At 39.1% G+C, this 231,070-nt stretch overlaps 3 protein-coding genes and 2 long non-coding RNA genes across 19 annotated transcripts in view; 2 read left to right on the plus strand and 3 right to left on the minus strand.

The window, feature by feature from the left end:
- Positions 1-189, plus strand: part of UMAD1 (UBAP1-MVB12-associated (UMA) domain containing 1) — an 82,094-nt gene extending 81,905 nt beyond the window's left edge. For all 5 annotated transcript variants that reach the window (XM_051609401.1, XM_051609403.1, XM_051609400.1 and 2 more), the window contains one exon: positions 1-189. This exon is cut by the window's left edge and continues 2,812 nt beyond it. The gene's annotated coding sequence lies outside the window, so the exon portion shown is untranslated.
- Positions 190-24,425: 24,236 nt separating this feature from the next.
- LOC127381183 (uncharacterized) lies at positions 24,426-29,360 on the minus strand. The gene is made up of 4 exons (XR_007888665.1): positions 29,287-29,360; positions 27,356-28,083; positions 26,481-26,658; positions 24,426-25,533 (listed from the first exon to the last, which is right to left on the minus strand). It is a non-coding gene; the product is annotated as an uncharacterized LOC127381183 (long non-coding RNA).
- Positions 29,361-31,802: 2,442 nt separating this feature from the next.
- Positions 31,803-32,354, minus strand: LOC127381489 (uncharacterized). The gene is made up of 2 exons (XR_007888732.1): positions 32,149-32,354; positions 31,803-31,942 (listed from the first exon to the last, which is right to left on the minus strand). It is a non-coding gene; the product is annotated as an uncharacterized LOC127381489 (long non-coding RNA).
- A 664-nt stretch (positions 32,355-33,018) lies between these two features.
- Positions 33,019-90,722, plus strand: GLCCI1 (glucocorticoid induced 1). Of its 5 annotated transcripts, none has more exons than XR_007888582.1 (8): positions 33,019-33,621; positions 53,994-54,145; positions 61,593-61,679; positions 69,542-69,658; positions 72,641-72,793; positions 80,542-80,752; positions 86,535-86,901; positions 87,726-87,814. XR_007888582.1 is itself a non-coding variant. In XM_051610340.1 (8 exons), exons 1-8 carry the CDS (start codon positions 33,165-33,167, stop codon positions 88,072-88,074), a joined length of 1,647 nt encoding a protein of 548 aa, XP_051466300.1. In that variant the 5' UTR covers positions 33,019-33,164; the 3' UTR covers positions 88,075-90,722. The 5 variants fall into 5 exon arrangements, 4 of the variants coding, with proteins under 4 accessions (XP_051466300.1, XP_051466301.1, XP_051466302.1 ...); XM_051610340.1 differs by having other exon boundaries at positions 86,535-86,655; positions 87,726-90,722; XM_051610341.1 differs by having other exon boundaries at positions 69,545-69,658; positions 86,535-86,655; positions 87,726-90,722.
- A 10,820-nt stretch (positions 90,723-101,542) lies between these two features.
- On the minus strand, positions 101,543-174,104 carry ICA1 (islet cell autoantigen 1). Of its 7 annotated transcripts, none has more exons than XM_051611583.1 (16): positions 174,010-174,104; positions 162,130-162,176; positions 160,324-160,362; positions 157,784-157,955; positions 155,790-155,862; positions 154,515-154,638; positions 152,123-152,321; positions 130,449-130,574; positions 130,160-130,258; positions 121,325-121,419; positions 119,296-119,345; positions 115,740-115,802; positions 115,597-115,638; positions 109,576-109,857; positions 104,396-104,485; positions 101,544-102,719 (listed from the first exon to the last, which is right to left on the minus strand). In XM_051611583.1, the coding sequence occupies exons 3-16, from the start codon at positions 160,338-160,340 to the stop codon at positions 102,598-102,600; spliced, it is 1,554 nt and encodes a 517-aa protein (XP_051467543.1). In that variant the 5' UTR covers positions 160,341-160,362; positions 162,130-162,176; positions 174,010-174,104; the 3' UTR covers positions 101,544-102,597. The 7 variants fall into 7 exon arrangements, with proteins under 7 accessions (XP_051467547.1, XP_051467545.1, XP_051467548.1 ...); XM_051611581.1 differs by having other exon boundaries at positions 104,387-104,485; XM_051611587.1 differs by lacking the exon at positions 130,160-130,258 and having other exon boundaries at positions 101,543-102,719; positions 104,387-104,485.
- Positions 174,105-231,070: the final 56,966 nt, after the last annotated feature.

A 231,070-nucleotide genomic window follows, 5' to 3' on the forward strand; every position in this document is an offset into this window, starting at 1 on the left:
AAATAGTGTATGGTTCTATATGTTGTCATTCAAACACTTTGACCACCTGTGTAGGAATCTAGTTTTGTTTGTTTGTTTTAATTTAAAAACTATTAATATATAATCAATATAGGTATCAAAATAGTAGACAATCCTGACTGTCCTTTCTGTGTGTTCTGTATATAAAAATGAAAACTTTAATAGAACTGATTGCTCTGTGTTATGCATGTGTATGTAAATTGTTTAGACAGAACTGAAAAGTATGTCATTAAAATCAAAATTAAGAGAGGTTGTTAACTCCAGAACTAATAATGAAAGGCCAAGGTGTGATTTCTGTGTGAAATGCTATAAATGGGAGCTTGTCACTTCCATTAGTGGACATAGTAGTAGTCCTGCACTCCTTTATTCAATGGTTTATTTAGAGTTATTTTGATTCATGGAAGATTCTGAATTTTCCTTGCATTTCTGTACATTTTCCTTGCAAGAGTTGAACTCTGCGTCGTGTGATAGCTTCCTTATGGAACTTTCTAATAAACATAAGAAGACACTTCTTATTTCCTCTGGAAACATTGTAAATACCGGCTCTGGAAAAGTCTAATTTTAAACATAGAAAAAGGGGAGTGAAGCTCACATGTTCAAAGGTAAATCAAATAATAATTGCATCCAGAGCAGTCTAACAGAAGGCTGATTGGGAGCTGGTCCCTATGGGCAACTCCCCAGTGACAAACTCAGAAGTGGAACCAGACAGTGCTCTGTCTGGCAGGTCAGTCAAGGAGGTGGTTGCAGATCCAGTTTCTGGTGTTTTCTGTGAAGCAGGATGCAAACCCTGATACTACAGTACTGCACTCGTGTGGTCCCAGATGAGAGGTTTTGCCCCTGGAGCAAATAAAGGACAAAGGCAAAAAGCATATTCACTGCAGTAATTGGAGTATCTCAAAATAGCAAACAGCTCACTGCATTTTTAGCTGGAGAATGTCTTAGGTTCACAAAAGCACTGGAGCAGCCTCCTGGGCAGGACGAGTGGGTTTTCTGAACAATAGCACAAAACTTGTGCTTGAGAAACCGTTCTCATCCCCTCCCCACCACCACCCTCTTGTTACAACATCGTAATTCATCTTGCTTTGGGTTTTCTCTGCTCAGTCTACTGAGTATGGGAAGGAATCAGAAGTGCAACTCCTAGAGGTAAGTCCTTCCCTTCTTAAGTAACTGCAACCCTTCTACTGACGACAGGGCAATTCCAGATTAACCAGATTTCTTTTTGAAGCTGGAGAGTGTCTGTTACAGCAACAGAGAGGCAGAAAATCCTCCTTAAACTCCGAAGGTAGACTCCTGTTTAGTGGTGTAGGAAGAAGGTTTAATCAGCTAAGTTGGGTTCATTCAGCCCATCTGCTGTGCTGCAGCTCTTCATCACCATTAAGCCTGGCATTCTGTAACAAGCTTACAAAGTTAGAAATAGATACATTGGGCCTGGTTTATTCCCAGAAATATGTCAAATTCCTTAAATGAAGGAAAATTACTGATCTCCCAGTATCCTGTATTGAGACCATGTTCTTTTGCTACTGGTTAGATATTTATGTCCTTCAAGCCTCCTAGAGAACTATCTTTCTTTTCAACATCTTTCACAGAGATGAGACTGTTTTTGGAAAAGAGATCTGGGCTTCATTCTGCAAAAGGGATCTGTTCCCATAGATACTTTCTTAGCCTTCCTTCTGTCTGAACTACAACCATCCAAAAGAAGAAATATATTCATGCTTACTGGAAGGGAAGAAAAGTCACTTCCTTGTTCCAAGTTAACAGTCAAGTCAACTTGGAAGCATTAGTGCCCATAGAATGAGACCGAGATTGTTGTCAATTCAGAATTTCATCATTTTCAGATGTCAAGAGTGGAATAAGTAAATCTGATATTCTAGGCATTGCTCCTCACTGTCTGTTCAGTTCTAGAGCATAAATTTTAAGTTTCTATATACAGGTATGTGATGTTTCTCTTTGCACTATATGATGCTAATAAGTAAGACTGTTTTAATTCTCTTGCACATGCTGCTGGGCTGGCTGAATGATCTAAAAAGCAGTAAGATCCAAAGCACTACTTTGACCTCTGTGGGTGTAGTCCCCAGTAAGAAAACTCTGTGTGTAGAGGTTTTTTCCCTCCATGTATAAATGCATTTAAGCTATCAATAGAAATCCTAACAAATAAAGTTTTAAACTTTATTTTCTGAAACATATTAATGGAAGGCTTTTCTGCCTTTATGGTGAATGCTCTAGATCTTGACTAAGCCTGGCTATTCACATGCAATTACGTGGAGGCCATTAAAAATTATCATCTATCTACCTACTATGAAATGCCAGAGTCTTCACATGTTCATTATTTCTTTCAGTTGTATAGAAGGAAAAATACGTAGTAAAATTACATCAGACTAAAGGAGGAGTAGACACACATGTAAACTGTTTTCATTGAGCATCATTTCTGTAGCTAACATTGGCTGCAACGAAAATGTGGAAAGTAAATTTTTTTTTGTAGCAGCAGAACAGTCCCTAGTACTGAATGTAAATAATGGGAGAGTTACAATAGACCACATATTCTTTTCAGCATCTTAGAGCAGATACTTTGTTCCAGTTTGAAGCCTTCCATGCAGTAATCTTTCTGGACTGTTTTACTCTAAAGAAGCCAGTGACTATTCTGTTAAAGTTTACTTTCGGAGGAGGTATCAGGGTGGCTCAAAGAGTTTTGCTGTATCACAGCTCAGTCATTTGTCAAATACATCCCTTCTGCAGAAGCCAAACAGTCTGAGCAGGCTGCATGGTTCATACAATAAACCAGGAGCTGTAAAGCTTTCAGCGTTGTACTGCATGTTATGACAAGATGTTGGAGAAACCTTGTTTTAATTCTGTGGCAAAAGAGAGTACCTAGCTGTGCAAGTGGAAGTTATGATGACCCCAGAAGGATGCAGCAGCTGTAGAACAGAGACAAGAGGGCTTAGTTCTGCCAGCCAATTCAATTCACTTTCCTTGCTGCAAAGATAAAATAAACTCTTAAGATCAAAGATCTCATTTACAAGGCTGTCCTCTTAAGTCAGTCGACACATGCACTTCAATAACAGAACATAAAAGAAACTGCTCACAAGCAAACAAAAAGAAGATGAGACTCAATTACAAACATGCCTCATCCAACTGTTTGTGGGTATCAGCATTACAGTTAGGGTAGCCACTCAGGTCGAAGCGTTCGCCCATCTAAATCTCATTGGAAAAGAAGTCTGAAGCAGATGGGCTCAGAAAACTGAGGGTCAGGTGAAGTCGACCCTCATAGTGAGAAGAGAATGACTTATTTAAAGCAACTGATATGTGTTAGTACTGAAAAAGACTTTGGGACTTGATTCTGACCACTGTGTCACCCTTTATTATGAAGGGATCTGCTATTTGTCTGTTTTCCTTAAGAAAATTAAGCAATGTGTGATGGTTTGGAAACTGTACAGTAATTTCCTTTTTCATCTGTTTTTAGAAATTACTGCTGCATCTGCTTGGCTTATTCTGCTCTTAAAGACATTTTTAGATTCCTGTAAATCTGGTTTTGTCTGGTACTTGTTTAGATAGGGCTTTTGTCAAAGACTTAATATTTATCTTAGCAATTCATTCAAATGATCTTTTTGTTGTTATTTGCCTTTAATGGCTTTTGCAGTTTGATGGGTTATCCTTCAGTTGTCTCTAAAATAAAAAAACATTTACACTTCTTCCTCTAGGTGATGCGGTAGAAAAGAACACATGCGTTACATTTATCCCAGACAGGACTGCCAAATTTTATTTCAAGTAGTACTACAGTACTTTCAGATATTATATATCAGTCTTAGAATAAGGCAACTAAAATTGAACATGTGGGGTTAACATTTTCTCTGTCTTTTGATGTAGTTCAACTCTTGTAATTCACCTCATGTTTTGGGAGTAGGCAAAGTGGGAAAGTGTCATATTGGCAGTTGATATTGTATTAATAGAGGGATTTAAATTTACTTCCTTTTTATGTTTACTGCGTGTAGTGTGCAGTATATGCATCCACACAAGGATAAAGTTCAAATAACTTCTTCAAAGCTGGAATTCATCATCACGTTTTTAAGTGTCGTAAAATAAGATGCTGTTGATTGAGAAGTGAAAATGTAGAGCTTTCCTGCAGATCTCTAGAAAGCACTACAGTAGAAATCAGTTTTAAGATTCATCTTGAATCTCAATGCCATGAACTAAATTGAAGACAGTTTAAGAAGTTAGCAAAATTATCTCTATTCATGTTGCAGTTATTTCCATGAGAAAATAAATAAATTTGTATGGAGACTTGTTCTAGCTATTGATTTGTACAAATTTAAGAGAATCTATATGAATAAAGCCATTTTCCGGGATGACAGGTTTTGTGCAAAACTGTTCACCTTCATATTTAAGACCTCTAAATCTTCTCAAACTAACTCTCTTCACCACTTCTGATGGCTGTCTCTCCTTTCGAAGGCAGTTGTGCCCTAGTTTAGAAATATCAGTCTGATGCTTCCTGGGGGATACTCAACTCTGTCCAGTTGGGTCTTGACAGATGCTTTGTTTCTAGGATGGGGCACATCTTGGCAGACAGGCATCTCAAGGATGATAGTCCTTAAGTAAAAGGATGTTGCACATGGACAACCTGTGGGTAAAAGCAATGCAGACTTGACCAACTTCTATTCCTATCTCCTACATGAATAGACAATGACAGAGGCCTGACACAATTGCTCTAAGCATGCAAGGTGGTGTGCAGGTCCTACTCTGTCTTCTTGGAAAAAGACTTACCCTTAAGAACTTTGAACTGAGCAAGATCATCTTCTGGTGATCTGCCAATCTCAGCAGATTGCCTGAGCCATTTCACCCTACTTAGACCCAAATGGGGGATCTAGGCCAAGACGCTAAAGGCTGTCTCCTTGAAGAGGAAGTCATCCCAAGGCTGATCTGTTCACTTTAGGCATCAAAGAGAAGTCAGATAACACTTGCTCTGCAAGGATGTCCTGTAACAATGGAAATCTCTGACTATAAGAATATGTGCATCATGACTAAAAAGTTAATTTTTAGTATTAAACTGGTTTGCATATCCTTGTCTTCATGACACAGTAGGAAAAGTGTTGCTAAAGTGACCATTGCAACAGCAACCTGGCTGTACAAAGACTTATTTTCTCCAAAATAAAAATAATTGTTAGCTGGGAAGAAGAAAAGCCAACTATTACACCCATCTTAAACAGATGAGGTCATTTAGGTGAAGTCTTAAGTAAAATCTTACGTGGAAATTTGCAAATAGATGATTGTGTTTTTAGATAAACTGCAATTAACTGAGCAAGGCCCTTCTGGCACCTACTGCCTTGTTTTGCTTCAAAGAGTTATTTTGGCTCCTGCACAAACTAATATTCTGCTTCCCCAAAGAAACAATGAAGATAATACTGAAGAAGTTCCCCTTTGAAACACCATTTGCTTCTTATCTCTCCCTTCAGTCTGGAAATCATGACCCACTAACTTGTCAGTCTCCCAAAAGGATAGTCCACTCTGTTTTAGGACTTATTCTGTAAGTGGTATCAAAACAGATAATGCAAGCAAAACCACCTCAGCAAACTGGAGCAGTGTAGGCATTGCCAGAGTGCTGGAAGATGAGAGAAGTCATTCCTGCAATGGGATTTAATGTAGAGAACTGGTGGCATCAGAAATGAGAATATCCTGTGCTTTTCATCAAAAAAGAAAAAGAGGTGGCAGCTTGGCACTTTGCTCATGTTCTTAAAGTATTGAAAATCCACTTTGTAATAGCTGACAGAAATGGTGTTGAGAACACAGTAACTCAGCAACACTTGGCTTACTCTGTTTACATTTTCCCCCTGTATAATCTATTGATCTTAAATTCCTCTGACCCAGAGAAAGCCTCTTCTACAGTGTTTATTGCATTATTAAGATGATGAAATTTGAGCTAAATAGAAGAGGGATGATTTTTTTTCTGAGAATTTCCTACCTTGAACCTTTTGTCCCAAATACATCCAACCTGGACATTATTGTATGTGCCTTTCCTAAGTGCCAAATGGCCCCTGCTTCCTCCATGCTGATGTGCTTAATTACAATCCCAGTCATTCTACTTTCCATCTGCTTGCAAGAGAGGAGGGAAAGAGGAGCTCTTCGGCCAACATTGAGATGAGAATCACCCTCTGGCTTGTCCTCTCTTCCTTTGGCCATCCACCCAGGGAGCCAAGCATGACTGATGCTGCCCGAGATGGCTCCAGCAAAGTGCCTGGAAACAGGATGAATTTATCCATTTCAGCCGTTTTGTCTTACCTCTCTCCTGATGAATTATTTCTGCAGAGATCAGACCTGTCATTAGCAGTGGAAAGCTATATTACAAATGGGAATTTGTTGACTGCTAAATAAGTATTTTGGTTTTTTCAAAGTGTTTAAGTCTTGAGCATGTGGTCTGGGAAAAGTTCAGTCGGCTGTTTCTTTGCTCCAAATATAATGAAAAAGCTGGTCTGTTGCCAGCCGTGGAGGGAGGAGGAGGAAATTAGAATATGCAGCATTTAAGGAAAAACTCAGATAAAAATAAAACTTCATTCTGAAGTTAGAGTTTTAATTACGAAGTGAACAGCAGTTCGAAGTAGAGAGATGCAGAGGAAGTTAATTTATAATGACCACTTCCTAAAACAGATAGAGATGGAATTCAGGATGTGCTGCTTAGCTGTAGGCTAGCAACCAGCATTTTTCCACCATCTGTTTTCTCCAAATGTAGGAGAAAATGGCCTTACGAGTTCACATAACTTCCATGAAGCTCAGTTGCCAGTTGGTGCCTGCATCTTGTCCTCAGCATAGAGATACTTTATGCACACACACAAAAGAGCAATTCTGGAAGGAAAAAGAGATTTTTGCACAAACTTGGGTTTCAGCAAAGTTATTATTTACATCATCATAACTGAGAATAGGCTTTATAGGCTTTGTCCTAAAGGTTATAGCAAAATTAATGTAAGAAGTTAGGGGAACAGAAATGTGTCATAAACTCAAGTATATATACATAGAATATATATATATAAATATATACACACACTATGTATGTGTTTACCTATGTAGGTAGTTATAGATACACAAGATGATTATTCACAAAGAGATACATTGTGTGAGATTGGCCTTCAGTTTCTCCAGAAGAATTTTCTTATGTATGTTCTTTAATTCAGATTTCAGATGCTTCATATGACTCTATTGGCTAGAAACCTGTGTCCTTTTGCCATACCTGCTGTTAATGTCACAGTTACCAGCTAATCCTCATGAAGGAAAAAAAAAATAAATATTTTTTTAATGCCTGTAAAAAATAATACTTGGAATTTTTCCTATTGTAACTTTTATGAAGGGGCAAAGTATCTATATACATAAATGAAGTTGCAGTTTCTACAATCTTTGCTGGTTTCACGGGAACCATGTGCCTGTATAAACTACTCTCTATCCTCATAATTCCTTATTAAAGGAAATTGCAGTTGGCAGCAATCAGGTTAAGTATTTAAATATTTTACATTTAATTGAGGGGATTAAATTCACATTTCTAATTTAAAATGTTTTCCTATCTTAACTACAAAACCTGGTTGTAGTTTTTAAAAAATGTTAATGTAGTGTGAAAATACTTGGTCTCATGAACACAAAAGAATTGTTTTCTTGTAATTTAAAAAATCTTTTTTCTTGTCATTTAAAAAAGGACACATTCTCTAGCAGGAACCAAATTGTTTATTAGTTTGTTTGCTGCCTTCCCTTCACTCCCCTTCTCCATCCCTCTCCCAGTGACTGATTTTAAATGTCAAATGTGGGAAAATCCTCATAATCAAAGAGCTGACAGAATCTGGTCAAGAGCAAGGGATCATGTTCAGCTCATTTTTTGTAGTCTACATTTTCCCACTGTATTTTTAGGGTTTTTTGTTGTTTGAGTTTTTTTGGGGGGGGGGTGTTATTTTTTTATTTTTCAATCTAAGTGACTTAGACTTTTCCAAGAATGAGGCTCAGAGAAAAGGAATCATGGTAACCTCTTCTTTGAAGTAAGATTTTTTTTTTAAGGACATGGAGAAAGTCTATCAAAATGTGGCTGCCTTCAAGGTGCTGTTTGCATGTGTGATGCCTGTCAAGAAGCCCTGTCTGCATCTTGTGTGTCCCAGTGAACAGCCCTCACCCTGCAATTGCATCTCAGCTCCAATTCTAGGCAACTTTGTCTCACCTTTTCTCTGCTCTTAGCAAATCTCTGAGAAATGTGCTGGTACAATCTTCTGTACCCTTTTCATAAAGGTCTCAAATCTCAGGTGAGACCGTTGAACCTCAGGGCTGTTGTTAGGCCAGGTGGGGTGGCAGTTCGAGCCAATGTGATGGATTTGGGGGGAAGAACTGGGTTCATGTTGTCCTGGGGATGTTTTTTAAATCTACATTATTTCAGCCATATAAATTCTAATCTGAAAGAGCATTAAGATTGCAAAGCTAAGTATGGGAATTCTGCTGCTCTGGGGGATACAGTCTGCATTTGGAGTATTTCCTGAAACTCAGCAAAGTGGTTGTTACTGAAGGGTTCCTAAACGGCAGCCAGTGTGAGAGCTGTGCTTTGTAGGATGGCACAGTCAGCCAATTGCCTGCCTTGCTGACACAGGCTGGACCCCACAGCTCCTCACTGGCTTCACCTGCTGCTCCTGGAGACAGAGTGATCATTGATCTCAGTGGAAGGAAGAACAGTTGGGAGCCAGGAGATTTTTTTTCTTATGAAAGCAAAATTTTGCTCCTGTGTCTGGTTGGTGCTCCCATTTCCAAGCTTCTGATGCATCTGAACCCTGTTTCTCATGGACACAGACTGCCACTTCATAGTTGCTAGTAATTATACACCTAATTCAGGGGTTGGAAAGACTGACTTCTTGCCTCAGATATGCACCCAAATTGTATCCTGGGTGCACACCAAGACTAAGCCATGGGATCTGCTATTTTTGCCCCAGTGTTGCCTTCTTTTGGAAGGAATGTTTGTGGATAGAGGAGGAGCTGTGGTGCTTTTCAGTAGATCCTTATCTGGGCCACAGAATCACACATCGCAGAATGGGTTTGATTGCAAGCAACCTTTAAAGATCATTGAGTCCACCCCCTGTTCAGTAAGCAGGGACGTCTTAAACTAGTTCAGGTTGCTCAGAGCCCCATCCAACCTGACCTTGAATGTTTCCAGGGATAGGACTTCTACCACCTCTCTAAGCAACCTGTTCCAGTGCTTCATCACCCTCATTGTAAAAAATTCCTTCCTTATATCTAGTCTAAATCAACCCTTTTTTCGTTTTAAACCGTTACCCTTTGTTCTATTGCAACAGGCCCCACTAAAAATTTTGTCCCCATCTTTCTCATAGGCCCCCTTTACCTATCGAAAGGCCACAGTAAGGTCTCCCTAGAGCCTTCTCTTCTCCAGGCTGAACAACTCTCAGCCTTTCTTCATAGGAGAGGTGCTCCATCCCTCTGATCATCTTCGTGGCCCTCCTCTGGACCTGCTCCAACAGGTCTGTGTCCTTCCTGTGCTGAGGTCTCTAGAGCTGGACACATTACTCCAGCTGGGGTCTCATGAGTGCAGAGAAGAGGGGCAGAATCACCTTCCTTGACCTGCTGGTTCCTCTTCTTTTGATGCAGCCCAGGATATGATTGGCTTTCTACGCTGCAAGCGCACATTGTCAGCTCCTGTCCAGCTTTACATCCACCAGTGCCCCGAGTCCTTTTCCACAGGGCTACTGTCAATCCCCTCGTCCCCCAACCTGTATTGATACTGAGGATTGCCCCAACCCACGTGCAGGACCTTTCACTTGGCCTTGCTGAACCACATGAGGTTCACACAGGCCCATTTCTCAAGCTTGTCACTTTCCTCTAGATGGCATCCTGCCCCTCAGGTCTGTCAACCACACCACTCAGCTTGGTGTCATCTGCAAACTTTTTGACAGTGCATGTGATCCCACTGTCTATCTCAGTGATGAAGATATTAAACAGTACCAGTCCCAGTACAGACCCCTGAGAGATACCACTGACCATCAGAAATCCAGGTCTTAAGACACAGCATCCCGCATCCCAGAGCATCCATTCCCACAGTTTGCATTCAGCAGCTGTTGGATGGCTTTCATGGGGGGCACTTGACCTTCAGGGTTAAATCCTTGCCTTCCTCCTCTGTTTCAAGCAGAGATGTATGTGTTCTACCTTTAGAGGCTGACTCTAACAAACAAAAGGTTTTAAGGAAAAGACCATTTGAGTTCAGTCTCTTCATAGTCAAAATAAAATACCATTGGAAAACAAATGTTTCCAGGTGTCTGGAGTGAAGGATGAACTAAACCTGTTCTTTAGTTCATCAGACAAGTTCTACATGCTTGGATTCACTTCAGCAACATGGTGGCTCCCTCTCTGCCTCAGGCTGACCAGCAAGACCCCTGCATGCTGTGGAAGTATTATCAGTCTCAAGCTGAAGAGATGCTGAATGTTCCTGTGAAGTCACAAACCAGGGATTTGTTGCAGCAATTATGTAATTATTATGTAATTGCTGCAAAATGGGATTTGTCACAAAATCAGTTATCCTCTTATCCCCTCGATGCAGATCAGATAACTATATTTTGATTCCAGAATATCATCCAGTTTCTTACTTCCATTCACTCTCTGGATGTACTAAAATACCCCAATAAACTATTCTGAAAGAGCTCTTAATTCTTCATGTTTTGCCTTTTATACATGGAGGTGTTGGAGAGAGACATTATATTTTTTGGAAGATTTTTTAAAAATCATTATTCCCAATTGAAAGAAAACAAATTCATTATAGAGTGACACATAAAAGAGGTCACTTCTGGTTTTGCATTACTTAAAACTGTAAAATAATGTAAAAAATATTTTCCACTTTTAATATTCATTTTTTGGCAAAGTAATTTTGAAAACAAACTAGAACAAAATGTTGAAAAATATATTAATCAAAAAGTCTTCTTTTCCTTCCAAGTAGAAAGTTGCCAGAGTAGTAAAGCATGTGAAGAGTTTAAGTTTTTATGACCATCAACTTTCCAGTGGAAAATATTCTCAGTAAAATGGATTATTTGCTTCTTTAAAAGTAAGGAGGAAGATAAACAATGTTTAGTTGGGAAATGCCTTTATTTATCCAAAAGCAAAAGCAGCTCTTAAGATTTTTAAACTTCCTCCACATTCTTCACCATCATTATTTGAGCCAGGCTTCAAATTATGGTTGCCACCATTTTTGAGCTTTGTGATGAAGATTTATTAACTGGAAAAAGAAAGAGGACTGTCCATTGTGGTTTGTACATAATGCACATGATTTCATAATTTTTTTTCTCATTACACCACGAGATGTAACACAGCCTGGTAGTGCCTACTAAGAATTTTGGTTGAAAGAACACCACTATACAGCCTTCAGATGTAGCTTTATATGACTTCTATATGGATATATATAGCAGCTTTATCTGACTCCTACATTGATGTGACTCCTTTAATTGACTCCTATATCAAGGAGCTTTATATTTCTCCTCCAAACACAGTCATCTTCCCTAATCCATACCATATTGAACAATTTGAAAATAACATTATTGATGGGAAGGTAGTCACCTACAGAAAGCATAATCACATTGGATTTTAGAAAATAATAATAAATTGAACATGCTGCCTGAATCTCACTTGCCTATTCGCTTTTTACAAAAGGATATATGGGCTATGGATAATTTATAAACAAATAGTATTATATTATTGATCACTGGTCTCCATGGTTACTCGGCTCCTCCAGTTTCATCTTGGCTTCAATGTAATTAAACCTTGTTGCACACGTACAACAGTGCAATTAGGCTGCAAACACAGAAATTATTACAAAGAAGCAAATTTCCTTTCTTTTGCACCATGGCATAACTGGCAGAGCAGCTTCCTCTCTACATACAGATTTGGTGAAGAAAGGCGACGTTGAGCTCAAACACCAGAACCCAAGTGCTTGTGAATCATAGAATCATAGAATCATAGAATCATAGAATCATAGGGGTTGGAAGGGACCTCGAAAGATCATCTAGTCCAACCCCCCTGCCAGAGCAGGATCACCTAGAGCACATCCCACAGGAATGTGTCCAGGTGGGTTTTGAATGTCTCCAGTGAAGGAGACTCCTCTGGGCAGCCTGTTCCAGTGCTCTGTCACTCTCACAGTAAAAAAAAATTTTCTGATATTCACCTTAAACCTCCTATGCTCCAATTTGTATCCATTACTCCTTGTCCTATCACTGGTCATCACTGAAAAAAGCTTAACTCCATCTTCTTGACACTCACCTTTTACGTATTTGTAAACATTGATGAGGTCACCCCTCAGTCTCCTCTTCTCCAAACTAAAGAGACCCAGCTCCCTCAGCCTTTCCTCATAAGGGAGATGTTCCACTCCCTTAATCATCTTTGTGGCTCTGCGCTGGACTCTTTCAAGCAGTTCTCTGTCCTTCTTGAACTGAGGGGCCCAGAACTGGACACAATACTCCAGATGCAGCCTCACCAAGGCAGAATAGAGGGGGAGGAGAACCTCTCTTGACCTACTAACCACCCCCTTTCTAATACACCCCAGGATGCCATTGGCCTTCTTAGCCACAAGGGCACACTGCTGACTCATGGTCATCCTCCTGTCTACCAGGACCCCCAGATCCCTTTCACCTACACTGCTCTCCAGCAGGTCAGCCCCCAACCTGTACTGGTGCATGGCGTTTTTCTTCCCCAAATGCAAAACTCTACACTTGCCCTTGTTAAACTTCATCAGGTTTTTCCCCGCCCAAGTCTCCAACCTGTCTAGGTCTCTCTGAATGGCAGCACAGCCTTCTGGTGTGTCAGCCACTCCTCCCAGCTTGGTGTCATCAGCAAACTTGCGGAGGGTACATTCTGTACCCTCATCCAGGTCGTTGATGAAGAAACAGCACGAGGCAGTTAGTGGTTTGCTGGTCAGATTTAAGTCCTGATCTTTTCCCATCGTATCTTTACAGACCTTTTCGGCACTTCCCAGCTCTTGCCATACTGGGATCCGTAAAAATACTCTCAGCTTGAGAGCTGCCCTGTTCTGATGTGGTTATAAAGTAGCAGTAGTACTCAGACTTGTGCAATTAATTTTTTAAACACTTCTTTTTCTTCCTTGGTGCTGTAAGAAAGACCCAGATAATCAATGTTTCTAGTAAAATAAAATATATGTACACCTAGACATACAGTATTAAGTACCGTAAAACTCAACTTTCTCCTCCCCCCCCCCCTCTTTTTCAGTAATAGTAATCTTGGACAGTTCTTGGAGCAACAGTATGGGAAAGTTTAAAGTAAACTTTAGTGATGTTTACTTTTTTAGCATGTTTTGAATGCTCTTCTGTGTCACCTTTGTACTGACCTGAAGCAGGTTAGTCCTCTTCCAGATACCTTAAGTCCAAGATATCTAACTACTCTAATAAGCAAATAGGAAACAATGCAGGAAGCTTTTGCATCTTGAAATATCTTTTTAAAACATGCACTGCTTATTCTTTCACTTTTCCTTATCAGATTGTTGTCCATTTAATTTTAGTTCCCCTGCTTTTGGATTCAGTTTCCCTTAGCTCCATCTTTGTGGCATATTTATCCTGCCACAAGCTATTCCCTGCGGTTGTGGAGATCTGCTTTCCTATCTAACTGCAGAGGTAACTGCTCTGAAGGGCACAGTCACCTTTACCATGACAGCTACCAAAGACCTTCCTGACTGCACCTTCTATTTGCATTTCTGCATAGTTTTGAACTATAAGGTGCTGCCTGCTAGTCTTGTTAATATTTTCATACTCTGCAGCCTCTCTCCTCCCTTTCTGTTCCTTAAGAGTTCACAGATTCCTTCCCAAATGAAGCACATTAATGATTTCTTTTTGTGTATTTCATTGTAGGTTCACTCTCAAATATGGTACTTTTGGCATCCATCGTATCTCTTGGGGCTCCCAATGGAGTGGGTACTTGCAACTATTAGCAGATATTAAAAAAAAAACCCTGGGATTTACAATGAAGTTTTAAAGAATGTTCTTCCACATAATCCATTTCAGAAAAAAGTAGCAGAAATGAAAGGGTTTAAATACACAAAACCCACAGAGTCATTCAACCAAGATGCTTTGGTACTACTGTAGTCACAGATGGACCATAAGCAACAGAAAAATCCACTTTTAAAACACAAACTATATACAAGACTATAGAAAATAACACATTCAGCATATGGAAAGAGGACTTATGGATGGTTTTGCCTAGATGAAATCCCAAAAGTTGACAATACGAGTAATTCCAAAAGTTAATTTAGATGATGCTTTCATTAAAAAACAGTGAAGCAACAACATAACTTTATCTACATTTCTACACAATTGCATCAACCCTTCCTCCCCCAAAAGTCTAATTCCCTGAAATTTTCTGTGTCTTCCAAAGGAAGACAGTGGCCAAGAAATGAGCCCACTACTGAGGACTGAAAATAGGGGTTTTCAGAGTGGCATCTATGGAAAATTACCAGGAGATATACATATTAAAAATTATAAAAAATGGCTTCAGAAATCAGAGGGGGTAGTTTGGTCTTCACTTATTTCTAAATAAGAATTATAAATGGCAAAATCATAGAACACTTGCCTTGAACACTTCCAGGGAGGGGGCATCCACAGCCTCCCTGGGCAACCTGTACCAGTGTCTCACCAGCCTCACACCACAGAATTTCTTCCTAATGTCTAATCTACATATGCAAAGCTGGATCACATTATAGAATTCTCATAAATTATATATTACATAGTTGGACATTAAACTGTTAATACAGGAAAGCTTCAGAGTATGGGTTTCCAATTTCCACTTTATGAATTTTTGTCAGCACAGCTTCCTGTGGTCAGATGACAGTATCCTGTCAGTGCCAGGCTTCTCTCCCCAAAATACTTAATTGAATTTTAATGCTGTGCAGAAACTCAGACACCAGTGTTTGGTTGAAAGGCAGTGCTAGAGACCATCCCAATTTTTTGCTTCTCCTGATTGTACCTCTGTGATTTCTTATGATATTAATTCTTGTAAGCATGTCAAATTTTCTCACCAAAGACTTGGCCATGTGAGCCTTAATTAAACACATTAGTAGTCATGGAACAATTAAAGTGAGCCTTCATCAGAAAGAATTGGTCTGCAGGGAAGAGGAGCTGTACAGTAAGTGTACTGTGTACCAGCACTTTATTTACAGAGGCCATGCTGAGAAAACCCAAGATCAAATCAATAACAGTTTGCCTAAAGAAGAAACAATCATGCCTCATGGACTGAGACACTAAAGTCTTCTTCTTGCCCATTATTCTTAATACACAGCCACTGTCATGGAGCTTAATCAGAATTCATGAAGCTGCTAAAGCTGAGAAAGATTATTGATCTTATTAAAGATGTAACAGCACCAGGCTGAGAAGATGCGGCCTCCAGAGGAAGGAGAAGGCAGGAGCCTCCCAGGGAAATGAAGCAGCAATACTTCACTCTGTGTTTAGTTGGCAGGTTCACTGCCACAAGAAACCAGGAGCTTGAAAGCCTGAGCACAACTGCCCCAGGTTGAGCACTTAAATCTCTTTACCTATAGCTCCTAAGTACACCTTCCTGGTCACCATCAACAACCTTTTAATTAACTTTGAAGACTTGATTCCTTCTTCAGTTAATCCTGTCTAATGCTACTGAAAACAAAGGAGTGGCATAGGTGTAGCTGGATGGGAATTTTAAAACTGTAGATGACAAGGATGTTACAGATGGCCTAATTTGACTGACACAGCTAATACTAGCAAAGAGAGGAATCATCTAGGTGTACTTTTGTATCCTCACTTATTTTTTTGCTGTACTGACTCAAAGATTGAAAATTAATCGCCATATTTATAGACACTGTTCAGTGATAACAGTGGAACTACAGCTGGGTAAATTATTTTTTTTATCAGTTGCCAAACTGAAAAATTAAATAAGTTGTGTTATTTTAGACTGACCCAAAATACTTTTTTTCCAGTTTTCATAATGAAATAAAAAATCTTCAGAAGTCTCAATTTGACCAAGTTGTTCCCTTTGACAGGAAAATAGTTATTTTATTTAGAAGTAGCTAGAACATGAGGCATCGAAGCACTCAGTTCACAGAAACTTGGTGTTGGGGTTTCCCTTGTGAACAGCTGTGCGGTTATGCTGCTTCATTCACTGAGATGCCAGAACCTAAAATGTGGTGGGATCCTCCAGCCTCAGGAAACAGGATGTTTGGAGCTGAACCTCCCTCAGTCTTTCCTGCTGCAAGTCTTCCATCCTACTTCTGTATAAAATGCATAATAAATATTAGGTGTGCCAGAGACCACCCCTGTAAGACACAAACTCCTTACTTCTGGCCCTCACATTTTTATCTCTGCAAAAGGAGCAGAGGGATGGAAAGAAGGATGGTGGAGGAGAGGAACGGGCTTTTGCTTCCCTTTCCCAGCCAAGGAGGACAGAAAAACCTACAACTGGACACCTTCACATGGATGACCTTGAGTTCCTCCTCACCTTTCCGCTGCCTAGCTTGAAGAGTTGCTGCTTCACCCCTGGTTGTTTAATCACACACACAAAATACACTGTATCAGGAGTAGGGACCCCACCCAGGAAATGCTAATAACATGATAGATAGAGAACAGATTTAGGTAGGGAATTAAAAATTTTACTTCAAATAATCTCATGAAGAGGAAGGTCTCGGCTATACAGATCCCATGTTCCATATCTGTCAAGTACCAGGTATTGCACCAAGGAGGCACAAGCCTTTCCATTTCCTCCTCCAGTTTTATTTATCTAGGGGAAAAAAAGCCAGCTGCAACTATTTGACAAATCTGATCCAGATTAAAGTGGGGAAGGGGGGGTGGAACTAAAACCAGTGCTTCTGATAATTACTGTAGTAACATCTGAAACATTCACCCAGCCGAACACTGCAGTGGTGTACTTCCAGCACACCTGTCCAGGCAGGATCCTCAAGCTAAACTGGAATTCATTTTATCTCTCCCTAGCAGGTGAGAATTGAAGCTTAAAACCAGAAAGGAGAAACACAGGTTTCCTGGCCAACAACCAGGTGTTGATAGCAGGTGACACACAGCCGCTCTTGTCAGAGTAAAAGCTACTGCCAGAGAGGTAGGAAAGAATGTTTGGGTTCATTCCCATCACAAAAGGTGGAAGGTCTGTGCTGCGTTAGCTGGGTGAACTGTGCCACTGGGTAGAATCATATCTGGCTCCCTGCTCTTCCCAGAAATGGTCCTTTCCATTGCTGTGCACCCTTACGTGCCATCTCAGACAGTTCCCTGCTTGGTGACGGGGGACCACACCCTCCAGTGAGAAGAGAGAGGGGTCCAAGTACTTGCTCCCCTTGTTTGTCCTCCCGGAATCCATCACTGGAATTGAGTAGTGAGCTGGACCATGGCTGTGCATATGCTTCTTTGCTGTGCAAAGAGCTTATGCTGTCCTTGAATTTCATGCCAAAACCCATGGATTGGGTTAGTCTTTCAGTTCACTGCATTATTTGGATAACGTCATAAATAATTTTTAACCTACAATGTGTACATTCTGTATTCTCCATCTACCCAACCTATCTGAGAGACATTTAGTTGTGAAAAGAGATCCAACTTCATCAAGAGAGGGATTAGAAAAAGGCCATCTCAATCTTAACTAGCATTTATGGAGTCGTTCTGACTTCCATTAATGTCGTTCTGATTTTCATACACTAGAGAAGCAAATTTTTGCCTCTGACAACAGCTCTTTGAAATCAACCTTGATAGTTTCTGTGGAGTGAGGGCTGATGTCAACTTGCATCTGTGGATCCAAGTGTGTCAACCCACATACGCCATGTATGTCTTAAGCAAATAATTTAATGTTTAATGTTGTTTACCTTCCATGTCAGTCTAAATAGTTAATTATATTCTGTGTATTCATTGGGCTGATGAAACAATTTACAGCATGGAATCTGCTATAAAAACAGTCAACACTTGACATGAAAACAGGAGAAGCTGCCTAAACATATGCTATCCTTTTGCAATTTTTTGTGTATCACATAACTTTTCAAAATATTAAACATGAACATAACTATAAGAAGTTGTAATGTGTTTTATTTCAACACTGGAACGCCATTCCAGGACAAGTATTACAGAAGTGAGGCCAGGAAGATGAACCTCTGAAGGATTTTTTCCTACATAAGAAAGGAACCTCCCTGATCTTCTGGATGTGACTGTAAAAAGAGTAATGAAGAGAGAGATGACTTACTCTGAGGTAAAACAGATGCCGTGTTTCCATTGATAACCTGTGCAAATCCACTGTGTGCAAGCTCGCTGTGTGTACAGCAGTGTTAGTCTCACACAAGAATTGAAATGTGATCTCAGCATAGACAAGAAACAGGAAATACCCGTTCTGCAAAAAAAATGACAACAGGACAACTATATAGTACATCATACCAGCACAGTGTGGATACCCACAAATAAATACTTCAAAAGGGCAGAATTACCTTGAGTAGGAGTTCTTTGCTTTTCTAGAGTAAACGTGCTGCCTCCACTACCAAAGCCATGTTCCAAGAAACCATATATAATTGTAACCATTTAGAATTGATTTAGTAAAGCATGAAAAAAGCATCTTGTAGGAAATCCATTGACATGTTTTATCGATGCAAAGACCTACACATTTTCTCTGTGTACATCGTTTGGTCAGTATCTCAGAAGGAAAATAAGATATGTGGATATAAAGTTTAACTGGTAATTCTGACTCTTACCATCCAATTAATTTCTACTAGAAGTTTCTTCTTTAAATAAGCCATGGACTATATCAGATCGCCTTTATCATGTTGTTATTCTATTGATGGACCATTCTTATTTAGAGAAAGGATAACAGTAGATTGAAATCAAGGTTTCTCATTCCAAACTGCTGATCTATAACAGAATTTGGCACACCAACTAATTTCCTTGGTCTTCCTAAAAGTCTGTCATGTAATTACAATATGCACTTTGTTTTATCTCCGAATTCTATGAATTCATAACAGTGTACGTTTAATATAAATGTTTTTCTCCTAAAGATTCAGGTTTTCTTGTTCTGCAGAATCTTTTTAACTAAAGCATGCCCATAAAAGCTGGAAAGCAGGAGGATGATGGGTTTTGGAGCTGCTGCTGTGTGCTCATGAGTGTGCTGCACATCTTGAAAGAAAATGGTGGGTTCAAGACAAACCTAAATGTTTTGAAACAGCTTGTCCTGTACTCTTAATTTATGCTACTTTTTGAACATGTTATATTGTAGTGTATACATAGGCTCAGCCCAGTAGTTTTCTACCAAACGTGTAAGGCTGCTGCGGGGAGTGATGCACTGCAAGCTGCAACTGTCTAAAATATCTTGGTAAGTTATTCCTAAACTGCTATTGTTACCTGAACTCTCTCTAGTTACAGCATTAAATAGCCTTGCCTTCCCTCTGCACTTGGGTAGAAAGGCAGTGAGAGGGAAGAAAAGTTATTTTTAATTTCCATGGCTGCGGAGCTGTTATCGCTGCCAGAGGCTGCAAAAGCCCAGGCTGCCTGAAGGAGAGCACTGGGCTGCCCAGGGCTGTGCTAGCTCTGGGCAAAGCAGGGGTTTCCCAAACATTACCACAGCCTCAGAAAGATGGTGTTGGGCAACAGGCACACTTAAAACTGATGCACAAATACAAAAGGCCTACCTGCCTATTATAAACATTTAAAAGTGAGAGGTGTGTCTCAACACAGTGTTCAGATGCCACATTGATGTCCATTTGATGCACCCCAATGCCTGGATCAAAGTGATCACACTAGTGTATGTATTACAGTTTCTAAATTCATTTCTTAAACAGTATTGCAAAAGCTAAGCCAATGGGATCTTTGCTCTCATAAACTTTATAGTTATTCTTTACACAGTGGCTTGTACGTAAGACTCTTGTAGAGCTGTTCAAGTTCTTGAATGTTTCTTTGAAACAAATACCTATTAAAATTCTTTGCTTGGATATGATATAAGTGGGATATTTTTAGCATTATTTAGCATAGCTAGCCAGTATATATGGAAATTGCAATAAAACATTTAAATTTAAATTGAATAAACTGTTTGATGGGAATTTGTAAATGAGAACTCTTCTTTGGAAAGTTTGCTACTTGAAAGAAGAAAAGCTGTTTTACTTGGGAACTTAAACTCCCACTGGATGGAATATTCCAGCTTTTTGGATTATTGGATGGGCAAGTTGAGCTTCTAAATCTTTTTTACCTCCATGTGTCTGATCATTGTCACTGCTAAAATTAAGCAGCAAGAAATTGAAATTATAGATATGTAAGAATAATAAGCAGATACACAAAACAATGTTTACTCATCAGTTATGGGCTATTTATCACAGGGCTCTGGAGCAAGCAGGGAAATGCCTGGGAGCTGGCAAAATGCTCATAGCAAAAAGTGGACTTCCACTTGCATAAAACACAAGATTAGGACTTCCAACTTTTTATTAAATCTCTTTGTGTTAATGCAAATGTCAATATATTCTAGAGAGTAACATTTTTGAAAATGTCAACTTGTTTTCATCTACACAGACACATATTTCCTGATTGGCAGAAGTCAAAACCTGCTCTCTGGTAGTTGCTTGAAAAATAATCAGCTCCCACACAAAATCATGATAATATTTAAACTTTTCAACACTGTCTAAGGATCCTAATATTACTTATACTTCAGGCATGAGACTGGAAAAAGGTTTTACTTTTTATATGTTTGACACAGTGATACAAATTAAGTAATGAATACCTCGTTTATAACCTAAACATGTATTTGCTTTTTAAAATCTAAACATTTAATTTGAATAATGCTCTCCTGAAATCAACTTCACACAGCTCTGCCATCTTCTTATCAATGTTATCAGTTCTTTCTTTTCCAATAAAAGATATAATCAACAAATCCATATTCTTTATCCTTTCTTCCATTGTCCCACTTTTCTCTCTCGCCTAATCTCTTATCCTGGCAATTTTTATCAGATCTTTTCACAACGCCAGCTCTCCCCTCACCCCTATCCCACACTTTACCAGTAATCCTGTAATTTTCTATTTATTTGCATTTTTTTTCCTTGTCCGTTGTTTTTCTTAACTCTTCATGGCCATCCCAATGGATGTCTGTCTTTAAAAAACATGTCTCTGATGTCTTTTAAAATCCTCCAGTTGATCGAATTCTGTTCTCCCGTTCGTGCTGAATTTTCCTCCTGTCCATAAGTTCTAAAATAAAATAATGCATTGCCTGAAACAATTACCTCAGATGGCTTTCTGCCAACTTCACCTTTTCCCAAGTCATCTTTAGTTCCAGCTGTGCACACTCCACTCAGCTCTTCTGAGATCATTCTTAACAATGCCACCAAATCTCAGAACTCCTTCCATCTCCACAGCCTGTGACATTACTGATCATACTGTGACTCTGAAATCTTGTCCTCTCTTGACTCTCTTTCCTGTTTTCTTTTCCAAATAATTGCCAATTCATTCACCTTCCTTTCAGCAGTGGGAGAACTCCACCCTACCTCTTATTATTCTACTTAAGTGAATTCGTGTGATTGTGTCAATGCAACTCTCTTCCCTACAATGCAAGTTCTCCAATTTTCATCACCCATACCTGGTTTCCTCTTGAGCCTAAAACATTGAAGTCAAGATGACTTTCCTGAAATCTTTATGTGATTTTATCAGCCTGTCTTGATATCCTTTCCTGGCATTCCCCTTTACTGCTATTTTAAATACCAGTCAGGGGCATCCATTAGGCACTTATCTATGAACTCACCTTGTATTTTACTGTGCAGATTGTTGTTCCAAGCTGACTATGCCATTTACAGTTGCCCATACATCTCTTTCTCTCAGGCGTTCTTTTAAACACATCGTGCAGGCTTTCTTCTAGAGAACTATCCCCAAAATAGGTTGTGAAAAACCCCACAAAACTACACTGCCTTCCTTCAAAGTTATCTCAAATCTCACTACTTTCATGACGCATTCAGGAAACTGAGAGTTGGTATTGGTCTGCAGCATCTTCAGTGAGAAGTGCTCTTTTTAAATTATTTGTACACTTGTAAACATGTTGTGTGCTACATTTTGCAGTATAGATATCTAGTCTATACTGAATACATATTCTAACTTCACTGTTGCTCCCTTCTTCTTTTGTTTTACTTCAGTTTCTTTTATAATTTTTACAAGCTCTTTTGCTCTAAGACCTGCCATTTTGGTTGTGCATAGTAACCAGTACAATATCCCATGACACAATAGTACTAATTTACTTTTTTGGCTCTATTCACATGACATTCATGAGATTTCCAAAAACACTTATTCTCCCCAGACACCCGTAGCAGTGTATGAACAAAAGTAAGACTTGGTGCTAAATAATGTGATGGCAAAAAAGTGAGTTAAAAGACATCAGACAGTATGAGGCATTAATACTGTCAGCCTATTTCATCAAAATATATTTTGAAAACCAAACCTATGCAGTATTGCTCAGTTTAGTCCCATCAAAATCAATGTTCATAATCAGGATTTCCTCCCTGTTTTTAGGATAGTGATGAAGATAGAGATTTTGACTGCTGACAGGCAGAGCTGAATATATCAGGAGAGGAAAAGGGGATGGAGAAGTATATACAATGCCAGACCTGACAGGTGCCCATTAAGCACTAAGTCTCTCAGGTGCTATGACAGTAAATGAGAAAAACAGTTGAATTAAAGTTGATTAGAGAATATTTTGATTTCAGTTTCTTGAAGGCATGAGAATCCTAGGCCATTTCGGATCAGCATATTCTAATTTTATACAAAAACAAAAGAACCAAAACAAATATAAAACCTCAGCTCATTGGATTGTCTAACTTATAAATCACTTCAAGAGACTTCAGTGTGAAAGGTGATATGAAAGTGCAAGCTGTTAACCACCGTCACAGCTGACTGAGTGTTTTGTTTATTCTCTAACCAGATTCTGCTTCGGGAGTCTGTACCACAACTAATTAACCATAATGCTTTATAATTGTATAAACAGAATATATAATAGATTTGTATGATATATAATTAATTTTGCCCTTAAGGAAAGCTTTTGTAAGTCAAACCATTTGCTGTTTGAGAACTGCCTCTTTATGTTCTCTCTTGCAAGGCAAGTATATTTCCCTGCCAGCAGAGCTTGGGGAACATTCTAGAAAATAATGTTCATTAAGGCTGGCCAGGTGTTTTCTTGCAGGACTGACTACTGGGAGCCCCATCTCCGAAGCTGGGGTGGTTGCAGCTGCCTCTGATGCTTCCTTTATGCAGCCAACAGTGAGGAAAGGGGCTTCAGTATCAGAATTTGTCTGGTTTTAAAAAATTAAGCTCACTTGCTGTTGTCATGTAGTAGTAATTTGTTTAATCTTGAGTTTTGTCAGCCTTGCATTGCTGTATTTTTTGTGTATTAAATTCCAGGCCCAATTCCATCGTTGTTACTGGATCTGCAAGATCACAACAAACCCCTAAATAAACACAGATATTTTGTTTCTGGATTATGACCCATAAGTAAGCATAGCCTGATGTAGTCAGAGGATCATCATTCTCCCATATGGTGTTTGATGTCCTTGTCCTTCCTGTGCAAAAACAAAAAAAGGACACACAGGAGTGCACGTGGCCTGGGGGAATCAGACACCTGATTTCATTAGAAGAGGGCCTGCTTCCTTGAAGTGACAGAACAGGCAGTATCCACCTTTAAGACCTGTTCAAAAATGTGGAAGTGCCATGTCACCCTTACCTGGGGACCAGAACTGTGTGTCCTAGGCAGTGGCTGGTAGAGAAGTCTCAAAACACCAGGCTCAGCAAAGCTGATTCAGTTCTGTGAAAGACTCCATTAGACTGTTTTCAGGAAAGCCTGTCATGGGGTGATGCTAATCAGAGCCAGCAGCCACCCAAACACCCCAAGATGAGAAACTCCCATCTACCTAGTACTCTGCTGATGGTCTAGTTGGAGATCCCTTTCCAAGGACCACTGTGCCTTGGGGTGTTGGTTCACACTTTGGATACCTTAAATGTACATGATAAAAGAAGTTAATATGAAAGTAGTTGTTTGCTGAAAGAAAGGAAGAAAAAGGAAAGAAAGAGAAGAAAAGAAAGAAAGAGTGAGCAAAGAGCAGAAACCTCCCTGATCAAGCCACCACTCAGCTGAACATGAGGCAAAGGTTCACATTAAACTCCTCTGGAATGATAATCACACCCTTCCTCAAGCCTGACACACCACTGGGAGGATTATCTTTGCATGGCAGCCTAGATCCTTCTCACTGATAAAGCTGCTGTATCTGAGAAGTATTTGGCAGAACTGTTGCCATACACACAGAGGAGCCAACTCTCCTAACCTCAGAGCCTTGGTATGGGGAGTAGTCTGTATCAGCTTTTGTGCCCTCCAGATTGACTCTACTGAGATACAGTACACAGATACACAATTGACTCTACTGATGACCTATGTATCTTGTAGAACAAAACACACAACTTCCTTGGGGAACTTTGAGGTGGTTTTATATTAATTGGTTTCCAAACCTTTTGAAGTAACATTTTAAAGGCAACAAGTTTTTTCTTCTTCCATTTCTTTCCCACCCACATCCACTTCAGAATTCAGAGCTGTCTTCCATTTCCTTGTGAGCTAAGAAGTCACAAATAATGCTTTTTAAACTTCTTTACAAAATTAAGAGATACAGCTTCTTCTGCCCTTCCAGGATCAAATGCCCTTCTTCCTCCCTTTCTCTGTACTTCTTATGATGAGTTACCTCACCTATCGTCCTTTTTCCAAATACATTTTCTGTTTAAGGTTCCCTCTCATGTAACAGAGATAAACTGTCTGCTGGAAAAGCCAAAGTCATAACTTGGCACTACAGAAGAAGGTCTTCCCCTTGAGAGTTTTCCTCCTGGGATTATAATAACTGAACTATTACATCAAAGAGTACAGTTTCTGCATGATTACACTAATTTCAGCTGTTTATTTTAATGTAGTAGTTCTATCTCCACCAGTAGTCACTACACTGTATCTCCAGCATCAGAGAAATTATGTGTGCCTACATCTACCTGGCTAGCCAGTCCAAGTTTGCACATGGTAAGCTCAGAAATAATTTCTTCAAGTAATGTGTGGATTTTTTGGCATTTAAGACTCTGAAGAATCTGAAGAAATTATCCAGAAGACATACTTCATTTGAACTGCTCTGATCTCTCAAAGAGTTCTGAAATCTCTTTATGGGCAAATAACAAATATGTGTAGATTTGCCAAGTAACACTTTTCTTTCCAAGGGCCCATAAATCTCAAATTACTTGTGAGACTAATAAATGATGCAATAATGCTGTTCTTGATTACAGGCAAGACTATAACAGCTCTGACTGGTAGTGATTCCATAATTATGTTTGATTACAGTCATGCTCCTACTGTACCAATGCAAAGGGGTCATTTGTTGCCTTCTATCAGTCTCCTGGATTCCACTGGAGACCAAGAGGATGTCATGCCAGCATACACAGCTTACTCAGCTGCCTTCCTCAGGGCTTTGTCACTGAAGTGTAGCTTTTGATAGCAGGACCCTTGATAGCTGGGCATGCAAAATCTTGTATGGATCTGTAATTAAAACATGATGTAACTACATCAGTGATGACCACTTTCAAAGAGGATCCTGAACTTCAGCAACTCTTGAGGCTTCAATCTGGCAAATAAATTTTTACTTCACAGGGCAGGGACTAAAGTTACTCATGCCTTTACCATGTTACAATTACAGCAAGAACCAAAACAATGAGAAATAAAGAAAAACTATATCCGTAACATGCTTTCTATTCATACAAAACTTAAGAAAGGAAAAGCTCCATTAAGTCAAGTGGCCCTGCCTGTGTCTATGAACAACAACAACAAAAAATCATGCCTTACAATGTATTTTCCAGGGCTTTGTTTATTCAGTATTAAATGACTCATGGAATAAGGTTTCCACCTCTCCCTGTGGGAGATTATTCCAGCTGCTGAGACCTACCAGCAGTTGCCTTTCCTGTATCTCTCTTTTAATGATGCCTAACTTTTGAATTCTATTTTAGTTTGGGATGTAAAAGCTGCAAAGGAAATTCACATCCCCAAACCTGCTTTTAAATGCAATTAAGGCCGTGACATGAACCCACAAACCCAGGGAAACCTGCAGTTAAAGCAGAAATGCATCATATATTTCACTGAAATACCGTGCCACCTCAACAGCACACTTTTAAGCTGACTGCATGCTCCCTTGTTTTTACAGGCATGTTCCTCAGTGTTATGTAAATGCACTTTTATTGTATGCAAACTAGCATTAGGCAAACTGCTAAAGCCTGTTTTATAGCTGTCACACCAACAAGCCACATTTACAAATGAATATTTGTTCTAGAGGCAAATACGTTACCTACCATTTCATCTCAGTGCTGTGACTCTGCTCTGGACCCCTAACCTGTTGTACACACAGAAGCTCTCAAAATGGCCCACCCTTATTATTACAGAGTAGCAAACCCTAAGATTCTTTAAACAATAAATTTTATTCTTATTCTTCTTACCAGGCAGCAAAATCTATTTAACAAGAGAATGTTCTCCTGCTTTGAAGATGTAGAGGCAGCGTGTTTACTTCCCAGTAGCGGCTGTGGAGTCCACTGTGTCACTCAACAGCATCTCATTTGGCTGGTAAAGGAACAATGGTGACAAGCTCCAAATAAAGTTTGGTGCTATTTGTTGTGCCTAGGAAGAAAGATGGTGGAGAACAAAGCTTTATTTGTGAGAAAAAGTGAAGCAGGATAAATAGAGAGGTAGGACAAATCTAGGGAAAGATTCTTGGAAACGGAGGTTCCAAGCCCTCAGATTTGCCTTTTAAACCAGTATTGTCAAAATGTACCTTATTAACAACAGCACAAACCCAACAGCAAGGGCACTGGCACTGATAGAGACGAAATCAAGAAAACTTAATGGAAAGATGTCATGGACTCTACTATCAGACACAACTGTGATCATAACGGCTTCAAATCTACCTCGCTAAGGGGACACTGCTCATTTAAAAAGTAAAATGCCATCTAAATTGAAGTACTAGATGGCATATTTGTGCTTTCCTAATATTGTCAGCAAGGGAACTGCTCACACGAAACAGTATATTTCCTTTATTTTGTTTTATTTGGTAGGATTAGTAATAAATACAACAATATAAATATATTTGAATTGCTACTGGTATTTGCTTGCTGTTTCTGCCTTTTCCATTCAAGGTCCTGTTGCTCTACACAGAGTACTCAAGCTACTCTGAAAACATAATTTGTTTCCTCAAGATGGTCCTCTGATGTAACATGACCACATTTTACAAATTATTCTGGTTGGAAAAGACCTTCAAGATCATCGAGTCCAAGCATTAACCTAACCTTTCAACACCTCAGGTTATGAGAATAATTACCATTTTACACTGTTTCAGTCAGCTTCATTTTGGTCTATGGCAACCACACAAATAGGGCCCCAAGTGTCCTCACCGATTGCCTGGAAATGGAGTAAAGGGAAAACAAAGCTGCAAAAGCCCTCAGCTTCTGCTGTGAAAGGGCTTGGGCTTAGTCCCAGCTGTGCCAAACACATTTTTTTCCCTAGATGACGAAAGGGGATGGGGAAAGGAGATGGAGATGGTGATTGAGTCAAGTGACTACACTCAGAACAGTAACATAAAGCAGGGTTCCTGTCTAGAGAAAACTCAGCTTCTCGCAGGGTATGGTCTGACCTGGTAGACTTAATGGTACCAATGAAGAGAGAGAAAAACTTTAGACTGAATGAGGAGCCTGGACAGAAGAAGGATTGTTGATTTTAGCTGTGAGTTGAATGTTTGCCTTTATGTTAAACTAAATGCTTAGGGAATACATAATTCAAAACTCCCAAGTGGTTGGCCTGTTCTCCTGAAGAAGAGGATGTAGCAGCAGATGAGACAAGATTTTGTTAGAAGAAAAGTAATGGTGTATGGACAGGTTGGGGTTTAAGTGAGTTACTCAGTATCACAAAAGAACTTCTGGCAGACTGGAAAAAAAGACAGTTATCCTCAATGATATTCCATTTTCTTAAGGGAAAATCTTACGTATCTTATTCTGTCGTTTCCTGGTTTGTTCAGGATGCAGTCCTTCCTCACAGCAGCAATTCTGTGTACTGAATGAAAAACAGTAACAAATAATATTTGACTAAAAAGACAGCACTATAATCACTTTTTGCTGAAAGTTGATGCTAAAATTAATTATGAAATTTTCCAGTGTGTGAGTATTCATAAATACAAATTTGACCTAGTATAAAAAGTGCTGTAAGTGACCCTGAATGGGAAGACAGAAGTTCTGTGCCTGTCTCTACCTGCCCCATTCTGGCTCCTGATGCCCTCCTACTGCATTCCCAAATACTTTATTTCATTTTTTTTTATTTTTTTTTTACTGTCTTGTCCCATTTGTCACTCCATTTCAGCCAGACTTCTCAAATCCAACCTCCCTCCTGGTATGTGTCAATAAGACCAGCAGTGAAGATAATTACTTTCTATTAGCAGCCTTGGAGAGTTCAAGGGCACAATTGCAGGATAAGCCCTAAGAAGTCTGTGGACAGAGAGGACTCAACTGACCTGAGGAGACCATATCCACACCACCAAACATTTGGGAGCTATGAGAAGATGGAGCATGGCTGATGAAGGCAGTGTCCAGCTGTCAAAAAACCTTGTAGCAAAAATAATTCCATATATTTTGTTTTTCCTATGACTGGCATGTTCTAGCTAGAACTGTTTTAGAACTTGAAGAAAAGGCAGAATGGGCCAAAAACTAACCCAAAATCTTCACACCTTGAGAAAGACATTTTCTAGGAAAAGTTGCAATTCCTGCTTTAGCAGAGCTACTTACGGGCAGAAGGCAGTATTTCACATGAGGGCTCCATCTATGGGGTGGCACTCCTGTTTGTGTCTAGGGATGCTGCAAGGGCACAGTGGCCAGCTTAATTATTTAGACCCAGTTTTATCATTTGAGAGTTGCACCTTGTGTTGTTTGGGGTTGTTCTAGTCTTTGGCCACAGCTAATGCTTTCTGGTCGTCTCTTCCAGAATATTACTCGGATGTAAATACCTCATCTTGTTATTTTTCTCTTCCCAAATGTAGTATTTCCAATTGTATATTCATTACAAGTAAGTGAAACACAGGGAATGAATCTCAAGATACATGAGGATAAATGCATCCTTTCTCATTACTATTTAGTATGAAATGCTATGTGAAAACAGTCACAGAGGACTCATTTCTAAGTAGAATGGGCAAAGGACAGCAAAGAAAACATAGACTGAGGGAGATAAGAGAGAAATAAAAATAATTTTAATAGCAGGTATACTTACACACTGGGGCCTTACACCCAGGGAAGTGCCTAGAAACAAAAGATATGTCCAGAGTTGAAGAGCTTGTCCTCTCTAAAACCTTCAAGAAGAAACAGAGGATCAGGATTGCACTGTGTCTAGCAACTGTCTAAACCTTTTCTGTTTTCATGGCTCATGGTGCTCAAGTAAACCTGTTTGTGCCCCGAAAAGATGAACCCATTAGTAACTGATAATAGAAGAGAGGTGGTGTGTGTAGTTTGCTCCACACTTGCCTGTTGTTGCCCCACTCCTTGAGTTCCCTCCTTTGCTCCCAAACTCTTCCTGGGATGTATAATTTGCACTGCTTTCAGGATGCCTCTCCCAGAAGCTGTGCTAAGGACACCCTTGTCCCCCAAACAAACTTAAGTTTCAGAAATACCTGTTACCTCCAGTGTAAACTTCCCTAAAGCACATATCATCTGGCAATGTAGCTTCTTAAAATGGAAATCAGAAGTAAGAAACACCTCTTATGTAGCTTTTGAAAAGTTGTCACAAGGTATTTAGGGCAAACATGGGTTTTTGAAAGGTAAGAAGCAAAAACTGAGCTTCTATCAGAAACTCCATTTCCCCTGTTACATCTTCTCCTGTATATTATAGAGCCATGGTATTCCCTGAGGGAAGTACTCTGAAACCTAGACCAAAAACATAATGAAAAATTCAGCAGTTGGTAAACCACTTTAAAATAAGGAAGAATACTTTCTTCATCTCTTCTGAAATCAGTTTCCTGGGCACATGGCATGGTGTTGTTATGTATGCTATGTTGTATGCTACGCTTCTAGTTAAGAAAGGGATGAAGATGGAAATAAATTTTGGGGAGCAAAGTCTTTCCTGTACAGCTGTTAATATGTCTGGTAACAGTTTGACTAGAAGAGGCCTCAGTGGACCTTTTATTTTCTTTCTTGCTTTGAAGGCTGTGCAGGTGGTGTATCAGATCCATTTGGACTGCAAGGTTACAGCATGGTCCTCAGCTCATTTGGAAAGGAAGACTTGGTACTCTGTTTTACACTGCTGTGTCCTTGGATCGGGGGGGTTCTTTTTTATTGGGCTTGTGGGATTTTTTGTGTGTCACATGTTCACCTTGTCTTCATGCATGCATTCTTCCTGTCCAAATATCTCACTTCTTTTGATGGGGAGGAACATGACGGAATTACTTGCAGGAATTGTAGTGTCTGAACAGCTAAATTCAAGAGTTACACTAATTCATCTTTACCTTAACCTGATGTAACCCTGAGCACTGGCAGTAGCTGCAACGCATCAGCCATTGCCTTATTCAAAGATGCATCTTCTCTCCCAGCTGACACCAAATGATTTTCAGTCTATAAGACACTCCTGTTTCAGCAGTGTTATCCAACAAAGTTACAGACAGAGGAAAATGTGGCTATTGTTTAAAACACTGCTGATAACCAGTGTGGGCAGACTACTTCTACAGGTGAGTGCTTTACAGCCATTTTGATCCCAGTGCAGTGAAGCAGAAAAAATAAACTAAACAGACTTCATAAGCTGTGATTAAGCACAGTGTAAAATCCTTGGGAGAAAAGTCCCTACACCAGAGTTACACAAACAAATTTGGCTCAGGCTAGCAGGAAAAACAAAACAAACAAAAGATTTAAAAAAAAAAAAAAGAAGACTGGGTTAATGTAAAAATAGATGGTTGCTGATTTTTTTAAAAATTAATTTATACTAGTGGCTTTGTTGACTGAGCAGATGTTCACGTGGATGTGAGGTGTATTATTCCAACCCTTTCTGTAACAGAACCGCAGTGACTGTATCACATGGTGCCAGTGCAAACAAGGTCTCGTTAACAGCCCATGAATAGATGCATTTTCCTAGAACAGTTTCTCATTGGGACTATCGACTGGTTCCTGGGCTGCCAGGGGACAGGGGTAGGGATAGGTATGGACAGCTGCGGAAGTACAGAATATGTGTAGTTACCTGAAATCGGCTAGAAAGACAATCTGAGTGTTTATCATATGATTGAAAAAAGGGATATAGTTAATTCTGTGATACGTTTTCTTGATTAACGATTGACTCAGACAGTATCTTAAATAGTAGAACGTAGCTTGTTGGTAAACACCAACCATTTCTATCTATGCCCTGTGTCCTTTTTGTTCTTTTAAAGCCTTTAAAAGCCACGATGAAGCTGAGAGGCCAACACACTGAGCTGGCTTCCTGCATGAAGCAAGACTCACTGCAGTTCTCTTTCACCTCCTATTCACATTAGATACAACATAAACACTTCTCTTGATGGACTCAGCTCAACTTTTCTTTCTGATCTTATAACCGTTTATTTTCTTAGCTATTAAGCTATTAATCATTATTTTCTTTCTGTCCTATTCTCACGTTATCAGTTCATCTAGTAGGATCTCTTTCTCCTAGAACAAAAGGACTTTTCTTAATACCACTGTAAAACTTCCTTTTCCTCTTGACATTCTCTGAAAGTGTTTTTGTATGTACCTTAAGAAAAAAATAATATAAATATCATATACACTTACACAAAATGATGAAACTATGTTTAATTAGCATTTGAAGTCATCTTGATCTTTTAACCAAAGAAAAATTGTACAGGCTTGACCGTCATCTCTGATGGACGCGAATGAACTTCACTGCAGGTAATTTTGGCCCTGTTTCTGTGGCTTCCCTGCAGGGGAACGGAGGGAGTGGGTTAGGAGAGTAGAGTCTTTTGGGATTAGGGGTGGTGCAAGGGCCGGTTCACAGTAAACCTCTCTTTAGCCCTGTAACCCTGAAACTCAGGCGCACACCCTTGGTACCCTCCTCAACACACACCCGGGAGCTGCTCTCCTCCCTCCCACCCACCGCCAGCACAACCCAGCTCTCCCCATTTACTCAGCCGGGCGGGCTCGGGCTCCCACCGCAGCGTTTCCCGGAGGGAACCCACGCAGGGAACCCACGCAGGAGGCCATCTCTACCGGGGGGGCCCGGCGGGAGGCAGCTCTGCGGGGGGACTCGCCCGTCGCTCGGACGGGAAGGCTCGATCAGCACAGCGGCCCCAGCCCGGCCAGGCCGCCTCCGACAGCTGCCAACGCCACGGCCGGACGGCGGGGCCGCTCCTCCGGGGCCGCTCCTTCCGGGACGGCTCCGTCGGGGCCGCCCCCCCGGGCCCGCCCCGCCCCGCCCCCCCGGGCCCCGCCCCCTGCCCCGCCCCGCCCCTCCCGCGGCTGCCACATCCCACTTCCCTCAGCCCGCCCCACCCACCGGCGGGCCCGCCCCCCGCCGAGAGCAGCCGCCCGTTCATTGGTTGAACACCGAGAGCGACGGCACCGCTGACCAATGGAGGCTGAGGTAGTGCGGCGGCGGCGGCCAATGGTGGCGCGTGGCTGCCGCCCCTGCCTGTCGCGCCGGGCGCCGGGGCTGCGCGGTGCCATTCGCAGGCAGGGCGGCGCGGGGAGCGGATGGTGCGGGCCGTGGCTCCCGGGCGCTGGCGGGGGCAGGAGCAGGAGCTGGCTGCGAACGCATCCCCCCCTTCCCGTCCGGCCCGCTCCGGCTGCGTGCGCCCTCGCTGCTCCCCGCCGCCGACCGCCCCGAGCCGGCAGCGTTGTACGATGTGAGCGGCCGCGGGGCTCGGCAGCGCCCCCGGTGCCCACGACGCTGGGGCGGGCAGCGATGGCCAGAGCCTGGCGTGGGAGCAGCCGCCGTCGCCGATAGGAAGCGCCGGGGGCAGCTGGGCAGGCGGCGAGGAGACTCCCTCGGGCCGTGAAGCGCTTGTCCCGCCCCGCCCCCTCCCTCCTTCCTTCCCCCCTCCCCTTCCCCCGCGGCCGGTGCATGCGGGGCGCCGGGGGCCGAGCTCGGGTCCCCTGCAGTCGCCGGAGCCAGTGACCCTCCGCGTACTGCGCATCCCCGCCATGTCCTCCTCGTCCAGCTCCTCGCAGACCCCTCCGTCCCACCACCAGCCCCCGCCGCAGAGGATGAGGCGCGGCGCTGCCGGCTCCCCGACGGCCGCCGGCGGCACGGCCGGGGGCTCCGGTAACGGGGCCGGGGGAGGCTCGGCGGGGACCAGCCGGCTGCTCCAGCCCATCCGAGCGACCGTCCCGTACCAGCTCCTGCGGGGTAACCAGCACAGCCCGACCCGCTCCCCCTCCGCCTCGGTGGGCAGCAATACCGGGCCGGGGGGCGGCGGCGGGGGTCGCGGAGCAGGCAGCCCGCCGCCGCCCAGCGCGACGCCGCCGCTGGCGGTGGGAGGCGGTGCGGCGGAGCCGGGCAGGGTGAAGGGCAGGCAGCGGCGCTCGCCGGAGAGCGGCGGCGGCAGCAGGAGGAGCAGCTCACCTGAGAGACGGAGCCCCAGCTCCCCGGTGTACAGAGGTAAAGCACCGGGACAAAGCCGGCGTCCCGCTTCCCTGCCCCCCGCGGAGGGTGCGGGCCGGGCCGGGGCCGCCCTGCCTCCAGGCACCCCCGGGCCTCGGCGCCCCGGTCGGGGGGAGGGTGCACCCTGCCTTGCCCCCGGGCCCGCGGGGTTGGGAGCCCGGGGGTCTGCCGGCCCGGCAGCCGGGAGCAGACCCGCAGGAACCTTAGAGAGCGGGTGAGGGTGAGCCCCAAAACACCCGCCCCCGTTGGAACGGGGCAGGTGCCGTGCTTGGGTCTGCGCTGCCAGGAGGGCAGCTGAGCGGGGGAAAGTGCCTTCCCCCGGGGAGGGGGGTTGAGCCCTTAAATGTCATCCTCCTCCTTGGGCGAAGTGGAGATTCAGCTTGGGAAAAACACGCCCGTCCTGCCCCCCCGCTGCCTGCCAGCCCCGGCATCGGGTCGAAGTGCCCGCCCGGGGAGCGGGGACCAGCCCCGCCGCCCTCGGGGGGCCGCCCGTGGCTGCCCCGGCCCCGCCGGGCGCCCCTGCGGGGGGAGCAGCCGGCGGCTCCGGCGGCAGCAGCTCCCCTGCTCCCTTCTGCTGGGGGTGGAGGTGGAGGTGTGCGATGGAGGGAAGAGTCTAAAATTAATCCGCTTCCCTGTCTACAGGTGTAACTATTTAGTACGGGTTGTTAATGGGTTAGATGTATATCTGGGATGTCACAACCCAGTTCTTCGGTGTGTGTTAAAACCAAGCCTCAAACGTGCTTCCTTTCTGCAAGGCTCGATTTCTTAAAGACTCGTAATTTTGTAACATCTGAGGTTGAAATATGTAATGTTTTCAAGCACAGACTCCAAAACACCCGTGTTGAGGTGCTTAAAAACAAGTGACACAGTCTGCCTCCTCACGATATTTAATACAGAATTCATTGAGACTGTAAAAAGGAAAATCAACCCAATGTAGCCAAAAGGCCAGTGAAGTTTAAAATGTAAAATTGATTCCTAGCAAGTCCAGCTTCACCTGCATCAGGTTGTCTGTTAAATTATTGAATGTGTAAAAGTGGCAGTGGCCATCTTAACTTCCCCCCTCCACCCCCCTTCCTCCATCACTTTAGCAGCTGAATGAATCATTCTAAATGCACTTTTAGCGTTATCCCGCTGCAGCTATCAGGTATTGCACATCATCTCCTTTTGGGAACGTTTTATGTGGTTCGGTACCCCTTGCTTGTTTGTCCTCTTCCTCAAGTCTTGCTGTGTTTCATTTCTGTGGCAAGCTGTGGTCTGCGTTGGTTGCCAACGTGTTGTGTAGTGGTGGAATCTGTTACCTTCTCCCCACCCTCCCTTTCAGTTTTAATGTGTAGTAAAACCTTACAGTCTGTAGTATTTGTAACTCCAGCAAATCTGTCATCAGAACAGTTCTAGGACATGGGCAGCATTTTGCAAATGAGCAAAGTATCACTGCCAGCTACGTGTGGAGTTAATTTACCCTAGACAGTATTTGCGCTTATGCAGATGACCAAATTGGTTGTGTTATAATTGGAACAGAGATACATCATAACTTGTTTCTCAAAAAGATCATCTATTTATGCACAAGTTTTTGCCTGCTTGAAGATGGAACTGGGCTTCAGTGGGTCTGCTTCATTCAAGCTCTATTTAAAATGTTAAAGATCCTTTTTTTCCCACTGTATGAAATACTAAATGTAGATTTCCTTTTTTTTCCCCTTTTTAACCTTTGGAAAAATCTAATGGGAAAGTAGGCAAAAAAAAAAATAAAATAGGCGCATATGCATAGTGATGGTGCTGCTGCTGAATACTGTAAATTATTTAATTATAGGCAGCTGGAGGAAAACATTGTAGTGGTGCAGTGTATAAAGGTCTACGCTGAAGTTGTAGTGAAGATGGAGGAACGTGGGCAATTCCCTGCAAGCAAGGAAAAATACTGCAAAGCTGTGAAGTATTTCATTATTATGTACAAATTTTTTCTCGGAGAGGAAGTTTTAATTTTAGAAAGTGGTTTCAGTTGTTTTCATCTGTGGGCTATTTTAGCCTTAATAAATCGGACTGTAAATTAGTACTGAATGACGTTCCATCATTCAGCTTGTCTGAGCTTGCCTCACAGTGAACCGTGTTAGCAGCATACACGGCTTGATTCGGTTTAATGACTGCAATGGATAAAATCACAAATGGGCCGTCAAGAAATGCACCCTGTAATCTGTATGCACCGCGAGGAATTTGTTCCCCCCTCCTCCAGGTCAAGCCAGCTGCTGCTGCAGAAGCTGACATCCTCTAGCAAATCCTGAACGAATGAATGAAAACAACGTGATCGCCCTAATAATGACCACAATTGCACACGTCAACAGCTTTATTTTAGCGAAATACAGGCACCATTTTCCAGCAGGGGAGGGCAATAAGATACCTTGTTTCTTCAGTCTTGCAAATGAAAAAAGGTTACCACCCCCCCATGCGCCCCCTCCAAACCTAGAGCTGGTTTTGCACAATTTGGAATGTAGTTCCATGCTGTGGGGCAGGATTTTGCTGGTGTTTCCCTGCTTGTTGTTGATGATTATGATGTATGGATACTGAAAGTGATGTTTATAGTCTATATGGGGATAGTAGTATACAGAAAATTGATCTCTGAACTGGTGGACTGCTGCAGTAATAATGGAGGACTTGGGAAAAAAATAGTGTTCTGTTTTCAAACATGGACCGTCTTGCTGCAGCTTGTTAAACAATGTGCTACTCCAGCTATTTATAGTTGTTATCAGTATTGAAGTCTTGGGGAAGTGACTTGATTAAGTTTTTTTGTTAGTTTTTCAAAACCATTTCCCACTGCTGTAAAATGTGAGTTTAGGCTCTGGGTATAATCCTGTTGTTTTCCTCACCAGTGCGGGAGATCGGTGTGCCTTTGGCTCTGCAGTCTGACTTGGATTGTTTCACGAATGTGCTTGTGCTGAAGGCTGTTTATGATTCTGATGGATAGATGTTTTTCTCTTCTTAAGACACCTGCCCCTTCATCACCTCCTTTCAGCTTTTTCCAGTGTAGATTCCTTGAATTGGCTATCCTCCTAAGCTGTTTTGTCGTGGATATTTTAGTGATTTGCCAGAGGTTCTTTTTATAAAGGAGATTTCTTCTGGAGTGAAAACACTCCAGCTTTGAGTCTCTACAGGTCAGAGCAACTACCACTGCAGGCGTTGACATCACTATTACATGAATGAAAGTAGCATGCTCTGTTTCTTCTCCCATCATGATCTTTTCTTTCCCTTCTTTCTAGGGGGCCTTAATTGTTTTTGTTCTGCAGCAAAACCCTGGGTGTTTAGAACTGAAACTTTAAGAATATGACAGTATTTTCTTTAAGTAAATTTGGGGATTCGTAGTTGTTTGGAAATCATCAATGCCTGTATTTACATTTTTTTAGTGTTGATACTGCATGAATGAGAAATCATGAATGCTAGAGACTGATTTAAACGTGCTGAAGAGGAAAAAAAGGGGAGAAAAGTGATATTGTAGGATAAACCTGCAGTGCATATCTACTCCTTTTAAACATGCTTATTCCTTAGTAGTAGATAGGTTTTTATAGCTCGTATTCATGTTTGGAGAGTTGGCAAGGTAGAAAGTGTCTGGCTGAATGCAAGAACATTGTTTTTCTTATATCTGACACATCTCTGATGGAATAAATGTAACATCAGCAGAATGTGAAGCTGCGTGGTTTATGACAAAGGACATAACAATAATAATACTAATTCAGAAAACCCTTGGACAGGTCAAACAAAATGTATTCTTGGCTTGTGAACATTTATGTTTTACAGAGAAAAAACAAGTTGTTTTCTTTCTTGCCTTACCTGGATAAAATCAGTAGTTTGTGTAAAGTAGTTTGTATAAATATGAGAGTGGGTTTCCTGTTTAGTTTGTTTTTTCACATTGTATGTGATGTTTTGTATACAAGGAGAGTGTAAATGACTTCTATAAGATTCAAGCTCAATATTGCTTTCATCAAATACTTTGGTTTGTTTAGTGCTAACTCTTGAGAGTACTGTGATACTAAGCTTCATATTTTTCTAACTTTCACTTGCATAGTGCGTAGTACAAAGTTTTTTCCATATAAAATTTTGGAGGTAAAGGTTAGTTTTAAGGACATCTGAAAAAATACGTAATCAATTTGACTGTTAAGGGTTCCAACTGTCTTTTATTTCCCAAAATAACTCTTGAAGTGTTGCCAACATTAATAAGAGAAAGGAATTAAAAAAGATGCAAAGCAACTGCATAACCCAGTTCCGTGTAATTAGTATGTATAACTGTTGTTATGCTTGTAAATAAAATGCTAGGAGAGTAATACAGTATTGCTGATCTCTAGTCTTGTAGGGGATATCACTATTTAAAAAAAACAGCATTCAGACTTCAAAAGGTAGAACTATTTTAATATCCTGGATTCATGCCATCCAATATTTTGGCATAATAAGCATTTATGCCAGAGATCAAGAAGATCTTTCCTTTATTTCTAACAAATGTAGGTAAGGAAGTAATTTTTGTGACGCTTCCTATTTCCTGATGCCTGAATAATAGCAGTATTCCCATAATTGTATGTCTAAAACAGTTTTGCTCCAGCCTTGTCCCTCTCTCTTCCCAAAATAGCTTTCATTGGAAGATAATATGATGAAATAAAATACACTGGCTAAATCTGAACCAGTTGTCTTGAATTCAAAGGCTCTTTAGCTGCATGTTTTAACATAACTCTAAGTGAGAATAATAAATTAGATATCCAAAATAAATATGCTTCATAAGACAAGCTAATTGATCTCCTTTCAGGTGGTAAAACAACTGCAGGAAAGGAAAATATAAAGGTGTTTTCTTCATTGAACTTGAATGATACCGTAGTAAGGCATTAGCTATTAAGGAAGCACCCCCTGCCCACATGGGAAATAAAAAAAACAACTTATGAAGTATATGTATATCTATTTTAAATCTCTACCTGACCTTTAATTCATATTATTTCAATGTAAGCAAGTATTAGTGTGTTACATATGGCCAAGCTGAAGTTACTTGCCAACATCCATACATAGTAAAACAGAGGCTAATACTGACATTTGTTCTCTGAAATTGATAGTTCCTAGTTTTTGTCCTTTTCTTTGCCATGGTGGTGAGGTGAATGGAGATGTTTAAAATGTATCTTAAAATGCTGGGAGGGTAGATCAAGGGACTGTATCTTAGAATCTTGCAAAAAGAAAGTCACTGTTTGCCAAGTATAGACTGATACATGAGTTGTTGAGCTTTGATATATTGCTAAAATTCATACTGGAAACCTATTTATTTTTAAGATGGGATTTTTGCTACTACTTTAGAGATCATCATGAAAAAAAACAAACAAGAAAAAAAGAAAACTGATGTGGTAATTCTGAAATTTCAGTTCAACCCGGACTTGAAAACAATAGTTGTAATAATGCAAAACCTATTAAAGTATATGCTTCGTAGTGTTTCAGTTTGTGAATATTTTAAATACTTTTTAATGGGAATTCATCACCTGGGTAATTACCTTCATCTGAAAAAGGGAATAGTTTGGGGTTGTTTTTCCCAGTGACAAATGAATGTTCCTGTTTAAATCAGTTGGCAATATCTTCAGTAGAGAAAAGCATTGCCAACACTTGACACAATGGTTAGTTCTCCATGCATATGTTCAAGAAAAGTTGTTAATATAGTAGGGTTTAAACATCAAGTAGCATTTTGGAAAAGTATCTTATTCATGGAAGAAAAGACTCTGTAGTAAAGGCATAACTCAAAAATTTTGCTCAGGACTTGACACAGCTGTCAAGTTAATGATCATCATCTTGTGTTAATGCTTATATTTAAATGCATTGAGTTCTCTCTCTTTCAATGCTGACTCACATGTAAACATAGTGCCTAAACAATGACTTCAGGCATTTTCAGGCAAGTAAAATAATATTTACATCTCATTGTTAGAAGTGATACATGCACAGCAACTTGTCAGCCTGAGATCTCCTTTTCCTTCATGTCACCATTTTTAAGCAGTGAGAAATTTCAAAATGAAGATAATTGGAGATCAGAGTGAAGGAAAATGGGTGTTTGTACTTAATAACCTAACTGTTACATTTTGAATGTGTATTCACTTCTTTCCACAAATCAGATTGTTCTTCAGTTACGCTTTCATTTTTCTCCTTCTGATTTGGCTCCAGCACTAATTTGTATTATGACTATTTTTGAATCAGAAATTAAATCCTAAAGCTTGAAAATAGTGAGTGGGTAGTGAAAAGGATCACAATTTGTGACTTCTGCAGTATGGATACCACGCAGAGTATCATGATACGGTGTGTAATATCAACCCTTTTGAATGGCGAGTCAAGTCTCTCCAACTCTTGTTTTTCCAAAGCTAGGATCTCATCCATGGAAACACTTGCCCATAGTTGAAACTGAAATAGGCAGGCTTTCTCAGGAACCCTTTCTGCTTTAGCAGCTCTGTGAATAGGAACTTAGGACCAGAGCTGTTCTTTTACATGGTTCCCTTGGACTGTCTGATGGTGACTCTGCTCAGACTATGTCTTCTGCTGCTAGTAAGACAGAAGAGGGCATGTCACCACTGGAAGGTTACCTAGGGGAAGGAAACCTAGCCAGGCCAAGTGGGGCCATGCTGCGAGTGCCCTCAGCCTGTTCTTTCTGGCCTTGTAATTTTGCCTCTGCCCTGGGCCTGTTCATTTCTCTTCTGCACCTTCCCTGCTCTTTGGTATCTGCACCAACTGCTGTTGCTGTATGCTGCAAAACTGTTGCTTATCACCCTGTTAAAAACATTTTTTTTTTTTTTTGGGGGGTGGTGGGAACCAGGTGTGGGTATCCATACTCAAACAATAACTGTTTTCTATACAAAAAAATTTTAAACAGAGATTATTCTAACCAATTGGTGTTGGGTCAATGGAATATGGTTTTGATGGAAAGCTTTAATTTTTTTGTAGTAGTAGATCTCTTAGTTAGCTTTCCATATTAGCTGTTGCTGCTTTGGAGACAATATGTACTTCCCAGTAGGTCACAACAGGTTTCAAAACACAAGTTCACAACCTTAATGCAAGAACTGTATTGGCTAGACCTTATTTAGTGGTCCATGTGCCCTAACAATAAATGATGTTACAGATGTTGGTGTTTATAAGGATTTAACTTTCACTGCTGCTAGTGCTGAGGAGTAGCTGTTTGTAATAGGTATTAGTCTCTGAATCAAATACAAATTAGTGATTAACAACACTGGTTCCTATATGCCACTTGTTTTGCACAACTGGAAACTGCTTTTACCCAAACCACCCATTTTGTTACCTCCTCAGGAAGGATATGTCTTATATTTTGCTCATAAAAGTGGTGACTAAGAACATTATGATAGCATTTTCATAATGGTTTTTGAATAATCTAAAATCCACTGTAGACTATTTTCTTCTCACTTGGCCTTGAGATAGTTTGTACTGGAACAATAATTTAAGTGTCTCATTTCTTCAGCAGTGTGAGTCACCTGTTTGAACAAGGTTAGCTTCATCCTCCTTTCCACACTCTCACCACCAGGCATTAAGCAAGTTGTAAACACACTTCTGAATATCAGGATTTAGCACTCTGGCTTGACTGGTCATCACAAGGTCACAGGTGTTCGTACTTCAAACTCAATCTAGAAACTAATTTCTGTAGTTACATGCATTTCAATATTGTTTTAATAAGTATAAATCTGTCTTTTGGAAATGTTTTCTGTAACAGTAACAACTCAGCTGTGAACTGATGAAATGTGTGGCAAAATAAGTATTGTTATATCGTGTGCCTTTTAATCTCTGCTGTTTTGGTGTACAGTGCCTATTCTGGAGTTCTGATAGAAATACTTTGTGAAAGTTGGCTAGCTAGATTACCTGTACATTTACATTTTTTAAAAAAAGCTCCATGGTTGTAAAAACTGAAACATTTTAATATAGATGCTGAGGCTGCAGTACTGAAAAATTAAAAATCAAAACTCTAAAAAAATTGTTGACTTATGTCAGCATTTGGAAACCCAGCTGTGATTTCGAAATGTGTTCTTATCTGAAAACAAATTCTGGTTATTCAGTACTCGATCACTAGCTAATTCTTTTAATCTTAGTCTCTAGAAATTAGCCCATAAATACAAATCCCACTTCTTCAAGTATGACATTGTCAGCTATTGACTCTTTTGGAGTAGATTACCTAAGTACAGGAATAAATGCATAGGCTTTTGAGCATATGGCCTCCAAGGCTATAACAGTACAGTTGCTTTCATTAGATAAAGCATTGTACCCATGCTGAATCAGAAATGTTGCTGGATAAACCTTGAAAATTTTGCTCCTTGGTCCCAGAACTTGGGCCACTGACACACAGTATGGAGGAGCCAGTGAGCACCTCTTCAAGACCTGTGAGTCTCTGTAGGTATTTAATGTGGTCTTACTACCACTTCTGCATATTGCAGCAGAGCTTATTAGGCCAGCAGGACTAGAACATGCTGATGATTATAGCAGGTATCAGTGTGGTGTGGTGTGTGCTCTGGAAGGGTTTGGTGAGTGTGGTTCTCACACATTGAGCCAGCTTAAATTCAGTGCTGTGTGTTAGCTAATCAGTCTAGTAGAGTCTGGAACACTAGGAAGTACATTACAAAACCCAAGTGGCTTTGCAGTGTTGACTCTGAGCAGTTAGGTGTTATACCTCTCTATCCCGTATGTCATATATAATTCAAAATCTTTGTTATACATGATATCTTAACTTTCCATTGTTCAAAGTAATGGAGAGTTGACTTGTTCACTAAAAATTAAACCCAGGTTTATGCTGAGTGTCACGGAACAGACTTTGAACAGTGTGACTCTAAAAATATCAGTTAACTGCTGAAGAATGCAGAATAAGACTTAGGTTTACACAGTAGCTGGGAAGTTGCCAGGTTAAAGGAGAAGCTGTCTTCACAGGAGTGAATTTCAGTTAAGGTCTTCAAATTTTCATTCTTAACTGATAGCTGTGTTTGCCTAATTGTGGCTGTTGATTGTGCAATACCCTTACACATCCTTTCTCTCCTACTCTGATTTCTCTGGTATTTCACCTTCAGTGGCTCCTTTGTTGTGCCTAATACCCTGCCCTGAATAATCATCTTTGTAGTGTTTTCTTCCCCCACAAAGAAACCATAAAATACATTTTAAATACTTAATGTTCTTTTCAAGGGGAACAAGAAAAGGTCCTAATCTGGTGGGCAAAAATTTATCATGAGCAAAAATGTAATTAACTCATGCACATTCAAAAGTAATGTGTTTTTGGGAAACTTCCATACAAGGAAGTGACTGGAGACACGTATTGACTTCAGAGTGTCCACACTGAAGATCCATATAACCTTTGAGCATAACTGTTAGAAACAGAGAGACTCGTGGTATCAGACTAAGTGTGTTTTATGGAAGTGTGCGGTCCATATATTGCTTAAAATATTAACTTTGTGAAATGGTTATATTAATCTGTCTTAAGTTCTTACAAAGAAGGAACTAGCCTATTGCAATTATTAGAGTGTCATGATTTTATTTAGTGGTTTGTGTAACCTTTAATACAAAGTTGGAGGATACAGAGAGATCTTTTGATTGCAAGAAATTATAGTAGAAGCTTCATTTGGCCACAGTGAAGATAGAAATTACCAAATCTGACAACTCAAAATCTGGGAGAAGCAAGAGAAATTGGTATGGTGGCACTATATAGAAAATAAATAATAGATGTCTTGTACAGCTAGACCTTCTATAATTGTGGAAGTTTACATGCATATACAGCAAAGCAAAAAATCCTACATAGTGATATGTTCTAAAATTCATAAACTTGAATTAAAAGTTCAGATTTCAGAAGGAAATAGTTTGAAAATTTGGCTAAATAGAGTTATTTTGCCTTGAGTATGTAGATAATCTGTTATAATGAAAATTATTAACACTATTAGAATCTCTAAACATCAGAAAAACTTAAGGATGTCATCTGATTGCATGGACTTTGTAGCTCAGTAGGCCACTAGCAATAAGCAGAGAGCCTGCATGAAAGAGCAGGAAGAACTGAGGAAGGAACATCATATTACCAATCAAGAAGGGAATCTTAGCTGAGAGTTGTTAAAACCCGAACAGACTTGGACTTTGCATGTTTTAAGAGAGACAATAAAAACATGGAAGTAGAAAAACAAGGAAAAAATAGTTGCCACTGTTCAGTACCAAGAAAAGAGATTAAGAATGATCTGAGATTGATTTGCTGAAATGTATGGTTTCAAAGTCGACTCCGCAGGAATACTAGCAAAAATCTCTCAGGAAATAGCACAGATATTCATTTAATGCTTTGTGCTCACCAGGATGAAGTATAAGGAATCAACTTCAAGTAACTGCAATGATTTTTAACCCAGGAAGATAGAAAAAATTGAAATTCTAAGGGAGAGTGTAATTTCAAATTAGGAATTACCAAGACTATGATAAATACAGACTGCAGATTTTAATGAAGTCACTTCAGTTATCTCCCTTGCAGTATTCAAGAAGATCCCACTCAGAAGCTCACACTTACGTTCAACTTTCAAAGACAATCTTCTGAATAGGATGTGACACCATTTGAAAATAGGTACCTGAGTATAGCAGAGATGATGCTGATGTTTTTAAAATATGAAAAATTTTGAGTCCAGTTCTAAAATGTTGAGATCCATTGATCTAACTTCAGCTATAGATGAAACTTTAGAAGAATTTCTAAGGGTTGGTGGAAAGCAGCAAGGAATGATAAAGTACAAAATGAGCTTTCCAAATTGTGTCATGCTAACTTGGTGGTTTTGATAAGAGAACTGATTCTCTAGACAGGAAGTAGATCTTATCTGCTTAGGCAAATTTTAAAATTAGGGTGATGAAACCTTTGATTAATTGAAAGGTTTCATTCCTACACAGGAAGATTATGCAACAAGATTTGAAGGACCTTGGGAAATGAAATAATTTTTGTAAGTGTGATTTAAAAGTGAAAACTGGAGGTTTACATATGTGAGGTTGTACTAGAGCAGAATATAATTTCCTTTGAGTAGGAACATGTAATTTAACAGTGCTGGAAGGTGGAGTTGGGTGATGGTGGAATCTATAAACTGCCAACATGAAGTAACTGAAAAGGTACTGGGCACAGGTCATGTCTTGTAGAAATGAGCAACCTGCTTCATAGGGGCCTGCTGAGACAACATGGGAATACTGCACACCTTTGTGGTGTTCTGCAGTGTAAGGAAGGTAAAACCAAACTGGAGTAGACTCAGAGAAGGACAGCTAGGTTAGGAGTTTAACCATGCAAAGATAACGGTCTGCTTAGAATAGAACTAAAATTGCTTTCTCTTAATCTAGGTGAGTGGGGAAGGGGATGGAAAGGTGAGAAGAAAGAACTCCCAAGTTAGTGCTGGGACATGAAATGGGTGGAATGGTTTGAGAATTTAAATGATTAGGTGGAAAACAGTGAGAAAGGTGGAAACCATAAGAAAAAAAGTCTTCCCATAAAACTTTTACAGTAGGAATCAAGGGGGCAAAATATGCAGGTGCTGTAACAGTATGCAGTCTGTTTTTAAGTGGTTATATGTGTTTTATGAGTGACAGTTGAGAACTGGGCTCCTGATTTAGAAAGTTGTTCCTAGTCCTTTGTTTCTATGACTTAAATGATAATGAAAAGATCATTTATTTAATCAGCAAAGTTGGCCAGCCTGATTTAAGCAATCAGTTTTTAATCTGGTTATACATTTCTATTTTTCAGTATGTTTTTCAGACAAAAAGTAGTCTTGTTTTGTATAATTAGCTCAAACTAGGAGAGTGCTTTCTGTTTCTAGTCATTGGTGATCATTAGTATGGCATTGCATAGCCTACCATGCATTGATTTCAGTTCTTTATGGATTTTGATTGTGACAATGATGAATGATGCCTTCTGATTTTTCAAGTTGTTGGGTTTTTTTTAATTCACAATGATGTCCAGCTGCATTTTTGATGGAAAGTGAAATTAGATTAAAGGTGTACAGAACTCTCACTTTTCTGCAATGTTTTGTTAAGTTGTGTTATCGTTATAACAAAAAAAATCCCTTCAGAATCAAGTTTATTCAACAAAGCTGGTACTATCTTTAGTTACTGAATTAATTGCAGGTACTTATAATTTGCTTCAAGATTTTAATTATTAATACAATGGAAGAAAAAAAAAAACAGCTTTAATGTTCTTCTTGATTCCCAGTTAATTTCTCAATATTGGATAAAATTATCATTCAGCCGATCTAAATTAATGAACAAAAAGGAAGATAATTCTCTATGCCTGCAGGAGTGCACAGTAGTTAGTGGTTGGTTGTGTGTGTCAGTGTGCTCTTTTTCTCGAGTATTTATCTGCTGAGCTCAAATAATATTTAAAAAGGTTTTTAAAGTAGGAACATTTTGGAGATACTTTATTTAGGTATTTTTATAGTGTTTTAAGTTTGAAGTTATAACCTGGCAAAAATCTATTCTAAAAAGGGTTTGGAACTAGTGTTTTACTTACCTGGTGCCCTGTTAGAGTGTGAATGTTTAAGTTGCTTCTGTTGAATAAAGCAGGCTTTTGTGATAGTAAATGCTATGTCTTTTGTATACAGGTCCTATACATGCCAGCAGTAATCTTTGTTAGAAGAATAACTTAGTTTTGGATGGCTGAAACTTTCTTCCTTATAGTTTGTTTACTTTTCTTACTGAGACTAGAGCATTCTCTCTGTGCTTGATCTCTAAGGATAAAGTTGATTTTAAACAGGGGAGTTTTGCTGTGAGCAAAATCTGACTTTTGAAAGATGTATGTTGTCACATTTTACTTGACCTGTAGTTGGATGGAATAGGGACATGAGGCAAAGACCATGTGTCAGCACATATGCAGAAGCAACCAAGATTTTGAAAGTGAGCTGCAGAGCCAATGGAATTTGTGTGCCTCCAGATTTATCCATCTTGGTATCTGTAGCCTCGCTCTGAGCACTGTGCCTTTCTGTGCACTTAGGAGAGAAGAGCTGTAGGTCCTTGAAGAATCATGCATAAAACCTCCTTGATGGAAGGAAATGCCTTGATCTACCTTCTGGATTCAGTGAATAATGAGAAGACCTCTTCCCTTTCTATGTGGCTTAGTAATGGCTATTAAAGATATCTCAATATGGTTGATTCTCAAAATCATTACTGTGGGTCTTTTTCTACACTTTCCCTTTGAAAGAGTAAACCGGTTTTGTTTTGTTTTCCCAATATAGCTTACCTTTTGTATCTATAGACTTGCTATTCCTTGCAGTTCAGTTTGAATGCTTGTAAGCCCCTTCTGGTGCAAAACTGTATTTGCCCTGACTGCCAGACTATAAAATGGTGTTTGTGGAAGACTGGTTCCCCCCCACATCTTTTTTTTTTGTTTCTTTTTTCTTCCTCCCCTGAGGACTGTTTAATGTAGAAAGCACATAATTTATGGACCTGGATCTCTGATAAGATCGCAGGATCTCACGAAGAGAACTGCTTTCTGTTTGTCCAGTTTAGCTGTTGGAGTCTTTGTTAGATTACGGTGCTAATCTGTGCCTTTTTTTTTTTGTCATTTCGATGTTATGGATAATGAGAAGAAATTAGAGTGGATCATGTCAGTCTGTTATGAGTAGTTACTTCAGAATGCCATTCCCCTTCATATTTAGTCATCCTCTGTCTCAGTTTCTAAAAACAGAAACATGGGAATAGTGTCTGAAGTTGACACAACTGAATCAGAACCAACATGGTGCTAATGAAGACTGTATCAGGACACAGTATTTTCAGTGATATATCAGAAGGTAACCTAACATTGCCAGCTCTTGTTATGAAGATCCTTTTGGTAGCAAAACACTGTATTGCATGTTAAATATTTGAAAAAGCTAGTATTTTGCTTTGTTTTAAGCTATTAAAGAGACTAAGCTGTTTAATTTGAAATTACAGAAGGAAGACTGCAGTAACTTTGTATTTTTTTCCATTCAACTACATATTAGGGTGTTGAGTTCTTTAAGTTGCTATTTAAAATCCTGTTTTTTGTTATTTTGTATGAACAGTGTGTGGCAATCAGTATGCTCTTTGTTGTTCTGCACCACTCTGAACTGTTAATGCAGTCATTCAGCTGCCTTGCAGATTGGGTCAGAAACAAGTCTGTCAGTCACTGGCAACTGGGAAATGTCTTTTGAGCCCATAGATCTATCCTGTGGAGTAAAACTTCTAGGGACCCCAAATCCCTTGTTAATCCTTTCCTTGAGAGATCTTGGCTCCAGTTAGAAGAGAAAAGCCTTCCTGAGAATGAAGATTGAATTTTTTTTTTTTTGAGTGGTCTCTAAATCCCCCATTATTCAGTCTTTTTCCTCGCAATGTCATAGAGACAAATTCTGCAAATCAACATGCACCAGTTTGTCCATCTATCAACTTACTCAGAGTAGGAAAGACCAATCCAGTGTACATTCAGGAATCAGTACAGTAACACTATATACTTGCTTAAAAAACAAACAAAAAAATCCCAACAGACCAAAAAGGCAAAAACACCTGACCATACTCCTCAGAGAGTGTTGCTCCTCTTCTATCTGAAAAGTCTACTTCTGTAATACTCAATCATTTTCCAAAGCAAGCAAGAGCAGAAATACCCATTTTCTTGCTTGTAGAAGGTGCAACAGATGAGCAGACTTTTGACTAGACTTGTGTGGGGCATGCAGCAGCAGCCACTGCTGTGGTAACCATGGCCTAAGTGCTGGGCCATCATTCTTAGTAGTTACTGTGCGTCACCATTCCTTAATATTCAGCTTTCAGTTCTGGTTTATGATTTCCCAGGCTGCCTTCCTATGTACTCTGTTATTTAAGAGGCATTCACAGAGTCCCTTCTGAATCATTGGTTTTGTAGATTGTTGTAATATTGTTGTAATCTCTAGTAGGAACGTCCTAATGTGATATAGTTTCAGCATCTCCTTTGAGCCAGACCACTTGAATTCTGACCTTGGGACTTTTGAAAGATTCTTAAGCAGACTAGGGTATCCATCAAAGTGAGTCCTTCCAAGAGCCTTTAGTACTTTTGGAGAAGATTCTTTTGAAGTTAGTATTAATTTCCTGGGTTAAATTTGTAACTCTTTGGGAACGGATGAGACTTGAGCTCGGGACTCATTTAACTAGTAGTTCGGAAGGTGAGCCAGAAGGTTCTGCAGTGTTAGCAACTGAACTGAATAGAAACAACAACTCATTAAACATTATTGTGGAATTTAGTACTGATATTTCATGGTGTCATGACTTGGCTGTATTGGTAAATAGTTTAAGTTATACATGAAATTTCAAGAAAAAAATCAAGATACTACTGCAAAAATGTTGTATAGCCTTTTGGCAGGGGAGCGGCATTGTTAGCTGACATTGATAATGAGATTTTTATATTATTAATACTCCTAGTTTTAGGGAAGAATTGTTATTTCATGTTTTTCCTACAATATGAGAGGAATCTGTGTAATCTGAGAAGTTCTTAGGATAATTTTAGTCTTTTAAGATGGTTATAGCCATTCAAGGATGTGCGTGGAAAAGTTTTGACCAAATTTGAAATGCATCTGCTAACGGCTGAGAGAGAGGTGGGAAGATGCTTACACATGAGCTCTGGTGGATTTATCTGAAGTTATTATAATGGTACCAATGCTATCTGTCAATCTTTCTCTTCTGCTGCAGGTGATTTTCCTCATTGCACACATGGCAGAAAGCATTATTTAAGCTAAAATGTACTGTGAACCTGGTTTTGAGATTATCTGCAGGCTAACTGCCTCTATGTTGGATGGGAAGGCAATCTCTTCATTTTAGAGCTGTAGCAGATGGTTTTATTTGAGCCCTATGTCCTTTTCAAAAGAGCTGTCATGTGTTAGTTTCTTACTAAATTACATTTTGCTGGCAGAGAAATCAAAACCTTTTTTTCTGTCAGTCTAGGTAGTAAAACTAGAATTCTCTTGGCTCCCAGTGCAGAATGCAGAACCATAATTTCCTGATTTCATGCAGTTTATTTTAGTTGATTCCTGCTGGGAGGTAGGATCACACCAAATTTCAACAGCTGTAGTATTTAGGTGTACCCTTGTGCCATTTTATGTAACATAATTTATAACTAAAAATTTGTGGCTATAACCCCTAAATATATAATATTAAAACTTGTGAAATATTTTAAATAACACACAATGTATTTTGCTTTCCTGTGAGCATACACCTTGCTTTTGTAATTTCTAGCTAACTTTTTCAGGTAATGTTACACTTCTTAAGTACTATATTCCAAAATTTACTTGCACTGGAGGTAGAGCCGAGCTCCTTGTGAGCTGTGGCACACATCACGGAGAAAGAAAACAAATTGTTCTGACCTACCACTGCAGAAAAATCCACTCATACAGTGAAATACTGTCAGATGTGGCATAGTCTGAATTTTTTTTTCTGTAATTTTAGAAATTTCTAAATATTGATGAAGCCTTTCTGAGTGCTGAAGTCTGTTGGCTAAGTTAAGTAGATGCTTAAGTGCTTTAGATACCGGATGCCCCTTGCAGTTGCTGCACTTTGACACTTTTTTTTCTTCTGTGGGAAAAAGGAGCATGAGATTTCCATCTGGACAAAGTGTTTGGGACTGGAGAAAGATATGCATGATAGGAGCATCAAAATCCCATTGGTAGTGAAAGTCTGGGGAGAAGTAATGTTCTGTAGCAGCTCCTGGAGTAGCAAGAAACCAGACTTAAAATGAGATGAGTAAAACAAAAGAAAGAAATGAATCCTGAGAGCAATTTTAATATTTAGAATACAATTTAAACAGATCTGAGCCACCACTGCCATGGTCCTGTTCAACTCTGCTCCCTATGGCACTCAGTCATCTTTAAGTTCGTTGCTGTGCAAGACAATTTGTCAAATGCTAATTTGTAAAACTTCCTTCAAATTTCATGTTTACAGAAAACTGCTTTATTTTTTATGGGCTAAGGTTGTATCTCATTAAAAGGGTGAGAGCCAAAACTGTTATTGTTGTTGTTCTGCCCCCTATATTATTCCAACATGCCTGTAATGGGGAAAACCATGTGCTCATTACTTTTTTTGGGGTAGGTTTTTGTTTTCTTTATGTTTAACTCAGTGAATCACAGAATCACAGAATCTTAGGGGGTGGAAGGGACCTCGAAAGATCATCTAGTCCAACCCCCCTGCCAGAGCAGGATCACCTAGAGCACATCACACAGGAACTCATCCAGGTGGGTTTTGAATGTCTCCAGCAAAGGAGACTCCACAACCTCTCTGGGCAGCCTGTTCTAGTGCTCTGTCACTCTCACAGTAAAGAAGTTTTTTTGAATATTCACCTTGAACCTCCTATGCTCCAATTTGGTCCCATTACCCCTTGTCCTATCACTGGTCAACACTGAGAAAAGCCTAACTCCATCTCCCTGACACTCACCCCTTACATATTTGTAAACATGGATGAGGTCACCCCTCAGTCTCCTCCAAGCTAAAGAGACCCAGCTCCCTCAGCCTTTCCTCATCAGGGAGATGTTCCACTCCCTTAATCCTCTTTGTGGCTCTGCACTGGACTCTCTCAAGCAGATCCCTGTCCTTCTTGAACTGAGGGGCCCAGAACTGGACACAACACTCCAGATGCGGCCTCACCAAGGCAGAATAGAGGGGGAGGAGAACCTCCCTTGACCTACTAACCACCCCCTTTCTAATGCACCCCAGGATGCCATTGGCCTTCTTAGCCACAAGGGCACATTGCTGGCTCATGGTCATCCTCCTGTCTACCAGGATTCCCAGGTCCCTTTCTCCTACACTGCTCTCCAGCAGGTCAGCCCCCAACCTGTGCTGGTACATGGGGTTGTTCTTCCCCAGGTGCAAGACTCTACACTTGCCCTTGTTGAATTTCATCAAGTTTCTCCCTGCCCAACTCTCCAGCCTGTCTAGGTCTCGCTGAATGGCAGCACAGCCTTCTGGAGTGTCAGCCTCTCCTCCCAGTTTAGTGTCATCAGCAAACTTGCTGAGGGCACACTCTGTTCCCTCATCTGGGTCATTGATGAAAATGACCAGCACCGGTCCCAGTACCGACCCCTGAGGGACTCCACTAGTCACAGACCTCCAACTAGATTCTGTCCCATTGACCAGAGCTCTCTGACTTCCTCCTTTCAACCAGTTCATGATCCAATCAGTGAATCATCTTGCTAGGTGGGCTCAGAGATCAGCACATGCCATGTTGATGCAGATGGAAAGATCACAGACAGCAATGTAAGAGGGTTGACATTACGTTAGTGCTAACTTGGGTTGGTTTATGCAGTTGAGAAGTGGTGTCCTTGGTTTGTTGTCTGTGATTCAAAAAAATAGTGAAGACTAGTAGGGACGTAGGAGACTACCTTGAACTTTCATTCTCATAGCTTCAGGGTTTGACAGTTTCCTTCAGTCCACTTCCAAGATTACCGTGGAGAAACATAGATGTGGTAACTTGAGGTGGTTTTTGTGTCCATTGCAGTGCAATTGTATGAGTTATTAATGCCAGGATTGCTGTTGCTTTTCCTCTGAGTGTAGAACAGGACACAGACCTTAGAGCATTCTCTGGTTGTGTGTATTTTGTGTGTTTTGGACTTCTGTGTTCTTATGTTTGTTTTTTTTGTCATGGTGGTTCTTTTTGTTGTTGTTTTCTTTGTTTTTCCAGCAAGACTTTTTAAATGTAAAGCTTGTGAAGGTAAATTTTGCTTAGTCCTTTTTTCTCCATCTCCAGACATTGTCTTGCCAATTTGTCTCTGCATGGTTTCTAATTTTTTTTAAAAGGTGTTTTTAGAACATACCTAACTACTTATATATTTAAAAAATTCTTTATATATTTTCACATGTAATGTATCTAACAAACAGAGCTTTTGGAGGAGTTTTCAAAACTCAGGATACCTGTGAAAATAATGTACTACCATAGCATGGCGGGGAAGGTTGAAAGAAGTAGTTATGCACCCTTTATGTACTTGGGTGCTTCAGCAAGAAATAAATATACCAGTCTTATGTTTAAAATTTGTCATCTTTATTTTGGATTCCAGGCTTTCTTCCATTTAGTAGTTAAAAAATGTTTCTTAAAATGCCAATTTGACACAAGTGGAATCCTGTGAGGGTAGTTCTGTTTGAGATTGAGGGCATTTTGCTTGTAGATAGCGTTGCAATCAAGACAATTATACAAAGGTAGTATGATATACTATCATGTTTCCAATTCACAGCATTGTTTAGAACTTTTCACTTAGTCATTAATGAAGTGATTTAGCAGCTCCTACGTTTATCTAAAATGGTCTGTTTTAAAATTATCTTGTTAATATACCATAGTATAAGCATGCTGTATTAGTGGAAGCTGTACCCTAGCCATTGTGCTGAATGCTACATAAAAAAACTGGTGGTGGGGTCTGCCTTTTGAGCTCCAGCAATTCTAGATGCTATTACTGAGAGAAAATGCATGTTGGAGATCAGGGCCCCTGTTTGGTCTCAGAAGTGTGCTAGCAGGTCTGCTCTCAAGTTTGGGCAGTGAGTAGAGTTTTCGTGAGTTGGATCAGTGCACAGCATGTGACTAACTTGAAAGTAATCTGACTTGCAGACTTCTTTTAGTGGGGGTGGGTGAGATAGACAGTAGCTGTAACGTAGGGCTTAGGTTGGCTTATGTAAAGTCTAGAAAACGAGTATATGAAGTAATTTTGCCTAAAGGACAAAGTGAGATGATCCAGAGAGCATGCTATAAAACTGATGTGGGAAAGAACATGAATCACTCTACTCTGCTTTCCAAATTAAATGCAGGAAGAAGTAATCCATGACCTAGGTGTATGGGGGGAGAAGTACAGGGAGGAGTCCAAGGTTGCAGGCACTGTGAGGAGTGAAGGCAGACATGGTAGCTGCCTTGCCCTGAGCTGTGTCAGGGGGAAGTACACAGTCACATGCCTTCAGCTTGCTAAGGCCTGTATTGGGATCATGTAAATAATATGGAATGATGTATGTGAGAGCAAGAAATTGGATATGCATCTTCTGAAGAATCATAAGTTTTGTCATTATTTGTGTTTTAGTAGTTAGAAAGCTGACTTAAAAAAGTACCCAATACCAACCAAATAAGTTGTATTTTCTGGCTTTCCTGAGTTGCATCATCACTGTATTTCAATTTCTTTGATGTTTTTTAATTGATGAAAATACATCACATAAGTAGCCTAGTTCTTTGCAGGTATGAAGACTTTAAACGTTGTTGGTTTTTGTAACCGTTAAGTTTTCCCTTTTGTGTTTTTTTTCTCCTTTGTCTGATGTTATTTGCTTTGATGCGATGACATTCTTTTCAGCTTGGCATTTAGACAAAGGTTTCTGATGTGTTCTTGCCATTTTGTGTCATAACTAGCTTTTAACACTTAGTATCAAATTAAGCCAGAGTTTTTTGTTGATTTTGTTCTGGTTTTCTGCAGTGGACAGGCCAAAATCCCAGCAAATCAGAACTTCTGGCACCATAAGGCGAACTTCTTCTTTGGACACAATAACAGGACCTTACCTCACAGGACAGTGGCCACGTGATCCCCACGTACACTACCCTTCATGTATGAAAGATAAATCTACTCAGGTAAAAATATGTAAAACAAGACAACAAATATGTTTCATGTAATGTTTGTCTTCCTGATAATACTTTTGTCACCTGGTCTGGAATTTTAGTTCAACCTAATTCTGAAGAACTGTGGGTTCACTTAATTTTATTACAAGTACAAAGCCCTAAAATAGGGTAGAGTAATGCTTTTTAATCAGTGTCAATTCAGTAGCATGGTATGCAACAGGTAATATTTTTGTAGTTTTAGAAAACAGTTGTTAAATATAATTTTCTCTATGTGGACAGATCTCTTGAGGCTAAAAAAGCAGATTTCAATCTCAGCCTTTCATCTGATTTATTTTGAAGCTGCTGTATGTGAAATTTACTGGGTTTTTTTTTTGTTGTTTTTTTTTTTGAAGGTTCTGTAGTAGTGGCTGACAAACAGACAATTTTACTAAATTGTGGTAATAAATCTGTGGGTCTCAGAAAGTGTATTTGTGTGTTTGTGGGGAAGGAGGAGAGGGTTCGCTGTTAAGAATTGATCAGTTCATCACTGGATGGGAAATTGGGAAGAGGAAGCTGGGGGTGAGCATGTAATGTGGTTCAGAGATATTCCCTCTGGTGCTTAGTAGCAAGAATGAAACAAAAATGCTTTGTGGAAGAGTTGCCTCTAGAAGCCAGACATCAGAATGAGAGCCTTGCCACCAGCTACAAAGGGGAGGCTACTGAGATTATTTACGGTCTGATGCCCTTGTGATACCTTTGGATCCTCCTCAGGGCTTTGTCCTTTGCAGGAACCTCTGGCAGGTAGGCTGCTGTGACGTTCACTGTGCTCCAGTGCTCTTATGCTAGAAGGCTGAACATTATTTCTTGCCTATTCCTCTTCATACTGGAGCTTCTTGCCCACAGAGATGACCACTGTGAAACAGGTTAAAAATATATACTTCTAAAAATACTGCAAATTATTAGGAAAAGAGTTGCATTCTTGGTTTTTCAGTAGTGTTAGTAGGGCATGGAGTAAGTAATCTGAGTTTGTGTTCTAAACTAAGTTGGAAACGAGAAAAAACTATCTTTGGTCATGTTTTCCATCTACAGGCCAAGTAGGAATGGTTGTTAAATCAGTTTTCTGTTTCTTGTGCCATGATTCTGGCCTGCTGTTATGGGTGTCCTGCAAAGAAAAATGTCCTATCTTTTGCTTATAAGACTTTTGTGCGACTAAAGAATTGTTTTTAACGGAAGCTTGTGTTGTCACAGTACATATGATACCTTCAAAACATTAAGGATTTTTTTGTCATAACTTCACCTGTAGGTGTGCAGGTTTTGCTTGCAACATGCTTGTCACGCATTCTGTCACTATTTCTTAGAACAAATGCAGAAGCTCTTTGAGGTGATTCTAGGTTTTAGTCTTTTGTGTAATACTGAATTTCTCAGGATAAGACAGAATCATAGAATGTATAAATAATTTTCCACATCTCTTTATAAGCCACTGTGATGCAACATAGGTAGTTCTGTGAGGGCAGAAGGTAACCGTAGAATGCTTAGAAGGCAAAAAATGGTGTCTGTTATGATCCAGAAATCAGATTTAATGAATTTAGGAATCTGATGATGAAAATTGTTCAAGGAAACTACTGGAAACTGTGGGGAACCTTTAAGAAAATGCTGTCTTCATGTCCTACTCATTTTTTTTGAAACCAGCCAGCCAGTTTTAGCAAAAAGAAGCAGCAGTCATATTTACTGTCATGAAAGATCTACCTAAAAGGCTTTAAATGCTGGATTCTCTTCCAAGGTGCTGTCCTTTCACAATACTGTATGATGAAAGCCTTTGTATTTTGAAATTGTAATTTCCATTCAGGAGGTTTTTGGTAGCATGCTTTGTAGTTACTGTATTTCTTAACCCCTCTCTCATAAAAATATATATCCATTTCAAACTTTGCAAATACCCTTATGGGTAGAAAATTTAGAATATTTAAACATTCACAAACAAACCTTTTCTCTAGCTACAGAAAAGAGAAACAAACTTGTTCTATAAATATTTGAGCTCCAAGCATTTGGCAGTAAAATTGCTTTCCTAGTGAGCTCAAGTAAGTGTTTAGGTTATTTGACCTGTTGGCTGCCACCCTTTGCCTCATTCAGAAACAAAGCTCAGGGAGGAAAAAATAAAAATTTTTCCCTTTTCAGCGTAATCAAATGTAACAGAGAGGAAAGGCAGTACTGTTGTCATGACAAAGTGCAGTAGTATTTCAAAGGGAGAAGGGCAGGGAAGTTTCGTGGTTTGGATATCTTCAAATAAGGAATTATATTTTAGCTGTCTTTTTGTTCAAATTATGCATTTAGCAGTGTTGAAGTTGAGTTGAAAAACATGTCTTGGCTACTTGGAACTATATGAATATGTACAATGTAACAAGCATAGTGATTGGCACATTGATTTTCAGGTTGTTTTTTTTTCTTAATAAAATATTCACTAGTGAGGCTTGTAGATTAACTTGATCATAAAATACTGACTTGAGTTGTGTTTTGGTTGTGTGGGGTTTTTGTTGTTTGAGCTCTGTGTAGTTTGAAAAATATCTAATTTCAAGAACTCAGGTTGATTTCCAAGTTGTTGATAGGATGCATGCATGGCAAATTAAGTTAAATTAAATTAAAGCCTTGCTCTTTGTCTGAGTGCCAGCACAAGTACTTCCACTACTTCATGTCTGTCGGCTAAGTAACTGTTCAGCTCATGGGAGTGCATATAGTTTACAGTAGCTAAAAATAATAACACTTGGTAGTTTAACAGAGTGAAAGGTGGGAACAAAATAAATAATAAGAAAATAATTAAAATAAATCTTTTTTTTTTTTTTTTGGTATGAGCGTGTTTCATTGGAGAATAAATTATCTCTTACTTCTAAATTCATTAACAGTGCTGTCAGTATAACTTTAATTGTAGGTGGAATAATTATTTCTCTTTCAGGGGTACTTTTTGTCCCTAATTAAACATTAATTTAAAATCCAAATTTTGTGCAAGTTGATGAAGTTGGTGATTATGACTGTTTCAAGTTCATTAGAATTCTTGTATTTAAAAAAAAAGTCAGATTCTGATCTTCACTGTGATTAGATAAACTTTTAATGAGCTTTATTCCAAGTCCTTGTTTCCCACTTAGGGTTTTGAACCTGTATGGTGAATAAAATGTTTATTCTTTCTCTAAAATTAAATCAGGATTTAAAAAAATAATTTAATAGTATCTTATTATTTAAATAGAGGAAACAATGTTGCTTGTTTGTTTAGTTTCTGTTGTATCTTGGAGAATAGTAGCAATAGTTCGTATTTCTGTCTCTCTTGCCCACCTCATTTTTTTCAACTGAGAACACTGAAGAGAATTGAGGTTGTTATGTTTGCTTTTGGAACAATATACTATGACACTGTGCATTGTGACATTTAGACAGTTCCAGATTTCTAAGAGTTCTCTATGTGTTTATGCTTGTGTGTGTATGGGTGCATACGCATACAACTAGCTGATCTTTAAGGAGCAGCAAGTTTTAGATGATCAGAGCTACACCATTTTATTTAGTAGTGTATTAAGTCTTTCAGAAATGCAGGGAAACTTACTATCACAGGAAGTTGTTATATAAGTTGATACACTTCATGATCCCCTTCCCAAGGTTCTCCACTGTCCTGCTTCCTTTTCCTTTTCAGTAAAATTTGAACTTTTCAATAAGGCTGTTTAAAACTCAGAATAGCTTCCTTCCCTGTTTTTTGCATCTCTTTTGGGAGCACTGGTGGAGCAATTCTGTGTACTTCTCCTTCATGCTATACATGTAAGTATTTCCCCCTTCCTCATATAAGGAGCAATTCAATGTTGTGCCTAACCTCAGAATCTTCAGAAACATTTGGATAACTGTCATAGTATATTAATTTAATTATTTGGTAGTAACTAAATAATTTGCAAGATTAAATGTTAAAAAGAAGGAGAAATAGGGATAAACATATGATGTTGATGTCGTAACAAAGATAATGCCAGTTCAAGTTCATCTGTCTAATCTTTCCTGATCTAAGTAATAAAAAGAACAGATGACCCAAGTGGAATATGATTCAGTGATTTTCTGCACACCCTCCCCAACTGACTTCTTAAACTGGATTCCAATATGCATGGATCTGCCTTTTTCATTGTATATGGCAATTACATATTGCACAAATGGAAATGAAGAAAATTTGCAAAATGCTTTTCAGAATTTTTATTTCTCTCTGAGGAATAACACAGTTTCTAAACTTGAATGGCTGGCTAAAATATGTGTTCGTTGTTCTTTTGTGTGGGTCAAAGCCTTCATGTAGTTACTTCTCACTAGTCACGCGAGTAATGTTTTGTTTTCTTTTGGGTAGAAATTCTGTTGCTTAAAAATTAATATAAGAAAGCAGGAGTCTTAATTACATGAAGCTTTTTTATTGGTGTTATTAGTTTGGTTTATTAGTTATCATGGCTTTAATGGGATATTTTAATGACATACTTTGGGAGGAAGAGACAAGGAGAAAAAGATGTGTCATGTAACTATGAATTTATCATTCTATTTTTTCTTAACCTGTATGATGTTTAAGTCGAGTCCCCTATACTCAAAATAGCTTGTATCTCTCTAGGCTTTTTCTTCTGTAAAATTTCTAGAGGCCCTTCCTGTCTGCAGGCTCATCAGACTTTATCTTCTAGTGCCATTCTTGCATTTTCTTTGAATGTGGAAGTTCTTCAAAGACATTATTACTTCCCCTGTAAAAGCTGGACTTGTGTTCTTAATCTTTGCACCAAGCCCCCAATGTAGTTAATCTGGAATGCAGGCTAGATATAGTAATTAGAGTGAAGGGCTGGCAATAAAATGTGAGATATTTAGAGTAATGCAGTCTTATTTTAGGTTTAGGTAGGTTAGTACTCCGTACAGTCATTCTGAGCTAAATGAAGTGGAAAGAATGTAGGTGTATATCCCTGACACGGGTAGAAAAGTAAGGCAGAATTACCAAATGCGTTGGAAGAAATGCTAATCTCAACAAGGTTGGGTGAGTTAGAACAATGATAATTGTGATTTACATTAAGACTGAAGAGAGCAACCAGATGTGGTGTTCTCAGCTTGTCCTATCCCATGCACATGCTTTAAGCATTGTGTCAACTGGAACTGGGACCATGAACCCTTCACATTTTGAAACATCGGAAATCTTCCTGTTGAAATTGCAGTATGTGTTACTTAATGTTCTCAAGGTTCTCCTCTTAAAATGTTTGAAATCTTAGCTTCTGAGTATAAACTTGAAGAAATAATCCTTTGGTTTCATCAAGTTCAGTTCAAACTTCAGTGATGCTGTAAATTTGTTTCAGCTCTGAAATATTATGACTTTCACAGAGCCTACGAACTTTCTTACTGCATTTCTGAGTTGAGGTGCAGCAACTTTGATTTTGTTTATGATGATTCAGAAAGTTTTCTTCAAGTACTGTTTTGGGTTACTTTTTTACTTTCAATATTTTTTTAGTATGTTTAACATATAAGAAGTAGACTTGCAGCTTCAAATTAAGGCTTCCATGAATAAGCCTGTTTTGTAGAGGTTGTAAATACAGATGGCAAAACAGTTTTCATGAAATGTGGCTTACCAAGGTTGCTGTACATTGCCATCTTATTTGTGGTGTAAATTACACCATTCAAGTGAGGTATGAAGTGCTAATACACAAACTAAACTTACTAAAGCAGATTTTCTGTTTGAATGTAACAAATGTGGGGTTCTTTTCATAGAATCCTAGGGGTTGGAAGGGACCTCGAAAGATCATCTAGTTCAACCCCCCTGCCAGAGCAGGGTCACCTAGAGTACATCACACAGGAAGGCGTCCAAGCGGGTTTTGAATGTCTCCAGAGAAGGAGACTCCACAACCTCTCTGGGCAGCCTGTTCCAGTGCTCTGTCACTCTCACAGTAAAAAAAAAATTTCTGATATTCACCTTAAACCTCCTCTGCTCCAATTTGTATCCATTACTCCTTGTCCTGTCACTGGTCATCACTGAAAAAAGCTTAACTCCATCTTCTTGACACTCACCCTTTATGTATTTGTAAACATGGATGAGGTCACCCCTCAGTCTCCTCCAACGTAAAGAGACCCAGCTCCCTCAGCCTTTCCTCATAAGGGAGATGTTCCACTCCCTTAATCATCTTTGTAGCTCTGTGCTGGACTCTTTCAAGCAGTTCCCTGTCCTTCTTGAACTGAGGGGCCCAGAACTGGACACAACACTCCAGATGCGGCCTCACCAATGCAGAATAGAGGGGGAGGAGAACCTCTCTTGACCTACTAACCACACCCTTTCTAATGCACCCCAGGATGCCATTGGCCTTCTTAGCCACAAGGGCACATTGCTGGCTCATGGTCATCCTCCTGTCTACCAGGACCCCCAGGTCCCTTTCTCCTACACTGCTCTCCAGCAGGTCAGCCCCCAACCTGTACTGGTACATGGTGTTTTTCTTCCCCAGGTGCAAGACTCTACACTTGCCCTTGTTGAACTTCATCAGGTTTTTCCCCGCCCAAATCTCCAGCCTGTCTAGGTCTCTCTGAATGGCAGCACAGCCTTCTGGTGTGTCAGCCACTCCTCCCAGCTTGGTGTCATCAGCAAACTTGCTGAGTGCACGCTCTGTTCCCTCATCCAGGTCGTTGATGAAGATGTTGAACAACACCGGTCCCAGTACCGACCCCTGAGGGACTCCACTAGTCACAGGCCTCCAACTAGATTCTGCCCCAATTTTTAAATTAAAAAGCTTTTGCTTGAATATAAGGATTTTGAGTTACAAACACAAAACATATCTTTGTATAATGTGGGTTACGATATATTATAACAGCAATGTAATAGGGTTCAAATAAGACTGGATTGCTGTAATGTTCTAGTAACTGCTTATGATCTGTTATCTTTTAACCTTTTTTCTCTTTTCTAGCTGAATACAAATGGACCATTAATGTAACACTGCCTGACTTCAGTACTGTTGGAGGAACATTCTATAGTATTTGTAATCTAATACTACAAATAAAAGGGAGGATCACAGGTAGTCTGCCTCCTATATACTGATAGCTTGAGTGTATATTTTGAAAGGTGGTGACTTGATTCAGTTTACCAGAGATTGAAGCAACTGTGGAATTCGTTTTAAGGGAGATAGTGTTTGAATGGAAGAGTATGTCAAAGCATATTTGAGAAAATACAAATTTCAGTGTTAAGTGAATGGATGTTTTTATATTTGTGTTTTTTGATTTCTTGTTAGTTCATCTGCAATATTAGGATTCCCACCTCTCTCTACTAACAGTCACCAGTGTTGATTAAGTTCTTCAGGATGGTGGTATTAGTTTGTTTTTGTTCTTGCTATCTGGGTCAATATTTGTGTTCATGGAAAAATACAGGCAAACTGTTGCCTTCTACATAAGGCTTTGTTTTTTTTAACCATTTACTTCTCTTTGCAGAACACTTCAGAGAATTTGGTACAGTATATTTTCTTTTATTTCTCTCTAGACACCTAGCTGTTGGGCTGAAGAAGGAGCAGAAAAGAGATCCCATCAGCGCTCAGCATCATGGGGAAGTGCTGATCAACTAAAAGAGGTGAGAAGTTCTGCGCAGTGTAGCCTTTCAAGTTTTGCTGTGCCTAAGACATTTTTAAATTCTTATCTGCAGTCCAGGAAACTACACCCTTTCCCTCCCCTCTGTTGCTTTTGAAACAAGTTTTACCTCCAACGAAAGAGTTGTTTCAAGAGTGGTTGTTATTTTATGCCTGTTGGATTTCCTCCCTTCCTACTACACAGTGTTGGCTGTGAAGGAGTGGCTGGAGGGAGTGCTGAGGAACCAGCTGCTTGCTGCTTACTAATTTTTCTGTTCAGAGTTGCCTTAGCTACCTTTATGTCCTTTAATGCTGCTCTTGTGAAAGAGGCAAAGCGTAAGTCAGTATATTAGTGTACTGTTGTATAGAAATTTTATTTAGGTTTAAGGGTGGGGGTAGAGGGGATGTGACTTTTCACAAATGAAAAAGACGGGTAAGTGTTCATACAGTAATGGTATGAGCACTTGAAATGGTCTTTAATCGTATGTATTTTGATATAGACCACAATTGCAACTAAAAAGAAGCCACCAAAAGGGAATTGGATTTGCATCATGAGAAAGCAGATAAATGATCTCCAGCTCAGCTGAAATTACAATATTTCAGTTTTTTGTCCCAGGAAACTCCACTCTGTCTAGAGTTTGTGTAATTCTAGCTCTGTCCAGTACCCAGTAACTAGCCTGAAGTCAGCCTCATGGCCCTGTCAGGAAGGGTGCAACCTCTCTTCAAGAGCTACACCTTGATTTTTAAGAAATTAATCTTGCAGCATGTTCTTTTGCAGCATGTTCTTATCAGATGGGACTTTTCCCTGATACTCTGGAAAAAGTCTATTCTGCATCTTCTAACTCCCTGCTTAATAAGACATTAAAAAATGAGAAGTGTATCTGTTGTCTGAGGAGAGGATGTTACTTGCAATGTATAGTCCTTTCCAGACAGCCATTGATGCAGTAGTAGTTGTCTAAAGGAGTGATGTAAGTTTAATTACTTGAATTTTAGAATCAGATTTGACAAATATGAAATAATCTTGTATTCCAGTGGTGACAGTAGCCTCATGTTTAAAGATCAGGTCCTGGACCAAAGAGAAGTCAATCCAAAAAGGATTCTCTCTTCCCATCTCATCGAGTACCTGTTATGAATCCCATCATAGCTGATTTATTAGTACATGGTCCTTGAGTTGCCTGGGTGACTTCATTTGCAGCTGTGAGGAAGCACTCAGAATCATAGATTAAATTCCCAGAAATTAGTGCAGAAGGAGTTTTGCATCTAAAAAGTTTTGACTCAAGCATTACCTACCAGCACAAAGAAATTGTAGCAAAGGCAGGAACAGCATCTGTATTTGCAGGATAGCTCTTGCTTGCTCTTGGTAAGAGACCGTCCTTCATCTTCTGGCAGTTCCCTATCAAGTTCTGCAATGAGCAGCTCTTCTTCACCACAGGGCTGTGACTGTCAGTGATAGCGAAACCTCCAATGTGTGAGTGAGTCTCTGCCTTTTGATAAGTGATCCATTGTAATAGGTTGCCATCCCCTTTATGGACTGACCACAAGAGAAAGATAAGAAACATGTTGCCGATGGGTTTCATGGTTCCTTTCTGATAGAACACAGTAATGGCAAAAAATTGGCTGTGTGGAAAGGAACTGTATCAAAATTTTGCAATGGTTGTTCACGCCAAAACCTGTCCTTGCCTTTTCCAGCTTACAGTTCTTTCCCTTCCTCTGTTTTCTTCGGCTTCTCAAGCCAGGTTTCCCAGGTTCATAGTCCCAGTGTTGTTCTGTGTGCATTATTCAGACAGTGCTCACCTGTCTTGAGTTCTTGCTCAATTATCTTCCAGTTCCATGCCTGTTCTTCTCTGTCCCTAATTTGGCTTCTGTTCTGTGCCTTTCTTTTTCCTGTACCTCACCTGTAAGTCCCAATTGCAGCTTCTCTGTCTGGCTACTTAGTGCCTGTATGGTGGATGTTAATAGTTTGTTCAGTAACAACAGTATCTGTACACTCAGTTTCCTTGTGCCACAGTTAGTTTCCTTGTGCCACAGTCAGTTTCCTTGTGCCACAGTCAGTTTCCTTGTGCCACAGTCAGTTTCCTTGTGCCACAGTCAGTTTCCTTGTGCCACAGTCAGTTTCCTTGTGCCACAGTCAGTTTCCTTGTGCCACAGTCAGTTTCCTTGTGCCACAGTCAGTTTCCTTGTGCCACAGTCAGTTTCCTTGTGCCACAGTCAGTTTCCTTGTGCCACAGTCATCAGCAGTTTCTGGAAGGAGAAATTCTCTCGGGCAGTTCTGTTCAAATTGAAAATCCCAGTAGAGACAGAATTGCTAGCAAATGTAGCTGCCAGTTCCAAACAACTTTCCTGAACCTGTAGAAACTGAAATTTTTGCTAAAGCTTTGCCAAATGTAAAGGTTTTTTCCAAGGCAGTAGAGGGGCACATTCACAGCATAAAGGACCCCTAGACAAATGCTTGGCTTTCTCTTCCAAAGCACTGGACAGGAGAGTTTCCCACAAAAAAAGCTACAGTAATGTGTGGTAGCATGTAAAATGATAAAATTATGTACATCCCCCATTTGTTTTAATCTCGTTCTTAAAACAACTCTAATACTTGTACTGAAATCTCTGATGGAAGGAGGTTAGGAGAGCTGACTGTTGCATGGTAGACTTCATAGAAACTTTGCCAAAGGTCTGGGTAGCTGAAAGCAAGAGCTTAAGTAGTGGAAATAGAAGTACCACCTCTCCTGAGCAACTGCATTTGTTACGAGTAACTTAGGTAACAGTAGTTCTGCTCAGCATTTTGAATTGATTCCTATAGGATTTGACAGTAAACAAGTAGATAGCTGTTAGTTTCCTTGGCTGGTTTTAGCAGTTTGGATGAATGTTTTCTTGTTCCAGTAACTGATGGAATGATTTCTAGCATGTGTTTTTTATTATGTTGTTGCTGTAAATCAGCCAAATCCTTGCATGTATAGTATTAATTGGTTTTGATGAAAAAAGATTGAATGTGCTTTTAAGTTTAATTTCCCCCCCCCCTTGTTAGTTTGAGAGCTATTACCATTAAATGCATTTATTTAACACAACTGGGAGCTCTTTTTAAAAGATGTATATTTATAAAACCTAAAAATGAGTGTATAGACTTAAGATCCCAAGTAAGCAAATGAATTCTGGATTGGCACATTAAAAAATTTCACTTTGAATAGTTGAAATTTTTTTTGCCCTTGAATTGAAATTAATGGGTGTCAGGGCTGAATCTGTCTAGCAGTGAGACAGACAATGCTTTCTTTCTTGTAGTGAGTCTATTAAAAATTTACAGCTCCCAATAAGAACTTTGGGATGGTAGAATATACCTTTTTATCACCTCCAAACAAGATATGATTTTTTTTTTCTTTATTCTGTAGGGATCTACTGCTTGTTTTTACGAAGTCTTGGATATAACTTATCGTGAGAAAACACCAAATTGCTTTAACATTATTTTAATAGACACATGTCTTGACTGGGAGATACAGATTGCCATCAGTGTCTTTGTACTGGACCTAAACCAAGAAGTAATTTGAACAGCTGGTAGTTTTTCCCTTTTCAACCTGAATAGTTTGAAATTCTGTTGAATAGGGACACACTTAACTGTAGCTTACCCTGAACTGGAATTTACTCAGAACTGAAAAGAAAATGGGATTTAAACCAAAGAGCTTTCAGTTTGTGTAGTTTTTTTAAAATATATTTCAGACAGCTGATTTTTCACATCCCACAGAGCCCCCCCTGCAAGCTGTATCTGTTACACTGACACCAGCAACCCCCCATTGGATGGTCTCTTTTGCTCTAACAGAGTACTTGAAAGGGACTTTGAAATAAAAGAGAATTGAATATGAGAGCTTGCACTTTTAGTATGCTTTCATACACCAATTGAAAGATCATATTCAAAGGTTTAAGGTGAATTTCCAGTGCTTGTTTTTACTCTTTGACCTACTGGTTAACTTGTTTATTAACAATTGGCTCATGAATGAGTTGGAGCTTGCTCTCATTAATAAGGAGTTTGTGGCTTGGTCAGCAGTAGGAAGTTACTGTGTTGTATAGCCTGATGTGTAGCAATACAGCCTATTAACTTGTAAATACTAATGAGCATTTGGACAGGAATGGTGAGATGTGACATGATGCCTTCATATTAGTCTGCATCTAGGTAACTTCAAATGAAAAATTATCAGGATACTCGGATTATTCCAGTGTTATACAAAAGGGATCTAATTTACTTCTCTCTCAGGATTGTGCCACTAGTTATATTAGGCTGTGTGCATGTTACAAGTGGTATAGACAAGATTCATATTTATATTAAGTGCACTTCTAGCTGTAAAAATATTAAGCAAGCAAAAAAAAAACAACCCAAAAAAAACCCAGTTTTTTTTTCCCAGCTCCTTCTTTGTTTAGTAATCTTTGATGGTCATCTTACAGTTGGCTGTGTGATGGTAAATAATCTGCAGGCTGAACTGCAAGTTTGTGTCCTGAAAAACCTGATGTAGGTTTATTACTGTTACAATGCACTGATCTCTGTGTTGGTTGTTTTTTTTTCGGTTGGTGTTTTTTTTCAAAATAACTTTAAAGCAAATCAAGGGAAGAGTCTGATACATCATTAATGTTGCAGAAAACAGTCACTGAAAGACTCCCAGACTCTTCTGTTCTTCTTAGCTGTCCTGTTAAAATGAAGTGTTTTGTTACTGCACTTTTTTTTTTTTCCCCCAACATGGCACTTTATTCCTTTTCTGCCTCATCATCCTGCTTGAAATATCTGTATTGCTGCCCTGAATGGTATTCAGTGTCAGAGTGTATTTACATCAGTGTAATGCCTGGATCTTCAAGTGCATGTTTTCCTGATACCAGTTGCTTGGCATAATTTTCTTTGCACAGCACATTTCCTAGCTCATGTTAGTTGCATCAGTCAAGTGCCCAAGAGATAGGATCTGCCTGCTTCTTTGAGATACTTGGTAAAATGGGTGCCATCAAGGCATGTGTTTCAGGCTCCTTGCTGACTACACAAATTATATCTGCTTTCTGAGAATTATTGTACCTCATACCTCTCTGCAGCTTATTTTGGTTATGTTTCATGCTCTGATTGTGCTTCTTTGCTGCTTGGGAAGAAGGTGAAGCACAGCTACCTCTTCCTGTCAGTAGTAGTGGCTTTATTTGACTTTCAAATGGAACATCATTGGGAATAAAAAGATAATCTTGTAGCTGGGATTTCAAGGTTAGCTTTAGCAAGTGGTAGATTCACCGTGTACTCCCTGTGGTGAAGAGATGGAGCATAATTTAGTTTGGAGGATTCTTCTCTCTGTGTATGTAGTGCCACTTTCTATTTGGTGTGGCTGCTCTGAAGCTGGGTTGTCTGTGGGGGCAAGTCTCTGTCTCCCATGTATGAGGGTGAATAAGAAATGGCAGATTCCTTTTTGTATATCCATCCTTACTCTTGCATTTTTTGTCTGATGATAACTACCACATCATGGAAACCTGGGGTTCTTCAAATTCAGAGCTAAAGACAGATGATCTAACAAGGCATACGTATTTCTCCACTGTGTTGCATGTTTGGTTTAAGTGAACATATCAGCTCCAGATACACAGTCAGATTCTTCAACAAGTTTTCATCACTTTCTCTTTCTCCCTAGTGACCCAAGAAGCCTTTTCTTTCTGTTACTGTCAAGAACCTACTGACTGCCAAAATACACATACTCTTGAGGTGCCTGAGAGAACCTCAGATTCCAGTGGTCCATTATTCCTTTCAGGATACCAGACCTTCGAGGTTTTGGTCAGCCTAGAGACATACCAGCCTATCAACGCTTTCCCATTTAATGCTTTCACTGTCCAAATTTTACAGGGAGAGGTTATGTTCTCAAAGATTTGCAAGCTATTTATGTCAGAAATCATTCAGCCAGATCTCTGAGGTGGAATTATATAGATCTTTTTTTATAGCATGCTCCTGAGGAAAGCTCAGAAAGCCAGATTTCATTTAAATAAATAAATAAAAACAGAGTATGTAACTTTTTAACTAGGAGGAAGTGCATAGTGTCAAGGAGAGGCAGCAGAAATGAAAAATGTACATATAGCATTCTCCCTGCTTTCTTATTATTCTTGTAGGCAGCCATCTCAGTCCACAGCTGTCTTCTGATCTGGGCATTGTTCTTCTCTTCTGTTTTCAAGTTTTTAAAGGAGAAGAGGAAGATTCTTTCCTTTTTTCTTCATTGTCCAACATTCTGATGTAAGACATAAATCTTTGTTCGTCTGTGTATAGTTACCAGACCAGTTACCTGCTTGCTTTTTCATCTCTCTGTAGTGCTTGGCTTCCTAATTGCTATTATTCCTAGATGGAGAATGGGAAATTCTGGACAATATTTTTTTTTTCTTTTTTTTTTTTTTCTTTTTTTTGTAGAGATGAAGTATGTCTTCAGACTCCTTCAAAGGTTCTTCCAAAATGGTGCCTGAGTTGCACCTTTCATCAAGAGATTAGTCTCCCAGTTCTCTTAAGTCTAGCTTGTCTGTGTTAAAAACGTAGAGCTTTGTCTTTCTTGATGTATCTACACAGAGATCCTTTTGGAAGTCTGAACTGTTTGTTGTTGAAAGATCAAAGAATTCAGCCATTTCTGAGTAGCACTCTGAATGAGTGACCAGCTGTGGCAAGATTTGATATGAAGCCTTAAAGGTGTGGATCCTTCTTTTGTGAGTGATACCAGAATCATCACAAAGAAAAGTCCACAGCCTGGAGCAAAACTCCATCCAAACCTCTTCACCAAGCACTGTCATCTCTGACACTGTGAAGAGTGATGTGAAGTGATTTGCTACCACTGAGCTGCTTTGCAAGAACACTAGGGATATATTTAACTACTTGGAGTTAACCACACAATGCATGTACTTGTAAGCTGTCACTCAGAAAAGAGAGGTTACTTTCCAGCTGATGAAGTTCTTTGCAATGTGAATTCCATGTGCAGTCGCTTCTCTTTACTTGTCCTTCAGGTTTGTAAAAATTATATCTCTAGCTGAGTTAAAAAGGAAATGAGGCTGTGCGTGTTTTGCCTTAAGTGTCAGTGTGCTGAGGATGAGGAAGAGTGGGACTTGAACCTGAAGGAAAAAATTTTCCAGTCTTAAGGAAGTGTCTCTACCTGTTGTGTGAATTTGTAAATAATGACTTCTGAGGCAATGCTTCTAGAGGTAAATACATTCATGTAGAAATTACCTAGGAGGAATAAGTAAATGGAGGAATCCCCAGATGAATTATTTGGTTCCTTGTTAAGGAGCAGGTCAAATGGATAATGGTTTTAGTTGCATTTGACCTTTAAAATATGTTACTTTTGATGAGTCATCTTTGCAGCAGACAGCAGAAAAGATAATTCCATCTACCTGAAGGAATCTGTGATAATTCAGCCTGCAGGAAAATGCTATTAAATGTATTAAATAAGTCTCTAAGATGAGCGATGCATTGCTTGCCAATTGTTTGGGAAGGCTCTTTGCTTTTAAGATTAATTATCATTGGAAAACTTTGGTTTAAGATCACAGAAATTAAACTGTAGGCTTCTTAGTCCCCAGTGGAAACCAGTTATAAGCCAGAAATGGTTGCAAATTGTCATTCTGACTATTTTTGTTTGCATCAGTTATTACAGTCCTTGTTTGTAAGTTTTGTAATTAAAGTAAGCCTACTGTCATACTCAAGTTGGTGAATAGGGCAGATCCTTTGGAGAAAGTATCTAATAAGCAGAAAGAAGCTTAAATGCAGATGATTCAAGGGAAGGCAATCCCGTATGCTTTAAAATCCTCCAAAGAGGACTTAAAATGCCTGTAATCCACTTTATACATGAAGATTTGGGCACTTACCCATTCAATATCTCATTATCACTTCACCTGGACTTCTTTCCAGCAGATTGCCAAACTGAGGCAGCAGCTTCAGCGCAGCAAGCAGAGCAGTCGTCACAGTAAAGAGAAGGAACGTCAGTCACCTCTCCATGGCAACCATATAGCGATCGGTCAGACTCAGGTAAGCAGATAGGTGCTTGTATTAACAGCCTCCTACCTGATCAGGGTTGGGTGAATAGCCTGCTGTTTCTTCTCATCTTTCTTCTGTTTGCTTTCTTATGTGGTACAATGAAATGTCAAACAACCTGATACCATTTAATCTTCATTGAAATTTACCCAATCGTCATCACGTAGTAAAAGAAAGAAGGGTTGCACTGGAATAGCATCTAAAATGTATTAAGATGCTGCAAAAATTCTTAGCATAAGAATATGCTAAGAATAAGACTGTGTTTCTGGAAGGACATTCTTGCTTCCAAGGCTGATTTTTGTGGTACGCTTTCAAAAGGTGTTCCTCTGAAAGGCACTTGCTTATCAGCTTGGCAACACAATTTCACCTGAGCCCCTTAAAAAAAAATAGAAAAGAAAGAAAAAGAAAGGACCAAGGGTAAGCAATCTGGATTGGCAGCCCAATAATTGTTCAGATTGCTCACTGGTTTGTTACAAACAGACTTGTAATTCACCTTTCTATATATTCCTCAGTAAATGACAGCAATGCTGTGTTGCCAGAAATTTCAGGGAGTGTCTCATTCCCTGTCCCATTTTTTGAATCTTTCTGATACTTTGCTTATTGGTCAATTCCTGGTCAGAGTGGCAATTTCTGTAAGACACCAAGGAAAACAGTATCGTGGTGTTTACTTCCAAAAAAGAAAGTGATAATTCACCTTGACTTTAAACAGAACTGAAATCAAGATGATGCTTGCCACACTTCCCTGTCCCTGGTGACTAGAAGAACTGTCACACTACAGAATAAAAATATTTTCTTTGTGGTTTTGTCTAGGTCATACTGGTTGGTTGTTATGGTAGTCTAGAATCATTGTCAGTACAGGATCCTGTCATCTTGCATGAGGACGTGATTGCAGTGGCTGTGTTAGAATATAATCAGTGCAGTAAAAATATACTGCAATGACTCAAAATTGAGTTTCCATCATATTAAATGGAAAAATTGCTATCATTATTAGCCTGGTCTTGTTCCAGACATTGTGCTGTATTGTAAAACCACAATTAGACATAATCTTTAGAATGCAAAATCTTGTGTCCAGAATATGTTGACGATCATTCTCATGTTCTATACCAGTGGGCATTGTGATGACAGGACTTCTCTCTAGCCATCAGTGTATGCATTTGGTGTCCTCTTCCCTCAGAGGTTAAGCTCAGGCTCTTCAACAAACACCTTCTGCTTTCAAAGTGAAGTGTGATTGCTGATCATTTTAACACTAGCCTGGCTAAGACAATTTTTTTTTTCAGGTCATTTTCATGTTTTGCTAAGTTATAAAAATTTGCCTGTGCTTTTGAGTATACGTGTACTTCTCCTGTTATAAAAATGCTGACACATGTGTACAGTACCTTGGGACAAATTACCTGGCCAAGTTACCTGGCCATGAACTGATTCTCAGCAGGGTGCAATGGAGCTGCCCCATGCAGTGTCTGTTGTAGCTATTGTAGCCTGCCGGTGAAATTGAAACCCAATTATGAGTTCTAAAGCTCAGGCAAGGTTCAGTCAATGACTTGGTGAACCTTAAGCCACTTGTAGAAAGCATTTAATCTTGTCTCATTTGACAGCGTGGACATTTGAGTCCTGATTAAATTTCACCTACAGTGGATCTTTAACTTGGTCCCCACGTTACTAACAGGCCACTATTTGAACTCCTGAAATGTTGGTTCTGTCATTGTATTTCCTGACTGCCTTTTTAAATAGGTAGAGTTTCAGAAAGAAAAGGTTGAGCCACAATGGCTGATCCTTTATGTTCACTCTTCTCTTTGGATAAAATCTTGTGATTAAAACCTAATCTTGTGATGTAAGAAACTGATATTCTTCATGAAACTTTTGTGCCTCTATAACAGAGGCTCCCACTGCATTTTGTATAGAAAATGGTTTTTGCTTTCCATCTCAAAGTAAGCTGTTGCAGGTACCTCTACCACTCTTTATAGTCACAGCAAAAACAGTTTGACACAGGCTGAAGCCTCTCTGGGACATAAGCTTTGAAGGAACAGTCTTTAGTAGTCAGAGCTGACTTTATAATGGCTCTTGAAATATTTTGATTTCTTAAGGTGTTCTCTTATGAGACTGGTGAAATTTTCAGTTCTGGCACCCTTGTGGGGCTCCATTCTGCAGGCAGCATGTTTTGTGAGTCAGAGAATGCCCTCCACACAAGTGACATGCACCTTGGGAGCTGTACACTGTGCAAGGTTCATTTGGCACAGACTCAAAAACTTTGTTTGCTTTAAGCATCCTATGATTCTATGAGCAAAAGAAAAATACAGATTGGAAAGTGACCAGTGTTCATGGCTGTGAGTGTAGGTGCTGCCAAGGTAAAGCTTTTGAGGTTGACTGTGCAAGATGCATGTGCACTCTTGGGCATGATTCCAGCTCTTCTCCAACAGGTTTTGCTGGAAACCATGCTTGTATTTGTTTACATTCTTGATTCTTAAATTCCAAATTATGTCTTTTAAGACCTTTGACATAAAGTTCTGAAAAACTGTAAGCTAATTAAATTAAAGGTTCAGACTGAATGCTTTACTTTTAATTCTGTAAAGCCAACCAAAAGAGAATAAAAATGCACTGAGTATTTCAGTTGAGTGGTTAAGCTTTAGTAATGTTGGGAAATGCCTTTTGGATCCCATTTGAACCATCAGATCAGCACCCACTGTATTCCCCAACCCTCTCTGCTGCGTATTCTGTAGTCAGTACATCTGGAAAGTGCATACACCTGTCTACTTACTGATAAGTAGTAGAATTCTTTAGTTATAGAACACTTCTTTGAGTTAAGTAGAGGAGATTTTAGTGGCTTTTGATTTATGCAAGCATTTATTTTTATTTAAATTTGCCAAGTAAAAATGGCTTTTTAGATGTCTAAATTAATACACACCTTCTTAATTTTCTTTATTGGTCTCAGACTTCTGTCTTTATTCAATTTTTCAACTTCAAATCATGTTACTCTTCTAGGCTTCTATTTCCAGATCAGTTCCAATGCCACTGTCAAACATTTCAGTGCCAAAATCAACTGTTTCACGTGTGCCGTGTAATGTAGAAGGGATAAGCCCTGAGCTGGAAAAAGTATTCATTAAGGAAAACAGTGGAAAAGAAGAAGTATCCAAGGTAAGCTTATATTAATGTGTTTATGGTTGTTTTTAATAAATAATCTATAAACACTGTAAAACCTTCCTTGTAGGAAACCTTCCTTGTGGCTGAAATTACAAATAATTTTCTTCAAAGAACTGTTTGAAAATCTTGTTTCAGATTTTTAGGGTGGTGGTGGGTGTTTCTTTTGGTTTGTTTTGCTTTTTAAAGGACTTCTGGCCAAACATACTTTGTTTATAATGCACTTTCTGTGGAAAAGTTGAAAGTTCTTGTGTGACATGCAAGTGCTTGAAAATTTCGATACTTCAGGCTCTGGTAGTAAGTAGTTAAAGGTTACAGGAGATGAGTTTGTTTGCTCCATTTTGCATTTGTTTTCTTAGGCAAGACTTAAATTTTCTGCACTACGCTCCGCTTTTTGATTTTAATGCTTCCATAAAGTGAATGTCAACAATTTTACTTCCATGAAACCATCGTGATCTGTCATGTAAGAGCTCTGTCTGGGAAATACTGACAAATAGGGCAGCTTTGCTTATGTGGGAGAACTGGAGCATCAGAATTGTCGTTGAGGTGCACTGGGATGCTTAGATGACACTTAAAATGTGAAATGCTTGGTTTGCAGCCACTGTTTCCTAAATAGCCTATTAAATTTTTCTGCTGTGAGATAAACTACTGTTTTTTTCTAATCTTCTGTAAGATGTAGGTTCTTTTCTTGTGAATGGTCATGGAATGGCAATTCCATGTACAAGTCAAGCTATAAAACTTTTAATCAAAAGTTTAAGATGCCAAAACCTGATATTTGTAGTTCTTCGTTTCAGCAGTAAATGTAAAAAGCTTTGAAATAGTTTTGGCTTCTCCAGAGACTTAGTTGTGTGGACACTGCAGTCTTAGGAATGAAATGCTGTAGTAGTAGAAGTAGTTTTCTGTCCTGAGGCTGCCTCATCCTTTTGGAATGGGTGTGTTGTTACAAAGGAATAAAGGAAAAAACACACAAACCGAAACAGAAAACCCAAATCAATAAACCTTATTTACACCATCTCCAAAGAGTATAAAAAGGTATGTATTACAGTGCCACCATTGATGTTGCTATGGCTAGGGTTGTAATCTCCTATGGTTAGAGGACATTTCACTTATTTATCAGACAAATCATCCTTGTAAATGTTGTCCTTGGGCTTTAACAGCTTATTACTTGGGATGCAGAACTCAGTCTCCCGAGTTACTGAATGTACTGGCTCTGATCCAGCAAAACAGTTAAGCACATACTTAAGTGCATTGTTGGACTGGGGCCAGGGGTGCTCAGCAGTTTACGCAACCAAGGCAATAGTGAACCCTTCTTCCAAACATCTAACTGGGGAGAGTCTTCAGACACAAAAGAAAGTAATAAATTAGACATTGCGCTTGAAGTCAAGTCCATCTTTGTGGGCAGAGGGTGGTTTCCTGCTAACTGTTCGTGTAACTTAATTCCTGTGAAGTCTGCTCCAGCAAGACCTAAAGTGGGACTCCTACCTCTGTCTTTGAGCTTACCAGATCTCATCACTTACTTATGGAAGATCATAACAAGAGTAATTTACTCAATCATACTGCTGGTGAACTTTGTCCTAATACAATGTTTTAGGTTCTTTTTAGCCTGGAGGAGTTGGGGCAGCTAGGTTAAAGGTTAAGAATTAGTGAACAAAAGATAAACACAGGAAACCAAACTTCATTCATTTCACTGCTAGTGAAACAATTAGTTTTTCTTTCGATTTTCTACTGTTCTTGCTCTTTCTGTATTTTTAGTAAGTATTTTAAAATAGCAATCAAAGGTAGTTGGTTGCTTTGGGTGATGTTTCAAGGATAAATTATTCTGTAGACTTGGTTGTAAGACTGATGTGCATCAAGATTTTCAGCTGGTTTCTGTTTCTCTGTTTCTACACTTACATCACAGTTTTAACAGTGCATGTTCAAACCTTAATTTTCATGTGAATCAATCTGTCCAGCTGCATAAAACACTTTGGGCCCTATTGTGAATCGATATTAATTTTTTTATATTTATTTTTTTCAAGTTTTGTTACCACATCAGTGGTTTTCTGTTATTTTCCATTTCATTTCAATAGCCATGTTTGGGCTGTCCAAAGTAAAATAAAATTCATTTTAGTTCTGTTCACTTCTAAAACTTTAGTCTAGTGATCTTGAATTTTTTTCTATTATTCCTTCATCTCTTAATTTAAAAAAAAAAAAATTTACAATTTTTTTAACAGTTTCTTAATTCATGTATTTAAATCAGACTAAGTGATATATAGGACAAAAATAAGGTTAAGGCAGTTTTATGGATAGTTTAATGGATATTAATTTAGCTGCTTTTTTAGCTTAGCAGCCAGTTAACATGGGTAAAAAGTGAAACTTTCCTCCCAGCTTCATACTTTTTGCTTAGTCCTCAGATACACAAATAAATTTAATCTATTTTTTAGACCTGTTTTTGGGTTTTGTAGGGTATGATGTTACATACTTTGTTTTTGCTAACCTGAATTTCTGTAACCCTACTTCTTAAAAAATGTATAAATTGATTTAAAATATGTCTTTTGTCTTTCGTCATGTTGACTTAATTCTGTTAATTCTTTGAAAAATTCCTCCTTTTTTGGTAATATTTTATTGATAATAGAAATTGTACTTACAAAAGTACAGTTACTTATACAAGTAAAAATCATTATTGTAGACATTAGCTTTATTTTCATGTTTCACAAAGGTAGTGGATGATGCAGTAATGTCATTACCTTTTAATACTCTAATTGACCATAAAGACCACTCGAGACTATAAACACCACTTGACTTGTAAGTGGTGGAAACATTCTGATTACTTAATTCTTTCCAGTTCAGCCTTGTATGTGTCTTAATTTTAAGTATAATTAGTCTATCTTAGTTAGCTGAAGGTGTTCTCTTTTTTCTTTCATAAAGCAAAGTTAAAGTTGGCTTTTTTGTGTTACTTCTTGATCGTCTCTTTCTCCTCAGATTTATTAATACACTTTAATTCATTTTCTAATGCATATGTTCAAAGATCCTGGATATATTTTCCTTTCTGTTTTATAACTTGACTAGCTTTTCAGGAAATTGTGACAGTGTGTCTCTGTTCCCACCATAACTTTTAAGAAGGAATCAGCTTCTTGTGAAGTTGTTTCGGGCTTTTGTTATTTGTCCTGTTGTAACTTCACAACACAAATGTGGGAGACTTTGGTAAAGTAAGATGATGGACTTATTGTAGGGTGGGGGTGTAAGAGGTTCCCTCCTACACAACACATTATGAAAATAATGAGAAGTGCTCTGTAGCAGGACATGAACATGTTAATAGGTCTCCTGTTAGGAAAAAAAAATACGACTGGAACTATCTTTCAAGTATACACAAAGTATGCTTTCAAGTATCTGCACTTCTGTGCCTGGCAAGATCATTGAGCAGATCCTTCTGGAAAGTATGCTTCACTAAGAGCAAATCGCGCCTGACAAATTTGGTGGCCTTTTACGACAGGGTTACAGCATGGGTGGATAAGGGAGGAGCAACTGATGCCATCTACCTAGACTTGTGGAAAGCATTTGACGCTGTTCCGCATGACATCCTTGTCTCTAAAGACAGACCACTCGGTGGATAAGGAATTGGCTGGATGGTCACACTCGAAGAGCTGCCGTCAATGGCTCGATGTCCAAGTGGAGATCAGTGACGAGTGGCATTCCTCAGGGGCTGGTTTTGGGACTGGTGCTTTTTGATGTCTTTGTCAATGACATGGATAGGGGGATCAAGTGCACCCTGAGCAAGTTTGCTGACGACACCAAGCTGTGTGATGTGGACAACATGTTGGAGGGAAGGCTTGTCATCCAGAGGAACCTTGACAGGCTTGAGACTTGGGCCCGTGCAAATTGTGCTAAGTTCAACAAGGCCAAGTGCAAGATCCTGCACCTGGGTCAGGGCAATCCCAAGCCTGAATGCAGGCTAGCTGGAGAATGGATAGAAAGCAGTTCAGAGGAGAAGGACTTGGGAGTGATGGTGGACAAGAAGCTCAACATGAGCTGGCAATGTGTGCTTGCAGCCCAGAAGCCAACTGGGTCCTGGGTTGCATCAAAAGAAGCATGGCCAGTAGGTCCGCTCTGCTCTGGTGAGGCACCACCTGGAGTACTGTGTCCAGTTATGGAGTACCCAACACAAGGAGGACATGGGCCTATTCAACAAGTCCAGAGGAGGGCCACGAAGATGATCCAAGGGCTGGAGCACCTCTCCTACGAAGACAGGGTTGGGGCTGTTCAGGCTGGAGAAGAGAAGGCTTCAGGGATACCTTATACTGTTTTTCCAGTACCTGAAGAGGGCCTTCAAGAAAGCTGGAGAGATTGTTTAGAAGGGCAGGGAGTGATCAGATGAGGGATAACAGTTTCAAACTGGAAGAGAGGAGATTAGGTATTAGGAAGAAAATTCTTTACTGTGCAGGTGGTGAGACACTTGCCCAGATAAGCTGTGGATGCCTTCTCCCTAGAAGTGTTCAAGGCCAGGTTGGAGCTTTGGGCAACCTGGTCTAATGGAAGGTGTCCCTACACATACAGGGGGTTGGAACTAGACAATCTTTAAGGTCCCTTCTAACCCAAGCCATTCTGTGGTGATTCTGTGGATTAGAAATGAAGTGGTTTTGATGGACTATTACAATATAAGTAAAATTATTAATTTGTTTGTTATTTGACTCATTATGCTTCTAGAAATAGAATGCAAGATGGTTTTATGTAGCTATTAGAAGACCTAATCCTGTAATAAAAGGACTGTTTCTCTAATTTGCAGAAATGCAGAGATTCCTTACTTAAATCTTCATATCCTTCATGTGAAAAGTCTGGGTTTTTTCCAAGTGCTCCTTCCCAGGTTACATTATAGTTTTTTGCACTTGCATCTTACCTAATACAGCGATGACTTCATTGACACTAGAAGAAAGAAGCACTTTCCTATGTCTGCCTTGTGTTCATCTAGAGAAGTTTTTAAATCAGAAGCATTGATTGAAGTTGCCTCCCAAAGAGATATAAGGCTTGTGAAGAAGGCTCCTGTTGGTGCATTATATTATAGTAGCATTCCTGATGATACTAAATAGGGTGTTATTGGGTTTTTTTTCCAATGAAAAGATCAATACTTAAAATAGTGTGGTGAATTCTAACAGTGTAGTGAGAAACGCATGCTGCTGTCAAATTGAGCATTTCCATACCTTTTCAGGGAGAGGAGAGTTGTATATAACTGTCCAAGAACACACTGTCCCATAGGGATTGGCAGATGTCCTGTCAGAATGTGGTCAGTATAAGGTTAGTACATGACTGAACACTCTAGCAAAAAAGAAGCAAACTCCAAAACCTGTGTCTATAGAAAGCAGTGATTTTTAGTTGTTTTCCATGCATTGGGCATTATGAAAGCTAATAGCAGCTGTACCAAATTAGTTACCCTATTTCTTATGTTCTAAGGTTGGGAGGACTTCAGTTTTTAGAATAGTTTAGGCATGACTCATGGAAAGTAACTTCTTTTTTTTTAATGTTGATCAAGTTTAATACATAAACCTTTTAAAAAGTGGAGTAGTTTGGATATTTCTATGTTGATGTTTTCATGAAATTTTTTGCACTTGTCAAAACCTGGACTTAATATTCAGGGAAAGATAAACACAGAAGCACAGTAATCTGACATATTTGCAGGCATTTTCTATGCCTTAGAAATTATTTTACTTGGAAAGGGTGATAAATTTTTAATCTTTTCATCTTGTGTGTATATTTAGAGACATGTATAAAATATGGATAATTTTTTGTCCTTCAAATTTTAATTCAGTGGAGGTGTGTGACTTGGTATATGCTTCCTGACTACACAAGACCATGTTGTTCCCCCAGGTGTGGAAGAACATCTGTTATCCTGAAGTCTTTAACGATGTCTTCACTTACTGGTGTTTTTTTCCTTTCCTGCAATCCTCGCTTTACCTGTTACCTGGAGCATAGGATATGCACTCACTGAGCAGCCGTTTGGTGTTTTTGTTTTCTCCTCATTAGATATGTGTCTTAATGCTCACTATTAAACCTTGCTTTGAAGTCAGAAACCTGAATTTCTTCCTGCATTTTTTATTCTATAGAACAGGAGTATGTCTGAATTTTTTTCCCCTCTTTTTATCTCACCTGTGTGAGAAGAAAGATGGTACTATTGGCACTTTATGGATGGGGAAACACAAATCAGGCTTCTATATTGTGAATCTTCAGGTAACTCACGATACTACATGCCGTTTTAGGAGTTTAAAGGGCAGCTTCCATAGTCTCCTTCTGCATCTGTGAGTGCTGAAGACTTTCACAGATGAGTCTTACTGGGCATCCAGAAAAGGTCCCATAAAAGAGAGAGGCTGGCTCAAATGACTTCCTGGCTTCTCCCAGAAAGTTGTGGTAGAGGTACAAATAAAAACACTGTTCTGCATAGCAGGTTTTTTTTTTTTGTTTTGTGTTTTGTTACATTAATTATAACACTGTTTTCTTTCTACAGCTTCAGTCTTGTTTTCTACCTCTCTTCTGTCTGTGTAACAAATGATAAAATGCTTCAAGTCTGTCTGGTGCATGGAATGAGTCATGGCCTGTTGGGGGTGACGGGAATAGCAACACAGTCATGTTGGAACGCATATACAATGTGAACTGAGCTATTGGAACAGACCACACAGCTGTGCCTAAACTTTTAAGCATTTGATGTACCAACTGTAATGTTTTCTTTATAGTGTGTTTCTTTGCTCTTAATTGAAATGTGAAATGGTATTAACTGGAATGTTCATGGGAAGAAAACGAACTTCCTGTTATGCTACATCTGCCTCTGTATAATAATGTGGTGGTTTTCCAAACAGACTACTGCTGAAAAGGGGAGAACATGATATATGGCCAATAGGTTTCATGTCCTCATTGCTAGCAAAAGTGATGGGTTGAATTTTAGACTCTGGAACGAGCTGTTACAGTTTTGGAATATATGGGGAAGAGGAAAACAATAAAATAAAAATGTTCACTTAAAGTGAGAAGGAAAAATACTTTCTTTTGTAGCTAGAACATCTAAGTTTTCTCTGTGGCTCAAATAGAATCCTCACTGAAATGAGAATTTTTATTTTTTTTTTACATCTAGCAGGCATTTTTTTCCTTTCACTTTTAAGCAAACCTGTAATTCTCATTCGGTGTTTTAGATTTAAAGCAGTGCTGTCTTTGTGATAAAGCTAATTTTCCACTGCAAAGGAAAAGTAACTACAGAAGTGGAGGATGGAACATAAAGGTGTGCTAGAGAATTTAAACCATCCAGATTGTGCTGGTAAATCATAATTTGTAATTGTTATTCAGTTGGTTGTTATGGCAATAGAATGCCATTGTGTTTGACGTTTTCTACTTTCCCTTTTATCCAAGTGTGATCTCTGTCAGGATACTTGTTTTTCCTTTGTAATAGCAGTGACCTTTATTGAAAATTATTTGCTCTTTTAAACAATCACAAAAAATCTAAAGCCATAATACTAGTGTGTGTTGAAGAGCATTCTGGTGTTAACTTTGCATTAAGAGGATATAGTTGGCTTGGAAAAGCTGCAGGTTGTCCCAGCATTCAGCATAATTCATGTCTGTTGTGTCCTTTGTACATTGCATTATTTTCTTGTGTGAAAGTTTTTCTTTCAAAAACAGCTTGTTTGCTGTTCTTAAAGCCTTGTCTCGTTACTTCAGTGATGAGTGCTACAGGCTGACAGTGCTTGGGAGCTGGACCTTTCCTCTGTAACCTGAGTTGCTTGTTTCTTTTGCAGCCTTTGGATATCCCTGATGGTCGGAGGGCCCCATTACCTGCTCACTATCGTAGCAGTAGTACGCGAAGCATTGACACTCAGACTCCGTCTGTCCAGGAGCGCAGCAGCAGCTGCAGCAGTCACTCACCATGTGTCTCTCCCTTTTGCCCTCCTGAATCTCAGGATGGGAGTCCTTGCTCAACAGAAGATTTACTCTATGACCGTGATAAAGGTGAGAGTAGAATGGCCTGCCTTTACCTAGGGGAGGCACGTGGTGTCCTGCTTTTACAACTACCTTCATTTTACTCATTACATCAGTTTTTGTTTTTGTTTGGTTGTTGTGGACAGACTGAGGATTTACCTTAAAATCGGTTTTGTTTGTTTACATATCTTTTTCCCTCTTGTTTGTGAAACTTCACAAACATCTTCCATAAATGTCAGAGGAGCACAGCAAACAGTGTTAACTATTTATGAAGATTCTAATGTGAAGAATTCAGATTGTGACATCTTCATGTTTAAAAAGGGTTTCAAGGAGGTTTGTGGTAGGCTGTGTATTCATTATGGGTGGGTTACTTGCTGATCAAAATGGTGATGAAGTTTTGGGCTGCTTTTAAAAGTACTCTGCTTCTGAACTCTTATATTCCACTTGAAGGTATTTGGTGAGGAGCTCAGATAGGAGTTTGGATAATCTGGTGGAGAGTAATTATTTGTCTGTGTTTGTTGCATAACAACCCAAAATTTCAAAGTAATTTATGTGTTTACATGTCAATATTCTGCAATTTTTTCAAAGTCTGTATAATGTCATTTGGTTTTGTAGAGGGAGTACACTGGAGTTCCAGTAATTAAAAGTTACTGACAGAACGCGTAGTATGGAACTATAGGCACCATTGTAAAAAGATTGTTTTGGACAGCTGTTTTACTCATGGAATTATGCTTGGGCTTCTGGTCAGCTAGACCAAAGTCTTTTTTCAGGTGGAAACACAAACTTTAGTTTGGAGAGGTGCAGGATTTGGGTAAAATATGCATGCTAAGAGTAGTAAATTTCACAGAGGAAATTAAAGTTTTTAAGATACAGCATAGATTTATTAATGAGCTAAAGACAGCAGGATTTTGAGGTTATAAGTAAGGTTAAGCTTTTTTGGTAAATATTCTCTTATTAATAATTCTTAAGGTTATTTGGGAAGTAACTGGGGAAGGCAGTGGGAAAAATAATAGCTTTTCTTGATTTCTGAAAGGTAGTGCTTTCCCATCTTGGATTTAAAAGGAAGTAGTGAAAAACAAATCCACCTGGCCAAATCCTGAACTGGGAGTGTGTGTGTGTGCATGTGTGTAAGTTAACCACATCAAAGTAAAAGTCTTAGGTCAATATGCTAATTGGCCATGCTCCAAAAATAAGAGAGATTAGCTCACTACCAGCTCCCCCTTCCTCCCCCCCCTCCCCTGCCATTTCTCTTGTGTCATTAATGTGAATTGTAATGTTTTGTCAAGACTGAGTCATTTACAGAGATGTCCACTGAAGGACTAACACACAGGGAAATGCCTTGACAGGTGAATTTGTTCATATATGTCCTGTTAACAAACGTAAGTTAAAAGCAAAGATTAATTCCTTTTGCAGTTAGTACTCAGTTATCCTAGTATTTGGGATTTTCAGTGGTACTTCATTGGCAGTAGTGAGTGAAGACAGTTTGAAATAGTTCATCTACCCTACTTAATGCTTTTCAAGGGTTTTATCTGCTGTCTTGGATTTTTTGGACAGCTAATTGGAGTAAAATTTATTGCTGAACTTCACAACTAGTAGATACCTCTGGATTTTGGTTTTAAGGCTGGCTTTAATGCTAATTTTGTATCAAAAGCCTGCTTTAGTAGTGTACAGGTAATGGTGATAAGCAGCCAGCTTTGTAAAGTCAATGTAATGGCATTTTAAAATTAGTTAAAGATATTTAACACCATGCTTATGAAAGATAAAAGCCAAAACTGCTCATCACCATTCTGAAAGGACAAGATAGAAACAATAAAAATGCATAGCTGTTTTCTAACAGAAAGTAGTTTGTTCAGATATTGTAGAAGTATAGTCAGAAAGTTGCCTTTTACTCTCAGATCATTAAGAGCGTACAGGCCACTTCTGAATAAAATGTTATCTTCAAAACATTTAAATTCTAGATAAATTAGGGCGATGGGTAGAAATTGTAAAGGAATAGCAAGTTTTGGGAGACAATTTAGTAATATCTGTTGTAGATGTTAACTGCTTTATAAAACAAAACTCAACAAGGTTTCATACCTTTATTTTAAAGGCTTTGTGGTGCTATAATAAACTGTCAGGAGTTTGCTGTGAGGCCTGTTAAGTTTTGAAAAATTCATATATGTATAACCAAACATTTTAAACCCAGTATATTTTTTCTGTTACCTCTCTCAAGTTGAGGTTTTATTTTCCTCTCTACGAGAATAACTTGGCTTTGCTATTTAAAAATGTAATTACCAGCTTTATGAATGCTCGTGGGAGTGTTGCTGAATTGGAAGGAAGGTTAGTAGTTTGCAAGACATAAGCAGTGAGAGGAGCCAGTGCTCTGTACAGGCACAGCACTGCTTTACATTTCTAAGGCATCTTTTATTTCTTGTGCAAAGCTGTGCTTTGGCCTGAGGCCCTCGCAGCTGCTCTTTGGACTGTGAATGCTGTTTGGTTTACATTTCTGCAAGAAGCTGCTAAATCTATTGAATTTTTCAAAAGAAAGTGAAAGCGAAATTTCAGAAAAGGCCTACCATACTGCTCTGAATGGAGTAGTGAGACCAAGTGGTATTGATTGGTGTAGAGAGGATATTTTAATGGCACCTGGCTTTATGTTCTTGTCGTCAAGTATCAGCTTATTAAGGTAAGTGACTGCCTTAAAGCTCCCTGTTTCACTAGGTCTGTTGTATGATAGTCTGGTCCATGAGACTCTTGAGTGCTGCATAGCATAGTTAGCAGCTATGACAGAGGTAAAGTTCAAAGGCATCCTAAGGTATAAGCAAATTAAATTTGGGGTTTTTTTTTGTTTTGTTTGAGTTTTTGTTGTTGTTGTTTTTTGGTTGGTTGGTTTTTTGTGGTTTGTGGGTTGTTTTGTTTTTTTATTTACACAAAAATACATAGCAAAATAGTAAATAGATAGCAAGAGACAGCAAAACCTGTTTTTCAGGTGGTTTGATTTAGGTGCTTTTGGTGTATTCCTTGTGTTGCTAGCAGGCTGTTAGAAGCAACACGTTCATGAAGATGAACTGAAGATACTTCTGGGCATCTGATTCATAGTTTTTAAAATGAAAATTGGACGGGAAGTCTTTGGTTAGTCTTAACAGTGGTAATTTTGAACCTATCAAAACAAATCCCAAGACTCACAGGCAAAGTTTCTTATTTCTTTTAAGTTTTGTCACTTAAAAAATTGTTTCACAGATTAATTTTTAGCTTGCTTCTTTCATTGTTGTAATATATGCAAGCTAAAATTTGTGTTATTAAGACTTATGGTTAAAATGGTATTTTTAGTGTTAATTACAATCTTAAACATTTTCTAGATCACAGAATATATCAATTTGGAACATTTATGCATAGAAATTCTGAGTAAGAAGGCTCCATATTGTCTGCTATGTGGTTGTGGTAACAAAACTCACTAAAGGTTACATTTGTTCATCTTCAGTCATTGTCATCTTAATGAGACTTGATTAGTTGACATATGCCAGCAGAGCACACCCTACTGGTGGAAGCGTGGAAGATGCAGACGTGTCCTCTGCTCACGTGTGGCAGCTCTGAGACAGTAAAATGAAATGTGTAAATAGCACAGTTTAAGAATACACATTTTCAGTGTCATTAAGAATTAATGATGTGACAGTTGAGCACTTAAGAGCTTACAGGATACACAAGTGGAGACTGGCTTACACTGTAAATTCCACTTCTGACCACTTCGACTCGTGGCCTATTTTCCCAGTACCCTTCCGTTCTCACACTGCTGCTGTGCGGGTGGAACCAACACCAGGCTTGTATGTGTGAGCCTCCTAAGAACCACACGTATTTTTCAAATAGTAATGTGGTGTGTGTTTGGTCAAAATGACAAGCTACCAACTTGGTAAGCTTTAAAAGCAGGGAGGGTAAAGAGAGAAACAGAATGGTTAAATTACACAATTTTTTTTGTGTTCAACAGCTGTGTTATATAGAAAGTTTAAGCCAGACAGGGCTAAATAAACCAAAAACTTGATTGAAAACTGAACTGGCTAGACAAGACCCTAAATCTTCCAAGAACTGACTTTGAATTCACTTTGATTCTTTCCTTGGATGTACCTCCACAGTTTTCCACTCTTTGGTGGAATGAACAGTAGCACATTCTGTGTCTCAACATTTTAAAATAGAAACTTGGATCTTCAATTTTAAATGTTAGAAAGAGGAAACAAACTGTCTGGGTTCTGTTAATGATTTCTGTGCTTGGAATGAGCTTTGTGGGCCAACAGTGGAAAGGTGCCAACAGGACTATCTTGCTCCCAGCTTGGCAAATAGTTGTATTGTCTCTAAGCTTTTTCTGCTTTTGTAAAGTTAACACCTAAAATTCTGTACATAGATGTACTGGGTTCACTCTACAGCAGGAAAGAGCTGAATAATCAACAAGGTACTGAGGTTCACTTCAACTGTTTTTTCCTCTCATATCTTTCAGAGTAAATCTCCAAAGGGAAGTGTGATATATTAGTTGATTTGTGTCTTGGAAGGGGAAACAGAGATGTTTCAAACCTCTGATGATCAGCCTTTGTATTTGAATCAGGGTTATACAAATGTTTATGTAGTTACTGTTTGCATGCTGTTTAAGGCAACCTTATATGCTTCAGTGAATCTAGATCTTAGTTCTTGAAGCTTTGGTTGGTTTTCCACAGTTGCTGAAAAGGTACACATGAACAGCAGCAGAATAAACTAAGGTATCTGAGTTAAAATGGTTAGGTACCCCACATTGGTGGAAAGACTCAAAAGAAGCCAGAGCAGGAGACACTGTTTCTCTTCTAAAAAGGTGTTTGTATGTTGGGGGATCCTTTTTGACCTGGCCATTTAATTTCCTTTTTTTTTTTTTTTTTAATTGAAAGCCCAAGCAGAGAATAGGGAGCCATTGATACTAGCCTGAGATAGTTGTTGCTCTTTGAAAATATAGAAAGCTAATGTCCTGGTTTTATACCTATTTTATTTCCTTAATGCATCGAATATCTTGTTTTCAGGAAGAGTGTTTAAAGTGATTTTCCAGGAAGTGCAAAGTAATCTGCCTGTTGCCTAGTGTCCAAGGTCTTCACACCTTTAGTGCCAAGTGTGTCTAGTAAAATAGACACAGACAGCTAGAGCCATGAAACTAGCTCTAGATAGCTAGAGCTATGTCTCATATAGTCGGTAGTGATGATACGATTGAATTGTGGAAGTTTAATTTTGGATACTAAAACTGCTTCACAATTTTGAAGCAAGTAAGGTAGGAGTTGTAATGATGAGGTTATCATCAGCTGTGTTACAAATATGCTTTCTTTCTTTGCAACTTATGAACCATTCATGAGACTAATAAGGTCAATATTCCAGTGAAGAATTATGTTTTCAAATAAGATACATGCTGTATACACACATTTTTAATAACTGTTTATACAGTAAGAAGGTGTATTATCATTACGACTTGTAATTCTTCTGCATGTATTATGCATATTGCCTTGTTTGTTTGTTTTTTGAAATACATAATAAAGACTGTGTTTGTTTCCAGGATCACAGCTCTGCTTTGTTCCAATTGCAGTGTTCCAGATAAAAATATCTTCCTGTTATGTGTTGTTACATGATAGATTGCCCGCTGCATTGAAGCTTTTATTCAGAAGAAATGTGCTATACAAGGGTGTTAGAAATAGCTTGCAATAAAGGGAGGATTGTGGTAGAAGCAAACCAGCATAGTGGCTAAATTGTGGAAAAAAAGGCATCTTGTTTGGAAATCAAATTTAATTAAAAAGCATTCTCAATCTCTAGTAATATAACTGCTTTAAATTTTCAGACAGTGGGAGTAGCTCACCGTTGCCCAAGTATGCCTCATCTCCCAAACCAAACAACAGCTACATGTTCAAACGAGAGCCCCCAGAGGGATGTGAGCGAGTGAAAGTCTTTGAGGAAATGTCGTAAGTAATGCCTTTTGTATCAGCTGGTATCTGCAAAGCAGTAAACCTGTTTACTGAGCCTATTCAACTGCAGATGAATAAACTATTCCAGCTGATGAGTTTTTCAGGAGCAAACTATTCTTAGCGTTTGTACAGAAGAGAAGTTGAAGTGTTCCAGTTGGTTTGAAGAGGAAATGGAGTCTTTTATGGTTGAACTCTTTTTGTGCATTTATAAAAGGCAACAAAAATCCAAGCAGAAAAGTTAAGGTACACCTAATTGCCTAAGCATTTATAAACCTCTTCCCATATATTTTTATCAACTTTGTAAATGTTTGTGGCTTAAAACAAAAACTCTCCTTGCCGTAATTCTTAATCAGTTTCAAGCATCGGTTACATTTTGATATGTATAAAACATATTAAGTGGAATGAAATTTGTGTAAAGTGGTTGTAGATGGTGGTATACTTATGGCATAGACCTCACTCAATGTATTTGCTGAGCAAGAAATTGGAAATTAAACTCTTGGACATCATGTCTTTTTCCCTGAGACTCAGCAGTATTTTGAGCACACGCTATTGAGGTTGCATGCTCAGCTCCTGTGGATGTAAGAATTAAGGAGAGGATGCTTCTTGCTCTAACAGCTTTCATTGCCTGCTGGATGGTGAAGGAGCAATGTTGGGCCATGGAGGAAGCCTCCAGACAAATTATGGAATATGGCAAAGGAGAGGTTTAGATCATGGAAGTTTTCAAAGGGATTTTATATGCCTAATTGTGTTGTTGCTGCATTGTTTTTAATAAGAAGAGTTTGTGCCATTCTAAATTACCACGGCATTTTTTGATGTCCATATGTGCTGCAGATTTTTCCTGCTGGAAGTTGCATGTTTGTCCAGTAACTATCAAGTAATTTTTGTGACAGTACTATTTTTAATGCTGTGGATCAGTTGGCTGACTACCAATATGGAAGATGTTTGCCCCTCTGTCCAATTAATCCCATTCTTTATCATTCACATTTTAGCAACATGTAGAACCATAAAATTCATGACTTACAAAACACCTTGTTTGGCCAGGTATATAATCTTTTTTCTTCTTGTAGGTCTCGTCAGCCTGTCTCAGCCCCTCTCTTTTCATGTCCTGACAAAAACAAGGTTAATTTCATCCCAACCGGATCAGCTTTCTGTCCTGTAAAACTTCTGGGCCCCCTCCTTCCCGCATCAGACCTGACACTGAAAAACTCTCCAAACTCTGGTCAAAGCACAGCTTTGAGCACCCTGACTGTTGAGCAGCTTTCGTCTCGGGTCTCTTTCTCATCTCTGTCAGATGACACCAGCACAGTGGACTCTACAGAGGTCCCAGTACAGCAACCGTCCCAACAGCAGCAGCCGCTTTTGCAAGAAATTCAGACTGAAGACCATTCCTCTCCTCAGAGCTACGTATTAATCTAGACCAAGGTGGAGCGGGCTCTGCCCTGAAACAAGGCTTGAGGAGAGAATAGTTCAGATACATCTGCATGAGGTGGCAACCTTTCAAAACAACACAGAGTACTTAAGCAGCATTCGGAAAAAAATATCTCAACGCTGTTCCTGGCAGGGACAGAATTCATATTGAGCATTTTTGGTGAGAAAGCAGTAATGCCTGCAGAATCCATATATCGTTAAGCGTCTTAAGTGGAGACTATGCATTTCATAGTATGTTTGACCAGATTAGTACTGTGTCCTGTGTTCTGTTTCAAATTCTACAGTATAAATAAGCTCTCTCTCTATATATAAAAAAGTTGCCTGTCTGAATAGAAAATGTCTTGCTGTGTTGTGTCCTATGGAAAATACTGTACTTCAGGATTATGTTTACAATTGATCCAGGTGTTTATGTTTCTAACTTCTGTAATACACACAATGCAAAAAAAAAATTAATAAAAAATGGCCACCACAGTTGCACAGTGCCCACCCTATGGCCTAGCTTCAGGTACTTCTCTCGAAGTGTAAACTCAGGTAACATGGAATGTATATCATATTGGGATATATAATATTTTACAGCTACAAAGCTAAAGAGGGAACATCACTCTTTTGCCTTTCCTTATTTTATGCATTAATATTTCCTCATTACATTCCACTTTCTTGGAATAAGTGCATTCAGATCCAGGTGAGTGATGCCCCTGGACATGGGTGAACATGAGGAGAACCAGCAAATCTGTGATGTATATCACTTTGTCATGTGCTTACAAGTAAAACAACTGTTGCATTTACTGTCATTTCAATATATGTAAAAATGTGGCATTTAAAGGTTTCAGGTGTTGCTCAGTTAATGACTGTTAAACTGTTTCAAATAAAGTGTTCAGTACTAGGCTGTACATGAGAAACATTCCACAATGTGTGTGAGAGGATTTGGAAAGAAAATAATGTTTTTGTTCAAGGGCAGAAATTCTTTCAGGTTTCTATGGGGGGTGATGGGGATTTCCTCTCATGTTTTTGTTGGCAGTTAAGGATGTGAAATGCTACTGTTACCGTCTAAAAGTCAAATTAATGTTTAGTTTCTCTTTTGGAAATGTTCATTCACTTGCTGGTTGGAAATAGGTTTTCAGATTTTGTCAAGCAGTGTTAGATGAGCAGCATTTTTATTTACATAGTGAGTAATTGTGTTTGGATTAAAGTCCAAAAGTAGCAATTGGGTGTTCTAAGAGGGGTGGGGAAAACAATAGTTTTAAGTTCATGTTCCTTAATCAAAGCTTCTCCCATAACTTTCTGGTTACTTAAGTTTTGTGTGTAAATGTGTGTTTTCCCCCCTCCTTAAGTGTGAATTAAAAAAAAAAAAAAGTTCTTGTAAAATAATCCTGCTTTTGCAGGCTGGACTATTTCTTAAAATAGTACATGGCAAGAACGGGTTAGAGGTGCTCTTCTGTTGTACTGGAACAAGAGGAGCATTGCTTTCAGAGATAATTTCCTGTGATACAATGAGGACCCCAAAGGCAAAATAAACTTGATGTTCTTGCTCCATTGCTTTCAGCTCAGTGGAACTACATTTATGCTGTCTGCTCCTAAGAGAATAAGGATCACCTTTTCCAGGAATGGAAGAGATTAGTAGCCTGCAGCTACTGAGCATTTAAACTTGCTCCATTATGGTTTTTTCCTCTTTTGAAGATGAGATTGGAGGGGGGTGAGAGTGAGCCACCAATAACTACTCACTAATGTGCTTTCTTTAGGCATAAAATATTGTTTCCTTTTTATTAGTAAGGTTTTGTTAATAATATGTTACAAGCCTATAAAACAGTCAAGTGTTTTTTGACTCCCCTTGCAGAAAATATAGAAGAGAGGATAGATCTGTCTCTAACCATTTTTAATGTGAAAACCCTTGAAAAACAACAGCCATTTTTAACCCTACTAATCTCAGGCCTAGGTGAAAACACTATATTTTATAGACTGAAGATAAAGGGGAGAAGATACTCATGATGTAAGTATTGATTCATTTTAATACTTTTCTTTCTAGATGAACATTTTGCAGTACGATGACCTTTTTATGCTCTGGCTATGTCCAGGTAGGAACTCATAGTCTCAGTTACTGGTGTTAGGTTACCAGGGGATATGATGAGTGGTTTTTAGATCAGTGATGAACTCTGTACAATATTTACAATGTCATTACATGTTCTTTTTACTTTTTTTTTTCCATGAGAAACTAAATATTAATTAAATTGCACATTTGTTCTTAGCATATTTGAAGGTTTTGAACCAAATGTGTTAAAGCTAATGCTTTGCCATGTAAATTTCCCAGCAGTTGTTTATCTCAATTGTATTCTACATCCAGCTGTAGAAATTTGTCAAATATTGTTTAAAGTTATGTACATAGTTGTACTGTTATTTCTAGCCACTGTGCTGAACAGTATTCAAGTTACCACGTAATATTGCTTTACACAAGGAAGTGTGTGGCTTTTGTTTTGTATTTTTTTCGGTATAGAAGTTCCTGTGTCTTATTTAAATAAAAATTATAGTTAAAAAAAATGTGGTGGGGGGACACACAGAAGCAGTGGTTCATTTATTTGTTTTGGAAAACGTGTATGGAACACCATAGAATGAGATTAAAGTTTAATATTGTTCTAAATTTACATCTAGAACAATGTCAACCAAGTATCTTTATAGACTAGAGTGCTATGTCTTCAAGAATAAGATAATCTCTTGATTTTTTGCATAATACTGTTCTAGGGAGGAAAAAAATATAAAAATAGCTGAAAGCTTAAATATGCTTTAAAAATAGCATCTTTTACTTCTGCATATGATGTAGTCCTTCTTCAGAGCATAGAAGAAAAAAAACACAGTTAAGCATTATTGGAAACTGTGTATCTGCTGCTGTGTTTGTGGTCTGGCTAATTTCAAGTTATCTGTAGAAAATTACGAAAGCCATTAGATGTTTCACTATGTGAAACTAAACTAAACCCCCTAAAGGATGTGGTATAAATCTACTGACAGTCTTGGTTTCATGTTATTTTGTATGAGTCAAATGATTGTCATTTGACTTGCAGAATAATTCTTTCCAGATGGGGGGGTGAGGGGGAGGGAGGAAGAGAGAGGAATAATATTTAAATACATGTAAATCCTCCACGGTCAGTGTTTACTGAAGAGCACTATGGCAATAACTAGGAAGAACGGTTTAATGCTTATTATCAGTAAGTGAAAATGTAAGTTTTCAGCATCTCAAACATTTCAAGATTTTGATGTGACTGTGTTAAAAACTAACTGAAAGTGCTGAAAGTCTGGAGCCCAGAAGGATGCAATATCCCGCCCTGCTGTGGAAATGCTTGATGTCCTTCAGTCAGAAACGCCTTAGCTTCAGCCATTTCATCATCAGCTTCCAGGACTTGCTAGGAAAAGCTTTGTGGCTGCCTTGTCCTCTAAAGGGATCTGGCTGCAGCTGTTTCAGGCTGTCCTTGTGTGGGAAGGTGTTCTCTCTAGTCGTTTTGACTAAAGCATGTAGCTCACCCTGAAAAGAAGTGATGGAACTTGCATTGCATGGGTCACTTTTCATCATCCTTGCAAACCTGGCCTCCCCTGGTTATTTACAGCTGGGGTAACGTGCCAATTCCACACAAGCCATGCTTTGAATTGGGTGCTTTGTGTAATTCACTGCCTATGTCTTCCTCGAAGCCTAGACCAGCAGTCAGAAAAGTGCCGAGAGTAGAGAGCTAATGAAATAATTTTGCCTTGTGTCCCTGCTTTGCGACTACAAAGATCTTCCTGCACTTCAGTGTTACATTTTCTAGCATTTCATGACTCTAGAAATGGATTCTTCAGAGTCCGGAGGACTGTGTAAGGGGAGTCCTTGGCTACGTATGCTAGAGGTAGAGGGCAACAGATAGTGACCTGCTTGTTGGAGAAAGCAGGGTGCTGTCAGGGAAATGATTTATGGCTTCCTGAGAAATCAGCTCTTGGGAAGGGCCAGATATTGGCCAAAGGGTAGAGCCTCAGTATCTTCACAGTATTTAAACATAAGCCTGGAGTAATACAAAATAAACATGTAAATTTGAATAGATTAGAGACATTGCAAAGGAAGACCACTGAGGCTTAGCAAACTAGCTCCTGGCCTTACTCCATGGTAATGGATTGATACTTTCATCTGTTACTTGACATAAAATCCCAAGCAGCCTGAAGGTGACAGATGACTAGTAGAAGTATAAATCAATTGCAGTTGTAAAACAGCCTGGCTGGCTTTGCAAAATATAACCATGCAAACACAAATTTAAAGCTACACAATTGGGAGGAAATAAACATAGTTCCTGCAATGTGTTTCCAGATCCTAATTGCAAAGAAAAAGTGAAAGCTGGGAAAGTACACCTGTTACTGGGGTGAATATGTACAGCCATTCATAGTTGATGCTTGGCTAAAGGGAGTTGTTTTAACAAAGATTGTAATGCAGTGAAAATACTTGCATCTTCTCTCTGCATTAGTGTAACCAGTCCTGGAAAATTATCTAGTTTAGGAGAGACTGTAAAATGCTGGTGAAGGCTCAGGAAAGAGCTATAGCCATGAGTAAGGTACTGGAAAAACATGGCAGGTTTTTGTAGGAGCTCAATATGTTTAATTTAACAGTTGAGGAGTGACTTAATTTCAGTAGGTAAATGCCTACATAAGAAATACTTTGTAATGAGCTACTTAAATTTAACAGACATGAATACTAAGCTAAAACAGTAAGAAAATGCAACTAGATTAATTCACACTAGAAATGTGGATTTATTTTAGCACTAAGAGTAGGTACTGGACCAACTTGCAAAGGTGGATTTTTTCAAGTACTGATATGTTTAAAGTGAAAGGATTTTACAAAGGAAGTGCTCAGACTGTTTTTGTAAGCCTTACTAACTCATGATATTTTGGGGCTTCTTAGGTTTCAGCTATCTCTAAAGAGGTACAGTTTTATAACTACCTTAAGCATTCTTGCCTCACTAAAAAAGTAGCATGCTGCAGTATTTTTAACTAGGGAATTAACACATTTTAAACTGTCTGGAATAGTTCTTTGAAGATAATTTCTGGCTTCTGGAAATTTTTGGCTTTTGTCACACATGGATGAAGTCTTTAGTAAAGCAGAAGTGGTTGAATAACTTTATAGTTGTTTTGATTTCTGCCAGCCCCTCAATAGCACTCTAATTTTGGAGAGGTGGCAAGAAACTGGAGAGTAGCTGGTATCTTTTTGGAGTGCAACAGGTCACAGAAATAATGTGTCACTCAAGTGGGGCTGAAAGGCAGATGTAGATCAAGAAGGTAGTGTTCCCTCAGCAAAGACCACACTGGAAGTGAGTGAACATGCAAGTTAAACTGCTAATTCAATTGACAACAAGGAAGCACATCAATCAGATGAAGCTAGATAGAGAGATGTCCCTTTTTTTTCAGAAGAACTTGACATTTTATGTCAAGTTGTAACAAGCTCGATGTTAAATTTGCTGCCTTAAGCTGTAGCCTGGAAGCTCAGATGTAGAGGAGCTGAAAGACTGAGAAGAGGAAGTTGTGTAACCTTCCCCCCCTTTCCCCATTCTTGGATTAAGAGACTCGGCTTGTTAATGAAGCACAATTAGGCTAATAACTGTGCCTGTAGAAAAATAACTTCTAGGGTTTTTATTATTTTTTTGTGTATGTGTGTCAGTATATGTGCATAGTGAAGCCTGTGGTTAAACTTTGCAGTGATTTGAACAGCTGTTGGTTGGGAAGTAGGGTTTGCTCAGGGCTGCGTATGTTTAGTAATACCCATGGCAATCTATTTTTTTGTACCCTTGTTTTTCCTTTTACTTTTCCAAATAGGCTGTAAGTAAATAGCATTATCTAAATCCAGATGCTAGGCATAGCAGTCATGCTAACTAATTCTGGGTGTTTAACTGCTTACTGCAGGAGGAAGGTGAGATCTGAGAGCTCTCTGATATTTTTGTGGAAGGAGTTTCTTCAAGGAGGAGAAAGCTAAAAGAAACTAGACTCCCTGTTAAGGTTTGGTGCCAAAAGGCTAAGTGGTGCAAATACTCCTTTCTGATTTCTGTTTGGATAAGAAATTCTAGTCCTGCCCTATCTCTATGATATAAAGGTTTCTCAGGGGGTAACACTTCCCCTTTCCATAAGATTGGTAGTATCCTTAGGCTTGTTACATAGGGAAGGAAGAATTCATTGTGAAGGGTTAAAGTAAGGGTGCTGCCTTTGGAAACAAAACAGTTTCTTTTTTAGGAAATGGGGGGAAAGGGGTGCGTGAAAGAAAGCTTGACTGTTTTTGTGATTCCTTTGGATTCTAATTCATTGTACTTCCTGAAAATGCTGAAAACCGTTTAGCACTTTGGTGTCAGTTTCAGGTGTAGTCTTACGTTTCTGTGACAGTACAGAGATTGTACCATCCTACATGCTTTCACTACATGGCTTTATTCTGGATGGGGCATGTGCATGTATGTTAAGGATTGCCACCACATTCAGGGGCTCTTGTTTGTGAAAGGAAGTTGGGTACAATGGTGGATGTGTTTTCTGTTCTAGTGAAGGATGTTAGGGAGACAGTTTAGACACTTTCTGTGTACCTAAGAAACCTGCTTCTCTCTAAGGAGAACTTTCTGTTCTGACTCTATGCTGCAGGGGAATGCTAAACCCTTGGGGGCAGGGGAAGAGATGAAGATGTGGTAATAGGAAAGCAAAGGCAGCCCAGGCCCTACCTGTATGTGATTTGGAGGGTAACCTTGTATGTGCATATTTGTTTGTACAGGATGTTCTTTGGGTTAGGAAGATAGTGGATGCCTTAATACTCCAGAGGAGCATTAGCCTGGATAAGTGTCATTTGTTCTCCAAATCAGGCCACCTATTATAGTTTGCGGTCTTGTCACTCAGGTGGCACCCTAACTGACAGGCTGTTGAATGCAGCACTGTAGAATGATTTGTTCTTGTAAACAGTAAGTGAGGAAATGTACCTATTAGACTGGACAACAAACTAGACCCCCCAGGAAAGACAAAGCAAAACAAACATGTTTGGGAATCCTGTGAGTACTTCAGTGTGGGGCATCCCAGCAGCCTGGGGTCTTTGGTACTTGCGTAGGGGCTCTGTGGTGTCTGTGGAAGTGCACTAAGGGAAACAAAATGTCTAAGAATTACCTGCTTTCAGGATTAGAGGCTGTTGGAGTTGTAAGGATATTCTGGATGCAGAAAGACAATTTGTGGCAGGTGCAGGGGCACAGCTCCCAGTGCCCTACCTCTTACTAGGGTACTGGCCTGGTTCTGTAGGTGCAGATCTGCAGGTGGAGCAGGAGCCACCCTCCTGGTGCCAGAAGTCACCAGCTCCCACCCTTTGCCATCATGGGAGCCTCTATTTCCCGTCTTGGTAAGCACAGGCTCTGCCAGCCCTCTCCCTTCTGCTGTCTCTGATGGCTGGGAGAGGTTTCCTTCTCATTGCAAACCAAGAGGATGTGACGTGGTCTCCTGCAGCCTTTGAGGCTTAAGGCAGGTGGCATCACGTTTCAGGCTCTGGCAGCAAGGCAGTAACAGGAACCATGAGTCATGGTGAGATAGGCCCCAAGCTACTTGATGCTGCCATGGGTCAGGTGGTTTTTGTGGGGTTTTTTTTGTTTGTTTTTTTTTTTTTTTCTCATATGCCCTGGTGCACAAACTGAAGCACCTTGACAGATTTTGTTGATGCTGATGGTGTATGTATTGGATTAAGTCTTCCCTGTGGAGAGGCACTTGCTTCATTTTGGCAGTCCTCCCTGTGGAAAGGAACTAATTTTGTTTCAGCTATGCTACACAACAGGAGGACTTTTTTTGGTACTATAAAAGCATTTTCCTGTATCTTAAAATGCTTTCCTTATTTCACTTGGAAAACAACCATCAAAGAAAACATTATGTATCTCGACCTCAAGCTCCATCCATTACATACTTCATGTATTTATGGGGAATGTAGAGGGAACCCAAACCACTTAGGGGCAAGTTGTACTGTTCATTAAAAACCACCTCATGACAGACAGTTCAATCTGCTCCTGCAAATCTGAAGTAGGTAAGTGACCCATTGTGGATTTTTAGTGTTTTCTGATAGCATTTAACGTTTACTAATAGGCTGGGCTGGTAAAATGGGTGGGAGCAGAAGAAGGAGCTTGAAGCAGTGTCAGTGCAGGCTTTCTTCCTGAATGCCTCTGTTTGCTTTCTAATCTTGTTTCCCTTTATACTTTGTCTTGGCAATGTTCCCACAGCTGAAACAGCAAGCTGTGAGATGGACCTGTGGTCTCTGAGGTCTATCCAGCCCTTGAAGCACAGCAATAATAACTAATGGATGTGGCAAAGGCTGGTGAAACTAAGAGCGCTCCTACCTCCAAGGAGACTTGGATCACTTCCCTTAAAAATGAAATCAAAAGTTGCAGAATGCTTAGTGGGGGAGGGAGGGTTAAGGGTGAACAAAAGGAATATTTTGTTTGATTAAGGCTTTTTGTAATTATTTCATAGAATCAGACTTAAGTTGGAAAAGTTCTTCAAGGTCATCAGGTCCAACTGTAAAATTTCCCTGCATGAAGAGCAGTAAAAGCTGTGTGTCTCTAGCAGGTAAGCCTGGCTGTGGTTTGGTGATGAGTAGAGGTGACCACAGGCCCTGCCCAAGGGCTCTGGTAGCTCTGCTGCTGCTGCCAGCCTCTCCTTGCTGTGTGACCTCTGCTTTCTCAAATATTTGGGGATATTTTTCCCCCCTTTTTTTTTTCTGGCCAAGTTTTCAGCCAGATTAGTGCCATTGCAGGCTCTTCTTTCTAGTTGGAAAGGATCTGCTAGGACACTGTGGGGCACTTCCCCACATTTAGATGGGTTTGGGATGCTCAAGGACTCGAGCCTTTAGCAGGCTTCTGTTACTTAATAGTACAGGCTGGCCTTCTGGGGGAAAAAAACTTGATTTGCTCAGGTGCCCCTGCTTCCTTGCAGTCCTAGCTCTTGTCACCAAATTTGGGGGCAGACTCATAGAAAGGTTAAATCAGTCCAAGACCTGGTTGAACTTCAGATCTGAAAAATCCCTCCAGGGTGTGCCCCATTCTTCAGAATCTCTGTTGTCTTCTAAAAAACAAACTATTTGTCTGCCACAATGTGGGCCACTCTTTTGTCAGACTTTGGTGTTCCAAAGCTCTGGTAACCAGATTCAAGGCAGAAATGATCATGGAAGATCACAGACTACCTAAACAGTCCAGGAAAATATGTAGCTGTAGCAGCAAAGCCATTACTTCAGTGGCCCATGATTTTAAATTCTGTATTTTACACGTTAAAGTTTTATTCTGAGGATTGCACTTGGAATAATAGTAGAGGTTTGTTTTTTTTCCTTGTCAGATCCTACGCTTGTTACGTTCAGCATGCTTGTTTACTGCAGCCAGCTGTTATACACCCACTTAGGTGGAGATGGGGTAGAAGACTTCATTGTGTGGCACTTTATTTTTTTTTCTTTCCTCTCTCCAGCCTGTAGATAAAGCATATGGCTTCTAGCACCTGTCCTGAGACCTGGAAGGCTATGGAAGTCCAAAATAATAGAAACACCCTACAGAGTAGGTTTCTGGGCTAGATGAAAGATGTGTTTAAAGAGAAGGCTGGCTGTAACTTCTTTAACAGCTTAGGTGGGTCTGCAGTTGCTTCTAAAATCCTTCATCTACTTTTTTTTCTTCCTGTCTTATACACCCCCTTTGTCTATTGAAAAGCTGCAATAAGGTGTCCCCAGAGCCTTCTCTTGTCCAGGCTGAACAACCTCAACTGCCTCTTTCTTCATGGGAGAGGTGGTTCAGCCCCCGACTATTATTACAACTCTGCAGGTGGGCTTCTGTGCAGGCAAATACCTTGTGTTACTTAAAAGGAAGTTTATAGTGTTTTCTAATTGGCCAATGAGGGGAAAAGTCAATTTTATGCTTAGGAGAGCACTGTTAATGAACAGTTAATGGTCTGATTGCCTGCAAAGCCAGTCCGTCCTGGAGCTGGAGGCTGGATAGTGACCCAAGGCCAAGCCTACTGGACCTGCAGGGCCTGTTTGGCCATGGTGTCCTTGTTTGCTGTCAGGGAACAGTCTTTGTCTGTGTGGTATTTGGCTCACTCACTGTGTGCCATCCTAGCCAGAGCTTAGGCTCTGGGCACTAAGCACAGGCCGAGCGAGGACAGCAGCCCCAACAGAGGGAAGCAGCTCGTCTGTACCGAGTTTGCCAACGCGGCGCGAGACCGTCTCAGTGTTTCTGCTTCTCAGCTGAGGCAAAGCCTCTGCTGCTTGGCTGTTGGCAAGCCTAGCTGTTGCTCTGCTTCCTGCCTGCCCATATGGTGGCTTGTTTAAAAATAAGACAGTTTACAAGGAGCAGAAACTGTAAAAGCAGGCTAACCAGAGGGGGGGACACACACAGTAAATGCTAGATGAGGCAGCGTGTCTGGGCTGTGGTGAAGGCTCAACTTCAGGTTACTGACTCACCTGTAGTGTTAAAAAATCCTAGAAATACACTAGCTCTCTTTCCCTGGCTGGCCACGGCTTACTGTGGCTGAAATCCAAATCCTGCAACTAGTCCTTGACTGATGAGGTGAGCAAGAGTGGCTGCTGGCTGCCCAGCCCACAGCATGGCAGGGCCTCATCCTTGCCAGCCTGCCTTGGTGCCTCCCTGCCAGGAGGATAAAGCAGATGGGTGCTGGACCAAGTGGGTGGAAGCAGTAAGTGCATGCTGGGCCGAAGAAGAAAGGACCTTGAGCAAGTGAGGAGGGAGCCAACACTGGCAGCTGCACCCTTACTGTGTCAATGTCTTGCTGCTACTCTAATCATCTTTGGGAACTGCACTCAGAGAAGGTAAGACCTTCCATCTCTTCTTCCTCTGCCTGTGTTTCACCCCACATACTCTCAGTCACAAGCATGGGCAGTACAACCACCATTTATTCCTGTGGTGCTCGTCCAGTATCCCCTGGCACGGGCACTAGGATGTGACGGTAGATAGCAGATGTAGTGGCAGAGGCCGCAGGAAAACACAGTCAACCTCCTGCCCTACTGAGCCTTTCTAGGCTCAGATCCTGGGGTTGCCAGGGCTTGTAGGCCTGCTGTTGTTCCCAACTGGAGCAAAGCTGCTGCTGGTGCTGTTCTTCCACTCAGTCACGTTGTTGCTTAGGTGGTTCTGTTTTTTTTTCCTAGCATGTGCAGCCCTTAACATTTGAAGGGTGCCCATTTTAAAAAACGGTGTTAGGGAAAGGCTTGTGGCCAAGTGGTCCTCCTTCAAAGTACCTAAATGTCGGGTCCATGCAATGTTGGATATGGAAACAGCAGAAGGGAATAAGGTAAGTCATACTCTGCTATGTTGGAAGTAAATTCTGATCACTTAAGGCAGCCAGAAAAGTTACTTGAAAAAGTTACTTGTTAGCTTTCTCCAGGAGCTGTTCAGTTCCCAAGGCCCACTCTCCAATTTTCCTGAAGCAGCTGTTCTTAGATTTGTAGAAACTTCAACTCACCAAATCAATTATATCAGCTTTGATAAACTTCCTGATAAAGACAGTTAATCAGTTACCACTGTTTCCATCTGCCATAGGGGTTCTGCAGCTGTTTTTGTTTTAAAACAATCCACTACTAAACCAGAATAAGCAATTGGAATGAAGCATATTAAATCAAGATGAGCGTTATGTATGTAGAACAATCAATCTGTAATTCTACCAGGGTGATGAACTACTCTGTTGTCCCAACTACTGCTGAGCCTGTAAGCACATCACAGAAAATCCTCTCACAGTGGCACTGGGGCTTGGAGATACTCTGCAGCCCAGGCTGCCAAGAAGTGCATGCCATACACTTCATTAGTAGTAGGGAAGTATTGTTTGTAACTCTGTAATTAAGGTTTTTGCCTGAAAAATGCCTATTTGCAGGATGATAGCTTTCTTGCTCTAGTTTCCAGCTTTAATAAATGTTCATTATAATAATGCATTGTACATAGGGATTTCAATTGCTTTTCTTTAAGCAAAATTAATTATATTTAAAATACCTCTGGCTCCTTTTTTCAATTTGAATGTGTGAAAAAAATTGCACAGGTTAAAGTCTAAGGATGCAAAGCTAACATTAATTAAAAAAATTACATATTACAAGAAATCAATGCCTAATAGAAACTAATTGGTAGCACAGTTTGAGGAGGGGGATGGTAAAAAAACCCCCTGCAGTCATGGTTTGCTTTGTGTAAAAGGGATGATCATTTAGATGGTTTTTCTACCTAAAAACACAATGAGGATTCAGAACATCTTTAGCTGGACTTGAGCAATGCCCTTAATTGTTTCAATCAAGACAGGAGCTTTTTATTTAAAAAAAAAAAAAATAAATCCTGGAAGTCTAGAATCTGTGACCTAAAAAACAAACACATTTTTCTGAGTCTTAAAGAACAGTTAATTAGCTGTTTTGAAGTCAGTACAGCCACATCTTTTCTTTTAGCCTGCTTCAGCTACCAAAAAATGTGAGAGTGTATTGTCCACAAGTGTTCCAGCAACTCTCACGACAAACACAATCCAAAGCAAGTTTGGCAACTACAGACTTGCTTGAAGTTGCAAGACTCTGTTTAACCATTTCAGGGGTAACCAAGTTGGACTGAAAGCAGTCTGCCTATCCCTTGAGCTCCTAAAATTTTTGGCATTGCAGATAATTACAGTTTGGGATTAAGAGGATTTCAAGGCAAACATTCTGTGTTATGAGTGCAAACTAGCACTCATAAACCTAAGTGCACCCCCAGCACAAACCTTAGGTATTCCCAGCTAATACACCTTGTATGTGTCTTATTTACTGCCAGAAACTGCAGCCCAAAGTCAGGAGTTCAGGCTCCCTCTTGATGCTCAATACAGTTATACATCTCAGAAAAGACTTTGAGCAAGGAGCTGCCAGTACCAAACAGTAGGAAACACTGTGGAAGTAACCAAGTTTTATAAACAGTTAAATATATACATCAGCTTCTATGCCTTAGTGACCAGCCTCAGTACTGGGGATTTGGTGGGCTGGGTACTGCCCAGGAGACCAGAGAAGACCAGCCCCTCCTTTGCTATTATAAGTGAAAATATACTGCTAAACATCTAACGGACCTCTCTGGCAAAAACTGAAGTACCTTGACACTTCCAGGCAATGGGATGGGATTTTGAACAGAAGTGTTTAAAACTTGCTGAGGTTTCAGGCAGATGAACTCTGCTTAACCCAACCCCCCCTGTGCACTGATAGTACATAGATTTTTAGGACATTAATGCTGCTCGTTGTGGCCATCAAATGATGACCTGCTGTGTTCAAGAAGCAGCAGGTAATTTTTGTTAACTTCTGTATTTATATATTATTTTCAGCTTTCCAATGCAGGTAATTAGTTATCTAATAGATGATGAGGCAAGGAATAAATAACTGAGCGACTAACAAACCAAGTGTACAGTTAACTGGTAGTGAAAAGCTTCACCAGCATAAAAGGAAAATAAATTGAATTAATAAAAGGCCAAATAAATTGCAAAGCAGGCCCCATACAGTATATAGAAACTGTGATTTTGAGTGGCTACTCACTAATCATTTTTGTCTTTGCTGTAAAAGGAGAGCAGGGACAGATACTGACTGAGTTCAAATTGTCTTACTCTCCTACAGGATTACCATTCAGAAACAGTGTAAATTATCAGGTATTGTCTAAAAACTGGTCATATGTTTTATCTTCAGATGATTGTTCTGCACCAATTTAGCAGCACGCCAATGTTCCAATGGGAATAAAAGATCTTTTTTGTCAAAATCATTTTATTAAAGAGTTAATGCCACAACAAGCTCAAAATAACACATGCTTCAGAAATAAACTGGATGAAAAATACTCCAAACAGAAATATTAATGTTTTGAAGGCATGGTAAAGCATCTGTTGCAAGAAACTTCTAAAAACAGGTGCAAATTCTGTTGGTGCAATGGAGAAAACCTCAGAAAAGAAGTCTGCTAGGTATGACTTCTGTTTATGTAGTGGTTTGTCTCATAAGTTAAATCAGAAAGGGCACAAACTTCCATGGCTGCACAGATCCAAACTTATTTCTTCAATAATTACCCCAGCACAGGTTTTTCACTGTGAGTACTAATAAAACAAATATAGTTGACATCTTAACATAGCAGTAATATATATATTATATATAGATGTTTGACTCATGCAGCCTCCTCAGTTACATGATTTTTTTTTTTTTAATTTACTCAAGAAACATTATAAAAAAATAGTTTTGCAGTTTTTGTTTCACTCCAGTGTCAGCTCCACATCACCTCAGGCAAAGACAGTGTTTCAGCAGATAATCTAATTTGGCAAGAAATCTGCCCTAATTCTTAACCTCATTTTTGTAAATCCACATAGAAAATAAATGCCAACTCTTTATACAAAACAAGATCAAGTAACTGTACCTATATAAAAGGGGATTAGTTCCCTTTAGTTTTATTATCATGGCACATACTTTATAGTTTCACAACAGCATACTAACTTTAATTTAATTTTTTTTGAACCCCAAAATTGTGTTGATGAATGGGAGAATGTAAATTACCATAGGCAGCTGACTCATGCATTAAGTAATTCATGTTCTTTATCAGTTTTCCCAACAGCATCAGGATTGGATAACGGGTCGAGGTCAGCAAAGAGACTGAACCAGGCAGTCAAGTCTTTAGGATTCTTTGTAGGTTCTGGGGGAAAAAAGAAAAGAAAAAGTACAGACTTGTCAGCTATTTTAAAACAAAACTGACTGAATGTTTGAGTGAGGTCAAACAAATGCCATGCTGTTGTTTAATTTATTACTAAGGGCACTTCTGAAAAGAAAATTGGAATGAATTATGGCATTTTAAACCACTACCTTAAAAAGAGTATGGAAGTTTAGTAAGTATGAATGTTTTACATCTACCTGGCTGTGTATTCTACATGGCTCCTGCCATGATATGTATCGGAACACTTTAATTAAAAATAGAAAAAATCCAGCTCTCTTTATTTCATTAAAGGTATTTTACTTGTAAGCTAAGGCAAATTTTACTTTCAACCTCTCTTACAGGACTAAATTCCTTTGTCTAAATCCAGTTAATGTGACTGTTCTGTCCCCCTTGTATATGACCACACCAGGTTGTTACTCATATGGAATGAAGTTTTCAGGGAAAGTACTGGCTGGAGAAAGGTGATGTACATTTGATAACCAGTCCCAAGAGCAGTTTCTAATATTAGGGTATATTGTTTGATGAATACAAAAAAGTGTGAACCAGGAATATGTTCCAACAGCAGCTGAACTATTGCATCTATGTGCCTATATCGACATACAGATGTCAGAGGTCTCCTACCTGCTCTTATTTCAAAAGGGCAGATGTTCAACTTAAAGAGGAGGTGATTTTGGCTGTTACAAAGAAGGTATGTCACCACTTGCTTTGTTTTAGTGACCATATGCATAACATTTATTATACAGATAGTGAAATAAGATGTACTGTTCCACTCCAGAGAGAAAAGGTCGCATGAAAGCATTCTTTGTGAAACAAGGAATTTATGGGCAAACTAGGCTCTGAATGGCATGGCTTTCATCTTGGTGTTTGCAAGGCCGGAGTATTGGCCACTTTGATAAACACAGATTTTAAAGTAGCTGAAGGCTGTTCCCTTTCCTGGTGATGATACTGTAGCTGAGGCATCACAATAATTTCTGAAACAGTTTCAAAATCATCTTAACCATCTTTTTCTGCTGGGCTGAAACATGTTAGTCTTTTAAACCCACAAGGCAGGGGAAGAAATAGACATCGCTCCTTTCTTCTGCACTGAACATCTTTGACACAGCTTCTGTTTGAATATGAATGTACAGAATACAAACTAACAATAAGGATTCAACGTATTTCTGGTTCACTTATTCAGAAAACCCATAGTAGGTGGCAGGACTATGCACCCTTAGCTCACTTGCAAGAAATGAATTAAGTTTCAAACAGATGATTACTGTTATGATGCATGTTAGCAACAAAATTTGCAATTAGGGCTCTTCTGCTTTATCAGTAGCGTGTATTTTAGCCACAATGTCCTCCTCGAGCTTCAAAACACTGTTTAGACAAATTGCATGCATGCCACTCTGTGTGATTCAAAATTTAAGCAGTAGTAGCTGCCTCATTATATATGAATGACTCTTGACATACTACTAGCACTGACACCTATGAAAAACACAAACATGCACACAAATATCATGCACATAATCACTGCTGAAACAGAGTAATTCATCACTAAGCACATGATTCTGGACATGTAACTACTACAAGAAGAGGTTTTATTATGATAGATTAACAGAAGATTGGACAGATACAAGAGGAAAAAGCAAAGTAACAGAAAGGATACATGCCTGTATCACCTTTCACAGGCGTCTTGTTAGCATTCAGGCTGCTTGGTTTCTGTGCAGGCTGTGGTACAGACAGAGGGCTCACACTGTTAGCTGCCCAGCCTAGAATTAAACAACACAGCAGCATAAGCATGACAAATTATTTTAACTCCAACATCCCACTGTCTGGCAGCACAACGTGCTCACAAGAGATGATGGAGCAGAATATTATGTTCGTGGTTATGGCCATTCATATCTTTCCTCATATACAAGAAATCAGCAGTTGAATACAGACAAGCAACATCCTTGAGGTGAGAGTATCTATGGATCAGTTTCATCATCTTCAGATTCAGGCAACTGTAACCTTTTCAAACCTTCAAGCTGGCTAATTGTATTTTTTTAAAATTTCTTTTATCCTATCACAGCTCATACTTTTTCATAGAAAGGTCAGTATGGTAATCCAGTCAAGCACAATTGTAGGGAAAAGAATATAACTTATATTTGGGCAAAAATACCACAAATACACACATTATTTTCATCTTTCTTTACTTTTACAGCTCCATAAGACTTTCATTTCATCAACTGTCCCAGAAAAAAACAACACATTTATTTAGGTTATTCAGATTTTTAAAATTAATTTTGAAATTATTAATTCTGAAAAAATATTTTTTTGCAAAACACTGTGAAGAATTAAAGTCAAGATGTGCTACTTCAAGTTAATGTAAAACTAGGTTTTATTGAGAGTATTGTTTTGCTATTAATTTGAAAGGATAGTCTCAGCAGTGAGAGAGTAACTAAGCAGGGAAAAGTAAAACTGGTTACTCACAATTTTTTGTTCTTACATGCATATTCCATAGCCACAAAATAGTAATCATAAATGCAGTTACTGAGGGCTGGGCTGGCAAAATGAACTAGAGGTGGTGTACCATGGAAATATATTAGGAAAAAATGGAGCATTTTTGTCCCTGGCTTAAGATATTTACATTCTTATGTTTTGTCACATTGAGAGAACTAGAGGTTATTTCTCATTTCAATATTACCTCTTTTAATTGTGGCCTGATCAGTTATCCATCCATCTCAGAGATCTAATATATATAATTCTGCAATATCATGAACAGGATATTCATCTGTGCACACAACTTGCATTTCCTTATTTAGTCACTTCTTTAAAAAAGTTCATGCTCTCACATCCTTTTCAACTGTCTTTGTCCTTCGTTCTCTTCCTGCCTCCTCTGTTGAGACCCCTGTCAGATACTGGTCCCCAGTGTCCTGTCAGTTACTGTAACAGTCATGTAAGTCACAGAAACCCTCCCTCTCTGTGATAGATTATTCTCATCACTCTCTGATCTCATCTTGACTACAAAAAGCTGTGTTATTAAAATGAGGCAAGAAGAGTGTTTCTATAAAATCACATTAATTAAGAAGGAAATTTGAAGGCAAAAATATCCTCTGTATCTGCAAGGAAACAAACCAAAAGCTTCTTCAAAATCTGGATGAATAAGGCTCACAAATAGTTGTTCAAGGGCAATAAAAGCTTATGAGCTAGCCTGTGCCCCCTGAAAATGAGATAATAATCTTTCAAATGACTGGATTTGTATTATAAATAATAAAAAGTATGGCATTAATGCTTCAGAACAACAGGCTTTTCCAGGCATTTTCTCTTCTTCTGTTACAAAAAGAAGGCTGGTAGAGGGTATTACCCACAACTAGAGAATGGTAGTGCTCTTTCATTTGTTCAGAGACAGATTGCGAGAAAGTGTCTTAAGATGTCCATGGATGGCAACAGATAAACTGAGCGGTTTAAGCAAACAGTGCCAAATCTTAATCTCATAGAAATTAATGGGAGTGCTGCCCAGAGACTTTCTGAGCAAGTCCCAGTGACTTCACTGAGATCAGGCTCCCTGAGATCTCACTGATGTTCATTTACACTGATGTGACTGACAGACAGACTGAAACACAGCAGACCAGTTAACTCCTTTGGAACCCTCCTCTTTTGTTCCTGGACTAAGGCTTGGTAAGTAGCGTGTCCGTAAGAGATTCTGTGACCTGCTTCTCTTTTCATTGAAACGTGGGTAGCACAACTACCACTTAGAAAACAAAAATAACCTAACAACAGCAACAAAAATGCCCAACCAAAAAATGCTCCATAAAATGTGAGATGCTTTTGTGATGAACATCTACCTATGAAGAACTTGAGAAAGACTGACACAGAATTTTCAATAAATGCTTCCATAAATTATGTTTTTAGTGTTGACTCACAGTGAGCTACAGAGAACAACTCTGCCCTTCAAAAACAAAGTTTCCTATCAATCTGAAAGCAGTTGGTCCTAAGTCTGTTCTGGTTTGCCTGTTCACAGGATGGCTTCATTACATGACTAGACAAAAGATTATTGCTGAGACAGCAAGGAAACCAAACTGCTTACTTTTCAGCTAGCACCTTCACAAACAATACCACAATTGAATTCAGAAACAGAAACAGTGACCTGCATATTTTCTTACCAACTAGAATATGTGCACGTGTAGGGAAGATAAAGAGGAGCCCTTAGTGGTACAAATACATAAATGAGGCCATAAGCGAATGTTCACTCTGAAACACTGGAAAGGCAACTAAACTACAAAGATGTATTTGGCAGAGAAACTAAAAGATTTGATGGGAGCATGCTTAGTTTCTAATTTTTATATATATATATATACACACACACAAACACATGCAGGCACACACATGCACACACACACACACACACAGACATTTATATGTATTTTAAACCAGCACCTGGCAGTCCCACAGCAATTCAAAGTCCCATTGTGCTAGATCCTGCCTATAAATACAGGCAGAGAAAACTCTGAGCTGGGAATTCCTGACCATAACAGTTTATAACCTGCATAGCATTGTGCCTGTTTTACAGATTAAGATCTGAGGCAGAGAGAAAACAAAGCCCCAAAGATTTATGAGCATGCTTCACATAAAATAAGTAAGTAATCCCACTGAAGTTAATAGAAAAGTTAATGTGCTTAAAGTTAAGCATGTGAGTTTTAAGAATCTTTATGGTCTTAAGGCCAAATTCACACAGGAAGTCTGCAACATTGAGGCTTCAGTGTAGCACGTCACACTGAATAATTATTAAGCAATCCTACAAATTAGGGGGAAAAAATGTATCCTCAGTAAAAATATCCATAATTCATATATTCTAGTATTTCCAACCTGTATGTTAAAAATTGTTTATACTGCAGTTGGTATTTTGTTGCTAAAAAAGGAGTCTCTGTACCCCAATGTATTGATAAAGTCAAATTACGAATGAAGTGGTGCAAAGTGACATGAAATGTAGTTTAAGATTAAAGGTGAGATTTCACAATATATAGAATAGACAGAATTTCACCTTCTGTTAAAAAATAAGAAAAACCCTAAAAAGAAAAACAGTCTATGAAAGTTTGTTGAAATTATGCATTTTACTCCGCGTTTTATAGCTGGGAAGGAACTGATTATTCGATACAATTGTTCGGCTGATTATCTCTGACTTTTCAAAAGCCAGTAGATCAGTTACCATGATCTTCTGCCAAAACCTTGGAAAACATTTGAAAACATCTACATGTTTTGTTCTTCCAATAGATATTTATTCTTCTCCAAAAATATTTTAGGATACCATGTTGACTGGAATGGATTTCCCATTCCTGGCGTTCCTTGAATGTACCATACCTGAGTTCTAATTTTGAAGTGCAGCCACTGACAGTGTCTTGTGCAAATAAGAGTGATAACAGCCTCAGAAAGGCTACCCAGCCTCACTTGCCATTTACACCTCAAAGATATTTTTCCCTCAAAAACATATTTACATTTAAAAATATGTAAAAACTCTGAAAAAAAAATATCAATCCCATATTTATATTGCTATTTTCATTGATTTGTTTAAAATCTGTTTATATATCTGTATTAAGAACTGTGTTTTTCAGTGTTCCTTTTTCCCCTTTCAATAGATACCATGTCCACTTCTGGTCACAAACTGTTTAATTTGACAATGCAATGACTAAACCTCATTATTTCTTTTGTTCATATTTCATGAGGTCAGATCCTAAACTCTTTCAGTCACTCTAACTATCATATTCACATATGCATGTACCTCATCATAAAAATACATCTAAAACTGTGCATCATTACAAATGTCACTTCCCCAGTTTCCATCTAAGCATTTAAGTCAGTAATCCAAATATCTTGCTTCAGGGGTGGAGGTGCTAACTGTATTAATTGTAAGACAGAATCTGAATTTCTTACTCTTGCCAAAATGTCATAGGCAATTTTACATCATATATGACTGTACCATTTGCATGGGTTCCAAGAAGTAATATTCAGGATAGAATCAGTGTGATGAGTCTCTCCTACATCACTCTTCCGCAGTGGGATTTAAAGGACTTGGGACAGCGCCCAAAAAGGCAAGCTCTTCCTCCAGCTAGCCCTAGGAGAAATCTAGTTGGACTGTAGGGAGGATGAAGGTAGTTGCAGTTGGCAGATTATCACCAGCCTGCCTTCCTCCCTTCCCTTCTTGAATGCCAAAGCAGCACCTGAAAGGCTCTGCCCTAGTTCCTCTCTTTCCTCTCTCCCCAGCAGGAGCTTGGAAAATGCAAGGAAATGAACTGCACAGAAGAAAGGGGAGAGAACGAGTGGCATCAGTAGATAAGCAGCCTACAAGAGGAATCCACCTGTATGGCTGCAAGGATGAGACAATCCATTTTACCTTATCCACACCCCTACGTGCAACTGTATGGGATGCTTTGAAAAAAAAAGCAAATGAATGACTGTAATTGATTTTTACTAAGTTGCTTAAAAATAGTATTCCCAGACCAGTAACCATTTTTGGTTCTTTGACCCCTTAACAGAGATAGCAGATGTGATTTAAACAGTAAAACCCACTCAAACAGATTTTCTGAAACAGAAAAAAAAAAAAAAATCTCAAAGACCTGCAGAACAATTCAGGAAGCTCAATGAAAACATTCACAAGAGTCATTTTTACTTTAGGATTTAGGGTACTTCATTCACAATCATTGAATAAGCAAGGCTAGAAAAACAAACATGCTACTCACGTTTTTCTCCAGGTCACATTCTGCTTGAACTTCATGGTTTCTGCAGCTGTGGCATAACATGTGTTACCACACTTCTACATAGCAGAAAATCATACTCTAAAGCCTAAAACCAAAACACTTATGAGAATAAGATGAGCTCTCACCATGTAAAGACGACTGCAAGTCATTCATGTTTTGGTCCAACAACTGTGAGGGCAAGTAGCCTGATGGCACTGCCGCCACAGAAGATGAAGTGTTCTCCACATCTCCAGCTGAAGAGTTAATGGTGAGATCAGAAAGTGCCACCTGTCCAAAAACAGCTGTCCACTCTTTGCTGAATTCCCCCTCTTCCAGGGAGGAAGCGTTGAGGATCTCATTGAGTAATACCATGTCATCCTTATCACCAGGTTCTGATTCCAATGACCTCACAAATTGATCCTTTGAAGCTGTCAAAATAAGCAATTTTTTAGACAAACAAAGAAGAGAAGGAACCTTTTCAAAACACCCAGTCTAGGTTTTGTATGTCAAATGAGATAGATTATTTTTGCATGAAAAAATGTTGTTTTCTCTTTCAGACCAAATTATTTTGGATATCAGGGCTTGTAGCTTATGCAACAAGTAATTCCTTGGTTGTCTTAGATAACCTCACTGCTGTTAAGACTAATTTTTCATTAAAAACAGTAAGTATGCTTAGAAATCTATTGAACACCACCCCAAAATCACTGCACAGTCTAATATTTAAAATATTGGAGAACTTTTTTTTTTTTTGCTTTTTGAAGTATCACATAGAAGTGTCAAAAAATCGGATTGATATAAATTGAAAAGAAATAAGAGTTGGAGATTACTCTAGAATTTTGTGAGAACATACCTGACCTTCTGACCAATGCTTGAATTATTGAGGTATTTCCCCCTGAGAACAGATTATTCTACAGAAAGTGAGATTTCTATATGTTCAGGGCTGTAGTAACTTCTTTCCCCTTTCTTAGGCTCTGGAGAAATAATTGGGTCAGTTTCCTTCTGATTCCCCTTGCTAGTTTTTCTAGCACCAGAACTGCAACTGAAGAAGCTCATTGGAGCCAATGCTCCTAAACCCACTATTTTTCCTATTTTAGAAATCTTACAAAGTTATATAAAATACATTAAGCTTGTAATCAGGAAAATAACTTTTCTCAAGCTTACAAGACACTTAGAGAGTGAAAGAACTGTCACAGAACCCCAACTGTTATTTTACTTGTAATGGTTTCAGTTGGAAAGCACCTTAAAGATCATCTAGTATCCGACCTGCTGCATGGGCAGGGACACCTCCCACTACATCAGGTTGCTCAGAGCCCCTTGATCACTTCCCAGGATGGGGCTTCCACAGCTTTCCTAGGCAACCTGTTACAGTGTCTCACCACTCTCAGGCTGAATAATTTCTTCCTAATGTCTAACTTGAGTGTCCCCTCTTCTAGTTTTAACCCACCATTACCCCTTGTCCTCTCACTACAAGCCCTTGAAAAAAGTCTCTCCCCAGTTTTCCTGTAGGCTCCCTTCAGGTACTGGAAGGCTGCTATGAGGTCTCCTGGAGCCTTCTCTTCTCCAGGCTAGACAACCCCAACTTTCTCAGCCTGTCTTCATAGGACAGGTGCTCCAGCCCTCTGATCATCTTTGTGGCCCTCCTCTGGACTTTCCCCAGGAAAAGCCGTGTTGGCTGTCACCAGTCACCCCTTTGTTTTCCACGTGCTTTAGTAGAGCCTTCAGGAGGATCTGCTCCATGATCTTGCTGGGCACAGAGGTTAAGACTGACTGGTCTATAGTTCCCTGGGTCTTCCTTTTTTCCCTTGAAAATGGGAGTTATGTTTCCCCTTTTCCAGTCAGTGGGAATTTCTCCAGACTGCCAAAACTTTTCAAATATAATGGACAGAGGCTTTGTAACTTCATTGGCCAGTTCCTTCAGGAGCTGTGGATGAATCCCATCAGGTCCCGTGGACACAAACCTTCTCTTCTCCTACAATGGGAAGATCTTGCTTTTCAGAGTCCTGCCTTTGCCTTCTCTAACTTGGATGGTGTAACCAGGGCCTTTCCTGGTGAAGACACAGGCAAAGTAGTCACTGAGTACCTCAGCCTGCTCTATGGTCCTGCATGGCCAGGTCTCCAGTTTCCTTCTGAAGTGGGCCCACAGTTTCCCTCATCTTCCTCTTATCGCTGACATAATTGTAAAAACTTTTATTGTTGTTCTTCACATCCCTGGCCACGTCCAACACTACCTGTGCTTTGGCCTTCCTTACCTGATCCCTTGCTTCTCTGACAACTTGTCTGTACTCCCCCCAGGATACCTGGCCCTGCTTCCACTTTCTGTATACCTTGTTTTTACATTTAACTGTGTCCAGAAGCTCCTTGCTCATCCAAGCAGGTCTCCTGGCTACCCTGCCTGCCTTCCTCTTTGTTGGGACACATTGCTGCTGCACATGGAGGAGGTGACCCTTGAAAATGGACCAGCCTTCCTGGGCTCCCCTCCAAGGCTTTGTCCTACAGTACCCTTCCAAGCACAGCCTTGAAGAGACCAAAATTTGCTCTCCTGAAGTTGAGGGTAGTGAACTTGCTTCTCTCCTTCCTCGCTGCCCTAAAGATCCTGAATTGCGACAGCCCAGTTTCCCATTAAGTTCTACATCATCAACCAGCCCATCTCTGTTGGTGAAAACAAGATCCAGCATGGCACCTTTTCTTGTTGATTCCTCTACCTTTTGGAGGAGGAATTTGTCATAAACGTACTCCAGAAGCTTCCCGGATTGCTGGTGCTTTGCTGTGTTGTCCCTCCACTAGATATCAGGGTGGATGAAATCCTGCATGAGGATCAGGGCATGTGAGTGCAAAGCTGCTTCCATCTGCCTGTACAGTGCCTCATCCACCCTCATATGGTGGCCTGTAGCAGACCCTCACTATGGTATCTCTTGCCCCTGTCTTCCCTATAACCCTGACCCAGAAGGTTTCAGTCGACTCCTCCTCCATCTCCAGGCAGAGCTCTAGTTTGTCACTGATGTAGAGGACGACACCCCCTCCTCTTCTGCCCTGCCTGTTCTTCCTGAAGAGCTTATACCCAAACATCCCCACACTCCAATCATAGGAGTAATCTCACCATGTCTCAGTGATACCAATAACATCATATCCCTGCCTACAGGCACACATCTGCAATTCCTCTTGTTTATTCCCCATGCTCTGCACATTCGCATAGAGGCATTACTGAGGTAGTACGCAGAGGACAAAACACTGGTTAAAAACAGTGACAATGTTATGTTACTAGAACTATTTCAAACTTGTGGTAAGGCACAGAAGCAAGTTCAGTTTTCCCAAGTTCACACAGATCAACTGAGTTCTGCAAGCTGCATACAACTTACGAAGATTTTTTTAACCCTTATGCATTGGGATAAAAGATTGATAGTACAAAATGGGTTGCAATAGTCCATTTTATTGAGATGTAATGGCCTTCTCAGGAGAATTGTTTTAAGAGCTGTAAAAATGTGTAATGAAATGGCTGAAGTTGAGTCAGAGGTGTAAAAAAAGCACAAAACTGTGTTTTAAAATAGGCTGATGAGTCAGCACACACACCTACATACTAAGAAACAAACTAACACATAAGGATTTTATTCATTACTGATGTCAGTTTTGAGATTCAGCTCCTTTCTAATTTGCCTTTTTATATATCTCTATACTCCTGACAGTGCCCATAAATTAGGAATAGAAAAACTACAAACACATTAGTTCTCCTGATGTTCCCACTGGACTGTAACTAAAATGCCATAGAAAACAATTTGTTCTCATGAATTTTCAAGCTGCTTGCCTAACTTCAAATAAACAACAAAGAAAATTAAGGTTGTCCAAGCACCTACAATCCTCCCAGATCTCTAGTTATTCAGCAGGTGAGGCAGAGTTAAATCCACTCACAGGGTAAAGACACCTGCTATTTTAAAGGCACTTAAAAACTCTGATCTCTATGGGGCATCACCATGTCAAAGCTGCTTTCAGGAGGCCCCTTCCTGAACTTGGAAAGCTTGCAGGGGAAGATTCAAAGAGAGCATCATTAGTAACAGATCTGCCAACACTGTACCTAACTATAAATGACATTTACTATAATGGAACAAAAGCTTTGCAGCAAGACAGCTCAGAGCAAAGCTCTGCTTCATCTGGGTATCATTGCAGTAGCCTCACTTTTACCGGGGAAGAAAGTACAACATACAGCTTTACATCTGGAGAGCAGTCAGGTCTTGTGGTAGTATGTATGACCACCAGACTTCAGAGGAGCAACGCATTTCTTATCTCAGCAGTCTTTCTGATCTTGCAGTGGGGACAACACACCGGAGCAAGGGAGGATAGGGTGGTGCTTATGCGCAGGCTGCCTTGAGTAAGCAGCAGTAAGTTATCCTCTTGTTTGCAATGAAGATTATCTTGAAACCAGTCTTGCTTACTGAGGTATTACTCCTGTGGTACCTCTGCTAAATTACTAGAATGATATGGACTTTCTCACCTCACCCACAAATACTCTGCTGCTTCTTTTCCCATTTCTCTGTTTTCACTGCCTGTTTTCACAGTCAAAATCCCCTTTTTTGTCTGCACATTCTTCCCCCAATCTTGTAAATGTCCATGAAAAAAGCCTCCAAACTCCCAATAAAACACTCAAAAAATCATGTCACTATATTTTCTGGTAGTTGTTTGAGCAAGCCTCTAAGCAGTGCTTGTATTTCTTTGAAAATATGCCTCATTTTGCTATTAAAAAAAAATTAAATGCAAAGAGAAACTAAAGTAATTTATAATGATACATGACTGGAAACACAGGAAAAAGCTTCCTTCTGAAACACAAAAAAGTGTACCTCTCCCTATACTGCTGCACTTAAAATAATACAATATTCATTAGCCTCAAGCTAGCTAGTATGTAAAATCAGGGTAAACGGCTGATATTGTAACATTAACATAACCATCCTTATCAGATGTAGATGCCCCACAACTGCTTTTGTATTAACTATTTTATGAACTAAGAAAAGGGAAAACCAGAAGAAAAAAGGTCAGACATGACTGACCTTTTTCATTAACCACAGAAAAGAAGTGATTGCTACCTCACCTACCCACAGCTTAGGCCTGCTTCTGCATGGGCAGTTGAACTTACCCTGTTTCTGCTTTCATGGGCGATTCCCCACATGGATAATTTCCCCACAGTCCCAGAGACTGCCCATGCCAAATCCAAAGTCAAGGTGTTTGCAAATGCTCTCTTCCTTACCTACCACAAAGGCAATGCCTTAAACACCCTAAATTACACTCTCAGTCTGACTGACTAAACTACACAAAGGGATTTTTTTCTTTGCTTCTTACATTTGCTTTTTGAGTTGTAGCAGTTGTTTTTGCTGTGGAAGGTTTTTTTATTCATTTTTCATTTCTCTGAGTAAAAAGCAAATCAGAAATTACAGGCAATACCCTTACTACATATGAAATCTCAATATGAAACTTCCAGCTAGATCTTTCATATGTTACATGGTAAAACTGTACCTTTGGAAAAAAAAAATACATATCCCCTTGAGCTGCCACTGATCTAACAAAGGCATGAAGATAGGAGTACAGCCTGGAATGAAAGCTTTCTTTCTTATATGTGAATGAGAAAAGCACAGCAGATTTAATTAACTATCTGGCTGAAACTGACTGGTAGGACTTGGTGATCCCAAGGGTCTTCTCCAACCTGAATAGTTCTATGATTCTATGAAATAAATCACCAGTTTTTATATGGTTTTAAGAGGACAAATTATTATTTGGAATACTAACATTTCTGATATAAAATCATGTATTACTAGTGTATTGCCAAGGGTTGTGATATGACAATTAACGAATTAAAAAAATATTTGTGAAATCTTTTAGGAACGGTAAGATTTACAGTTTAACTTACTTCAGTGAGGCAAACAAAATACAGTCCAGTATACCTAACCTTGAATCACCTGTTATAATGCATTTTATTCCCACTAATGTTTAATTCACATTACAATATCAGGAATAGTGCCTCTGCATGTATATGCAGTTGACTTTCCTTTAACACTGTTTAAATACTGCAACTGAATAATTTCATTTAACCTTTTAGATTATGAAAACAATTACCATCTAAGATTAAAATTATACTTGGTGCCTGTAACTGAAAACCAGATGAGAAGACATGCATAAATGTTTCATACCATTTTCTTCAGGTTGCAGGTCTAATAAGTCATCTATGGCACCTAAGAGAAAAAAAAAAAGAAAGAAAAGTAACAATGGAAGATCTGCAGTACAGACAACTAGCATGTATACATCTAAAGGTAGTTCTCTTAAGTTTCTTCACCTGAGTTCTGCTTGTGGTTACAATTTCCTTGTAACGTAGACATGACATCCTTGCCATCATCAGCTGTAATTAAGATCCATAAACATGTCAAATTGCACTTGGCACAAGACCATGCTTATAAACAATGTCACTGTAAGATCAACATGCAACGGTTATTGGTATTCATGTTTAATATGAATGTGGGCACAATGGATGAAAGACCCAAGATAAAAGCATTTCTAAGAAGTGAGGGAAATTTCTGAATAATAACCAGGTGGGATCTTCCTTTGAATTACCACTTGCCACAGTAGCCCATCTTTAAGCAGAGAGCACACAACTGAGGCAACTGCAAGAATCAGACAGGTTTCTGCTGTCCTCCAGAAGCAGAGACACTTCTTTTAGGAGCTTGTACTTACACAGGCCAGGAGAAAGCACAAAAGCATCCAGGACCTCATCACTCCCTAACTTGCCTTTCTTGACATTATATTCTTCCTCATGACACCAACTCTAGGAATGGGGAAAAGGAATCTTCCCCCAGAGCATCCCAGGTTAGGATATAAGTAACAGCACCTTTTCTCCTGCAGGAAAATAAATGGGCTAAGACCAGCAAGAAAGAAAATCTGCAGCTGACGGTTATAGACTATCAGAGGTGAAAAAAAAAAACTACTGCGCCCCAATTGGAACCACCTTAAGTTCTGAGAATGTTGCTTAGATTAGACATGGAGTCAAAACAATGATCTAGACTCCATCTATTAGAGAAAAGACAGACACCTCTCTCAGGTGATTAATCCCATTCAAGATTTGTTGCAAAACAGGAGGGACGAGTTACCTGTTGAACATGCTTTTCTCTCCCCATTAATTGTTGAGAAAATCTAGATTCTAGACAACTAAACCTCAAACTTAAGGCTGGAAAGGAGAAAAAAAAAAATCTCTGTAGGGGAATAAAAATTGAAGGCCAAACCCATTGAAGAGAAACTTCAAGGTTTGTTCAGAACTAAATGAAACAGAACAGCTGTTTGGATCATATTATTGTAACAACATTTTGATAGGACAATGACAGAAATGTGCTACTAGCACTATTATCAGCTGGTCACTTATGTACTCAGTATCACATCTGATTACACTCTATATAGATACAGATAGAAGAGGCATAAAGACACAGGGACAAATATACATGATACTTTCATAAAAGGACAATGCACAAAGCTAAAGGGAAAAAAATCAACCCTGAACTGACTGAGGGAACAAAAAAAAATAATCAGAAAGACAAGTTCATGAAAGGTGGGATATGGATGGACACAGTTCTGTAATGAAAAAAGTACAACTGTTGCTGAAGGCCTGGCTTAGTTCACTGATAAACACGATGGAGCCCATCTCAATAATATCCATAGTATATTCAGGGAAAATGCAGCACAAATGATAAAAATTGGAATTCATGAAGTAGAAGTAGTTGACGAGCAAGTCTAAGAAGAAACACAGCTCCATCATAGTAGCAGTACATCTGTTTTACCTCAGTATGTACTAAGTACTTTAAGGAAAAAAGAAAGAAAGAAAGAAAAAATCTTAGCAATGGCACAGACCCACTAGTGCATGGAGATGGAAAAATTCAGCAGAGCAGGCAGAAGTACTAAAAAAACACTTCAGTTCCTTTTAGGGGTGATGGAGAAAAAGACAGAACAAGGTTTTTATATTATGGATGATGGTGAAGTATCTTACAGCCCCTAAGTAACTGAGGTTCTAGGAAACATATGCTAAGAAAATCTAAGATTTTGTATCCAAGAATATTTTAAAATCTCAAAGAGACATCTGATATAATTAATTGCAAAAAGAGTGAAACTTCAAAACACTGGAAAAGTCCTAATATTGTGCCATTATTACAAACATCATCCAAATAACTGAAGTATTAACAAGGTGACTCAAGTAATTGAAGGTAACTATGGACTGGTAGTTCACCATTACTCCTAGGCGAAACATTAACCAAGTCATGGTCTGTGCGGCATTCAGCAAAAGAACATGAGCATAACACATGCTCCTATAATAAAAGGTGTCTTTATGGAAAGCAGACCCTGTTAAAAAAAGCCCAACTAATTTCATTCTTTGATAAAAATATGAGCTTTCTTTGGTGAAGATTTTTGTTTAGAAACAACTTGACTTTTGCACATAGCCTTCCAGCTAAAAAGTCAGCATTGCAAAATAGCCATAATGAACATATTGAATGCATTAGGAACATGACAACTAACAGATGTCAAAACCCAGTTGTTAGGAGAAATAATTGCAAAGTGAAAGTATTTCTAGTTTAGATCTGCAAGGTTTAGTGTTATATCCATTGCTATTCAATGGCCTTAGCAGTCATCTGGAAGTAAATACAAAACCACTCTTGAAAAAATTGTGCAAACAACTAACAGACTATTAGATGTGGTTATTCAAGCCAGTCATTCAGTTCCTGTAGTCAGAGCTGAGAGAATTTGGTATCACTAAAAGTCATAAGTTGTATCTCTAGGAATGAGGAATATAAGCCATGCTGCAGAAAGGAACAATGAGTCCCAGAAAACTGTGAACAAAAGGAACTGAGTTTTGACAAGCAAGAAATTCAAATATGAGCTTCTAACTTAATGTTTCAGCAAAATGAGATATTGTTTTTGGATACAAAAACAGGAATATGATTTTATGTTCTAGAAACAGGACAGGATCAACATCAGAAATATCTTGTCAATACTTAATGTTTTTAAAAGGGACGTTGTAAAGTGGAATGGGAAGAAAATCTTCAAAAATAAAAGAGAAGATGTCTTCAAGACATCAATGTGGTCAGCCTATTGAAATGACGATTTTAAAGGAGTTTGATTTCAATGTAGTACCTTTTAAGTATCATCATAGAAGATAAAATACCACACATTAAAATAATTCTTCGATAATTTAGCAGAAAATTATATATTATAAGCCATGGCATTATTTAGGCTGGAAGGACCTCTGGGATCATCTTGTCCAAGCCCCTTGTCAGAGCAGTCAGCTGTGAAGTTAGATCAAGCTCCACAGGCACATGTTCTGTCAAGTGGAGAAATTGTCCAGGGCTGAAGATTCCACAGCATTTCCAGGCACTTTTCCCAGCACTTCACCAGTCTCACTATAAACATTTTTCTTCCTAGTATATCATCAGAAGTTCCCTTCTTGTCACTTGTGTCCATTACCTCCCATTCTTTGACCATGCATCTCCAATTAAAGCCTGGCTGTGTTGCTGGGTAATAACAACCTAGTAGGTCACTGAAAGCAGCTGAAAATGACTTTGCCTAGTGTTTAATCACTGGAAAAAACTAGCAAGCTAAGTGGCATATTTTCCTTGTCTTGACACCTACTAATCTGTAGATCCTTTCCTTGAAGACATGGACAATGCAAGTATTATGCTTTGGAAAACAAGCAGTAGGATATATTATATAAGTGATCAGGTTGAAATATATCTTCCTGGCCTTCAATTTTATACATTTATAGGGATTTGCTGGATGAAGCTGAACATACAGGAAATAAAAAGGAAAAAGATTGTAGCACAGCACTTATGAAGTTATGATAACATGAAATAAAATACCTGAGTAGTCTGATTCCTTGGTATGGTTCTCCTCATCTAATGAAATCAACCTTCGTTTCAAAGAATAAGGAAAAAAAAAGATTATATAATCCTAAGGCTGTAGAATAACACATTTTTTTCTTTTGGTTACATCATTACAGAATCCTATCAATAACAAGCAGTATTTCAGATGGACTCTTGCATTTGCTGTATATGCTGGTCTGTTGTTAGCTTTTATTGTTTCATTGGTAGAAATATGTTGAAAACCAAAATTAAAGTGAAGACCAACTATCAAAACCTACCACCTTTCCAATTTTAGTTAACTAAATCTCTGTCATGAGAAGTACAGCATATTCTGCTTTTGCAGATTGGATCTTTTATAACTACCACAAAGAAGGTACAACTGTTCAAAAAATAAAAAAAAACCCAACCCCAATTTGCACTGCTCTTTTTAACAGCAACTAATTATAAATCAACAGACAGTGAATTTTGTCGCCTGTCAGATTTCTAAAAACTCAAATCAGCAGTATGGTTTACATGCAATTCTTACACAAAGGTAATCTCTCTAATGAAGAATATATATCTTCTAAGTGCTATTATTTTGTGTAAAGCCATTCAGCCAGTAGGGAATGAAGCAGACACAAGGCTGATGTGGTGAAGAGGACTGGATCAGCATATTCCTCTTACCCTCTAGTGAAAGAACAGGAGGAGCCACCTCCCCTGCTCCTGAGGATGGGCTCATGGGGAGCAGAGAAAAATTAGATTGAGGACAAATTCCAGTATAATGAATGTTTACTGTGAATGGAAAATTCATGAGGACTTGAAAAGTTTATTTTGTGTATTTCTTCTAGAAACTTAGATGCTTGTTTACAGTTTGTTTTAGACAGCAAAATGGTAACATATTTTTTCCCCTCAGTTTTATGACAGACAAGAAATAAAGATAATCCATAAATAAAACTAAGTGCAACCATGACATGGCTGAAGCTTTTGCTGGCAGGTGCCAATGCACACATCTTGCATAAATCATGCATTCATTCTAGAATCTTGTATTCAACATTAAGGAAAACAATTCTTTATGAGTCTTTATTACTTTCAGATGAAATGTGGCAGATTCAAGGACCTGCTGCAGAGACAATCACCTGCAAAATAGTACTTGGCCAAGTCCTTTGCAAGCTGAATAGCACCAACTCTGACCCCTTTATAAACCGGTTTTGGCTCAGTGACTCAATCTAACCAAGCATCAGGACTGGAAAACTTAACTCTTTACAAATCTATTATTATAAATAGCCAAGCAAAGTGCACTAATTATCAGTCAAGCTGTTCTCTGCTTTTTGACAACTGATCCTTTGCTGGGTGCTTCATTTAACCAGGGACAGTCAAAACAACAGGTGGCAGCAGGATTATACCAATGCTGCATCTCCTTGCAACTGAATCCTGACGGGTCCCGTAGGGCAGGGATCACATCTCATTCTCCTGTTCTCCTCTTCCCAGAAAGGCAGCCCATTCCTAAGTCTCTCTCACCTCACAGCTATAGGTAACCCAAGCCTTGATAGCATCAGCTCACTTAGATGTACGTTTTACTAAGTACCTGCTGCTTCACTGGATTACTAACCGATGCTGTATACATTACAAAAACTAATTGCTGCTCAAAGCAATCAGGAATCCATATCCAATTCCCAGGTGAAAGGAGATGCTGCTGAGGGGAAAAATACAATGCTCATGTATCCTCTCCCATGCATAGCTCTTTACCATTTCCTTTACTAAAGAAAAAATGAAGCAAAAGCTGTAAACTAAAGAGAAGGCTAAGAAAGATGAAAACCACAAAGGTTTAATAGGTCTTTTTAAAGCTCTTCACTTCACCAGAAAGTTTATTAGTTTTCATGTCCACATTTCAACATTTAAGGAATTAATGCATTAAGCTTACTATGAGCTAGTGTGATCAGACTAGCTGTGTCTGTATGTCAATTTATAAATGTTTGGTGACTTTAGCAACCAGAAATAAGACTATAGACAAAAATACTTATTTTAGTATGTAGTCCATGTGACTTACTGACTCTGCTGATCTTGTACTGATTTGGTATTCTCAATCTGCAGGTCCTTCTTTTCTGCTTTTTCTGTTAGTTTATTCACAGGATCTTGTAAGCTCTAGATCATAACAATAATATAAATGAAAAAAGAAAAGAAAATAGAATCAGAGAAGCAAAACTGCGTCATTTAAGGCCAAAACAGACTACAGAACCTACATAAATTAAATACGAATGTTTTTTTAGCTGTATCAAAACTGTATCTGATGCAAACAAAATAAAAAATGTCAGAAGATACTAATTCAAATTGAGTCACATGAACATGCTTTATATAAGAAGGTGACTCTTGGCTACTTCTAAACTCATATTCCGTTTCCAGTATTTCTAAGTAAAACCATCTATACCATGTGCAAAGCAGGCACTAAAAGTATACTTCTTTGCCATTTTGAGGGTTTGCTTTTTTCTTCCTCCTTTCTTCCCCCTTTTTTTTTAAGATGAGAAAAATTTGTTCTTTGCATCTGTTTTTATCTCATATGCTGCTTCTTTATTTTTTTCCTTATACAGCTATTCATACAATCTTAGTAACTGCAGTGTAGTGGGACAGTACTACTTGTACCCTGAATCTGGAAACAAGGATTAAAATGATTAGTTAGACAGAGGCCAGGTGTGGTATCATGAAACCCTATTGTCCCTATGCAATTTGAAAAACTATGCTGCAAGACAACATGCAGTTTCACAGTCAGTATTTTTGTAACTAAAATCTGGATACTGAGCAAGTGAACACAATACACCATTATAGATTGACTCCTTGAGATTACAGAAGTAATGAATGTACTAATGGCTGTCTGCTTATGAAAAATTAAATAACTGAAGATAATTTAATAATCACAGATGTTAGTTTGCAACATGAATATTTGGCTGAATATCAAATGGTTTTGCTGTGAAGGCAAAAACATGTTCCTCTTTCCAATGTCCAACTCAAGTTTCTGAAAAATGAAACCATGTTTCATGTGACTAGTCCTGACCACTTTTAATTAAGTTTTTGTCTCACCAATATTCATAGTAGTGCATCTCACCCACCTGCTTCCCCCACCCACCTAAAAGGTGAGCCTAAAACGAATAATCCACCTTTTGAGCAAAACATAATGAACACAAAAATGTAGTGGTTTTGCATCTGGAGTTTTAACAAAATGGTAGTAGGTTTCATCAGAGTAGTAAAACAAAATAAAAAACATAGCTCCTAAGTCCATCTCATTTATTGAATAGAAGCTGGAGTCCCTGGCCCATCTGTTACAAGAAAAGCATTCCCAGGCATATCGCAGGTCTTATTTGCACTGTCCTGTAAAGCAGGACAGCTGAGTCCCCAGAAGGGGCATTCCTGTGTCTGCTTGGCTCCTCATACATTTTCTGTATGAGGAAATGTATACTTACGTGTTTTAGAAACCAAACTAATGGACTTTTCATATATTGCAGTTGGATTTTGTTTTCCCTGTCAGCAAATTAATTGTTCTATCTAGAACTGCAGATTAATTTGTCATTGGCACCTTTAGCACTGCAGACATCATGCGTCAAATGATAAGGGATCACAAAAGCAGCAATAATAATTAGTGGCATTTAAGAAATTTACCTTATTCTGTGGTTGCCACCTGCTTTGTTTTGGGCTTTTTTTTTTTTTTTTTTTTTTTTACACTAAAAGTGTTAACCAGAACCACATTTAAGCATACTTCATGGACTCTACACTTCTCAGCTATATCACCTTAGGAATGACTTTGTTACCCTTTGGTTAGACTGCACTTCTTGTACTATTAAAATTGATGGGAATTATTCCATTGACTCCAAGAGGACCTAAATTAAAGTTCAACAACATAAGAATATGCACTATTCTTGCACAAAAGTGCAGAATGGAGAAAAACAGCAGAGCTTTGCATTACAGGGACTGTATTGCTGCAGGCACTTGAACCATCCTGGACACCTTCACGGCAGGACACACATCCCACTGCAATCAGGAGGTGATGGTGCAACAGTTGTGGTGATCTGCCTGCCACTAAGTACAGCAGCACAGAGCCTGCCTCAAGAAGGAGGCAATAGTTTTGAACAACAAATAGAACTACTTTAACCACTGCCTAATTGTACAAGATAAAAAAAAATTATCAGAAGTAAAATCTTTTGCATCTTCACAGGAAAAAAGAGAGATATCAGCTTCCTTCATTAAGGAGCCATATTTTACGATGCTTCCCTTCATGAGTGTTTCAGGAAGTATGTATTTAAAGGACTGTGACTGAATGACGGAAACAGCATATAGAAATGGAATCCACAAGTACCTTGGGAAGGAAACAGCATGATAATAATGGCAGTTACTATTTCCTGTATTAGAAAAATAAATGTAGCTCTGAAATACAGCTTCAGTTTAAACAGAGATTATGATAAAAAAATTGTTAAAAACAAGCTGCTGTATTTTAATTCAAAGTAACAATTTAATTCAGGCAATATTTCCTTAAATTCTGGTAGCAAATAATAAAATTAGTTTCCTCTTCCCTGCCTTCCTCTACTCCACATCTTGATGTGCACTACAAACTGAGTTATCTTTAAAAAAATATTAAAAAAAGCTAGAGGATGGGTGTGAAATAAAACTGAGTGTGAAAAGACATCGACTTTTCTAAACATGAACCCACGGTAATGTGATCACTACTGTCAGCATGAGCAAAATCAAACTGTGATATTCTCTTGCTTCAGGTTACATCAGAAGAAGGGAACAAATTCCATCATCCAGAAAGTTTAGTGATTAAACAAGGCTGTAAAGACACAGTCTGAGTTCAGACAAGAGCGAGCACACTCCAGTTGGGTGGATGAAGCGTCCCTGGCTTTGTTGGCTAAGTGCATACAAATAGGTAACTTCACAGCACTCCTCTGAGTGCTCATGTGAGTCAATGTGGACATTCTTGTGAGCTACACCAGGACGTGGCTTAAGGTTCATGTTCAGAAGGCTATCATCCTAGCTTTGCTATTTCTCTTTTACTATAAAAAACAGAGTAAGACTTTACACACTAGCAGAACAAGTTCACAGTCATTCACTCTGCCTGTCTTAATCTGTCTCTATAGCTCACAGTCACCCAGTGATATTCTTCTTGCTCCCAGTACTCAGGCCAAATACTCAGTCTGAGGCTGACTGCTACCCTCTCACACAATTCTCACACCAAGCTGGGAGGAGTGGCTGACACACCAGAAGGCTGTGCTGCCATTCAGAGAGACTTAGACAGGCTGGAGACTTGGGCGGGGAAAAACCTGATGAAGTTTAACAAGAGCAAGTGTAGAGTTTTGCATTTGGGGAAGAAAAACGCCATGCACCAGTACAGGTTGGGGGCTGACCTGCTGGAGAGCAGTGTAGGTGAAAGGGACCTGGGGGTCATGGTAGACAGGAGGATGACCATGAGTCAGCAGTGTGCCCTTGTGGCTAAGAAGGCCAATGGCATCCTGGGGTGTATTAGAAAGGGTGTGGTTAGTAGGTCAAGAGAGGTTCTCCTCCCCCTCTATTCTGCATTGGTGAGACCACATCTGGAATATTGTGTCCAGTTCTGGGCCCCTCAGTTCAAGAAGGACAGGGAAGTGCTTGAAAGAGTCCAGCGCAGAGCCACAAGGATGATTAAGGGAGTGGAACATCTCCCTTATGAGGAAAGGCTGAGGGAGCTGGCTCTCTTTAGGTTGGAGAAAAGGAGACTGAGGGGGGACCTCATCAATGTTTACAAATATGTAAAGGGTGAGTGTCAAGACGATGGAGTTAAGCTTTTTTCAGTGAAGACCAGTGATAGGACAAGGGGTAATGGATACAAGTTGGAGCACGGGAGGTTTAAGATGAATATCAGGAAAATTTTTTTTACTGTAAGAGTGACAGAGCACTGGAACAGGCTGCCCAGAGAGGTTGTGGAGTCTCCTTCGCTGGAGACATTCAAAACCCGCCTGGACGCCTTCCTGTGTGATGTACTCTAGGTGACCCTGCTCTGGCAGGGGGGTTGGACTAGATGATCTTTCGAGGTCCCTTCCAACCCCTAGGATTCTATGATTCTATGATTCTATGAATTCCTTCACTTGCACCTGGGCAGTTTTCAAGTCCAGCCAAGATCATCTGTACTGCACACAATACCTCTTCTCTGCAGCTAAATCACCAGAGCATTGACAATATGCTCAGCTTGCCCACCGCTCCCCACAAGTGCCTTGGACAACTAATGTGCTTGCCCTTGATTGAGAAAGAATCAAAGCAACAGCATATCTGGGAGCCAGGGATACATCCCAGGATGTCATGACACATATAGGGAAGTGCAACACCACTAAGGAGACAAAATCTTGGGTATATTTCATTTGCAGGGAGAGCTGAAACAGCAGAGGAAAAGCAGCTAGTCTCAAATATCCTCAGAGAGATTCATTAGATAAAACCCAACATTACCTTCAAAAAACCCCAAGAGTTATAAAAGTATACACAATTTTGCCTGTGAGTAAAGTCATGGTGCAACAAACAAAACAAGAAAAGGACACCAGACTACAGCAGAGATCAGCAGAAGGTAATAGTGTTGTACTACCTGTTTGGACAGAGTTCTCCAAACAATGTAAGACTCTCCACTGGTCAATGTGGACTGGGTTAAAGATCGCTCTTATAAACTGAAAATGCAGAAATTCACAGGTGCTGATGGGATGCACCCACGTGTGCTGAGAGAGCTGGCTGATGATGTTGTTGATCTGCTCTCCATCATTTTTGAAAAATCATGAAGAATGGGAAAGGTGCCTGAGCGCTGGAAGAAAGCCAAAGTCACTCCAGTCTTCAAAAAGGGCAAGAAGGAAGACATAGGAAACTACAGACCAGTCAGCCTCACCTACATTCCTGGAAAGGTGATGGAGAAGCTCATTCTGGAGGCTCTAAACACATGGAAGAAAATAAAGTTATCAGGAGTAGCCACTATGGATTTACTGAGGGGAAATCTTGCTTGACTAATCTGATATCCTTCTACGAAGGCATGACCAAACATGTATATGAAGAGAGAGCATGTGGATGTCATATACCTTCACTTCAGTAAGGCTTTTGATACTGTCTCCTGTAACATCCTCATAGGAAAACTCAAGAAATGTGGGATAGATGGTTGGACTGTGAAATTGAAATTGTGAATTGAAAACTGGCTCAACAACAGAATTCAGAGGGTTGGGATTAGTGGCAGAGTCAAGTTGGAGGCCTGTAGCCAGTTTTGTTCAGTATCTTTCTTCATCAATGATCTGGATGAGGGGAGAGAGTGTTCAGCAATTCATGATGATATGAAACTGGGAGGGGTGGCTGACACACCAGAAGACTGTGCTGCAATCCAATGAGATCCAGACAGGCAAGAGAGCTGGGCAAAGGTGAACCTCATGAAGTTAAATAAGGAGAAGTGTACAGTACTGCATCTAGGAAGCAGTAAGACTGGGCACCAGTACAGACTAGGGGTTGTCCTGCTGGAAAGCGGCTCCATGGAGGAAGACCCTGGAGTCCTAGCGAACAGTAAGTTATCTACGGGACAGCAATGTGCCCTTGTGGCCAAGAGGGCAAATGGTATCCTGGGGTACATTAAGAAAAGTGCGTCCCACAGGTCTATGGAGTTTCTGCTCCCCCTCTACTCTGCCCTGGTGAGACCACACCTCCAATACTGTATCTAATTTTGGGCCCTCCAATTCAAGAGAGCCAGGGATCTACTGGAGAGAGTCCAGCAGAGAGCTATGAGGATGATTAAGGGACTTGAATATCTGTCCTATGAAGAAAGGATGAGAGAACTGGGGCTGTTTAGTCTTCAGAAGAGAAGGCTAAGGGGATCTTATTTATGTCTACAAACATCTGAGGGGTGGGTATCAAGAGGAAGGAGGCAGTCTCTTTTCGGTGGTGCCCAGTAATAGGATAGGAAAAAATGGGTATAAGGTAGAACATAGGAAGTTCCACCTCAACATGAGGAGAAACTTCTTTACTGTGAGAGTGACAGAGCACTGAAACAGGCTGTCCAGAGGGCTTGTGGAGTCTCCTTCTCTAGAGACTTTCAAAACACGCTTGGATGCGTTCCTGTGTAACCCGCCCTAGGTGGTCCTGGTCTGGCAGAGGGATTGGACTAGAGGTCCCTTCCAAACCCTAACATTCTATGATTCTATGATATTTAATGCATAAAGTCAACAGCAGGCGTGGCATCTTCACTGGGTACATTTTTAGAATAAAAATTTCTCCATCAGAAACTACACTTACTCTCTGTCAGCTATAGCCATTTATCATGCTTCATAAAAAACCAATCCTACATAATCTCAAAGTAGAATTAGCTTGCAGCTCCTTCTCAATATGTAGTTCCTCTGGCAGGAAGACATGACATGACTTGCAGGGAGCAGTTCCCTAACCATAAACATCTGTTGTTATTTCACACCCAGGTCTAGCAGAGGAGACATGGGACTCATGGGAGTCCCACAGCCTTCAAAAGTAGCAAGTAGAGGTGATTTACCCTAATAAGGTACCTGAAGTAGACACTTATTCTTTTAAGCAACAGAATCTCACCTGATTCAACCATCAGATTTTGATTTAACCTCATTAGCAATAACTGAATGTAAACAAACAAACTACTAACTGCAGGAAGAGAGATCATGAAGGAGACTTAACTTTGGTACAGAAAACAATCCCACACTCTAGAGACTGGAAGAAAGAAAGAACTGATACTAAAGGGCAGTAGCTTAGTCCTATTCCCAAGCAGCTGTTTTCTGATAGCATGGAGTTCCATGAAATTCTGTAGTACAAAACTACCTCTTGATTAACGTAATTTCTCAGCATACATATCACTACAGAAACACGAAATGGCATCCTTTCAGAGGCCAGCAATAAAAATAGTTAAGATTCTCATAACCAAGTCAGACTGCATACTAAACACACTACAATATTCACATTTTTACAGATACTTTTTTGTTTCAAGGGACTGCTTATTAGACATGTGCAGACTCAATATGGATTGCATTTCTTTATCACAGATTCCCAACATAATTTCAAATTTAGATTATAGTGAAGTCTTTCACAGGAGGAAGTTAAAAAGATAACAAGCATCTCGAAGTCTCTCATCCTCCATCACAAGGGTAATTTACACTCAAGAACAGGCACATTTTCTGTACAAGTTTCTCTCCAAGGTGCCCAAATGTTATTTTGAAACATCCTACCTCTTGTTCAAATAATCACATTTTTAGATATGAAAGAGAATGAAGAACAAATACCCAGTGACAATTTAAGCTAGCTACACAAATTAAACTAAAATTTATTTGTATCAAAGCAAAGAGAAAGAATTCCTAGAAACCTTCTAACATTGGGAAGCCATGAAAACAGTCCACCAGCATGGTACCCGATTTCCTGAGCAGGACTCTGGCTGTGCTAACCCCATGATGTGAACTAGACATCACTGTAATGGGAGGCAATGGTGGGGATATAAAAGGGACTTTCTTTTCTGGTTTGGAGTTTAATTGTTGAGCCTACATGCAATTACCAGCAATGTCAAGATAACTATTTCCAATTGTCTCCTGCTGAAATCTAAACATAAGCTCTAAAACCTGTCTTCCACGATGTGGACTACGCAAGAAAGAAGCTTAGACTTAGGTTAACTTCATCGCAAATGACAATTTCTCCTGCAAGACAGGACTCTTCAGAAGCTGGGTAAGATCAAACAGTTTATGAGCCTTCTTTATTTTTGTCCTGTGGTCAGGAGAGATTGAGCTTGAAATCTGTTTGTTTGGTCTGCTGTGCTGTTTTAAGCTGCAGTCTCCACAAGCTTTTGGTAGTCTGGGACCTTATACCTTCAGGTGCTTCTTTTCCAGGAGCTCTGGGGTAGCCACAGTGTGTAACACAATGCAGACCAACTTCCCCTTCTACATGTCACCAGTGCTTCACAGATCAAGGCTATGACTTGTAATTGTTTTCAAACTGGGTTGCTTCCCAAGCAGCAAACACGGGGTTTGCTGCAAGGTGTTTATTCCTCACTTACCTCCCGATGGTAACCCTTCCATCAGACAAACTTTATTTTTCTCCCATGCAAATAGGATCAGGAAGTCATGTAGTTATTATGTTGCACAAAACAACTACATGACAAAGATGTCTGTGGGGATAACCGGAAAGTTAACATTTTTTTTTTCAGTGTTTTCTCATTCTTCTACTCAACCTCAAACTGCAATGAGCAAAGCAACTTCTTATGCAGGGGCAGGCAAGACCAGGAAAATGCACAGTGCTGAGGGCTTATTTTTAGATATTTGGTGAAACTCTGAACAGTCAGATATTGCACATATTGCATATTAAAAGACTACAAAGGATCAGCAAATACCACTAGTCAAACAAAACACTATTTCCCAGGACAGTTCAGAGTTAAAAAGCCTGAGTACAGGTGTGGGAACTCTGGGAATTCATGTACTTGTGTGTTCTTAAAGTGTGTGAGTTTAATGTGTTCTTAAGGAGTGTGAGTTTTTAAGAACAGATGCAAAGGCAAAATATTATTGATTCACTTGTGGGATTTTGGAGAGCAACATAAATCTCTAATTCTGCTGGATCTTACGATTCTTTAGGAATAATCAAACACAATTGCAGTTAGCATTTAAACACATACTTAAGTGTAACCCTGAATAAACTCTTCCTTTGAAATAGTTCCTTAGACACTTGACTCCACATGCAGTTTTTGATCCTACTAGCCAGAAGCACATTAAACAGTAAGCCTGTATTTAAATGAAAAGATATGACAGGGATAAAACTATCAGACAACACATGGACAAAATACAAATGTGTGCTTTCTATACCCTTGTATAATCTCTTATTTGTTATCACTGGGCAAACATATCTATATACTCCTTACCTTTAACATTGTGAATTCATATGGCTGATAACCTTTGAAACTTTCATGGATGGCTGCCATCGTGTGTGAAGTTTTTTCCCAAAAATGAAGAAGTGTTGTCTGTAGGGTAGGATAAAATTCCGATGCAATGTTAGCTTTAAAGCCAATCTGCTCTCAGTGCAAATTTCACATCTCCCTTCCAATACTAGGAATATATTCTTACAGTTAAAACATTGCCATGGTAACCTCTTACAAAAACATGCATTAACAGGAAATCTTTCTTTTGGAGGTCAACATTTTCTTTAGATACCTGATATGTTGTTAACACATGAGAAAGGAGGTTGCATCTGCTTGCTCCCAAAAGATCCACTTTTTGACAGACATCAGTCTTCAGTTTGTCAAAGTTGAGCTTTGCATGTCGCACTTGAGCTTGGACCTTCAAACAAAGGGACAATTGTCTATGTAGTGAATTTTATTTTCTTTGCTTTTCTACCCCAGCTTCATGAAAGAGCGAAGTAATACAACTTCTAGGGAAACCAGACAACTGAACTGACTCAATTAAAATCTACATAAAACTGTACCGTCAATCCCACTGATATGGCAGGCTGCTATATACTAAAATATGGCTCTTACGATCTTCTGTGTTAATACTTTCCTAATGTAGTCAAGTGAAGAAATTTTGCTTACTAATCCCTGTTTATAAAATGGATATTATTACTAAGTAATTACTGAAAAGATAATACTTTTAAAACATACTCATTTTGGTATCTCTTTACAGAAATAGCAATTCAAAGCCTGAGTAACAAATTTGGAACAAAAAATTTACTACATAGTAGACAGGTGCACAGGCAGAGACATTTCCATGTATCCATAGTAGGAGACAAATTACACTGACAAACTTTAAAGTAGATCTGCATCTCTCATTGACAATAGAGCACTTCAGTAACTTTGAACTGCTACAAAAATTTCACTCTTTAAAGTTCTTCTAAAATGGAGTGCTTTTCTTGTTTATTGCTATAGGAAAATTATCACCATCCTCTTTCTTAGGAGCAAATAATTTCAGTTTCAAAGTGGTCTAGATATTCTTCTACCACCTGTTAAGTTTATACAACTCTGACTGCTTCACAAGCCACAGATTTGACAGCAATATTGGTATTCTTGTGATCAGGTATCAGGGTAGGAACATGATGTAGGTGTTTCATACTCATGATCCCCCATTTCTGTGACAGCTTTGTACACTAATACTATATAAACAAAAATAAATGTTTATAACAAAATTTATAGACAAAATATACTTTTCTTCCAAGGAAACAGGAAACAATCAAACCACAAAACATGACTTTCCTATAACTTTCACTGTTAAAATGAAATGTTTACACCAAAAAATCTTCACAGTGGAAAAAACCCACTAAATGCAAATTTAATACACTTCCTTTCCTGTGCTTGCCTCAAGAGAGTAAACTGATTTTGTTCAGAATATGCAAACTCAATCAAACAAGACCTGATGGACTTGTATGCTCCTGATCTTCGTAAGTTAATTCAGAACATTGCAGCAAGTGCCTGCACTCCTTGTGTGGTAAGGACAAATATATATACCTTATAAGACAATGCAAAACATTAGTTATCTTCTTTCTAATACTGTTTTTCCAACTCACCTAGTGTATATGACTGCCAACCAGGCAGAAAAAGAGCAAAAATTCTGCATCACAAATTCATCAGATGACCTACTCAGACAAATCGTGGAACTTCTGGGTTGCTTGTTTTGTGGCAACTTTTTTTCACTGATCTAATCAGATTCGCCTAAGTAATATAATAGGGTTGCACATATCATAGGCCTGATAGGTTTAAAAGGAAGAAAGAATAATTCAAAATTTCTGATAAGTACAGCATCTCACACGTGAGATTTTAACTGTAGAAAAAGATGATGCCTAGAGTAGTACTCTACCTTTGAAACATAGTTTTGTGGTTAGAGATGAGGAAGTCTTCCAGAATAACTCCACACAATAAATAAAAAAAATCTTGAGTTCTGCTGATAAAAATTACATCTCAAACTTCTGACCTGTTACAGTGCTCTAACCACAAGGCTACATCATCTTACTGATGACTTGCTTTGGGTTTTTTTTGCATATTTAAGAGCTTCAAACCAAAGAGAGGTGTCAAGAGCTGGAAGAGTTCTTGGGTAGTTAGGAAATGTTTTGGTGAAGCAAAGACTGGTTTGAATTCCCTCAGGAATGAGTGAATTGCTCCCATGGATTCCACTCCTTAGGCAAGCATGACAAATGTTAAGCCATGACATACCACGCAAGGAGCAGCTACTGCCAAGAGACCTCCCTACAAAGTACAGTATTTATGAAAAGCCTTACCCAGTCAGAGCTACACTGGCATGAGCTGAGGTGGCCTCTTAGTTTGGGATACATGACGTACTCTTCACTGCTCCTTTTAGTTTGTGCCTTGTGGAAGCCCAAGCAAGGAGTCACATCCCTAGTGCAATAGTCTCACCAAAACAGCAGGTGGATAAAGAGCTTATGGGCCTTCAAAATTCAGCAGCAATGGAAGAGGATGGGAGCAGCGGCAGGAGGAGTGTGGAAACTTTATCCAGTGCTGGATAAAACATCTTTGTCCTGCATTATGTCCTCAAAGCCTTTATTTGCTTTAGCTGTGAGTGACTTGAGGGCACAGACTCACAACTTCAGTCTAACAAGGAGAATAATGAAGAAAATCATGGGCCTGTGCAACAGGAACTTGTAACTGAAATCCAAACATGAGACTACCTACATCTTTTGTGAGCAGAAATTGCTACAACAAAAAGGTATTTCAGTAAGAGATAGTGTAGGGCTTTGAAAGACCCAGTGAGACTTGAGACTAAACTCTGATCTCAGTTACAGCCATGAAAATGCAGAGAAATTCAACTGATGTCAGTGGCAACGTGTCAAATATAAAGCTGTATTTTACAATGGTGCAGCTGAAATCAGAAACCCTTTCTTATTCAGTATATCATAGCACTAGTGAAAGAACAGCTGTGCCTGTGTAGAATGATATTCCAAGTGAGCAAAGAATGTTAGTTCTGGGTAATATAAATACCCTGCCAGAGATGGTGAGCCACAAGAAAAAAAATACTACTAAATGTAATTATTAATTTCTACAACTGTAAGTCTGCACAAAGACTTCATACAAACAACTGAGATTCGGGTCTACCTCATGTCTCCAACTCCTTTAAATAAAAGAAAAAAAAATCCAGAAAACAAGAAAGCCTGTGAAGTTTGAGCTGTAGTCTTCCTGCATACAGCCTTCAGAGATATTTAGCAAGAAACAATGTCAGCATTTATCTAAACCAAATATGTAACTAGCACATCTTTTAAAAGAGAAAGAGGTGATCCACAACCCAATGTGGAATACAAACCTGTATGTCCGACATGCTGACATGCTCCTAGAGATGATTCAAAATACTTAAAGCTGTTTTACCATATGCCACACATTCTCTCTTGCCAGCCAGGGAAGATGGATACTATGAGAGCTATTAAAGTAAGGGTCCTCGGGTTTTTTTTATACACTGACAGTTTACTGAGCACAAGTACTCCCCACTTTGCAACAGCAGTGTATGGCAGCTGAGAAACAACACCACGTGTTACATCAGCATGAACTTTTTGCCTTTTATGTATGCCAATAAATGCATTTTCAAGTCAAATTATTATTAGACATCTTTTAAGATTACTTGTGGCTTCAGGAATTAGGTATAAAATCTTACTGCTTACAAAGCATAATCTACTTAATACCACAGAAGTTATCAGAATGAACCTTTGGTTTTCTGCTCAAGGGAAAGCTGATATAATACATACTAATCTCCTTTCTCTGCAATTACTCTCTAAGACATAAGAAACAGGACCTCATTGTGGTCCCAGTCCAGCACATTTTTATTCACATATTTAACTTGATTAAAGCTGAACATGCAAAATTTCTTCAAAATCCTAGTCTGGAAAGTACTAGTATTTCACTAAGAGAACTGCACAGATCCAAAAACAACTTGGACATTTTACAATGTCCGAGCTCCTAAACATCTGAAACTGTAGGTGCAAGTTGTGAGGTTCATGCTGTACAAGAAAATCTTTTGGTGCTACTGACATAAAAAAGATTATCACTCTTCATATTTTTTTTTTTCTATGGAACACCCTGGAGCAACTGGCTTTTAATTTCCCTGTGCAAACATCTAAATGCAGTATTTATGAAATAGAATTCTTTAAAGAGAGCACATAAGAAAACATAAATTTGAAAAGCAATATCCTATTAAATTAATAGCTGGTTAAGCTATAAGGTACCAGATAAAACCGAAATAATTTTAAAATCCTGAGGGCTTGTATGTTAGATTCTGGTATGCTTGACTGTGAGGGCAAATATTTGCTAACACAGGTTCCAAAATGCATACTCAAATAGAAAAGTCCCAGTCTTCAAGAGTGCTAACAGAAAATAATAGTGTTCAGATCCAGTTAAAAAACCTTATTCAATATGTTCAATTACTAAAATACATACTTGTCTTGTATTCTCAAGGAATCTTTATGTCCTCAACACTACATCTGTGTTACTAGTTTTTTTTTAGTCTACCATAAAATGCAAAATTTATTTTCAGTAGTAGCCCAATTTCAGAGACAATTCAGCTGGTGAAGCATCATCTCCAAAATTACGTCAGATAAATGCACTAATTAACTTTACATACAGTATATTTTTGCCTCAGCATTTACAACATAGAAGCAGAAACAGATGCTTCCAGTCTAATTTGTCACCCAGCCTCTCACTTACTTGATCTGAAAAGCATGCACAGCTTATATATAGGCTGGAAGGAGGGGGGCAAGTATAACAAGAGGGAAAAATGTTTGTAACATTGCAAACCTTCCTGATGGAGGCTCTGAGTAAACTCTACCTGCAGATGGAACCCGTACAAATCTCTCCATTAAGTAAGTATAGCACCTTCTGACATACCTGATCGTTGTTAAGATAACATGAAAATTAAATGCAAACTGCAATAGGCTGTAGTTGGAGGACAAAGTATTTAGTGCACAGCATATCTTACAGAATTTCTGCATATAGCACAGAAAGTAAAAGCAACTAAATTCTCAGTTCCCACAAAACTGTAATAACTTCATAGCTTGACTGGTGTTATGACAACAAGCACCCATTGCACATTTATGTAAGCATATAGAAACACTTTTGATTATTTTTTTCCTTTTTTTAAAATAAAAAAAATAAAATTAAGATTGGTGCTTGGTAGTCAGAGAACAGAAAAGGTAATGTTTTATACAAAATAATGCCTGTAACTAAACTTTTCCATGTGCAATGTAAGGACTTCCAATGTCTTGCACAGTACTAAACCTGTTTTCAGTCTGCTTTGGTATGTTCTACATTTTGCAGACTGTACTTTGACTCAACTGTTCCCTTGGGTTGGAGTGGTATTTATTACATTCATTAATCTCCACTCCAACAACTTGTAGGAATAACACCTGAAAACAACGGTTAAAGAAGAAGCTTTCTGTCTGCTTCAGCCCTGGTTCTTAACATTTTTATTCATGATCTGATGAGACACACTGATAAAAATTAATTTAAGATGAAATTTAAACTGCAAGAAATGACTAGCTAAAAAGGATAACTACTTGGACAGTATAATAGATCCAAACAGGTCTGACGCCAAGCAGATGTACATCAGATTTGTTGAAGACGTGAAACTATTACTGAGATATGAATTTAGATAATGTAAAGTGCATGACAAGTTTCAATGACATATTTCTTATATTTACAATTTTGGACTTAATTATGATCATCTGCATTTGTACATGCATCCCAAAGAACCTCATCCTGTTAAGCCTGGTCAAGCAAATTTGCAGTCATGTTACAATTCATAGAAAGGAATTAATTACCACTGCTTAAACACCACTTTCCCTGTGAAAAGCAACAAAAGCACCACCTGCCTTTCTATCACAAAAGCTCAGGAACAGAAGTTATGTCTGTGTGAGGAGAGGAAAAACTGCAGGTACACCTGCTCTCCAGGATGCCTTTTTCTTTTCCTACACAAGACCAGCAGAGTTGAGCTGCTACCTATGACTTGTACTCCCAGTCACTACAGCAGTACAAGCAAACAACACTTTGAAATGACTGTTGAAAATATACATATCCTGTGTTGAGGTAGTCAAAATATATCAGTGATTCATGTGGAAAGACAGTAGATAAGTGAAAGCTGAATTAAATGTGTATTAGGCTAGCTGCATTGTGAGATAAAACATTCTGGAAAGGAAACTAGGCAACTTTCTGGTATCCTAAAGTGTAAAAAACTCTCATTATATATGGACTTGATCAAAGCAAATACAAGATACAACACAGTAAAAAGAGTTTTCAGCCACCAAGGACCATTTTTCTACGGGCTGAAGCATTCATGGGGAGAAACAAACTTAATACTCAACTGAAGCACAGTGATATCCAACATAATCCAATGACATGAGTGCCTACTCAAATAATTGCAAATATCTACTAGAAAATTACCTGCCATTACTACCCAGAGATCTTAGATTTAATTGAAGCATCTAATTCACATGTTCAGATTTCTCACTGAAGACTGCAGCATGTTCATGACAGCCCTTAAGTGCATGTAAGCAATAGAGGAAGAGTGCTTAAGTACAGCAAAGGAATAAAAAAAAAAAAGAAAGAAAGAAAAAGAAGGCAAAAGAAAGCAGAAGCAAAGCTGTACCACTCCATAACAGAACATAGAGAAATGCATCTTACTATGGAATAGTAAGCATTGGATAGCAGCATTTCACTGTATTTACTGGGACCAGGAACAATCATAGTTATCTGCCAAACAATTCAATCTGAAACATCAAGTGTCTACAAACAAAGTTGTCATGCGCTGTTAAAAGTGTTTTTTTTTTCCCCTAATCACAATATTTTTTGTTTCTATTCAGAACAACCAAAACTCAATGATTTTAACATGTGTTTTTGCTGTCCTTATACTACAATGAAATGGTCTAGAGAAAAGAAGTAGTAAAAAGTCATGTTAGAACTTTTTAATTTTCAGAGTTTCAAGAGCTTGGAGGGTTGGTTTTTTTTACTGCTTATACTGATTTAATTTAAAAAAATATATAAACATATTGTGACTGGTGTGGATATAAATAGAACTTTTCAATTTAAAACTCCAAGTTTTGTGGGTGGCTTATTTCTCATGGGTAAGGCCATAGGATTTTAAACTCCTCTCTGTCCTCCTCTGGAAGGGCTAATGAAGATGCTATAGGCAGGAGAATGTTTGTGTACCAGGCGAGGAAAGGATCATATGACAGAACTAAATTTCACACAGACACTTTACACTGACACATGATAGCTTTGATACAACACACAGCTGTAAACTAGCCATGTATTTGGCTAGAGAATTTAAGGCCAGAAGAAATCAGTAGATTACCATCTAAAAATATTGCTCCTGCACTTACCCTAAGGCATGTCTTCCAAAAAGACAAGCTGGGTGTGCCTAGCTCAGATGTTGCCATCTATATTGTTACCCTGTGATCTGCTTTAGTGGATGGAGATCTGACCAACACAAACTATTGACTCCAGAATTTGGTTTGTGTAACCCTGAAGGTGCCCAATGCTCTCCACTGGACTGTAAAGGTAGGATGGAGTTGAAGTGCAGGCAACGACACAGATGTCTGAAGTCAGGGGTGATGAATCCTAACCTAATTGATATCCTGGAAAAATACCTATTTTCTTTATTGCTAATAATAACTAAATACTTAATTATGTGCCTTATTTACTATTTGAATTCATCCAGCATGAGATCCCAAGCCATGATCCTTGATAAACTCATGCTGAGTAGACTGAGGAGCCTCAGGAACTTATATACCATGATCTAACCAACTCTCCATCATCTCTTTGACAAACTAGACCTAGAAACGGTCCTGTTCATTCAAGGAGAATGTCATACTAAAGTGTAAAGTGTGTATTGAGGATTGCTGCATTTTTTTTCTGTAACTACAATATAAAATATAAGATGCTATTAGGTACACTGAATTAACTAATCCTATTTTATAATCTTAATAAAGGATTTTTTTCTAAAAGATATTATGCACATATCGTATTTACCAAACAGCCAGGTAGTGGATATGCATTATGACTTCTTTGTGGATTTTCTTCAATAGAATATGAAATTTGCTCTTTGTGTCACATTTATGCCACATTTCCTGTTTAAGTTTTTCAGTACTCAGCCTGTAAAAATTTTACTGCCTTGAACCTGTTGGCTCACACGCCACATAACTCCAGCCTGGCAGTAATGAATAACCCATGGTCAAAACTGCTTACTTCATAACCACTGACAGTCAGCAGATGTAAGCAATTCTCTGACCCCTGTGAAGATAGAAGGTTATGGCTGGCTTGAATATTCCTCCTTTTTTTTCCTCCTAAAAACACAAAAGTTTATTGAACCATCTTCTGCTACATTCAGTGACAGCTATCACAGAAATTGAACCCTACCAAGTGGCTTTGCCTCTCTCCTTTATACAAACACACATTTTTCTTACTCCTTTTTTTTCCCTTACTGCCTCACTTCCTTCCCAGCCCTGTGTTTATTCCTGCTGTTTTATAATGTACCTTTTCCAATTCTCTTGTGTCCCTCTAGTGATGGGGAAAACCGAGAACCTCCTCTCACATTATGCATACAATTTGTATTTTTTTTTTTCACTCTATATATTTCTTCTACCCAAATCCATGTTGGATCTGCAAGAGCAGATCAGTTCAGGCTTAGCAGTAGCAGGGGGGGAGAAATAAATAGCAAGGGAGAACAAAATGTTTTATCAAAGACGTTAATTATTTTCTGTAAAATGAACGGTAGATTAGGATTTTCCTGCCCAGAAGAAAAACAGATGGCTAAGGAGGAGTATGAGGGAGAAGTATGACAGAAGTCCATCAGACCATGCATAGAAAAGCTGGAAAAGACCAGACTGGTCAACACAGGAACCTGAGGGCACTATACCAAATCAGCTGTCTGAACTCAACACAAGGATTGTGGATCTTTACACAGTATCTGCATCCCTAGGGCAGCTCTCCAACCAGTGATCTGTTGTGATGGCCAGAATTTACATTGAATCAAAAGGCCACTCAAAAATTTTAGAGAAAAGACCCAATCTGTTATGTCTTATGATGCCTCCACTAGTCACAGTACTTCAAGAAAATGCCACAGTACTTGCTCTATGCATCTCCCTGGTTGCTAGCACTGGTGACCAACGAAGACAGATGATGCGCAAACAATGGATTTTTGTTTGAACTAATATGTTAACTAATGTGTTCATCCTTAAGAATAAGGTATCCTGAGGCATGTTAGCAGGTCACGGTGGGTTATGCTGTTCTGTGGTCTAAGGCAGCACAGATACATCAAATTAGCTTTTCCAACAAGGTAATAATATCTTTAAAACCTGTGTAACAGCAGATTTTCCACTACCAAAATTCAGAACTTGAGTTATAGAATTTATAACTGTAAGAGTGCTCAGTTTCAATTGTCAGGGTGTATTCAAGCACTACCTATGCTGATGCACATATATGCATGTACAAATGCTTCATATATTGTAACTGTATGACACTATGTAAGCTTTGCATTCATGTAGATTCTTTTGGAGAAGGGGTGGGGCAATTTTGGGATGCTCCAACATTTCTACAGTTTTAACTGCAGTGCAGAAAGTCAGATATCAGTACTTTTTACTTTCACAAAATTTAGTACCTCCTTGGTACAGAGGTCTACATATATATTAAGACCTAAGGTTCAAATTTTGGAATTGGATTGCCAAACCTACATGACCTACATGGACTGGACTAGCTTAGCTTCCAGCATCCATCGCCTAAGCATGCAGGCAACACACTGCCTGTTCAAGTCCTAGAGGGTTTTTTGCTTAGTGAAACTTTTACTCATGATATTTAAGAGGGGAGTGGTGCACTTAACAGTGTTATTGTCTACATGAATCCTTTGGGGAGAAAGCATACATAGCTATATTTTCCCCCCTCTTTTTTATTTTAAGAAGGTAGTTTGCTAAAAATGTTGTTGGAGCTTCCCTACTAATGGGTTAGATATTTAATCAGAACAGGTCCATCAATTAAAGATATTCTAAATTCATATGCCAAAAGTCTTCCTACCAGTCAATCAGCAAACTATTCTAACTGAAGATGTCTCAAAATAATGTGTTTTTTTTCCTTTTCATTTCCTTGACAACTTTTCCTCCTTACTATCAATACTACAGTAGTGCAAAGACCTGGATCCAAATGTGTCTTAGCAGCATCAAAGTTCTGTTACACCCAAAACATATTTCCCCAAGACATGATAACAATCTGAGGCAGTAATATTGCTCTCTGTGCTAAATAACTTTTTGAACAGCTGCCCTGCAGCAATAGGAATACACTTCCTCCTTCATTATTAAAAGATTATTTAGTCCCTTCCCAGGAAAAAAAAAGAATAAACAGGTTGAAAGGTAAAGTCCAACAGCAACAGAAAGCCTCCCAAACTTTTTTCTAAGGAATTATGAGGAATTAAGGAGCTATTTTCTTCCTCTTTCCTGTTTCTTCTGCTCTAGCATGGCCCAGTGCAGGCAGACACAGCCCGTCATTTGGTGAGAGCACAGCCTTGGCAGAATCCTTTCCACTTATCCAGCAGATGGACACAGCCCTGACTGAAGTTACACTTCTCAGCACAATCCAGCAAGTTCACCCAGCCAAAAAACAGACAACAAAATCTTCAGCTTTAAGCCTCACAACAGCTTTCAAAGAGCAGCACAGTGAAATTCCAGAATATGAATCCAAGTGCTCTAACAGCAATGAGTTCATTGCAACAAAACAAAATACACACAGAAAATAAAAGACATCAGCTTTTAAAAAATGTCTGTCAAATACAGGATGCAGTCAACTTTCAAATACAAGATGTTGATCACTTTCTTAACTCCAACTACTACTTACTGTAAAATGAAGGAAAGTTTGGTAAGTTTAAGAAGCGAAAAGCAGCAACAGTCTGAATGTGCTTCTGAAAAACTGAAAAGTCATTGTTGAAATTAAGATCACAGGACAACATGAAAAATCAGGCAAAGCAAAAAAAAAACACAACAAACAAATCAACAAACTTAAACATTTTAATGTTACTTAAATGCTTCATCTTCAAAGATTAAAGAGCTTCTAAGCCCACAGCCCTAGAAATGGAGAAGGTATGTTACTTTTCTGCAGCTTAACAAAACTGTTTTAAACATTATTTTTAATTAAACAGGCACTAAGCATGTTTGCAGAAGACTTACTTCAAATTAAGAGTTGTTGACTTGAATTTAAGTGGGGAAAATACATTTTTAAGCTACACCAATAGATCCTAGCCTCAAAACACAGCGTGTACTAGTTCAGTTCCATTTAGACATATCCTTTCAGAAAAGCAGCATCTCTGTATAGCCATATACTTTTCCTGGAAAAAGGGCTATGTGCACTCTTGGCTTTTCTTTTCAAAAAATCTTATTCCCCCACTCTTCAAATACATAGCCCTGTGCTTCTTACATGTTACCTACCAAGTTACATATCTCCTGCTTGCACAGAAAGAAATCAGATCCAAATGAATGTATTCACCAGGTATGTAGGGAAGAGCCCAACCTCAGAAGCTTTGACCCAAAGAGCTCTAGCTCTTGCTTCCAAGGAGGCTATGGGGGGAAGCAGAGGGCTGTGGTCAGCAACTACATGCCAGCTGATAAAACTGCTGGCTGCATAAGGCTTCTCCTCTGTTTTCCTCCAGCATAAAGACAAACTACTTATGGCTAATCTGTTTAACTTCAAACTGCATCAAACAAAGGAGTTGCCATGCAGTTCAATATGTGACAGCCAAGGGAAAAACCCAACCTTTTCATACTAATATAGACCTTGAAGCAAGAACACACAAAATAATTATAAATGATTTTTCTACTTTTGAGACCAGGAGACTCTTAAATTGCAACCAGGACATCAGTCATCTAAGTAGCATAGTTCCAGAGTCTGGGAACAGATTACTACAATATGAACCCCAAATGCTGTTCTACTAATGAGCACACATCTGTCAGTCTGCAGTTGTGAGTAATTATCACACCAGCATGCTTAGACACATACTATGGTAAACATGGTTGTACATTTTTGTGCATTTTTGAGCATCAACGTATACTTTCTTTAAGGAGGAGTTTGGTCCTGATGACTTAGAATGTCTTCCCTCCTCAAATAACTACAAAAGAGTTGATAAAAGTCCAAGGCAAATAATTGCCAAAAATAATTGCAAAGATTTGTAGCAAGAAGCAGGCTGACCAAAATTAATGGCAAAAGCAAAAATATAAGCTTTCTGACTGAAAGATCATGTTCAGCTCTAAATCAGAAGGAACTTGGATAAAGTTAAAAGTGCTGAGAATTGCTGAGAATTGCACTGAGTTTATCATAACTCAATTGTGTTAGACATATTAGACAACATGAGAGCAAAGGACAGTTGGCACACATGGTGCAGGGGGAAATGCTAGCAAGTGGAGAGCAATTAGACAGCCAGCCTCTGCAGGAAACAGAGACAGGTAATTACTGTCCTTGAACACTGAGAGACCAAAGGGGCAATGTGTGATGTAAAGAAAATTATAATAAAGCATAAAACTAGTATCCCTACTATGCCATGATTTAATTTATCTAGTAATTACACAGTTTAGTTTATCTCATTCACTGATGATATTTTGGAGGTCCTCTTGATTCTTTATGGTGAATGTCCTCAGTTAGAAAATGTCATTAATATTTTTTATTTCTTTCATCTAAATTAAATTCTCCAGGGCCTAAGCAAGATTGTAACTTCATTCTGTGTCCCTTCTGAGCAGGCAAATGAGGGGAGTGAGTAAGCTGGAATTAGATAAAGGGATGTGAAAAGTCCAAGTTCAGGTACCAGTAACATTTCTGCCAGTGAAACCACCATAAAACAGTAAGCTGGCCTGCAAGATTGCCTCAGCCATTGCAAAGGGTGGTTGGATAGGCAGATGCATGAAGTGCCAGGGAACAACACTAACACGTGCTGCAAATCCTAGCTAGATGTGACACCAACACTTCAAAACCTGTAATAAGACCACCACAATGACCAAGTTGCCTCTTAGTCTCCAGATGCTCTTGCTGTCCTGAGCACAAAGCCTACACCTCTTCAGAAGTGCTACACCCACTCCCGTGCTCATGCAGGACTTAAAAAGTCCTCTAGGTGAGTTTTTGGGTTTTGTTTCTATCTACCCTCTTCCAGCACAGAATATGAAATGGCACCTACTAATAATCATGATTAATTCATAACACAATGTTTGTTGTACATAATTGTGTGCATTGTTATTGCTCCAGTTTGCCAGTGATAAACACAACCAAGTTATATGTGAAAATGTTGTTAAGCAGAAAAATAAATAAATTATGATTAGTAGTTTTCCTGGTTGGCATTTAATACATCAATAAGTATGCTTTATTTGCCTCAAAATAATTTAATTATATTTTGTCCAGATACAAAGATACCAGATACAAACTCAGAAAGATTGTACTTTTACAAAAACAGCCAAATCTTTCTGTTGTGCTACTCAGACTTCAAATTGCACTATCACAGAAAAAAAAAAAACACAACACATTTGAAACATAGCTAGAATATCCCTAAAACAGATGAAATGGCCTTTAAGCCAGTTTTCTGGATAGAACAGTACGTTTTGGTTTTTGTCTTTTTTTTCTTTAATCTTATCTTCAATTTGGTTTCACTAAGGAGAAAAATCAAACACAGCATCTTTGTAGTCATCCAGAGCCTATGTAGCACAGAACTGAACAGCAAAGGCCTTATGAAGTAAAAGCAGATGGACTCCAATACATACATGCCCAGGCTTTTTAGGAAAGTATAAGAAGAATTCCTAGGCAGTGGCAACCATAGAAAAACTTGGTTCTCTTGTGTAAACAATGTTTTCCCCAACAGCTGTATTCCTCTTCCTGTTTATTCTTCTCTCCTGCAGAATTCTTTCAGTTCAGTCACATCTGTATTTAATTTATTTTTAAGAAATATTTCTTCAGCTATCCATCTAGCTTTTTCAGATTATTAAGGCTGAGGGAATTTTCCAAATCTCACTTCTCCTTTCACAACCTATTCTGTTTACATTTTTCACTTCATTTAGGTTCTGAATTCACATTATGAACCACATGGGTTAGAGGCTTTGCCCACATAGACCAGTTTACCGGGTAAGAGTCTTCATGTACGCAATAGAAATCGTCTAGGCAATCATCTTTTCTATTTGATTTTAAGACTAAAACACAGTAGAATAAATAAGTTTTTAAAGTGTTCAGTTTTTCCTTTAAAAAATATATTCAGTATTACATTTAATGCTTACACACTTCTACAATTATTAGACATGAGAAAAATTTCTGGAGTTAATTTTTTTATCACATCATATTTGAGAGCATCTTTTTAATATTTGGGCTAATAATTATTACATTAAATTTGGACTTAACTTTACAACTGATTTAAATAACTGGTGTTTTAACATACTTATTGCATTCTGTTGAAACATTACAAGTGTCGCTAATTATGTGAACAGAAATTTTTAGGATGAGTCTGCCAGCCTTTTCTTGAAATAAATATGTCTGAAACTGCAGAACAATTGAAGTAAGTCTACCTTTTTTATTTCATAGAATCATAGGGGTTGGAAGGGACCTCTGCAGATCACTGAGTCCAACCCCCCTGCTGCAGCAGGAATTTCAGTTAGGTTGTTAAAAAATACATTTTATCTATAGTTAAGTGCTTAATTTTATTCTGTTTTACAGCCATTTTGCCAAGCCTCACCTCAGACTCTTATTTCTTAAAAATAACTGAATAGATGATGAGCCGCCTCTCAAGGGCAAGCATCAATCTCTAGGAGTAACTGTATTCTGCAAGCAATACCTCTTAAGATGATGTGATCTGTTCCAAGAAGCCTGTTTCTATTTTTGTCATACTCTTATTAAGCTTTTAAAAGAGCATCCCCATCACAGATTGTTACTTTGCTTTTAACCCAGCAACAATCATCAGTGATGTTTAATATATATGAAATGGCTTTAGAAAATTGATTTTATCTTATTGTTTACTCTGATTCTTACAAGTGCTACTGAAACATTTCTGTCTACAGTCATGTTTTCCAGAAAGGTACATCTTTCACAACTGCCTTAAAATGCTTGAGCATTTTGTATGTAAGGTATGTTTGAATGTTTCAGTTTCACCACTTACATGTTACTGAATTTGACATTAGAGAATCTGGACAAAACATTACAGAGAAAATACACTCAGCACTGAAATTCCATTGGCTTTTACAAGGAGAGACAATGACAAAGCCAACCCTGCAATTTTATATAGAACACTTTTTTGTGTTTTGTCTTTCACTACCATAGTTTCCACATACATCATTCAATTTTACATTTCCAACACCATATGCTTTCATATTAAAAAAAAACACTTTAAAAAATATGTTCTTACTGCTATTCCTTCTCAGAATGAAACCAAACATACTCTTGGTGGCACAGGCATGTCCCAAGAAGTGGTATGTGTAGGTCTTGCTTAGCATCATATTGTAAGAGCATGCTGTTATCGCATCGCTACATTAAGCTGTGGATCTCAGAGCACAGTCTGACAACATCTTACTAATTTTAGAGTACAGAGCTATCTTGCAGCAAGTATTACTGGGTCTCCTGGAATCTCATCTATTAATCTAATAAACAGCAGCAATCTGAAACAGCAAACAGGTTGGGGGTTCCTTGAGGCAGTTTTTTTTTTTTCAAGGAAGATTTTGCACCAGGAGTAAAAAAGATGGACTACCAAGGTTATAGATTTTACCATCTCACATTCCTAATAGGTGTTATGAAAGCCAACACTATTTTTCACATTATGGTATCACATATCTCAAATCTAATGTGTGGTCTACTGAAGCTATTCAGATTTTTCCAACATTTCCAGAGCACAATAATCTGTTCTCTCACATGTAAAGGTCTACATTTTTGTCACCTAAAGGTAAATGTGCTTTAAGTTTCCCAAGTGAAGTTAACCTTGGAATTTAATATAGAAGTAAGTATCACGTGAAAAGAAACAGAGGCAACTGCTGTCTACAACCCTTTTTTTTTTTCTCTTTTATTTTTAATTAAAAAAACTCCACAAAGCTGGTAAACAGTAATGACCGTAGCTAGCTCTAAATATCAAACCCTTACAGTACTATTTGTAATGATGGGAGCTGAGAGTCTCTTGATTTACACCACTGTGACTGCAATGGCCAAAGACATTTTTCTTTTGAGACGCCAGCATACTTTGCTGCTTGGAAAATCAAAAGATCTTCCAGCTCAGTATCGTCTGCAGATGTAATTACCATTAGCACATTTCTTTTGGGTTGACTTTTTAATAATTGAAACTAGAACATCAACAACATCCACAAGACCTCTAAGAGTGTCACCCTCAACTGAATTACATTTATCAAATGTAGAAAAACACTTGAAAAATATATTGCAAATGAACAATTTTGTTTTGGCAGGAGCAGAGTTTAGTTGATCTTTAAAGTATTTTCCGTCTTTACATTCTGTGATCCTCTGAAACTTTGTTTAGTGTCCCTCAGCCAATATTCTCAACTCTCAGCTCCTTAGAGCTCTCATTTTTCTAGCAAAGTTAAATTCATTTTTCCAGTAATCACTCATAAGGAACTGAGACAATCCAGATTAGCAATTTTTTCCTACTAATTTAATAATTTGATTAAAACAAAAATAATTAAAAAATCCTGTAATGTTATTTATAAACCTGTGTTGTTCACTTACTCTTCATTCTGTTCGCCTCTAAATGCCTACAGATTCCCTTTTCATTTTTTACCAGAGACTGAAATTAGGTTTACAAGGATTGCAACTGCCAAGTCTGTTCTTATTTCAAGGATCAACATAGTATTTGGTTTTTCTCCTTTCCTAGACTATTTGCATTTCCTCAGCTCTCCAGGAGTTTAAAAATGTAACAGAAGATTAAAGAAAAATAATCCTCCAGCACATTTCCACATTGCCTCCCGGTTTGCAGGGTTGTTTGCAGTTGATGTTAATGGATAGGTGAGTAGAAGGAAGTAGCAGATGATGCTGTAACATGGTACAGCCCCTTCCTCATCACACAAGTCAAAATACCAAGTGCTAGTAGGTAAGGAGGCAGCAGGGGAACAGAGATGTAGGTCCCCAGCCTTCTGTGTAAGGCTGTGGCAGATGTATCTTATCCATACTTGCTGAGATCTTTACCCTGAATACGTATACTTCAGTGTTTCCCTTCTGACCTTTTAATCGATTGATTTATTTAGATCATCATTATTCCCCAGCTGTCCACACAAGCTTCGTCTTTTATTTCTTAAGATATTTAACAGAGAACTTCCATAGAACTTCCAGCCCCTCCCTACATTAGTACACAAAAACAACAGTTTAAGATATTCTTACATAATCACAAGTTTTTCTTGTTGAACTTTCCTATTTCTTGCTGCCTTTCCTTTTCTCTTGCCACATTTATCTTTAAAATGCCATTTAAGGGCATTAGTTTTCAGTATATAGAGTGCTACTGCTAGGAAGAACTTGAGATAAACTGTGCCCAAACAACTCAGCTGCAAACTTGGAAGTTTCTCAACAGCTGCATGCAAAGTAACAGCCAGACATTAAGGGTCCTGTAACCGTTTAGGATCTTTTGGGAAATATTCTGACTATTCTCCTCTGTGGTAGGATTTATCACACTTCTTTAACACTACTGAAGTAGTTCAGGGCTCTGCACTGTGGTTTAAGGCCTTTCTAATCTTCCAGAACAAGACAGCCCAGAACAAACCATGTTATGTGCTCCCTCCACAGATCCCATGCAAATATATATTGATAAAAACTTAACTGTTTTTCCAGGCAGCACCCCAGCTTATGCATACTATTTTACAAAAAGATATTTATTGCTGTACTATTCAAGTAACAGAGACAGATAAAGGACTCGCACTGTATTCCAAGCAGGTGAATCTCATGGCATTTATAAAACCCTGCTGCAACCAGCCCATGCATCACTCCTTACCCTAATCCAGCTTCAGCCTATTCTTTCTCCCGTCTGAGCTTTGCTTGGTTTATACAGGAGCAGACCTCCTAGGAAAGCAGCTTTGGCAAAGCAGAGAGGACTAGACAACAGAAAGAAACAGAGCCCAACCCTCTAGGCACAGAGGTCCCAGTACACCACCCTTGCAGTGCAGCTTGTCTCAGGGATCCCAGCATGACCACTGGGTAATTCCAAAGCCACTCCAACTTTGGTTCAAGCCTCAGAAGGAAGGGAAAGCCAAGGAATAGAAAAATGATGAAAGGAAAAAGAAAAAAAAAAAAAAAGTAGAAAGGATTACTTTGTTCTATCAATGTAGCATCATATATAATCTACGATGTCACAGTAGTAGTTTTTCTTATAGTCAGCCTAAGGGTCAGCATGATAATTTTTTTTTCAGCTCTCACTTTTTTACCAGTTATGGGTGGCACTGTAATGTCTAGGTTTGATGAGAAAGTCTATATTGCACTTGTATTCACAAGTAAAATTGAACAGCAGAGCCTCTTCTGCCGTCCTGTAGGCAGCAAATGGGAGAGTGTTTCCTGTTGGCATAGCCTATCACTGCACATTAGCATGTTCATTCCCAGGAAATGCATGGAAAAGCTTAACTTTTTCAGAGCTGGAGGAAGGACACTGGGGAACTATTAGCACTTCGGCCATTTGGTCTATATTTTTAAAACATCATGGCAGAGTTCATGCTAGAGTGCACAGTCACGAGACAGATAAAGCAGCCTGGATTTAAGAATCTTAAAAAGCTGATCAGTGACGGAGAATTTAGTAAAGGAGTTTTAACTTATTCAAATTCTTCTAAATATCACGGTGTTGTCAAGACACTGTTCAAAATTCTCAGAAGCAACACTTCAGACTTTGAACATGGGATGGCAGACCTCTATGTCTAAAACAGAACTGGAGTATTCATAAAGTCTATTAATAGAAAAAAAAAATAATGAAGGCACAAAGATTTATAACTCAGAGAAAAGCAAATACTTCACCTATTTCCTGGGCTTGACTCAAGTAGCAACAATCACATCAATACCTCCAAATAACAAAGTAAAAAGGCTGTTTTGCAGTGTTCTGGGACACTTTTGAAAGTGGTAGTATTGCAGGCTCTCACATATTTAAACTGATGCTTTGAGAACAGTATGAGAAAATTATTTTCAAGTACCTCATTGTTTTGAAAGAGAGCTACAAAAATGCCAATGTTTTAACTCACAGTTTATCAGATCTGAAAATACTGATGCAAGTATTGATCTTTTAGCCTGAGCTAGTCTGAGGGAAGGTATGAAAAAACATCTGGATTGATTTAGCTTTGGTCTCCTAAAACAAGTACTGTATCTATACGCATGATGATACATTCAGGATTATATTCTAAAAGGCTAGATACTTGAAAAACAGTCCCACAACCGAGTGATACAAATACTGCTGATGTACTGGGTGCATTAAAGATCACTAAACCAGCACTGTTTATTTAAAATAAAAAAAGATGTTTACTGAAGTGATACTTGGGATTTTTACAATTACAAGTCTGAATAAAACACTCTTTCAAGTGCTCTGACAGGATCAGCTTTCTAAACTACTTCCTGGTATTTCACTAGGTACGCAGTTCCAGATCAAAACACTCCCATCTAGAACCAAAAACCTTAGAACAGTAATTATGATTTCTTTTTCAATACAAAACTAGCATGACTTCTTAAATTGTTGTTACAGATGCAAAATAAGCCCTAAAATGCAGCATTACACTGCCACACTATGGCACAATTAAGATCTGCAAGCCAGAATAGCACAAGATGACAATTAAAATAACTCCTCTCTTTTACTTAGGACTACAGTAACCATTAGCTGTGTTTGCCTGCTACATTTGTAAAGCACTAAAAAGAGCCTGTTACATCTTGGTCGGCAACAGCTATCTAGATACATTATGCTTGAGAATTTTATTTTTTTTTTCCCCAAATGAAAAAAAGTTTACTTTCCTCAAGTGTTAAAATCTTCACAGACTAGTTTGATATGCCTGTTGCACAGATGGAATAACTAGGGAAGTGGATACCAAGGCACATTTTTTTACTTTGTTGTCTACAAAATACAGAGCTTTTTGTTCTCTGCATTACATGATCTGAAAGGGTTTCAGTTGACAGCCACTCAGAAGAAAGAAAGGCTCAAAAGACCTTCTCTAAGTTAAGGGTTTTTTTAATATACCTGAGGTAACACTCAAGAATTTTAGAATCTACATTCGTTATATCTTTATGTCAGACCTAGAAATATTTCAAAATACTATTTCCACATTTTTACTACTAAGCTTTGTGAAACCTTTAGAAAAAAAAACAAAACTCATTTTTGCTGACCTTGAAGCACAGCAATGCAAGATGGCCAAAATTTCACATCTCACTTTTTAAATACAGCAGCTCACCATATGATATTTTAATTACTTTGCCATTTATATAATTTATACCTCCCATAGCATTTTTTTTTCTGCAAGAAAGCTATAAATCTATTTTGTATGACCATTACCAGTATTGCTTTATTCATTCAAACATTCCATTTTTCAAGTGTTTTTCTAATAAATCAAACATTATACATAAGCAATGGCTGAGGCCAAGACCATACCAATTATTTTACCTGCAAGAACTTGCCATTATAAACATTTCCCACAAGGCATAATAAAATACATGTCTGGTGCTGCAAGACTTACAGGAATATCCTGTACTGATGCATTAAATACAGATTAGATGACTAGCTGGGGTTTCATTTGTTCCACCCCTTCCTTAATTGCTACTGTCACCACTTCAGTTTACAAAAAATGGCACAGCCTAGATGCATGCCAGTCCTTTCCTAGTAGGATAGTTTATTCAAGCTTTTAAAATCCCATATAACTGTCTGTCATCTCCAAACACTTTCAGTCACAGACTGCTCAAGCCATCGATGAACAGGGCTTCTCTTTTGTACATTACCCGTCTCTAAGCCACAGGCACATGCATATATGGATGCACACTTTAATACAATTTCTGTTATTAGGTCTCTGCTTTCAATTACCACATAATTTCTGCAAAGTTTTTTTACTTCTTTTAGTCAAAACACAAGCCGCCATGTTATACCTAGGATCCTAATGCCTCCTAACAGTCAAGTCTTACAAAAAGTGAACCTTATAGTCTCTTAACAATATGGGCTCTTGAGCCTCACTAGCAAATGTGAGCTTCTCATGAGCATTTCTGAACTGACAGGGACAGGATCGGTCCAATTAAGTTCTATATTCACACCTGGTTGCAGACTACCACGTAGGACTCATGATTTTTGGAAGCCCTTTGGGAGGGGAAGAGTATAGCAAACGAGTGTCACTGAATGAAGGCCATTTATACAGAGTGCTTTCTTCACAGTTTTAGTGTTTAGCAGCTATCCAAGAGTCATGCTGAACTGCATAAGAAACTTAAAAAACAATTACAAGTTTGCAGCTCCTCCCCAAAATCCATCTATAGACAACTTTGAAAATGCTGGTTTCTCATTGTACCCAAAAATTTAGCAGCAGCTGCTACAGCATTTCTGTGCTTCTGTACTTTTTAGCTGCAAAAATTGCTAACAGCCTGTATTTTCTTCCACTAGTCATTCATGCACCACAGGTAAATATTTAAAATTAATAAACCATCTTTAAAAATATTTTTATTTCAATTATAAAGACTTAGGCTTAAGTTGAATAGACTACTGAAAACTGCTGTTTCTTACTGCCGTATCTTTCTTTACAGCCCATGCTGTGAAGGATACTGTATTCCCTATCAGATTATTTGGAATTCTGTCAGACTGAAAAGATTAGTTACAATAAATGGCATCCTTAGTGCTGCTGAATTATGTCTTCCTCAGAAGAACCAAAACCATGCTTCATTGTCATTCATCAGGCATCCCCTTCTAGGAAACTACAGGAAACTTCATACCTTCCTGAACTTTTCCATCTGCTTATAAAGATCTGGATCCAGCTCCTGAGACACATCTTTCATCCAGAGTAGAGCTCCTCTGTATTCAGTCCGATACTGTTCCATCCGGTTTACTGTCAGCCATGTGTCTGAGATGGCCCTGTATCTGAAAGTCTCCACTTCTTGATATAACCTACTCAAAGGAGTACGGAGTGCTAATCTGGGGGAAGGCACGAAGGGAAGAAGGGAAGGAGAGGGACATGTTAAAGAGTTGTTCCACAAAGGCAGACGGATTAATACAACTACTGACACCTTCTTGCAATCAAAAAAACATACAACAGCCAAAATAGCTCACATAAAAGCTAAAGTGCTACTATATGCTCAGATAGTTCCAGCAGCTTACTTGGAGGTACACATGAGCAGGGTAATTTTAGATATTGTGTTTGCAATCTTCCTATTCAAATAGTGACCTTTCACTTATATATGCAAGTGGAAAAGGAGCCTTTTCTAATGCATATATTTGTATTTTAGGTAGCCAAGCTGCTTGTATGTATGCTATTAACATTCCTCTTCGTAAGTTGCTTTAACAGCTCCAAAAATGCACCTGGGGTAATTTATTACTGGATACATACCACAGATGTATCAGGATTATCATGTTAAGCCTCAGAAAAAGCACTTCCATTAGCCTTTTAATCTTCAAATGTACAAGTAAATAAAGAAGTCACCTGTCAAGTAGATAATTATCTTTTTTTTTTCCTTCCTTTTTTTTTTGTTAAAGGAATCTGAACAATTCCTTTGAAGGACATCTATCTTTCAGAAAGATTTTGGCATTTTCTGAAATGTTTCTTCCCACAACTAAGCTTTAGAAAGGCAGTAGGGGACACTGTTGTCTTCCCTGTGTTATTGCTTTGGCTCCTATTGCAATCTCAGAACGAGACAATTACTCTTATGCTTTGCTTCCTCCTGCTTTCCTCTAGGTTGCTGGCCGCCACCTCACTGGAATGGGTTCAATCAGTTCCACACCAGTGTAGAGTTAGTTTAGTGTGCTACTTGGAGATTTCCTAGGCATAAGGAAATTTTTAATTTCAGCTCCAGGAACCAGTAAATTGTGCCTTCTTGATCTCCAGCTACTGAGCTAGCTGCTGGCATGCAGTGTAAATAAGGGCAGACCCAACTTCAACATGAGCTCAAGAGAAGGATGGCTCAAGAGAAGACAGAAAAACTATTGTTTTTATTTTATGTGAGTTCATAAAGAACTTTAGCTTTTAAAATATACCTTAAAAATGCACTGAGATATAAGAAAACGTGAACTTCCCCTCGCATTTTTTCCTCAATTCTACAAATTCTTACCAGACAGTCAACAGAAAATTCTGTTTATATACACTGTCATACAGTAGGATGTCTATAAATAGTTAAGCTTTGTAAAGAAGCAAATTATCAGGGCTTTTCCTCAAAGATGCCTTACATGTCTCCTGAAGAGCCCACTCATGGCTGCTACTGTATGTGCTAATGACCAAACTCAAGACCAAGGCAAACATACAAAATTCTCAGTGTTCTGCATGTGACGTTTTATTTTGAGCCAAACAGCTGCACTGCTAAGCTAAAGCTGGAAAGTATCAGAGTAATTAAAAGCATAAAAAAATCCTGTAGCATATAATGGAACAGAATTTTCCTTTGAAAATTATGGTGAATTTCAAACTTTCATAGTCCCAATACTGTTAAAAAAAAGCATCATCATACTCATGCCACCAAGTACTGTTACTTTTAAACTCTTTAAACAAACACAGGGTCAGTGAGACATCAAGAGCTCTGGGTAGTAGCGTGTCCTTGTGTCTCTCTGTATTCCTTTCCTTTTACTGATTTGCTTCTATGCAACCTACATGAGCTCAGTGGGGATCAAAGATCTTCTCCTGGAGGACTTCACAGTTAAAGCAGAAAACCACATTCAGACTCCTTTCTCCTCTGTCTACTTGAGGTATGAGATTCCATAGCCCAGAAAAAGGCCTTCCCTTACCCATCTACCTGCCCTCCCATGACCCAGAAACCTCCACAATAGGCCAGCTATGGCATTTGTCTTCAGAGTGAGAAGTGAGACCAAGGAGGAGAGGGACATGACATCGGCTCATTTACAACCCCACTGCTAGAGAGCTTTAGAATTGCTGAGCTGAACATGTGCAGATGAAGGATCTGCAGATAATCATAGCAGGACCACAGAACAGAAATTAGACCAGGCAAAACCACACAGAGCAAGACAGTAATATTGCAAATACTACAGCAGTTCTGGTCAATACTAACTTTCATATAATTTGGCTCTTCGCACATATCAAATGGCAAAATGATTTATGCCAAAGGTGAATCAACTACCACGATCTCAGGTACTTTATAAATCAGACAGTAATTCTGACACAAATACCTTTGCTGAGAAGAAAAGCAGAGGGCCTTTCCTGTGGCTTGCATCATTTTCCCTGCTCTCGTTTTATCCTGAGAACCCTGTGATCGAAGAAATTTCCCCAATTCATTTTCTTCCTGAGACAGAACTAATGAAAAATAAATGAGTGGTCAAAGACATTATTTAATAGATTCCTAACAGCTTTAACACTGACCTAACATCAAATAGGTTAAGTCACTCCAAATACAAGCAGCACAGCAAAAAAAAAAAAAAAAAAAAAAAAAATTAATTCCTGCACTTATTAAATAGAAGATCTGATTCACTCCGGACATTGGCTGATGGGTTTATGGTACTTAACAAGAATAATAAAGTTCCATCAGTACCAAAAGACAACAGGAAAAACATGGTATTTCTTTCTTGAACAAAATAATTAGGTTGGTGTTGAGGTTTAATCCCAGCCAGCAACTATGCACCACATGGTCTACACAATTAAAACACTAAATATATATTTTAAATATCTGAAATATTTCTATTGCAAATTAACTGATTGTTGATAAAAAAGATGAAGAAAAAAAATGGTTTTAGACTGATTTGTTGACTACTTCCAAATTGGGACTGGGGGTCTTCACAATGACACATCCTTACAAAAACATTTAAATATGGCATAATCTACTTGTCTTTCAAAGCAACTGTCTCTTTATAGTACCTATTTCTTCCCACTAACAATAGAGAAAATGGCCTAATAAAATGAAAGATGATCTTCTGAAATTCTCCATTTTTCCAAATGGTGACAGTCAAATTCAATATAGAGTCATAACATACTCCGGTAGAATGTGCTGCATGCACATACTTGCGTCACAGATTTCACTTGCTGCTGTGCAACACCTCTTGAATTCAATATACTACTATTCTGTATAATACCTCCATATCCTGAATCATTATCTTTCACTCTCTGTGGACAGGCAAAAGAAAAAGGTAAGACTGGAGAAAATATGCATATGATTCAATAAAAGAAAGCAAATTACAAGATACCTCCAAAGATCGATTCTCTTTTCCAAGCCAGAAATTACAGCAGCAGAGAAACAATATTGATTGGAGAGAAGTTTTAGAGGTCATTTATACAACCTGCTGTTTGAAACTTCTCAAATGAGGTTCCTGTCACTCACTAATGGCTGCTACTAACTACTGTACACCTGTTAACAGCCAAGTCAGCATTATCAAATTCATCATAATAGCATGGATTACTTAATTTTAAAGCTAATTAGCACAGTATTGTTCACACATATTGATCATACTTACAACAAATCCTTTTTTGATACAGCTCAATTGCTTTCAGCAACTCCATACATGTTCTCTGAATAGAATGGAACAGCTGATATTGAAACAGAATACACAAAAAAAAATTTGTAAGCATATGCAAGAAACACTGATGATTAAATTACAAGAAAGAGCCTAATTTTTTGTAGAAGTTATTAGGAATCATTAATTCCTTCTTGAACAATAAGTAATCTTTCCATCTGTAAAGTTATTTTTCCTTATAAATTGTGCTTTTCTTCCAATTCAGTTGTCCTCTGAAACTACAGACAGACCCATCATAACATACAAAAGAAAAATAAAGACAAAAATAATTTGGATACATTTGGATAGTTAACCAAACTACTCATTTTTTTTTCTTATTGATGTCTCTGGATACAAATTAAAATGTAGAATTCTTTGTTTCTAAAAAAATCCACGCCAGAGCAAAATTTATCAAAATGTCTATCATGTTTATCACGCGTTAAGCGGCAATATGCGTATTTAATTTGGATACCATGAAGTGTAGTGGAACAAACTTGCATGGGTATGTTAACATACCAAAAGCTATTCATTTACACAGGACTTTTTGCTGAGTAGCTCCGTTTTCTAACCAAATTCATAAAGCAACAGTTCACAAAAACAGTAGAGGGAGGGGGAAAATAAAAATAAAAGGTCAGTCTTCAGTAACTTTGGAGGTTGTTTCTAGGAAATACAAAAATTACTACTCTTTCTGTCTGTCCACCTAAAACCTACAATTTGTAATTTAAACCTAAACTCCACAGTATCAAGCATTACACAGATGTAAGCAAAATGGACTGCTGTCACAGTAACTGTCTTCCTTTGCATCTGCTTGACTTATTGTACATTTACATGGCTCTTGTCTTTTAAACTGAGAGCATGACTCGCACCTGAGAAGCAAGTTCAAGTAAAAACATGATTGTATTTTCTGTCTGGTAAAGACAAGTTTCCCTGTTTCCAGTCCCACCCGAGCTATCAAATCATCCTTCCTGGTGAATCTGCAACACAGTAACCATGGTAGGAACTCAGGTATGTATGTATAAAATACTGTTTCCATCCTTCCAGCTTGCTTTACATCCATACTCTTGATTTATAAGCCCTCATGAAGATACCATAGGTAGAATCAACACATTATCAATTATCACTATTATAGATTGATCCACAAAGATTTGTCTGTTGTAAAACTGCCTCTTCGATTTCAGTTAAATCATAAATAAACTAAGAATCCTAATTCAACAATTTTCTGAGAAACTAAAGAAAAACAGTAAGGCAAAACATTTAACCTTACACAACAAAATAATACTGATAAAACTTAGCTGGACACTAACTTGGTTATCACACTTTAAAGTCTATTCTCTATCTTTTGCTTTGTGTCATAGGTGTGAAAGCTCTTTAATTTGTAGAGCCTTATTTTTTTTCCAGTGGGTTTGAGGATACTGACAGCAGGACTGTATTTGTCACACAGCAGGACTCCTCTTGGTTACACTATACAGACTTTGAGAAGCTGACTTTGTTCATATCAATAACCATTGATCTGCACAAAAGCTCCAGAGAGCATACTATGCACCTCGCTCCGTCTTCCTGTATCTCATGGTTTTCTGGTATGTGTGGTATTTTGTAAGTTTTAAACTGGTATTAGCAAAGGATAACTGATATAAGCACAAACGATGACCTCCTGCTCCCTGCACAAAAAATGAAACAAAACAAAAAAACCTGTCCCCCAAACCTGAAAACAGATAGAAGAGGTTAGGTTGCCAATAAAGTTTGAGGGACATTGGTTTTTGTATTACAAAATGCCACTATACTCCGCATGTTTACATAGGCACTTCTATTAAAATTGCAAAGTATAAGACAAGAAAATTATTAAAGTGTATACACATTATTATATAGTATCTATGTGTACCTATCTTAAAGGCTTGATGGAAATGAAAACACTTTAAAGATTAACAAAGAGCATGCATTATGCAGATACTACAAACCTCTAGTTTTGCATCCAGATCTGCATCTGAAGCCACAACATGTTCATCTTCCTTTTTGCCTGTGACTTTTATAAGGGTTTGTTTTGTTTTCCAGTATTTCTGTTGCATTTTATTGACCACAGATTTTTCTTGGCTTTGAGCATACTGGTCATAAAATTCCCTTGGATAATTGCTAAAATATTAAGAAACAAAATCATAAAACTTCAATAAGATTCTTCTAACAAGCTAGATCAATACACTTCCATTAAGAACATTGCAGTTGCATGCAGATACGTGTATTCAACATGCAATTTTCCTCATTATGAATTAATAACAGAGCAATTAAATATAGCACTATGCTTCTACAAATATTTCCCACCCTACTTTGGAAAACAATACACTGCTTTCAATTTAAATGTCTCTAGCATGTAGTATTGCCAAGTATCAGGTGCAAAGAATTCTTCCCAATGCATTATGGAATGATTGGTAGCCCATGGAATTAAATTTTTATATAACTAATTGAACTAGCAGAGTTGCTTAAGCAGAGAGCAATTTCCATGCAATTTCAGCAGCATAAGGATTTATCATAGTTCATTTTATGAATGGAATTAGACTACCTGCTCTCCTTTTATACAATTGAATAATAAATAATTAGAAAAATACTCATCTCTTTTGAGCATGCCATCTGCAAAACAGATAGCTCAGATCTTTATGCAATCACTACATGATAACCACAGGTGCATAACAGGTAATCTCTTTTTCAAGGATTATTCTCTGCTGACACATGATTCTGCGTTCCTCTAGCAGACCTAATAAAAAGTACAATCCAAAGAGAACCTCCATATTCCATAATATGTAAACCATACAAACAAAAATGGTTTAATAGAAAATACAGCCTCACAATGAAATCTTCATCTCTTTCAGGAAGAGTAATTCTGTGATTAATTTCTGCAAAAGTACATGCATTTTCCCATATGTGCAAATGTAAAAAGCTGCAGTGATTTTAGAAATAAACGGCTGTTAAAACTTGCTATGTTAAATAGCCCAGCAAAATTAAAGGGATTGAGTTTCTTTTGAAAAAAAGATACCTTCTACCTGTGGAGTGACCAACTGTAGTTCACTGCTGAGATACTGCCCACGAGCTCTGTTCACAACAGACAGCTCAGGGATGCTACTCCAAGAGGACATCAGATCCAACATACACATCAAGTCATGTATTGATACACACAGATATATAGGCTTGCTATGAAATACTACGGCCCTTCCAAAACAACTAGCCTCTGGTACACTTTTTCCCCAAAAAGGTGGCATATGATAGGAAATTAAACTGGAAGTGAGCAAGGACAAACTTCAAAATGCACAGCACTTCTTGGCTTCTTCTTCAAACTTCATAAGCAAAAATACCCATTTAAGTTTACCGAAATGTTAGTTCCAGGAGTTTAACTTCTGAATTTCATCAACATTTGTGCTACAGCACAAAACAAACAACACATGCAAGACATACCACATTTCACATGGAATTCTGCACAAGCCAACCATAACACACTCTAACAGCAGACAACCTACCAAGTTAGGTGAAGCCTGTATTATCTTTATATATGCTGCACCCTTAAAAGACTAAATCTACAACATCTAATAAATAACAAGATCCCTCTGCATGATGAGAAAACAGAATATGACAGTTTAATAAAAATAGCATTACTTAAATAGCAATAATAAAAAAAGGACAAACAGCTCACAAAGCAGGGTAAAGACCCTAGCTGTCTAGCTAGTTGTGTGCTTTAAGTTCTGCTCCAGCTGTGCAAATAACCGGTATCTCAGTTCAGTGGTCAAGTGAAGAAAACACCATAATTCATCTGATGTCAGCTGGCCTTGATATCTACCTCACTTGAGGTCACTAGAAATTCTGTGGACATGGTGCAAGGAATAAAAATGAGTTATTACTAGGAGGTCACAAAAAAAAAAAAAATGCTGGGACTAATGCAGGTTCTTGAATTAGAGACTGAAACCAACTGAAGGAGTAAGAGGAATATTTTATTCACTACAAATTCAGCTTCTAATTTAATTTGGAGAATTTACTGGCTCCTGTTAATGCTTAAAATAAAGATTTCTAATCACGTTACCAAATATTCACTGGACAATTTTTACTGGTAGACACTTGGGCCATATCTTTTTAAATGGATTTTGTTTCGAACAATCATGAACATACTTCAGTTTTGTTGAACAATCAGAAAATATAACTAAAAGAAGGATGAACTTGATTCTAAAGTTGAAGACAATAGGTAAACCTCTTGAAATATGACAGTTCATTCACAATCTTCCACTAAGCAGGAAATGGATAACATATGCTACTTTTCTATCTAGTCAATTGACTTGTTGTTCCTTTCTTTGGCAGTTTTTAATTTTTTGTGTTTATTCTTTTTAAACAGAATGTTTACCAGTGACTACTTATAAAATACTAGATGTCAGAACATAATATGTGATAGACTCAGGCAGTGACAAATCAACATGCCAAACACTGATAGCCCTTTAGAATAAGAAAAAAAGATGAAGGGACTTACTACTTATGACCTTCCATGTTTCTTGTTTTCTTCAAGACACTTAAATAAAATAAGAAATTATCAGTTAATTGAAAAATATTTAAAACGTAATTATCAATTTAGACACTAGAAAACCTTTACCCTTTCACACAGAAAATTACTATGTTGTAGAATCTGGTTAACCATGTTACGACACAAAACTTTTAAATCTGTGAACCAAATGCTTTCCTCACAATAACACACAATTGTTACTTAAATCCATGATAAACACATTTAAGTGATGTCGGAGATTTTGCCAACTATTATACATTAGCAAATATTCCATGCAAAATTAAATTTACCTGGCATAAATTCAGTTACTTTTCACAAGGCAAGCCAAAATTGTCTATTCTAGGCACCATCCTCAGTCCAGATTTTTTCTCCGAAGTTTTAGCCACAACAGAGTTCAGCTACTTTTTTTTTTTTTTTGGCCATGTCCCACTGACCTATTTTTTAAAAACACTAGATACATCATGTCTCAAGCCACAGATGCAAAATTTAACCAACAGGTAGTTTTTCTACGAAAGACACAACAGTTACTGAGGATAGAATATGATTTGTATGCATTTGGACTCCAGATTTTATAAGTTAGTATCTCCAGCTTGGATACTCAAGTCTCCCACTATACTTGGAGCTGACCAGATGGCATGCACATCCCTTCCCATCAATAACTGGGCACACTCCTTCCAGTCCAAATTTACAAGCAAAGCCAGACACTCCTTATAAAGCACCTGGCTTCTCCTTTGCTACTTTCAGAGAGGACTCTATTCTCCAGCAAACAGCCAGCATCTGAACAGGGGCAGTGCAGCATGTTCACAGATGAGACTAGAAAGAAGCTGCTCAGATGGTGCTGCCAGGAAATGGCAGGTGGTAATCCCAGCCTCAAAAGGAACACACCAACAGGCTGCACTGAGATAATAAGCTGTTTGACTGAGAAAATAGTAATGGAAGAAGGAGCTAGGAAGGTTATGGTGCTGAAACTGAAACTCTGGCACTTATCTGGGCAAAAAAGAAAAGGGGCTGCAATGGGGAGACATGACACTGGAAACATACCTAGCAAGGTGTTGCTTACAGACAGTACAGTTAGTACTGGAGGACAAAGGGACTGAAACAGATTGCAGGAACCCAACAAGAGAATGCAAACAACCCAAGTACTTCCCGCAACCATGAGGTACATGCACTTCCATTTGAAGCCAAGTGGAGCCAAATCTCAGATTTCCAATTCTAACCACTCTGCTGTCAGTAACTGTGAAACTTCCTGGCAAAGCACTGTGAGATGCTGCAAGATTGTATCTGAGCAGGAAATGTTCCTGAATTGGAATAGTTGTGCTCATTAGCACTGCAGGAGAGACCATGAGAAAATTCATAATCGTCTTTAGAGTAGAGTTTCAATCTAAAGGCCAACAGCCAAACAACCAAGACAAAGAAAGGACTGTCTCAGATTGTTTGCACGGTAGCAACATGGAGTCAGACAATATATAGAATGGACAGCACTGGTCATGGCTTTGCTGTAGTTTCTAGTCCCATAAGGCACAGGCAACATTAACTCCAATTCTCTAACACCTTTATGCTTGACTTCATCGTTTTGATACAGGTCCTCCTTAAGTCAACTGTGGGTGTGTATGAGTGAGATAAGAACACAGGATTTCGGTTGTATACATATCCATGACTCACTTACTCAGCAGCACACTTGGTTTGAGAGGAAGCAAAGAACAGTCTGTCCAGAGTAGCATGCATATTATATGGAACAAAAATGACTAACATGAAGAACAGGCCTAAGACACTGACCTTATACACTATATGGGTCCACCTGGCTTTCCTGGAAACCACTGTCCCTAAAAAAGTAAAATAGAAAGATATCAGGGTCACGGTGAAACAGTTCTCATTTGCAACCATAGCTCACACTCTTTGTTCCTAAACATCTGACATTAAATTTTGATTCTGGGGTCTTCTTAGTTACACTCCTCTGAGTCCTACATAGTAGTCCTATGTCCCACAGATATTATTTGTGTGGGTTTTTTAGTTTAAAGTGAGGACTGTATCACATTAGGACAGCATTTTCATGGTATGAAAAAGAAGGTATGTCCCACTGTGTGGCAAAATGGCATCTGATGTGTGTGAGGCTACAAGGCCTGCTGGGGTATGGGTGTATTTGATGGAAGGGGAAAAAAAAAAAACTGGAGTCTTACCTACACTGCCTGCTGGAATGGCTCCTGGCATGTGGTAGCATCAAAACCATACCTAGAGAAAGGTCTCAGAGAGCTCTAGGTAGTATAGACAAAAACCATACCAGGGAGATTGCAGTGATTTAACAGCAGAAACAAGAAACAGCCCAGTGCTCAAGCTCTATCCCTGGACCAATTTTATTTCCAGCATAGAGCTAGCTTCTGATCCTAAATGAGAATTCAGTTTGTAAAAGGACAGCTTAGTAAGCACTACTGTTGAGTAAACAGAACTATGGTTGTTAAAAAAAATTCAGATGACTTTTGATAAGACTTGCGGTATTTCATCTACAATGTCCATCAAGAAACGTTCCTGGATCCCATTCATTCCCTATGCTGTTCACGGAACTTTCATAAAGAAACAAGTTACACCTCAGTAGTCCCAGCTGAGTTTCACTTTTCTCAGCGACTGAGAAAACTCTGGAAAACCTGGATGTCCAGTGCTGTTATGCCATTCACTTAGCTATTAACTTAGACTGCAAACGGGCATTTGGTTTGGGTCCCAGTGATCTTAATGGTACCCAAAGTGATTTCACTCACACAGACCTTGTTTTAAGTTAGATGTGCTTGTGTAATACTTATAGCTCTGTAAACGAATTCATACTTCATGTTTCAGCATCACAGTATATATGAGCACAGGTACTAAATCAGAAACAAAGGTAGAGGAACATAAAGGAATATTTACTTGAGCTGTATGTAGCTGATGTGCTAATACAGGAATTTTCATGTTTGTATCTGAATTCTATGGCAAATGTAGAAATATTTAGCTTGTACTTTTAGGATATTAAAAAAGGATTACTGGGCCCTTGGTAGTAAGGTGCTGGAATAGGTTGCCTAGGGAGGTTGTGGATGCCCTGTCTCTGGAGGTGTTTAAGGCCAGGTTGGATGAAGCTTTGTGCAGCCTGGTCTAGTGGGAGGTGTCCCTGCTCATAGCAGAGAGGTTGGAACATGGTGATCTTTAAGGTCCCTTCCAACTGAAACCATTCTATAATTCTATTATTTCAATTTTAAGAAATATGCAGTCTTACTAGATAGGTCATACCCCTAACTGGGTTTTCAGGGAGAGCTCAGGACAACTGTGTCATCTTCTAGGTCTGCTTCCTCAAAGCACATGAACATTTCTATGGGCAGAAAGTTAAACACCTTTGGCAGGAGTCCAGGATAAATGAATTTTAAAGTCAAATGCAAGACTAATGCATGGAGAAGGTGGAGGCCAGGATAGGTTACTCAGGAGAATGCAAAAGCATTGCCTGAGTATGCAGGGATGAAATTAGGAAAGCCAAAGCCATGTCAGGGCTGAATCTAGAAAGGGGAGTGAATTGCAACAAGAAGTGCTCTGTAAAAACAGTGCCACCAAAAAACAGGCTAAGGAAGACACAAGCCCACTGCATGACAGAGAATACAGAAAGGCAGAGGTACATTTTTACCTTGGTTTTCACTGAAAAGGCTGCCCTATATCTCTCTAGTTTTTCAAGGCTACTGTCAGGGTAGCCTACTGTCTGCGGATCAGGGAGAAAATACTCCTAGAAACAATTCCCAGACACACAACAGACAATATGGCAAGTGGGGAGAACCAGCATTCTACTATGAGATGACTGCCTCTGGTGAGTGAGGGGAGAGCAGTAGATGTTATATGCTGACTTTAGCATATATGGTGACTTTAGCCTTTGTCATGGTGTCCCATAGAATTCTTACAGCCTCTTGTGGGACGGTATCTGGAGTAGCATCCAGTTTTGTGCTTTCCATGTGAGAAAAACACTTGCATACTGAAGTGAGTCCACCAGTAAGGGTCTGGACCCCATAACATAAGACCTAAGGCTAACAGGAAGCCTCACTGCAGTCAACAACTAGCTAATAAGAGGATGTAGAGCAAACAAACTCTTCTCAAAGACAAACACTGGAAAAGACAAGTGGCCGTGTACACAAAAAGGAATATGTCAAATTCCAACTTAATATAAGCAGGAAAATTTTCACCATGAGGATGGTTAAGCACTGAAACAAGCTGCCACGTGAGGCAACTTGTTCAAAAGTCTTTAATACTCCTGAAGAAATTAAAGACCCTACAGGACATAGACCTAAGCAACCTGCTCTAACTGGGCCTGGTTGAGCAGGAAGCAGGACTATGTAATTTCCAGTGCTCCCTATGTGATTCCATGAAAATATGTACAATGTAAATGAAGACTAGTTTGGAGAGCAGCAAGTTTGCTGCTGCTATTAGGTTAATGCAGAAGACTTTCCACAAGAATGGTGTAAATGGACAGTGGAGTAAGACTGCACCACGACCACTGTAGCTACACACACACAAAAAAACCAACACAAAAGAAACAAACACCCTCTAAGAGTTGTCTATAATATTTTCAGCTTTTACTCATACTGCTTATTTTCATTCACAACTGAAACTTTTAATACTAACAGCATTCATTCTTCAGATATTACTACATGTACGATGCAATTGTCCCTGCAGTAATTTAATAGGGCCATAATTTATTTATGTGCTGTTGCCATCTCCTCCAAGTCTAGGACCCAAAGAGGGTTAAGACAGTGGTTCAGCTGTAAAAAAGGACATTATTAAAAGCATCTGGGATAGCTAAAAGCAGTGAAATTTTTAAAAGAAATCCTTAAAGTTGTGAGTCTAGCTCCAAAAAGTGGGAGATGCTAATAAAAGGGGCCTGGAAACAGCCCAGGGAAGTACCAAGGAATTAAAAAGAACACTTCATAACCATATAACAAAGAATCCCTACAGCTGTGAAATGCTGGCCCTGAGGGTGCAGAGAGACCAAGGAATGAGCACATAACCTTCCACTACTTTAGGTTTTGAACTCTGTTATGCTTTCAAAGAACAAGACGTAAATGTCCCAAAAAGAAAAAACAAAGTTGCTCTGTGAACGCTGACTACATTGGAAGTGCATGACACTAACCAGAGTCCACTGATACTTTCCCCAAAGACTGCAGTAAAATTTAAAATTAACCTACAATAGTTTTATATACAAAAATAAGCTTAATTTGACACAAGGAGTTGATGTAAGGGACTTTTTTTTTTTCTATTTTCTTCCCAGTGTATTAAGACTAAAAAAAAGTTTCAAGAAATAGTATTAAGCTGACACTGATTAAAAAAAAAACAACAACACAACAAAAAGCAAGCAAAACCCAAAATGTTTGCCACCCCATTGGAAAGGATTTTTATCAGAAAGTTTCCATTATCTTTGATGATAAGGGTTATGCAACACTTGTGATCCGAATGACAGATGGCCTTTATCTCTTTATCTTAGCTAACAAAAGGCAGGAATAATACAGGGAGAAAAATGAAAAGCAAACATAGGTGCTCCAGAGCATGCTAGGGAAAGCAGTGCTACATTACAGCTGACTGTACACAAATCCACATTGATTGCTGCTCAGTACTGGATCTGAGGTTTCCTGAAGAAGTTCACATACAGCTCCAGTAATTTTGCAAGTGCTTTCCAGTGTTTTGAGACAGATAGATGCTACCTCAGTTTCAGCATTAAACCTGAGCTGGCTCTATTATTAAGAAGTCTGCCCAAAACACGAGGGGCAGAGTGCTGAAGCATCCGTTTCCATATGGAACCAGCTGGGTTCATAATCCTGCCAAAACCTTGAAAATCTGTAGCAGGGCCTCTGAGAAGCCACCAAGAAGCCTCAGCATTATGTTCCACAAACCTCCCTGCCGGCAGATTGACACCAGAGAGGACTGGCAGAATATACTAGCCTGGTAAAATACAGCCAAACTGTTTTTAGACTCAGCCTGGCTTTAGATGCAGTACAGCTGCATTCACACAGTGCTCTGCCACAGCTAAGATGATATGCTGGAACCAAGATGGCCCTGCAAACAGCCAACCAAGGCACTTCTGCATCTGTGGCAGAGTTATCTGCATTGCAGGTTATTTACCTACAATTTATTTCCACAGGTAGCCAAAAATTGCTGGAGTGCACACAGGACTTCACAGTATTTCTGGTATACTGCATCATCTTGTTTGTCTACTGACATTTTATTTTCCATTACGCTGGAAGGAAACTTAATAGGAGGGCATCCTCACTAGGGAATGGCATTTCTATTCTTATGGAAAATCCTTTGATTCTCTATATTCTCCAAGACCATTTAAATATACCACTTACATTTTTCTATGTAAAGAGGAATGCTGCCATGGTGTTTTCAGTGATTTAAACTCCAGCACACCCTAGGCTTTCCTTCCAGCTCATGCTCTGTACAACAGTTGTACATGCTTGCTTCTCTTTTTTAGCTATTTTTATATTATACTTGGCTGCTTTCCCAAGAGCTGAAAAACTTCATACAAGTAGTATCTGAATATTATTCATAAGAGAAAGACAGTATGAGTGCCTTCTCTCCAACAGCTAAGCGTATCAATGTCACTCAGTTTTCCACACACGTATTCCAGTGAGTATAAATATAAAAAGTGTCATGTGACAAGGTAAAATTCAGCTCTTAATGCTGCCCTAGGTTATGAAGAAATTAATTAATTTTTTTATTATTTTTTTTTTTCTCCTAGTTCTCTATCTGTCCTTGATTAAGTATTGGTTATACAGCTCTCACTGTGCTCTTAACAGCTTAGACAACAGATCTTATAGAAGGCAGGAAGGAACCAGAACCAGCAAAGAGGAATCTTTACAACTGTGAAGACTGCATCTAAAACAGTTGATCTAATCACAACTTCTCAGAACCCAGAGATGAGCTGAAATCTTAACAAAAACATTATAAATGCTTATCTACAGATCAAATTCAACATCCAAAGATGACCTATCATAGTTAGGAAGACAGTAGATTGAACAGATCCTTCTGAGATGCATCCATAAACAACGAAAGGGAACTGAATGAGAGGCAGAGCAGAATTCAGCAAGCCTTATGTGAAAGTAAAGTTTTCAACAAAAGACACAGATGAGTCTCCACTCTCACTGATACTACTGTCCTCACAGTTTATCGTCCTTTTGAGGCAGCCAATATGTTCTGAGGTTCTTCAAATCCCAACAAACTTCAAATACAGTAGAATCATGCATTGAAGTCAATATACTTAATATAACAGCGATACTAAAACAAGTAAACTTCCAAGTAACATTGAATACAGTAATAATAGTGGTATTAACTAACAAAAAATACCAAAAGTGTGTTTTAAGGTGTTCTATCTGAAAAGGCAAGACTGATAGTTCCATTTATGTAAAATACTCAGAAAGGAAGAAAATGTGCTTAGGTGAGGAAACCAATGCCATCTGTGTCTCTTCAACCGCTCTTGGCTCACAACCTGTCTTCCCCACTCTGCTCCCTGGAAGCTGTGATCAAACTGAATCAAGTAAATGGGCCTCCTAAGCAAGAAGCAGTGTCACTGCAAGCTGAACAGGCAGGGCACAGTTTTATCTTCTCTAGTCTGTCTGCAAACGTGCTGACCAGGAGCTTCAAATTGTGTTCCATTTTTCTCTTTCCCAAACAAGAGAGCATAGAGCACCCTATTGATCTGAATTATCCATGTTGTCAGTGCAGGAAAAGAGTGAAATCTGAAGTCTGATTCTATATAGTAATTCAACATCAAAATTATACACAGACTCACAAATACTCCTACTTTTAAGATGAAAAGCTGTCACCGTGATTCAGCTAAAATGAATCTAGAGTTTAAGTGACATCAGTATGACAAATGACAATATTTAATTTTTCCTCTGAAGTTCTTAACTTTCATCATTGATGTTGTAATCCTGCAGAATCATCCATGCTTAATTTCAAATCCAGGAGTATTTTCATTCTGTTAGACTACTCACTGATGCACTTGTTTATTAATTCAAAAAGTTTGCAGAATTGTTCTGCAAGTGATGCATCAGTAGTTCCTTCCATCCACTACAACCTCTTCTCTATTCCTTCATCTCAGACAGATGCACAGCTTTGCTACTTATTCTGGGCAGTGTCTACCTCACAGATTAATGGCAACTTCTCAGGAGAAGAAATACTGCAATTTTACAAGGGAGCTCTATCAACATATTACTCTTTCAACTCATTTCAGGAGCTGACATTTAGAAAAGTTTCAGACACTCTTAAAAGAAGTGCAGGGCAAAATGGCATCTGTTATACTGAGAGGTCCTCCTGCTATATTCATAGACCTGGGAGGTGTTGAGGGGGAAAGAAGAACATGCTTTTTGACCCCAATTATTTAACTGTCATGCCAAAATTACCATACAAGCCTCTCAATACTAAGCCCCTGTACAGGCAGTAAATAGAACCTGCGAAGAGCAACCCTGAATCAGAGCCTCACCATTATCCTCTGAGAACAAAGAAATGATGGTTTCTACATTAAGAACCTCATGGTGGTCTATTGAGTTGCTGGGGAAAAATGACTCAGCAGCATACAGTGCTTGGGACGCAGCCATACCCCATAAGCCCACTGGAACCAACTTTTTCTTTCACTGCAAGCACTTTTGGAACTAACATTTCTATACACCATTTATTCCATTTCCTTCTCCTGTCTATCAAGGTTTATGAGACACCCCAGTAAAAGCTTAATGTATTCCACTCTATTAATTTGTCTTGATCCTTCAAAGGATTAAAACAAAACAAAACACAACCAAAAGACACCCAACTAAATTCAACATGGAGAAAACTCCCAACCATATACTGGAAACAACAGAAGTATCAGAAATTTGACCCTCTTTTCCATGGAGGCAGTTCAAGCCAATATAACACTCGCTTTTCCTTATTTTTCAAGCTAGTAAATTGTGTGAAGAACAAACCACAGTAATACAAGCATCTTAATTGACTAAGATTGTGCGATTAAGGACTCGCACCATTAGAAACTATGCACAAGTTAGGAAGAAATTGGATGTTTTGGATCTTCCTTCTGTCATCTTGTAAACACTACCTAAGTACCTGTCTGAAAACACGAAATCCAACAAAATGAGTAGCAGTGCTACTGACATTTAAGCATATAATGACCCATCTTTCACCAAATTTTACACAATGCTCTCTACGGAGGGCAGATGGCTAATAGCTAGTGCAGAGAGTACTCTTAAGAATTATTCCATTCCAAAAACAATTATCATGCTTTTAATGTTTCAGAATACACAACATAGGAAGTTATTCTGCTTAATTTCCTGGTGTAGTCTGAACAGAGGATGATATTCAGGGCTATGTGTCTTTAGCTATCATTTAGTCTTTTATTTTTCTATTCTCAACTCTGATATGACAAGTTAACAGAAGACAGTGGCAGAAAAACAGAGCAAATCTGTACACGGGAAATTTATTTTTTAAAAACTGTTACTGCTCCCACAAAGTGCAAGGACCAAGTCAACCATTAGTATTTCTCTCTAGAAAACAATTTTGTGTCTATTTGGTATTATGCGCCTGCCATTTTATTCTACAACCATCAAGTCAAAATTATAAGTGATCTCCTTTTTTCTAGAGCATAATAGGTATTGAAATGACACTTGAAGGTGGAGTTTTATGCTCTTTTTTTAACAGTTGAATGACAAATTCTAAAAAACAGTGGCTGATCTCAAAAGCACTGATAAGAATGGCACATGTAGTAATGACACAGTACATATAATCTCAGAACAAAATATTCCAAGTAAATGGAGGTAGACTTGCAGTTAGAAGATTGATGAGCAAACAATGGCTCTTTCTAGATAAGTTAAATTGCATGCAGAACTTCATGAGTTACTTAAGACACTGGTATTTAATTACACATAAAATTAATTTTTAGTCCCTTTTTCAGATGATACTTATTTTTCAGCTTCTTATGGTGAAATAAGAACAGCACATGGTATTAGTTTGTCCTTATGTAACATCTTTTACTTCACTGCTAATGTTTCAGTTACATTTGTGAGGAACATGCACTGAACATCCTTAGGAAAGAACTAAGTAAGTATCAGAAGTACTTTGTGTGTTTTATGGAATAATACTTTGAATATAAGTCATTGTGTGGCAGGTCTAACTTCACTCAGCAAATGAGCAAATCTGATGATATATGCAATCCAGTATTTAATTTCATTCTAAATGCAAACTTGCTTCATTTCTCTGCAATGACTATCAAATTGCTTTGTAATACACATCTGTTGTCTTAGTTTAAAAGCCAGTATTTTTAAACTTAGTAACCAAATACTATTAAAGAAATGCTACCTGTAACCAGTCTACAGTCTAATCTTAGAAAACCTTCCCTTTGTAGAACCTAGAAGAAAAGCAGTGGATGTACAAAAACTCCTCATTAAACTCTTTTCACTTTTATGCTACACTAAACATCCACAAATATAGTTTTAGAAGTTCGATGTAAAGGCTCTTGTATTTGGGTATCCTATTTGCTGACACCATCAACGCTCTCAGGTTTCTGCCTCCCTCCTCCTTTTTCATGCACGCAGAAGCCAGGAAGCAATGCTATTATATCCAAGGGGAAACAATGCTGGGGGAGGCAATAAGGGAAAATAATTTTCTCTAGCTTCCCTCAGGAGATAATTTCACATCCATGAATAAGAGATTTTATTAACAAAACAGTTTAGCACACACAGCAACAACAATACAGGTTGATCTCCTTTCACCACCCTTTGAGTAAACACCACAATTAATGCAGGCTGTATACTCTTCATAGATACACAGTCCACTCAACTTTTAGGTTACTATTCTCAGATCCTAGCACACCAGACGATGGAGCAGTGGTGATCCTTACAAAGCTACTCACAAGGTGGACCTGAGTACTGTTTCAGTGAGTCAGAACAGACAGTTCCTAAGATTGACGTAAGCAATTGCATTACTGGTCAAAATGCCCCTCAATTTGCCATGGCTAACAATAGCCACAGGAAAACTACTGCGAGACTACTATTACTAGGAACAAGGTCAAATGTTTCTGCTGCTCTCAACTGTTTGGTTCTTTGTTAAACATTCTTCAGTCTCCAAGCTTTTGTATTTTTAATGCTTCTGCATCACGTGGCATAATTGTGTCTATAGAGAAGTAGCAAAACATCTTGGAAGAATCAACTACTTCAGAGCAAAGCTGTTGGATGAGATTTTGAAAAAAGTATTAAAAAGAGTCTTTGGGGACATCTCCTGACTTTAGCTGAGATATTAGCACATTTTCTTCTGCCAACATGTACCAACAGCTTTCAATGCTACTTTAAGAGTGAAAAGAGCTGTTATTTTTAATTTCTTCTAAAAAAAGACTACTTGGGAATTCATCAGAACAATTCAGCACCCTTGTAAAGTATGGATAACAGAAAAGAACAGACACAATGGATGGGCTTGAAACTCTACTAAGGGGAAAAAATCCAACCCTGCAATACAGTTCAACAGGAATTTTACTTTGCACTATGTGATTTCCTCCACATCCCAATAGTATATTCTTGTGAAATAAAAATGTTAAAGAAACCTTCCCCCTTTTCTACAGTCATAACTAGTCTTCTTGAACCTGCAGATCTTCAGTAATGTGCACATTTGAATCTCAGCTCCCACAAACACAATGGAAGAAACCACCGTTATCTAGAAAGCACTTAATTCTTTCTCAATTAAGAAGGCAGCAAATTCCAATTACCAGCATCCAACTCTTGAGTACACTGTTTGAACCTTTCTGGAAATAACAAGGTTTCACCCATAAAGTTTTAACAATAAAGAAACATTAGAAACTCATTTAGTCCAAGGTTTGGCAGCATTTAACTGCCACATCATCATCCAGTAGAGCATGCCATGGGAAAAACGTGACTGGTTATACCAGTTATGGCAGTTTATTACACAAAAGAAGATCTCTCTGGCTTTAAGCTAAATTCCTTCTTCAGTGCTATTAACATAAATCCTAAATTATTAAGTTACTCTGTTTAAAATAATAGGCTACTCTATTGAAATAGCAGCATAAAAAACTGCCAATGTCTAAATGAGATGTTCTGGACTTCATGTTAAGTACCACCAAGAACTGCAACTCCTAGATCAGTGCCAGGCAGACAGCACTGTCAAGTGGTACTTTGACCCACTCCCCAGGAACAGACAGACAAACTGGAAAAAGAGTTGATTAACAGAAAAATCAGATGACAGACCATAACCAAATGCAGCCAAAACCAAGCCTGCCATTTTCTCTACCCAACGCTTTGAAATACTGACAAAACCCATTTTTTCCTTACAATAACAGCCTTGTAGACCAAAACATGAGAACAGTTTATACCCAATAACTCTGTTTTGGTATAAGAGCCACAGCTGCTGTTTGAGACCCAAATAAAATAAAATACATTCAGAAACATAAAGAAAGAAGAAAAGAGAATGAAACCAGAGGAAAAACCTCCAACAGGTGCTTCCTGGAAATAAATGGTCACCTTGGTTTAAAGCAAAGCTTGCAGGCAGGCGCAAAATATTGCAATCAACCAGCCAGAACAACTCCAAAACTCAGGCTGAGCTTCCAAAGTATCTATACAATGCAACTTGGAGGTAGGGGGTTAAAGGACATACCCCTGAGATTACCCGATTCAGTTTCATATTTACACATTTGAACTGTAGGCAAACCTGAACTACTGTCTGAAGAGGGTCCAGGCAGCACCTTGAGGCTATCAGCACCACACAAAACAGGGTAGAACATGAGACGTACTATTTACATTTGGTGCAGAACGCATACACAGTAATACTGAAAAATGTAAGAGCACAGTGCCCTTCACCCTTCTCTCTTACTAAAAACTAACCTTTAAAAATAAATTTCTGCTCTCCTTCTTCTTCTAAATGACCAGAGCAGATAAACAACATTAATGTGCCAATGGACGGATGCAGAACAAGCCTGATTATCAGGATCAGGCTTTCACAAAAAAACAAGATTTAAATCGGAAGTTTGCGTGGCTTTTCATCTCCATCTCCCCAGCTGTCAATGCCTCGGCGCTGGGTTTGATAAGGAAGCCCTGGCATCTCCCACGGCTCAGCCGGCCCGAAACCCGCCGGCAAAGGCAGGGGCCGCCGCCCCGCACGCACCAGCCGGGCAGCCCGCACCTCAGCCGGGCAGCCCGCACCTCAGCCCGGCAGCCCGCACCTCAGCCCGGCAGCCCGCACCTCAGCCCGGCAGCCCGCACCTCAGCCGGGCAGCCAAGCCGGAAACCGCCGACAAGTGGGGCCGTTCTCCTCCCCGACCTCCCCGCTTCCAACCGGCGCGGAGCCAGAGAGGATGCACGGGAGGAAGAGAAGCAGAAACGGATACATGTAACAATCATGGCGAGATAACCGCACGGCGGGAGGGAGGGAGAACACAAGACAAAACGGAGGGGCAGATGCCATCTTGCGCCTCGGAAATATTACCTCTGGGCAGGTCCAGCCCCGGCTACACCGGCCGGCAAGCCCTGGCGGGCACCGGCGCCTCAGGCCCGGCCGCCGCGCCGAGGCGGCGCCCACCCGGGGCTGCCCGGCACCGGCCGCAGCAGCTGGCGGCGGAACCCGCTTTCCCCGCAGGACCCGGCAGGGAGCCCGGGGAGCCCCCCTTACCGCACTCACCTTGCCCGCGGCGGAGGGAAGGGAAGGGAAGGGAGGGGAGGGAGAAGCCGCAGGCGCCCCCGCCCCTCCAGGTGTTCCAGCGCCGCCGGCGTCACAGCGGCCAACGGCGCCGCCTCCGCCGGTGCGAGCGGCGCCCGCAGCGGGCGGAGCCGCCGCCTGCCCGGGCCCAGCGGCAGGAGGGCGGCGGCCGTCAGGGCCGCGGCGCCCGGGGCTGGCGGTTTCCTGGCGCTGGGCTCGGGCGGGCCGCGTTTCCTCCTCCTTCCGCGGCCGCCTCGTGGGGAGGCCTAAAGGGAAGGCGGCTGGAAAGGCTCCCTGCTTTTGGGCCCTTCGGGGGCTCCTCCCACCGCCTCGACCAACACCCCAGGTTCTCCTGAGCCCCAGCCTGCTGCGGAGCGCAGGTGGCCCGCGAGGAGCATCGAGGCAGTACTAAAACGTTGTGGCTGCCGTAAATAGTTGTCTTCGAGGTAGTGGAAACTTGAAGAAAAGGGCTTTGGCGTAGCGGGCAGGTGGCGGCATCGAAGGAGAGAGAGCGCTGGCTTTGAGCGTGGGTCAGAAACGGGTCATTTGGGGTTTTGTGTGAGCCGTTTTGAGTAAAGTACTTGAGGTGGATTTTAAGCTGATTTCAGAGCTTGAAATGCAGGCAAAAGTTTATAGGTGGCATTTGAAAACCCATCTGTTGGATAGGTGGGAGGTAAAAGGAGAAATGGGGGAGCAGCAAGAAAGGGTGACAAATAGCCCCACTTAAATTGGGTAAGTGTTGCACACGAAGGAAGCAGCAGTTTAAGCACAGCACGGGATGAAAGCAGGAGCGGAGGAGTTGAGATTGAGTTGGTAGTGCCCAGGGAAGAGGTTGAAGAAGAGTGGACTGGAGGGAACTGTAGAAAATGAAAAGGGAACAGGGGAGTGGAAGTGAGGATGGTAATGGGGCATCGTTTGCTGAATCTTAGAGGTTTGAAGTGCTCGTGTCAGTGTCTTGGTGTAGCTGAACACTGGAAGTAGCGCGTCTGGGAGTGAAAATGCAAGATGTTTACAGCAAAAGGGAGTTGCTGTAAGACAGTAGCTCTGAAAAAAGGTGGGATCCTAGTGGGTAGGTAGCAAAGTATGCACTCCCAGAGGACTGAAGAAGTCAAAAGGGATAATTTAATTAACAGCTGTATAACCTGAGCAATTTCACATTTGGGAACTGGGAGGTTGCAGAATTTTTTTATTTGACACTGATGTGACCACTAACAGTAGGTTGTACCCAAGCATGGTGTACATTGCACAGATAGTGTGCCGACAAACTGGAATGGGTCTCTAGAGTGATCATTCTAGAAACTAGAACGGGCTTAAGCTAGCTCATTTCTAGTTTACATGAAGCCAACATTCTGCAAGTTACAGACCAATTTTATCACTGTCCAACAATATCTTAAAACATTAGCTGAGATTACTATATCACCTCAAAAATTAGTGTTAAACCTTTATTCCTCACATTTCTTAATCTTTTATCATGTTTCATGTAGTTTATCATCAGACATGAATGTTACAGATACAAGCAAGCACCATATGGTTGTTCTAGCACCTCTCTTATCTCCCATGAAGATATTTTTAGTGCAGCAGAAATACAGAAATGTAACTACAGAAAACAGTTTTTGCAAATGATGCATGAAGTAAGGTGTACTTAGTACTTTTTGCAAGCTTAGTTACTTGGCAAAGCTGGCTGGATGCATGAAACACCCTGAAGCATGGTGCTGCATTCAGTCTGTGACTAGCATCAAAGTACTCCAGTTACTTAAATCGACTAAGCAGTTGAGCCACTGACCTTAAAGCTCAATTTTTGCTGTTTTAGAGAACTCCATATTCTCTGGCTAACTCAGATTGTTTGGATGACATAATAAAAATTGCTGTAAGATTCAAGTAAAGATAAAGTACAGTCCTCTGAGATGTACCCATTAACCATGTCACAGTTGGAAATGTCACATTTTATGGTAGAGAAGCTGACTTCCCAAGCCCCCAGTCACACAAACCTAGAGCTTTTGAAGGAGTGAGCTAGCAATAAAAGCCCTCTTCTTGTAAGGTCTTTTCTGCATCTAAATCTTGTGTTACACTATGCCCCAGCTGCATTTAATTTGTATAAAGATCAAATAAAGATTGGAATCACGTGTTGACTCCATGAAGCTCACTACCATACGTGCTGTATCACATTGCTGGTATAGCATACTGTAGGATATACTCCTCTTGTCACTTTATTTGGCATATTTTCCTGTCTTCTTTGCTATCTATAGAATATAATCTTAACAAATGTGTGTGTGGGATGTTTCTTCCCAAACCTAGGTTATTGTATTTCTTTCAGTAATAAGACAGAAATTCAAGTAAGAAAGTGGAGAACCATCAGGAGCAGGAGAGAGTAAACTAGAAATTGAAGTATTTCGAAAGCCCAGTGGTAGTGAGCTGTTTTTCATAAGATTTGCATGTGCTTTAATTCTATCCCCCATTTAGAAGTATCTGAGAATTAATTATTTCAGAAATTTGCAATATCCCAGAAATGACATTGAAGGCTTCTTACTTTCCCTGAACTGTAACATTATTTTTATTAGCTGATGGTTGAAATCTTCACGCATTAAGATGTTAAAAAAAATCTTCCCATCACTTCCCTTCACTTGCCCTCTGTTTCTCATGAACATCAAGAAGTACAAACATTTCATTTTTCATACCTGACATATTCAATCAAAAGAACTGTATTAGTTAACTCATTGTTTAGATGGTGTTGGTGTTTGTGGAAGTTCACTAGAGAATTAGTGAGGCATTCAAGAGTAAGATTTATCCTTAAGAAGAAGACAGTAGGAAGATGAGAACTGGCATGGTGGCAATTTGCACTGATTTCCATCTGAGAACATACTTCAAAAAAAGTTCTCCTTTTTAAGTGTTCAACTGAAAATATTAAACACACACACACAACCTGTAGCCATCAGTTGTTTTCTGAAATGCAGATATAATTGAATTGAGGTGGTCTGAATCTACTGTGGCCTTGGGTAGGCGATCCAACCCCTGCAGTGCTATGAACTTACTTTTTTACAGTTTGTGACATTATTATTGATTAATCCCAGCACAAACCCAAATTCTAGTATGTAGTTTGGGCCACTATACCTACGTGTTACAAACAGTGATTTATTTCCCAAAAAGGCTGAAAGAAAATGCAAAATGGGGAGAGAGAACAAGGATCATTGTTTCTGCTTCATAAATTGAGAAACTGAGACACAAAGAGATAAAATGATTTATCAAAAAAAGTCTGTGGCACAGCTGGCTAAGGGTACTTACATAGTTTACTACTGCCTTTACCCATCCCATCTTCCTTCTGGTATTTGTTACCAAGTAATACTGTGGTTTGGTATCTCAGGTTCCCACTGAACACCCTCAACAATCCAAACTGCAGACAATTGAAAATATTTTCACTTTTCCAAAGCATGGTAATGTTTAATTTTGTAAAGTATTTTAGATTTTGCTTGAAAGGAAATTAAAATGAAGTCATTGTGCTTAATAAACATTTGACACATGTGCCAAAGATTTTTTAGTGATAAAATGGAAGTAAACCCAAGCATCATAGTTTAAATAATCTCTCAGATTTTGACAAGTTGAATCTCTTTGTCCTCCAAGGCAGTGTGCTTTGGCTGTCCCAAGGTAGCTGTGTTGAGATAGAAGATATTTTTCAGTTCCTTATGACGTAAAGACTGAATTATATTATTACAGCCTAATAGAAAAAATGTGGCATTTCTTGAAACTGAGGACCAGAACATGAGTGAAGTCTCATCTTGTAATATCCTGAGATCTGAGGGAAATATCTTTATCAATAATTTACTTTTTTTTTTTTTTCCTTAGCCCCTGCAGGAGGCTGTTATTCTGAAAATACAAGTTAGTCCAATTTTAGTACATCTGTGCATTTGAAAAACAAACAACTTAATTTTCTGAAATAGAAGGCAATTTTTTTTTTTTTTTAAGTGATGGGAAATATTAATTATTATTGAAAATTCTGTTTGCCAACCCTTTTCATACTTCACCTCACCACAGGAATATTGTTGAGCTGAACTGAGAAAAAAAGATTGATGCATTCTCTTAAATAGGGACAGTATTTGTTCTTCAAAATGCTGCTGCATATCTCATGCAGCAGTGTTTTTCTCCCCCTCATCTTCTGAGAACAGCATTTGTCCCAGGAGATAAAACTGTACTCTCACAGAGATTCAATATTTTCTGTTTGTGCTGTTCTTTTTTTTCTATCACATGCACTACCTGTGTATTACACATAACTAAAGATGAGTAAGTTTCCTGCGTGTTGCTCATGAGGTTAGATCTTCAGTGTGATTCTGGGAGAAGTGTTTTGATATCTTCAGAGTGTTTAACAAAAGTGAAAATGTGGGCAATTAAACCAGCTTGCTTACTAGGCTGACATATTGTAGCTCAGCTCATTCATGTAATCTTGAAGAAATCTTTTTGTTTACTGTGAAAGCATACTAGATTGATTATTTGTCATTTTGAATTATCAAAAATGTGGACACTGGCTCCCACAGCATTCTCCTGAAGAAGCTGGTGAATCATGGCATAGAAAAGCATACTCTTCACTAGGTAAAAAGCTGGCTGGGTGGCCGAGTACAGAGAGTTGTGGTAAATGGGGTCAAATCTAGTTGGTGGCCAGCCACCAGTGGAGTCCCTCAGGGCTCAGTTTTGGGGCCAGTCTTGTTCAGTATCTTTATATAGTCTTCAATAACAGCCTGGATGATGGGGTGGAACACCCCCAGCAAGTTAATGGCTGCCACCACACTGGAGGAAACAACTGATACACTTGAAGGTAAAGCTTCTGTGTAGGGGCATCCAGAAAGACTGGAGCAAGGGGCTGATGTCTGGCTTAACATGTGTCTTAACTAGTAGATGCGTATACATATATTTACCTCAGGACAGATATTATACAGGAAATGTCTATTATCTGTTCTGCAGTATGATTTAATCATGATGAAGTGCTTTGAGTGTAGGAACATGATTCCTGTTTAATAGAACAATTAATCAGTGATGTGGATCAAATCACTGCACACCATTATGCCCTGCCCGGAACTCAATATATGAAGCATAAAACCTACAACGTAATGCATCCTAAAGTGGCTGTGCTGCACCCTGGTGTAGCCAGATTTGATAGACAGGTTTCCAAAGAGCACTTATGTAAATGTATTTCCACCAACTTCAGTCATGTCAGGATTTTACTTCTAATAGTACAATCGAAGAATCTTGGGAGTTGTTTTGATTGGAAAAGGCCTTTAAAATCATCAAGTCCAACCATTAACCTAACACTGCCAAGTCCACCTTGTTACGTGGGAGAAGAGACCAATCCCCATCTTGCTACAACTTCCTTTCAGGTAGTGCTAGAGAGCTGTAATTTCTCCCCTCACCCTCCTTTTCTCCGAACTGAATGAGCCCAGTTCCCTCAGATGCTGCTCATAAGACATAGGTTCTAGACCCTTCAGCAGCTTTGTTGCCCTTCTTCAGAACCCCAATGTCCCTGTTGTCACAAAAATGTCATAATCATGTCAACTTGGTACAGCCTTTAGAGGAAATAGCAAAAATTTACCTTATATCATGTTGCTCAAAAGCACCGAACAAACTTTGTCATAAAACATACATATATTTCAGTGTTGTAGAAATGTCTAAACACTACTACTTGCTCCATTTTTTGTCACATCAAAGCCAAATTCTTCTCTTACATTGCTATAAATGTGAAATGAATGGACCTAGGAGTTTCAGGTACATGTTCCTAACTGTAGCCAGAATTTGCCCCATGAACATAGAATAATCAAACAACAAAACACTCAAGACATTCAGTGATACTTGATGTGTCAAGCAAGTGTGGCTGTTATGTGGAGAATCACAAAGAGGGCAGTTGGTCTTTATTTTACAGATCTTATACTAAAGTTCAGTAGGAACTGATTGAAAGAAGTCCTGGTATTTGGCATGGATGGGAGGAAAGATCAGGTGCTCGGCTGTGGCCTTAATCCAGCATATCCTTGTAAGGTAAATTTTAATTTGTTCCAAATTTACTTCTGTGACTGAGGAAGGAAACTCCATAAGGCCATTGTTGCCAAGAAGAAATAATACTGTCTTGTGGTGAGGAAATGATTACTTTGTATGGTTAGTTCTCTCCACGTCTTCTGAAAAAATGGCTTGCAACATATAGAAGTGCTCCTTTCTATTTCAGCCTACAAATATGGACTTAACATTCCAGAAAGATATCATTCTCTAATCACTAGAAAGCAATAGTATATGTATGTGAAGAAATTATCTGATTATCTGCATATTGGCTCTTTGAACAAAAGTCAGCTATGGGTATTTTGCATTAACATAGACTTACATTCTAGTAAACCTTAATCTATAATGACAGACATTTCATCTTAGGTGTTTCCAACTAAGATTTAATCAATTATACCATTTTTTTCCTGTAGTTGGTATTCGTTAGTAGAACTCATAATTTCCAAACTCCAGTCTGCTGAAAATAATGAAATTAGATCAACAGAGTTGTGTTTAATGGCTTGTGTTATGCAGCTCATCTGAAAGAGCTCTGAACGTACATTTTCATAAGGTCTGCATTACTCAACTCATTGACCAGAGCGTGGTGACGAGCTAATGCTGTTATTTTTAGACCCTTCAAGTTTTATCCAAGGCATTTTGGAGATAAAAATCTGAAAGGAATGAATGCACTGAACGGGGAAGTTGGATGCATTATAAAAGACTTTAAAGTTCTGTTCTTCAGCAATCCAAGCTAGTCAGAATTGAGTAGTGTTGTAACTGCAATTTCCTCATTTTAACAACTCCAGTTGATAGCCTTGGGAGTATGCCCATTTTCACATTTTCATAGACTGCGTCAATCGACTAAAGGAGCAAGGAAACTGCACTATTGGACAGGAACTGTATGCTGGCCTGTGCCTAACTGTGGCCAGCACTAGGGGAGGATGCAAAAAAGCTGTACAGGAGCTAGTTGCAGGTCAAATACAGATCTCAGCCTGATCCCACATCCCCCAATGTAAGATCATAGCCTTGAAGTTTTCTAACTTCTGACTGTTTGTTCCTCATATTGACCATTATAACCCTCATATTACTAGTATGTAGACATGGTTAGGATTACTAGGAGGTAGAACTGAAGTGCCTTTACACTAACCATTTTGTTAATTTCCTTTCTAAAATAAAGTATTTTCAGATTTGCTTTGCAGAACTCCTCTCTTCTTTCTTTAATTCTTCTCTGAATCCCCTTGTAATTCAACAGTGGTCTCCCTGAGACATTGTGTATTATCAGATGCACACCCAAAGCAAAGAGAGGGCTGTTTGTGGGATGTACTCTATCTTCTGGTATGTTCAGTGATTCTGTCTAGCCATTTCCTCAGACTATCTGCCAGTTTGTTTTTGTGAGAAGAGGAGCACATTAAATATGAGCTCACCTTTCCCTCTCTTACCACTATAGTCACTCTTGCCTTTTTTACCTTTATTAATATTGTGCTCTAAGAGTACCCATTTTCTGCTTTGGTCAGAATTCCTTAAACTTCTCCATGACCTTCTCTGGACTTTATTAGTTTTAACTGTGTTTCCAAAATGTAAAACTCATGTAACATTTAGATTGACCTCAGGGTCATAGTGGAAAGCCGAACGTTAGTGCAGTGCTTTGGATTCTCATATGCAAGACAGCACACAGAGAAAATGGAAAATGATAACATTATAAAAATAATTAGCTGTGTTCCATTTCTGGTTGGAATTTTTTAATTCAGAGGAGGTTGTGACTGATTGAAAGGAAACCTGGTTTCCTAGCATTGTCTTGCTCTTTCTAGCCTTGTGTTTATAAAGATGTTTGAAATTTACTTAAAACCTGGTTGAGTGCCTCCTAATGAACCTTGTTGGCTCAGCTCCAAACTGTTTTAAGTAATAAGAAAAGTAAATATGGGGCCCCTCAGGATATTTTAAAGGCACAAAGGACAGTTAGGTAACCAGCTCCCAGGACAAATCTAAGGCTCTCTGCAATTTGAGCCATTTAAAAAGCCCTCTACCCACATAACTTTACACAACCTGAAAAATGTGGTCCATTTCTGCAAACTAAATCTTAAAAAACACATCTAATAAAAAAAAAGAAAAAGAAAAAAGTGTGATGAGAGAGCTGGAGCAGTAGATTGTGTCAAGATGCAACCTTCATAATTATGACACAGGAAATGGCAGCAGATTATGAAAGATCTTAGATGTGAAATTATGTAGCAAAAATCTCTAAGCAACTGGTTAAAGAGGCCTATTAGCAAGTGCCTGAATTTCTTCAGACCTTTTTTGTTGGCTATGTAGAATAAGAATAAGGAAGTGTAAGGGGGAGACTTTGATTGTTCTTTTGATAAATGATAGGATAGAAAGTGCTAGTAATTGGCAGTTCATATTTGTTAAACCAGTACTCCATAGCATCAGCCAAGAAAGACCAATTTCTGTGGATATGTCTAGCAAACAGAGAGGAGTTTACTAGAAATGCCCCCCATCTCTTGCTGGCCTGTGCTTGTATGCAAACTCTGTGTATTGCAGCAGGTTGAGAGATATTTGGTGATGTCTGACTGTGCTGTCATCCTGTAGGCATGGCCTTGCTTCCAAGCTAATGAAAGTTAACACAGAGGCAGCATTTTGATGGTATCTTTATACTGCTCTGGTTCCTTTGCTACTTAGCAATGCTTCTGCCCTTGTGTTCACTGTCTTTGGACTGCATGGTGTAAATATGCCCAAAGAGTAGTTAGAATTTATACATTTATCCTCTAATTCATTAGTATAGTTGCTGACATGATATAAAAATATGTTACCTGCACTAGAATCTCCTATTTGATTTGATTCAACTTTCTTCTATTCTGGTCTTCCATCATGCATAAACCCAAATCAGATTATATATGTTTGTAATAACCTGCAGAAAAGAAACCCACATGTGTTTTACTGTCATTGAAATAAAGGTATTTCACTTCTAAGGTCCCTAAATTGTGTCTCTAAGATGTGGTGAAACTGCATTGATGTTAAAATGTGACAATCAAATAACTCCTTTATTGAATTCTAACATACAAACAGCAGTTCCTTGCTAAGTCCCAATATGACTAGATTCTGAGATTATTTCTTTAAATATTTTCAACTGGTCCTTTCATTATGTAAAGACAACTGAAAGGAGACAAAAATCTTATGATTTCAGGAAGTGTTTAATGTAACATGGTAAAAAAATAATAATTGCAAAATCATTAAAGCATGAAATGGATAGCCTTGCTTATATGACCAAAATTGTAAAGCTATTTTCAGTGAGTTAACATTTGCCATGATATCTATTATTTATTAGTAATGTTGTTGTAATTGTTGGCAGAATAACTGCATTGCTTTAGCACTCAGACATCCTGACAATTTACAGTCTCTTCTGTGTAAACATGGTGTAAATAAAATGGAAGACAGTCTTTATCCCTAAATAATCTTAACAGGCAAAACAGAAAAAAAGCAGAATATAAACAGAATTATACTGAGAGGAAGTGACTTATCTCTGGTCCCCTCATACATAAGTGAGAAGGCTGAAAACAAAAGCCAAGTGTCTGTCTCTTGAGCCTCAGCCAGCTGAGTCTCAATCCAGTGGCTTGTTGGTTAATTTAATCTGTCTCTCGCATACCTCTTGGTCCCACCTGACTACAATATCCACTGATCAAAATTTAACACATCAGTTTTAAAGGCTATTTTTAGTACTTGTGGTTGCACAGAAAACCTGAATTCGCAGAACTATGGTAATAAGGAGGCACTAATACATAGGCTCAAAGAAAAAAACATTTTTCAGAGGTCATGTAGCTACATGGTGACAATGATTTACTCATGGCAGTGTCAATCTTCATGTTGAGTACGTGCTTACTAGGAACATCTACTTTTACCATACCTTATGTGACACAGGGTATTGCTCTGCTTGATGGTGGTGCTTGTTGGCTGACCTAAAAAATATATTACTACAATTACTTCTGCTTTATTCTAAATAAGGAAGCCATAGGTTTTCTCTCTTTTTAATGATAAATAAAGCAGTAGAACATAGTCTTAGGCTGGACAATACCCAAGTAGATTTTAGTTGGGCAGTCAAAGGGACTTGCCTTGAAATTGACCACAAGTGTAGGCACTGCTGCATCAATTTGATGCAGTTGTATGCCTGAAGATAAATAGGAATGTAAAATAAAAATAACTAGAGAACAAGGGAAACTCTGATTGTAGTCTTGGGTGGAAGTCTTATTAGAGAAGCGGAAACTTATTTTGAGCAGACCTTTAGGTGGAAAACTAAACTTAGAAATCTGTGATTGTGAAACTCTTTCAATATATTTTCATACCAGCTTCTAAGGAATTTGTGGATGTTTTTTTGTATGCACTTGTTCTAAAAGTGATGAGACCATTGAAATAATCCTAGTAATGTATTGTATTTCTTTTTCAAAATGAAACAAGATGGCTTGGGTAATAGCTAACATTTGAAGGTTTTTGTGGTTGAAGCAGATTAAAGAATTTTAAAGTATGGGACCCAAAGGACACTTTCATACAAGGACAGGCCAAAAAATGATTTGTGGATCTTGGAATAAATGACTGCAAGTCCCTATGTCAAATTATGGCATCACTTAAAACAGATGAAAAAATGAAGACTTGGGGTTAGACTGTACCAGGGGGTTGGTTTAAAAGATCATCAGAAAGGTGCACCAGAATAAACAGGGTTGCATGCTACACCCACCAGAATGACTGACAGCATCCCTGGAAATTCAGAGTGCTGTGGAAATTGTAGCATAGCAGGAGATAAGGAACCTCTCAGAAGCTAAATTACACAAGGACTGGGCTTTTTTTCAGCCTTAGCATACAAAGTGTGTTACAGCCCTTTGTCTTTATGAGGCCGTATCTTAAAATTATATTCCATGTATTTTTTAATAAAAGAAACACTATTTTGTTTGCATGTTGTAACAAAACAGTGCTCGCTAGCATTACAAAATACTGCCTGTGTGGTGTGGATGTGCTGATTGAAAGCCTACATATCATTTCACTAGTTAGAAAATAAACGTGTTTCTCAAGTGAATGCCTTGAGAACAGGCACGTATATAAATGTGAAGGAAGCATAAAGGTATTATGGACACCATTTCCCTTTTGGAGAAAAACACCACATGTAAAATGTGACTGCCAACTCCAACTAAATTGCTATTTAGCTTCTGCCTACAAGTGTTGACATATTAATTGGATTTCTCATCAGGAATTTGTTCCAGTCTCCTCATTCACCTAGTTATAATCCATCTGATGCAGCAGTTGCTATGGTAACAGCTGTTTCAACATTTTAACCTATATAAATATTGCTGGATATATACTTCTTTGATAACATAGTTAACTTGTGCAACTGTTACTCCTCAGAAGAAAATTACTGTCAATATTAATAGTCAGATCAAACAAATTGGCAAGAATCTGATTGAGAGCCAGGGAGAGGCAGGTTGCATAAAGCAAGGCTGACACCTGCTGGCTCTTTCCCTCAGGTACAAATGTATTTTCTGCATGCTGGACACATCCAGCTATAATTAAATTAGTATTTTTAATTCTCTCTGCATCAGGAGGGTCTTGGTTTTCTAGCATTGTCCCCTATGTCTTATTTTGTTTTTTTTTAATTTCTCTCTTTATTTATTTATTTATTTATTTATTTATTTATTTTCTGCAGGTTGTGAACAATTCTTCTGTAGGACTTACATTACAAAATGTAAGCATATCCTTATTGAAAACATGCTCAGAATTGGGTCTTACAATTCTGACTTCCCAGATTACTCGTTCATAAAGTTTGACATTTAGGACAAATTCAGTGGCACATATTAGCTAGTTAGACATGCTGATGGACTCTCTGATTTGAGGGTGAATGAGGCCATTTATACTCCTTTTGAATACCTTTTGCCATTTTTTGAGGCAGAGAAGGAATGAATGTGTAACAAATGATCTCTTCTTGGCAGAGCTTATGTCTTACTAAGCATCGTGCTTATGACCAGTACTAAAAATACCATAAAGAAATCTAGCAACAGGACACGCATAAATCCTGCACGATGCTTATTCTCCCGACACTAGCAAGGGCACAGCAACATCATGGGGGAACTGCAGGTGCACTGCAGTGCTGGTAATTTCTGAAAGCATTCTGCCTGTCAGCTCTCAAGGGCAGACAGAAAGTGTGTGTCACGGAAAGGATTTCTCCAATGACAAGTAGTTTGTAGGTCTCCTTTGTGGGGTTATAGCATAAACTCTCTCTGTTTAGTTTGGTAGCTAATGTGAGAGAAAGAGAGCAGATCTTTAACTGCCCTCCATTCTGCTCCACTTCCCTTTGAAAAGTGTTCTGCTGCTGGCATTATTAACTCTGAAGCTCCGTATACAGCTGTGGACTGCAAGGACTGGCTCGCCTATGCAACCATGGAAGAGGCACAAAGGTTTCCTTGTGACCACTCGTTCTTTTTGTGTCCCCATAAAAGGCCAGTCACAATGTAGTATGCTGTTAATAGCTGAAGCACTAGATGTGGTAATGTAAATGAAGCCTGAGCAGCTGAAGCTAAGGTTTGGAGGAAATAAGGGCCTAAATGACTGTGCTTTATCTTTCTTATTGAGTCACTGCCACATGCCTCTTTTGGTTTAATCCCCTCAGAGGATTTTATGTAAAGGCACTCCATTCAGATGTTTAAACACAAATTCATTATATGCCATGTATGCTCAGATGTCCTTACATGTGAATATGGCTTTGTTACTACTCTGTCCTCAATTATGTATTTCACCTGCCTATGTGAATACCTAGGTATTTTGGTGAAGTGCTTTGTTGCAGGGCTGTAACTCCCACTCCTTGCGCTAACATTATGCTCTTCTCATCAGTATGTTCAAAACTGCATTTTTTTGGTTTAATAAGGGGTTATTAAGGATCTGCAAAATATCTATGTGGAAAAGAAGAAACTGAGCATCGCTGAAGCTGCACGTGCAGTAGAGATGCAAAGAGCTCTGGCTTTTCAAAGAGAGGAGATTCGGCGCCGGGGGGGGCGGGAGGCGGTGGGGCGGTGTGACACGGGAGGGGGCAGCCTGAGAAGTTGTGTGCATTTCATGAATATCCCTTCTGTCTTGTTGGCTTTGCAGTGGTGTCAAAGAGGCTCCTATCTGTGACAGGCAGACCTGACAGACAGCATTGTTTTTGCTGTTTTTATTCCTGCCTCATCTTCCAGTTGAGCTTCATAGTTCCCAGTGTCAGGATAAAGTAGGACTAAGTAAGTGTTCTCATGGGTCCTGCTCTTCTAGGGCTCAGGAGTCCAGGATGTGAGTACTAATGTAATTCACATTTTGCTGGCAGGAACTCTGAGATGAAAAGACTTTTTTTTTTTTTTTTTTTTTTTTTTTTGTAGGATAGAAGCAAACCACTGTGAAGATTTGAACCTATTCCTAGATACAAAATATGTGACCCTCTATAGAGATCCTATTTTGCATACTTTTCTGTGACAGCTTGCCAAGGTGAGGGAACAGTAGTGGTACAGGCTGATGCTATAGAATCTGTGAAAAATAAGTTAAGAAGGAGTCTGTCTTGTTGGTGCTATGCAAAAATCCTGATATGTTAATCATCTGCCATTACAGAACTCTAGTGTTTTAGAACACCTGATAACCTCACCTTGTTGGTTATTATTTTCTGGCAAAGGATTTTTGTTTCTTGCCTCATACTTGCTGCTATCCTGGATGTCTGTGACTCCTAAAGTGGAAAGCTATTGGACAGAAGAATCTGGGGTGACAAGAAGTACAGTAGATTATTATTGTTACAGGAGTGTGAGCATGTGAGGTATGGTCTTACATTACCATTGCAAGGAAACATACACAGTAAGGAATAAATGTGGTGGGAAAAATTTTAATCACCAGCCAAAGAAAAGGTTGTCTGGTTTCTCAATTTCTAGGGTAAATTGTTTTCCTAAATTCCTTGGATGCTGCTGGAAACCCCACCCCACAAGTTGTGTCTGTTGTCCTCTGCCTCCAAGAAGAATGTATCAAGTGAGAAATTTCTTAATAAAGTCTGTATATAATTAAGCATAAAGCTGGAAGATTGCTGAAAACACACAGAAACATGTGAGGGTTCTCTAGTTCAAAGTTTTTGCTGCCCTTTTTCCACTCAGGGACCCTTGGAAATTGGACTAGACCAAGCAGAAACAGTACCTTTGAAGAAATTAATCCAGCACAGTGTTCTTCATTAGCAGTTCCTGATTAATAGTTTTGAATTACTTCTGTATCGCAGAACAGATCATAGTTATATTTTTCTGTTTGCATTTCCATGTCAGCACATCCTGTGTTTGTTCAGAGAATATATATTTTGAAGCAAGCATTCCAGATGCAGGTACCTTTCAGTTACAATAAAGTAGCCATGAAGTTATTGTCTAGGAGAGTTCCTGAATTCTCAGCATTAGAGTGGCTGAGGCTGGGAGACACCTCTGGAGAGTCAGGGTCAGCTGGAGGAGGTTGCTTGGGCCATGTCCATTTGGGTTTTGAGTATCTCCAAGATGGAGACATCATGACCTGTTACAGTGTTTGACAACCCTCACCATGAAAAAAGGTTTCCTTGTGTTAGAAATGCAATTTCTTGTATTTCAGTTTGTGCCCCATTGCCCTTTGTCCTGCCACTGAGCCCCAGTGAGAAGAGTCTGTGTTCTTTACCCTGCCCCATCAGTATTTATGCACATTGGTAGGATCCAAATGAGCCGTCTCCTCTCCAGCCTGAGCAGCCCAAGCTCTTACAGTGTAAAGCAGGCAGACTGAAAACTCAGGACATCTGAAATAAGTTCTGGAGCTGACAACTTTGAGCAAATCAAAGTGAAATTCTGTGTCTTGTCTTTACAATAGAAACTCAAAAGCTTTGAACCAGAAGGAAGACAGGTTAAAGTAACTTCTGTAACCTTGGATTGCCCTGGGGCCTGTTGAAAGCTCTAGTATAATCTGTTCAGCTCAAACTGTGGTTCCTCTGCAGTGTCCTATGGGAATGTGAAATAGGATTGCATGAAATAGAAATGTCATGGCTGAAATAGACATAATGCTGCTCCTCTTGTCCCCACTCCAAACTGTAGTGTGCTCTTTGCATAAGACCTTGAAAAAGGATGTTAGGAACAAGGCTTGTTGCATCTTTTCATAGTGCCTCTCTTAAAGAAACCTCACTTGGTATGAGGAATATTTAGGGCCTCTTTATGTCTCCAAATTGCTTTTGCATGAATAAGAAGGAAGATGAAGCTTTTCTGTTTAATCCCTCTAAGTCTCAGATATAAGATGCCTGAGACTTGTCCCTAAATTGGAAGCTTTTTAGATTGGGTTTGGAGTTTTGACTGTATTTGGACTTTTATTTGGGCTTAGCAGAGAGAAGCCCAGTTTTCGCAGGAGATTTCTGACAGTGCTGGAGAATAAATAGCTAGGACAAATAATTAAAAACCTCAACAGCTAGATAGTTTTACTTTTCTGGAGTGGAAAGGGCAGGGGGCAAATAAATGACACATTTTTGCTTTGATGACTTCTCATTGTGAGGACACTTTCCAGAAATGTCACTGCAATGGCAATGTAAGCACAGACTTCTGGAAACTTTCGCTTAAGAGCTCTCTGCTCTTGACAGGGTGGTAATGCTTCCCTGCCCACTCTCCTTGTACCAAGCTGGAGTTGCATCTCCTTGTCCTGGTAATTTTGATGAAGGTCGTCTTGGCAGCTGCTGAGTTAAAGAAGAGATAAGAGAGTTACATAGTCTTTCACTTCTTCTCATTGGAATACTTTCGGGTCTTTTTACCAGGACTTTTTACCAAATGACTGTTCCTTAATTTGGTTTACTTTAAATAAAACAGCAGAATACCAAAAGCCTTTAAAACATTTATAAAGTTGTGCACTTCAGCACCTGGAGTTTGCTTGTGTGATAACTAGTTTAAGATCTGTATACGTGTAGTGAGAAAATAATGATTTGTCCTTGATCTGGTGACATGTCTGTTCCCCTTCACATTTTAACAATAATACAGCTACCATATGAAGTATTACTCTTGAACAAGTTACTCAGTATTTTTCAATATTCCCATTGTTATTCAAATTGTATGTCCTACTCATGTATTCGTGCAGCAGTTAAAAATTGGGATTGCTGGATTATAGCAGCTTTTATCAGCATTACTGATTTTTTTAACCTTGATTTAACTCAAAACCACTAATGCTCTGTTAATATACAGTGTGTTGGATAGAAGACAGATGATGACATTTGAATGAGCTTGTATCTCTTGATCTTCTCATCTCTATACATATGTATGGGATAGAAATATGGTCTTGAGGGCAACAGAAGTTGGAAAGATAATGGAGAGTAAAAGAGTGTTTGTAACTATTGATTTAATAGTAACAATAGGGAAGGAAAATATTTATAAATTGAAGTATCCTTGAAATCCAAAGGTGTTGAAAAGACAATAAACAATGACAGCAAAAGAGAAAGAATGGGTAATACAACAATTTTGGAGTTGGGATTGTGATCTCATAATAAATAATTTCATTTGTTTCCAGTTTAATCAGAAGAAATAATTTTCTTAAGCGACGCTGCAGATAGGTCTTATTTCTCCATCTCTAAAGAAATTCTCTGTCTTTCCTGAGGATGGAGGAAAAATTCAAGGGCGAAGTTAGTATCTATGTGAACTAAGACCACCTTGTTTTTTTTATTTTAAGCCTAACAAAACCTTAACAGAATGGAAGAATCTGTAAATACTGGTAAAAATACTTCAGCTCTGCAAATCAGACAAGTGATGTCTCATCTCTCCATGATGATTATGAGCTACATTAAAAATAATAAAACTATAATTGTATTACCTCTCTGAAAATAGTCAGAATGATTATACAGGAAAATCAGTTTGCATCTTTCCTTGCTAAGATTTTTCACTAGCATGTAACAATTTAGAAGGCAAATTCACCCATATTCTCTCTCCTTTCTCAGATGTCATAGAATAGACATATAATAATAGAATCATAGAATGATAGAATCACTCAGAATCATAGAATCATAGAACTATCCAGGTTGGAAAAGACCCTTGGGATCACTGAGTCCAACCATCATCCCTACTCCACAAAGTTTTTCCCTAAACCATATCCACCAACACCACATCCAAATGATCACTGAACACATCCAGGGATGATGACTCAACCACCTCCCTGGACAGCATGTTCCAATGTCTGACAACCGCTTCAGTGAAAAAGTTCTTGCTAATGTCTAGTCTAAACCTCCCCTGGTTCAGCTTGAGGCCATTCCCTCTTGTTCTGTCACCAGTTACTTGCAAGAAGAGACCAGCACCTACCTCTTTGCAGCGTCCTTTCAGGTAGTTGTAGAGGGTAGTCAGGTCTCCCCTCAGCCTCCTTTTCTTCAGGCTAAACAGCCCCAGTTCCCTCAGCTGCTCCTCATAAGACTTGTTCTCTAGGCCCTTTAACAGCTTCGCTGCCCTTCTTTAGACATGCTCCAACACCTCAATGACCTTCCTGTATTGAGGTGCCCCAAACTGAACACAATACTTGAGGTGTGGCCTCACCAGTGCTGAGTACAGAGGGACAATCACCTCCCTGGTCCTTCTTGCTAGACCATTTCTAATACAGGCCAGGATGCTATTGGCCTTCTAGGCCACTTGGGCACACTGCTGGCTCGTATCCAGACACCTATCAATCAGCACCCCCTGGTCCCTTTCTGCCAGACAGTTTTCCAGCCGCTCTTCTCCAAGCCTGTAGCGTTGCTGGGGTTGTTGTGCCCCAAGTGCAGGACCCGGCACTCGGTGGTTTCACTGGAGCTCATACAGTTGGCCTTGGCCCATCAATCCAGCCTGTCCAAGTCTCTCTGTAGAGCCTCCCTACCCTCAGGCACATCAACACTCCCTCCCAACTCGGTGTCATCTGCAAACTTACTGAGGGTGCATTCTATCTCTTCATCAAGATCATTGATAAAGACATTGAAAAGAAGTGATACCAACACTGAAGAACCCCACTTGTGACCAACCACCAGCTGGATTTAACTCCATTCGCCACCACTCTCTGGGCCTGGCTGTCAAGCGAGTGTTTTACCCAGCAGAGTGTTGGCCCATCCACGCCATGAGCAGCCAGGTTTTTCATCAGAATGCTGTGGGAGACAGTGTCAAAGGCCTTATGGAAGTGCAGGTAGACAACCTCCACAGCCTTCCCCTCATTGACCAGGCAGGTCGTCTTGTCATAGAAGGAGATCAGGCTCATCAAGTTGGACCTTCCTTTCATAAACCCATGCTTACTGGACCTGATCACCCATTTGTTCTGTATATGGGGCATAATGGCACTCAAGATGATCTGCTCCATGACCTTCCCTGCCACCGAGGTCAGACTGACAGGTCTGTAGTTCCCTGCATCCTCCTTTTTGGCCTTTCTTGTGGATGGGTACTATATTTGCTACCCTCCAGTCCACTGGGACCTCCCCAGTTAGCCAGGACTGCTGGTAAATGATGGAAAGAGGCTTGGCGAGTGCATTCACCAACTTCTGCAGTACTCTTGGGTGCAACCCATCCGGCCCCATAGACTTGTGGATGTTTAGATGGTGTAGCAGGTCACTGACCATTTCCTCTTGGATTGAAGGTCTCATTCTGCCCCACCTCCCCATTTTCCAGCTCAGGGGACGGAGTGTCTAGGGAACAACCAGCTTGACTGCTAAAGACTGAGGCAAAGAAAGCATTGCACCTCATCCTTTGTCACTATGATTCCCCCTCCATCCAATAAAGGATGGAGATTCTCTCTATTCCTTCTTTTGTTATTAATGTATTTACAGAAAGATTTTTTATTGTCTTTGACAGTGATAGCCAAGTTGAGTTCAAGTTAGGCTTTGTCCCTCCTAATCTTCTCCCTGCATAGCTTTACTACATCTCTGTATTCCTCATGAGAGGCCTGTCCTTTCTTCCAGAGGCCAGAAACTCTCCTTTTCTTCCTGAGCTCCAGCCAAATCTTTCTATTCAGTCAGGACAGTCTTCTTCCCGTAGGGCTAGTGAACCTCTTGTCACCCAAACATTTACCAAGAGGTGCCTGGTCTTCTCACTGCCTGCCTTGTGTGTTGCCTAAACACCATATTGTTTCAACCCTGTATAATCACAGTGGAAGTGTCTTATGTTCAACATTCTTATTAAATGCATACAAATCAGGGCAATATTAATAGTTTATTGCAGTGCATTGTTGGTTTGATTAATACAAGTCATTCAGGTAAACCTGATTTTTCTGAAAGATCAGACTTACCCACTCCTGAAGTCTAATGAATTTTTTCAAGACATGTGCTAAGAGTCTATTTTAAAATTCAAGAAGTGAACATGGCTCCTCATTTGATTTTCTCTCTCCTGGTGAGCTGGTGTGTAGTGCACAGCTGGCAGATATATGAGCAATTGCTTCAGTGCTCTTGTTCCATTTTTTTTCAGGCTTTTCTCAGTGATATTAGGACAGTCTTGGTTTCCAATTAATTCTTTTGGGATTTTGTATTGAGCTCGTGACCGAAGCACCAGAGTGACATGCAGCAGAAGATGGAGCAGTATAAGGAACAGCTGGTGCATGTTTGTTCTCTCACCCCCTCTTCGGGGGGACAAGTGTGTACAGCCAAATGTTTTTCTTTGGAATAATTTTTAATTATATGCTAATAAGAGAGGAGCGAAGGTAAAAGCAATGTGCTTGGTGGTTAAATTATGAGCAGGGAGATGGGTTAAGGCCTTGTTTTCTTGCTTACCCCAAGCATTAAACAAGCCTCCAGGAAATACCTGTCTACTTCACACAAAGGCTTTACTCTTTGTAGAGAATATGTTATGGTTATTATCTCTTTGCTGCTCTAGGGAGAAAAAAAAACTTCTGTTTGTTGTGGTATTTTAAGTAGAATAATATGAAGGAAAGCTCAAAAAAATTTAATTTTTCTGTCTCCAGATCTGTAGATGGCTGTTTTTCCAAGGAAAGTGTGTGCTCCTAAGTACAGAGAAATAGCACTGCTATTTCAGTGAAGACAATGACAATTAGGCTTATCTATGGTACAATCTCTGTCTCTGGAACCAGATGAAAATTGAACAAGAAGCAGCTGTGAGAATTGCTCTTTTGGAAATGAACTTTGGAGCCATTACGTAGTGTCTATGGCATCCTCTTCAGAGCAGTCGAAATAAATGTGATTACTGTAATTTTGTTCTCAGATATTTCTTTCTGTCAAAGAGTATTTTCTACGCTAAACCTTGTCTTTAATCAGGCAAAATTTGATTCCGTTGTCCTTATAGTGTATCACTATAGCAACAGAACATGAGATGGTGCTTCCCTCCTCATGTCCACTGACCAGCCTCCATTATGGACTGTACTCCCTTGAGGGCAGGGTCTCCTCTGTGCCTCCTGTTGGGCCTAGCAAAGCTAGCTTAGCCCTGTGAAGGAGTCTCTGAGGAATCAGAATAATACCATGCACGTTTTGACATGTTTATACTACCCCAGGTGCTGGGGCTCACCCAAGGTTAATGTGCAGTAACAGCATGAAACACAGATCAAATGATTTCCAGGTGCTGTGTCACTCCTCACACTGTGAAGACCCCGGGCTCACAGGGACCGAAGCATGTCAGTAGCACGCTCAGGTATGAGGAGCGGTCCCTCTATGGCAGATAAGGCTTCACAGTCAAATGTTTACCTACAGTTTAGGCAAGACAGCAGTCTGAGAGAAGCTACACTGCTGCAGACACGCTGTTGTCTTGCCTCTGTGTTACCCTCAAGACTTCATTTTCCCCAATGTCCCCTCTTGCCAGAGGAGGCTGATGTGCATTCCATGTGCAGCGATGACCCAGCCCAGCCTGGCCAAATTTTAATTACTCTTCAATGAATATGCTAGTAACCTGATGTTTCTATTCTAGAAGTGTAATCATAAATCTTTCTGGAGTTAAACTTTATCCACAGTAGAATAATGACAGTGAAATTTAGCTGGGGATACCATTCCAAGCCACCAGTTCCCCGGCATTTGCTTTGAAGAATGTATGTCTGCAAATGCGAGGAGGACTATTTCTAAAAGTCCACTATTGATTACAGAAGATTGTTGAGTACTAATTTCACCCTCAAATGTTTGTCTGTCTGCTGCCTTATTTTGGAAGATGAAGCTTCACAGAAAGCAAACAGTGGGTCTTATTGATGTAGACTCTGTTTTGCCTAACAGCTCATTTACCCCCCTCCTCTCTGCCTGCCTCCCTCCCTTTCCTTTTCTTGCTGCTGCTGGCAAGCTAATTAGGCTGCTCCCTCAAGAAAATTTCATCCAAGGCCATAATAGCCATATCAGATGGAAGCTAGGACAAAACTCTCCACAGTATAGCCTTATAAGTGCCTCTCAGCTTGTCATAATATTTCCCTGCCTTTCTTTTTATTCCTCACTTTGTAGGAAGAAATCTCTCAGCCGATGTTCTATACAAATATTAGATACATGAATTAAAATAAATTATGATGTGTGTGTCCTGAAATATGCTCTTTTACCTCCTTTTATTCCTCTTATTTATGCGTTCTAGGTGTTGAATCTCAAGCTTTGTCCCGAAAACACACATTATGTATTTCTATATCTTTCCTTTTGTGAATTCTTAACCTTCTGCTAGACTAATATATTAAAATTCTTCAGACACAGAGAGGCAGTGTTCATAATCTCCAGTTCATTATCTTAATTAGATCTGTCTTATATTATCCCACAGTTTATTCTCATTACTTTAAAGGTGATCAGCCTTAGAAGGGAATGTGAGCAGAATTTAGTGAATTCTATTGTGGCAACATTTCTCTGATCTGGCTTTGGATCTTTCAGGTGCAATAATGATAATGCTGCTGGTGCAGTTAATTAAAAATTGCATTTGAATTGTATGAATATTCATTTTGGGGAATGAACACAGGATTAACTCAGGGGTGTAAAATGTCTGCAATGGCCCAAGGATGTGAAGTGAACATGGATCCCCATTAAAACACAAATGAATCATTAAAAATGATGGAAATTCAAAATCCTCCCACCCTACAAACTATTAGCAAAGTATTGCCTGGGTCAAGCCTGTCTCCTAAGGTGGCAACAGACATTAATGTTCATCCTTCAGTAACAAATTACACGACATATACTTGACGTACAGCTCTGCCCAGGAGGTAATACCCAGTGCTAAATCTTAATTAAATAATTAAGAAGGGCTACTGACTTTTTAAAATTCTCAGGTTAAAGTGCTATATCTATAAGAGCCAAGTTACATTTAATAGCTTTCTGTGTAAGACTAAAATGGCTTTCCCAGCAAGTGATTGTGACATCCAGGATGCTGTGGGAGAGGATACAGAGAGGAAGAACTGCTGAAACCTTTGATAATGAAGCTCTCTATACCCAAATCGTCTCTCTGGCAAACCCCAGTATTTTAATATTCTGAACAAGAATGTTAAAAATTTATTATTTCTTTGTCTTGTGAATAGCACCACTGAAAATATCAAAGTGGTGTCTGGTTTGGTTTTTTTGTTTGTTTGTTTTTGTTTGTTTGTTTGTTTGTTTTTCCCCTGAAATGTATTTGTTGTTATTTTTTCTGAACAAAGGAAACATGAAATAATGAACAGCTTTTTTAAAAGCTTATCTGGTACTGCAGGATGCTTAAAAAAATGAGACTAGAAACTAGAGATAAAGCCTCTTTGGTGTAGGAACGCTGTGTGAAGTTTAATGGGCATTTGCCAGAGAATATTTTGCTGGCTGTTAGCTAGTTGCCAAGGGGATTCACAGGATGCATGTTCTAGAATAAAATGCTCTGTGAATAAATTGGGGTCAGTTAAGGTAATTTGCATGGTGCTTTGACTGGAGAACTGGGGCCCAGGCTTGCTGTGCAGTCAGAGATAAGTGCACTGATGTGTGTCCTCTCCTTCCTCACCCTGCATGTAAGTCTTTCTTCTGTGATACACTTCAGGTCTGCCTGAGAAAACCCAAATCCACTCATTGCTTATCCCATGCAACACAGAATTTGGCCTTATTTCTGCAAGAGAGAAATAGAAAAGTTGTATCATAGTGTCCAAGTGCTATTGCTAAATAAGGGAAAGGGGGCTTTTCACAGAGAGAACCCCTTCCTTCTACTCTCCTAAGTGAGGGCAAATAAAAGTAGAAGGATTCTGCTGGCTTCTATGTTTTCTTGCTTATGCTGAAGAGGACATATGGTGAGCTTTCCTCTAGGGAGGATGTAGCAGGGACATTAATAGTCCTTGAGTCACATTCTTCTTATAGTGGGGATCTCCCAACTAAGCTGATTCTCTTTGGCACACTGGAGTAGGAAAAGGGAGTTCTGGCCTTGGCCTTGCAGTTGTTTGTATTCAAGAGGGGAACTTTTTTGCTAGTCTCCTGTGGGTCCTTTGGAATTGAGCTGTAATTTGAAAATAGTGTAATAGAAGTAAATAAAAGAAATATTAAAAAGTAACAAAAAGTTATCATCGATATTTAATCTCATTTTTATTAGCAGGTTATTTCTTACATATTAGGCTGAAGCAATGTGTTAAATAACTCAAGGTCATTGTGTCTGGGTACAGCATAAATAAAAGCAAAATATGTCTTCATTTGACTTGTGGGGCACATTTAATGCTCCTAATCACTGGCATCTAGTGTCATTGAAGATACTGTAGGATATGTTTGCCTGATAGGTCTGATATGGGAACCCCCTCTAGAGATGTAACTAGTTGTTTCACTCTGGATTGTCTTTGACATCTTTGACATCTTAGTCCTTAGACAGAGAAACTATCTTGGTGTCAGGACAGTCAGTCCTTTCTGAAATCAGGTTCCTCAACATCTAAATACTAGCAGGGAGTCACCTAAGAAAATCTCCACCATAGTGTATTAGTGCAAATGTATGCTACATGAAAACTGCACTGAACAGAGTAACATGAGGGCTTAATTTGGCCTGCTAATTAGACTTGAGAAGGAGATTGTGGCCAAACAGCAGCTGTGGGAGGAAAGAATGAACAAACTCAGACTTCTTGTTCATCTGGTAATTTTTTTCATCCTTATTTAACTATCTGGAAATGATTGTGCATATGCTTGTGTTGTTCTTTAGAATTTATCCTGCAAGTAAATGCCAATAGTGAGGAACTGCTGTTTCTTTCTTCCCCCGTGGTTTCACCCCATTGTGAAGGCCAGGCTTAAGGTGATAAGACACCTGGCCTTGCAGTAGTGCCAACAGTTTTTCTTGGGCTTTTTTGGAGGAGCAATCACATTCATTTCTTCATGGCATGTCTCGGTGCTCAGTTCTGAGGAGGAGTGTGCACTTGCCTTTTGTATCCTACTTCTGTTTTGTATATTTTTGTGGACTCTATGTGTCTCCTGACTGATAGTTAATCCCTCATAGTGTGATCTTATAAGAGGAAAGAATGAAATGGCTGCATCCTGCCCATTATGCCCTCAGGAAGGAGATTTTTATTTGATGTCAGATGTCACTGATGGAGCATTTAGCTTCTTTTCATCAAGTGACAATTGCAGTTTTAAGAGTACAGTAAAGAGTGCCACTTTAAAGCCAAATATCTCAATCCACAAGTGAGGGAAGGATAAAGTTGTGCAGCTGGAGGATGCTATTTCTTCCTGTCAGCTGTCATTGAAAAGACATGTGAATGCTCTAGATGTCAGGTGTCATAAATGCTCCATCCAGGGTTTGTCACGTGCCTGGTAATATCATGTGAAGTGTTTGAAAGTTGTTTCTGTACACATTAAAATTCTTCTCCATACAAACTTGCCCTGCAGTTTGCTATACTGAAATTTTAGCAAATGAGAAATTAGTATATGTGGGATCTTCAGCAAACTCTTCATGTTTTACCAGAGTCACACATCCTGTTTTATGTCACTCAGATCACAATGTGTGACTTTGGTAGAAAAAATGTCCATGACAAGCCCTTGCCCCAGCTTCTCAAGTCCTTCATGTACCTGCAAGACAACACTGGCACCTTCTAAGGATAGATGCAGGTATGCAATGAGGGCCATGAATTCAAATGGAGATAAAACAGAATTCCAGTGTAAGAAAAGAGTTTGCACTAGGAAAATGTTGTATTACATGTGCCATCTCCATACTCTACCAGCAGTTATCAACGTTTTCCTTATACTCCTCTTTCCCTTTTCTCCCCATTGTGCACTGGGAGCAGACTTCATCACTAGGATAGAAAAAATAGGAACAAGTGAATCTCTGAAGATCATCAAGGTTTTTCGTTTGATTCCCATTCCTGTCTTCTACCAGGCCTTTGCTTGGAGGACTGCAATGGTTGAGAGAGTGCTGATTGGAGGTGGCTGGGAGCTCTGGCTGTATGAAGGATCCCAAGTCTCAGATGTGTGATTTGTGCATTAGGAGTGGTTCCCAAGTCTGCATATAGTTTGGTCTCCAAAAAATAGATGGCTGCTGAGTTACAGTAATTTTGCTGCCTCTCTTTCTCAAATATATTCAATGTGATCTGTGCTTGACAGCCACTGCACCATCCACATATGGGAGCACTACAAGTCAGTGAAGAAAAGCATGAACTTAGCAGTTGTTTAGGTCTGATGCCTGGTGACTGCTGGGGTCAGGAAAGGATGGAGTTTGAATCTTATTTGGAGATTTGGCCTTGGAATCTGATGTTAACATACAGATTCTCTGTAATGTCCTGGGTTGTGTGGGTTTTTTTTGTTGTTTATTTTGTTTGGGGTTTTTTGTTTGTTTCTTTGGGGTCTTTGTTTTGTTTTGTTTTTGTTTCTGTTTTGTTGGTTGTTTTTTTTTGTTTTATTTTTCTTTGGCACTGATTAATTTTCTCTACATATCAGTTCTGTCAGCTATTGAAATCAAAGTGTCTTCTCCTTCCTATTCCAGATGGCAGTTGCCAAAGCTATGTGAAACAGAACTGGATATACCAAGGAACACTTTAATTTTTTTTGTTATGTCAGGTGAACATATAACACTTGAAACACAGGGATACTTGTTGATGCAGGGGACACCAGACACTCAGTGCTGGAATTCTGCACAGAGGAAGCAAGCTGGATGGGAAGAGAAAAAAAATCCCCAGTTATCAAGTGTCACATTATTATAGGCAAGTCTAGAGAATAAAAAGTAGCATCTTCTTTCAGTCCATTAGTGCCTCTGCACAAGGAATCTTTTTATGACAAGTGGCTGTTTCCTATAGTAATGAAGCAATGTCAATGATATGCTTTAAAATTTTTTTCTTCTTTCTTTGGGCATCTTAGATGTTGTGAAGTATTTGTTTATATACCATTAAATCACTTGTTAGATTTTCTACTCTTTCTGCATTTCATTATTTAGAGGAACTCTGTTTAGAATATTTAAAGTGTTTTAGAATCATACAGATTAAATCAGTTAACATGACTTGATTTCTAGTGACAGCTACATTTCAGTTGTGTTTTCATAATTAGGAGTTGGGTTTTTTTGCAGTTGATAATTGTTTTTCAAATGTTCAACTTTAGAGATAAAAGCTTCAGAACTAGGCTTTGGTTGACATTGAATCAACTTTGGAATATACGAGGAGAAAAATGCCTTCTCTATATTTAAATTAAGCTGTAGTGAAGTAACTAAGAACAATTAATTTATTGTAAAAAAAGAATCTTAATGTTGTGCACAGTACATTTTAAGTCATAGTCATTGAAATGGGCAGATCTGCAATAGTTACAGCCTTAGTCCCTGGACAGATTGCTACAAGTTTCTTTGTCAGTTCTTTTCTGCTGAAATAATAAATTAACCTGTGAAGTATTTTTTCTGGCAGAATGTATTGGTTTGTCTACACTTTAAGAAACAGTATCTGCTGACATAGAAGACAATTTTCTTAGTGGCCCTATGGCATAGGGTGCACATAGAGACTTATTTTGGATTTTTCTTTACTTTATAAATGTTAATGTAGTTGTAATGAATGATAGATACTGCATTTATATTTGAGCATGAGATTTGTTTCCCAGTTTGTATGAATGGTAAATAAAGGCTTTGACCACTTGACTGCGTATCTGTTATTACAGTTTTCTGTGATACATTTATATTGTATGTTGAGCAAAATATGTATTTTAAGATAAAAACATAGTTTGATTTTCATACAAGGGTAACAATGACAGGAAGAAAGTGATACAGAAATGTCAGTCTTTAGAATATACTGAGAACAGACTACATTTATATTATTTCCTGTGCTTAAGTTTCATTACATTAATTTTCCCAATAAATACATTGCATAGTATGGTATTTCCTCTTCTCGTTACCATCTTTGTCATGGAGAGTAGGTTATAGAATCTTAATGATTCAGTTATTTAAACCTTTTGATAGTGTCTGTATTTTGAATGACCTCTCTGTTTCACCTCTTCCCTAAGTTTACTGAACTTGAGAATAGGAGTTGCTTTCAAATCAGATTACTCAACAAGGAAAAGAGCAAGGTAGTACAGGTTGCTGTTATCACAATTACAGAGGTTAGAGCAAGGATGAAGGGGGAAAAAAAAAAAAAGAAAAAGCACAGTCAGAATCTTCACTAACTTTCCACTACAAAGCAGAGCAAACAATAGTGATTATTGTATGCGAGTCTGATGCAAAGCTCACTGAAAATCACAGATCCCCACATACCAGGGCTAGGAGATTGCTCAGGCTTCAGACAATATAAAATCAGGTAGTTCTGGATTTGGGGTCACAGTCCAAAACACGGATATTCACAGGCACTGTGATGTCTAAAAGCTTCACCATCTTGAGTAATGCAGAAGTATGATTAGTTGTGTGCATTGAAGATATTTCTCATAATTTTTGACACTGCTCTGTATTCAGATGAAAGGAGAAGAACAGATCTCTCTATATTAGGATTCAAGGTGCTGGCCAGTAATATGGATTGACAAGGGTTTCAGACTGCTTGGAATCTATAGTCCCCAGGATAAAAATGGTACGTGAAAGTAAGAAGCATTTCTGTCAAGATGCAGTGTGTGTTGCCAGACACTGTGACTGAATGGACTCTGCCAGCCAAATAACCCTCACCATGTAAAGGCATGACCGAGTAGTCTGTGATGCTTCACAAACATGGCATACTCAACCAAGAACATTAAATGATTAAAGTTGAGATTAAGGATTCATTACTTTCTGGTATCATTAATGCCCTGAATTTTTTCACTGACTATTTAAAATGGTAAATACACTTCACAGATATATACCCTGTACTTGTTTTCCTACAGTGGGCAGGGATATTGCATGAGAGACTTGTGGAAAGTGCACAAAGAACAAATACAGGCAAAGGATTTATCTGCAAAGAATTTTTAGAGTGCAGGGGTGCTGTATTTACTCACATTCTTCAATCTTCATCTGAATAAATAAAGTGATGTCATGAGACATGCTGCAGTACCAGTAATGAGTTTTATACTCATTCACTCTGAAAAGTTTCAACAGATATATTTTGCCTATCAAATGAATTTAAAATTGTATTGTCACTGCTTTGCTTTCTGCACTGATTGCTTTTGTATTGCAGCTCCATGCCTCAATAGACACTTTGATTGTCTATATCTGCCACTTTGTTCACATGAGTCTCTCTATAATCTGTAATATGAAGTCCTTTGTTTTAATGCTAAAAATCAACACGTGCTTCTGCAATGATTATTAACTTAGGGATATGGCAGCGAAAATTATATTTTGCTTTCTATTATCTGTTTTTTTCTGTGTATGTTGCATGGCAGGCAAAAAATCTACTTGGTTCAAGAGCTCATCCTAGTGAAGGAAACATTTCAGAAGGGTTGTTGTATGTACTGCTGCAGACATTTCCACAAATTTGATTTCTATGCTGCACATGGCTATAACTATAAACCTTGGCTACCCTTGGCTTAGCTATTATTTTAAATTCATAACATCTGAATCCTAGCTTTCAGATCAAAGTATGATTGCAAATTAACACGTCTTTTAAGCATGTGGTCTATTTTAAACACATTACCTTAAGAATGAATGTTGAATATTTTGCAGGACTGAGATTTTAAGACTTGGTCTAATACACTGTAGTCTGATTTTTATCAGAAGTTAATCAACCTCCCTACAATTCTCAAAGTTTATTCCTCTTTTTCTTAAACTATTTGAAGTTATTTCAAATGAGTTCAACTCAGTTTCCCAAAGAAAGGAGGCTAATGAAATCACTGCTGGATTAATGTATGTGTTTTACTGTTTCCTTCTCTAATCTCATTATAATCACTGAATTTCTTGGTATGTTCCAGCCAGACTAAGAGAAAAACAGTGATCTCAAAGATAAATTTCCTAACACTTAACAAAATATGTGGCTGGGTGGTGACAGAAATGCCTTCCTCTTGGCCAGAGGATGGGCTGCAGTGTAAGCATAGTCCTGATACCCCAAAAGATACCAGAGAATCTGGTTGTAGAACCAGGGATGAGAAGTGATTTAGACAAGGAATAAAAAGAGGCAAGGTAAAATTTGGCTAGGAGAGTGAATTCACGGAATGAAGTTTGAGGTTTTTTTTCTTGCTGTGTGGGTTTTTTATTTAGGTTTTTTTCATTTAAGAATGTCATAATAGTTTATAAAGGTTAATTATATGTCATATCTTATACGCTAGTTCTGACTGCCAACCTGTCTTCCACTCTGTCAACAAGAAAACTAAGGTATAGAAAGATTAAGGAGATGACTGAAGGCTCTGCTACAGGTCTCCAGTTATATCTCCAGAGCATCTCTGAACAAACCTCCTTGGGTACCAGAAACACCACAGTCATTCTAATAAAATGGTCTTTCTAAGATTAAATTACTCTTGGCAAGTGACTTGAAACTGCAGTACATATTATAGATGTACCCTCAGTCAGGATGAGGATAACAATCTCTGATTTCAGTATTTATACCTTAGGTGACACCTTGGAATTTTGCCATTTCTTTAAATGAAGACAAAAGTTCACTTTTAATCTATCAGAATACACCAGTTTATCATGCTAGCCTCTGGATACAGGCTATATGTACAGTATTAGACACTTAACACAACCCTAACTCTTCCTTTAAATAAAGCTGATATGTAGAGAAAGAATCCCATACACTGAAATGGAAGCATAAACTAGAAATCGTGTATTTCACATTTTAATTCTTTTTGGAGTGTGCTAGCACCACACTAATCTAATGCAAATTTAAAAACTAATTACAGCATATTGTTTATTTGTAGACAGAAGAAGAACTATTCATAATTCTCTTTGAGGTCATTAGGTCTTTTGATTTCCATATGCTTCTGAGCATCTATTGAAACACCAGAGAATTAAATTTTAATATTAGGCAAATGTAATCATGTCCAGTAAAGCAAAATTGTACACATTGTGGCCTTTTTATGGGTGAGAGCTTTAAAAATTCCTAACAAGAAGCTAGAAAACAAGAAGGATATCAAAGAATCACTTAGAAGAAAGATTTTTAAATTCATGTAAGGAAGTGGCATTTATAATTGTTAATCCTTTATGTTCCCCTCCCCCTCCAACTAAATTCAGTCATCTATCTAACTCACACTTCAGGTCTTGCATTTGAGCTTGATGGTAATAATAATAAAATGAGATAAATTAAATTAATATCCTTGCAGATACAATTAGTTTAATAACTTGGCCATTTCCATTCCTTTTTTATCTGTATTATCACAATTTGATAACATACTACAGTAAACCAATGCTTCAACGAACTTCTCAGTGTGCCCAGCATGGAGAGATTAGGATTTTTAATTTTATTGCTCTGCTTGCCATATCTTGCCTTATACAGCATCTTTTATTGCAAAGGAAGCCAGACACTTTGTTACAAAGAGGAACTAAGCTTCTCAGGGTTGATATGCTTGTACTGCTGGGGTGGAACAGGGACCTTTTTTTGCAGCTGTTAGCAATATTAGGTAACCAATAAAAAAGAATGCCCAGAGAAACTGGATCAGGACACAACAGTTTTGCTGCGATCCTGGGGCTTCAAGAAGACACAGGACATGTACTCAGATGCAGATACATGAATACTCATGTACATGAAGGGTTGTCACCGTTTGACTCAGAACTGACAACAACGCTCTCGATCCCCTCCTGCCCAGGTGGGGAAGGAGAGACAGAATGAGAGAGAGACTTCACTGGATTTAAAATGAAACTACACAGCTTTAATTAAACACTAATGGTAAAAGAAAATATATGTAATTATATACAAATGTATTCAGGAATGTACAAACCCCCTATTGCCTCCCCTCACCTGGAGCAACTCCCGCAGCACCTCCTGAGCTGTGAACAGTCCTGAAAAGTCCTGCAGCTGCCCGAGAGAGCACAGAGTTGTGAGGGTCAGGAGAGCCTGAGCCTGGGAGTTGATGGTGATGGATGGATGGAGTCCTCCCTGGACACTGGCCATGGATGGAAGAGAAGGGAAGAAGAAGCAGGAAGGAAGTTGTCTTCTGTGATCTCTGATCTTCCTCTGAGCTTACATTGATACATGGAATGGAATATCTCTGGCCAGTTTTGCTGTCTAACTCAGCCTCCTACAAAGGGGTCATAGATCTCCCTGTAGTCTCTGAGCCGGCAGAGTAAAGATGTGACCTTGGGGACCAAGCAGTTAGAAAAACATTCCAGCTGTTATCAGTCTTAGCTGGAACACTTTTTCTACTAGTTAAAAGAAAGTTACTGATGTAAAAGTGGCTTCATCCTGGCTCAAACAAGGACAAGGGTTTTGATATTGTTACTTATACACCCTCACTGACACCTGCTTTGCTTTTGTAGCATGAGTATTTGGGTTTTAGGTGCATGGGGTACAAATGGTCTGCAGAGGAGAAATCTGCTTTTTAGGGACACTGAGCAGGACCATGAACTGCAGCCTCCATGCATTCTATGTGCTGGAGTTACTGAATTGGATTGAAGACAGGTCCCAAACTGTTCAAGATGATCTTCTGTATTAGGTGTCACAAAGAGCTTTTCTATGATATTGTTTATATTTCTTAGTGTGAACCAAACACCAGTTACACACATATGTATGTACAGAAACACTCCCTTGGTTTGGTTTTCTTTGTGTTTCCCCTCGCCCTCCTACAGAACTGATTTATGTCTTTCCCATCCAATTTCTGCAGGACATGAAGACTGAACTAGGATGTCCTTCTCAGCAGAAAGGACAGAAATCTGTGGGAGTTGTGCAGTAGTAATTTTGTTGGGTCAGCAATCTATTAACACTGGCAGTTTAAGCCACTATGTCCATAATTGTCCTCTGTATGTTTACAGAAAAGATTAATTTATACACATGCAAACCTTTCAAGCCCATGTGTGGGCTGGTTAATAGTTTACCAAGTGTTATCAGCTAGCTTAGTCCTCCCACTTCTCCTTGCTTCTGCTGCTGACTGTGCCTGAAGCAATTTTGTGGAAGGGTTATTCATTACATGAATAGCTAGTACTTCAGTCATCACGGCCATTCCAGGTACACTAGAAGGGAAAAATCCATTTGAGGGAAAGACCTTTCAGCCCCTCACTCCATCCCAGAGTTCTGCATGACCTTTGTCAAATCTTTTATGCCTAGTTTTTCAGGTATAGTCAGGCTTGGATCTGGAACTGCTCTGGGAAGAGAGTTGACAAATTTGAGTTAAGGGCCTAGTGTATGGGGAAGTTTAAGCCCCTCAGACAGGGATCCCTTTTGTTTATGTCTCCATGTCAACTCATTACAACAGACAATTAAATCCTTTCTTATTTTAAAGTACAGACAGAGGACAGGGAGAGTGATACTGCCCATCTTTTATATAGTGGCTGAGAGGTGAAAGCCTTCCATCAGGGAGTAGATAACCTGGGTAAATGTATTTTGTAGGTGGTTATAACTTTTTGTTTTGATAAAGCATAGCAAAGACCCAAAATGAGTGGGAAAATAAAATTCATTTATATCTTTTATTGTCACTAATTTCAATAGTTTTTCCTATGAGCACAGTGTCACAATTTATTACTCTTAGTGTAAACAGATTTTTTATTCAGTAGTAAGAGGAAAGGAGCATACAAAACTGCCATAAAGCATTACTTTTTATTCTAATATGATTCCAGAAACGTTTGAATGTTGCTGTGCTCCCATACACACTGCTGAAATAGTTTTGGTTTCATCAAGGAACAGAAAAAGAGCTCTCCTGAGGTAGCTCTGACAGGTTATTTAACTCTGCAGATCTCTGTGACAGCTGAAGCTAAAAACATTCAGCCTTTGCAAAAGAGCTGAAGCATACCAACAATGAAAAAATAGAAAACAAAGAAGATTTGTAGATCTGAAACGAAATCCTACCCTCTAATATGTTTTTAAAGGGTGAGTAATATCATGATTAAAGTTTCTCAGGACTTCTGGATCTTTGTCTGCCAGAGTTCCCTGTTTTAGCTTGGTTTTACTTGGTACTTTTAGTACCAGTTTTGAATTTCTCCTCCTCCTGTCCTTCCTCTGTGTTCTTCACCCCTTCTTTACCTTGCTACTTTAAAGTATTAAGAGTTAATGGCTCAGGCAGTGACTTCCATTATTTTGCTGGGGAGAAGCTATACAAGGCCCTGAGGACTCATTTCTGTCTCTTGGGCAGGGTCTCTTTTTGCATAAATTTATTCCATGTTGAAAGCAACAATCATAAATAGAGTTCCTAAGTTAATGAGAATTCATAAGTCTATTGAAAAATATTATCCAGGCCATCACACAAGGCCAAAAATTAGAATATGAAGAATTTTCAAAACTCTCTGTAAATTGGTAATTGACCCTAGAATAAACTCTGGGAATCTCTATTACCTGTTCTCTTCAAGATCAAATACTCCACCTAGCTGCTAAAAATAAGTTATATGAATACATCTTGACTTTGCCTGTGTTTCAAAACTTTGAAAAATAAAAAATAAAAGCTTGAAAAAAAAATAAATAAAATTATATTGGACATTGAGTTACTCTTCTCCTAACAGTGTGTGGCTTAGACACTGTTACCAAAGCTACTAATTAAATATATACCAGTTGCTTCACAATGGGTGATCACTCAAGATAATACAGGTGCACAAAATGAGGAATAGCTTGATTGGTGGCTCCAGTTGTTCCTGAAGAGGTTTAAAACCATATGCTCCTCTCATGTGACCCCATGAGAAACTAGCAATCTATATATAGCCTTCTTTGAGCCTCACTGGCCTGACACATCAATGGGTCAGTATGAAATTTATTTTTATTTGGATTACACTATTTGGGGACTTAGCTAAATGAAAGTCATTGTATTTGATGTGGCCTAAGAAGGATATTTAAACACTTCGTGTGGATCATCTAGTGCAAGGTAACTACTTACATGTTGTTATCTAATCATAGACCTGAGCTTTTTGATTTGGAAATAGTCACAGACTTCACTGAAATTACTGAGCATGACAATCACTGCTTCTGAAGGTAAATAAGCACAGTTAAGTGACAGTAGGTAGCCAGGGGCCACTGACACAATGGAATTGCTACTATGAACACTGACAGCAGATCCCAGCAGTCCTGAATTTCTGGACAGCAGTCTCAGAGCTGAAGGATCTAGTGAATAGATCCTTCTATGATCTATGATAATGAAGAGAATCAACAGCTATGAGGAAAACAAACTGAAAGGACCAGAAAAATGTGAGACAGTAATACATGTGTGTCATGACTGAAAGATAACCAAAGGAAAGAAAAAAACCCCAAAAAACTACCAGCTTTTGAGGCAGAATGATTGTTAAAAAGACAGATGTAGGATGCTGAAAGGAAAAAAGAAAAAAAAGCATTTTATTTCTTCTTGCTGCTGTATCAGGGATTTATGCTTGCTCCTGGTAAAGAAAATGGGTACCAGAGCAATCACAGATTCTCTCATCAATTTATTGCCCTAACTAAACAACTGAGAAAACCCCAAATATCTGGTTGACTACTTGGATAAGAAGAGTAAGGATTTAAAAAAGGAAACAATATTCCAGCTGTGGAATTTGCTAGATAGACAGTGAAGTGTGTTCAGCTGAGTTTTGCATAAGAAATACATTTATGTTGTATTTCTAATGCAAATTGACTGCATTTTACATGGACAGAATGAATCCTTGCTGGCTTGATTTCCAGCTTTTCAGATCAATAGAAAGACTCTAATGTATTTTCATTAGACTCTGGAGCAGGCCCTTCCTCCCATGCACTCCAAATGACTTACAATCAATTTATGGCAAGAATCCACTTCAGAAAGCCTGAAAACTACAAATATGCAGTTTTGTGGGGAAGCTAGCATCAGTCGCCTAAAAATAGACTCCATTTCAATATACTGATCCAGATGCCCGTCTGTGAAGAATTCGCTCCCTGTGCATATGCTATCTAGCTTTTAGTGGTTTGAACAAAAGAGGCAGAAGACTATGTTTAAGGAAGGGATGACAAGTGCTTCATTTTATCAAATGTTCTCTGCACCAAAATGGAAATACTCAAGGAGTTCATTTTGATGACATGTTATTTCTTCCCCCCCAGTAACTTGTCACGCGACTGATACCAGAATTGCTATAGAGAAATGGATCAGCCACTTACATTCATACAGATGGGTCTGAAAAGAACCCTTTTATATGGTCTATTCCAATGCAGTAGCTTTTTTTTTTTTTTTTCCCCTGGCTACAGTGTACCATAGGATTTGGGAGTATTTCACAGCTTCTGGCTGTGGAGGCACACACCAACAGTGTCCCAGCAACTTGTGAAGCTAAAACTTAGGAGAAATACCCTTGTCCCTTCATGCCTTGGTGTCCATGCAAAAAAAAAAAAAATAAAAAGAAATACTCACATGCACTGGCTGGACATAGTTTACACTAAGAAGCCTGGCAATCTGAGCAGTCAGAGGATGGGGAGAGAAGTTTTGCAGAGTTCACGTTGCCAGTGATACAGATACAGACTCATAACACTAAATTTGGGAATAGAGCATATATGCTAAACTCTTCAGTGCTCCTGATGTTTAGAAAAAGGGGAGGATCTGAAAGAAGCAGTGAGCAAGGTGGATGAATAGAAAAAGATGGACTACCAAATCCAAAAAGGCACAGAATATTGTGGACTTCAAAAGCAGGATAAGAGAAGATGATTAGGAAAGGAGATGGTGTATTGCTCTGAGGAGGCAGTTGAGGGAGTAGAGAAAAAAACAATGGGCAGTTCAGAGTAGAAAATTACCTGGAACAGTTTAGGAGCTGATAACTCACTATTGTGCATCTGACTCCTTGCAATGTGAAATGAGGGAGTCTAGGGAGTCCTGATTGGGTTTGAGAGGGGTCATGGGAGTCTTATGTTCCAACAATGCTTTTCTTTGCTCTATCAGTTAAAGCACATTATATCAAATCCATACTATGAACAGCCTGATGGGACAGCTGGAAAATTGGTAGAGATATTGATTAAAAGGTTGCTGACAGATTTAACTATTCTATATTTAGCATTGTAAGAAAATTGCAATCAACTTTATAATGCTTCACAAAGATTGTGGATCAGGGATGAACAGGGAAGAGGACAAACGTTTTGGTGCACAACTAACAATCTCTGTTAGCCAGACAATTAATCCTAAAGTAGTCACGAGACAGAACAAACCCCACCAAAGCAAACAGCAAAACTCTGGACAGTCACCACTGCCATGACTGTAAGAGAATTAATTTCATTGCAAAATGCCTGCCACGAGGACTTGGCACCACAGGTACTTGACCAGATTCCTCAGTATTAGTCCTCCAGGAGGCAACTCCGCCCAGCAAGGTGCATGTCCAGAACGATGATGAGAGAGCTATGAAGCTACTCACTTGAGTAGTTGACACTGCAGCCAGTGAGAAAGCTGCACTCAGGAAGCTGCTGCAGAGACTGTTTTATCCCTTGCTACTGTTAAGAAGACACTTCTTCCCTCCTTTGGCTTTGTCGATATAAACCCAAGATTTCTTAGAAGTATCATCCCAACAAAAATAAAGCTGAAATACACCCAGACATTTGTATACCACTGCAAAAACTGCCAGCATCCTGCTACTTTAGATAGGGATTTCATTGAGTCAGTGGAGAACAGAGCCAGCACCTGGTGTGAATGCACCTGCTAGCAAGGGCTGCCTGAGATGACTTCCTTCCTTTTCTCTCCCTCTGTCTCTGTTTTTAAAACACTCCCCACCATCTCCACCAACTGTTGAATAATTTTGACTATTTACATCCTGTCCCTCCAGACTGTGGAAGAGGTGCACAAGGAGATTGCTTCCACCTCACAGACTTGGTGCTTCCTGGCATTTGCTGTAGAATTGCAACCTGTGAAGGATGGAAAATACTGCACTGAGATGGGATTTTAGCAGGATTACATAAAATTGGCAGGTTGACCTGTGAATGGAAAAGAAACAGACAAAAAATAAAATGTTGAGGAAATAACTGTGCATTTATACAAAGTGAGGCTAATTCTGAGCATCCTTTCATTAGAGTAGAAGAATTTTATCAGTGGTGTTTTTAAGTCAGCAAGAATCTAACTCCCTGAAAAGAAATACATTGGAAAAGGAGTTTTCTCCCTAATATTTTTACTCTTATTTTTACATCCCATTTAATCCCTAAATCTATTGCTTATGGACAGTGAATCCTGGTGTATGCTGCCCCACAAATGCATGCTTTGATGCTGATAGTTCAGCTCCAGACTCCTCTTTTCTTCCAGACCAGATGTTCTACTTCTCCCTGGTAATGGTTAACATGGAGCTGCCTCATTATACATCTCTCTCTGGAAATTACGCCGATGCTACTTCAGCATCAGCCAAGAGCCATGAGGAATCAATGAGACAGCTGGCTCCCTCCCTGGGGATGGAGTGCTTTACCTTTTGGATCAGGCAGTCACTGTGAGCTGAGATCCAGGATGTCACGAATGATTTTTTTGTAGACAGGTGAGAACAAAAGAGCTTTGAAAACCTAATTCAATATAATCTGGAGACATGGGGCTCTATTGATTAAAAAAAAAAAAATACACATACACAGTCCAGTTGCATTTTTCATCTTAATTGGTTTTTGTACGAGATGGAGGAGTGAATTCTGTCAAACAAAAGCATCCATAGAAATCTTTTCTTTACATACCATTAAGTAAGTAGATTTTTGCATGCACAACAGCTGTGTTGTGTTTGCAAAAATCAAATAATTCCCTTATAAAGCTCACAAACTGCAAATTGATCTCTTTGATCTTTTCCTCAACATATGCTAATCCTCAAATACCCAGGGAAGTAGGGGGTGAGACAGTGCAGACAAAATAAACACCTGGTTAACAAAAAAACACTTGGAAATCAGGGTTTGAGGCCAGCCTGTTGTTAGTGTGTTTACTTTCGGGGAAAAAAAAGAAGAAGAAAAAAGAAAGAGAAATCAAGACTTTAAATAAGAGTTTAAACAGGAAGAATTTCTCTTTTGTTCTGTGAAGTCTCATTAAACTGCAAGCTGGAAAATTCTCCTGAAAATAAATGAGAACAGACTGCACTTTTCTCCCTATGGTGTCTATACCTACTTTCACAGGAGATACTTGACAGAACCCATCGAGAATAAAGCAGTTTCTACAAACACTGTATGACTAAAATAGACTTGAGGATTCTCAAGGTATTCCCTAGCTGTACTTATGAGACTGCCTGGCTGATTTTCCTCATCTAGTTTAGACCATCCCAAGGAGCACTCTGTATATGGTACTACTTTCCCCTACCTTTGGCAGTGTATTTAATTTAGGATTGTGACATTAGGGACTGGTCTTTGTTACTACTTGAAACTCTCTCAGTCAGGTTGGATGCCACCAGAAACAAGGATTAATAATAGCTATTACCCTACCAAGGCAGATGATCCTCCAGTGTAATAACTAGAGATGTTTCTGATGTTTCCCTCTGCCAGGGCTGCACGGAGTAACTTCTAACCATGCCCTGTCTTTGCTAAGTTTATTGAAATCAATGTTAACATTCAGTTTTAAGCACATTCTCTTGTTTTACCTCAAGGGGTTGATCTTCCTCTGTAAAACCCAACAAAATAGGAATGAAAATGCAAGGTACCAATGAGAACTAGGCCCCTGCCATCATTTTAATTAGGAATATCACTGGCTGGTGTGACTTCTGACAGAGATGTCTCTGTGTTCCTTTTTTTTTTTTTTCTTTTCTTCTGGTATTCAAAGTGAGCACTAGTTTTGCTGAATAGAAAGAAATAGAGCTGAGTCACATGTTTTCAAAGTAGCTGCAGGAAAAGACCTTAACATGCATTAATATGTCAGCCATCCTTCACAATAGTTTTTACGTGTCCTGTAGAGATCCTACCTGGCAGAGAGGGCTATTTCCTTTATAGAAAATAACTGTGGTTGTTTTTCTTTCCTGACTGGATTATCTTTTAAATGCTTTTATTTTGCTTAATTAAAACCAACTTCCTCCTGTCAAAAATGATGCAGAAAACCGAAATCTCAAAAAATTATCTTTAATAGTTGCATTTGAAATTTTTCAATTGCTTGTAAATAGGCAGATCATCTGTATACTCACGGTGTTTTTTATCTCAAACCTCTTATTAATAAAAAAAAGCAAAAAAAAGCAGGCTTAAACTTCACAACATTCCTGTGAGGCAAGTAAATCTTTTCATAAAAGGATTATTTCACCCTTTACTGTGATACAGGTCCCTCCAGGGTGAAACACTGTGGTAGTTTTAACTGCCTGTAGCAACACACAGAAGAAGTGGGGGGACAGGAAATGAAAACCATCCTACCCAATTTAATTTTAAGAAGAAAACAGATAGGCAGAATGTAAGGTTCAAAGCTGGGATTTCACCAGAGTAGAGAAAATAATACACCTTAGAGAAAACCGGCACAATATCCTTAGTGACTGCAAGTAGCAGTTGCTAAGTTTACACCTTATCTGGAAGGCAGAACCCTCTGCAGGTCATTGCTCCTCACATCATCCTGCAGTATCAACAGGAGAATAAATGTTAGAGGGGAAAAATGTAGGCTATCAAATTACTGTTTTCCCTTCCTGAGGAATCTAGATATTCCTCAGAGGTTTGCTATGCAAATACCACCCTGGCATCACTGATTAGCTAGGACAGTATCACAGTGCAAGGTGGAGGGATGCAGCAGATGTTTGAAAGTGTCATTGCAAAAAAAAAAAGCCAGAAGAAAGGTTATCTATAAAAATGTTTATTACTTTTCTTGGGAACCTCACAACCCATATTTGCCTGTTTATCAATAGTTCTACGGTGACTAGAAATGTTTAGATGTCTTACAATCATTTGGCTAATTCTCCCTATTTGGGAATGGGCTTTTGCACTCAGCAGTGTATGGAGGAATTAGAAACGACACATTACAGCCCTGATGAGGCCCAAAGGTGTAAGCAAAAGTGGCAACAATGGGGAAAAAACTATATAGTTTGTTCATGTTTGATGAAGTGGAACAAACTGGAAGAAAGGAAGATGAGGAAAAATGGCTGAGTTCAGACTGTGCTTGTCGTTCTTGGGAGTTACTGTGAAGGTGAAGCCACAGAGCGATAACTTGGTGTAGGTAGAGAGAGAAATACCTGTGACCACGAGCAGAGCCTGTCTGACAAGGAGTACCTGACTGGTTGCAATGGGGTGGGATGAAGAAGGGAAGTGAAAACAACCAGAGAAACCCTGCCCTTGTTACAGCCAGAGGTGTTTGGTCTCCAGAAAATCAGGATTTCACTCAAGATGTATTTTTTGTGAAGAGGCAGCAGATTTTATTCTCATTTGTGTACTTGTGTCTTTTTCTTCTACTGGATTTGCATGTGGCTTCTTTAGCTTTGAATGGTATAGTCATTCAATGAGTTGTTAAAGCAGTGTTTTGGACACACAAAAAGAATTTGTGCCATTTATTTATGAATATGTTTGAAGAGAAACCCCATGTCTTTCTTCCAGAAACAATTTTTCAGGAGCCACAATGGACACGTACAGTGCTTGAACAACCTCTTTTTCCACACACCTCTTCTGTAAATTGTGCATTTGTTTCTCACTTCCTTGGGTAAACCCAGACAGTCTGCTGTGCTGCTTGCTGATGGCCCTCATGCCTCCCACATCACATTACAACTATTTCCAAGCCTCCCCAGGATAAGAACTTATGTTAGGGATCTGCAGGGCTGCAGGGGACTGTGGCAAGAAAGTGTGTGTTGTACAACACGTGTGGCTTCTACATGTTCCCAGTGAGAGGAAATTATTTTTAAATAGCGTAGTCTGCTTTCCTTTGTATGGGCATAAAGCTGTAAATGTTCTGCAGTTTAAAGAGGACAGCAGCACTGATAACTGTGGAGATTTCAAATAGATATTGATTTCTGAGTTACATAGAGAAGAGCTGGTGTTATTTATTTTCTGATCAAAGGAAGTGGCAACTGAAATACTCAATGGGTGATGAAAATAAAGACCCCTGAGGATGCAGGCACAAAGATGTTGACCAACCTAGTCTCTGCACTGTGGACGAATATTCAGCTGGCAGCCACGGCTGCAGCCATGTGTGCTGTCAGCTTCTCAAAAGCAGAGTCACTCCTGCAGCAAGAGCAAGTGGGGAAGGCTAGATCTGACCCCTCTTCAGTGAAGCAAGGAGAGCTGGGAGAAGCAATAGCCAACTTGCCTTCCAGTGGCCAGCAGTGAGAGCCTTCACCTTGTCTACAAAGTGAGAAGCAGATGGAGACATACCAGGAGAAGAGGAAGAGAGGGAATGAACTGCCTAATCTCTGCACAGGATGGAAGAGAGATGTGGCCTTGAAGCCACACAGGTGATTTTATGTTTAAAATAGTGGGGAGTCCAAAATGTACAGTTTTCATGGGGACTGCCAAAAAAAAAAAGGAAAAGATGTGGAAAATTACATGTGTTATGTGTAATTTGATTGCACTATTATAAACGGAAAATCAGTGATGATACAATAACTATGGAAAGGTCTCCAGCAAGTGGCAGTGTAAAAAAAATAACTTAGTTGTCTTTCCTTTTATTTCCTAAATGCCAAGCTCTATCATACCATTCTATAACATAGTGAATACTTGTTTTGAGTTTATGATCTAATGCTCAGAGGGGTACTTGAAATCCAACAGCTAAAACAGTGATAAAGGAGTCAGTTTGCATTAAAAACCTAAAATTAGTAGTTTTGCAGAATAGACCAAGCTGGTATATTTTACAGATTACCCTGGATCCCGTGTGAATCAAATCCCCTCACAATTTCATTGATGTATAGTCAGTCCAATCTCCTTCTCTTCTTTCCTACTTATCTGAGCTTCTTTATGTTCTACTCTGTCTGGTACTTTGTCTTCTCTTTAGAGAGAGAGAGAGAGAGAGGGAGAGAGGGGGGGAAAATGATCTGAGGACTCATTACCTTATCCCCAAGGCAACATTAGAATGAAGACAAGGGGCATCACTGTTGAAAGAGAGTAAAATGATGGGATGTAATGAGAATTATACTCAGGGAATGACAGCTAATGCTCACAGTCCTCTCAAGATAGTTGTAGCACAGAGCATCTTGCATTTGTCACAGCAAACCCTGAAATCATTATGGTGTTTAACAAATGAAGAATTTATAACAATGCATAGTTTATTTTATGCTCAATGAAGAAAACAGACAGAAGTACTGCAATGAAAATAAATTTCTGTGTAAGATCAATTAAAAAAATAGAAAATAAAATAGGATTGTGGATAACCTGAGATGTAATTTCATACAAGTGTCTCTCACCTGAGATTGCTAAGTTTCCCTTCTAAAACAAGTCTTCTGAAGCATATTGACCAAACACTAGTTTATTTAAGCATTTTATAAGTAACTTTTTGCTATTTTGTTGTTCACAGGTAATCACACAACTGCCCTGGGAAGCCAAACAGGTGCCCTCAGAAGGGATAATATGGAAGGCTGCTGTGATATGATAGCCTGGATCCAAAGGGAAAAGGCTCAGAAGAGGCACATTTGGTGTGTTCAGGACATAACATTTTGCATATATGCAAAGATAACCAAGGAGGATTTCAGATAACTTCTGAATTGGAAACACTATGGGAAGCTAAATAAGGGGTGAAAAGAAAAGCACAGAAGTTTTAGTCATGTGAAGGACAGAGAGGGTCTCACCACCCTTTCTGTACAGCACAGAAGTAGCTAGCTGACACAATTAATACATTTTCTATAAGGTATAAATACTAGTGACATGTCTCTGTATTATTCTTATTCTTATTCTTATTCTTATTCTTATTCTTATTCTTATTCTTATTCTTATTCTTATTCTTATTCTTATTCTTATTCTTATTCTTATTCTTATTCTTATTCTTATTCATATTATCATTCAGAGCCACACTGCCCAGTAGCTGCAGCTTCCAGAGAGTCCGGCTGAGGCTTAGAACTATGAACTAATCTCACTGTACCTTCAGGCATTGTTTCAGCTAGCATCTCTCATTGTTTTAGCTTAGCTAAGACAAAAGACTGACTTTGGAGTGTGACTTCTCTGTTTTCTGTGGACAGGAACATGCTGGCAAACTTAGACTCATGAAGAGCTACATGACTAAGTGACAGGATCTGAACACACTGAAGCACCTGATGCTCTGGCAGCCCCTCCTGTGGGATGGAAAAGGAGAGGGGGTGGTTTCAGCCAGACTTTGTAGCTGTGTGGTATGAGTAGAGGGAAGCAGGAGAAGGCAATCTGCAGACTCCCCTAGATGGTCTGTGTATCCTCTCACCCCATCAACATTCTGCTTGCTGGTAGTTCCTCTCCTGAGTCCCTTCCCCGCTCATCTGTTCACACAACTGCCTGATTGAGCCTTCCTATGAATGGCTCACATTTTTACCACTGAACTGTCTAGGAGGCAATACTGCCGTTTGCACAACTTTGCTTATTCCAAAGACATTTACAGGTTTTTTTACCTTACTACTTATTATTTTTTTTTACTCTTTCACTTGCCTTCTCTTACTCTGTTGTTGCTTACTGCTCTGGCTGGTCTCTTTAATTAGAATTAAAGTGAAATTCAGGCAGACACCTCAGTAGCAGCCCCTGTAACAAGATTTTGTCCTGCATCTGAATCCATGCAGTCACCTGCCAGCTCCCTGAGACTTACTTCAGCAGCCTGGCATACCTTCTTTCCATGGTTTCATGGAATGACTGACTGAAAGCCAGTATCTCTTCTCACTATCAGCACCATTGGAAACATACTGCACACTTAGGCACATCTTCTGCTAAGCCACAAACACCATCTCACAGGCTACCCCACCAGTGATGGTGGGTTGAATAACTTGTTTTCTTAGGACCACTGAGCAAACTCATGCAGCTCTTGATTTTTTGCAGCTCTTTTTTGATGGCTGCTTTTGCAGTGTGCTCTCCTGAACAGGTCACTTTTTTACAAGGGCCTACAGTGGCAGACATTTTCCTACCAGTTACTAGTTCTTTAAGCAGTTTGGCAGCAATTCCATACGTGCTCTAGTCTTTTCATTCACTCTTTTTTTGCCTCATTTCTCCTTGACTAATGTCACTTTCATACAGTCTTTCACTAGCAGCTCATCGAGAATCAGCTGATTCACAATAGTACAGTATTTCAATTTTCAAGACCTGTTGCTGTACATAATAGGAATCCTTTCATCACACAGCATTCTCTTTCATCTTTTTCAGTCACTGATTCCAATCCAATGACCTTTTCATTTCCCTTTACAATGAGCCTGTTTACAATCATAAACCATTTCTTGCTTTCATCTCACTTGCCTCATCCATTTCCAATCTCTTCCCTTGCAAGGACAGTGTCACATCACATCTCATCACTGTGTTGTTACCTCTTTATTTGGAACTGGTCTTGGATCTCTTTTTTTCTTTTCCTTTCACCCCTACACAGTGGTACCTACAATAGGATCACTGGGAAATGCAGAATTTTGGCACTTTTTCTCCCAGGGGAAGAAAGCACAAAGTTAGGACAAGTGAAGTTCAGCCAACTTCATACTACTGCTACAGATTATTGTTGCAGTATTTGATCCAATGAGATTCTTTCAAAACCTTTTGCAATGGTCTCTCAAACAAGCAAGTTCAGTTTTATGTAAGTGTTAAATACAGCTGTGGCTTATTACTTTTCCATTCAGTCAGAAGCTCTATGTTACACATTCTTGTGTAGCAAAAGGAAGATTTCTGATTGAAGAGCAGTTCACAATGTTGTTCCTGTAATTAACACAGGAGAAAACTCAAATCTTCAGTCAGAAATGCTCAAATGCCTTAAAAAACAAGGATGTTCTGACACCTGATTATCCAGTGGGAATTTAGGATAAGAAATAGGTACAAATGGAGTAATTTTTTTCAGGCCTTTGCTAATGAGGACAAAGGATGAGTGAAACAGACAGCATATAACTCAGCCAAATGGTACATGGGTCTTTAATTTATGTTTGCTTATTGGCAACAGTAAAACTTGGAGAGAACATTGTCAGCAGAGCTACACAGTGAATATAAATCTATTAATATATTGATCTATTAGTCCTCTTCTAGAAAAAGGCCAAATGCTACATAAATTTGAGTTGCTGCTCCACCGCAGTTCTCTGCCATATTTGAACTGTTTGTCATGGCATCCATTTCTTTTGATGCCTTCTACAGCATCACGGTCTAAGAGAGTAATGAGGGACCCAAGACAGAAATGCTGAAGTTTGAGAGAGACTTCCAGGTACTGGTTTGCTGCACGGTCGAAGGTGGCTTCTAGTGTAGGTATGTGACTGAACTACCCATCCACTTAAATCTTTGTGTTCAATACAGAATGGGAAATTGTTTTGCCTGGAATTGGAATGGCAAAGCTATCCCTGATGTCTTTGTGCATTCTAGTATTCATTTATTTTTAACTGGGTGGCTGAGGTGGGCTTCTCAGAAGAACAGATTGCTCTCCCAGGGAGCTTATAAAAAAGCTACTTGTTTACATCAAGCAGCAAGTGAACAGTCCTACTGCTGAAAGCACCTTGGCTGTGTTTGAAAATAACTGCTTCTCCCTGACAATAAGTGTTCCTGGTTCATTTCCTTTATACATGTGGTGATGTTATGTAGATGCCTGTATCTGAGCAAGAGCCCTATGTTATCTGTTAGGAGGTGACTGCTTAGCATTTGTGTTGGAGAAAAAGCAAAAGACTTTGAAGTTGGGCCTTCAAGGTGATTTCAAATTGGTATCTCAGGCCAATTTTATTTATTTTTATGTTTTTTTATAAAACAGCTTCTGATTTTGACCATTAAGTAATTTGAACTTTAAGGTTAAGATTTTAGTGTTTGGATGATGTGTCTGGAAGCAAGGTCAGGCAAGGTGTTGCCTAGATGTCATCTTTTAAAATCCACAATTAATGATCCCAGCAAGCCAGAGGACGCAATAAATGGTTTTCATTCTGTCTAACTTTAGTTGCCTGAAAAATAGAATCTTATTTATGTTGGTGTCCCTTCTTCAGCCAGTGGAGAAAGATGCCCTCATCAAAATGCAATATGTTCTAACCAAAGTAGGTGCCAGGAAGCTAGGTCAAAGGTCAAAGTGCTCTAAAGCTTCATATCTTGAGTTAGGTGAGATGAATTGCCCTCTGGAGTCTCCTGCCCTCGTCCTTTGACTGTTCAGCCTAAACAGCTAGCTATGTCTACATGCTAAATTTTTGATGGTTACATTTAAGTCTGATAAATCACTATCAGAAAAGATAGCTATGAAAATACTGCCCAAACTAGATCTGTTTTGTATACTTGGCTTTCCATACTGATAACACTATTTAAGAGTGAAGGATCAGTTGAACAGTCTCTCTGAGAATAGATGCTCCTGCTCAGGGGGATGTGAAGAATACAAAGCGTTTTTCTTTAAATCACAAGCCCAGAAAAAGCTTTTGAAATTAGATCCATAGCAGTATCTGTTGGCACAATGATGCACCAGGTTAATTGCTTTCAGCAAGTACAAGCCATGGTTTAACCCTGAGGCTAGAGCTAGCCATAGCTTTATGTTGAATAAACTGGAAGGTTTTTTTTCTACTGACGTTCGAGTATATTCAAGTCCATAAATTTCCCAACTTGCAATTCCCTTGCGTAACCAAACTTCTCTGCTCAGTTATTGTTGTGAGAATGAGTTGTATAATATTTGTGAATGTTGGTACATGCTGAATATTAAAACATATGAACTGCTCACACAATTGAGAGTGAAGCACTGAAGCACTTTATAATAATTCCATATTTAAGGTCTGTTGAAGTACTTTCATATCACAGACATAAATATGCTGAAAGCACTGTCAGTTGTGGCTGCAGCTACATCCCGAAGGCTGTATTTTTGAGCAAATTACTTCTCCAATGGATTTTGTTTTCCATAAAAAGGTAAATAAATAAATAAATAACTATAGTTTATTCAAAGGGTAGGTACAATTTTGTTCATAGCACATTTGCCCAGTCATCAGCATTCCAAGAAAGATGCCCAGCCTTTCTTTGGCGAGAAGACACCAGCGGCAACACAAAAGGTTCCCCTTTGGGTTTACACAGTAGTTGTGCAATGTCATGAAGAGGCAAAAGTATTCACTACAGAAACTGCAGCAGCTGGCCAGAGCAAATAGTGTGTGACCAGCTTTGGTTGGGAATCTTATGTTTTATGGCAGCTTGGGAAAAGATGTTGTAATTTTGTCCACACATGGATTGTTTTGTAGTGAAGACTTCTGCAGACACATGGTTTGGGTTGTCAGTTATCTGACAGAGCTATGGATGCCTATACCTGCTGGACACAGCTGGTCATGTACCTGCATGAATACAAGCTGTGACCCTGAAAATATGTAAATGTGTGCCCAGTTTAGAAAGTGTTAGTGGTGCCACTGGTGCATGGTACTGCTTAAGTGAACAGAAGTGCTTAAAGACCCTTGATTAAATAGAGATCTAAAAAATTTACCTCTTCACACAGAGTGGTACTGAAGAATTACATGTTCTGAATGAGTCTGCAGAAACATCCCAGAACTGCCCACCAGTGTTGCCCACAAAGTCACAACAAACCCCAAAGGTACAGCGAGCAACTTTGACCTAGAAATCTTCAAAATCAAAGTGCTATTATCAGCCTGTCTTCTTAGATATATATAATAATTAATTTTATAAGAAATTATATTACTTTCCCTGTTCTATGCAAATAGTCTGGTATGGTTTTGGTTCTGAGGAGCTGAGCTGTGTGTCAGCTGTGTGCAGTACAGACAACTAATCACTCACCCAAAATTATAACACACAATTAAACTTTGAATACAGTAGTAAAATGGTTGGGTTGAGAGTGTTTTAAAAATTTAATTTATTTTTGGAAACCTGTTTTATTTTCATAGTGCTCTCCTCTGCTCACATATTTCTGTCTTTCTTTGCAACAGTGGCTTTTGGGATGAGGCCTGAATCCTGCTGTAGTGGATCTTCTCTTATACACTTTGCATTAGCAATTTCCTGCTTCACTGCTCCTCCACTATGAGACAAGCTTTAAGATTTAGTGATCGTATAGCAGTGTTGAATAATAGCACTTCCATTTCCTATTACAAAAATTGGCATCTCTCTTGCCTTCAGAGAGCCTTAGTCACCCAGATGCACCTAAACAAAAATTGCAACAGAGAAAGAAAAAAGTAGCATCAGACTTTTTAAAAGTGGGTCTTAGGCATTGGTACTTTTAGGAATATAAGAACAAACAAGTCGATGCATTTGCATTCAAAGAGGTGTTTTTTTTTGTTTTCAGCCGTGGTAGTGGGGTTTTTTTGCCCTTATCTGTCGCTTTTTCCAATTATATTTTACTAGGGGAGGAACGTAGGAGGGTGGTGGTGCCTTTCATCTCTCCTTTTCTCTTCTGGTAATTCACTAAAGTTGTGTCTTTTTTTGCCTTTTATTTTAGGTTTTGAGTGTGAGGAAGCTTTTTATGGCCGCTGGAGACTGCTGGTTCAACAGGTCCTTTCTGAGCCAGGCAGCTGCTCTTAGAGGCCTGTCCTTCTGGGGATCAGACTCAGTGATTCAAGTGGTTTATTTTAATCATGTTTTGTGCACCTATACTACTACAAGGATGGCTGGGCAGATAACAGTTTTGTTTATCCCAAATGTCTGCCTCTGACAGTAAATACAGAAGGAAAGTGCATAAGAGCAAAGTTTTCTAGCTTCATGTAGCCAGCAGTTTAAACACTGACTGACCTAGAGGATGCAGCTGGAGTTGTCACTATTTAATGGCTCTTTCTTCCATAAAGTTGACTCTTTTTCAGTCCTTTCAGATGTGCAAGCTGCACATCCCTTGGTTGTGAGCTCCAGAATTTACTTACCTGACCTTACCTTACTTACTTGACCTTCGCTTGCCTTTAAAAATACTACCTTCTCAGTTCACTGGGTGAGCATTTCTTCTTGTATTGAGAGGAGTGCAAAGTCATTGCCTACTTGCCTTCTCCACATCATCTTGTTCCTTTGTCATTGCTTTTACTAGAAGAGGACTGTAGTTTGTAGAGGCTTTCCTGATGTGAAATCTGTAACACAGTGGTGATGGCTCTTATCTTTCTCTGCAGCCTTCCTACTTCTGTGAAAGTCATTTGCAGATACAGTGAGCAGACCTGTGCACAGTCAATGATGGGGACACAGTAACAGTTTGTGAGTGATGCACTCATGTTTTCTGACTTGTTTGCTCTTGACTTTTTAAAAAAGGCTATTTGTCTATATAATTTTCTCTGGTTGTTAAGATGCTAGTTTCACACAACTTCCCACACACCTCTTCCCTGAGAGGAAGAGGCTAGTTTAAAGCACATTTTTTTTTAAAAGAAGGATCTACCTTTTAATTTACTGACATTGAACATCACTGTACATTTTGCTACTATTTTACATGCAAGCCACTTTGTAAATTACATCCCTTTGCAACTATTCACTGCTATCTTCATTTTTTCCTATCCTAAGTAATTCTGTATCATCATAGTGTGCAAATCTTGACACATTACTCTGATGAAATTTCCAGACCACTTGCACCTTTTCTGGGCACCAAAAATGCCTGCACAGATCCCTGTGAGCCCCATGGTTAAATCCCTCCATTGTGAAAACCTTGACCTCTTAGCAGGACCTTCACCTTCCTCCAGGCAAGCTTAGTGTTTTTAAAACCCTTACAGAGAAAGTTTGACAAAACTTGTTAAGAAATCCACATACTCCTATTGCACTGCAGTATCTTTGTTTACATATTAATTGACTCTTCAAAGAAATGTAATAGATTTATGAAGCATTACTCCCCTCCACAAAAGTCATACTGGGCCTTCTTCAACATATCATATTTATTTCTGGGTCTATAGATTATGTTCTTTAATACAGTTTCTACCAATTTGCCCATGATGGAAAACAGATTTTCTAGGTTCATGTCCACAACTATCTAAAAAAACGGGCATCACACTTAACATGTCAGGCACTGAGGCCAGCATATGTTTCTGAAGTTGAGTTGGTTCTTTTGCAGTTTCATAAAAGAGTTCCTTTAGGATGCCTGAGTGAACATTATTTAGCCCTGGAAACTGATTTGTTAAAACTTATTTTATAATTTCTTCTGAAGTATTTTCTTCTAATACCTTGGTCTGACACTGATCATCATATTCTTCTTCCACATAAAGCACTCTGGTGCCTGAGCCTCCCTCAGATCCTCTGCCATGAACAGTAGTGGAGAAATTAATTACACATTTTTAGCTTTATCTTCCATGAGCACTCCTTTTACATCTTGATCATATATCTGCCTGACTAACTAGCTGGCAGGTGTCCTACTTCTGAGGTGTTTAAAAATGTTTTCATGAAACGTTTTTATACCTTCAGCAAATTGCTTCTAAAAATATTTTGGGTTTCCTTGTGGTTTTATTTAAACTTTCCAGTTTTTATGATCTTTTCCACATTGGATGAAACTTCTTCTTTTTTTTTTTTTTTCTTCTTTATACTTTTAAAAGCTTTCTTCACCCTGTTGTTTACTATAACTGACTTGTGATTTTGTTCTTTTTAAATTTTTTTTGGTAGATGTTACAGGCTTACTAAGAGCCTCTAGCATGACATCTTAAAACTATTTCCACACCATATACAAATTTTTACTCTTGTGCCTGCTACATTTACATTCCTCTTCCCTAGCTTTTTTTTAGGTAGTTCTCTTTTTGAAGTCAAACAAGGTTTTTGTTAATTCTTTCAACTTTTTTTGCTCCTATGGGTATAGTAACTGTGCATGTAATATAAGGATATATTACATTCCTTTTGCAAGCCACTTTGAAGCAGGTCACTGTTTGGAGCTGAGTCAATAATGGCTTTTTCTCATGTGGGCTCTCCAAGCTGTTATGCTGTGCAATCATCAGCGGGCAATGTCTATGCTGTTTCTAAGGCAGTCCTGAGGACAGAACACAGCAGGCCCCTCTGACACCTTTCTGTGCAATGACAGTCCCCTAGGACCTTTGAGCACCTCAAGGAAGGTGGTTCTGACACTTATCAACTTCCTGACCTAGCTTTATAACACAAATATGATCCCACTCTGCCACTCTCCTGCAAGGATCCTGCTTGATTTATCCACCAGTATCTTGTAGCAGAAGGAGAAAAGACCTGAACTGAATAAAAATTCAGGAGCAGAAGTCTTTCCTCAGGTTATTTAGTCCATTGAGAACAGAACTGTCATCAAATGCCACACATTCATTCACTATGATTTCTTACTAACAAGGAATCCATGTTTTTTATTTCCCCTGTTGGTCACGAGCAAAGAGCAGACCGTCCTAGTTATTCTTCAAGAGCACTGTGGTTTCAGGTCTTGTGTTTAACTGGGACACCAAAAAACCTTGCATGCTCCAGATACTAGCCCATCTCAGGATACTTTGAAACTGGGCACTTAGTGGTTTGCTCTGAGCTGACAGTTCTGGACCTGGGCCTTACGTCAAGGACAGGGCTATCTGTTGCCTGTGAAAGAACTGGGAAATTACAGGTACTCTGGGTGTTTGAATCACCTTAGCATGTCATCAGGAGGTGAGGTAGCTCTGCCTCCAGGGCTTGTCATGCATATAGTTCTTTCCTCATGAGAATTTATGAGTCCCCTCTAAGGGATAAACGGGAGAGAGCATCCCTTCTATTAGCATGGCAGGCAGATACCCCACACAGTGAGAGACTCAGGTGTCTTGCCAGAGCTGTGGACTTTGTGAAGAGGAATGCCATTTGTCTGGGTAGAAAGAGAAGTATAACAATACAGAAGGCTGGAAAGAGTATGTGCTTTTTCACAAGTGTTGACTTTCCTTGAGTTTTATTTTAAAAGCTTCCCTGTCCCTTTAGATGGATCAAAGAGTTGGATCTAGTTTGGTTTTGCTTTCTTTCTTATACAGATTTTGGCTGCTTCAAAGATTTTTTAAAAAGTATCTTTTTTGCCTGTGCTGTTTTCTGAACCATACTTTTAATTGTATCTTTCCTCTTATTCTGGGCATGGTTCCAGGGGTATTTTAGAGTACTCTTGGGCTCTCTGACTAAAAGGTTACATTTTGTCTGTTGCTCCTCCTTGTGACATTGATACTGTCATTGTCCACAACTACCATGTCCTCTTTGATGTTGTACAAGAAACTGTCTAGAAGCCTTCAGAGGTCCAACACTGTTCCATGTGGCATACAAATCACTGGCCAGTTTTCCATGGCATCGGAAACTGGATTATCTGTGTGCCTGCCAATTTAATCTTTCTGTAGTATATAGTTTTCACAGTGTAAGCTAGATTCCTTGTCCTCTGACTGATTACCTTGGCTCAAAAGAATATGTCAGAATTGTTCTGGTTGGAAAACACCTTTCATATCATCAGCTCCAAACATATAGGCATACTCTGACTCAGGGAACCCATTTACTGAGGATGTTCACTCCTCTTCAGAAGGATACTGCCCTGCCTTAAGACCATTTAGTAGTAGCACAGATGCTGTTAGGCCACAGCTGAGACTGCACTGTGATGTCTTCCTGAGTATTGGTAGTGCTCTCCTGTCTCCCCAAGTTCCTTCTGTTTGTCACATTTACCAGGGCCATGAGCTGGGTTGCTAAGGCACCCCAGCTCAGAGAGCAGATAATGGTACAAGTGATACCTGTGCATTAAGTGAATCAAGTAGATTCCACTTGCCTTCTGGTCTCGTTAGATAGTTTGTTCCAAGTTTCTGCAAAGGAGATGGTTAATTAAGGGTAATTAATCTACCATTGCAGTGCCCAGGAGTCAACTGGAAAACAAATATCTACCTAATTATCATTCTCTCAGACCAGCTTTATACTGGATCCAGTTAAACATTGTTAAATCTGTGGATTTAATTCAAACAAAGGGTTTAAACTACCATACTCGAAGATTCACTAAATTATAGTCAGTGAGGGCTTCAACTGACCAAGTTCTAAAACTGTAAGCCTGTTTTATCTAAGTACACTCTACCATGCTGGCAATGTTTTAAATTTAGCTGAAATTAAAACCTAATTGAATTATGCAATCCCCACCCTGCCTTAAATTTAAATGTAATGCCCCCTTAAGAGTAGCTGATCTCTAGAATCCAAATTTACTCAGGGTGTTTTATGGCAGTATTTGGAATTAGTCAGCTCAGAAAAGCAGAGTTTATCCAAAACAGTCTGCTGTAACTGCACAATATACACTCTATACTATATATCTGAATCTGGAAATATGCAAACTTGAGAAGAATAATGTGTCCCAGCTAAATAGATGCCTATTTAGTTAGCATGTGCTTGGCTAAGAAGAATATCATCATTCATCTTGAGACTGACCTCCAGGTCTGTAGAGACAAAATGAGATCTGCAAGCCTCAATTTATCTGGAGAGCCAGAGTCATCATGGCCACCTTGCTAGATTTAAGCACCATTGCTGTTTAAATCAGGCCTCTGTCAGCATCTGATAGTCTCCTTAAATCTACAAGTGGATATAAAACCATGAACACATCTTATATCCTCAAGAGGAAGATGAATCTTCTGAAAATGTGCTGCTTACAATTATGTTTTATGATCCTATTACCTTATGAGTGGTACACTACATAAGCTCAGCACCTTTGAAAATGGCATAATATATACTATCGACAGATGACATGAAACAACAGATTTGTCAGCACAGATCTGTAAGGAGTATAGGCTGAAAAGTAAAAGATGGATCTGTCAGTAGGGTAAATGGCTGATTCTCCAAAACAGGAATCTCAAAGTAAGGGCTGCTATATAACGCTTGAATGAGACATAATTATCCAGGAATTATTTTGAACTTATTAGTCAATTCTGCTTCAGCAACCTGGAGATTATTTTTATACACTTGTTATTTTTGAGTTTCATGGATTTTCAGACTCATGCAAAACAAGCGACTTGATTTCCCTCAGTTTAATTTTTTATGTCCTCCAAATGTCTTTGCAGTCACTGCAAGTCTTGTGTAGATGAGAACGAGCCAGTCTGGGCAACTGGACTGTTCCATCCATGAACCACAGCTCATGGCACCAGTCTGAGCATGAGCTAGTCTGCACCTATTGCCAGTGTCACTGCCATGGCTGCTGAAAACCCTTTGCCTCGTGCAATTTTCCTTCTGGAGGATATGCCTTTCCAGTTCAAAATTGTAATGTCCTCTAGGAAATGTGGCAATGAAATAGATACATTTTATTTATGGAGGATGTGTATCTCTTCTCTTCTTGCTTTAAGCGGTTCCCTTTAACTGTTGGTGGGAAGTGCTTGCCACCAAGGTGCTATATATATACATGCAAAGTGTTGCAGCAATGTGGAAGGGTTTTGCTCAGGAACCATGATCCCATTGCTGTGAGTGTGATGTGAAAACAGCCCCAGATTGCAGCAAGGAAAATCTTGGTAGGTTTAGCAAAACAATCTTCACTGTGAGAATGATCAAGCACTGGAATAGATGCTCACTCGTGGTGATGCCTGCAGATGGTAGTGCACTCTGATACATTGTAAAATTAGAAAAGGTAGTTCAATTAAACCAGTAAGTACCTCATTGCTGCTAAATTACACAGTGCAGCCGTGGAGCAATGGTAAAGGACTTCTGACATGGCCTATTGCAAAGCCACCCTGGAAGCTTTTCTGCAGTTCCCTTTGGGGCACGTCCTTTGTGTAACACCCAAAATATTCATCAGATATGATGGGTGCTGCTCTGTATTAGCAAAAGCTAGCATTTTGTGGTGGCAGAGGCAGAAGTTTCCTCAGTATAGAAGATGAAAACTCTCTTCCTGCTCTCAGTTTGTTACCTTAACTTTATGGACTGCTGCATGCATAACTGACTGCACATGCTTGGTGAATGTGAAGTTTTGTTAGATATATTTTGCAGTATTATGCTAAGCCACAAGGTGGCACTGAAAGATTGTAATAAGCCCGTGTAATTAAGCCCTCCGCCCCCTCCGCCCCCGTCCCCTTACAAATCTCTGACAGAGAAAGCATGAATTTTTACATTAAGTGATATAAACCATGGCAATTGGTTATTTCTCTTTCTTCTGATTCTTGGCTTCACATCCCAGCAATTTGTAGTGCAGTTTTTTCAAGAGTAAAATGGGAATCCATCCATGTGCAGTATAGCTATTGCAACAGCACAACAAAGTTACTCCAAGAAGCAACATCCCTTTGTTTTAAAACGTGTATTCATTAATACTGGTGATCCTGACAGCTGTCTCTCTTTTTGTAGCCAAGTATTCATGCCTCAGCAGCAACTGCATGCAAAAGCAGGAGTTTCATTTCCTCTGCAATTTCTTTGATATTTTGCCTGAAGCTTTTTCTTCTCCTGTAAAGTGAAGATGAAAACCTATTTCAGGTTTTCATCAAAGGTGAAAGTTCTTCTAAGATTTGTCCATTTCTAACAAACATTTCACCATATTCTGGTCCAAAATATCTTACTTTATGTTATTACCAAATGCAGGTCTGGGTAAGCAAAATAAGTTAATTATTATACTGCTATTACAGGTGAAATCTGACACATTTTCACATGGTTTTACAAAGTATATAGCTCCTTTCCATATTCTCACATTTCTTTTTTACTCTCTAATACTGAATATAGTGAAACTGGTTTATGGATGAGTAAAGTAACAAGATGCCATCCACTTGAGTAGGCTGGTGTCTGGCTGAAGATTGTCCGTTACACCTATGAATGTCTGAAATACATACAGCAATAATGAAGGTTAAGGGAATTCTGGTTTTACTATTACATACAACAGAAAAATCCCTAATTACTGTAGTTGCAATATAAAATTGATCCTGAAGTGCAAACAGCTTGTAATGGTTTTTAAGATACTCCTTGCTGGCCTTAACAACTGCCCATAGGAAATAATTTACTAGGTGAGGAGCTTAGACAAAACCTGTCTTTAAAAATTCTTGTCAGTGCAAGAGATACCCAAACCAGACTTCTCGCAAAGGCTCAACTCCACCTTGTTTGAAGGATGTTTCAAAGCTTTCCTGTGTCTGAAGAGGAACAGACTGCCCAAATTTAAGGGTTTAAAACACAAAAGGCAGAGTTCTGAGTTGTTTCCTAACAGTTCATTTTGCCTTGTAGGAAAAATGATACTAAGTTATGTCATTATGAAAAGTGAAAAAAGTCCCTCTCACACAGGTTCTGCTGCTCACTGAGTTCCCAGCAAAATCAAGATGGTAAGGAGCTTACAAACCCACCATGAAGTACAAGCAATCTGAAAGGGTGCAGAGCTCCACACATCCCACTGAAGACTTGTCCATGAGCCCATTTCCTCCTAGCTACAGCCAATGGCAACAGTATTTGGCATGAATAATCCGGCATCTGAACTCAGCTCTCGGGCTGTTCTAACTGAGATAATTTATCCTTTTATCAGCTGCCTCCTTAGAGAATAAACTTCCTTTTGGACACCAGCAATTCTACTCATTCACCACTTGTACACCCCTTCCTTCTGTCAGCATAGCTCTGAGGCTCTTTATTGCTGTGTGTAAAAGCTGTAGCCACTGGCCCAGCTCCCTGTGAATGGGTGAGCATGTAAAAGAAGGCCCAGCACCAGTGCCTGTTGGCCCTGCTCTAACGTGCTTGGCACAAAATCCAAAGGATGGAGTGGTCTGAGCTACCCTCAGAGTCTTCAGTGTGACTGCTCCAGCACTGAGGAGAGGCTGGTCAGTGGTGCATCTGGGTGTCCTGCCCTGCCTGGCTTCTGCTGCAGTCACTCTGTAGAGTGACAAGTGAATTTTGTCTTTGGGACTATCTGCCCAGCACTGCAAATGTACATACCCAACTGACGCAGTATGAACAAGAAAGGATGGCAGAGGGAAGACACCAGAAGATCTCCCTTCAGTGACAATACTGCTGTGTCATGGAGCTTATTCCT

The sequence above is a fragment of the Apus apus genome, chromosome 2 (assembly GCF_020740795.1).
Source record: "Apus apus isolate bApuApu2 chromosome 2, bApuApu2.pri.cur, whole genome shotgun sequence".
Taxonomy (NCBI): domain Eukaryota; kingdom Metazoa; phylum Chordata; class Aves; order Apodiformes; family Apodidae; genus Apus; species Apus apus.

Bases quoted from the DNA above. Each gene is read 5' to 3' on its own strand.
- GLCCI1 (XM_051610340.1), top strand. From the start codon at position 33,165: ATGTCCTCCTCGTCCAGCTCCTCGCAGACCCCTCCGTCCCACCACCAG. The intron at 33,622-53,993 runs GTAAAGCACCGG...GGTTTTCTGCAG, and splicing joins CAGCTCCCCGGTGTACAGAG to TGGACAGGCCAAAATCCCAG. The intron at 72,794-80,541 runs GTAAGCTTATAT...TTTCTTTTGCAG, and splicing joins GAAAAGAAGAAGTATCCAAG to CCTTTGGATATCCCTGATGG.
- ICA1 (XM_051611582.1), bottom strand. The intron at 154,639-155,789 runs GTAAGTATGATC...ATTTTTCATTAG, and splicing joins GTATCAAAAAAGGATTTGTT to TTCTGTCTCAGGAAGAAAAT. The intron at 130,259-130,448 runs GTATCTAAAGAA...CCTACCCTACAG, and splicing joins ATGTGTTAACAACATATCAG to ACAACACTTCTTCATTTTTG.